The sequence below is a fragment of the Pipra filicauda genome, unplaced genomic scaffold (genome assembly GCF_003945595.2).
Source record: "Pipra filicauda isolate LSUMZ 115617 unplaced genomic scaffold, ASM394559v2 scaffold74_size2892960_pilon, whole genome shotgun sequence".
Lineage (NCBI taxonomy): Eukaryota > Metazoa > Chordata > Aves > Passeriformes > Pipridae > Pipra > Pipra filicauda.
The window spans coordinates 1,191,876-1,435,668 of NW_024104920.1; the positions used below are offsets into that span (position 1 = coordinate 1,191,876).

Below are 243,793 nucleotides of genomic sequence, written 5' to 3' on the forward strand. Positions count from 1 at the left end.
AAGGGCTTTCATGGCCTGGATGGGTGATGTACAGTGCTGCCATGCCCTTGCTGTCCGTACGGCTCTACTGGGGAATGACCCCTTTCCTGTTTGGATAAGAAGGAAAAGCACTGGCTACAAACTTCCCACCCTTTGGCTCCTCCACCCTGGGTAAACCCCAGTTCACAAGAGGCCACCCAGGGAGACCAACTTTGGGGGCTGAACCTCTACCCTCTTGCATTTTTCAGGCGTGTAGTCCTACTGCAGAGAGCACCCTGAGAAACCACGACAAATCCTTTTCTGGGCAGAGTCATGCAGCATGTGTATTTTTTAATCATTTTTATTAAACTATATGCTGAATTCTGCACAAGTTGAGGAGTGTTTTTCATTAAGTTGCCATGATGAAAGTTAGCAGAATATTCCTGCAAAAACTTTCACCCAGCACTTGTGGTGTTAAGTGTGACTGTGACTTTATAAGCCAGCAGGATTGCTCATGCCTTGCCAAAACTGGGGATGCAGAGTCCTTCTCCTTAAGAAGGGCAACTGCTGCAGGAGCTCGCTCTGGGTCCCTTTGAAGTCAATGGCAAATTTCCCATTGGCTTAACTAGGAACATGTGTTTCAAGAAATGAATAATATGAAACTTGAAAAGCAAGGAGTGATGTGATCAGGACATGGCCTGGTTTGACCTGGAGACTTAACTTGTGTTCTACTGCTACATCTGCCTCCATCTCTCAGCTGTACATTCAGCAGTACAATACATACTATTATTAGTAACCTATATTATTAGCATTAATTGGATTAGAACTGATAAACTATGGAGGTTTCTTTGTTTTGTACCAGTAATTTCTACTTTAAATTGGACTTGGACAGAGTATGTGTCAGGGTGCATGGCCCCTGTATTTGTCATGCATGTTTTATTCTTTCTTTTGACAAGCTGGTAGAAAAGTCTTGGAATACAAATTAAAGAGGTCTTTGGAAAGAAAACCCTAAATACAGGCTTGTTGAAGCAGCTGGTCTTTTCTTGTACAGAGCAAAGTAGACAGTTAATAAAATGACATTGACGTTGCTGCAAGGAATTGATCCTTATGGCTGACACAGTGCTTGTCCCCAGGCACAGTGCTCACTGGTTGCAGGAAAGTGGGTGAAGATCCTCCAAATCCCCAAATGAACAGCTACCATGGGAGGGTTTCAATGCAACACGATCCTGCACTTAGCCCACGTGGTCACCCCATGCGCCTGTGCAGGACCCAGGCAGACCTTGTCTGCTGCGGCACTGGGAGGCAGTGCAGGGGGCTCTAGCCAGGTCTGAGCTGTCTGTTTGCTTTAGTAAAAGCCACTGGCCATAATGTCAAAGATTTATAAAACAGCACAGAGGCAGTCTGTGGTGCAGGGCTGTGGCTCTGTGAAGCAGCTCAGCGGTGCTTTGCAGAGCATGTTGGTGGAGGCCTCTCCGTGCAGGACTACAGAAGCAGCATGCCCTTGGCCACGGCCAGCAGCTACAGCTGCCCAGTCTCAGAAGGGCACCAGCCACCACGGGTCCAGCTGCATGGGGAAGCTCTGCAAGGTGAGACTCTGCCTGTGTGACAAGCACCAGCACAGTCCTCACCATCAGAGCATCCTAACAAGGCCAGGGGCTCCCATCCCCTTGGGACTTGCCACCCAAGGGCCATGTCCTCACCACTAGACAGGCATGGAGTCTGGACAGGCATTGCCATGTGTCTTGCCATTCACTGCAGGACAAATGCTTATTGAAAGAATTGCCTCTAACAGCTTGGGAGAAGCCATTAGGGTCTGCCCGGGCAGTGATCTACAGATAATGACTCCCTCCGAGATTTTCTCACTCTTCTGCAATCCTCATACCAGGTGCATTAAAGCTGACCTGCAAAGAAAAATGTTTCCCTCTCTCTCTTTCTCTCTCTCTCCTTCGTTTTTATTATTTTTTAAATTTCCTCGTAGGGTTTTGTGAAATACCTCTGTTATTGATGCATTGCTCGTTGCTTCTTAGTGGTAGCACCGAAAGGTGAGCCTTGCTTTTTGTGAAATAGGGGACAAACTTGCTTATATTTTACCTTAGAAACGGGGGGACTGTTGAGCCTCCACTGAGCAGAGGGACTGTGTGGGTCTCAGGCAGGGGATCTGAATCCTTAACTGGAGGGATCAGAGGTACCTGCTGTCCCAAGCCCTTCAGCAGGAGTGGCTGTGAAGGTCTCCAGCAGAAGTAAATTTTCATCTGAAGAACATGCAGCTTTTTTTTGAAATTGAAGCATTTTGTGAGAATGTGCCAATCTGGACATAATTTTCAACAGGAAAGTCAAAGTGAATTATTTGGGCTTTTCTGTTTTGTTTTGATAATGGTGAAATGTCTTGTTTTGACAGAGACAGAGTTGTCATTTCCATGCTGCAAACATTTTTTACTTCCACCTTCTTATTTTACTACATTTTCTGCTAGCTATAAATACACAGTTCATAACAGTTAGTAATTTATCATTATCTTTTTCTAGATGCTATTTAATACTGTATCTAAATTTTTATATGTACTGTTGTGTTTTGACATCTAAGCCAAGTGTCTTTTTATTTTAGTCAGATAAAACAAAATGAAATTAAGATGCCAAGGCAAAACAATTCAATGTTAATTGAAATTAAATATTTTCTTAGTTTTATTTTCTTGAATTCACTTTTATGTTTTTGGGGTTTTTTTTTAGTTTTCCACTTCCTGATGGGGAATGCAACTGTATTGTAGGTGTGAGGCTGTGGAAATCACCAGTTTCCGGTCAGTATGCTCTTGGGCACTCAAGTTAAATCAGTGCTAGCAAGTAAAAAGCAAGGAAGCAGGTTAAGACAGTATGAGAAAAAATAATTTCCCTTTTCAGTTAATGAGGTTTTGCATGGAAGAAGGAAGAGAGGATGAAAGGCTCTAGTGTGACCTGTTTTGTAGCAGTGGTAGTGCCTGGGAAATTACTGTAGGATGTCCATGCTTGCAGTCACCTTCTCATCAGCTCTTGGGCTGGAGTTTATGAAGTTGTACCCAGAAGCAGTGGGGAAGCTGGTATGGATCCCTGAAGTAGAGCGCAGTACCTCTGCCTTGCACAGACATCTGCGTTTGGGTGCTGAGGTTTCTGTTATCAGTGTTGCTAACTTGTTGTATGATGCTTTCACTTTGGGCTGTGATAATGGCACGTATACATCACACTTTGAAGATGCTTTTTATTGACTTAATGTGAATATTATTGTCATAGTTTATTACAGGGAAGTATCTTATAGTAATTGAAATACAATATGGTGCCATTAATCACTCTGAGTACGAAATGCTAACTTTAAACTGTTCATAGTATATTAAATGCTCCTCTAACCATAAAACAATTTGACTTGCAGTCAAATAGTTTACAAATGGCCGATGTTGAGGATTCATGGTGATTGACATTTACATGGCAGTGTTCATGTGCTCGTGTTCTTGAACAGTGTATTTTCTTTGGGGTTTCTGTGAAGGTGTTGAGACTTGCAGCTTTGCGGTTCCCTGATGCAGAGGTGTAAAGGGATGCAAACTGCAGGTACGACCACTGTCTGCTTAACAGCATCTCCATTGCAAACCCGAGGTGTGCGTGACAGTCTGGAGTGCCCAGTGGGCTGTGTACAGTAAGCTGTCCTCCTGACACATCACTGGCCTTCTTTCCTCAGGACACCTGGTGAAGGAAAGCAGTAAAAAAGGGACAGAAGCTCTAATAGTGTGGTTTTAGGCAGGGACTGTTGAACTAAAGCCCATTTGCTTTCATGGGATGTTTTTCTAAATTTTCTCTCCTGTATTACTTAAAAAGGAAAGAGGTTCCTGCTTTTAAAAATCATTTTCAATTAAAAATTAATCCACCTACCAAAAAGGAAAGAATAATTTAACCTGATACCGTAGTAAAACGATAACAGTGCTATCCACAGTGCTTTGGTCAGCTGTGATAAATCTCCTCTAGGTCTGCCCAGCTTCTGACCTCCCCTTGCTGCCCACACTCTGAGACATGAGCAAAACCCTCAGGAGCAGCTCCAGCCCCACTCCCGGCTCCTAGGGATAGTAAAGTCCTCCACACTCAGTGCCCCAAAATTTCAGTGGGAAGCATCAGGAGTTGGTGCCAGGCCATATCCATCCCTGCCGCCTATGGTAAAAGCCCCATGTGTGCCCAGTGCCACAGCAGCACCTGCAAGGGTGGGGCAGGAACCATGTGCTGTGCAGCTTGTGCACCGACCATGCATGCCCAGCACGGCACAGCTTGGCCAGGAGTGGGGCAGGCTGGGCAAAATGCAGCATTTTAGAAAGCTCAGACATTTGCTGCTGCAGCAGCAGTGAGAAGCACTGCTATTAAACTGCTTACAGGAGCCTCACTTTTTACTGCCTGGTTTAAAAGCATACTTCAATGGCATTTGCAGGAGGGAAGAAGATGTGTAAGGTCATTTCACAGGGCACATGTTTAAAGATTTTCCAAGAAGAGCAGAGCAAGGTCTTTCTTCTGGGGAGGGAGGGGCTTTTTTTTTTTTAGCCAGATCTTTTATTGTCAATATGGTTTTTTAATAAAAAGGAAGTGATAGAAGTGGTAGCAGGTGACAGAGCCCACTGCTGTTCAGCTGCTGACATTTATAAAACAATGCCAACATCTCTTCAAAACAGACGCTTGCTTTCCACTACTGTATTGATGTACACATTTATTTTATAACCAACAGCAGCAAGATGAAAATGATAATGCATGAAGAAATCCCAGAGGCACAGCCCAGCGGTTTTGCAATGCAGCCTCTTCACCTTTGGCATCGTGTGGATGCTAACGGTCCTGGATGAGTCAGTATGAAACAGCACAGGCTGCTCTCATGTGCAGAGTGCTCACTCTTTTTTCCTGTTTCTGGTGACACCAGCTGGGTATATCTTAATCATCCTGGTGTGTTTACATTTATTTCTCAACTATGTACAAACAAACCTGGGCATTTAGATGGCAGGTGATGGCTAGGGATTGCTGGTCCACTGTGAGGTTGTATAACATGGTGGGCACCAGAGAGGTGAAAGGAGCTATACTACAGGCTATAAAAGAGGAGAGATAACCTTGCAAATAGCATATAGAAGCAAAATAAACTTGGGACACAGGATCAATATAGACTGGGGGACACATGAGTGGCCAGTGCTGATCTGTGGGCTCAGCCCTCATGTCACCAGCCCAGACCGCAGGTTTTTGCTGGGGGAGCACTTTGGTGCCCTGGGACTCACACTGAAAGCCCTGTGTGTAAGGGCTTCCCTTATTTGGCACTGAGGTGCCTCCTGGGTTGAGGAGGAGGAGGAAGACTGGTCACACTAGGTTGGAGCCCAGCCCTGCAAATCAGCTTTTGATCAAGCATTTTTGGTCATGTAAGAATAGTCCCAATGGCAGCAGGCTGACCTTCACTCGGGGAGGAAAGCTTATCGCAACTCGTAGGATGCTCCTTACCGCAAGGAAATCAATACAGCAATATTATGATAATGTTACACACAAGCTTTTATTTCTGGATGAAAAATTAAAATAATGAATACACCGTATCTATTGGTTCTTTGAATATACATATTTGGATATATATGTTTGATGTCTGCCTTCTGTGTGCAGCTGTTTGCCAAACGTGACGGGATTTGTTTTTTAAACCTGGGGGTGAGTTCTGCCCTGTGCATTTAAAATAAGATTTCTCTAAATTATTGAATATGTCAATAAATAAAGCAGAGGAAACGGGCAGGGAAAAACCCAGAGGTCCTTGGTGAAAGGAAGTTGTAGATGCTGGTAATAGGCTTTAACAGCAGTAAAAGAGAAATAAAAAGGCCAACTTAAAAAAAATGGAAGGGACAAAGATTGGAATTTGGTACCTCTGCTCTGATTTTCTCTGTGTTTGATGGTAATTACTGGCTTGGCCCTGGAATGCATTTTTTGTTTTTCTGTGAGTTTAATTCTGCCTCGTAGTGGAGGGTGAAGGGTAAGAGAAACATTTAAATAAATGCTGCAGCAAAGGGAGGGGAGACGTCTGCGATGTGTGGGTGTCACAGATGTCCACGGGATGGCGGAGATAGGTCCCAGGGGGCAGTCCCAGAGGAGCTGCCAGTGCCCAGGCACAAGAAGGGACAGTGCTGGGGAAACACAAGGGACAGAGAAGGAGGAAGGGAGCACATACGTGGCCAGTGGCAGGGCTGGGTGCTGCCTTCAAGTGTCTCAGCCCTGCCCCCACTGCCCCAACAGCTCCTGGGGGAGCTGATGAATAAAACATCACATTTTACAGATCATGTGTCGTCCCAGCCCCAAAATTATAAAGTCCCTTACTCTCCTCTCAAGAGATGTTGCATGAGCAACCATTTAAATGAGTGTTACATTATTTACAAGTTTCACTATTATTAAATTAATGTTACATTCATCAGGGCTTTTGTTTTGTTTTGTTTTCAAGGCAGAGCTGTAATTTGAGCAACATATTCATCAAGTCTGAAATGGTGGCTCCAATTATTTTAACATTCATTTGCCCATTCAGCTTCCTTTGCATCTGCTGGTTTCCTCCCCATGACAGTATGTCGAAGCCGGGGACACATTTGTGCCGCTCAGCTGCGAAACCACCACGAGGGATGTGATGGAACATGTTCGATCCCAACACAGCCAAGGCCAGCGGGGCTCTGCTGCGGGGGCAATAAGATGCTGGTTGCAAAGGCAGCGTGTCCCCAGGTGCGGATTTCCTTTCTCCGCTGGCAAACCCCTTCTGGTGTCAGACATGTGAGGATGGAGCTAGCAACTTCTTAAGGGTAACAAAAAAAGGCTCCATTGATTTGCTGGCACAGGAGCCTCAATACAGCAGTGGTGTTGCGTGTGTTGTAGCAATGCTCGTCAAGGTGAGCGTGGGCTAATTGGTCCAGATCTGAAAGGATGCTCTTGAGTGCTGGGTAAGCAAACATAACAAAACATCAGCCATTCAGCAAGTGCTGAAAATAAGCCAGAATAGCTAAAAAAAAAATGTTTCATTATTTATTTTAGTGCTGGAAGTGTAAGCTTTCCTGACATGATCGTAAAATCTGATCATTTATTAATTCTCCTCGCTTTGAGACTTCATCCCGTACCATCCCCAGCCTTCTGCTATTCCTGGCATCTTCAGCCTGGTCCCACAGCTGTGCCCTGTGAGGTGTCTACCCACACTGCTGCCCATCCCACAGCAGGTGCCAGAACCCCCCTCTGCCCAGCCACAGGCTCTCGCAAGGCAGTGGTGGGGAAAGGGTGGGCTTTTAGAAATAAAAATCAATAACTGTGGTTTGTTTTCCCTTTGTCTGCTTTCTCAGCCTGTGAGATTCACTTGAGCTTTTCCCTGCAACCACAAGAGCTAATGACATGCATTAGTTTTTCTATTTTACTTTTTTTCTTTCCCAGATGAGACAGGAGGATCTCATCTGATTATTTACCCGCAAAAGCTAGGGACTCTGGGATAGACACAACCCAAACATCACAAGTCTCCTCATAACACTGTGCAAGGAGATGGCTCTGATGTGTGAGCACCCTTGTAGGGCCACACTGAGGTCCATGGGATGAGCCCTGGGAGCTGTCACAGACCCTGATTTTGTGCCTCCACAGTGCTCCCCTTGGGATTTCTCTACTTCTATGGCAGTGCAGAAGCTGTGGGGCCACATCTCTCAGGGACCAGCTGGAGCATCAGTAGGGTGCGTGGCTGGGGGGGGCAATGCAGGAGACAGGACAGCAGTGATCGGAAAGATAATGAAATATGGCCCCGGAAGGACCCTCAGCGACAGCTCCTCGGATGTGCCTGCGCTCTGTTCATTAATCTGTGATAATTAGACTTATTTGCAGAGGTTAACAGCAGTGGCACATGGTAATTAACCACTCGTTCCCTGCCGAACGACTCATAAAGCTTCTCAGATGCCACAGGTCCGGCTGTGGGTAGTTTTGGTGCTGCTGGGGCCCAGTGCTGGGAGGTCAGGGACACCCTCTCAGGGGAAGTGTCCCTAAACCCCCCTGTCTGTCCCAGAGCTGCTGCAGGGACAGGCTGCAAGAGGAGAGAGAAGGAAAACAAATTGATACACCTCTGTCTTTTGCCCCTCTCCTCTCCCACCCTGCCTTGATGGCCAACCAGGGGCTGTAATTTCCCCACAGCAGGGGCAATCCGGCCTCGGTGCCTGCAGGGCTGCTGCTGTAGGCAGGTATTTTGGCAGGGTGAATGGGAAGGGACCAATATGCCCCTCCAGTTTTGCAGGGCACAGGATATATGGTATTAGAGCCATTAAGCACCTCTGTGGGTCCTGATGTCCAGTACCAGCAAAGCTGTGCTCAGCTTGACCAGTTAGAGAAGATGGAGCAGATGGGTGGATTTTGGACAAGGCTTCCCCTCCCTTTTCATCCCTTCTCCCTCTCTCTACCCCCACACCCCCCACCCCCCCGCCAGCGAAACCGAGCTAATTAGTCAAATAGATGAGGATAGGCCAGGCAGGGAGAAGCCCCGTTGCGTGTCCTATATTAGTAACTCACGTGGGAGTAGCCAGATTGGAATGAGATTGAAAGGGAAAATTGTAGGTGTACATCGGAAGATAAGTGGGCTAAGCCTTTCCCCCAGCCCCGCGTGCCTGGCTCCTAACACAAGAATGATGTCATCCTTCTCGGTGGCCAGGCAGCCACCCCACATCAGCCCCCCGCAGCGTGGTGGCCAGCAGGGTGCTGCTGGGGAGGCTTCAGCCCCGTGAATTAATGATGAGCCTCTGATGGGAGGGAGGCAGGGCAGGCGCTTTGGCCAGCATCAAAGCGATTAGCCAGGAGCGAGGAGGGCCCGGCACTGATTTAACCCACAAAAGTTGCACGGGCAGCTGCAAGGGGGGGGGCTGCAGGCATGGGGGGGGGCAGCCTGAGACAGAGGGTTCAATAGGCACTGACTGTATTCATGTTTCTTGGACTGCCTGCCCCAGCCACTGCCACTCCCACCTCAGGCATAATGGCCCTTCTTGCCAAAACATGACCGTTGTCTCTGTGTTGAGTTGCTTTGGAGATCATAGGCCTGAAACTTCTCTCCCTTATGTGGCATTTATCACAGGTAGCTTCTGTTCTCAGAAAGTTGCTGTGTGTCAACACTAGCCTGTCTCGGCAATTAGAAATTCTCCCCACTGCCCTGAATCACACAGTCTGGTCCCATCCCAAAGCCCAGTTTGGAGTGGTCATCACAGAAACACATGTAGTGACTGCAGCATGTCCATTAGAAAGCATGTTAAACAAAGGGAGCACACCTTCTGCAGCAGCAGGCAGCAGTCAGAAAAGGTGACTTTTTGACTCACTAATGGGGCAAATTTGAGTATTGAGGGCCCCATGCAGTGATTTCTCTTCTCCTATCAGTGACCAGTGGCAGACCCTTCCCTTGAAGAGTGTCACACCGGCTGGTAGGTGCTGTTCTGCCTATCCGAGGGAGGCAGTGCGTATTTGCAATTAGTGCCTTTGGCCTGGGCTTGGGAGGCACTTTGCTTCAGTTATCAATCAAGCAAGTGCAGCTGGTGGCTGGGGAACCTGCAAGACCCAAATAATTCCCACAGAGATCCAGCCTTTGCTGGAAGCAGGTGCAGTAGTGGGGCTGCATGCAGTGCCATGGCTTTGGGAGGGCAGGGGCTGCCCACTCTACCTGGTATCCTGGCAGCTGCCTGTTCCACTCACTGGCTGGCACTCACTGGCAGTTCTCAGTTCCCATGCCAATGGCAAGTGAGGTGACAAGTCCGGTCCTTGGCTCTGTCAAACCTACTTTCCTGACCTACTTTTCTTTCACTCTGCAGTGGTGGAGCAATGCCCAGTGTGTGCCTTGTGCCGGTGGCACTGCTGCGTGCAGGATGGCTCTGTTCCTGCTGACTGGGAGGGCACCTCAGCAGCAAAAGCTTCCAGGAAAAACAAATAGGAAGGAGAAAACCAAGGGGAGCAAAGAGCATCTCCTGCTGATACCCTGCAGCCAGCAGTGCCTGTCTCACCCTGTAAGACCCCCTGGCCCTGCTGTTACAGCCAAAACACAGCTATCTGTGGGCCATGGTGAGGGGACTGAAGAGTGGCAGGCTCAGGGTGGACTGTCCTGGTTGTTCCTATCTGCATTCGTTGCTGTTGCCTTCAGCTTCAGAGTAAAAGCCAGGCAAAGATGCTGCCACCATTTCCAGGTGTTTTTTTCCTTCCAGGTTTTTTTCCTTCTGGGTCAAAAGTCTTTAGCTGGGTGGTTCATTGAAGCCATAGTTCACGGAAGTCAGTCACTCTATGTATGGCTGCCTCTCCTTGGTGGTGGTGGGAAGCAGAAAAGGCAGTGCCCAGCAGGCTCTGGGCCTTGGAAAAAGAAAACGATGGCAAGGGGAAGCACTTCTGCTGCCAACCTCTACCTTCACAAAGAAACATTTCCTTGTGCCTGGGAAAAATCGCTTGGGGAAAAATGCCTTTGTTCATGACTCCATGGTTAGTTTTGCTGGTGTGTGGTTCCACACTTCTTCCTGTCTTCTGTCTTCTTCAGCCCCCTTTGCCAGCTTGCTCTCATGCTTACCCACAGCCTTTCTTCACAGCTTTCCTGTCTGCCTGCTCGTTTTGCCCCAGGACATCTTTCTAGTGACAGCCCAGCACCTTTGCTGCACCAACTCCCACTGAACTTCTCAAGCAGCGTAGGTGTTCATGCTGCCTCATGTGTCTGTGCTTTGCATATTCTACTTATTGTTTCAGCTCTTTGGGTCATCAAATGAGTTCATCGACTTCTTTGTCCCGAGTGACAGGACACAGGAACCTCCACGGATCTAACACATGGTACACAGGCTTTCCAGTTCACAGGATGTGCTGCTTTATACAGAAATCAAAAGCAAAAAATCTTTCTGAATTAGACACACACTTAAAAACTAGCTAGACTTCCCCAAACTGGAAGGATGTCATAAGTGAGTTGGGGAAGTTCTCAAATCCTACCTCTGGGCAGACCCACCAGGAGCACAGGCATGTCGTGAATTTTTGTGGTTTTTTTGGTTCAGTGACAGTTCATTGAACACGAGATTAAAGATTTCAGGCTGGCATTTGTCAGTGAATTTCTAACTAGCTGCAAAAATGAGTGCTTGCATTTAAAGTAAAAAGATAGATAGGCACATCTGTAGTAAGGGGAATACGCATTTGGTCAGGAGGACAGTTCTCTCCCAGCTTGCTGGCAATGCCTGTGGTTTCTGTGGTCCAGGATTTCCTCTTACCACCTGTCTCAGCAAAAAAGACGATGCAGATCCCAGCGCATGCAGCCAAAGTGCTGTGCTGGTGCTGGCTCGCCAGAAAGGGGCATGTGCTGACGTCTTATCTGCATCCCTCCAGCTTGGGGGTCTCCATTCAGATGCTGGCCCACTATGGCAGGGCTCCATCCATAGGCTCTCATGGGCTGTGTTGGGTACCACAACTCCACTGCTGCTGCTGGGAAGCTCTGCTGCCGTGTAGCAGCTGGCACTGTTCTATTTTAATGGTTGTTTGCACGAGGGCAACTTTACGAGGCAGTGGCACTATGAGACAACCTAACACCTTATAGCAACCAGGAAGTTTGCAGAAGGACTCTGGAAATTGTGCCAAATGATAAAAACACAGTCTGAGGGTTAACTGAAGACCTTCCTTTAAGCCACACTTCACCCCCTTCCTGAAGCCTATCTATGCATTCGTCCGGGTGTGCTCGGCGTGCACAGAGGGCAGTCTTGTTTCTCGAAATGCTACTGGTGGCCTCAATTTTCTGAAGTCTGAACACACAGCAGAACATTTACATTTTTTCTTCCATCTCTTTTTCCCTTTTGGTTGTTTTTTTCAGAGGCAAGGGGACCATGAGAGCAATAGTAACTACACCAGCAAAGGAAACATTTAGAAGTGTGAGTATGTCTTCTGAGCCACAGTTCTAAAGAATGATTTTCTATAAAAAGATAGAAATAATGCCAAACAAAACCTGCTCCTTAATAAGGCCCACGGAATGAAAATTAGTCCAGTGTTTCCATTTTTATTTCATTAGGAAGGTTTTCCCATTTTCCAACCAGCTATTGCAAAAGGATTTGCCATTAGTAACAGAAGAAGCTTCACATCTGGTCGGGGTTTCACTGTCAGACAAAGGGGAGGACTTTAGTGAGGCATTAAATGTAGATAATGGATTATCAACAGGGAGAACAGACCTTGGGAGGGTGGGTGTGGGGAGGGACAAGGGGGCGATGAAGCATCATGAGGCACAAAGGCGGTGAAGTAAGACATCTGGGAGGCCTGTGAATAGCTCTAGGGGGGCTGCTGCTCCCTCCTTGAGCGGCTGTGGCTGATCCCCTGATGCCTCCCAGACACAGCAGTCAAGAGGGAAAATCAAATATTAACTGGTTCCTGCTCCCAACCTGCATGAGGGAGAAGACGAGTGAAGTAGGAGGGAGATTGGTGGAGCCAGGAGAACAGTAGGAAGCCATGCAGAAGCCAAACACTAAATTATTAGTGAGCATGAGTAGCAAAGCTTTCAAAGGCGGCTTTGACAGAGACACTAACAAAGTCCCCAGGGTAAGGAAGAGCCTTTGTTAAAATTAGTGTAAGACCAAAGTAGCAGCTTTGGTGGATTCAGAGAGAAGCCCCGGGATAGAAGAAGGTGAGCGGGAAGGAGCCAGGAGACAACGAAGTGCCCAGAAGCAGCAGCAGGGAGACCTAGCAGAGCTGAACAAATTCAGGGAGGAGGAAGATTAGCGGTTAATTACGCTGCCATTCTGCCCGGCAGCCTCCAGCCTGGAGCACTCTGGGCACATGGCAGGCCCAGAGCCAAAGCCAGCAGCCTGGGCAGCAGGTGCTGGAGAGCTGTGCCCAGAGGAGCACCACCATTGGCAAACACCAGTTCATACAAGTGCCTAGAGCAGCAAGATTGGAGCATCAGCAAAGGCTCTGCCTGTCCAGGGCATGGGGACAGACTCTATGCATCTGTCCTGGATGAATCCTGACTCTGGACAGCTGTTCCAGGGAGCCCCTGCTTTCCTCTTCCTTTGGGCCTTGCAGGTCAGGGCCCTTCCTGGACACCCACTGCCCCTCTGACAGCTTGAGAAATGGGCTGGTGGCTTGGCAGCCCCAGGAGCCTCAGAGTGTGGGGAAAAGCCCAGAGAGGCATAGTATAAACTGAAAACAGGAGAGCAAGTGCCAGAGCAGGAGCCCTGGGGCATGGGAAGGGCAAGCTGGGGAGGAGACACCATGAGCAACGGATTGCTTTCTGTCCACGGACCTTCACCTTGTCTTTGACACTGTAGCAAGGACCCAGAGTGGGAGGGAGACATTTAGATATCCAACAGGAAGGGGAGGCCACCTGGAACAGCCTGAACTGCTGGTTATTTGGCATTTGCAGAATTGCCTTAGAGACATCTTTGGGATCATGGGGTCTTGCAATTTGTCTCCCCGGTGTCTCCCACAGATTGAATGCCAAGCAGAGCTGGTCCTGTAGCTTCTCAGTCCCCTTCAGTCCTCAGCTGTCAGAAGAGCTTGATGGCAGTAACCTTGTCCCCTCAGGAAACATGGAGGGATGACGGGCGATGCTTGAGGAACTGGGCAGAGGAAGCCCCATCTTCCTAAGAAACAGCTGGGACTCTCCAGGCAGGGAGTGTGTCAGGTCTGCTGCCCACATCAAAAGCCCTGGGGTCTTGGGGGAAAGGCGTTGGACAGGGCCAGCCAGCTAAAGTGAATGGATTTGGTCAAGCTCCACTCCTGGAGGACCCTGCCATGGCTGCTGTGGGCTTGTGCCCTGCTCTTCCTCTCTGCTGCCGGCAGAAGCAGCACAATTTAAAAGCAGCTTTGGCCTTACCTCCTCTGGAAGATGGGCCCCAGTCCAAAACCTACTGACGTCAAGAGGAGCCTGGCCCTGGCAGAGCCTGTTCAAGATGGTTTTGGTCTGATGAGAGCTCATCAGTCACACCAGAGCTCCAGAAACACCAAACAAAGAGTGGCTCAGCCCTAAGTGTTTGTATGGCCACGTTGCTATAGTGTCCGGGAACCTTGAGCTTTAAACACAGCCACTGTCACAACAGCCTAGTGAGGGAAGGATGCTTGTCTGGGTCCCAGGCAGGGAAATGGAGGCACAGAGTCATAAATCACTTGCCTGTAGCTGAAGGAAAGGAGAGCTCATGGGCTGTGAGCTTTCTGGGGCGCAGGGCAGGTCAGTCCCTCCCAGCCTTTGCCTCCCCCGTGCTTACAAGTGTGGACAAAAGGCCATCATCCAAATCACCCATGTTGCTGAAGGCCTCTTTGGTGTCTGTCTGTCCTTTCATGGGCATAGTGATGCCCACGGCTAAGCAGTACCATGGGATGGACCAAAGAAGTGGGAGCAATCACTGTGCTGGAGGACAGGAGCATGGAAGGGGGAATAGCAGTTTGTGAATAAGCTAAGACAGCAGCTGACCAAGTCTGTAGGCTTTTTTTGGAGAAGGCCCAAGCGTGTTGCTTTGAACATCAGGCACGCAGCACACACCAGGGGGAGGCTTCCTGACCCAGGCGGGACGGATGACTGGAGGACACAGGGAAGGGAGCCATGGCCTGTAATAGGAGCTACTGCAAGGATCAGGCTGTCTTATTTTGCAGAGACTGGGCTTGCAATGCTAATACTCTTGGTATCTTTCCAGTGGGGATATGCAGGAGTGTCTGGTGGGTGTGACTCAGCACAGGCAGAGCTGCAGCAGCGTCCCCAGCAGTGTCCCCAGCCCTGCACCACTGCCCTCATCCTGCCTGCCAGCGCACCTGGCATGCTCCACTCATGGGCAAGCACTCAGGGGCTGGCAACAGACTTGACCCAGCAGCAAGGTCTGGAAAAGTTGGGGACACCATAAGGAAAACCTCAAAGCATCTAAGAGTGGTGTCAGCCCCGTGGGAACTGGATTTCTGTGAGGGATTAAATTCCCTAAGTGTTTTTGCTGTCAACTGTATAGGCACACACACGGTGTCAGAAGTTACCCCGACTCTTAACAGTGGCTCTGGATATAAGAGAAAAGTGAGAGGAGAGGAGAGGAGTAGGGGTGTCCATGCAGGAGTGACAGGAATAGGGCTCCCAAGGACACACACAGATTGAGACAAAAGCCTGCATGAAGTTGTACAGGCTTCATACCAGTGGTCTCCGATGGGAAGACAGCCACAAATCCTGCCCCAAAATGGGGTGCAGGGGGTGGCTGTGCTGTGTTCATGGGAGGACACCACTTTCCTCCTGCAGCTCATGGAAGAGCAAAGAGCCCCACACAGCCAGGACAGCCCTGGGAACCCCTGGGGCCTGCAACTGAGTTTTTCTTATTGGGGTTGCTGTCTTGTAGGTATCTTCGCTGCATGACAAAAGTCCTGCAGGGGAAAAGCTATTAAAGATTTTTCCCGTTTGCTGTTTTAGCTGATGGAAGTGATAGTCAATACGTTTTGCTGAAACAAATGGAGGATGAACCCACGGAAAATGTACCATAGAAGGGGGAAGGATGCTGAGGCTTCAACAAAGGCTTTTTATCCAAAATGTCAGCTGGTCATTGAAATGAAGTGATGTTAATAACAAAACAAACAGAAACACCGGACAGCAAACAGCCTGCTCCAGTCACCTCACAGTGGGTCAGCTCACGTCTTTATCATTTCTGTAACCACACCATATGCGAGTCCTTTTGCCTCCCCAGGGTCTTGAAGTAAAGCAAGGATCCACATGTCTAATGCCAAAAAGCAGCTACTTCCAGGTCTTTTTATTCAGCATAGGGAAGCAAACACTGGGCATGGGCCCAAATTGTACTTTCCTTTGTGGGTCACCTTTAAGAATTGAACAAACGGAGGATCTCAACAATAAAATAGAATATGACTGGAAACTTCATCAGGGACTGAACTCCCCTTGGCAGGCCTCCCACCCTCCCTGCCAGCTCTGCTCCCTGGGACACAGAAAACCTGGAGATTCACAGAGCGATATTGCCCAGGAATCTGCACTGGCTGCTGGGAGAGGGGTCCAGGCATCCGCTCACCCTGCCGGATGTGCTGCACTGCGGAGATACGCCCTGACCTTTACAGTGATGGGCCTTTGAGGGTTAGGAAATCCTGGCTTGGCTGAGGGAAAATCCTTGTGCAGAAACAAGCTTTGCAAAGCCCCGCCCCTCATTGAAGGGCTCCTGCACTGGCCAGTGCTCCCATGGTGGATATAGTCATTGGGGGAAAGCAAGGATGGGGAGAGGGTTCTGGGGAAGAGGTGTGTGGTGAGAGAGCAGCCTTTCAATCCCGCTTACCCTTTTTACTATCAGGGATGAGGTAAAGTCTGCTGGTGACCTCTAGGGCTGTTGTATACCTGTTGGGTGCCTGTGCCTGCCAGCAGTTCAGAGGAGAGCAGGGATCAGGCAGCTCCCTCCATGTGCTGCCCTCTCTCTGATAACTGAAAATCTGCTGAAACAGTCCATGATGGTGTCTCTTCAGGCACTGAAGGGTGAACTCAGACTGAGCAGCTGCTTGGAGAGAAAGGGAAACTCAAACCACCCTCCTGGGGCTGAAAGGGCTACCTGGTTATCTTCTGGCTGGTGCCAGCAGATGTGGTCCCTTCCTAGTGCCACGTCTTCTCCTTTCATGTCAAGAACATGGCTTTTTTCCTACAAAATTTCAAGCCACACCATTGCACACCAGGATGGAGGGGCTGTTTCCTGCAGCAGGAGTTGAAAAGAGAGGTCTTTTCTCTTCCAACTAACAGTGGTGGAAAACTGTTCATAGGCAATGGCCCTTCAGGCACCTGTGGGAAGGGCCTTGGCGGCCCGAGCCCCCCTCTCAACTTTTGCTGTCTTCTTCATCTCTGCTGCAACAGCAACCAGAGCCCTCAGCTTAAATCCCAGCATGTAGGACTATAGCACCCTGAAGTTGGAGGGAGCTGAGAAATGAGAGTGGGGAGACCTGCCTGGTGTCCCAAGTCGCTGTCACCCCCCACACCATGCACCCCCATGTCCCATTGCAGACTGTGCAAGGGGGCCTTTCCTTGATTTCCTCACTACCTGTACACCCAACACTAGTCTCCTCTTCTGCTTGACCTCCTCTCCTCTTACTACCCTCTTTGACTGTCATCCTAGAGCTGGACAAACCACACGCCCCTCACTTGCAGCTGCAGCTTCGGTGTGCTTACGTCCAGAGAGCATGATAGATAAATCCTGGACGTATCCAGATTTGTAACTTAATTGTCTGGTTTTAAAAAATTATTTCTCTTTTCAGCCCTTGTGCAATAGGCTCGCCCGTCCTCTGCTCGTTTATTTGTTACTGTGAATATTTGATGGCTGACTGTAATGAGAAGTTTAAATACCAAAATTCATTCCCAGGTACAGGTGCACTGGCTGCCCTGCTGTTGCCAGGGATCTGCGTGGCGGCCTGGGACTCAGGAGGGCTGGAGGGGCTGTGCAGGGTTATGGGGGGGCCAGGGAGACCTCACATGCCAGCATGGGCTGTGGGGTGAGACCCTGCAAAGGCAGAGTCAGGCACTGGGCTTTAGGAAGGCTTGGTAATGACAGGAGGTGGAACTACTCCCACAGTCACCTCTGCTGCTGCCCTCACTCCTTGGTGACCCTTTCCTTCCTCAGCTCCCCTGTCCTCACTGTGTGCCCCAGTGCCTGCAGGGAGCACACTTCTTCCCTATCACCCTGAGGAGGAACAAGGGGCTTCAATCCTGTATGACAGGTCAGCTGATAGAAGGAAAACACATCCTCACTGTGTCTGCACAGAGGATATTAGTCTGTGGGAGAAAGGGAAGAGCTGCCTTATTTCTCACTCGGGCTGGCTGCCAGCTCTGCAGATAGATGGTCAGGGCTTTGGCCTTGCGTTGGGGCTGGCTGGCTCTGAAACCCACTGTGAGCCACAAAAAAAAAAGACCCACGGTCCCTGTTCCTCGCTGGCTTGGCAACTTCTGGGCCCTGCTTTGCATGAATGTTTTCTCCCGGAAGGTCCAGCCCACTCAGGCACGGCCTAGGTAACATCTCTCAGCAGTGCCACCACGTTTTCTTCCCCTCACCAGCGGGCACATGCTGAGCCTAGACAGCCCCTGCAGAGCAACATGAACCCAGTCCCAAATCCACCGCCTCGCGTCACATGTGTTGCACATGGAAGCAGGTTTTGATGAGATCTAAGAGCATCCAGCTGACTCCGTCCAGATTCATTATCAGCACCTAGGAAAAAAATACCACATCAAATTGGTGGGAATTCAGCTTGTTTTTTCTCCTGCTCCTGGGTCCCTCCCAGGGGAGCGAAGTGAAGCCAGCCTGGTCTGGCCTGCCCTCACAAACCTGCCCTCACTCTTGCACTAGTCCACAAAGACTTAGCGGAGGGCACCAGAAGTACAGTGGCACTTACTACCACCCGTCACACCATTTTTGGGAAAACAGAGCTCATGGCCAAAACAATGGGAGCAAAATGCCCTCTGGATCAGCACATCCTGCACACCTTGTACCACGCTGTGTCACTATAATTTGTCAGGGGTCAGGAAGACCTGCAGTAGCCCTGCCTGTCCCTGTGCAGGGGGACTTGCAGCTCACATCGCTGCTGCCTGCCCTGAGCATGGCGTGGAGGCTTCCAGGGCATAAATAATTCAAAAGCAGCGAAGAGGATTTCTCCCCCCCTTCCTCCCTTCCCTGGCTTATAACAAATGTTAATTTAATCAATCGGCAGTAAATCTGGCTGGTTGCTGACTCACGGCAGATGGTGCCCCTGCGGGCTGTAGCAGCAGCTTCCCTCCCTCCTTTGGAGATGAACAATGCAGGAGTCCGTTTCCTTGCTTTTCACCTTTTCCCTCTTTTCCTTCAATTGATACCAAACGGACACAACTGCAAAATACATCTCAGGCTGAGGTGCTGAGCTGGCAACAGGAAGCCCTGTTTGCCGGAGCCTGGCTTGTACATGGCCCTGGCTGGACATTATTTGGGGCTAATGAGGCCACGAAATACACGGGGCTCGAAGGTGTGGTGCTGGCACTGCCACTGGTATTTGCCAGCACCAAGGGGCTGTGGCAGTATTCCAAAGCCCAGCAGAAGATGTTATCCAGGTGCACAGAGGGGCTCACCATGCTGGTGACCCTGTGTTTCTGAGATGGCAGGAGCAGGACCCTGCTGGGGGTCTGCACCCCCAACGCCCCCAGCCCCGCTCTTCATCTCCCACGCCCCCAGCTGGGAAGTGAGAGCAGGGCAAGGCTTCCAAGAGCACCAAGGCTTTTGGGAGTGTGGGACAGGCAGCGTTTCAACAAGGGGATTGATTTTAACCAAGAAATTAAGTACTTTCTAGTCATCACGTGTGATGGTGCTGATGCTGGTTCCCGCTCACCTGAATATGGGTCATACACCATGTCTGCTCAAGGAATTTGTTTAGAAATGGGAAGAGGAGAGGGAAAAATCTCTCCATTATGGGTCTGGCATCAAGATGTGGCTACCTGGGCATGTTAGTCTCTTGGGCTGATAGAAAAAGAGGAAAGCAGCTAGACAAAACTGTCAAGAAACAAATATAAAAGTACCAATTACTAAAACAAGCTCACATTTTTGCGCTTTTATCAATCTCCTGTAACATTTTGACCTGTGTAACAGTGGGACAAGGAGGATGTGACGAGACCAAATTGGAAATTGTATGTCAAAATGTTCGCTAAATGAAAATTGGCTTACAATGGAATGGATTTTTTTTTTACTTGAACATGTCCATTTTTGCTTACAAAAAAATCAATGACAGCTTAAAAAAATTAAAACATTTCTTCAAAAGTTCAATGGGGGAGAAAAAAAAGAAAAGCTTTTCCCTGATGAATGTACCATTTTCATCAGATAAAACCTATTAATATGAGCTAGAAAGCTTTTACTTAGTGGGTTAAAAAAAAAATTACTCCAGTGGCCTTTTTTTGCTGAGATCAAGAGCAGTATGTTTAATATCTGTTACAGCCTCTGTCAGGAGACTACCTGCTGCCTTGGCAGGGGATGCAGTCAATTATCTAATAGGTCCTTCCCGCGGCGAAGTGTCAGGCTGCCTCGGTGCTGCCAGGGCTGGGAGGGATGAAAACAAGGATTCTGGTGGTGTCCCCCCATGTGTGATGCAAAGTAGGGGCTGTGTCAGGGGTCCTGCACAGTGCTGCTCCCCCCAGAACTGCCTGATTCCCCTCAAGGATGACCAAGACCTAGTTTTGAAACATTCATTGGGAACCAGATGCAGATGGGAGCCCCTGATATTGGGTTTTCTGAAAAACGAGTGACGAATGCCCAGGTCTCAGCAAGGGTTTTGGCTTTGGCTGGTTTTAGATTAAGATTCCTCATATAGCTTTTGGTTAGAGGAAAAGACCTTTATTCTTCATCTATTGGTCTGTGTTTCCTCTCCCCCTTGTGCCAAACACCTACTCACCATTTTTTGCAGACATTTTTTGCGTTCACCACTTCAGCCTACTTTGGGTGTCTTGCACAGATTGCACAGCAGAAACCTCCTCTCCTGGCCTTAATCTTCCCTCTGTGCTTTGGTCCTCATCTCCCTGGGGAAGGCATGGTGTCTTTTACATTCCAAGTGCTATCCAGATCAGGACCAGCAGATAATTAGTAGTGGAAAACAACACCGTGACCATTCTTTGGATGTCACTTACCCTGAAATGGGAAGCAGATGAGGGCTCTGAATCAGCAGCACTTGCTGTGGAGAGTGCTCTTTCAATACATTGATTTTGTGTTGCGCAGCTCCCTAAACAGTGTGTGGGGTTTGGTCACAAAGCTTTGATTTGGCTAATCAGCAGGATTATCTGCTGCGGCATGTCTTGGGGCTCTTGGAAATGAAAGGAATTATAAAAGTGTATTAATATAATACAACATATATTTGCCAGAGGCTCCTGCCCAGCATGAGCCCTGGCACCCGCCACAAGGGATGCTGGCAGTAGTCCCAGCACCTCCAGCATCTCCCTCCTCTCCTGAAGGGTCCATGTCCACGCTGTGCTGGGGTGAGATTGCTGCTGCAATACCAATTATTACCACACTAAGTGCTACCTGGAGTGTTTCTCTCTATAGAAAAAATGAACATCCCTTCATTGAAGAACCCAGTGTCAATGCCACCAAACAAAAGAATAACCTATGTAATGGGAAGGAATATCCCAACTTCTAGTTCTCTTTTTAGTTTGATGTGACTTGAACTTCTGTATCACCTCCATAGGGCACATCAGAACACCACCATTCCAGTTTTCATGACACCCACATGGATGGGTTTTCCCTCTCACTGTCCAGCTGATAATCATTATCAGCCAGTGGTTTGTTTTAAGGAGGCTCAAATCTGGGCTCCAGAGTGTGTTTTAATGCATTTTAAGTTGCACGATGTTTGTGGCTGCTGCCCCTGCCCTGCAGAATGAAGGTTTCCAGGGCACATGTCACCCATTGAAGCAGCATCTCTTTTCTACCCAAGTGTGTGGCCCTGGTATTGTGGAGTAATTAATCCCTTCCCAAGGATGCTAAATGGCTCTTGAGGCAAAACATACATGACATGGTTTCTGTGTGATTTTAAAAATACGTTTTTAAACCTGCTTGTGGAAACCTTGAATTTCTGCTAGACCACGATGCTCTGAAGGGGAGTTGCATGACATTGTTCTGTTTCAATTAGACGTCCTCTTAATTGCCAAGTCTTCAAGGTTTTTAAACTAGCCTCTCATGAAAGGCTGCAGCAACACTGTGGAGATAGATTGTATTCACATGTCATCTCACGCCAGCAGCCATCAGAACAGCTACTGCACTGCAACCACATTGGGCTATCACGGCTTGCTTCTTTATTTCTTTTGTCACTGTTGTTCATTACCAAAGAGCTCGGCTGCTGTTCAACAAAGCACTTAAGGCTTTGCTTCATTTGCACTGAAGTCAATTCCCTTTTGTGGTGCTGCAGCATGTCTACATTAAGAGTTCATGTGGAAAGCACACCAGATCACCGCTTCTGTCACTCCCTCCAGCTTCAGCAGGCTGGAAATGATGCTTTACCTCCCAAAGCACTGCAGAGAGCAAGGCTGCTTAGAAAAAAGTGTGCATATTTCAGATTCTCCAAAATATACCTATTCAATTGAATTTTCTTCTATTCAAAATTAGGATGAGGGCTTCCATATAGATTCTATTGGTTGAAGAACAGTACGGTACTATCCTCCCAAAACTTCGTTTAACTGTTGTCCTTCGTTTTTCAGGGCATTCCCGCTTTAAAAGGAAAGAGGTGCTGCATTTCCATGCCTGCGCATCCTCAGCATGTCATCTGCTGCTCCTTTATTGCAGGGTCCTGCCTGGAGAGAGCCAGGTGGTGTGGATTCCCCAGCCTTTGGCATCACCAGAGGATAGCTCTCCGACAGACAGCAGCCCTGGGGGAAACGCCGTTTGGCGCAGGACTGAACAGGAGGGCAAAGGGGAGAGGAGCTGTGCATAAATGACGACAAGGTGCAGCAATGACACAGGATGTGCATCACTGCTGGTCCTGCTGCGGCTCCCAGCCTCAAGGCCACCCGGGCACATGTCTCAGGGGCACATGGAAAAGCTCCTCTCGGTCAGGTCTGATCCCAGTGGTTGCAGAGCCCTTTGATGGCCAGAGCCTGGTGCAGGCAGCGTAGCAAGGACTTTGCTGTTGTCTTTCATTTCAGTGGTGTCTGTCAGCATCAATTCCCTACCAAGGGAAGTTTTGTCATACCTGTTTATTAACTCCAGCCAACCTCCCCCCAGCTCCATGTTGGGACAGATCTGCCTCCTGCCCACCCAGTTGATCAGTGTCAGAGCAGTGCTCTCCAGGGCAGGCTCCTGCCTGTGCTGGGGGACCACTGATTGATGGTCCCCATGGCCAACCTGTCTGGGAGGGTTTTGGTGCCCTGTGGGGTCCAGTCCTCATCCCCCACCCACAGCAGTCCCAGGGCATGGGGCATCTTCCTGGGAGCATTCAGAACCTGCATGTTGAAGCTTTTTTGGCATCAGGGGAGATGGTTTTTACCCCTGCTAGCTATTCACCAGCTTCCACGTCCCTCTCATGGCTCTTTACTGTGGTAGTGGTTGTACCACCATGTCAAACGCCTCTATGGAAAATAGATAACCGGAGATGTCTTCATCTCGATTGTGAAAGGCGGTGGAGGAAAGTACCCTCCTCTGGTGCTTTTGGTGGTGCTTCTCTGCCACTACCCCTCAGTGCACCATTTGCATCTCTGGGGGATGTGCTCTGGGGTGAAAAAGAGCTGGACTGGTCTGGGTGACTGGAGGAAAATTATTTCCATGTGTGTAGAGGTTACTGCCTGCCTGGGAAGGGGATCAGAAAGGAATCAGTATAGAGATCCTTAAAGCTTACAGCACGTAGAGAAAAACAGTGTGGGAGGAAGAGGAAGGAAGTTTGCATAGATGAATTTGGGGAGGCTGATTTAAATAAATCCCACAGAAGGGTTTTCTCACAGGAAATATATTTATTGGATCAAGAAGGCAATAAACCAAGCAGATGATCCTTATCGAGGCTTCTGTGCTCAGGGGGAGCAGGGCCAAAGGCAGCCATGATGATAACACAGATGACCTCAGTGGTGATTTGCATTGAGTGACGCGCTGAAGTTTTACATGCTTCTCAGAAGCCCTGTCATTCAGCCAGTCTCCTTGCTATAAAAAAGGTTAATTGATGCAAACCACATTTTTTCCACCAGCATGTGCCAAAGCAGCCAGTGTATTGTACACACACAAAACAACAACCAGGCTTTTGCATGGCTTGAATTAGATGGATGACAAGAGCTACCAGGGGGAGTCAATTAAGCTGCAACCTTGGAGTCAAACTTGCAGATTTTATAACAGTGCCTAGTAAATAATGGGTACTTGCACATCTCCTTTCACTAAGAGGCACTAGCATATGTCTTTGAATATGTTCTCCTGGTAATTGCACAGGGAGCATACACATTTGGTCCTGTTGTCTACCATGAATAATGCATAGTGAGGAGGAGGGAGCCGAAAGTGCCAAGCTGCTTGTTTTTAGATGGACTTTTTTATCATTGTTATTTAGATGTCACAGCCATTCTCCTAAAGAATAGTTCCTCTGCTTTTTCACTGCAAAAGTGGGCTTATTTAGGGGGGAAACAAAAAATGAACCATGGACTAAAGCTAATCTGAGATTATCCATGCAAATTGGCAGCTGAGATTCAGATGTGAAAATCTACCCCCGATAAAAATGACTAAGAGGATTTCTGCTGAATTTCATTTTTCTCCTGACTCACTAATCCATGCTGGGGGAAAATCCTCCTGTCCAGTCCTGTTTAGTTTAAGTAACATTAATAATGTTAAGCTGAGGACGGCAGGTATCGGGCTCCATTTTAAGCGCGTGCTGCTGCTGACTGCTCTTGCACTGCTCACAAAGCGGAGGTTTTGCTTCTCCCCTCAGTATTTTCCACATTTGCCTTAAATCAAAATGGTTAGTCAGCACAGCCGGCTCCTTTGCTTTCGACCTGCTGGGTTTTTTTTCTTAAACTCCCACTCAAAAGGCAGAGTCAATTCAAAACCCAGGAAGCCTAAGGGCTAAGCAAGCTGCCCGGGGAAAATACAAAGAGGATGTGTTTGCAGGCTGAGGGTTGAATATCTTGTAGGAGCCAGAGCTCCAGCTGTGTCTGGATTGTACCTTTGCAGTACTAGCACGCAACGGGAGCATCTTTTGGAGACGTCGCCATGCCGGCTCTGCCCAGCGCCAGCAGCCATGGCTGTGAGGAAGCAGTGATGCCTCCCAGCCACACAGGCAGTTGCCATTTCCAAAGAACATTTGTTTAAAATCCAGCTTGCTAGTTAGGTATTTACTGTACAACAGTTTTCACTGTTCGTAATACAGTATGAGAGTTACCTCCAGCAACGGTGGTTAAACTTGTGCAAATGCATTTACAGCAGCTGATATTACACATGCAGATGCTACTGTGTGCAGTATGCAATTGTTTGTCCCTTGTAACCACCTTTAACTGCTTTGTTACAGCTTGTGCCACACAAATTGCTTGCTTCAGTTCAGTTAAGCTAGACTAGACTGTTACTTATTAATGCAAAGAGCTTTTTTTTTTTCCTGCAACAAACCTGCTTGAAGCCCTTTGGGGATCCTGAACAGCTCGTGCTGAGGTGCAGCTCCCAGTGGGGATTCACTCAGGGCTTAGGATAAATATGCACTGCCAACTATAGTTCCGGAAATGTTGCTTAAACCAGCTCAGCGTGCAGGGGTGCTGGACCATCCCTTGGAACAGAACTGAGGATGCCATGCAGCTCTTGGTGTAGGCAGAGGATGGTCATGCAAACAGTCCTTATCATGGGACCTGGTGGCAGACCATGGAGGGAGGGGAAGATGCTCACACAAAATGCCATCCAATCACCCAAGAACAGTGGCCATATGGTACCATGGGTCTGGGACAGCTGCGCTGGTGTGGGGCTAGGAGCAAGGGCCAGGTCAGCCTCCCCACATCACCACCAAACCCCCTTGGACATCCATCCTAAACATGTGGCACGGGGGCTGGAGAGGAAGGAAACAGCAATTTGTGGAGGATTTGTTGTATTTTTCAAGGGAATTCAAGTCCGCTTGCTTTTAATTTCATTAAAATCCCAGATATTTGGACACGTTCCATGGCTGACTGAAAAATGAGGGGGCTGGAGAGGATTATGTGAGAAAGTTGTCAACATATTCCTCTTCCCACACTCTACACTTCCCTAAAGTGCCCCGAAAACTCCAAAAATGTCAATCAATAATAATTAGCCCACCAGACAAAAGTGAGAAAATTCAGGCCCGTGAGCCACCACGTCCCCCCCTCCCCGTGAACGCCACCGCACCACGCAGCCGGTGGGTACCGCTGCCAGCCTCGGAGCCTCGCCGGGGGCGTGGGAGGACTTGGATGCGGCAGCAGCCTTGGTGCCAGCTCTGAGCACCAGCAGCCTTGGCAATGACAGCCATTTCTTCGCATGCCTGTGGCCCACAGGGATGCGGAGGCTTCAGGGCACACAGACTTGCCCCCGGGGACCTGGACTCCCAAGGAGGGACCCACAGGGGTGGCCCTGTGGCCTGGCAGCTGGAGGAGGACTAAAGGCCCCCTCACTGCAGCTTGCTCCCCTGCACGCCTGAGGAATTCAGGGGATTTGGCCTGGCAGCCAACATTAGCATCCAGGCAAAGATATAGTCAGGAACTCTCTTGCTTGGATAGCCTGGAAATGTCAGGGCTGCATCTCACCTGCTCCCATAAGAACAGCTGTTGATGCAGCAGCATTTTTTTAATCCCACAAGAGAACTAGATTTCAGGAAAAGCTTAGAAAGAGCTGCCAAGGCTTGTGTCAAAGACATTTGGAAGGGAAAGAGCATTTCTAACCCCCCCACTGAATGAGTGCAGACCCCACCACTTGATACTAATCACACGTTGGTGGCGCCTGGCTCCAGTACTGGGGTTTTTCCTCTGAACAAATTCCTCTGAACTAATGAATGCCATTTAGCTAGGGTGTGTCAGAGGCCTGAACGAACCCAGGAAATCATCCCTGAGCAGAGGTGGTCCCTCTCTGGGTTCAAAGTCTGCTTGATGTATTTTAACTTTCAGATGCCTGGAAAAAGTCTGTTTTCTGTAACCGTCATTTTATTGTCGTCACTCAATTTATGAACGCATAAAAAAGAGCCCAGTTTACAAGTTAAGCTCTTAGAACAGTCTCCTTTTACCTGGCAGTACACAGGTAAAATGCCTTTAGTTTTCCTCTGTCATGGTGGGATTTCACTGGACTTTGCACTCCCACTCTGCTCAGGTCTAGTGGGTGCTTCGCTCAGCTGCAAGGGGACCCAGGGCTTCCAGTTTCTGGTGGATGTAAGTAGCTTAAACTACTTCCAAACAAAAGCCATTGTGCACGCATATGAGCACATCCCCACATGCAGCCACGCTGCAAATGACGCAACCAGTGCTGGAAATGCATCAGGGCCCCGGAGGGAGCCGCTGGCGACTGGTGCTTCCGGAGACTGTCATCTCCTGCTCTCCACAGCGACAAAACACCGTGGTCAGATCACCGTGTTTGGGGGGCATTGCAAAATCAGGACAAGCAGTGTAGCTAATGGAGAGGCTGATATATTTCACTTTGAGGACTCAGAGAGAGGTTTTATGAGATTTTAATTATCCCATGTTTTAATTATTGATTGATCAGTCCCCCAGTGAAGCAAGATTGCCAAAAAGGGGGTTTCAGGATGGAGTAAAGCCCATCTGTGTCTCTCTGGGTGTTAGTTGCTCGAGGCAAATTCGGTAGGACTGTTCCCTGTGTACTAAAATACAGACAGCATGGAAAGGGGCCTGGTTCATTACTAAATACATGGCAGGCATCAGTCCATCAGGAGGGATGCCTGTAGCCTTCAGCTGATTTTCCATCTCCTCAGACCACCAGTCATCAATATTCAGAGGCAAAGACAGCTGCCTCTGCCCCATAGCCAGCAGTGATCCCCCCCTTCACAGAGCTCAAGCCACCTGACCCCAGCACCGGCACACAGACTTCCTCACCTCTCTCTCTTTCTTCTGCCACCTCCCACCCTCTCCTCCCATCTCCTCCCTCTGGTCCAAGGACCCTTTGCTGCCCCTCTTTGCCACCCTGGAGCCCCATCCCCCAGCGGGGCCAATAGGCTGGCACCTGCCATGGCCATGCAGAGGCTTTAGTTTTGCAGGGAATCAGCCCCGCTTGCCCACACCTATGCACCGAGGAAGAGGCAAAAATCCCATTGCCTGCAGAAGTGTCATTGGTACCTGCCCTAAGGGGGCGCCGAGGCCATCTCTGCCCTGTCCCTGGGGCGCTACCGGGGCTGTGCCGGCGGCTGCTGGAGGGGTTGGGCACCACATGCAGCTACATGCCTGCACCCATGATGCAGCACAGAGCAGAGAGGAGCACTGCACACCTGTGCCCAGCATACAGTGCTCAGGACAGACAGATAGACAGATGGATGCTCAGGTACAGCGTCCCAAAACCTTTTTGTCCTGCAGGCTGTAAAAGCAGAGGAAGGGCTTGTGCTCTGGCAAGGGCAGAATGGCAAAATTGTCCTGTAACAGCCCATTTTGGCCATCATGTTGGATGGTGGGAGGCACTGGTTCACTTGTTCCCAATCCCCTCAAATACCCCCAGCCTCCCCTCCTCTGGGGCCAGTGCTGCCCAGCAGGGTCTGCACCTCCAGGTCGCACCCTGTACCTGGGGGTGCTGGGGTACCCCCTGGCCTGACATCCCTGCAAACAAGGAGGCATGTGCTTCAGTTTAGCAGCACGAGGAGTCCCACTGGGGCTAATTATAACTCCTAGGATTTTATCAACAATTAGCTCAGCACGGATGGTCACATATCTGCACAGTGCCAGCTGTTATTATCAGCTGGGCTGGTAGTAATGCTGGCTTCTAATTTTCCCAAGCATTTCCCATCATAAAGCCTTACTTTTGGTCACTGACAGTGTTGCCAAACTTTTAACTGTGTACACAGACATTCTCCATCCCAAGAATCTGCCTTCAAGGAGGTTTTATTTATGTTCGGAAAGATCTGATTCAGTCTAAGAGAAAGAAATGGCTTTGCTAATGGGAAACGCTCTCTGGTTTTAGGCAGCTCTGGGCTTTCCCTACTTTGGCAACTGGATACTTTGTAAATGTGGTTTTTAGAGTGCGTAGCCCATGTAACTCACTGCTGAGCAATCTCATGGCTCAGAGGAACTTTGTTTTGTTCCCTGACAGAGCAGGAGGTGGTCACAGTGTCAGGTCACCATGACTTCTGGCTTGTTGCTTCTCTCTGGAGCCACCAGCACATGAGGTTTGCAGCCATTAACTGCTGTAATGCCTGGCTGCTTTTTTCCAGAACAGACTATACTGAGACAAACCCACCCCTGCAGTTCAGTGTTCTTATCTCGGGGGTCTGTACACATGCTAACGCAGGAGGAAATGCTGGCAAGGATTCTTCCTCTGTAAGAGCAGTGAGGCACAGGAGCACCTCAAGAGGTGTGCTGCAAAGCCCAGCGGCGCTAAGGCAGAGCAGCTCTGACTGGGGGGTCCACAGTAATCCCTGGGTGACGGGACCAGACAGACCGTGAGGATGAGGGGAGCTTGGGCAGGGATGGTGGGTTGAGTTTCTGCAGGGGAATTGCCTCCCCTGAAAGGTGTCAGGGAGAAAGTGGAGTATTTGGGCTGAGCAGAGATGAAGAGCAGCTCAGTTCTTGGCACCACATCACTGCAAGCACCTCCTTGGAGCAAAGGGGTGAAGATACAGAGAAAATTGGGAAAGAAAAGGGAAGAATCGATGGGGGAGAGCTAGCAAGGAATGAAAGGACAGGGTGGAGACATAGGGCTCGCAGGATGATTAGCACCAGATGGCAGGTATCAATTATTTACCATTTATGTACAGTAAAAAAATACAATTTAACGATGGGAAGAGCACGAAACAAGCTCAGTAGCGGTTTAAAAGCATATGGAAATAAAATGCAGCAAATTAAGGGGTTGTAATAAATGTGCGTCGTTGGTTGTAATGCCCCTGCAAGAATTACAAATGTGAAGCCTTTGTGAATTACACTTAAAAATAAATGTAACATAAAAAAGGAATTAGGTACACAAATAACTTTACATTCAGGCATTTATAAAATAAAATCTGTTTGCAGCAGCTAATTAGAAAAAGGGCTCTAATGAGCCTCACTCTTCTTTACCTTAGAGAAAAGGCTGAGATGTTAAAAGTGGATATATGTATGGTGGGTGCCATTAAAAACTCAACTTCCCTAACTTTCCAATCATTTCAGAGATGAGATATCTCTTTTCCAAAGGCAGGAGCTGAAACTGTGGTGCCATTAAATCTCTGCTGTGTCTGGAGAGGCCATCTGTACCTCCCTGCAGATGCCTTGGTGCTGGCACTGCCTTCCTTTAGTATTACCACTATTACTCAATCACTGTATCAATAAATTAATATTGACTGGTGGCAAAAGACATGACCATGTGTTGCTGTAAGTGGTATTTTTTGGTTTACCATAGGATGGGTACTGTTGAAGTTGGCTGAGTGATCTTAGCACAGTAAGCAGGGCCAGGGCCACACAAGCCACACGCTTTGTGTAAAACAATATGTCAGAAACAAAACAAGGTCAAACCAGATTACTCATTTCTAGTGGATTAGAAATTCTACTTCAAAATATCATTAAACTGATCACTTCCCACAGAGCATTTGCTTGTCACTAAACAGCACTTTCCAACAGCTGTAAGATGAAGGCAAATCAGCCCTGCTTTTTGGTTTGCTCCCCCCCACCCGCAAACTATTGGCAACCACTTCAAAGTTCTCCAAAAATAATGTTTTCAGGGCAGAGGCCTGGGGAAGGTTTGTTCATCACTTAAATTACATTTTCCACCCTTCTTTCCTAAGGAGTACTGGTATCAAAGCAAGCAATTACCAAAAGGGGCCGGCCTCATGCCCTGAAGTTTGTCTGGTAGAAAATCATTTGGAGAGCAGGGACATGTCCCAGAGAGGCTGTGGGCAGCAGTGCTGATAGGCAGGATGATGGGCACAGTGATGGGCAGGGTGGCTGCTCCCAGCCTGGAGAAGCCTTGCCAGGTGAGATGGCAGCAGCCAGGCTGCAGGACAGCAGTGTGGGCCACAACCCGACCCTGTGGGTGGATCAGAGGGACACCACTTACCCTAAAGTTCTTGCATTCGCCTTGCACACCATCATCACTTCCATATTTTTAAATATTTAATCTTTTCAGTCTGGTTGCCATGGGAACCTTCATGTAGAAATCTGGACTTTGGGTTAATCAGAAGGATCCTTTCCACAGCTGGGAAGCCAGGTTTCCCCCCAGTGAGGTGCCAGCATGTCACTGTCCCTTGCTGAAGGGGTTGGCTCTGCCCCGCTCAAGGGTATTTTAGTATCAGCCTTTAATACACTGTCACTGAAGCCTTGGAAAATTCTCTCCCTAACGCACAAATAATTCCTACTGGAAGTCATGGGCTGACTCAGAGGACTTATTTTGGAAAAAGCTCTTTTCCACAAGCAGTCTAGGAAACATCTGTGGCAATTGGTCAGACACCATGGGATGGCTCTGGTTCCCCCTGCACATGCTGCTGGGCAAGAGAGCAGAGACCAGAGCAGCCTTTCACCTGCCAGAAGAAAAGGGCTCTGAATTCTCATGATGGGCTGAAGGCAATCATTCACTTGCTCATTTCAACACCTCTGTGAGCAGCAGGGGCTTGGGCTGAGAACACATAATAAAGCATGCAGGTTATCAGCAGGGCTCAGCCTCTCCAATTTGGCCAACATACACTGGTGTGTGTGAGAAGACAAGCCCAATTAGGAATTTTGTAATCCTTTCACAGATCACCTTTTTTGCCTTTCTTTGTTTTCTTGTTTGTGGTGGAAAGTGCTCAGCGTGCTGCAGAGCACAAGCAACTGCACCTCCTGCACTCTGGCAGTGAAATGCTTCCCTCTGTTTGAGCCCCCTCCAGCAGACTGCTGTTCCCACACGACTCCCATGATTCATTTTTCCACCGAGCTACTGGGAACTGCAGTGTGACCAAAGTACAGACTTCGCATCCCATACAGCTGTCCCGGATACCCCCCCAAACGGTCCATCAGCCACAGGAGGTGTCCGAGAGTGGAAGATGCTGGTGGAAACACAGCACTGGCCATGGCCACAGTGCCCACGGCACAGGGTTTGATGGAGCAGAAACAAGCGTTACACAGTGTTTTACTGCTCATAATGACCAGTCCTTATGACCTCATCCCAAGCTTTTCATTTGGCATGGAGGATTTTACACTACTAACCCCTAACTGGGAGACAATTGGTGGCTCTTGCTCTGTTTTCCTGGCCACTTTACCCTTGTGTCACCCAGGGAAGGCAAGATGTGTCCGGTCACCCCTGTGCCCGACCTCTGACAGTGGTGGAGAAGAGGAGAGAGTTCCCTCTGCACTGCCGGCACTGCTCTTCCTGCCCTTCTATTTTTAGACGTCTCCTCCCCCTCTTGTTTAAATATATTACCTAGATCCATAATATTTGCCAGCTGGGGGTAGTAACGCTGGCTCCCAAGATGCCTGCAGCATTTACACAAAATTAGGCAATGGAAGAAAACTGTCTCAGCAATTACCTGAGAGATGATGGTGAGCCAAAAAGAAAAATGTGTGCAAAAGGTGTGCTCTCCTGCCAACAAATTAGTACTAAATTACAGAGTCTGTGAGTCTTCAAATAAGTTAAACATTGTATTACAAATTTAGTTTAAATTAACAGATTCAATAGGAAAACAAGCTTATTGCCTAGCAGCTACAGCAGGAGGCAAACAGTGATGACCTCCTCTCCTGTCACCAAATTACACAGTTAAAAAGAAAAACCAAATTAAAACTATTTCCTCAGTGGTCTCACTTTTCAGCCCTCCTCTGTTCCAAGTTGGCCCAGGTGCTGGGGCCAGCCAGTGGTGGGTGAAAGCCATGCAAGCCTCTTCCCAGCTCCTCTGCAGCCCTGCCTGAGCCTTGGCACATACTGGTTATTCAATGACCTCCATACCTCCTGACCAGGGCCAAGACCCAGCCGTACTCAGCTCCACCATGGCCACTTTCAAGCATGGTGACTGCAGGGAGCGAGGCCAGAGCCCAGAGCATCCCCCAGGTTGGGTGCCGTGACCAGCGGGAACAGGTCCGCCCCGCTGTGTCCCCTCCGACAGTGTTTCAGCAAACAACTCGCTGCTGACTGCCCTTTTTTATTACTTTACAGCACAGTTTTTCCTCAAATTTTATGGCATTTCATTAGAGCCGCCAGAAGGTGATACTGCCCCCTTTCCAGAAGTGAAATAAATTCAAGTTTTATCGCTTCTGGAAATGCTGGAACAGCTGTCAGGACATTTGATAGATTTTCTCAATTACAGGACTTGTGGAGCATTTTATACTTACATCCACACCCAAGACTAATATACTGTACGAGATGTTTGTTTCCCCCCCCTTATCTCTTTGCATCTCCCTTCCTAATAAGGGTCAACTTGTTATTTTTCTCCTAATTCCTTTCTTTACTGTAACCCTTTTCCCTCCCCAGTAATCATGTAGTATTTTCCTTTTTATTTCCCAATAACACTTCTCTATACAAGCAGGCGGTGACCCCAGAGCTGGCAAATGCCCCTGTGGCAGCTTAATCAAGAGAACACTCCCCCCTAGTCCTGTCAGCTTTTGGGTTGGATGTCATGGGGACCGAGGCTGAGTGAGGAGGACTGACTCTCTGGGCTGCTCTGTGCCTTCTGGTCACAATTTCCTTGGAAATAAATCCCCTATCTACCTCATTGATTTTGGAGCTTCCCGGTGCAGGCAACACTTCACGTGCAGAGACCTGTCCCTGTCTGCAGGTCTTCCCTGTCTGGGCCAGGGAATGCAGAAGGCAGCCCGTGGCTGTCTCCACCTCCTAAATACATCCCTGGCAGATGAATGTTCATTTCCCAGCACTCTCAAGGGACCCCTTCTCATCTGGGCTGCTCCGGGGACCGTTTTCCAAGTGGTCGACAAGAAGTAATTTCTCAGGCTCTTCTCCACCCTGTCGTGCATCTGAGAGGCCGTATCAGCTCACGCGCCATCACAAACACATCCTGTATTGATGGGGGCATTATCTCCTTGCTACATCTTTCGACAAGGATGCCCCACCAAGGCCCAGGGATTGATGGAGATACATATTTTGCCAGGGTAAAATTATCTAGGCTCACCAATGAAATGCACATGGATGCCAAATTACACCTTTCCCTTCCTTCTGTCCGTAACCGAAGTGGAACAGCGACTCGAGGTCTGCAGCTCCCTGAGGCAGTAAGCAGCACAGGAGTTTGGACAGGAAGATCCCCTTAAGTCCTGCCCCCAAAGTGAGGAGAAGGTTGGGGGCAGCAGAGCCAAGCACTGTTGAAAAAGGCTACTACTGCTTTGTGTCATTTAAAATAAGTATTTTAAATCCGTGCCTTCCTCTGAGGCACAGGGAGAGGAAATCCTGCAGAAGCAAGTGCCCCAGCACTACATGTACTGCTAGAAAAAGTTTCAATGGTCAAAAAAGGCACATGTGTGTTTTGAGATTGACCTCATTTAACCCAAAACCTCATCTCTTTGAGACAATGGGGGCAGCCAGGGGGAAGGAGGTGTCCACTCACTGTAGGAGCAGGAGCGAAATAGTTGAGATGAAGATGTAACCCATCCTAGAGGAAGTCCAGCATTCATACTCTCTCATTGCAGAGATCAGGCACCACCTGGGTTTTCCACTTCCCCCATCCCCTGCCATCCCATCCATGAGAACTGACAGAAATCTGAAAGAGTGACTCCTTTAGAACACCACGGATCCACAGCAAATTTCCACAAGCCAAGGTGTGATCCCAGATTTATTCAAATTAGAACAATAAAGGCAATTAAAGGCAAAGAAGTGCTTGGGGAAGAGGGGAATCTACTACCAAACAGAATTGCTATTACAGTCTATCAAACTGACACAAAAAGATTAAAAAGCTGATTTACATTTAAAAAAAAAAAAAAAGAAGAAGAATAAAAAGACTAGTGTTCCCTAAAATAGATAACACATCCTGCTGAGAAAATCACTCCACACATACAAGAGAAGCAAAGGTGATTATATATAACAAAACTAATCTTCTCTATTGCTTTAATCACCTCAGACCATTTCACCTGCTTATTTGGAAACTGTTAAACCAAGGAAAAAATTATCGTGAGAACGTCCTCATTTCCAGCGCTGTGCTCGAATGGGCTTGTTTTCCTAGATATCCACCCCTGGAGTCTTTAACAACAGCCATTGCTCTGCAAGATAAATGTTTGTTTAAGACTATTCTGTAGTTAATACATATATTCATGACTCCAGTGAAATGCAGCAAGGAAAGAGGGTACTGGGAAGCCATGAGTGACCCACCAGGGTCCTGGCAGGAATCTGTCCTGCTGCTGCCAACAGCCAGCAGTAAATTTTGCCCAAATTTTACAGGTGCATAGTCTGGGGGCCTGGGGGCTGGCCTGGGCACAGAGTGCACAAAGGCAGCCCTGCATGTTTTCTTTCCAAAATCCTGGCTGACAAGGTCAGGATGGAGCTTACCCAGGGCTGTTCACAGAGCTAGAGATAGGAGTGGAATGAACAAGAATGAGCTCTGGAATGAGCAAGATGAGGGGTCATTATCCCTCTTTTCATGGGACGCCTTCCACCCAGCAGCTCTGGGAGCTCCTTGCGTGCCAAAACCACCATCTCTGGGACCTGCAGCTGGTCAGCAGCTCATGCCCACACCCTATCACAGGTCAGCACCAGAGAGGGTGAGTATTGCATGTGGTGAACAGTAAGAGAGGCCTTAGGTTGGCAGAGCAGATTTACCCCCACAGTGCTGTCAGCCGAGGTCAGTTCAGAGCAGCAGTGTTTGCGCGCACTCGTGTGCACACGTGTAGATGTGTGTGACCCACAGCAGTGCCCAGGGGAGTGCAGAGCCCCTGTGTGCCCATGGCTGACCTCCTGCCCTGTACACCAGACCAACACACAGCCTGCAAGCAGCTGTGGCACAGCTGATGTTGACCTGGCAGCCAGGAGCTGGGGACTCACTGCCGCATTCCAGGGGGTGAGAAATTGCAGTGACCAGCACAGGCAAAGGGTAAGATGTGATGTTAGAGCAAATGAATTTCGTATGTTGATGCTCTGGCTTCTAGTTGGTGTGAGCTGGGAAGAGCCCCAGCTTTCAGGTCCACACAGTTTATCGAGGCTGCCACCTCTGCACTGGCAGCAGGAGCTGTAGCACCTCACCAGGCTATGGGAACCTCAACACACTGTGTCCACAAAGATGAACGTGTTGACCCTCTACCACATGTGCATGGTTATCTTGATATTAATCGTTTTTTATACTGGGATGCAACACCTTTTTTGCTAAATCAGACGGCTCTTTCTTTGCCCAAGTAGCAGCTTGGGAGATTTTACAGACAGTTTATTGTTATATGTCACATCTTCAGTCCCACTGAAGCCCACTGAAGCCCACGGAAACTCACCAACACAGCAGGTTTTGTGTCAGAGCTACAGCGAATAAATAAACACGTGGAGAGGAGGCTTCCAAGCAGCAGCAGCCTGGGCTGACACGGGGTGCTGCCACCGTCACTGGCAGCTCTGTGTTGCGGCGGTAAATTCTTGCAGGTCTCCATAACTCATCCCAAATGCCTCACTCGTTTTTCTTACAAATGCAGTTCCACCATGATCTCCAAATTCAGGGCTGGCATGAGTGATACGTGTTATCCTGGGATGTCAGCAAGGACAGGTAAAAAAATTCCCTCTTCCAGTTACTGCTTTACAAATCAGTTCAGGCAGGAAATATGTGCACTGCCCTTTCAGAAACTCATTACCTCCAAAACCTGGGATATTCAGAAGAGGAGAAGGCATCCAGCCCGGGTGCACAGAGGGAATGGGAGAACAACGAGCATCCTTCTCCCAGCCGTAAATCACAGAAATCGAATTAGATCATCTCAAATTGAGGGACAAAAAGCCAGTTATAGATCCATTTTGCAACGCCAGCCGACATGGCTTCCATTTGTGACTCGCTGAGTAGCATTACTTATCCTGAGTGCTCCTCTGACAATATAAGCTCTTAATGTGAACACATGTGTAAAATTACAGCAAAATGAAGGAAACCCAGGAAATTATGTAAAGTTTACTATTGCTATTTTTTTCCTTTTTTTTTTTCCTTTTTTGAGGCATCCTCTCAATTTCTGCATTCTAAATGAGGGTCTGGGCAATGCATCAGTTGACAGTGCCTGCCTAGAGCAATGGGCTTTTCTACTTTTGATGCATCTGAGCAACTTGAAACTAATACCAGCGTGCACTGTACAGCAAATAGACCTTCATGTTGACGAGTCAAGTCCTGCAGCACTTAAAAGCAATCTATGCTGAAGTGTCCTATGTATCTCCATCTTCAAAGTGCAGCACACTTATGGAAATTGCAGCTGCTGTGGTGCTATTTGTCTGGAAGGAGACATTACAGGTGACATATGAACCTGATTTCTCAAACAGATGAGGTCTGTGAGAGGATTAAGGAAACATCAATAAATTAAGATGCAGAATAAAGTTCCTGCTGTCTTCCTTGGCCTCTTTCTCGTTGGCTTGAGAGTCAAGTGCTCACGACTGCATACTTGGCAGAGCACCAGCCATCCCTCTCTTACCTACTGCTATAATACAGGCAGATCTTATGATTCCCCTTCAGTAGAGCAGGCAAACCCCAGTCCCCAGGGCTCTGGGCACTGACCCCTCCCCAGCCACCTGCCACCAGCCCCTGTGACCATGGCATCCAGCATGCAAAATGCAGATTTATCTTGAAGGTTTTTTTCTGTTCTAGCTGTGCACTGCAAACTCACATGCTGCCTGTTCCTGAAATCCATCAGAAATAGCATGGAGATGTCAGTCTGTCCAGGAGCACAGGCATGCGGGCAGCTCCTGGGTCTTGGGGTCCAGCCTGTGTGCTCACACCAAATGGGGGATCCCTAGGGAAGGCAGTCACCTCAGTTCAAGACCCACACGTAGATTTCTGTGTTGCTACAGTGTTCTTTGTGCATGAAACAGGGTTAAATGCAAGATGAGAAAAGTTTCTTTCTCTGCAGTGACCCCAGGAGTGATGTAATTAAACCTGTATCACAGCCCCATTTGCAGCAGCCCCTCTCACAGCTGCGCTTCCCAAAGAAACAAAATATGGGAAGGGAAACCAAATTCCTGCTGCCATCTTCAGCTCTGCCCTGATAATGCATGTGCAGCAGGGCTGTGCAGGGACATGCTGGGTAACTCACAACCCCCAAAACTCCCGCAGGCAGACCGCCATCCTGGGAGCCCACAGGAGGAGCCTCACACTGTGTCTGGAGTGGCTGCGGGCTGCCAAACCAGGGACCTGCACCAGACAGACACTACTCCAAAATCAGCACCCAAGAAAAAAATTGTTTGAATGAATCTCATGAAGCTTTGCAGTGACAGAGCAAGGCATCAAAATATCTCAATTTTCTTCAAAACAGATTTTTTGGTAGTTGGATTGGATATAAATGGAATTTTTTTAGAAAGGGTGAAAAAACTCCAAGCCATGAGAATCTGTACCAGCCAAACAATCTGGACTGATCTGAACTACTTTTTCCTGACTTGGTCAGAAAATGCACTGTCATGTGACTCCACAGACTGCAAGGGAAAAAACACACAGTAAGAAATTACTGGGTTTTTTATGAGCACAAATCCAAGTGGAGAAGGTCAAGGATAGGAAGGCAAATAAAGGGGACCTGGTCTGACCAAGGTTACAGCAGATGCTATCACCAGTACCCACGTTTGGTGAAGCAGTTGGCCAGTGCTATCACCTCAGGACAGGACGATAGACACCAGGAGTTAGGAAGGAGCAGGAGATGAAGGAGCAAGAGGTAAAGGAGCTTGCCTCTGCCTTTAGGCCTTCACCTTTCCTGACTGCAGTAGAAGCAGGACAGCAGTGCCTAGGCCCCAGAGAGCAGCCTGGAAGTGTGCAGGCTGTGCTAGCAGCGTGAATCCCACACCAGAGCCGGCTGCAAGTCATTTTCCTTTTTGTCAGCGCAGTCTGCTTCACGGGAAATCTCCAAACCTGGAACACAACAAAGGCATCAAGCAAAGACACAAAAGTATTTCCATTTATTTCATTGCAGATAATGGGTAGCAGCTACCACTCTGAGATCAAGTCTTGCTCTGCTGAAGACCTCCAGCTGACACATCACCAGTCATTTTGCAGCCTGCCATTGAACATATATGATCATTATACCTCTTTTCTCTGCTATTTGCAGCCTTAGGACTTTTTGCTTAGGCTGCACATAAGTTCTTGTTTGGAAGATTTAAAAGGAGAAAAAAAATAACAATCTTGATCTCCCAGAAGCTGCCTCAGTGCCGGGGAGAGAGACTGTGCTGGTGCCCCAGCAGGGTGCACACTTAAAGAGAATTATCAGTGTAACTCAAGGTCACGCATAGTACACATGGTAATGTTCCAAACCCCAGATACCTATCTCACCCTACATACTTCCAGGCATGGTACTCCATTATTTCTGTTGCATCTTACATTAAGCCCATCTTAAGCAGGACTCAAAGAGTTTGATTTTACTTGCAGGTAGTCCTAGGAAAATCTAGTGATTAACCAAACCTTTTTCCATAGTAGTTTTTCTTACCTGTAGCAATAACACCTGTGTTTCTGTAGCTATGAAATATGTAATCCCAGAGGCACTACCAACCTTTGCTGATGGGCTCAGCTTTGGCTGTAGGCAGGTCTGTCTTGGAGCTAACTGGCATTGGCTCCATCAGACATTGGGGAAGCCTCTGGCAGCTTCTCACAAAAGCCACCCTTGTAGCCCCCTATTACCAAGACCTTGCCATGCAAACTCTCTCTTCACTCCAAAAGGCAAGACCAGATCTGCAGGGAAAGGTGACCCCTGCTGTGGTAAAAGCTGACAGAAGAGTTTTGGGACCGCTGGTGTTCCACAGACCACTCGGCAGCCACCTCTGCTCCACACTGCACAGCAGCATGGAGGAGAGCTTGGCCCAAAGTCTGCCTTTTTCCAGTTGTATCCTTTGTTCAGATCAGAAACATCACCTCTCCCTACAAACTTTTCACCACTTGAGACACCTCCCCACAGACATGTCATGAGAGAAATGATGGGGAAAGGAATGATCAAAGAACACAATTATCAGGATTTTTAGCAGCTGAGCTATCATTCCAAATGGCAGACACTGCTCTGAAGCACTGATGGGCTCATGGCAGCGTAGCAGCCCATGCTGGGTGGGATGTCCTGAGCAAGAAGGGATCCTGCACAAAGAAACCAGTGCTGGAAAAAAATAAATTTCCCCCCCAAATGTGTCTGACCTGGGGTAGTTCATGTGAGCCAGCCTAACAGAGCAGACACCATTGCCCAAATTTTTAACTTGGTTAAGTAACCGGCATCTAGCCCATTACCCTCTGCAGATGAAGCTAACCCCAGGTTATCTGGCTTCACAGCTGTTTAACCTGAGGTTATTCCTCTTGGACTGAGGTTTGCATGCTCTAATAGAGTTCTGGCTGTGCTTACAGAAACAGAATGTTTCTGTTAACTAGGTGTTAGTGCTGTAGCATAGTGCTTTCTCTTGCATTTTCAGGTTTCTGTGGCTCCCACTCTTCTGCCTTGCTGAGATTTTTGTGTCAGCCAACTCATGAAAATCTGGCACTAAAATGGTACCGTGTTGCATTGTTTTCTCACTCTATAGTTCATGATCCCTCCTGTTCCTCTCAAATCACCATTACCATAGGGGCTGCCAAGCCTCAAAGACAAAAGCAGCTTTGGGATATTTATCCCGCCTTCTTGTTTGACATATAGTTGATATTGTAGCCATGACAGAAGTGGCAGTGAATGCAAGCCCAGAGAATGAGAGAAGGATGCAATTAATTGCTTAGGAACACAAAAACTTCTGTAACTCGGGGCAGGTCTCGTGTCCACCATGAGAACCTGTGGTGGGAGACATCAGGAGCAAGGTCAGACCTGGCTATGGTTTTGCAAAGGACAAAGTTCCTACTGCATCTCCGTTTGCAGAAATCAAGATTGATCCAGATGCAGTTCACCAGAAACTCTGTATTGCAGCAAGAAACTTGGATAGGCAGTGCCCAATTTGTTCCTTCTCTGCTAATAGCATCCACGAATGAAATCAAATTGGATCTTTACATTGGTTTTAATTGTTTGCTTATGTTCCCAAAATAGCTAAATATATTTGGCAGACTGAGACAGGTGTGGTGGGCACAGGGCTAGAGATCACCTATGCCCCAGAGCTAAATAAACATGAGGAAATATTATCCACTAAGCACCCTCGGGTGCCCACATGCTGCATCCAAATGCAGCAGCATTCTTGCTGCTGTTCTACTTAATCTCTTCCTACAGATAGAAATGGGCAGGAGAGTTCCTCTCCCGGAATAACTTACTCTCCATTCAGAGCAGATTCTTTCCAAGGTGACGCTATTCAAATTAAACCACAAATCTTCTCTTCTAGGGATAACACTCTGCTGCCTTCCCAAACCTGTTCTCATTTTCTTTTGACATTTTGACACCATTAGCCTTCCACAAGCACTAGCACACACAGAGAGATAATTCTGTTAATTTTATCGTTCTTGGAAAGGCACAGAACAGCCTAAACTCAGCCAAATGCTTGGCTTTGCCTTTTCCCCATCACATAATATCCTTTTGTATATAGCTTTGCATGGTAACTCATTTATATCAAATCTTACCAGTTAAGGGAGAGGGTAAAGCGGGGCAATCAATAGTTATCTTGCCAAGGAGATCTGCAGTCAGTAGCCTTCAGGTTTGCTGCGTGCAGGGCCAGCTCACAGCTCTGCCTGCTGCCTGGCCAGGGCACTGCTGAGGAGCCCAGGGCTCTGCACCCACCATGGGGCAGCAGGGACGGTCCACATGGACAGACAGACACCAGTGGAGCACCTCACAGCCAGCTTGGCTCTCTAGGCACCACCAGCATCACGGGGCTGCTGGTGGTGGGTGGGTGTTTGGATACACAAAACCTTCATACCCTTGGGATTAGGGGGACTGCAGAACGGGGGGGAAGTGTGCATTTCCACAGCTGCATGAACAGGGGCTTTCAAAAAAAAAAAAAGGATGCTTTGTATTTAAGCTGAAGCGAGGAGCTGCTCTTCAGACACTAATTTCTCGTGCATATTTTCAGGCAGACAGTCCCAGGGCCATTTCCCCAGCCCTCAGCAGCGGCTCACTGGGGCTGGCTGGGAGCAGCCGACAAGGCAGGTAAACATCGCAGCATCAGGAGCCCCTGGGCAATGCTGAAAATGCTGTTGAGCATGTTCCCAGCAGTGGCATGTGAGGGTCTCTTCAGTGGGACTGGGGGTCATCATCCCAGGTCAGATAGGGACCTTGGGGCCGGCTGGAGGCCACTTCCCACATCAGCCCTCACCTACCCCCTGAAGATCACCCCCAGGGAGAGAGACAGAGGGACAAAGCAAACATTTGTACCCCAATTAACTGCCTAAGATTTTTTAAACTAGCAGATCCCTTCTCTACACACAGTTTTTCCTTCAAGTACGGTGTAGAAAAAAATCGATTTGTTTTTCTCAGTCCAATTCCCTTCTGTCTAATAGGTCTGTTGTAAACGCCAATTTTACTGTCATTTACACTGTGCCCATCTGAGCTATTTTATCAATAGTTAAATAAGAATACTTTAAAGTAATGTGATTTTTTATTTGAATTCCAATTTATGTTCAGATGGTTTGACACAAATCTAGTGAGGAAGGCTCACTATTTTCATAGAACAAATTAAATTATATGTTATATAGCCACACAAGTAAATATGTTACATCATTGGATAAATAAATACTTGTGATCAGATACAGTATCTCATTCTTACCTAACACATAATAGCAAGGCTATTGGAAGTATTGTACAAATCACTATGCTTTAATAGTTAGCAGTCCATGAAAATCAACCTGAAAGACAATAGGCAAGAAAAAGCACACACACAAAAAAAGCTAAACCTAGTTGTCTGGACCAAGACTTCCTGCTTGCTGGTTTATCTCTGATTCAAAGCAGCTTAGACTCATTTTCACTTAAGCCAGTGCCTGTGGGCAGAGAGGTCAAAGCGTAATTAGTTGTGCAGAAGACGGCGGAGGTGGATAAAATGTGATGATGGACCCTGCTGGTGGAATGGATGATGGGGATGGGGATGGACAATGGCAATGTGCCACCAGAAACTGGGTACAGTTAAAGCTGCAAAGCCCAAATTAGTACCTGGACAATCAAATGGCCAAAATCACCCATTTGCAGGGAGTTTGGGAGAGAGCATTGATCTCAGTTCAAGTTGTCAGATAACGCTTTCCTCCTGACTGTGGAAGAGAAAATCAGTTCTTTTTAAGCTGATAAACACAGCCCAGCTGGGACCCAATTTGTTGTTTGGATATTACAGGCTGAGAGACAGACTGGAGTCCTGGCATGTTTTAAAGAAATTGTGGCTTCCTCATGCAGCTAAATTAGTAATAGATAGCACACGCCTGTGATGGAAACCGAAGAGGGCTAATGGTAATCCTTCTTCTCTTCCACCCACTGTCTTTTTTCCCCCTCATTTTGCTTCTGATCAATCTGCATTACTTTTAAAATGTTTTTACTCTTTTTTTTCTTTTCTGAACAAGCTCTTCCTCCTTCCCATAATTCTTGCAACATGAGTTTATAGTAAGCTTCTGAATGTACCTGGACATTTGTTAAACCAAGACTTTGAGATAGTGATCCTGAAACCAAGCACCGCACACAGGCTCTCCTCTTTCTGCCACCACCAAAATTATTCACCAAATTAGTGTTTACTAGCCTCTTGATGTGTAAGACTTATTTTTCAAAGGTGCAAGTCAGTCTAAATTATATTTTCTATATGATAGGAACTGACTCAAATCCAGCAGGCTGTGCTGATAGAAATGGGCTATTTACCAGCAGAGTAATGTAGAATATACCCCCCTCAACAGCCATCTTTAAGCTAAAATGTAGGCACGCAGCACCAAAGTTGAGGGTATTTTCAGGAATTATTCTATAACAATTTCCCCTTCTCCCCCCTTTTCACTCTGATACCCTTTACTGTATTTGGTTTTGTTTTTCATTTCAGCTTTGATTTCTACTGTGCCTCATCCAACAGCTTTTTTCTCCATGTGCAGCAGATGAAATCCCATTCCATTTTGAAAGGAAAAGATCTCCAACTGGCGGGTTACTGGCAAGCCCCAACTCCTCCTTCCTTATTCAGGGCCAATGTGGCCTCATGACAGCAATTGCTTCATGGCATGCAGGGTCCCAGGTATATCACAGCACCAGGTCAGTATCCCATTCATATTGTATTTGCCATGTCTGGTACTTTACTGAATGCTAATAATACCAGTCATCATTTTTTTTCTAGCTCTTGAAGCAATAGAAAGTTTTTGAGTGTAGCTGGGCCCACAAGCCAGGAAGTACATGATAAAAGGGCTTAATAGACATGAAAACAGTCACCACTGTTTGGAGCATTACCAGGTATTTACAGCATGTCTAAGCTCCTCTCTGGTCACCAATTCATTTCAGTTCTCCCTTCCGTGTGACAGTCTGTCACATGAAAACACAAGATGCTCTTCAAAGCTTATGTGACCTTTAGAGGTTCAGCCCGAAGCAGTTTTGCTGACATCTGGCACATAAAGGACTTTCCATGAGGTGGGATAACAATAATAACCACGCTTCTGCAGGGCCAGCATCTGTGGATCCTAAGGCAGGGAAACTGCACAGAGGAGGGAGGCAGACAGGCCGTACCTGAGCTGGCACTGCAGACCTGAAGCTAAGTCACACCTTTGCCAAGTCACAGAGAGGACAAACATAGGGGCAAAGGAGGCAGCCTGATGGGAAGGAGGTTTAGTGAGAACACAATTCTTCATTTATCTTTGGATAAGGAGTGGGGGCCCCCAGAAGCCTAGGACTACGTGAGCCAGGGTGTCGCAATGAGAAGACACTGTGTGAATAATTTGCTCTAAATTCTCAGAACAAAGTAACCAAAATGAGAAACGGGTTAGCAGGGCTCGAGCACAGTGAGAAGGAATTCAGCTTAATGAGACAGGCAAAGAAAAGTGAAGCTAAGTGGCAAGAAGACAATTACTTCCAGGAGGCACCTCTCAAGGATAAAAGGGAAAGCCTAGACTTTTCCCTGGTCTGCATGGAGTTGTTCAGACAGCAGGCTAGGCTGAGCTTGTGGCAGTGTGCTCGAGGAGCCAGAAGATTTATTTTACTGGCTATCCACAGAAAACACAGCACATTGTCAAAGTGTCAAAAAGCTGCTTGTGCTCATCTGTTCCTACGCTCCTGTCCTTGAAACATCTCCTCTGCTTCTGGGAGGGATGATATTTGATAACTCAGAAATGGGCTGTTACTTAGCACGGAATGTAACCAAAAGCCTTTGGAGCTCAGAAATTAATTGCTACACTGGCCAGAGCGGGCAAGCCCTGCTGCAGCAACCTGCAAGCTGGGGAAGCTCCTCTGCTCCACACAAGGAGAGGTATGGTGGGGAACGACTGAGTCCCTGGCTCTGGACAGAGGATTTCCCCTCCCCAGCTGCTCTGCCAGTGGAAGAAACGTGATACTGCTCCAGCAGGATGGTGCAGCAGCGGGGCTCCATATTTCAAACAGCAGGAGTTGAGCAAAGCGACCAATTTCCTTGGGCTAATTGAGCATGCAATCTGCCTGCTTGTAAAGCCTGTATTTGGCCAGGAAGATTTATTACTTTTAGCAATGATGAATGTCCAAGAGCAGTGAGGGCAGACCTGAGCTGCAGATCATTAGTGTTAAGTGGGATGATGTTGAAAAACCATTTCTATTTTCAGTTACTTTGTTCTGAGTTACCCGGGAATTTAGACCTACTTCTGTAATAAAGTGCTCAGGGAGTCCAGTGAATCTTGTTTTCTGTGGCAGATACTAAACCTGTAGGGTTCTGTCCATATCCTGATGAGTAAGCAGTTGTAGCTAGTCCTGAGAGGCTATGAAATGATAGAAGACTGCTCTGCATGGGAGTTTGAAGTTAAGTCTCCATCTATCTCAGAAGCAGAGACCGAAATGGAGGAATGACATGCCTTTGTCATTGGGTTTCAGAATAATACCTCTTTATTATCTTCATTGTCCTCAGAAAGTCATCACCGGTTCAGAGCTTTGTCTGTGCTACTGAATAGCCACATCCATCACAGGAGTATGGAAGCACCCCCTGCCTTCTCCTACATCTGCTTTAAAATCAGTTGCTCAATTTGTATAGGATGGAAATTGCAATGGAATACTCTGTACACTGAAAAGTGTTGGAAGCTTTATTGTCTAATGTAACATCTGTCTCCCTCCACTTTCATTTTTTGCAAATACTCTCCCTTTCCTTGGGAGAATATCCATTAGTGAATGCAGCTGCAAAACCCCTGCAAAGAAGGAGCACATGCTACCTTCTTTTCTCCCCAGCAATACTTGTGCTTAATGTCATATTTGTACAAAACGTACTCTCTGTGTCCCTGCACTGCCAGACCACACTGGCCCTCTAGAAATTGCGAGTGTCTGATGCTGAAAGATTATTTTGTTATAAATCATTCCCAAAGATGGCCATGGCCTGTAAAAACTACTTTTGTGTTGCTATCTTTACAGCTCTATGTAGACTGAAAATGCATGTGTGTCTGTGTTTTCACAACAAATATTATCTTGCATGCTACCAGTGCCAGCAGCATTGACTGCTCCAGACTAACTCATGCACATTGTGGCTCTGCCACACCGCACGGCCAAGCGCAGACCTGCCTTGATCTACATGTCACTCGTGAGCCTCTACAAACCCTGGGCCACGGGCAATAAACTGCAATGCTGTATGCACACCCACTACCCAGGGTAACCAACCTCGAGGCTGCAAAATTCATGAATTTGTCTCTGAGGTTTAATCGTAAGAAAAGTAATTAATCTTGCTGGGTTTCACTCATCATCAAGCAAACTTGCGCTGAAAAATGAGAGAACTGCTGAGCATTCCAATTCACTCCCCAAGTCAGCCTCTTCCTGTTGGGCTTTGTGGGTAATTGGCACACTGTTACTCTCCCATTTTCTAGATTCCCCAAGACACAACCCAAAAGGAAGGTGTCGATGTTAGGGAAGGGCGTTTTGCAGCTTAGGCTTTCACTCCCACTCCCAAAGAAGTTCCAGATTTGCTTAGTGCCCTAGTTTTGCTCAGAAGGGAAGAAGGAATATGCAAAACAGCTGTCAGAAGGTTTCACAGCAGTTGTCTATGGGATGTTCACCCGGCCCTCCCGCTGAGCAGGTATGAGTCTAGGATGAATCCACTTTCCATCCATCTATGGTCTAAGCCTCAGTGATGGCACAAGAGGTGGAGATACCAAAGACACACAACATTGGGTGTAATCTCAAATCCCTTCAGACATCTGGCCTATCTGAGGCATCTGTTTTAGTCTGAGATAAATTGCTTTCTCGAGTAACTGTCTGTTATGAGGGGAGCCTACACTGGCTGGCAGAGAAGTTGCCACCGCTCAAGATGCCCTTTGCAAATTCATCAGTGGGCTGACAGAGACTTTCAGAGAAGTGCTGAGGAGTCGGCCAGGGAGCTGTGAGTGTGAGAAGAGCTGGCAAGAGTCAGCAGGGCACCAGAGTATCAGCCCTAAACAGGCAGCAGGATCAGAGCTGCACAAGGAGCTGTGTAGGTACATAAAGGCAGTCCTGGTTGGTCTGGGGGACCACCAATGCCACTCTCATCACTCAGGCCAAGAGTATTGCCCAGGTTTCTGATGGAAGCCATTCACTGAAACCCAGTTAGTGCACTTTGGTCCTTTTGAGGACCAGAGTTTATTCCCTTAAAGATTTGCTGTGATTCTTGCACAAGGGCAAGCAATCCAGTTCTGGGAAACATGCATGGGTGGAGAATAAACATGATTTTGCTCATTTATGGGAGCAAAAAAAAGCTGATGCATTATCACGAAGAGCGAGGAGAAGGATGGGAAAACAAACAAAGAAAACCATGAGTCAAGCAAGACACTCAGATGGCTACATTTGTTCTGCTCATTATAAATATTTTCTCGCAGAAAGTACTTTGCTCCTCCTAAAAGGAGAACAAAGGCTGAATCATTACACTTTGGTCTCAGAATCACTCCTCGAAACACAGAAGTTTTAGCAAAATGTCCTAATTTAGATTAATTAGAACATATTTTTAATTACCTAGTTCAATTTACGTGTGTACACGGTAACGAAATGTATAGAAGATACTTTATTAAACATACATTACAATATTAAAATCCTATGCAATGTGGCTGGAGTTCAAATGTCAAAACACTATCAAAAACAACCCTCTACCTCAGTATCTAGTGAAATGACAAGGACATGATGGTGACACAAACCTTTTGCACCTCTACTGATGATTTGAAGTGAGAAGCTTTTCCATTCACCGTCAATGAATAGACCAAGTTAGGAACATTGATTTTAGATTTCTCTCCTGTCTCAAAGGTAGAAACATTCTGCTCCCAATAGCAGTTGTGAAAGACTTATTTAGTGGATGGAGATTTTCATATCCTAGCAGAGTCTAAAAGGGAAATTAATTTCCAAAAATTATACCAGCTGTACACTGCAGACAGGATTTGGTCTGAGCCAAAGGCATGGCACAGGTCCACAACACCCGGGAGGAGAAGTGGATGGCAGCCAAGACTACACCGTGCTGCAACCTTGGAGCTCCTATCTGCAGGAAGGGCCGAGAGAAACAGTACAGCTGAAGCAGAAAATGAGCTGTGGCCCAAGCCATAGCATGTGTTGTCAATGAAACAATGTTTTAGCTGTTTCATCTGAGCTACCTTTTTTTTTTTTAAATATGAAAAGTGGATTCTTTTCAATTTATTTTAGAATAACTGTAATCAACAAAATCAAAGGCAAAGTAAAGCTGTAATTGCTCTCTGTGCCATCTCTTGTAATTTTTGGTGGAGATAGTTGACACTCAGCATAAGTGAAATAAGTTCAATGTTCTTGAGAAAACAAGACTTGACATGAACTGAACTAAACAGCACACCAGTGCCATGCGACGCGGTGCACCTGGCACCGGTGCCGTGCCAGGCCAGCTGCAAAAATGAACCAGATTTAGAGCTTCAAATCTTGTTATGTAGTGCCATCTTGAGGTCTTGGGAAATGAAAAGCAGCTTCTTTGGATATGGGTAGTTTTTATCTGATTGTAGTTAGGGCAGTCCATTCTTCAGGGTGTATGATCAAGTGCATTCAACTGTGTTTGTGAACTGGAGAAGATTGGGATGGACTCACCCAGCTGGAGCACCACTGGTTCTTTCCCTGCTCCCTGGTGGCCTCAACTATTTGAAAAACCTTTCCTAGAAACAGTTCACCTACCCAATGTTTAAAACTCCCACAACAGATATCACGCTGGCATTGCAGATGAGACTGAGGACCACAGCTCCTTTTCTCTGACAAGACACAAACCCATACCATGTCCCTTGCCCCGTGGTGACAACCTCTGTCTCTCCTAAGAGGTGACAAAGCAGGGGGCTGGTGCCAAGTGTGCAAACTGCCACCTCAGCCACAGAGAAGGGATGGGGTGGTTGGGTCTTGGGATGACACTGGGGGCCAAGGAAAGGGGTCTTCTCCAGCAGTGGGGCACCACAAGAGCCACCACCCTTGGGCCTGGGGCAGAGGGTCCCCCATGTTGCCAGTGTGTGTGTGCAGGGACATGCCACGTCCTTTAACACCATTTCCCACAGCATACTCCTGGAAAAGCTGGCAGCCCACAGCTTGGACTGGTGCACTCTTTGCTGGGTTAAGAGCTGGATGGATGGCTGGGTCCAGAGAGTGGTGGTGAATGATACTGCAACCAGCTGGCAGCCAGTCATTAGGGATGTCCCCCAGGATCAGTGTTGGGCCCAGTCCTGTTCAATGTCTTTATTGTTGATGTGGATGAGGGGATCGAGTGTGCCAGTAGCAAGTCACAACAACACCAAGTTAGGTGGGAGTGTCAATCTGCTGGAGGATAGCAAGGCTCTGCAGAGGGATCTGAACAGGCTGGATTAGTGGGCCGAGACCAAAGGCATAAAGTTCAACGAGACTGAGTGCTGGGTCCTGCACTTGGGTCACAGTAATCCAGGTGGTGCTACAGGCTGGGGGCAGAGTGGCTGGAAAACTGCTTGGAAGAAAAGGACCATGAGGTTTTGGTTGATAGCAGCTGAACGTGAGCCAGCAGTGTGTCCAGGTGGCCAAGAAGGCCAGTGGCATCCTGGCCTGTATCAGGAGTAGTGTGGCCAGCAGAATCAGGGCAGATATTGTCACCCTGCCCTCGGCACTGGTGAGGCCACACCTTGAGTACTGTGTCCGGTTCTGGGCCCCTCAATTCTGGAAGGATACTGAGGTGCTGGAGCGGGTCCAGAGAAGGGCAATGGAACTGGTGAAGGGTCTGGAGCACAAGTCCTATGAGGAGCGGCTGAGGGACCTGGAGTTGTTTAGCCTGGAGAAGATGAAGCTCGGGGGGGGGCCTTATCACCCCCTACAGCTACCTGAAATGTTGTAGCCAGGTGGGGGTCAGCCTCTTCTCCCAGGTAACAAGTGACAGGACAAGAGGACACAGTCTTAAGCTGCACCAGGGGAGGTTTAGGTTGGACATTAGGAAGAATTTCTTCACAGAAAGGGTGATTAGACATTGGAACAGACTATCCAGGAGGGTGGTGGAGTCACCAGCCCTGAAGTGTTTGAAGGAAGACCGGATGTGGCACTCAGTGCCACGATCTGGTTGACAGGGTCGTGTTGAGCCGTGGGTTGGACTCGATGATCTCAGAGGTCTCTTCCAACCTAACCGATCCTGTGATTCCGTGGTGAACAGGGGCGGGGGGGCCGCGTCCCCGGAGGTCCGAGGGGGGCCGGGCGCGCGCTCGAGACGCTTCGGCCGCGCGCGCGCGCGCCCGGCGGGGGCGCCCCCGCAGAGCCCCGCTCAGCGCTTCCCGCGCGGGGCCGCACCGGGGCGGAAGCGCCGCTCGCGCCTTCCCGCCGCCCGCTCGGCTCTTTCCGCCTCCCCCTCCGGGGCGCTTCGTTCGTTTCCGCGGCCGCTCGGCTGTTTCCGCGGGGGCCGGCGTCGCGCTCGGCCGTTCCCGCCGCCTGCCGGGCGCTCGGTGCTTTCCGTGAGCGCTCGGCGGTTTCCGTGCGGGGCCGGGCGCGCTCGGCGCTTGCTCCCTGGCTGGCGCTCCTCAGTCGGCCGCTGCCTGCCTGTCGCCGGGCTGGGAGCGCCTGTGTGTGTGAGTGACGCGGCGGAGGTGTAGTTTGACGCGGTGTGTTACGTGGGGGAGAGAATAAAACTGCGGCGAGATCCCAGGCGCGAACGAAAGCAGTGACGGAGCAGCCTGGTAACCGGTAAGAGGAGGACGGCGCCCAGCAAACAGGGGCGGGGGGGAGGGAAGGAAATGGAGCCCGACGGGGACCAGGGGAGCCGCCGGGCGGCAGGACGCGGGGGCCCGGCCGCGCACCGCCCGCGGGAGGGGCGCCCGCCTTAAAGATGGAGCCGAGCCCTGCAACATCCCCGCCGCCGCCGCGCCGCGAACAAAGGATAATGGCGGATGGGAGCCGGCCCGGCGGTGGCCGCCACGGCCGGGCGGCGGCTCTGCCGGCAGCCAGCGGCGGCGCTCAGCGCGGCGGGGAAGGGGCGCCGCGCCCCCCGGCCCCCGGAGGAGGCGGCGGAGGACGACGACGAGGGGGAGCGGCGGCGGGGGGCGGCCGCGCTCCCGCCCGCGCCCCCTCCCCGCCCCGCCGGCTGCGCTCCGGCTCCCGCTCCCCCGCGGCCGCCCCCCGGCCCCGCCGGGCTCCGGGGACCCTCCCGCGGGGCCGCCGCGGGCCCCCCGCGCCCGCCGGAGCTCCGCTCGCCCCACGCCCCGAGCGCGCCGCACGGATAAACAAACAGACTCCCGCCGCGATGGACACGAGGGCGCGGGGCGCTCCCCGGCGCTGTGACGAGAAGCCTTTAATAAAATCTGTGCTCGGAAGCTGGGGCAGCGCTTGGTCTGGTGGTTCGCTGTTACTCCGTCTCCGGGAGGCCGCGCCGGGCAGCGGGGCTCGGTCACCCAACACCGCGCTCCGGGCAGGACCCACGGGCACAGCCCGAGCCCGGCGCGCAGGTCACGTATCAGGGATACGGTTCCCTCCGGCCGCGCCGCTTCTCCCCTGTCAGTATTTTTAACCCAAAGTGAACTTGAGCCTGGCCGCGGCTGGTAAATCTCGGTTTGGGATTTGCTTTTGCCAGTTTTCCACAGACTCGGGTGCTGCACAGCGAGCAGGATTTGACCTCTATCCCAGCTTTAGTAGCAAATGTCAGCTCAGCTGCCTTTTTCCACCTTACACCAGGCTTGCCTTGCTGCAGCTGTGGGGCCTTTTTTCCCATTTTCTTGCCTAGAGTAGAAGACAGTGTTTTGACTTTATTTCTACTTTCAAATCCTGAATATCTGCATTTTTGTGTACTGTAGTAAGTAAAGACGACATGGCAGTCTTAAAAAACTTTTAAAGCAAAAGTTATTACACCTCTTAAACGTATACAAGGATAACAAATTTTTATTGGTAATATGACTTTTCTTCTTGAAACATTTTTTAAATTTTTGTTTCTCCCTCTTAAATATTGAAATGCCTGCACATAATCTGCTTCTGGAATAACACCTGTCTTTTTTTTTTTTTTCCTGGGGTTAGAAATGAGTTCTCTAGTTCTTAAATAAAGGATCAGAGACTTATTTAGGAATATCACATATCTCTGTTTAGTCACATTGTGACCACTAAGCACTGTTTCAGAATACAGGAATTTTGAGACTCTACTTGCATCCTTTCCCTGGATCAACAAATGTGGATTTATACAGTAAAATACAAAGTCACTGAAATAGCTTTTTATTCAAAATTAATATTTCTGATTCACATGTGTAGATAGGTCCATTTTCTTTGTATGTGAAATTCTGTTTTCTTTCACTGCTTCTTTTGAAGTGAAGGCCAAAAGTGCTCTACATCACTCTGAATAATACCAACATGAGAAGAGGGTTTCTAAAGTTGTAATTAATAGACATCTAATTACTTTAGTAAGCAATATAGCTGTTTATAATGATTAAAGAGAGTATGAGCATTGATGTATTTCATTCATTCTTGGTTTGATGGATGCACTACATTTTAAATACAAAAATGGGACAGAAAATCCTTGGTTTTTTGTATTTTTAGAAACACAACATTTTATTTTATTTCATAATTGAGAGGAAGACTCAGATCCCTATTTTCTGACACAGATCTCTGCGTTTCCTCACCAGCTTTGTAACCTCACAGGTCAGAGAGAAAAGGGAACAGAGTCTTGGTTGTGTATGTGCTAAGTATCACTTACAGGTGACCTAAAATGAAATAGTTGCATGTAGGAAAGAAGAATGTAATGATTTTTAATGCTTTCATTTAATTGATATAGCACCAGTATTCAGATTAGCACTCAGCATGGTGTCTGGATCTGTAATAAATGGTCTGCATCTGATTTTTGTTTTCCTCCCATACTTCTGGTCATTAAAAAAGAAAGAAAGAAACTAGCAAAAACAACAACAAAAAAAACCCCAAACCCAAAGGTCTGAAAGGGGGGAGGAGTTTTCTGATATAGAAAATTTAGAAACATCTCATTTAGACTGTCAAGTCATCGAACTGTCTGTTTCTTGGAAACCTGCACCAGTGTAGCTATTGCTGGTACTGATGTCAAATATAAAATATTCTGTAGATCTTATTCTGCAAAGTAACTGTTCTGCTGCAGTAAGAAGCAAACAGCTCTTCATGCCTAAGTGCAGCTACAGCTCTGTAGGTGCAGATTTTGATAGCAGACAAGGCCCTCACTAGGAATTTCTGTTGGCACTCTTTTGAAACAAATGGGGTATTCACGCTTCACCTCTATTTTCGGATCTCTGGAAGCAAGTGGAGATCAGTTACTCATGCCACACTTCTCAAGGCTTTTGTGCTGTGAGAAGGCTGTGCTAGCTTTCTGCCACTAATCCAACTAAAGTTAGTTTCATGGGACGTGACAGCAATCCTCATCTACAGAAACAACCCTACTGAATTTGGTTTGAGCTCCCAGGTACCCTGCCTACATACAGTTAAGGTTTCATGACTAGGCAGTGATTTTATTTTTTTTTCCTCTGAATCAAAAATTGTGTTGATTCATCTGCAGTCTGGGAGGTCATATTTCATGGTGATTATGAAACCTGAGCAGCCTGCCATTAATGATCTATGTACATCTCCCAGCATTAAGACATTGATACCTATTTTGTTCTTTAGAACTTTTAAATCACTTGATTGTGCTGCAGTTAAAAAGGTGAGTGAGAACAAATACAGCACCTTCCATTTTTCCACGTTTCTAAAACAGCCATATCAGCTGTGCAGGAGGTGAAGATGTGCCAGGCTCTAGTTGGTAAAACAAGCACTTGAAAACAGCCAAGGATTTTCTCTTTTTTTTTTTTTTCCTGCTGGATTTAGAGTATTATGTGTGAAGTGGAAAGAATAGAAAACTAGGTGGTGTATGAACCACTTAAAGGTGAGAGGGTAAAGAATTTGGAAGAAGCATGTTCCTGTTTGGATGCATATATATGGTTTATGTAACATAAACATATGCATATACACAGGTTTAAAGCAGCACAGATGCTTGTTGGGTACTCGCAGTGATTCTGAGCAAAATGCAGAGGGGTACAGGAGAGATTGTCTTAAGATAATAAGCATTCCTATTTTTCTCCTGAGAATATTGCGAGATTTTATATTTCTCGTAAATTACGGCCGTTAAGTGAAAGATGGAAAAATAGTTCCAAAGATAGGAAAGTCCTGCCAATTGCTGTTCTAGATTTTGTTACTTTTCAGTTGTTCTCTGACAGAGACTACACTAGCTACTTTAGACACAGTTGCAGGAAGCTTTATTTATAATGAACTACTTTGAAGCTACATTCATGCAGGAAACTGAAACAAAAATGTCTACCCTTGATGTTTTCACACTTTTTGGAGGGAAGAGTTCAAATGATATGTAAAAATCATCTTTAAGTGTTGTTCTGTTGGCCTGTTTGGTCAATGAGATTATTAGGAAACATTTTTTCCCCTGCATTTGGAAGAACTAAAGCTGGGTTGTATCTCCCTCTTTTGACAGAAACTTTTTCAGATAGATTTCTAAACTTAGAAAAGAGCAGGCAACCTGAGAAATCCAGGAATTTTTGATGCTTATCTACTACCTGATGAACTGAAACCATAGTTCCACGTAGGATTTTTTGGCAGTAATATTGGCCAAAGGCATCATCCGTGTCTTTTCCATTGGACTGGCACAAATGCTTGGACTACTGCAAGGGGAAATGATCCAGCCGGGTGAGGGGTACAGAGAGCCTGGTTCTTTTTCACTTGGATCATTCCCTCCTGTCATGCTGCATGGGTGTACAGTAGCTGTACCAGCATAATCAGGGAAAGGGATGGGGCTGGAATCAGCAGGGAGATAAGGGCAGCTCAAACAGCTGTGCTGCTAAATAAGAAAATGCGGCCTGCATCAAAATTTTTGAATTATTGCTGTGTTAATAACTAAGCTGGACGGCAGCAGATCCTGCTGTGGTGGTTCTTGCTGCAGAGCTGGATCATTCAGCTAAGTTTAAGATTTTACATGTGCTATCCATGAGCAACAGCTTCTCCCAGACTTTAATATCATGTATTCATACTGTTCATTGTGCTACTTATTTACTTGGCTTAAACACCAAACCTGTGGGGTTTTTTTTAGCAACTGCTATGTGAACTTCCTTTTTTTTATTCTTCATATTTTTTTTATTCTTCTCCAGCTGCTGTTCTCTGCAGCTCTTTGCTGCAATATTTTAGTCATCTCTTCAGAAACTCTACAACCTCCTATGACATTTTGACTCCAATATTTCATGCACTTTTCTGGTAGATGCTACCCTAAATCTCTTGGTCTCTACTGCTATTCTAATATCAATTGCATTTTACTTTCCCTTGCATCTTTCCTAGGGCTTGAGTGTAAAATCTCTTCTCATCAGGCTTGTCTTTTATACCTCATGGAATAATGGATGGGAAGTGTTATTTTCTTGCCTTTTTTCTAATGACACTTTGTCTGGCTCTGTGTAGCTGGCCTGGCCTCAAGCTCCACTGGGCCCTGTCCATTTCTCTAAGTGGCATGCAATATGAACAGGATTTGTAAATTTATGCCTTTGTAGATTTTAGAGATATTTCTCTTGAAAAAAAAGCCTAGGGCATTACTGTAGATGGAGTACCCCTGCCCGCTTTGTGAAACTCAGCCAAATTTTTCTCTTGTGCTGATAGGAAAATTCTGGGGGATGCAAAGGGAGGGAAGACATGAAAAGGGGCACTGTGTACTATTGCCACGGCATAACATCATCGAAAGTAGTCTGTTGCTGTGGTTTCATCTGAGCTGATAAAACTGTACGTAGGTCTCCAGAGACAGACATCTTGGTCCCTCCTTCTCTTCTGCTCCTAGTTGTGTGGTATTCGACCATCCCTCACGTTGGCTGTAGTGTTGGTTGTATGTAAGATCTAGTGAGCCGGTTCAAATCACTAACCCAGGAGAGAACTGCTTTTTTGTTAGGTTAGTTTTCTTCTGCATGAGTGAACTGAATTGGTTGGTGATTGAGTTGCTGTTAGCGCCAACACTAGTGCAAATTCACAGAGGGACTGTGGAAAAAGGAAAGATGGGAACACAACTTTCTCCCTTCGGCAGCAGAGAGCCGAGTCAGGAGACCCATCTTGGGGAACTGCAGCACCTTCATGATTTGGAATGAAAGAAGAAAGAGTTGGGCTCTGTCCATGGTGATCAGGGCCACATCAGTTTGTCTTTTCAGCTAGAAAGCCTAGAACACAGTAAGTGTTTCAGTTGAAGAAAAAACAACAAAAGAGCACCCAAGTGAAAGGAAAGTTTCCTTTTTTAAAAGCCTGGTAACGTCTGTGTGGTTGCACTGTCAACTCCTTATCAGAGGCAGGTTTCAGTCTTGTGAAGAGGTTGGATCACTGTACCTGTACTTTTCATTATGAGGAGCCCAGTCAACTGGGGAGAATTATGTAATATATATCTTAAACCAAGCCCAATTTAAATAAGAAGCTCCAGAAGGGGTCCAAGTCCAACGCTTTGGTGTAAATCCTGTCAGTCTGCCCAAGGTCCCTAGGCAGTGAGCTCACTGTAGTTTCACTGTTACTACAAACTGATAAATGCCTTGGCCTGTGTTCTGGATTTTAAAATAATAGTGGTGGCTGAAACTACAAGCAGGAAGGTTGTAGCGTAAGGTTAATGTGGTGTGTTTAACCAGTGCACATTATCCTGGGCTGGGTGGAGGAAGAAGTATGTTACTTGCTGCAAACAGCTGCTTTGTCAGCATCGTGGCTATCTGAAAAATGCATCTCTCTGCCCAATCCTCAGAAAGCTAATGTTGACTACATAAAAAGTAATCATCTTAATTCCAGCCTCTCACTCTAAAGCAGAGTCATTGATACAACAACAATAATCAAATTACATAATATAGGTGTTTTCTTCAGCATCTCTGTTGGCTTCCCGCAGCCTTGTGACACAGATACCCATGATTTGATCTACTTTGCTTTCATTGTCAGGCCTGGCTGCAGCAGGTTAGGCTCTGCCCACCTTCCCCATTCCTGCTTCTTTGCCAGTAGCACCAGTACAGCTGTCTGTGAGTTGGATTGGAGAGCTGATCCAGGCTAGAAATTTGTTGTGTTTCCTTGTCTGTAGTGCACATTGGTTGCCCAGTCCCATTTACTAGGCAGCCTCACAGACAGCTGTAAAGGTGTAAACAGGAAAGAGTTTAGAGGGAAGCAGAGCCTAAATTGGCAGTGCTGCCAGCAGAAATGCTTGCAAGACTGTAGTTGCAAGAAAGCAAAATGGAGATTTTCTTTTATGTGCAACACAATGATGTAAAACATGGGTTCTGTTTCTTTCTCTGGCCCTTTTTGGTGCATCAGTGGCTCCTGTTACTCAGGGTCATTGTTAACCTTCAGCATTACCAGCAAATCACATCCCTGTTCTGTGGAGACAGATGTGCTACCCACAGGTAAAACAGGTCTTAAACTCCAGTTAAGTATTTGAGAAACAAGTTATTCTGTGTTTGGAGCTGATGCTTTTGCAGAGTAGGTCTGCCTACCAGGCATATGAGAGATTTTTCTCCTTTAATTGGCTCTCCTGCACCATCCAGGCAAATAAAAAAATACGTGAAAAATAAACCAAAATCCACTCAGTTCATAAAATTAGTCAAAATTATTTTACTACAAAATTTGATCACTTTCGTTTCAGGTTTTTAGGGAGCGCGTGGGTCATAGATTTAATTGTGGTGCATTGAGCAAGATAATGCCTGCTATTGCTTCAAGACCGGTGCTAATTGACCAAGCAACGATGTTTTCAATATAACTAGTAAAGCCAGAGCAATTTTAGGATTTAAAAGTATTTCCAAGTCTGAGCCGTGGTTTAAGACCCGAATCTTTTGGTTTTAATGTTGCAATCAATTTTGTGAATAGGATGCATTCAGAAATTGGACAAGGGCAAGGTTTGTAAGGAAGTGCTGTTTTTCTTGTGCATACCTGGGCATACTCTACTGTAGCACTCCAGCTGCAGAAAGAATTCAAAGGTCTTTACTTCCTTGAGAGCACTGAAGCAAAAAATAGTCTATCTTGCCTGTTCAAAAAGAAACAAAGCTATTAAATCATAACAAAACATGTGTTGCTTGTACAGATACAGGTTATTTTGAATTTTTTCCAGACATTTGACTTGATATCTGGTAATTTGCAGCTTTGTATAAATAATTCAGTCTATCTTACTTTCAGGTGACTATTTCTAAAGATACTCTATTAATAAAGCAGTGAAAGCATTGGTCTGAAACACTTATTTTATTGTGTTTTCTTTCTGAACTCGTTAAAGTGTTCTGCTTTTTTAAACAGGACTTTCCAATATTTACCAAGTTACATAACTTCATGGTCTTATGCTATGGGTTTAACTCTAGAGGTACCACATATGTTCCAAGCATCAAACAGAATTGAGTAGTGTTTGTTTGAATAGTTTATGCCTATAAAGCTTGCAGCGTAAATATGTGAAGTGACATTTTTTATGAATTAGTACTTCAGCGTTAATGCTTCTGACATTCAGAACTGGGTTAGAAACAGCAGTGGCGCTGTCTCTTCTCACCAACAGACAAAATCTCAACACAGACAGACAAAATTCTACCAAAAATTCTCTTGTCAAGTTTAACTGTGGAGCTGATAAACAAACTAAAACTCCATGCTTGCCCTGAATTCTTCAACTGATTTGATAGTTCTCTGAAACAGAAGAATGATGTGAAAACAAGTGTGATCTGTGTCACTTTGGGATTCTAGGATCTGACCCTTTTCAGTGGGAAGTATTTTGCTGAGGTGACCTACAGTATTTAAACCTCAGACTACTTCTTTTATTATTTTTACATGAACAAAACAAATGGATGATGAAATTCAGATATCTAATTTAACATTTTAGACCATACGAAGAACTTCAGGTATTGACAGTTGCTCTCCCTCATTTTAGGGTGGAAAAGGAAACATTTACTTTAGTCATGGGAAAAGTCCCCTGAATATCTGGGACTTCCCAGAAGATTGAGTTTCAGAATATAAATTTACATTCATATGACTTTAGAATGTCATCTTTAATCAGTGTAATCTCTAAGAACCTTCAGTACAGTCTTAACAGTACCCTATTCTGACAAATTACTTTGGAATAGAAAGATTTCAGGTAATAATAAACATGTTTATGTGGTTGTCTGTCTTTATCACCTTCTTGCATATGCTTCCATTAAATCATACCTGGTATCTAACTTAAATTATACAATTAGGGAAACACCTGTATGGAGGTGATGGTTCCTTTCTTTGTATTTTTTGGGGAGTTACCTTTATTTAATACAAATGTGTAGACACTCTCCCTGCAGCTGCAGGCTGCCCCAGGTTTGGGATTGCAGCAGTTCCTCCTGCTGATGCCTCAGACCTGGGATGTTCAAAAGTTGCTTGGCAAGTGGACAAAGATTTTTACAACATGTCAAAAGGTTGTCAGATGTTTGGGTGGTCCATATTCTGCCAGAATGAATGATGGGGCAGTAAAGGACCGTAAAACATAGACACGCATATGGAGTAGAACAAATATGATATGATCCATCGGAATGACTCAGGCAGGTCAAGCTCTGACAGCTCTAACCAGTGGAAAAAGGTAACACATGCACCTTCTTAGATAGATCTTAACCTTGCTAACTTGGTATCATTTTCTGCTTCAAATACTCCTTTAATTGTAGTGACACAGTCCTCTTTTATCCCTGTCAGTGGGGAAGGAGGAGGTCTCTGACTGCTTGTGGAGTTATCTCTCCTTTCTGTCACTCTGGGCTATCTTAGCTCTTCTGCTGCAACACCTTCACAGGGCAATGTGTGCTGTGAAAGGAAGTGGCTCAAAATGTTCTGCTCGTTGACCAGCACAGCAGGATAAATTATTTATTTATTTGGCATATCTGGATAGCTGGGTGGTACCAGAGAACTGTTCCTCGCTGTGCCAGGTACAACCTACCTCCTTACACAGCTGCTCTGGTGTGGTGCTGAGCCCGAGCTAACAACCTGTACTAAGAGGGAGGGTGTACCAGCTCGGGCACGGGGCCCCGTTAGCAGAAAAGATGCTAGTTTATTGTACCCATCACTGTACTCTTGTTACCTGGGTTCAGGCTGCATTGCTGGGCTTTTAGATGGGTGCTGGTTCACACCCAGAAGCTTTCACCATGGGCTGAGCGGGACCCCCTCTCTTGTTGTAGTACAGGTGTAATCATGTCATCCTTCATGAAATAAAAACTGCCGTCAAAGTGGAGTGAGGCCACAGTTTAGCACCCAAGTTAAAAGGGCAGATATGTGAGAAGTGGGTGACTTCAGGTCACTGCTGTCAGTTGGGCTGAGGTCAGCTTCAGATCCGTGGAGTGGAGTCACAGATTCCTCACTTTACCCACTGCTGTTCCAGTCAAAGGTAAAAGAATTTGACTAGGGGCAGAAATTAAAGCTCGTCATGAGCGGCTGTGCTGGTTATTGACTTGCTAGGCCTGTACCAGTGGCAGAGAGCTTGTTCCTGGAGTGTGCAGTATATTCAGCAGGAGCATTAGCTCCCAAGTGGCATCATAAAAAATCATTTGATGCCCATATTTATGTTGTGTTAAAGGAGTCTGCCTACAGATGATACTGTTCAGATACACTGTTGTGATGGGGTTTATTAAGTAACCAGCAGCTACACACAGTGAGGTGAGCCACAGTACTTTTCAGCAGACAGGCAGAGAAAAAAAGGCATGTATTTGAACAATTTCACGTGGTTTCATTTTTGTGAAAGGAAAGCTTCCACAGTTAGTAGGAATTGCAAGAAATCAGCATAGGTTGAAAATTAGGTGCTTGTTATGTTTCAAAAGTAATGTCAGAGAACAGATGGTAAGTAGTAAAGGGCGGTCAGTTTATATGTAATTGGACTGCATAAATATGATATTGGCTTCAAATGTGTTAAGAACTACAAAATGGGCTGAATTCTCTGAAGTCTTTCTAAATATATTGAATATATTGCCTTGGACATCCTTAAAAATCTCTTGTTTCTCTAAAATTCAGTTTGCAGATAAATTTGGTGGGACTTGGTTTGTTTGGTTTATTACTACACATAAAGATGGTCGTGAGTAATTTTCACAATTCTGTTCTGCATGCTAAGGATCACAGGCTTCAATCATGTGAATTAGTCTTTTAATACCCTAAGTGCCTTTAATAGGAGCACAGAGCATTTATAAATAGAACATACTTATAGATTATGTTTTTAGTAATCATAATAGTTACTTAATGACTTTGTAACCTTTCTAGGATTTATTTTGACATTTTGTTAGGTGTAAGTGAAGTCTGACAGTATTTTGGAGGCATTTCTGAATGGGAAGGGGATAAGGCAGTGTAAAGGCATTTGTTTGCTTTTTGTTTTAATGCCTTAGGATGCGTTAACAAATGCTTGTTCTGGTCTCTGCCCTTAGGCAGAACTCGTGTATTCCCATAAGATCTATCCCAGCTATTAGATAAGGTTAGGAAAAAGATGTTTGGGGTTTTTTTCAATATATACGTTATCAGTAGAATTAAAATATGTAGTTTGGGGGTTTTTAAGCTGTGCAGGAGGGTTCACCCCTATTTTTAGTGCCCAGTTCACGGTCTAAAAGGGAAAGGTTGCAATTCAGTTAGGTCCCTTGATTCTATATTGAATCAGAAAAGGCAGTATAGATCAAACTTTAATTAAATTATGTGTATGTACCAAGTGCTTGCTGGATGCTCTTGTATTTATTCATGTAATCTGTGGTACAAGAAACTAATTGCAGTTAATTGCTGTCAAAGTCTCTTTTCCTTTTAAAAAGCTTGAAGGCAGAAACACTAGATACTAGCACAATGCCAAAAGTGTGGAGTCAAATCAGGAAGATCTAGCAGCGAAGAGTGTTCAAGCAACTTTCACTCACATGCCTTACCTGTGCCTACTGATTCACCATCTGCCTGGTAAATGTCAGCTTGCTTGGGTTATGCTAACAAAACAATCTAGAGGAGACCGCTGATTCGGGTGCTCACTGCTGTAGCTGTGAGATTACATTTTTGGTCTGCTACACTTGTTTTAAAATCTGCCACTGCTTTTTCTTTAGTGAAAGGGAGGTTGACCATGCAACACCAATAATTTCCAATACTTCCGCCATTCACACATCTCAATCTGTTAAGTTTGAAATTTTCACCAACTTTGTAAGTACACTACAAGTTTTCTTGAAAAAGTCATGAGTCAGAAACATTTGTTACGTTTAATCAAGGCTTCTGGTTGCATTTCTTCTGTGATCTCTATGAAAATACTACCTTGTTCACCTCTCTTGCAGTGGCTGTTACAGCATGTATTCAGTCAGCAAAGAGTTTTCAGACACTGCTCCAAGTGTCATATTAATGGAGACAGGAGTGGGGCTACAGATATTACATTCAGCTGATGGAACGATTCTGCTTTGTGCAAGATATTTTTACAGTAAGACTAAATTTTTCTTGTACATTCAAGATCAAACACTTTAATAACTTCAGTGACAAGAATTTTTCCTGCTTTTTATTCTTCAGTTTGTCAGATTGCCTGTCGGATTGCTCTGGGTGAACACAATCTGAAGGCTCTTCTCCATTTTCGGCATTTTTAGTGGAGTTGGTTGTTGAGGCCATTCTCTTACCTGCACTTCCACAGCCCGGCCTTTGGGTTGCCCTGACCCAGAAGTGATCTTCAAATGGCTTTGTGGTGAACCCGTTCAGTGAAGTGGTGAAAGGTAGATTTAAAGATGAAGCAGCAAATGGAGGTTGTGTTCTCAGTATGACGCACAATCTTGTCACCGGAGGGAGAGGACAGGAGGAGCAAATGCCCAGGAGCAGTGGCAGGGACAGTGCCAGCTTGGGATGACAAAGAAGCCGTGGTGTAAATTACAATTCCTGAGCCAACCCTCTGTAGTCATTAGTGACAGAGGGAGATAATTATGGGCCTGTCTTGTCCTGTTAAGCATTTATTACTGGTTATTTGAAGTCCCGTGTGTATGCTGTAAATAAAATTATTTTTCTCTGAACATTTTCAGTCTGGCAGCCACTGAATGGCTTTCATAAAGTGGCTGTTGAGCTGTGGCTGAAAGGGCTACCACGCTGCAAGGTGACAGTGGAAATGTTTACAGATTGCATGTGAATGTTCTCAGTACCTTATGATGGAAAAGTAAAAACAATAGTGTACCAGAGTGGTGTTTGATGACCTTCTCAGTGCTTTCATGGTGGATCTGTGGCTTTATAAAGCCACATGCAGTTAATACGGAATGAATCAAATTCCTGGAACAATACAGGGCTTGAGAAACAGGCATTGCCTCAATTTCCCTTTCAGCTACCCTGATCCTTTGCTGTCATGAGCATCTGGGTGACTGGATATTGAACTGGATCAGGAACTTAATGTGGCAGTAAAGGTGGCCCCTGCAGATATTGGCTGAGCGAATGTGTTACTGAATGTGGTATAAGTAAGGCTCAAAAGGGACATGGGTTTGTTGGGTCTCTGCTCTGCGCTGGTTTTGGAGGATGTCATGGTTTTTTTTCAAAATCTGGGTGTACTTCATTAAAATAAATCCAAAAGTCAGAGGAGGAGACTTTAAACATGTAACTTGGTAAAGCCGTGCTTGCTTGTGAGCAGGTGTGATAATAGTATGTCTGAGGCATAGAGTGAACCGTGCTGCCTCAAGGTGTAGTTATATTGTATGGCCAGTAACTGTCAGTGTAAGCATTAACTTCTGACAGTGAATTGTCACCATAATGTTACTAAAGACAGAGAAGCAAGGCTTGCAGGGAGAGGTGGTGTGTTTTACTGTGGCAGCTGTACAACTGCAAAACATAGAAAGCTTTGGGGCATTCAGGACCTTCACGTATGAAAGTGGATGGGAAGTTTTACCTGCTGTAGCAGCCACAGCGTGGTATTTTGGTTCTGGGATTTAATGGTGTTTGGGAAAGGATCTCCATCTTTTTTAGTTGTTCCAGTCTGCCTTGGGAGACAAAAAGCAGCCTGTCTGCAGAGCAGGAAAGCTCCACAGCTTGTGTGAGCAAGAAGAAACCAAGGAGCAGAGTCTAACCTTTAGGAGACATGCTGGAATTCATGGGGGTATTTTGGGCAGGAGACAGAAAAAGAAGTAAGAAAGTGAGATAGAGCGGGGAGACCACAGACATATCAATGAGTGGGTACTAAAGAGTGAAGGAGATGGGATGAAAGCTGCGGGAAGACAGAATTATATTTTATCCTGGCTCTGTAAGCAGGTGGGAGGGGAGGTAACTAGCTGCTCACGCTCTGACTATACAGCATAGATGCTCACTTTAATTAACAGGGAGTGCAGTACTTAGCATTACCTGTAGCACCTTGTTCAGCATCCTGTCTTTAAGATAATGAAGATCAGTAGGTACCTCAAAAGACTACTGGAACTTGCAAAAATTACAAAAATGTGACATGATCACGTGTGACTCTTCATGAAAATCTTTATTTGAGTTTTTAAAGATTAGAGATCAAATTTAAATCCTGACTCATGAGGTTTTTATCTTTCAACTCTGCACTTTTTTTTGTACTAAATAACTGCACTAATTCAGGATATTCTTGGATATTCTTGTTATCCAAGTGCATGTCTAACCCCCATTTGAATCCTAATAAATTTCTTATCATGAGTAGCATGATTGCTCTGTTTATGTAGTACATTAAATATCAATTTTCATAATTTTAATAGATATTTTTAATTTTTCATTTTTATACTTCTAAATTTGATATATTTAAGCTTAGCTGTTTTTATAGTCAGTGCATGTTTCCAGTTTACTTACTCTGTTAATAATTTAAATATATTTTCTAGTGTTTGAAGCATTTCTCTCCTTTCTGGGGTATATAATAAAAATCTGTCTAGTCTCTTCATACAACAGGTTTTCATGGCCCTAAATACTTGCTTTCTCTGAACACCCAAATTCCATAGAACCCATTTTTAAGATGAATTCCCAGCCTCTGCACTGTAACCCAGCTAATGTATAGGGTCCAGCTATACAAATTTAGTAAAGATTATCCTGTCTCTTATTATTGTTGCAGTCCAACACTTCAGCTTTTCTTATCATAGATGCCCGTTGAGCAGAAATCTGAAGTGATCTATCTGCAGTAGTCCTTAAGGACCCTTTCCTCCAGCTAAGGAGACAGGTTTATTTGGATTTTTCTGCAGTGTGCATAGTTCAGTTTCTCTGCATTCTGCAACTGCTTGTGTTTATTCTGTCTTCTGCTGTCACAGTGTAAATTCAGCTGGTACAGTTAGTTATATTCTGCTGAACTCTTCTTCTTCCAGTCCTGGTTTAGCCAAAATAAATTACCATGTGTCAGCTGAATGTTTCTCTATTTGGCTCTTCACCTCCAGAGTTTCAGATCGTTAGTAATCATTAATTATGTTATTAATAAAAAGTATTAGTAAGTATAATACTGCCTCTTTTGAACTAATAGGGAAAATTGTGTATTACATAAGTCATGAGTTAAACTGTCTCTAACCAGGTAGTGTCACCAGCTTTCTTCGCTGGTCTTCAGCATTCATAGCCAGGATGTTTTAGGCAAGCAGTCTCTGGTTTTCCAGCTCTGGTTGTTAAGACCTAACTGTTTTTTCAGTTAGTTTCATTTAGAATACTTGGTTCAACTAGAGCAATTACTGATCTTTTCTTGAAGTGTGTGTGGGGAGGTGTCCTCTCCTGACAAGATGGAAAGTAGTGGGGAAGCAAGGAGAAATGAAAAGCATGCTCCCTTTGCTCCCATGTGCTGTCCATGCCCTCGACACTTGTTCCCCACCAGGACACTTTCAGATCACCGTCTCCAATTCATAACTCCTGGTGTGGTGGCTGCCAGGGAAATCAGTGCCAGGGTGGGACACTGCAGATGGGGCAGGAGGAGTAAAAGGATGGTGCAGCAGGGTAGGCCTGAGCACCCACAAGAACAGGAAGACACTGGGGTACTGGTCAGCAAAGCTTGTCTAGGCTAGGGGTATGAGGGCTTAGAACGGAGGTGTGAAGATTGGCATCCATTTGTGTGTGTGGGGAGTTTCAAACCAAAGATTTTTCATCTGTTACACTGTAAATTGCAAGAACTAATAGGAATTGACAACCTTAATTTCAGCCATCGTGGTCTTACCTGTACACAAAACTTAGTAAGTGGTTTATGTTCTAGGTGCATGGTCCTGTACGTCTTGGCAATCTTGATCATACCCAAACATAAAACAATGCAGTCACCAGTGTATCTGGAATATGATGCCATGATGCTCCAAAATCCGATTCCTCCTTTTTCTCACAAATTACTGTAAAAGGGGGTAATGAAGATGTTAGAATACAAATACTGTGATGTACAAGTGCGTGGTAAATTGAAACAAGTTCAGGAGTACTTAGAACCTGCAAATAACACGAGACAGAGAACTTGTCCAAAAACTACAAGTTGATGGAAACTCACTTGAACTGCATGTGTCAAGATACAAGTCTTGCAGGCGGCTTCCTACATTGCTTGGTGCTTACAATATGTAATGAGTAAATTTCTTTTAGGTGTTTGCAGTACACATTAAGAATTTGATTTCTGGAATGTTGGTGTTGTAGAGGAGGGAGTATCTCAGTTAATCCTTTTGCTCATTGTGTATGCAAAAGATGATGCAGATGGAGAAGCCAAGCTTGTAAAACCAGAGGTCCTTTGCTGAATAGAGTGTGAGAGGATTGGAAATTCTTCCTAGGAAAACACTGCATTTATCAATAGGAATTTGGCAACACATCCACCTTTGTGAACATTGCTAAGTACCTGATTCAAGAGACTCCTCACTTGCACATTTCATTATTTCTAATCCCATTTGTATAGCAATTGACTCCATGATGGAGTCACAATTTCTATCAGCGAACAAAAGCATTATTAGTTTTGTAATTTAAAATTTGTAGCTGGAAAGTTTTTTTTTTAAAGCTCTTTTCAGATACTTGGCTGTGAGATGTAAAAGATCTGCTCCTGAAATGGTTCCAATGCAGCAGTCTTGGCTGGAGTCACCATGGTACATACATAGAATTTGGAAAAAATTGGTGATTTGCTTATCTTGGACTGACTGTCTCAAGTGGTGAAAATCAAAGGGAAACCTTCAGTAGTCTGGGTTGTCGTTTGTAGTTTCGAAAATGGAGAATACTCAAAAAAAAAAAAGGGCATATAACATGGATGACTAAGATTGTTAAAATATAACTTGTGTTAAAGTTAGGATAGAAAACCACTGTTGTCATTAAGTCTTTAAGAACTGTTTGGTAATATATATTACTAAGAGTAATAGTGCATGGGTTAACTTGTGCTTTTTGGAAGATGAAATGCAACATGGGGAAGGCTTGGTACTGTAGGAAAGAATGGGATTATTGTATTTGCATGGACACAAGCTATTCTTGAAATTCCTAGAAAAATTATAATATCTAGACTAATATGCAGTGAATTTACGATTAATTTCTTTCATAACCACTTTACAAATATATATGTATAGGTAGAATATTATTTATCTCTGAGCATTTGTCAGACTGATACTTGGTTTATGTGGCAAAGAAATCATGGCAACAGAAAGAGGCATAACAAAATTCCAGTGCTTAGAAAATTTAATTTCCTTTTCAAAAATATTTGTATGTTTTCTTTCATTGTTTGTTTTTAAGGAAAATCAGGTTTAATTCCTCTCCTTCTTTTCGTTTCTCAAGAGTTTCTAAACTGATGCTGGACTAAATACTTCATACTTAAACATTTCAGCGTTCATACACACACACCAAAGCTCACTTGAACAGTCACTTTGAATACTAAATATACAGATTTTGATTTGTATACATTGACTGGCTTTCTTTTGATGTAGGATGCTGCTACTACTTTGAAACACTGGTTTAGCTTTGTTGATTAGCAATCGTTTACTGTAAGACAGACATTTCATATTATGCTCAGAGTTGAGGTGTGACTGTACTGCTTTAGGCAGTATAAAGGGTGTTCTCTTACCTGTAATACTGAAGCATTGCATGGAAATGGCAGTCCCCCTGACTTTGTGTTTGAAATGAAATGTCTTGAGTGCAGACATGATGCCACCACCTGTGTTGACACTTTTAAGTCTTTTCCTCGGTGGGGCCAGTAAAGCTGAGAGGGGCATTTCCGCTTCTTTCCATCTTTCTTCTGATCTGAGCATCCTCTGCCTCCAGGCCCTTTCCCAGAGCAGAAATGTTCTACCAATTGTTTTACACCAGCTCCGAAGAGAGGTGTGCTGCTTTAAGGTAGGCAGAGGCCTGAGTAGGTTGGCAGCACAGGGTGGTACACAGAATTAGTGTTGTGGCTATGGAGGTAATACTCATTCTTAATATTTGGTATTTGGAGTTCTGTATATTACAGTGGTATTATTATATCACCATTGGGAACATTTCCTTGTATTTTGAAGGGGTTTTTTTATATCAAATACTTCCATATAAGTAGTTAAAGAGGAACTGAAAAGTGATGTTCACAGATCAGTGCAGAATTTTAACAGTCATTGCGCTCTGCCTACATGCATGGATTTCAAAGTTATGCAACCTCTTTTTATAGAGTTTTGTGTTCTGGTGATCTAGGTTTGCTAAGTTACTGCTTAGAAATATAAGCATATTAGGAGCTATAAATGATACAGAACTTAGGTCATAGCAAACTACTGTGTACCTCTAAAGATAAAAGCATTTGCAGTAAGATTCAAGTAGAAATGGCTTCCATCTGTGTGTATACTGACTTTAAAACGACTGGGTAGAAAAGGCTGAGTTGCTGTGATGTAGAGCCATAAGCACTCTGGTGTGTATGGCATGGAGATGTTGCATATTTAGTTCAGACAGAAGGAACACTGAAAACTGAGTGCCCAACACAGCAGCAATTGCTATTGGTTACCTGCAGACTGCAGCTGGGGGGAGAGGGAGGGCTGTAGCAGGGCATTATTGTCACCTTGGCACTGAGGGCGCGCCCTTCCTGCCACACTGCCGGTCGTTATTCCAAATTGCAGAGGTGCTAGGTCATCACAGTGTCATTGCTCAAGCAGGTTTTTTAGGATGAGCAAAATGCATTTTTTCTGATCTCATGGTTGGAGGAGACTGGGCCTGTTTTTCAGAAACATTACACACAGAAAAATCAACCTGAGGCAGACACCTGGCATGAAAAATATTTGCCTCAATGCTAACAGTTTGGCAAGATTTAATAAGCAAATTAAAACAGCGTGTAGTGATGGGAATTCAGCTGCAGTGATTGCTACCAGATCCACCAAGAATAATGGACTTGCATACCAACCCAGACTTACAACAAATATTGTGATTGTAGGTAACTAAATGACCATGGAATCTGGAGCAGAGAACCAGCAGAGTGGAGATGCAGCCGGTACAGAGGCAGAAACCCAACAGATGACAGTACAGGCACAACCACAGATTGCAACGTTAGCCCAGGTATAAAAATCATATGGTGTAATAGTTTTACCTAATGGATAATATTTTTAAGAGGGATAATGTCTGCTCACGGGCCTGAGAGAAGATTCCTTTGATACCATTCTGAAACAGGTGCGATGTATGGTTCCTTTAATATTTGTCTTCGTATTTTTAAAGCAGTAGAGATTTTTAACTTCCCAGCACACTAGGCTGTGTTAGTTCTGAAGAACTGTGTGTGTGTAAATTGTGTAATGTTAACACAATAACGAATGAAAATATTTCTAGCATTCTTTACCACAACCACTCCACTGAAAGGTATTTTTTTCAGTTCATGTAATTTATTGTCTTTTTTATAGTGACTGGATTGTCTTGCTGTTATGTTTTCTGTTAAAAGCTTGGCTATAGTAGTGAGTTTAATTCTGAAGAAAACAAACTGAAAATATAGATAAGTAATGTAACAAGTACAACATCTTATCAGATAGGATAAGCATTATAATAAAGTGGAATAACCTGGCATTTGACAGCTCATGTTATCCTGTTGTCTCCAGAATTTTACGGAACTGTTGGCTATTTAGAGGTACAGAAGTAGATCATTTGTTATCCCCAGCTTCTTTTGGTTAGACAATAAAAGCAATCCCAGCTACATCTCTGATTCTGAAACCTAGTTTCATTTGTGGATACGCTGATGGTTGGCAGAAGCAACTCCATTGTATAAATGAGTACAAAATCTATTTGTCTCTTTTCTGTAACCATTTAATTTTAAAACTATTTATAGTCTGCAGAGAACAAACAGGTATTTTAGATCTCATAGTTTGCAGAACTGAGTGTCTTTTAAGTGTCATAAATGTTAAATCACTTATCATTTTATAAATTATTAGTGTTTTTTTAAAGTTATTACACCTTTTGGTAATCCAGAGATCGTACACTTCCATTCAAATGACAGTGTAGAGATTGGAGCTGTTAAAATGCACAGGGTGATTTTGTTGGGTGAAGCTGTAGTGTGAATTTACAAGCCACCAGCTGCCCTCCACCAGCTTGCCTCTTTGGGCAGTTTTCTCACTGTCTAACTTAGGCACAGGATGTAGGTGGTGTGAATAACACTTCAGTGTGAACTGAGTGGAAGTAGTTTATTTCTCTTGCAAAACCAGTAAACTGCTTCTCACTTGATATGCTTTGAGTCCAGAGAAGTAAGAATGTTTTAAATTTGTATGCTAACATACTAACCTCCAGGGAGCTGAACTTACAAGTATGTACTGGCTTGAATGCACTTTACTTGGAAAAAATTACCCCAGTACTTGAATGAGAATTTTTTCCAAGTAAGAAAAAGCTATACAAATATGGTTAAAATCCATGTGAACCACTATGTTGTCATTCACTGTACTGTTTGCACCTCAGCGTCTCCCCATTTGTTTGTGGAGGTGATACAACAGTCCAAACATAATTCCTTTTGTTGTTCACATCAGTGTTACATTATTATATTTTTAATATATGAAATGGAAGTGTTTGGCCTTAGGGAGTGCCCTCAGAGTGCCCTCAGAGGCTTAGCCAAATCTAAATAACTAATTATGTCAATTTAATTCCTTCATTATCTCTTGTAAGGTCACCCCTCTTGCAAGCTTAGTTTAATTGCTGCATTTTTAGTGAGTTCAGGGTAGTTTCAGAGTCAAAAGGAAACTCGTCCCAGTTCCACAAGGTATGAGTCAGAGACATCTGCGGAAGTTACACTCCGCTGTGGGCTTAATCCAACCGCATTGGCCTCCAGTTGATCAGCTTTGCCAAGGACTGTTTAGTCAGACAAGCATTATTAAAAAGGTCACTTGGTAAAGGAATATAATTTGCCAGAGGAAAGTGCTCTTGTTAATCCCAGCCCTGGTTTCTCTCAGATGTGAGTTAAGTACCACCATGTAATGCTGCAGCTGTTCTCCTGAAAAAGGAAGGTAAAAGCAAACGAAAATTGGTGGATTAGGGAGACATCTGTGGAGGAGAGAGGTCTACATGTAATTCCCTTTAATTTTATTGTTAAACAAGATTTCATTGTAAGTGGTGAATGTTTATGGAAATTCAGATATCAGCTGTTGCAGCTTTTTGAGAACCACGTGTTCACAGGGACGGCAGAGGATTTCCTTCTGCATCCGGTACATAGCAGCTATCCCTTTGAGATTAGGTAGGACAGCAGTGCAGCTCCTTCTCGCGCTGGAGCTACAGGGATTGAATGTTTTTAAAATGCTGTTGAACCCTGGAGGATTGTTAAATTTTCCAAACTTGGGTGTCTAGAAGAAGGCTGGCAAGTCAGTGACCTGTGACGTGGCTGGGGCCTGCCAGAGCAGCTCCCACTTGCCTGCAGTCCTTCCCTGAGGGCTGTGATGTGTGAGGGTACGGCAGCCCTGGCACCCTCCTGTCCTTCAGGAGCCCCCAACCCTGAACACGTGCATCATGGCACCAGACAGTTGCTCAGTACTGGATGTGCACCGGGGCAGTGGTCCAGCCATGCAGCAGCCTTGGTGCATGGCACTCCAGCTGCCCATGATAGTAATTATGACCTGCCAGAGTGAGACATGAACACCTTTGTGTGGGTACCGCTGTGCTCGGAGCCCGAGCCCCTGCGCAGGACATGCTCACCTACCATGCTGAAGTCATTGGTGTATCCCTGTTGGCAGAGCTGCTATGGCTGCGGGTCCGTGCTGGAGAAACACAACTGTGTTCAAGAACTGAGAGTTTAAAACATCAAACTCTTAAAACTAGAATTTGTATCGATCTGTTGCACCAAATCACAATAACTGCCTACAAAATACTTCTTTCCACTGCAAACTCACGGGCTTTCTGTCTGAACACATGGTCGCTTTTCTTCATTTAAATGGACTTTACCAGCTAATCAATGCAGTTTAGTCTGTTGAAAGTCTGAAATGTACGATTCCCTAAAAAATTTAACTTCTGACATCTGGCAGACACTTCTCATTTTCTTGAGGGAGAACTTAAAATACCTCCACTCCCATATGTTTCTGCCTTTGACTCAGCAGTGTCTGTAGGAGTACACCCAAGTCCTAGCAGAATCCAACTGAAGTAAATGAAAGATAATAATGTGTTTGTTTCAGGTTACCTGAAGATAGAAGCAGTTGTCAGTGATTTTACAAATGATGTTTTAAGCCTGCAGAAATTCTGCATTAGATTAATTTGTAAAGTAGGTCAGGTGTTGGGCTTAGGCAGTTCAGGGGGTTTTATATTATGCTGAAACATTTGGGTCATCTAACTGAGGTCTAGAAGAGACAGTTTTTCACCAGAACATGTACTGAAATAAGGAGATTTTGCAATAACCTAATTTATGCTCAATGTCTCCTCTTTGCAGGTGTCTATGCCAGCAGCTCACGCAACGTCTTCTGCGCCCACAGTGACCTTAGTTCAGCTGCCCAATGGGCAGACGGTTCAAGTGCATGGAGTAATTCAGGCTGCCCAGCCATCAGTTATTCAGTCTCCACAGGTCCAGACAGTTCAGGTACTGACTGAAGAAATTCCTAGTACGTGAATAGGGCCTTTGGAATAGTCCTGTCATTGCTCTGGTTTCTGATGTGTTTGTGTCCTGGATTGTGTTTTTGCTTATATAAAATTTAAGAGCATGTTGAAGGCAAAATCTGTACAGTTTTTGCTGCTCTGTGACTTTTTTCCTGTTCTGGTTTAAGCACTTTTCACTGTCAAACATTGCTGAGTTTCATTTATCTCTAGAATTTGTTTGGTGAGTTTAACAGCTTCATGGGTTTTTTTACAGTATTACTCTACTTTTTCTCTCTATCATATTTTCATACAACTTTATTGAGTAAGAGTTCTTACTATTCTGAAGTGAACAACAGCGTGGCATTTTTTTTTCATAATATAATCTTTAATATTAATGAGGCTGATATTCTGGGACAAGAGTCTTTGATACACAGAAAATATTTACATTGGTCTAATCTACAAAACAGATGTCTATATGTTAGTGGTGCTTAAAATACACCTATCAGTCTTTACATAGAAATGGTTTTAAAATGTGCCTGTTAAGCGTTTTGTGCTTTGTAAAGTCTTTCCCCTCTGGAAAGCAAGGCAGGTGATGCAATATGATGAAGTAACTTGAAGACATAAGAGACAAGAAGTCTGAAATCTTTAAAATCTCTAACTTTCCTTTTAACCACTTGAAGCTCAGTGTTACTGAATGCAGAAATTGTTTGGCATATAGCAGCTACACAGGGCAAGGACTGTACACTATTCATTTGCTATTAGTACACTGAGCTCAAAAAATGATTAATTTTAAAGAGCAGACATTGTGACTTTTTGATACAGGTATTCAGCTGGGTATTATTTGAAAAAATAAGGCATGCATAATTTAAAGCTAGGCCATTCTGATAATAATCTCTGTTTTTCCTTATCACCTTCAGTGCTGAGTTTGTGGCAGGCTCTACCCTCCTCAGCCATTGCAGTCAAAAGTTTAGAGTTCTAATCTATCAGAGGTGAGCAGTTTTTAGATAAATGCAAATGTTACTAGCCCAGAGGTGGAAGATAAGAGACTGACAATGAAACAATGCTTGGAACTCACCTGGTTCGGTGCAAATCTAGCATGTTTTGATACTCAGAGCCCAGTACACAGTCAGCCTTGGACCTGTTCAGGCCTTCTGTCTGATAACTGAGCTGTGGGTGCCAGCAAGATTTTTGAGCCTCTAGGAATCTTCTCTTCAGTGCATAAAATGTCAGGCTGCGAGCTCTGTTTCTCACACAGGCATCGCTAGCTTTGTCATGTGACTGTGGTCTTTTGGAAAACAGTATCTGTTTTTAGGTATTGGAGGTGGTTTTATACTTCTGGCACACTTTGAACTTAAAATTATTTAAATATGATTGATATAAACATTTTAGCTTTCTTACATTAACATGTCTCCTTTTTTTAGCACAGATGTTCAGAATTGCAGCACTACATTATTTTTTAGCATCAAGTATGACATTTTCCTGACAATTTCCCCCACAAAAGGCAGTCTTTCTCTAAGATATCTACCCCATTATTTATAATGTATGTTTCTCAACTTCAGTATTTGTTTCCAAACATTTCTGCTCTCTTAATTTGATTTTAGTTATTATCTCCCTAAATTTTACTAAAAAATCTATCTTTCTTTACTTACAATGGATGGAAACAAAGAATCATGGAAGGCAAAAATGTATGGTATTACTGTTTCTATTTTCTTATTGGAGTATTTAAATTATAAAGGACTTTCTCATGGGTAGATGACTGACTGTGGTCATCCTTTACTGGATCTGTTACTAAGCCATGTGTTCTTTATGTTCATTGCCTAGATAGAAGCACTGTAGGATTACTTGCATTGTAGTGTTTTTCACAGGATGTCAACATTTCCTTGATATAAAGACATTGGAAGTGTCTTGTTAAATTTGATTGCTGTTCTTATTTACAGATCTCCACTATAGCAGAAAGTGAAGATTCACAGGAATCAGTAGACAGTGTCACAGACTCACAGAAACGAAGAGAAATTCTTTCCAGACGACCCTCCTACAGGTACAGAGGTTAAAGCAGAAGCGTTTTGCTTGATGGGTGTGTTCACATGGGGAGACAAACAGTGTGATTTTATGAATATTTTTAGGTTGACCATTTAACTGAAATCTTCTAAATATCTCCTGCAATGTCTTGGAATTGGAGTACGGAATATGTCCATGGAATAGGATGTAAAGAGATCAGCAGATAGAAGGAGGAGGAAGAAACCTCAGGTGTCACACTTAGTTAAGACAGAAGTGAGCTGAGAATATGCTAATTGTCACATTTGGGGAACACTGAAGTATCATTGTGCTAGGTGCCTTAGAAATAGCTTTAATGAGTACTTAATACATGAAATACACCAAAGCTTTGAAAGAAATGGCTTCTGTATAATTTCTAGTCTGCAGAAAATCAACTTATTGTTGAAGTGCTAGCAGCAGTCAAACTTAGTTCCTTTCTCCCATGAGACTTTCAATGAACATGTCATGTTCTGTGTCTCAGAGAGAATTTCTGCTTGAGCAAAATTGTTTGTGTTTAAAGTTTAAGAAGTCAGGGTATGAGTAGAATGTAGTGATAGGCATCTACTGTCTTTAGTTATCATGGCAAATACCTCTGCAGCAAAACCAACTGAGGTGCTCCTTCACATGGTGTTAGTCATATGTTACTTGATTAATTAAGTCTTTGTACAGCTTTTTGGGCCTGTACTAAATCCCATTTTCATTATTAAAATATGCTAAATAGCATTAAGGAATAGCTCTGGAGTTCAGTAGGTTTTAAATGACCTGTGGATTCTTGCTGCTTCAAAAAACTCAGATACTCCTTTTTTCTTTCTGAGCGTAGCCTTAGAAAGTACTAGCTAGGCTCTAGGCCTGAGCATATCTCAACCATGATATTTTTTTAGCACTTGGAGATTATTTTCTATCTTCTCCAGCTGCCTTCAAGGCTGTTCTGCTGAAGGTAGTGAAAATAATTGCTGAAGATCCCTAACCATGATGGATCTGGGAAAATATTTTTATTTGTGAGGACCAGTGTTGCTAACTTCAAGGCTGCCATAGACTCCTCGCAGTCTGTTTCTTCAGGGAGACACTTGTTTTTACTATATATGGAAGAATGGCTGTATATGGTGAGACAACAGAGCTAAGTAAACAAGCAACAAAACTAAGAAGAGGGTACTTGTGCCTGGTGACTTCTTGAAACGGACTCCTTTGCATGCACTGATACCACAGCACAGCCTTTGTCTTCCAACCAGATCCTGGTGATCAGCAAAACTTTGTAACTGTAATATTTGTATAGACAGCTCAGACTCTGGCCTGGTGTAGGTCAAGTCAGAAAGGCTGATCCAGATCACTGCTGTGTTCAGTGACTTCCCAGCTGGCATTATTCAAGCTGCTTGCCCAGAGACAACATAGGTGCAGATATTCTCACAGAATTGAAAGCTGTATATACCTCTTCCTCAGAAACTTCACTGTGATTTTGCTACTAAAGCACATCATGTGTTCCCCATGTCAGTTCATAGCTGCTATATTTGTAAAGCAGCCACCTTACCATTTGTCTAAATCCATCTTTATGATGGCAAAGGTAGGTTTTAACTACCAGGTCACACTGACATGAGCTTAAAAAGTGATTTTTTATCTTTTTGGGGTTTGTTCTGCCTCATCCCTGGTTTCTCCATATTTTTTCCTCTGTTTCATTCACTAGATTTTCTGGTCTAACACCTAGATTGCAAACTCTTCCGGGTGGGAATTTTTTATTTGTCCAAGTGGTGCTTGGCACAGTGGAGTCTTCGTGCAGTGCTGGGGTTCTTGCATGTACTTGCCACTTTTGCAGTGGCAAAGCTCTGTTTGTCAAGCTGCTTAGCAGAATGACTGCTCTCCCCAGATAGCTCTGTACACATGTTCTGGCTCCCACAGCTTTAGAAGCCGTATATAAGAAATTAGTGTTGTCTTGGAACTTGAGGTCTACAGCTGTGTTTGCTTCATCCCACAGTGAGTTCCAGTGACAATCCACTGGAAAATATATGAGGAGCCTTTTACCTAAGCAGCATTTTGGCAGTGACATAATAGAAAATGCCAGCAGTGAAGAGGCTTGACAGTCCTCTGAGGAGGGACAGTGTCTGATCTCAGTGATGCAAATTGCAGTAACTGTTCAGTATACAGTCACGTTCAGTAGGGCCTGCAGCAGTGATGTTTTAGCAGTTTTGGCTTTGGATGATGAACTCATGGAAGTAATTAAACAGCATTTTCTTTTCTTTACCCATGCTAATCTCAGAACTTTCTCAGGCAGGACACCTGTGAACATAACTGCATAACTGCGTGACTGGGTATTGTCTCCCAGGCAGGTGTTATTCTGAACTGGTTGCTCTCTATAAGCATTTTGCTACCTTCCTTTGTACTCAACTCTCTGGCTGAGGCATTTACGGTCTCTAAAATGGAGCAGTTCCCCTAATGTAAGTGAGGAGACAGGTTTTTATGTATTTTTGCTTTCTTTAGATCTTTATGTAGCTAAAAATCAGGAAACAAGTAAAAATGGATCAGAGAAACATATTTTTAAGAAAAAGGTAAGGTTGTGATAGCTGTATCTTGGGTTTTGAGAAGCACAGCTGTTCTGTGCTGGCTCCCTTGCCCATCTGTGTTGGGCACTTTGAAAAATCCTCTCCAATAAGAATTTGAAGGTAGTGTGTGTTTTTCATTGTGCACCCATATTTTCCTTGCTGGCTTACTGCACTTTACAGTGTTCTCCAGCATTGTGTATCAATTAGAATATTTTTTCTCCCGATTTTTATTAAAATCTTGACAACACACTGTCTTTGCCAGAAAAATTTTGAATGACTTGTCCTCAGACGCCCCAGGAGTGCCAAGGATTGAAGAAGAAAAGTCTGAAGAGGAAACAGCAGCACCTGCCATCGCCACTGTTACGGTGCCAACTCCCATTTACCAAACCAGCAGTGGGCAGTACAGTATGTAGTCTGAATTTCTCAGTGGTGCTAGTAAGTGGGGATGAGAAGATGAAGAACTATTATTTCTATAACTGTTTGGACTAGGAAAAAGCAGGAGGTGAAAAAAAGATGGCTTTACTTTGACTGATAACCATGCCTTTTAAACACATTCCTATTGTAAGTATTTGAAAGGTTCAGTTAACATTCTGGGACTGTTTGCCACTTGGTGCAGCTAATGCATCCTAAAGCAAAATAGGAACTAACCATAATGCTATTATAAACTTCTTCACTTCAGGAACTAGATGAGCTTATTCAGAAATTTCTTTTTTTTCTTTGCACTTTATTAATACTTGTTCACAAAACTATAACCGCATTAATAGAAATGCCAGTACAGTCTGTAATTACATTTTTAGAAAGTCCTGAAAAAATAAGAACTTCGAGAACTTTATTTGAACATTCTGTGTTTTCTTTATTCACTGGGTTTAATAAAGATAGTGCTTTGACTTAAAGGGTTGAGGATACATCAGTAAAGATAGAAGTCACGTGCTGTCTCACACAAACACCTACAGTGTTAAATACACAACAAGGAGGAAGAACTACTTGTTTCCATCTTTCTCTTGAAATATCTTTAAATTTTTCTATTTCTGTTTACTGCTTCACTACTTTGCCTAGTACCCTGCTTTATTTTATTGAAATGGATTTGGTTAATTCTGGATCCTATAACTGTAATAGTTACAGTTAATTGTGCAGACACTGGAGATTTTGGGGTGTGTGTGTATATAGGAATACAGTGAAATTCTGTGGAATCACAAATGAGGGGTGATGTCCCAATATACCTGCATAACAGGATTGGGGAAAAGAAAAGAAAAAAAAAACCAGCAAAGTAAGACTGCTTGAAGGAAACTGGACCTTTAGGAATGAAAAAACTGATAAGGAGGGCCTGAGGAGCTTGTAGAGAAGGGGGGATACAATCAGAAGAAAAAAAATGACAAAGCAAGAAGAAAGTGAAACACAAGATGGGTAGCAATATCAGCAGGGGAGACAGAAGGGCATAAAGCATGGAAGAGGAGAGGAATTTCAGATGAGAATAAAAAAGTAAGAAGTGAGAAAAAGACCTAAATCAACCAAGAAGAAAATCTTAACTAACAAATTAAAAAGTATTCCCTGGGGGATGGTTGTAGGCTCACAAAAAATTGGAAACTTACTTTCAAAGCGTGATTTTTTTAATTAAAGCCATGTGTGTATTTTCAGGGTGTATAAGTGTTCAAGGGATTTAACTCAGATCAGTATTCTTCCATATCTAGGTTTAATACTGTAAGTTAACGAGTAAATTAGTGTCTTAAATGCTGTGTTGATTTTTTGTCTGCAGTTGCTATTACCCAAGGAGGAGCAATACAGTTGTCTAACAACGGCACAGATGGAGTACAAGGTCTCCAGACATTGACAATGACCAATGCAGCTGCAACCCAACCTGGCACCACCATTTTACAATATGCACAGACCACAGACGGACAACAGATACTTGTACCCAGCAACCAGGTTGTTGTACAAGGTGAGAAACTTCACAGCCAGTCATTCTGTATAACATTTTCTCCATGCAGATACAAGTTGCCAACTTAACTCCTTCAAATGTGTCAGGAAGCAGATTTAACAGCTTTGACACGATAAGTCTCCAAAATTATTAAAGGAAATTCTGGACAAAGCTATTTGTCACATTCTCTTGGAGCCTTTCCCTTTAGATTGATAAAATTGTAGATATTTTGTGTTTACTTCTTATAACAATATATTTATTTTGGAGTTTCCATGCTGTATTTCCTGTATTTTTTTATGTTCTGCAAAAACTGATAGAGCTCTGAGTTCTCCCATGTCTGCAGCAATAGGAAATTTAAAGTAAAGCATTAAAGATAGGAAGGAAGGTTGTTTGATTCTAAACTTAAATTTATTAGTAATTTTTTCCCCTTTTCAATTACAAGTCATACTTTCTTCCTATTGTGACTTTTGTAACTAGTCACCAAGTAGTTAATCAGTGAGTCTTGGAATCATATAACAATTCAGAAAAGTGCTTTGAGTGATCATTTGGTCTAGCCCTTCATTTGTCAGGGCTACTTTAACTTAGATTAAGTTGTGGGGTTTTACTGTATTAAAATGTATGGTTTGGTTTATTAAAAATGGGAGAGTTATTAAAATTTTTTAATTGAAAATAACAGAGAAAGTGTACCCCTGCTTTTATGATTGTAAAGCAGTTGATTTGAAAGTTATCCAGTGAAGAGTTTTCCAGGCATCAGTGAAAACAGCAGAGAGAAATACTATTGTTGCATTGATCTTCTGGGTTTTGTGTTTTTAAGGACACGTGATTTCTTTAGGTGTTATTGTAGTTTTTTATGAGCTCAGGCAAAATTAACACATTCCTAGATTACAATAAAGAAAAAAAAGAGAAGCCCAAGACCTTATTCATTCTAGAGAAGTAGTGAAATTGAGTACATTCAACTCTGTTGGGAGTAAATGCTACATTCCCCACCCATTTTTCTGTGCCAGATACTTACACATGCAGTTTCTCCTTTTGCAGATAGACATTTATAGCATAGCTAGAAATAGTGTTTACACCATTCTTCACTGGAACTGCCTGAAAACCAGAGAAGTAAAAAGAAATACACTAAGGGAGAAAGAAGCCCAGCTATACAGCCAGACAAAGCAAGTTATCAAGCACAAGTAAGGGCTTCTTCAGCAGGAGTGCCCAAAACCTTGCCTTTGTTAATAAGCTAAGACTGAGGCAGCAGTGATCACCCAGATGGTGGCCACCCCTCCTGTGCTGTGGCCCAGAGTGCTCAGTTGGATTGATGACGAGGTGCTGTTCGCACCACAAGTGACAGTGCTGTCACCAAACTGACGTCATGTTTCCCTGTGTCTCTTCAGCTGCCTCAGGAGACGTGCAGACCTACCAGATCCGCACCGCCCCTACCAGCACCATCGCACCCGGCGTGGTCATGGCGTCCTCCCCAGCGCTCCCCACGCAGCCGGCAGAGGAGGCCGCACGGAAGAGAGAAGTGCGCCTAATGAAGAACAGGCATGTACATTTAGATCACTTCCTTTTTTCCAGTCAGCTCTGCACAGAACTAGTGTCAAGCTCTAAGAGTCCCGATCTTTCTTAGTCAAATCATTTCTGAAGAATTTGCGTTTATTTTAAGATGCAAAGCAAAGAAACACTCATCAGCTAATGCTGTGTGTTGTGACTATGAAACCTTGACTAAAGGTGTCAGACTCATTCGGTGAGGTGTGTGAACTTTTTGTTGCCAAAGGAAAAAAGTAATTAGTGAGAGACCTGTACAACTGCAGATATGTTCTTACAAATGCCAAGGTGAGTTGATTTTTTTTTAATTAATACGTTAATGTAGTTTCCTTTCCTGGATTCTTTCCCTTAGCCTTCTGCATGCATTCTCCTTGATGCCGGCCCACCTGTGCTCTTTGTGAGTGTTTTCTTGATGGTCTCACTTGTTCTCTTTAGCTCTTGCCCTTTAGGTTTTCTCCTCTAAGGCCAGAAAGGCTCAAGAAAAGGCTAAACGAGCATCTACTCGCTTCTCCTTTTGACTGAAGTCTTGTGGAGCCAGTAGTGCAGCAGAGGAGCTGAGAGACAGAGACTTGCTTCTGTAGGATTTAATGTATTAGGAGGAACAGCTAAGCTTATAGAGCTGAGAGTTGGTGGAAGTAGCAAAGGAAGGGAGCAGTAGAGAGAAGTTGGGCATGATGCTCCTTAGGCCTGCTGTTATGGGACAGGGAAGGGATGGGCCTGAGCTTGACCAGTTCACAGCAAGCTTGAACTCTTATCCACAGAGCACAGATTTGAGCCTGTATGTTACACTGTGACAATGGGTATAGAGTGCTTCCCTCCCTTCTGAGGAGGGGAAGCCCCATTCAAGCCTTGTAAACTTCATCTGTCAGGCTGAAAAAAACCCTATGGTGTTGTACAAGTTCGTTTATCTTCTGTAGATTGCTGTGCTGTGAACACAATAGAAACTTGCATGAGCAGTCCCAGTGCTTATATGCGGGGCTTTAATGAAGTAAATAATGCTGAACAGCAGAGTTCACTTTTTTAAAAGGTTTTTGTACAGATACTGATACCAGTGAATAGTAGATATCACCCTTTCAGGCTCTGCATTTGAGAAAAATTTAATTAGAATCACAGAATATCCTCATTTAGTCAGCAGTCTTATTCCATTAAAAGAAAGCTTTTGTGTTCGTGAAAGCCAAGAAAAACAATGGGGAATTACCCCACTTGAGTAAAATTGACAGCTTTTGCAACAGTATCACATTGCATGTGGTGCTTTTAGCCTGCCTGTGTAATAGATCCTTGCAAATCTAGGCTCCATAGCAAAGCAGGGAAAAGAGATAGAGAGGCAGATGGTGAGGTGGCACTTATTGAAGGATTATAGTGTAAATATTCATAGATATTATTGTGCAAATTTTCGGTATAAATTTTACATTTTTAAAGCTCTCTTGTAATTCATTATAACTCTGGCTGTTCATAATGAACCACACAGCCTTGAGGTGGCTTAATACACAGGCTAAGCTGGCACAAAAATCACAAAAAGAAAGAAAATGTTGTCACCCAAGGAGGCATGTTAATAGTTTGCACTGTAAGGCAATTCCTGATACAGTAGTACTTAATCTTTTGGTAACAGCCCAACATTACTTAAATTCTAAATATTACACATGACCCACTGAAGCACTGCAAGCATGTGAAATTGTATTTGTAGGAGTGACAAATGGATACCTGAATACTTTCAAGGCTTACAAACTGTGTTTTCTTCATCCTGTCTCATTTGTGGAGCTGAATTTCAAAAATTGCTTTAGAGGTTTCTTACCAGTTAGGTCCTGGAACACATTCTTTTTACCTACTAGTACCTAGTACTACAGCTACTGTTTATCTCATAAGGGGAAGAACTGGGTTCAGTTTTGTCCTCTCATTTCCCAGAACACTGACTGTATCACCAGGCTGTGTAGTGTTTGCAATGAAGGGACACACTGACTGTGGTTTTGAAGCTGTTCTGCTTTGCACCTAGAGGTTCAGGGCAAACAAGTGTGTACATCTCCATGTGTCTGCAGTGTGCTGCTTGAACAAGTAGCACTGCAGGAGGAGAGCCTTCTGTCTGGGCTCCCATCTGCCTGTGGCATTTAGCCTTGTGCTTGCTTTGCACATTGGTTTACTGTTGCTGTGCAGGATAGCTTCTGCCTTGGTGTTCCTGCCTTCAGGATGCTCAGCAGCGCATTAATACCTTTCAGCTGTTTTCCACTGGTGTTCTTAGTATGTTATCAAGTTACCTACAGGCAACTCAGTCTTTACAAGCAAGGCTTAAAAGTTTGACTTGAGATCTTGAGATCTGCTTTAGCACATTACCACTGCCATGTTCTTGGAACAGCCAACAAGGACTAAGAATTATATGGTTCCTAGTGACTGGTTATTTTGTGATATTTTTATTTGAGTCTTTTATAATGCCATTGCAGTGATGCAGACGTTATGATTAAAATGAAATCATTGCTCGAGAGCAAATACATGAATATTCTAAATACAGTGCTTTTTTACACCACTTGAACATCCCATTGGACTACAGCAAAGAGAAGAGTTAAAGACTGTAAAAAGAATAATAGATGATAATAAAATCAATTAAATTATTGCAGCAGCAATTTGACTAGCCTAAAGGCTCTAATGTAAATCCTGCAAGCAGAATTTTGTCATTGAGTAGGATCCTTTTCTCACAGAAACAGAATTTTATTGGTGCTGTCTCACTGGGATCTGCATGATGGAATGATATGTGAAGCTTGATTGTACATGATTTGTGAGGAGCAATTGTTATGAGTTCAGTGTTTTTTCCTCACTTGCATTTCTTAACAGTACCTCCATATTCTGAAAATGGCACTACTACATAAAGGTTTGACCTGAAAACAGTTAAGTAGCTCATGTCTGCAAGTGGTTGTTCTGGATTTGAATGGCCTTTTTTGCTTTGCAGAGAGGCAGCACGTGAATGTCGCAGGAAGAAAAAGGAGTATGTGAAATGTCTAGAAAATCGAGTGGCTGTGCTTGAAAACCAAAACAAGACACTGATTGAGGAGTTGAAAGCACTTAAGGACCTTTACTGCCACAAATCAGATTAATTTTGGATTCTCATTTTCACTTGTCCAGAATGGGATAGAGACTGGTTCTGGCTATACCCAGAAAGACAAAGTAAACTTTTTATTTTCTAAACATTTCTTTTTTTCTATGCGCAAAACTGCCTGAAGCAACTACAGAATATACTTCATCTGTGCTTTGCATCAAACTGTGAATGTTCAAGTACTTGCCTCCACTTCTCCCCTTACAAGATGAACTTCATCATCAATCTCAGCGTGAAGAAGAACAGGCGTCTTTCTCGTCTCCCCATCCTCTTCAAGGAGTAACAGTGGTCCCTTGGGAAGTTACTGTGGGGAGGGTCCTTTTGCAGTGATGTCAAGAATTTGTGCTGAGCTCTTTCCATTGCCTTAGAGACAGAACCACCCCAGCCTCCTGGTCCAGCACTCATGGTGCAATGAATAAGCGATGGTTGCCAAATTGGTTTCACACACTCATTATGAACTACACAAATACACAGCTAAGCAGCATGCCAAATGAAAGGCTTCACTGGCACATACTTAGTGTGGAGATAACACCTTTTTCAAACTAGCCCAGGAGGGAGTTTGATTTGTAATCTGTTAAGCCCTCCTGGACTAGTAAAACCTTCTCCATACCTCGGAAACAAATGCATTGAAATGACCTTCACTGGTCGGTTGTTGCTTCTCATAGCTTATGTGTGCAAGTGTGTTCAGCATTCTGAATGCACAAAAAGCAGAAACCAACTTCATAGGATATAGGTTGGAAGATGATATTTGAATGGGAAAGGAATTCAGAATAAAAAAGATACAATAGTGACGTTCTGAAAACAGTAAGCAAGTGTAGCACATGGAAGCACTACCTATTTGTATGCAGAACAACTAAGAATTTGAAGCCAGCTCTACATAAATACTCCCTGATGACAGTATGGTCTGTGTCCGAAGTCCTCTCAAGCAATGAGGTTGTTTCTATTTCCCTAGCATTGTCTTATGGAATGGAAATAATTGTACTCGATGGAAACATCGGCCCGGTTTCCTAAATTCTTTTTCAAACCTGGAGGCTGCCTTCCATATGTAAATTAAATTGTGGTTATGACAACTACTGAGAAAACCTCAAATACTGAAGAGGACTTTAAACACAAATACTCCTGCTTCACAAGGGGCAACACTGATTCTTCTAACCTGGCCAGGTTAGCTAAATTCTTGATTCATTTGGGGTATTTTTTCATGTAAAGGGTCCGATTTACCGAGTAATTTATTCCTGCAACTAAAATTACTCATGTGCCTCAGATGTTTGCAAGATCAAGTTTTTTGTGTGTGCTGAGGAACCGTGATCTTTCCCAGATTTATGTTGTTAAAAAAGGTAGTTCACGTTTAAAAACAACTGTGTACTGAGCATTAGGACTTCAAAAGAATCATGCTCATAAAGAACCAAAAAAGAACGTCAAGAAGTTGTCAAAAAGAATGTGTAAAACAGAATCATGTGCAGTTGTTTACTGGGCCTTTGAAACCAGTCTCTTGATATGTTAACTTGGGTCATTTGATGGAGTAAGTTTACTTTGTGCTTCTGGTCAAACTGTTATGTATAGAAACATATGAATAAGGCTCTGGTCTGTACTAATGCCTTGCCTAACAGAGTATTAGTTAATATTTTTACCCATTCACTCTGTTTTTAAGTTAAATTTCACACACAAGCTTCTAAAAGGTTATACAATCAGTGTAATGTTATAAGAAAAATATTTGGAAGGCTCTGGGCAGTTGAGTCTCAAACACCTAAGCAGTATTAAAAGTTGATGATTTCTCATTTGAGAGCATTCCGTTTCAAAGAGACTTAATTTAAAAGGAGCAAGGTTAAACTTACAGCATTATTGTTAACTTCAGAGTTATCAAGAGTTTCAAATTAAATTTGTATTTCAAGAAGAGAACATAAGTATCAGAAATATGAAAGAATTCATTTTCATAGGTTTTGAGAGGTTTATAAATGGTCTATTTTTATCTGCCACAGAGAGTTGATTTTCATGTTTTTATTTAATGGGAGATAAATTTATTAGTTTAGCAATGCAAATTTAAGGAAGACCCCAAATTCTCAGCAATGCTTGTATAAAAATGATCTGATTCCTAAAGTGATCGAATAGAAATATATGCAACGGTTACATTTTCCGGAAATAGTGCTGAAGTAGAAATGTTGATAATGCAGGAGTCTTTCTTCTAAAACATGAAGGTCATGGTGGCCTCATTTACAATTACGTGGAATGATTCCTCCAGCTTTAAGAAACATGGAAAAGGCTGTACATGTCAACATTAAGGCTGGGTTTTTTTGCAGAACATCTGTTTGCAAAAACGTGAGGTTTTGCTGTGAACGGGAATGAGGCGAGCTGTGATCTGAGAGCTGTGTCTGGTGGGTAATGGACACTGTCTAGTGCTTGCTGATAGTCACTGGGAGCTGAATGGACATGAGAGCCTAAAACGGTACCTGGATGGAGTTCTCCTAATACAGGGTTGGTGCAAATTTGTGCAGCAGTGAGAGGAGAACTGTGTTACCTGTTCGTCTGTGTGTGTTCTGCCAGTGGCCTGTAGAGTTATTAGTCTAGACCTCATTAGCAAATAATGTTTCACTAAGAAAAAGATGTTATTTTAAAGTACATAGGGATCTGCTGGAATCATTATTTTTATTTATGCTGCACTGAGGATTTAGGGATGTAAATTTATTTAAAGGAAATTTTAAGTGACAATAATAAAAAATTTATTAGACCAAGTACAGGGCTGGCTAGGCTACCCCATACATGCTTTACTGTTTATATTGACCCAAAAAGGGAAAGAATATGACACAGGAATCCATTCCTATGTTATTTACCAAGTAGTGAGGTTGGGGTAATAAGCTTCTATAAACTAAGGCCATTTGGAAGTTTTGGAAGACGAAATTATGCTGGCAGGGGGGAAGGGTTAGTTTTATATCTCACGATTGTGAGTTTTCAAGAACTGATAGCCTGTTTTACCTGAAGAGAGGGTTAGAAAGGGCTAGATCCATTATGTTCATAATAAACAAGAATTGGTTTGAAATATAGTTTTTGTAATGTCATTATTTTGCAAAACAACAGCACCAATCAGGCAGTTAAGATATTGTCAAAGGTGCTCTTTTAATTTAGATATTCTTGGAAAATACATATGTATAATATATGTACATATATATATATATATACACAGTATATAATCTACAGCTCTGAGAGCTTTTAAGTCAGGAATGCTGAGTATTATAGTATATGGAGGTCAGAAAAAAATTTTTACTTTTCTGTGTGTGTCTGGGTGTGTGTGGATGTGTGCGCGTGTGTGAAAGCCTCCCCCCACCCCAGGAGCTCTGGGCTGCGTTATTCTAGCGCTTATTACTGATTTGTTTTGTTCTGTTTCTCAGTTACCCGTTATCAAGAATTGTATTTCATCTTTCATGGCTTTTGTGAGGTTTGTTTTTTTTATTGATGGAGATTTTTGAAATTATGTAAACAGTTGTTTCACAACAAGCACCACCCCCCCCAGAATAATTCGCTTTTGTGCTTTTTCTCTTTGGCAGCTATATATCAAAGGCAAAACATTTGGAGAGGTTATTAAGGTGTTATTTTCTAAAGGAACCACTGGTAAGACTTCTGTTTTCCTCCCGAGGGTAGTGGCCATGCATTTTTATTTAAGCAGCAATTTCACCAGCATCGGTAGTTGCCGGCACCGTGGCTTGTACCCAAAAGCACAATTTTAGCCTGTCATGCTCGTCAGGACTGTACAGACACACCTGTAGGTTCTGGCTGTCCTGTAGTTGGCGTTTGCATTGTAGACCACTCTCTACTCCGGTACTTGTAAGTTGGTCAGAAAATTGGAGGGGTGTTTGGAACCATTAAGAGGCTCAGGAAAAAAAAAAGATTTAGTAAGGAAAAACAGCCCTGATAATTCCTGACCTAAACTTGTACCACAGGTTTGTTTTTTCTAAATCTGGGCTTCCAGTAAACTGCAGCTGCAAGTAGTCATCTGTTAGCTAAAACTGGCCCCTGTTTTTTTTATTTTGTTCGGGTTTTTTTTAATTTACAGCAGATAGACAGTGCTTTTTGTAGGTTAAAAGACAAGTCTCCCCATCAAAGCAAGTTCAGTATCAGTGGTTGCAAGTCTGTGACAATTCGTAGAGGATTTCATTGGTTTTCTTAGACCTCGTTTTTATTATTTTTTCACCTGAAGCTGGTTAGTGATGTAACATTTGCCAATGATCCAACCAAAAGGTCATGTATTTATTTTTGTTACACTATGTTCTTTGTAAATGTTTAATTAAAATGTGCACTTTTTAAAAACAAAACAAAACAAACCACAGAGAACAACAGAAAAAAATTGAGATCAATTGGGTTTGCTTGAGAAGCTTCCTGGCATAATCGTGCTGCCTGCACACAATTCACTCCCCTCCCCACAGCAATTGACTCCTTGGCTAATTTAACTTGCGGATCAGCACCTGGTGCCCAGCAGGCATTGCTTCAGAATGGCAGCAGACCCGAAGGGGCAGCACTGAAGGCTGGAAAGAATCAAGTGTGTGGTGTCTCAGAGCAGTATGCACAGGATGGATGTGAAATTCTTTTTAGAGTAGAACTAGTTCAGTGATCCCGTGTAGGAAAGGGAGGTTAATTTGGAAGAAAAGCTAAACTGTTTTTCAGCAACTTTATTCCCCTTTTCTTAATTTGAGATTTGTCTGCAGATTTCACAAGCTGCATTCCAAGAAAATAAATTGAAAGGCTTTCCAGTTCTGTGACACCAGGAAGTAAAGGTACATTGACAAAGTGTCACTCTGCTTTAAAAGAAAAGCAAAGCACATGCACCTTTCTTTTGCAGGAATGATGATAATTTAGCTGTAACCCTGAAATCTGTCACTGTGAACAGGCTTTAAAAAGCATACAGTACATTGATGGTTCTCTGTAGTCTGCCTGGAAACTCTTTTTCCTGAGCTGTGTAATTTGCTAGCTGTAAAAGACACTGATTTTGCAAAAGCCTGAATGTATCATGAAGCTCAGTTGGTCTGAAAGGAGCCAGACTAATGAAGAGAGGGTGCTGAAATCTACCTGCTGTGTGCTTGTGACAGATCCAGGTCTGTGGATGGATACAGCTTAAGTCTGTACATCTCTGGGGAAAAGGGACCAGATCCATTTGGTAAAGAGGGCTTGCATTTCAAGTGTTTTGCCTTGGAATGTGTTTTTTAAATATATTTAAGCTGTGGCCTGCAAAGACTAGTGCTTGGACTAGTTTGCGTGGCACATATTGAAGACAGTGACCTGTTTGCTCTCTGGCACTGCAGGTGCAGGTTTGTGACTTGCTGTGTAGTGAGTTCAGGGTTTGCTTTCCCCAGGGAAGGGCAGGAGCTGTCCTGGCATCTGTGTGCTGGCAGGGCAGGGGACAGGGGACAGGCTGTAATGACCCACAGTTGGTGCACTCCATAAGCTGAGCATTTACTGTGCTCATGACTTGGAAGCAGTTGGTTCACTCAGCCTCGGCTGTGTATTTCTCTGAATTAGGGGATAGCTGAGTGAGAGCACGGGGAAGGAAGGTCTTGAGACAGTTATCTGAAAATGGCTGCTCTTAAGAACTAAGGATGTTCAGATGCTCTCCACAAGTTGTGTTTTAGCCAGGTGCCACTCCATTTTTTTTTTGTGTGTGTAATTACATTTATTTATATTAAAACATTAATTTTAAAAAGTTCTAGAACTTCAAGTTTGAATGAGATTTGAAACTGTGCTGCTTATATGGACTTCTTGGGATGGGGAACAGGGCAAGAAGAGGTGCTTGTTGGCAGCCAGCCCCTCCATAGACTTGTTCCCAGATTGGTTTTTCACTTCAAAAACGAGTTTTTTCTACTCTGGATTTATAATTTGAAATTGTTTTGGAACAGTGTTTTTCAGGGAAGCTTCCAGAGCGAGGGTTATTATTCTCCCTTTGTAATGTAAGCTGGAAAGAGTAAGTTCACCTCATCTGCATTTCTGATTCTTTACCCAAACCATGTCAGCACAGAACAGGGTATTTGAGCTTGACTTCCACATACTTGTGGAAGTTAAAAGACTAAATGAAAATCCATTATTGGGGGAAGACAAATTCTTTTTTACATCTCCCCAGAAACCTAGAAACATCCCTGTTGTGTTCTGTTTTTGTTTTTTTTTTTTTACTTATTTTTTGTGCTTTATCTGTGTTTAAAAAAGTTGTACTGGGTTATAATGCATTTTATTAACACTATGTACATATTAGCTGCTTTGTGTTTCAGAATGGTAGTAATTGCTTTGTATATTAAAGTGATTCTTGTGAATTTGTGAATTATTGTCATAAAGAAGTGCTTTTTCTTACTGTAACCTTTGTGGTATAAACTGTCATAACTCCCTTTTTACACAAACATTTATGTGCAGTCACATAAACATGCTTTAAAAAAACTCTACAAAGTCTCTTTTTTGAGCAGGGTGTTCTATTTACACTAACTTAGTAGCAAGTGGTAGCTAGATAGGGATGTGGTGTCCTTTCATGATCTGTGGCCTGTTCTAAGTATTCGTGAGGCATTCTCCCCAGGGAGAAGGCTTTTTTAATCTTGATTGAATTAGATGAGTGAGAGGTTAAGTCCTAAAAAACAAAGTTTCTCTTCCACTTCTGATATTTTTAAACCTGCTTTTAGGCATCCATTCTGGTGGCAGTTAGTTCTGTTGTTTAGTAATGTCTGAAAGACTTATGCCTTTCACAGTTAAAATATGCTGCATTTCTCACTTTTAAGCGTTCCTGTAAACCATGTACTACTGATGTTAAGAACAGAACAGAAACAGAAGGCAGCAAAGATTGCAAGGATCGCAACCCACTTATGTAATCTGCAAGGCTGGATCCAAACACTGGGATGAAAGCCAGGAGAACAAATTCAGCACTGAGGTAAACACACCTCCAGTGAAATCAAGGGGAAAGCGGTAAGGTCAGCCCATTACAGCTGGGATTTTGTGGTTTTCACAACTGAGCGTTTTCATAATGCCATTCATGTACTTGCTCAGAAAAATCTACACCTCAGTAATGAGAGAGAATCCCATACAGGGGTTAGTCCATGAGATAAAAATGCAGATTAGCTTGAATTTTGCACTGAAAACTGGGTAACACAGATCCCTGCACAGTCAGTAGTAGGTCAGCTGCTAAACCTGAGCCTTCTGACACTGCTGCAGCTCAGAGTTCTTGGTCAGTAAGATACAGAGCTGAATCTCATACCTGTCTGATACCTTAAGATTTGTATCTTAATCAAACATTATTTTAGTTGCAATGAAATTTTAGAAAAATTTGTTCCTTGCAAAATGGCATGTTTCAGGGATGGTTTCTCAGTCTCACAGCATGTTCATGTCTTACCTGGTCACTCTCCTGTGGCTTGAATCCACTCCCTAGAGTGAGTAAATTTCTCAAGAGACTTATTTGTGTGTCACCCAGGGACCAATGCCCAAACACATCCTCCCTATAGATGAGCTCACATCATCTGCTACCAAACAGGACCAATGCAATGGAACCACCCAAAGGAGAGTGTGATTCTCGAGCACTGGGGTGAACAGGGTGACAGAAAGTGCTTGGGCAGGGGGTTGGCATAGTTGCCAAACAGCCACTCGAGCGTTACCATGCATCGTCTCACATTAGAGCAGGAGCTCACCTGGTACCAGTGGGTTGGGACACCAGAGTTTGCAGGTGTCACTGCAGAGGGCTGCTCTCTGTGCTCACTCCCCAGCTGTTACGGTTCTGCTACTTCTGCACCTCTGGCATGATTCAATCCCAGCCTGACTGACTCCTGACCTCTCCCTAAAGCTGAGTGTGATGGGAAATCAAAAGACCTGTGAAGTGCAACCTGGAACAACAGAAGGCACTGCTGGGTGCCTGGTACAGGTGAGTGTTAGCACTGCCCAGCCAGAATGGACATCAGGTTTCAGCTGAGTTACGTTCTCACGGTTGGTGCCTCCCCCTAAACACTAGCTTTAAAAGCAGCCTCAACTGATATGCACCCTCAACTGATATGCACGTGGTGGTGGCCTAAATGCAGTATTCCTGGATCTGGTTTCCTAAATTTAATGGAGCACCTGCACCCCAGTAGCAGAGGAGAAGGTGTCCCCTTGAAGAGGGTGCCACTTGCTGGGCTGGGAAGGGGCCACTGAGAGCTCAGCTCTGCAGGTCAGGGGCAAGGCACTCACCTGAGCTGCCAGTGTCATCTCATGCTTTTCTCCCCAAGTGTTCATTTATGGGCAGCAGCATTGCTTCAGCCTTCAAACATACTCCCTTGGGTTTGCATACAGCTGCTGTGTAACAGCAGCACAGCAAAAAAAGCCAAACCTGGTCTCTACATGCCTGCTCTGGCAAGAAGGCTGTGGGTAAGAGGAGCCACGGAAGCAACAAGAAATCTGACACTGAAAGCTTAACTGAACAATCAGAAAGAGATGGAATTAAACTGATTTGTTTTAAAAGTACAAAACTAATCCTATTGTCAAAGAAAGGCCTAGGCCAAAGCCCCCTTCTTAAAAGCATGTAGGTTGCTGCACTAGGCTTTATTCTGTGCTATTTAATCAGTCTTTTTAGCATGTCCCTACTATGGCAACAGGACAAGCTGTTACAGCTGTCACTACTGCAAGCTGCAACCTCTTGTGAGGGCCAGCCACTGCCATGTTCCCCATAGACCATGTCCTGGGCACTCACAAGCCCAAGCACCAGCACATTGCTTTCTGGCAGCTCCAGTCCAGGGGGAGCCTACTGTACAGACAAGCCTAATGCCTAATCAGAGACGAGCTTGGAGACAAGGAAACACCAGTGGGGAGGAAAAGGAAGAGGAGTGGCAAGAATTTAGAGCCACACTCCAAAAACTAGAGCCAGAGAGAGTGGGGAGAGCTCATAATTCTTTTCAACCATTGCTCACCCAGCTCACAGGACAAAAAAAGCCACGCCTGGCACATTAAAGCTCATATCATGTTCTGTTTTCAGTCAAGGGTGCTGTCTCCCTTCCCTCAGACTTCAACTCTAGTTTCAGGCTGCAAATTCCCAGCCAGCTGTGTAAGTACTGTTTTAGTGACACCATGTGGCTTCTGAGGATACTGTTGTGTTTCAGAGCAGCAACTCTGAGGCCAAGTCCAGAGCCAAGCAAGGAACTTCGCTGAAAACATGCCAGAGATGTGCCAGGGATGAGCCACAAACCTTCGGGCCTCGTTCATCACAGCGGTGATGATAGATCATTTACAGATAATTTACAGATCATTTATAGATCATAGGTGTCATTTACAGATTACAGCACCTCTGGACCACCGACACTCTGCATCTTTTGCAGTTGGGATGTATGATGGAAGCAGAAGTGATAGAAAGCTCCAAAATGTCTGTAGCCCAAAGCAGCTGCTGGTGTTTGCTTTTGCCAGTGCCAAAGACAAGCATATGCTTAAAGCCTGAACCTGACCTGAGGCTCTGTGAGTTTAAGTTTAAAGCAAAAGTTCCGCATCCACCAGAAAAAAAAAAAAGTAGTAAAGCAATTCTTGCACTTAGAAGTGTAGCTGTCTTCTGTTAGCTCATTGTTTTCATCAGTTTCATTCTTCTACCACTAGAAAGAGAAGGAAGCCTGCTGCTGGTGCAAGCAGGATTACAGGCTGCAGCATTTTCGTATAGAATCTTATGGCATAAACACACAAACATGTTTTACAAGCTCAAGGTATGAAATCAGTTACTTAGAACAGCGTCTAACAACCACTGTGCACTGAAAGCACACTGAAATCTAGACACTGCCCCAAGGTCCTGAGTAATACAAGAATAACTATTTCCCCTGCTACAAAGACTTTACAGCGGCACCCTCCTCTCCTAAATAACAACTCTCAGAGACAGAGGGGGCATAAACGAATGTAGAAAGTAGAAGATTATTTAGCAGTACTTTGAGAGTCAAGGACTGATTTGATATTTAAAGAACAGTTTGAATCTGCATGTTTCACTTTCATGTGCATGTGTATCTCCTCCAAGGAGCCTTTATCTGTGTGGGGGAGACTTGCTAAGGACAACCCGTGAACCACAACCGCTTTGGTACTGCAGGCATAGCCCCCACGTCTGCAAGTCAGGTAAAAATACCACTGATTTCTAAGTTGGCTTACTTGGCAATCTTGATTCCCAGCCCCCTGATCCAGATCTTGTTCTTTGTTTCCCTATTCTTCAATTCAGCAGTGACAGTAATAGAACAACTTTATAGCAGTTGCCTTTGTTTCTTTTTGCCCTTTAAGTGGCTTCTTTTACCACCGCTTTTAAGATGCAAAGGCCTGAAGAGTTAAAACATTTAGAGCTGGAGGATTAGCTTCTATTTCATCCACTTTTCAGAGTTAAAGAAATGATAAGAGGAAAAAAACCCACTGTAACACACGTTTCCCACAGGAACTAAGCGTGGTTTGATTTTAAACAACAGATAATAATAATTTGATAATAATTTTGATGCCTGGAGATTTCTGCAGCTTAAATCAGTTTCAAAAATTACATTTGATAAAAAGTCAGTGGAAGACCCTACACAACTGTATTCCAAAATGAAGCAGAGGTTCAATATGCAGAACAGAAGTGCAGCCCTTGCTGTGTCAGACCAAGTTATCAGACAAGACCATCAGAACAAGAAGCCAGTGAAATAACACAACTGCAACTTTATGCTTAGGATTGAGTGTATTGAGTAGAAACAAAGGGGAGAACTGAACAGCAGCAGTGGTTTATTAACAAGGCGTAGAGTCAAAAGTCATCCTTGCGACTACTCCTCTGTGCTTTGTAGATATGAACATCCTTACTGGAATCATAGTGGACCTCATATACGGAGAAACGGTCTCTCAGCATCTTCAAGAACTTGTGATCCCGTTCATAGCGGATACGACAGGCAAGAAGAATCACAGTTTGCTCTGAGCACAGGTGCTCCAGCGTCTGAAGCAGCTCTGCAAAAGTTTCTTCCAGATAAACGATGTCTGCACCCAGGACGAAGTCAAATGCTCCTGGAGGGAAGTTATCCAGGTCTTTTCCCCAAGTCAGCTCCTTCACCACAGCTCTCGGACGTAGTTCAGAGGGTAAATTAGCCTGTACGTTTGACTCCAGGAATTCCAGTGCTGCCTCCCTGTCTGTCATAGTAACACGAGCACCTAAGTAGTACAGGAGTACACAGCTCAAACAGTCAGAGTCCATAAATACAGCATGCAGAATACAATGCTTTAAGTCCAGCAGGCTCCTTGTGAAACATTAACAATTTCCCTGAACTGCCTGATTAAAAACAAACAAACAAAAGAACAAAACACCCAAAACCCCCACTATCTACCTACATCCTACCCTTCATCAGTCACTTAAGAATATACAGTGCAGATTAAGTTGGGAAGGGAACAGAAAGTTTTCTAGTGCTTTTTCTTAGTGCATGAAAGTCACGGAGTTACCTTCTGTCTTTCCATAGGCAACAAAAGAATGAATTAGAGGGGTTGTTACCATTAACCTGCTTCAATCCCATATTTTTCAGTAGGAGACAGGCAGCTAGAGAGCCTCTTTCACAGGTCAAAGTTATGCCTGTGTGATTTTGCACGGCATGACTGTATTTTGTCAAAGGCTCTGTTTCTATTATTTCAGTAGGCACCTTGCACAGCCACTAGAGTTTTGAATTACAAAGTTAACCTGGGACAGGTAGCACAAATTTAACAGTCCCAGTCCCTGCTTCAGCCACAGACAGATCCACCGGCAAATCACTTCATTTCTCCAGACCTTGGCTTGCCTGTCTGCAAGACAGGCTAACACAGCTTACGCAAGCTCAGAGCCGTTTCTGTCTGTAGCTTTATCTGCATACGAGGACATGTGGAAGACGGGAAGCTCAGCACTTGTTCCCCGGGGGAGAATAGCTGCAGAGCTGATTGCTGCTGAGCTTCCTGCCATGGTAACAGGCGTCAGCCTTAACAGGGTCCCGCCATAAAGTAAACTGCAGTGGCACCATCACTACAACAAATATCGCAGCAGGCTCTCAAGTCTAACGAGAAAGGAAGATGACTCAGAGAGGAACCATCACAGTTCACATATGCAGCTTTGGTGCTCACACTATACCAGATGTAAAAGCACTAGTTTTACTACAGTTGTAAAGTGTTTTAAATGAGCAAACAAAAAAGCCCTTACCTAATAAAGTGGCCACTATTCCCAACAATCCAGTCCCAGCTCCCAGCTCAATCACAGACCGATCCCTGAGATCAATGCCTTCCATCTCCAGATAAGCACACAGGACAACAGCCTAAGCCAAGAGACAAAGACAATTTAGCACAGGGCTCATTTCAGTAATACCAAACACAGGGTTTCTGGCTTAACCCAAGAGAAGGTTATGGGAAGAGTCAGGCACTTCAGGTCTGCAGCAAGATTTCCTTCAACCCTTCTCTGCCTCCTGTGTGCACATGTGGTCTTTTTATGAGTTTTACGGAAGGCTTTTGCTGGCAGAAAGAAAAAAGAACCATAGAGGTTACAACTCAGATGTGGTAAGTGCTTCATGAATCCCCAAACATAACAGGAGGTAGAAGGAGTTGCATTTGGAAAGGAAAAGCTGAAGTGGTGTCAAACACTAGTGAATGAACACAGTATTGCAAAAGACAAGAATAAGGCTTCATAATCTCTTACATAGTATTTCAAAAGGTTTCTGCACAACACTGGCATACCATCAGGAAGGACAATAGGGAATGTAAAGAAATAACTCTTCTATCTGGTTGTATCTAATGTGTTGTATTTTATATCAATCTTGACAAGGAGCTCTCTCCAGAGCAAGTTCTGTCAAAGCTGATGTCCAGAAAGACCAACAGCCCTGTACACCAATTCATTTGAGGAGTTTGCTAAAACTGCTATGCTTGTTCTTTTAAACTAGAGGTAAAAGAGCAATTTGTGTGTGGACCTGAGACCTGGCTGACGGGAAGCCCTTGGATTTCTACAGTGGTGCTGTGAGCAACTGCCCTGCAGCTTTGGGCCTGCCACAAACCCCTCTGTTTTGGACTGTTCCTATCCCCAAGATAAAGTCTATCAGCAGTCCTCCTGGAGGCTACAAGCAGCGATCCATGCTGTGCTCTGAAGGGTGCCAAGCAAACATCACCAGCCATTGTTAAGAAATGGGTGAGAGTTCTGTGAGTTATGCGGGATATTTCCTGTATTTGGTAGTGGCCGTGCAAGATTTAGGTGGCCCATTTCCCTTGAAGTCCTTCAGGATCTCTTATGAGGGAAGGAAAAAAAAAAAAGGTAAAGCAGAGTTTAATATTTTCTTTCCGGAGGAAGGAAAAAAAAAAGAAAATAAAAGAAAAAAGAAGAAGGAAAAAAGCCTTCCCTTTACATTTTAAAGTTAAATAATTTTATAAGGTGATCCTGAAAGCCCGGCAAGCGCCACAGGCAGCCACGGAGCGCAGGAAAGCTCCGCTCGGCGTGAACACCTACCGCGTCCCAGACCACGGCCGCCACCCCCAGCCCCCGCCAGTCCTGCTGCAGGCGGATGGTGCGGCTGGCGAAGTGGAAGGTGGCCGAAGGGCTGTGCAGCTGCCGCGCTCCCCAGCCGGCTCCCTCCTCGTAGGGCACCAGGGCCATCCCGTCGCCGGCGACTGCAGGCCCCGGCTGGCTGCGGCCTCGGCCGCCGGCCGGGCCCTGCCCGAGCCCCGCGCTCCCCGAGCCGCGGGAAGGGGGTGGCCCGGGTCCGCCACCGGCAGAGCCCCGGCCCCTCGCCTGGGCCCGGCTCCTCGCCTGGGCCCGACCCGCTCCTCCGGAACCGCAGCCCCGGCGCTGCCGCAGAGCGCCCGGCCCGGCCCCCAGCGCCGCAGCCCGGGGCGGGCGCGGCCTCCTCGCACCGCCCGGACGGGAACGGCGGCGCCGAGCGGCCGAGCCGGGGGGCGATCACAACCCGGGCACAGCGGGCCGCGCTGCGGTGGGCTGGGCTGGGCTGGGCTGAGCGCTCCTGCCCCTCAGCCGCGACGGGAGCGGGCTGGGGGACAGGACGGAAGGCGACCCGGGGGTGGTGCGGGGCTGTGCCCGTGGCCGGCGCTGGGGAGAAGCCGCGCGGTGCCTCCTGCGGGAGGCTGGGCCCGGAGGAGCTCCCGCGGACCTACCGCCACACCACAAGGTACGGCGTTTCCCTGTGGGACATTGCCAATGTCCCCGCAGCCTCCCTGCCGTGCCAGCCTCTGGCTTTTGTTTCGGGAGTCTTTGGAAGGCAGTGCAAAGGAAGGCGTTTGTCCAGCCCACCGGCCTCGTCCTCCATTGCTGGCACGGAGAGCATTATCACTGCAAGTGCTCATCACCAGCCTGGAAGCGGTCCCTGGGACTGGGTAACCATGGCAAAAACAGAGCAGTTCTTCTGCATCTCAGTGGAGCACTGACCAAGGCAGCACAGGCAAAGCTGCTCTGGGCTGGCGGTGAGGTGGTAATGCTCCTGTGGCGCTGTTTGTGCATGGGCTTCTCTTCACCTTTGGCTCCATTTAATCTCGTTTGGCAAAACAACACAGTGCTCCTCTCCTTTGTTACTTGAACTAGCTCCAAAGACTGCTAAAGGCCATGGGAGAGCCAGGGAAGTGTCCTGGCAGCCCTTGCACTCTGGCTGCCCGGAGGCTGTGCTGCAGGTACTCCACAGAAAGGCTCGGCGCCTCTAACTGTGCTCCTCAGCCCCTGGGAGCAGGGCAGGGGAGCAGCACACCTTCTCTGCACCCATCTCCAGAGGCTCTGTGGCAGCGTGGTATATCCCAGTGACACCACCGATGGGGCAAGGCCAGCCCTTCGAAGCTGGGGAGCCTAACAAGCTCCAGAAAACATCCCCACTATTTCCCACAGGGAGCAGCAAATCTGACTAGCAGACAAAAGCAAATGTGGTAACATCTAAATACTGGCAATTTCAACAGAGTGGGACAGGATTCATGAAAATCTTTTTCAAGAATCATTACAGGCTGCACAGGGGTAACAGGAAATAAAGCTTGTCTTTAGGGTTCTGCTGCTGTAGGAGAATGGAAACCAAAATTTCACTTGCCCCAAACCGGTTCATACTTGAATTATGGCAACTCAGACTTCTCCTCATAAACATGCCAGAACGAGTGTGATGATTCAGCTTACTGTGGTTTTATGTCCTAAAGTACTGGTCCCTTGCCACTACTGCTTTTGAGTTTGAAATTGCTTGTGCTATTATCTCGATTATTTTTTTAATTATTTATATAGGCAGTGTGGGAAAAGCAATGAGAATGATTACACTTGAAATGAGAACTCTGTTTGAATGAGTTTTTGAGTCACTTACACTGTGCCTAAACTACACCATCAGGCAAATAGAGGAAAACTCCCAAATGGCACAAAGCTTTGGCCTCTGCTTCCAGAACCACGTCAGCCTTGGGATCTCCAACCAAAATGTGGAGGAGTGTGGCAGGGCTCCAGTGCTCCCAACTGCCTCCTTTCTGCCTCAGATGATCAGTTTTCTTCTCCTGCAGTCATAAGACCAAGGGTCTGGCTGAAGAGCAACTGGAGTGAAAAAAATGCTGTATGTGAAAATTTATACATTTGTTCTCAAAGATGACAATGCAGCAAGTGCTTTTATCCCAATAATGTGGGTTTGTTAGGATGCCCTGAATGTCTTTGGAGCCCAGCAGATTCTCTACTGATCCTGCCCTGCTTCCAGAAGTATTTCCCCTTCTTCCCTGATAAAGTTGCTTTGGCACTGACTTCCACGAACCTTAGACCGGAGATCAGAAATTACTTTCCAGATCATAACTGGATAGTGAAGCTTTAAAAGAGAACCAAGTCCACTAGAATTTCAGTCTGGGCCCTGATTCCCCATATTCATTCTAAGCCTACATCTACCTGCTCTTCCCTTTTCTGTATCCATTTTCTAAGAAGATGCAGCAGCTGGGTATTACAGTGGCAGAGAAAGACACTTGGTTTCTTCTACCTTTCCTGACAATAGAAGGATAAGAAAAACTCAACAACACAGAATTATGGCTAAAACAGATGCCCAGAACTGAAATGCTTTTTCTCCCAGCAGGGCTAAAGCTCAGCACAACAGTAAAATTGCGAGAGCATAGCCTGGTTCAGCTTTTAAGCACTGCAGAGGGCTATAAGGATACCTAAGCTGCACATAATCTTGCCAAGTAGGAAACAGCTGACTTTAAGGTAAGCAAGAATGAGTTAAAGTTTAAAGAAACACTGATTCAAGTCCATTCTTACCTAATTCAACTACTTGATAGAGCAGGCATAACGTAGCCAACTGTAAGTCCTGCCACCTCAGATTCGATTAAGCTGCCCAGGGTAATTAACACAAAGTGTTTAAGAGCGATGGTCCTTGTAATACTTAGAAGATCAAAGAATCAAGTAGATAAGATAGAAATGAGTACAAATTATTTTGAATCTTTACTAATATAACTCCCTTTCTGAAATCTTCTCTTTGCTGCTTAATATGTAAAATCCTCTCTTAGAAATGAATGTGACAGTTCTTGTGATAGTTCTGCAGACGCTGGATGTAGCGCATGGCTGCGCATGGATTTTGGAGACATCCATGGTGGGAAAATACTGCATCTCTCATGCAGTCTCCGGTTACCAAGGCAAACGCAGGTATAAATAGAAACAATCTGGGGTTTTTTTTTAAACTCTATCTAGAAACCTGTGTTGTTGATAACCCTCTAACAGCAACGCCTTATTCCAAATGGTTCTGTTCCACATTTGTGTGGAAACTTCTGGTCATACACATTTAATCCTTTCCTCCCTAAATAAATGGCAGCTGCTTCTGGTTGTCATTCCACTCAGATATAAAAATTTTCTTCGAAGTAAAGTTTGTACAAATATCTGTTTTGCTAAAAGCTTTCATCAACCAAATGAACAAGAGCTAACACAAAGCTTGGAGGAAAACCCAGAAAAGAAAGAGGTCTTTCTCCCTAAGTATCACCATTAAGTGGCCGTTCAAATGACTAGCACTGAAATGATTTAACAGTTTTTACATTTTCATCTTCACCAGTAGCTTCCAGATTCTCCACACCCATGAGATAGATGGGGTGGTGAATAACTTGCTGTTAAATACAAGGGGAATACGCAGAGATTAATTTGGCTGATGACAGCTTGCAGTTGCAGAATAAAGACAGCCTCATCTTGAACTGATTTGGATCATCTTTGAAACCAATGGGGTGAATTAAAAATAAAAATTTAAGTTTCTGCAGAAACTGATGGGTTATCAGAAGACCTTACAACTTGCTGCTTCAGCAAGATCCTTGCAATAAATGTTAAATATTGAAATAAATGTATGATTTGGTTTAGCGTGTCATCTCTGTTACACACAGAGTTACATTAAACAATGGAAGTAATGATCAAAAGTATGAAGATGTATAATTTCATAAGTGCTTGAGCTGAAATACAGGAAGTTTCTGCAACCTCTGAAGAGGGAATTATTCCCATCAGTAACATTACATTCACTCCTTCAACCTTGCATCTTGATAAAGTGTCGTATATAATCATCATGTTTATTAAAATGTCTTCTTACAGAAAGATCGCTTAGCTTTTAGTGGACTGAGCTCTCAAAGGCCTTGCAGGTCTGAAAACTGACATTATTCTGTATTTTTAGTTAAGGCACAAAAAGCAAAATGAGTAAGTTGTTCTTCACAAGCAACCACTGCATTCTCAGCTGCACTTCAGTTGCTGGAAACCTCCTCCACTTATCACTGCGCTTTCAGATGTCCACAGACCTACAGCCTTACCGACATCTCCAGCTGCTGGACTTCCAGGCCTTGAGATGCCATATGTTGGGTCTTGTGACAGAAGAGTTCATAATCCACTGGAGCAAGGCTGACCCGTGAGCAGACATGGGTGCACGCAGGGAAGGGCTGCTCCAGCAGACATGGATGCACACCTGGAAGGGCTGCCCCAGCAGTGCTCCCGTGAGCACAGGGCTGTGGTAGGGAAGCAGCTAGGCGGGGCTGTGATTGCCCTTCTTTCCCAGCAGCTTCTGTACCCATCTCAGCTGGCTGATGGTTGTAAGCCAGAGTAACATGCGTCTGGATACTGGAAAAATGCTGCAACACCTCCCTTTTATGGGGTCTGCGTATGGATCTAGAGGTTTAACATTAGGTGGCCAAATTTATGATGTGTTGTATAGGTGCAATGTTAGGTAACTGGAGAGGAAATCACAGTGCAAGTAATGCACTGTATTAATTTAGGACTAGTTAACGGCAACTAATTTAAAACAATTATAAGGACAAGCAGACATCAGCTATAGCATTTATACAGATGCAAAGGCATCTGCCTCAGTGCAGAGGTTACCCTTTTAAAAGCAGGAAGAATCCAAGTTTATGAAAGACGGGGTGGGGAGTGTTAGCGTTATTTGTAATGGTATTGTCAGTGTTTCTTGTCTCAAGTTCTTAGAAAGAAAATCCTTCAGACAATGGAGAAGATGGAAGAGTCAACTCTAAGCAATTCCAGGTACCTTAAAGCTAACAGGAAGGGCCCCTCAGCGCTGCTTTCCGGCCTTTGGTGGCCCAGGGTTGGAATTAAACGTGCAGAAGTTTACCCTAAACAAACTTGCTGCAGGGCTTACACATGCACAGTTAGACTTTTCTGAATAAAGTCACCATTCATGTTAATGTTTGAGTTAAAATACTGACAAGCATTTTCCTTTTCCTCGAAGGAAATTTGAATCCATGACCTGCAGCAACAGGTATTTCTAATGCTTGATACATCAAAATGGTTCTGCCAGCCCTCTGCCTAACAGTGCACAAAGTACAGCTTTGCAGGCCTCCGTCCTTCTCGGTCCCAGCACATTTCAGATTCTCTTCCCAGGCACTAAGTCTCCATGAACTCTACTTTAGTCTTTGATAACTTTATTTTACCTTAAGACAAAACGAAGGCAGGAGCAGAAAAGAAAAGCTAAAGTAGAGAAACGTTAACTCCCACATGCTGGTGCTGTTGGCATCCCTGCAGTGATCCAGATGCTGTCATGCCAGCCAAGCAGCCTCTGCATTGCCTGCAATGACATCTTAGATTGCCGCAGAGGCAAAAGGACGGATTTAATCAATGACAGCAGCACTGCAGTCTGTCCTTACACTATGAAACACAGCCTCCCAGCCCTGGTTTGCATGTATTCACTGCTAGCCAGGAGATTTAAAAGTGTGAAAATTTAGGGCTACTAAAAATCCACCTTGTGTGTTCTGAACAACCTCCCTGGTTACTGTTTTTCCCCCAAACACTGGAATATTCTATTTCCCTAACTACAGTTTTGCTCCAGGCTTTTTCATTTAAATGGCTGTAGTCTTATGTTACTTGTCAGCTTCAGGAGACAATCACACGTGCAAAATTTTTGTCCTGTCAGCTGGTAGTTTCAAAACAGGATGCCTATTTTTCCCCCCATTATTTGCAACAGTGAGACACAGAAGTCTGAGCTTTTGTTTTCAGTTGGTTATGCAGGTTCAACCTGGTGAATCATTCTTCCTGCAGCTACATTTCCAGGAAAAGACAAAGGCCTGGCTCTTCTCCAAGATATCCAAGTCAGATCAGAAAGCACTCCTTCTCCCACAGCTGGGACACTTTCTAAGAAGGGAGAAATTGATAAAACACATCCCAGAGCTGGTGTCATCACCCTGCAGACAGGCAAGGAGGTGCATGGCCTTGGAAAGGCATGTGCAGTACTAAGTCAAGGTGAAGATAATAGCAGAGTTTACTGGATTTAAGATTCTTGGCCCTGTGAAACACAAGCATGTGCAAGGAGCCATTCACCATTTCTGGGACTGATGGTTACTGTGAAGCTGGATGATTTCCGGAAAATCCTACAATTTAATTTCAAGCACTTTAGACTCTCATCTTGTTGCAGTTGGTGTGGACAAGAACATAGCCTTGGAGTTGGGAATTTTTCAAGAGCTGTTATTCAGATAGAAGCTGGTAACTATGGTTTCAGACGTCTCCTGTCAGGGATACTGCTGCTCGCAGATGAAGGGAGGCCTGGTCTTTCATGATGAGGCAAAGGGCTATGGGCTTGTGTGGTTGTGAATGCAAGCACTGAGCTTTCAGAGAGGGAGTTAAATAAAAACATGCACAAATCTGCCTACACGTAACCATTGCAGGAAATGTGAAGACTTGTCTGAGAAGTGGAGTTCCTTTGAATGCATGCAGACACTGGCTCACATGTACTGGGCAAATGGGCCACGTGAAGAGACAGAATTACCTTACCTTTAAGCCCACAAGCCAAAACACAGCTGGTAGCACTAATATTAGTCCTGTCAAGCCTGGCAGTCTTCATTTGTTATGCATCTTGCAAATAATTATACATATAGTTAAGCTTACAGCTCAGAAGCTGCATTCAGTAGTTGGCAGGGCATGTTCCTCGCTAGTATTGCTCCTCTGACCTCATTAGACATGAGGAATGAATCTTTTTAATCTCTGCATATTGGGAATATAGGTTGCTACTCCTTTGGTCATCACTGAAATCTGAGTTAGGGTTTGTTCCAGGATCCTGCCTGGCCTTCCTTAAAGGCTGTGTAGATTTCTCCTGGAGATTACAGCAACTTCCCCAGAGGGCTTGAATTAGAATTTGCTTCCCGCATTTTGGAAAGTTGCTTTCCCTTTTGTGAAAATTAAAGCACCTGTGAGCGAGGGGGGGTTGCTGCCCACTGGCTGCCCTACTCAGAGAGAAGGGGTGGTAACTGAGGGTCCCATGGCACAGACCTTTCTTCCTTGAGCAGAATGAAAAGGGCTTGGATCCCAATAGTCCGTAGTAAGCTATTTTCAGCTCATGCATTCATTATTGCCAAGATCCACCACCCAAAATGCCTACTTAAGTAAAATGTGGAACTAGGTACGTGCTGCCCATTGTACATCAAAGTAATTGATTTTTTTAATAATGGAAACTGTCCGATGATTCACTGGGGTAAATCAAGCAAAACAGTAGAAAGATGAGACAGAAAATAGGAAGAGAACCAGGACCAGTAATAAATCATGATAGATGGTATTCGGTATATTGCTGTAGCAGTAAGTCAATAGAATGCCAAGCTGCATAAATAAAAGAGAATGTGTTTCATCTCTGCAGGGTGTTGCTTAGGCTACACCTATTAACAGGATCACCTGGTTCTGCAGACAATACACACGGCAACAGGTTTTGCCATATTATCCTGATAAATCAGATCTGTATTAAGATGTTAAGAGTTACTTTGCCAAAATGAAGGGGGAAATGAATATTCCTCATTAAGGCAGCTAAAGAAAAACATGCACAGATATGAAAAATTACTCTTTAATGGTGTACTGAGGTATGTGGAAGCGTAAGCTTAACTTCTTCTGGAATGACGTGGAGGTGGAAGAGTTTGCTGTTTCTGTGATTTCCAGGGATTAAAGTCAGCTTCCTCTTGCTTAAGACCTACAAGAATAAGGCTACACAGGGAAACAGACTACTGATTTCTTTCCTCCCTCTGCTCGTTTTTATAAATCCTGATACTCCACAACAGTGCTAGCGCAGGGCAAGAGCGACCTTCATCTCTTCCCCCTTGCAGCATTACACAACAAGTATGAGACCCATGGGAAACTTCAGCCTCTGGGAGGCAGAGGAACCGCAACCTTCACACTCAAACAGCAGTGAGACACGTTACAAACTCCAGCCCCTCCAAGTTCCCAGCACTTTTTATCTATCGGCACAAGTATGTGGGGGTTTGGCTGTTGCCCTCGATGGCTGGGCCCTGGTGCTCAGCTGCCTGGTGAGCCACTCTTGCTCTCTTCTTCACCCTTCAACAAGGATTTTCCACTGCCTAAAACCGCAGCTTAGGCAAAGGACTCCCTTGAGGCTGCTTCAAAGCCGAGAGTTAGCAGAGGTCCCAGCTTGCTGCTGGGATCCCACCGGGCACTTGCTGTGGCTGAACCTCCCTCCAGTGAATCTGGGCAGCCCCACTGCACTTGCTGGCACGGCTGGCATGGCTGCAAGGAACAGGACAGACGTGGTTTTAGGCATGGACACTCAGCATGGCAGCTGTCTGGCTGAGATGTGCAGGTTTGCCTGTGACTCCCACCACTGCTCTGGATGGAGCAGCTCACCTCTGCTGGCACTGAGTCACTGGAAGGGGCCCAGCAGTGCAGCAGGAGTGCAGCTTTCTCAGCCACTGCTGCTCTTTAAAATAGTCAGCCAGGTGCAAACAAGGGAGGGTATTGCTCTTCTGGTGTAAGAGTAAATTACACCAGTTTTCATAGTACATAGTGCAGATGCAAGCCAGCTCTTATTCTTGCTTGGGAATTAACTTCACTAAACCACACCAACCCTGTAACTTCTCTTTCCCCACCATCCTCACCAGAAATCAGTGGGTGAAATGCCAGAGGGAAGAAAACACCTACTTGTGAATGGCTATTTTGTGTGAAGCCTCTTTTTCCCTCCCTGACTCAGGTCAGTCTCCTGTTCCACCAAATGGTTACCCCCTGGCCCTTCCCAGAACTGGGAGCAGGACAGGACCCACCATCCTACAGTTTTCCAAGCAGAGTGCAGAGGCTGTAGAAGGATATTGGGCTGAAGTGGTTCATAAAGTGCTGAAAGCAAATATTTTCCAAGGCCCTCCTGTAATCCACAGTGAGGTCAGATTTCTCTGAAGTAACAGGGCTTTGCAAACTGCCAGTAGCGTGTAGAGAGGCTTAGCTAACACAGTTCAGAGAACTTGCTGGCAAGTGAAAAGGTGTAATTCATCAGTTTGAGGGAATAATCCTCATATAAGACTATAAATCATTTGGTTCGTCCCTTTATTGTGCCTGGGATTAAGTGGCACAGGTTCTGGAAACACAGCATCTATGACTTCCTCTCTTCAAAGAAACTAGGCATGGTTTGCCTGAAAATTCTGCATCTGTGATCACATGGGAGAGCCAACATTAGGATTTGTCCTACAAAATGGAGTAAAACCCTGAGCCTGCCTATCTTTGGAATACCTGCCAGTGTGATAGCAGTGTTTTGTAATACTTTTGTGTGTTCTTAAGTCGTCTGCAGAGCCACTCTTATCAGGGGCCAGAGTTAAATTTTTGTAGCGATAGTGAGGTGATGCATTGCAGAACGATGCACGTTTTGTGTTTATCAGGGCCTCTGACTGCTGTGGGTATCTCGCCCTCTAATCCATCTTCCCTGGAGTGTATTTGAACATTCCAGTCCTCTGAGAAGCTCTCAGGTAGCTGAGAGTCACTGGGCGAAAACGCGGCTTCTGAGGACTCTCCATACAGCCTCTGGGAATCTCAGCAGCCATGTGGAATGCCTCCTTCCCAGGTGCCCGGAGGTAACGCGCACAGCAGCACACGGTGAGCCCTGAGCACCGCTTGTGCTGCGCTGCGCGAGGGACAGAACCGCTCAAGCCCTCGAAGAGGGGCGACGCGGAGCCCGCACAGCGCGGGGAAGACTCGCAGGGGCAGCGCCGACGCTGCCCGCGGCCCCCCCACTGCTGCGCGGGGGCAGCGCGAAGTAGCCGCCGGCACAGCACTCCTGTTATCACTCCTGTTATCACTCCTGTTGCTGCAGTCCGCAGTCGCTCCCCGTGCTGTCCCGGCGCTGTCCCGGCCCCGTCCGTGTGTCACTGTCACTGTTCTGTCCCACCACTCCCGCAGCACGTGCCCGTGCGGACAGCGCGAGCCCCCCCGCGGGGGGGGGGGGGAAGCCAAGCGGGTGGTGACGAGCAGGGGGCGGGGCCGTGGGCGGGGCCGCGGCCGGCGCTGCGTGTGCGGGTGCGCGTGGGGCAGGCGGGGGAGGCAGGGCCTGGGGGGCGCGGCGGCGGCGGCGGGCGCGTGACGATCTCCACGCCCATTGGCGGAGCGGCCGTCACGCGGCGCCGCGGCGGGCGGTGATTGGGCGGGCGCGGGGCGGGGCGCGGCCTCTCCCCCGCCCCCCCGGCGGCCACTCGCGCGAGGCCCGCCGGTGTCCGCGCGCAGGAGGCGGCGCGGGGGTCGCGCGGCCGTCGGGGCGGGCGGGGCCGCGCGCGGCCGGGGCGGGGGCGGCGGCGCTGAGCCCGCCCCGCGCTCCGACCCGCCCTCGCCCGGCTCCCCTCCCCCGGCCCAGCCCGGACCGCGCAGCCGGGGCCCGGCGGGGGAGCGCCGAGCTCCATGGGCAACACCGTCACCTGCTGCGTATCCCCGGACGCCAGCCCCAAGCTCAGCCGGGCTCGCGGCGGCGGCGGCGGGGCAGCGCCGGGGCCCGATCGCTGGGCGGACGCGTACCAGGCGGCGGGGGCGGCGGCGGGCGGCGGCGGCGGCGGCGGCGGCTCGGGGTCGGCGGAGGCCGAGTCGGGGGACTCTGATCCCGGCGGCGGCGGCCCCCACCTCCAGCACATCAGCGACCGGGAGTTCCCGGATGGTGAGCGGCGGGGCCCGGCGGGCGGGCGGGAGCGCCGGGCCCCGCATCGCTGGCCCCGCGGTGCCCCCGCTCCGCCGGAGGGGTGCCGGGGGGCACGGGCGGCCCGGGGCGCGGCCCCTTTGTCCCGGCGGCGGGGGCAGCGCGGCCCCGCGGGCTCGGCCCGCGCCGCGCCCCAGGCAAAGTTCCCGCGGCTGTCACGGCGCTGGCACAGCCCCGGCGGGTCCGGGACCTCCGCCCGCCGGACGAGCCCGTGGCCTCTCGGCGGGTCCTCCCGGGGCGAGGAGCGCCTGCCCTGCCAATGGGAGCCCTGCCCTGCCATGGGAGCGCTGCCCTGCCGGGTCCCCGGGGAGCGGGTCCGCGAGTCCGGAGGGAACGTGGCGGAGCCCCCGGGCGCTCCCGGCTAAGGGGAAGAAGTCTGGTTACTCCTTTCTGTTTAACTAGGGAGTCGTGACTCAGTCGCAGTGTTCGGGCAGATCGCAAAAGCTGCTGCATTTCCAGTCTCTGTTGAACAGGAGGAAGGAAGAGGGTGTGTGGGGAGCAAGGGAATTAGGAATTACAGAGATTGTGCATATGACATCACCGTGGCTGGACGTGGGTAATTTATACTCTGGCTGTGCAGGGTGCTCGGTTATAGCTGCGGACTCATTACACCGCTGTTCCCTGTCGCGTAGCTCTCGGTGTGCCCGATTTGCTTTCCTTGGGCTCATGGGAAAGTGCGTGTTTGCTGCTCAGATTGCTCCCAGTTACACCTGGGGCACTGGTGCCACACAGACTCGCTCTGTAATGCATCTCCTCCCCAGACGTGCCTCGAGAGAGCTGGCAGGGCTGTGCTGTGCTGTGGGGAGTTACCAGACGTGTAACAGGTTAGGGGTGCTCCTGTCTGGCCGTGTGTTCACGTGGTGCTGTACCCGTACAGGGTAACAGCTTATGATATTCAAAACTTAGTTTAATTAACAAGCGTCTTGCCGTTCCGCTTCGTAATTATAACCACACCTATGTGATGTCTGTTTAGTTGAAAAAAGGTAGCCCGCCTGACATCTTTTGTGTACGATGCATACAATAACAGTAATCACTGTCATCCATACCTGAACTGAAGAAAAAATTTTTTGCAGTCAAGCTGGCAGCAGCAGAGTGTGAGGAAACCTTTGGAAATGGAATTATTAAACTTGCCTTTTTCTGCACAGCACCATATGGTGCAGCTGTTCCAGAAATGAGATGGAACAGTCAGCCCCTTGGATCTCTTCTGAGGCAGCTGTGCAGTGCAGCAGTAGGAGAAATTATGTTTGCCATCTAGGAGAAATAAACCTTTATTTCTGCAAGAAGATATTACAGAAATCTCTAAACTCGTTAGGGGAGGAGGAGCTAAACTCTGTAAAGATTCTAGTAAGCCAAGCAAAAATGTCTAAGCTTACCAAATCTGCTCAGGAATAAGGGTTGTATTTGTTTGAATCTTTAGTATGTGATCATGTCAGCAGCGCTAAGTAATTAGACTTAATTGTGAATTCATCCAGGTGTCAGAACTGGCCTTGAAGTAGGGAAGTATTTAATTTTTTTGAATTTGCAAACCCGAATAAGAGTGTATAGTCCAAGAATAAGATAGCAGCTGTCTTTCACAAATTTTACTTTCCTGGCTATGGAATCTTTAGTCTTGAGGCAGGAGGTTATCCTCAAATTAGAACTGCATAAGTAGTATGTGTTTGGGGTGATTTTAAAGATTACTTTAACAGTGGTGTGTGGTTCACTATTGTCCTTGCAAGGAGATCTGCTACAAGTGACAGATGCTGTTCGCATTTCTCTGATTGATACTTTTTACACCCCTAAAGAGTTACATCGAAGTTTGATGTCTTTATTAAAATACAGTTATGGATGGCCAATATTAGAAGTAAAGCTTCTTGTGTTCATTGTTGAATGTTATAAAGCGCTGCCTGGATAGGATTGAAGCAGTTAACTTCAGAATGTGAAGCATTATTTGGGAAGTCTGAAATCAAGTGGTACAAAACAGGCCTTATAAAGAAGTTTTAAGTGATACTGCTGTTTAATTTAATACCTTCTATGAAATAATAGATCTGTAGTACACCGGATAGCTATGCCTATCCCTCAAACTCTAGGATGTAAAAAGTGTCAGCATACCCTAACCATGCAAGCAGCCGACATGTTTCTTTGCTGTTGACTACTACAAAGCATTAGTTTATTGCTACAGTGGTAATAATCCAGTGGTTTCATTTGGGGGATAAAATTTGCTTCCATAATTGATTAATGTGTAATTTCACAGGCTAGCTAAGATGTGAATTTAGGCTATAACGGAAGGCTGGGAACCTACTGACTGCCCTTTTCTTGAATGCTTTTGGCAGGGAGAAAAGAGAAAGCTGCAAGGAAAAAAAGTCAAGATAATTTTGGCTATTTTTGTTCCATGCTACTCAGTTCTAGAAGTTTCTAAGAAAACAGCTAAATATATCAGAAAGCTAGCATCCAAATGTGATGGAGATGTTTCATTCCTTAAATTTCTACCTCTAAGTTGTTTGTTGTTCTTGAGTCTGTCATAGTACTTTTGCACTCATTTTGCTAAAATTTAATGTTTTGGTTGTATCAGGAATGCAGAAGTTACCAACTGAGCTTGAACTTTTTGTTTTGTGTTGTTTTGTAGCTTTTTCATAGCAAGTGGAATGTGGTCCTTGCAGGTCTATGCTCTTAAATGAGAATTATTCTGTAGCTTCTCCAGCACAGTACTTAGCAGGCACTGCTTTCCAGTCAGCATGCTGTCTGTATCAGATCAGAATTAAACAAGAAAAATCTCACTTTCTCAAAATGGGCAGATTATCAAGTGGTATTTATGTAAGACAGAAAAGGACTGGTAAGTGAAATGGAGATAAAACACACAGTGAAACTGAAAGTTTAAAGTTTCAACAAAAGTTAATTCAAATGGGAAAGGTTTGTCAGATCCACTACTACCAGAAAATATGAAGGATGACTTCTATGATTTTATGGTTATCAAGATCTTGAGCCATAACCTGTTCTGTGCACATTTTTTCAGAATGAGAAATAAGCCTGTATTTGTGGTTCAATATGCTAAGCCAAGTTGTGTTAAGTAAACACAGCATCTGCTAATCTTTATTTTGAGCTTTTTTTTTTTTTCTGTGAGTTTTTTCTGGTTATTTGGGGGAGATCTTCTTATGGCTGACACTTTCTTGCCAGATCCCTATGTTTAAACATAGATCTATTTTTTCATAAATTCTTTGATCCTTGGATAAAACTAGAACAAGACCTTGCTTGGCAGACGTATCTCACTTATATTTGAAAACATTATCACCCTCCAGCGTTGCTGTTTACAGAGTCCATCAGTTTTGAGCAGAGGTTTGCCTGATTCCCTTGAACTAAGGGGAAGAATGTTGACCCACTGAAGTGATGGGACAAAGTGACCTGGTTCTCTCATCTGAATAACGGGGATGGAGAATGACAAGGGAAAAGACAGTCAGGGATGAGGGGGAACAAAAAATGGGATCAGGAGCGGAGATGAGTGGGATGTGGTCCTCACAGAGGTTAGATGGGAAAGCAAAATGGAAGGGGACTTGGAAGAAGAGAGATAAAGTAAGTGAGATTTACTTGACCAAGCTCAGACTAGTGCCTAGAGTAACTCTTGAGGCAACTGTGAGCCGGTGTTTCCTTTTTCAACAGCCCCCTTGCTCCCTAGAGGCTGAACAGGGAAAGCTTCAGGCTTCCTGCATGCTGCAGTTACTAAACAGTGTTGAAGATGAACAGATATTTGGGTATATTGATTGTCTGTGATCTGGTTTCACTAACAGCTTGTCTGTAAACCTCCTTGCAGAAGGTCTAAATACTGTTCATTCGTTCCTCTTATATAATTTCAGCTTCAAGCATGTGGGTGGAGGGTTTTTTCCTGCATGTTTTTTTTTTTAGTTTGGAGTTTTTTGTTGTTTGGATTTCCTTTTTTTTTTTTTTTAAGTCCTAGTTAAAATGTTAGTAAGTTAAAACACTTTAGTGCAAGGAATCAGCTTTTTGATGCCAGCAGTTTGCACCACAGGAAAGGCTTAGCCATCTTGTGTTGATTTTTGTGCCTCTGTATTTGAAGGTCTGTAGCTGCATAGGCTGACAAGTACCATTGTCTAGTATGAAGCTGGGGGTGAAAACCAGATGATGCTCTGGTACCTTTTCTAGTGTTCCCTCTCTTTCCCTTGTAGTCACCGAGTTTTTCACCTAACTTACACTCACTCTTCTTTCCCCATAACTGTCAATATCTCCTTTCTAAAACTGACTAGACTTTAATTACAAATGTATTTGTAGCAATTACAGATAGTCTGTGATCTTGACAAATGTGAAATAATTGACTTCTGTAAGCCTGAAACACCTTTCATGTTGTTGTCTTAAGCAGCCTGATACCATGGCCTTTAGAAATGATCTGTGAAGTACCTGTAGTGGAAATGACTGAATCACTAAGTCATCCAGAAACAGCGAGGAAATTGATCTACAAATTTGGGAATTGGAAATAAAATAATTCATTGCTGTACTATAGTATTTGTGTTTCTGTTCTTAAGCTTGGATACCGCTGGCAACTAAGGAGTCCTGTATCCTTTTCTCTCTTCACTAAATCTTGGAGGCTTCTGCAGCAAGTAAATTTCTGTAAGTGTTAGGTTTTTAAGATTACTTGATGTGGAACATACATGAAGCTCATATGGAGGGAGGCTGATCTGTTTTTTTAGTGTGTTTCTTCAGGCTTCCAGCATAACAGCTATTATAACCGAGAGATTTTGAAAGGAAATATATGGCTAACCTGAGGGGTTTGATGAAACTTATAGAACTAAGGAAACCAAATTAATTTTCATCTTGACTTTTTTTTTTTTTTTTTTAACTGTTTCCATGTAACTTATCTCTAGGATCCTTTTCCTCTTCTGGCTTTCTTTAGGAGATTTGCTGTTTTCCCTCCTACCTGTCAGGGTAGATGTTGTAGAACAATAGAAGTTCTGTGGCTAGATGTATCTGTTCTCTCAAGTGTGATCACTGGTGAGGTCATACCAAAAAGCTGACTAACAGGGGAATGAACTCTTGCTCAGCCAACAAAACACAAAAACCTGCTCCTCCCAGATTTGCATTACACATTAAATTAACATTTCTAGTAGTGTTTCTTCCACATACAAAGAGAAGGAAGAAGTTACTGTGGGTGGCAGAAGGAAAATTCTACCAAACATTAAGAACCCAGACTTTGCATCTGTAGATCCTTGCCAGCAAGCTCATGTTGAGATTTATAGATCTATTTCTTTTTAATTAATTACAGCTAGAGTTTGAATGTGCACTTTTATTTCACTCACTACAATAATAATATTTTCAGAAGAAAACTCTGAATGTTTTGATTTCAAGAGACAAAGGAGGATGCTACTGACTTAAAAGAAACTCAGTGCTATTTATTTAAATGTGTAGTAAAGCCAGATGAATAAAACTGAAGATCATACTTGCAGGTGATGCAGATACCAGGATTACTTTAACAGCTTACACAAACCCCCCAGTCAGCCAGGTAGCATTCTGCAGTGTTTGATGAGCTGTGTGTGCATAGCACAGCTTTGCTTCTGTTTGGAGTTCTGAAAGGGTCTTGAGTCATTGCAGTAATCAAACACAGTTGATTTTTTTTCCAGTGTGAAAACTAACACTGGCTTGCCATCAAATGTGTCAGTCAGGCTCAGATTATAAACTGTTGAATGCGGATGTCTTTCGAAGACCAAAAAAGCTTTTCTGAAAAACTCTTGGACATGTTTTGTTATGCAGATAGTTATTTTTCTTTTATAGAAAAAACTGCAGGTAAGCTGAGAGTCCACAAAGCTGCTGTAAAGAGTGACTGTGTTTGAGCTTGTGCCTAAAATGGCACAAAACTTGATGACACTGCTAACTTTCATAAAAGCCCAAACTTTACTTCAAGTTTGCAAATGTGAGCAATTGGAAGAGGAGAATAAACTTAACGTGTCAGTCCATCCAGTGGCATATGACACCTGGCACACAGTACAGGGCATCATATTTTGGTTATCTGCAGATACCAAGTGAGACTGGAGTTTCTGGTACTCGCCTATTTTTCTTTCTGAACCAGATCTTGTAAGTAAGGCAGAGAACGTGAGGAATTGTTATGGGAAGGCTTTCCTTACACTTGCTGTTGTCAGCATGGATCTAGGATTCTAAAATTTGGTTGCCCCTTGATGTTTACAGTTGGAAATCTTTGTTTTGGCTTATCAGTTAGAAAATTAGAGCTGTGGAGTTCTGCTTTAGCTTCTGATGGTAGTGAATTCTGATGTATGAAAATCAGTGTGGAGAATAGAAGGTGGAACCAGTTGTTTCTCCTCGTCCTTTAAATGGCCCTACATTAAATGGAGTACAGGAACACGTCTCTAACAAAGTGTTAGTTGCTTCCAAGACCAAGCTTGTGAGCTACTGTTTTCCATCTAGTTCCAAGATAAAATCCTAGGGTCATCTTGTTTACCACCGTTTTAATTTGTCCTGCTTTCGATGTGGAATTTGGGGCACTCCTGACACCCTGCCTTGCTACAATCTGTGGAAGTGCTTATAACTCCGGCAGATACATCACAAAACACATGGAAGCCTCCTTGACTCCAGTCCCAGCAAGGCTGGGTGTTGTGTTGAGTGGAACAAATCTCTTGGCCATGTTTCCCCAGCAGGGACTAGGGACAGGGTGCAATAGGATCATGCTGGAATGTCCTCTGGAGGCCGAATATAGTGGTGTGGATCCTCCTGCACTTTAAGAAATGAAAGATCACATATTAATACTGTATCGACTTTTTTCTTAAACCACAGAAATTAATAGATAACTTAACCCATGGGTAGTTCACAGTATTTAATAGATTGCAGTTTTGTTTTCTGAATTCTTCTGATTTTAGTAGCAAATTTGAAATGTTTGCTGTGGCAGTTTCCTGTTGAACTAGTCCAACTCTGGAGTGTGATGTAAAGGAGTAAATAATTCCTTTTTATTTAAGAGAGCTTGCTGTATATTGAAGTAATTTCTGTATCCTTTTAAAACGTCAGAGTGCACTTCGATATGTGCTGGCTATTGGTAACAATATTACTGTTCCTGTAGTAGTGCCATAAAGATCAACTGACAGATTTTAAATAGCTTTAAAACATCCTTCTCAGTGTATTGTGTAAACTCATGATATTTAGAAATAGTCTTTTAGCAATGAGAGTGGTCACACATTGGCACAGGTTGCCCAGCGAGGTGGTGAAGTCTCAGTGGAGATATTCAGAAGCTGGCTGACACATCCCAGACACTCTGCTCTGGCTGACCCTGCTTGAGCTGAGGCTTAGACTTAGCTGATCTCAAGAGGTCCCATCCAACCTCAGCACTTCTGTCTTTCTGTGAACAATGGCCAGCTGTGTGTTATTTCTGTTTGCTTTCCTTTTTAAATAGTTGATTTCCTCTGGGAAGTTAGGAGTGTTTTTAAGGGACCTACGCACATGCAAGTGTTGGTTTCTCCTAGATTCTCTCTCACAATAGAGCTCCTCTCTGAAAACTGGTTGAGTTTGAAAGCACTTCGTTATACAACTGATCCAGTCCTTTATGTTTTCAAATTTGCTCTTATTAGTTATGAAAACAAGTTTTGTATCTTTGGAGTCCATTTCAGCATGGAAGAGAGATGTGTTCTGTTGAAGATGAATAATCAGGAGATCAAAGTGCTTTCATTCAGTCCAGATCTGGGGAAGAAGCCATCCATGGAGGGTTAAAATTATAGACTAATCTGTGTGTAACTGAGGACATAACAGGAGAAGGCCAGTGGAAAACAACGTATGTGAGCTGGTTTCTGTGGTGTGTTTGGTGTGGCTGGGACAAATAAACAAATCAGGTTGAATTTAGAAACCAGAGATGTATCTTTCCTGAAAGTTTTTAGGAATAGAATTAGAATAGCATAATTTGAAGGACAAATAATTTTAATGAAGTTATTGTTAGGAATAACAGACTTTCTGAAATGGATTGGCAAATTTGCTAGTCTGATATAATTTTTACATCTTTATTGGGAGTGTTAAGTGACCTGCATATTTCACACCGTAAGGTAATGAGATACAAACTCAAGCATCAGTCAAAGCTAGTAACCCACTGAACGAGTGAAGAAGCTCAGTTTACAGCAAAGAGATGATTTTATCATTTAATGCTTTAAATATGTGCTGTAACAAAATGTTACTGCTCTCTGGTAAAGCAGAGGATGGAGCTAAAACTATTAAAGGAAACATAATAGTTTATTGTTCTAAAGTAGTGAAATTGTCAAAGGGCTGCTGTTTAGTGACATATTTGACTGTCTCTTTATTCATGGGATAATATATATAGCACAATGCAGTGTGTAAAATGTGTTTGTAATAGTTAGAAGTCACCTGTGGTGGTGTGTAAACCAGTAGATAAGTAGCTGACATCATAAATTCCTAAACCCCACACACCTTCTTATATGGCACAGATGAGTAAAAGTAAAGTCTTATGCGGATTTTCTTGAGGAAAGGACATAAGATCTTGAGCTGGGGGCAGAGGATTACTTTTAAAAGTAATGTGATCTGCCCCGTGGGGGACTGTGCACTCTCAGCACATGGTGCACACGGCAGCAGCGGAGGTGGCCGAGATTGTCAGAAGGGCAAGCAAGCTGCAAGGCATTCCTCAAAGGGAGAATGGTGGCAGAGGGAAGCAAGTTCGGGCTTCTCTCTGCTCCATTTAGAGACAGGGTTGATCTGACAAGCTTGGTAGTACACGTGAGTAAATGGCACTGAGAGATGCAGGATTTAATACGTTATTCTCAGAGAGAGACGGACGGCCCTTGTGTGGTAACGTCACTGTGCCGCTCCCATGGACTTAATTCCTGGTGGGCATCTTCCCTTCTCACCTCTTTATCGCTAAATACGAAGGTCAGGTAGAAAGTATGTTTTGACTTGTATTGAGTTGATAGTCTGTAGAACAAAAATGTGCCAGAGTTGTTTTCATGGTTTTTTTTTTTTTTAATCCTGTTGCTTCTCTCACTTCTCTCATTCTTGTTTCTGCATGTTTTAATGATTATTTCTGATTATCCTGTGGCATAAATGCTTCTTCCTTTTTCTGTTAACTTTCTGTGAAGCTTGAGTTTTCTGTAACACACATTGTGATGTAGCTCCTAATCAAGATTTACCCTTATTTTCAGGACTAGATATTTTAGTTTTGGATTTGTAAGGGCTACGAGGATGAAGTATTGGGAGTTATGCTTCGTTGTGAGTCAAATTGTTTGCAGACAGATTTATCTCTTCCTCTGGCTTTTCTTTTGCTGTTTCCCATTACATTTTACCCCTGCTCATATTCTTATCTGCCTCTTGCCTTGTGCTTCCTTCATCAGCTGTATTGCTATTGCTTTTTGGTATTTCATGAGTAACACTGGCAGTTTAGGATGAGCAAATCACATGACAAATCTTTCCATTGCTTAGAAAAAAGCATTGGCCAGGGATATCAGCATGGACAGGATGATTAAAATGTCTGCTTAGAAGGGGAAAGCTACAAGGAGTGGTCCACTAAATGCATCTTTCTTTCTTTCTTTCTTTCTTTGCAGTCTCTTGCAAGACAAAACAGTCGCACTGTTTCTGCTAATACTGTGTTATTCTGGCATAAGAAGCCCAACTACAGTTGGTCTTGATCACTTCTGGTGGGGTTTTGTACCAGGGGCTGTGCAGTGTGTCTTGGACTTTATTAGTACCTTAACTCTGTTGTATTACCTACATTGTGGATTTAACGTGCTGTGGGTGCTGACACACCTGACTTTGTCCAGCAGAAAGCACCTTATGTCTGGCAGCACCACCATGGAACTGGAGTCAGTAGAGTCTATTATCCTTTCAGTGCTGTTCCTCTCCTTAGATGTGTGGTGGGTCTGCTTGGCTCGGGGGGCACATTTGACCTGTGTCACTTAGTGCATGCTGCAGTGCTGTGGATCTTCTTGTCTGGAATGACAAGAAGACATTCCAGACACTTCTTGTCTGGAATAAAAGTTGCTAATATTCGTTCTTATATTCAGACCTTATATTCTTGTATTGAGACCTGATTTCTAACATATAAGAAGCATGGATATAGGGACTGGCAGAACACAAGAACAGGCGAAAACAGTGTAAGAAGTGAGCCTTTACAAGTCATATGGTTTCAAAGTAAATCAAAACCTTAGGGAAGTCAAGATACTAGTGTTTTGGGGTTTTTTTATGAGGTGAGGGAGGACAAGTGTTATCCTGTACTGTCTTTCCCTGGAAAAAAAAGCATCTGTGCTGTTTAACGTTTATCAGTGACCTGGAGGAAGCAATGGAGTACACCCAAATTGCAGATGACAGCCAGTTGGGCAACAGTCAATATGCTGGAGGCTGCTCATTCCCAGGGACCTGGACAGGCTGGAGGATTGGGCCAACACCAACCCTCTGAAATTCATCAAGGAGAAACAGGGATTTCTGTTAGGAGATACTGAATTCTCTAGCCCTTTTCCTTCTGTTGTTCTATGCTTATTCCTTCACAATCTTCCTTTCTGCCTTCTCCTAATTATGACACAAATCTTGTACAGTCCTACATGCTCTTTCCTACCATTCCATAGTGAGTCTCATAGCCCTGTAGGCATTAGTCCCTCTGGGTGGTAAAGGTGGTCTAGGCTCTGTGGATCCTCATTGGAGGTTTTCAAGGCTCAACTCGGTAAAACCTTGACCAACCTTATGTTCTACCTAAAGCTGATTCTGTTTTCACAAGAGGTTGAGCTGGAGACCTCTGAGGTCCTTTCTAACCTGACTTAGCCAGTTATTCTAAAAGTTGTTGCTGAACTGTAAGTTAAATAAATTCTGAGTTGTTTACATCATAACTTGCTGATAATAGCCTGTATTTTAAGTCTGCATATTGCATATCTTGTTCTGTCTGTTGATGATACTTCAGTTATTTGGTAGACTAGCAGAATACTTCCATTTCTGGAACACTGTTGGGGTTTTGTTTGGTTTTGTTAATGCAGCGCTAGCATTACAAACTATGTACTATCTCTTAAAAGTGACTTTGCTAAGTCACTGTTAGGAACGTGTCAAACTTGTAACATTTTAAGTAAGTTACTGTTTTGTTAAGATGTTACAAATGGTACTTAAAATGTGCCGGTATGGCTTGCTGTTGTGTGCTGGATCTTTTTTTTTCAGATAATCAGATGTGTATTTAGTAGTACTTGAGGTATGAGCTGTAAGGCAAATTCCGTTCTAGGGCTTCTAAACCAGGACTTCTTACATTTTAACTGCATGATTAAATTCAGGTATCTGTTCACTGTGTGCTGTGAATGAGCATGGTAAGGTGAGAATAGAAATACTGATTTTGTAAATTAGCTTTTAAAGACTTCACAAGATGGGTCTGCTTTCATGGCTGACTCTGGCCTTTTTTGAGAGGAGGGGGAAATTCCTGACTGAACAGTCTTTGTGTTCCTAAACACATATTGGCTGCCTTAGTTATACCGTAGAGATTCAGAATTACAGTGGTCTGCATCCTGGACCAGTGTCAGAGCAATACTGTTGGAAATAAGGTCAGTAATGTAAGCCAAGGACTTGGAAAACATGGAGATCTGGGTACCAATGCTGTGCCCCAGTGGGAATCTGGAATGAGAAGTCTTGGGAATGTGTACTTTTCCAGTTCCATTCACTCGCTGACACAGGAGGGCTGTGGCTGTGCTGAAGGGTAGGTGCAGTAGCACGAACATTCTTAGTTGAGACTTTCAGCACGCAGACAGTTTGTTCCTACTTTGGCTACTGTTTAACCAGAGTTCTGTTGGTTGGTTGCATAAAAGATTGAGAGATGGAGTGTTTTTTTTTTAGTTGAAAGTTGATGGTAATTCTTAGATGACTGTTTTTTAGGGGTGTGGCAGCTGTGTTGGCATTCCACCTTGGACACTGACGTGCAAGTGTGTGAGCACTGCATGGTTGGGATGGCATAAGTAGCACACAGGAAGATCAGAATGACAGATGTCAGTGGATGCAAAATTGCTCTTTCCAGGACTTACAGGAGCACAGTACTAGATTGTTGTGTTCAAGTGGTCACATAACTCAGTGTGTCTGTAGCATGACTTCCTCAGAACAGCTGTTTCTTCTGTCAAAGCTAACGCAGCTCACAATTTCATCATGATGTTCACAGTGTCATCAACAAACTTCTGTGATCACTTCCATCTTAATCTAAGGCAGTAATATATCCTCTTCTAATGCCATCACTGGCTTGTTGTGGCAAAGGATTAAAGTAATTTTGTTCTTCAGTAAATGTATATTAGCTGTACGTGAAATTGAAATTCCAGAAGAACAGAATAGCGTAAGTTCCGTGTTTTGATATTTATCGGCACTGTAAACGTTACTTATTAGGTTCTTTTGTAAGGCCACGGAGATTGTTTCCTGCTGTATTTGGTGCGTAAAGCATAGAGTGATCAGCAGTGTTCTTTTTTTTGCTGTTTTGGTGGGGCATTTTTAATTATTGTCTTGATAAAGTCAAGAAACATTTTGTGCCTGCTACTGAACACAGGCCCCACGCCCAGCCACTCAAACACACAGGGGCACAGATTGACTTTTGAAGATACATGTTTTTTGAGATTTCCCTTTCCAGATTTTGTTTTCATGGAAACCATAAGCTAATTCACAGTTCATGGCAGTAGGAATAAGTCCGCAGGCTTTTTTTCAGAGGGAAAAATACCAAGTTTTTATTTGTCTTGGCAAAAGTAAGGTTTTGATCTTGTCTCCATCATTTATTCTTGAGCATTTTAAGGCTGGGTGGGAATTGTTGCAACCATCATCATCTTTTGTTAAAGATATCTCCTTTTTTTGGTCCTTTCTGTTTCAGATTTAGCCTTGGAATCTAATCCATCCGATCATCCCAGAGCAAGCACAATTTTCCTGAGCAAGTCACAAACAGATGGTAAGCTAAGTTTTTTCCAATTTAACAAAAGGCAGGAGAAAAACTGGAAAAATGATGGCCTATTTTAATTATACAGCTTGAGAACACTGTGCTTGCATTCTTTCGAGCATAGGGATTAGTAATATGCGTATTTACACAGAAATATGTTTGTAGGCCATTTTACTTAACCCTGACAATGAGTTGTTCTTCAAAATGCTTAAATATCAGATTTTTGCAGTGCAGATCCCAGTAGTCTGAAGGAGCACAGCTTTCTTCACTAGTGTAATTCAAGCTTCCAGCAGTGGTGGTTTTTTTTTATGACTAAGGACTGTTTTAAAAGTTGTTTTAAATTATAAAAAAAAAAAGGACAGTGTTCTGTGAGAAATAATAAGCTGAAGCCATCAATCTATATCAGTTGCTTTTTTGTTGTTTTAAACTGTTTGAATAGTTTCAGAGGATAATTATTCTTGAATCCTGGTTTTAATAATAAGTATGTATTGGGATTTTCAGTTTCTTTGCAGAGCCCGTGTTTACTTAATAAAAGTCAATTTCGAAAATTACTATAATTTGTGCATTCCAAAATGCTGTTAAAGAGTGGAGTTGCACAAATAAAAACAAATTCTGACAACAGCACATTTTGAAGTTGCAACTAATAAAAAGTTCAAGATAGTCTTATTAAAATGCTTCTGTTTCTGTTATAGCTGGTTCTTGTTTGAAGCACTGTTTTTCTGAGAAAGTGTTGTACTTGAGGTTGGATGTGTTGATGGAAAGCTGCAGTGTGTCTTTTACCTTGGCATAGCTTTGCCACAGAGAAGTAGAATTATTTTGACAGGTCTGTCAGTTGCTGTCCTGCTATTCAGAGTCTTATGACAGGTGGTAGAATTGTCAGTTTTATCAAGTTTGCAGTGCTCACATAGTCTGGGAGCAGTGGGAACAAGCACTGCATGGTTCTCCAGAGGGGATGATACCAAGGAAATATAGAAACTTCTTTCCTGAGGGCCTCTTGAGGTCAGTCTTCATCCAACCAGAGGCTCTGACCTGCACGCTTCAAACACCTCTTAGATGAGGGATGCTGAAGTTGCAACTCACAGGTTGACACAGTTCTTGAACACTGTTGTGCAGTTTCACATGTTCAAACTACATGAACGTGCTTGTTGGGGGTAGTATTGCTTTTAAACGTGATTTGGTTTTCTTCAAATATCACATATTGAATTGTGTAGACTTGTGTCCATGTAGAAAAATGGTCTGGTAGGTGAGATAGTAACTATTAAACTATGATCTGAAGTTTGTATTAGTTAGATGAACTGATTTTTATGGAGAAGTTCACCAGAGGAATTTATTTTCTAAATTCCTGGTTCCTCTTTGCTTAACCTTCCACAGAATTAGTAGAATTAATATCCGTAAGTTCTTTCTCATTGAGATGTTATCAGGATTATGAGTTTAATTTATGCTAAAGGACAAAAAAAATTGTGAGTACCCTTTTCCAATTGTCAGTTTTTCTAAATGTGTAAGAGAATGTGTCCTGCTAAAGAGTGGTAATGATCTGAGGTTAAAGTTTTGGAGAAGTCAGCTATCCAGGCTGGTCACATTTGTATACTTGGTGCATGTGTGCAACTCTCAGCTCTCCTCTAAGAGCACTGTTGTACTGCTGCTGTCACAGCTGGAAGTTAAACCGTGCAATCTTTTTTGAAAGACGGACATAGTTTAAAATTATCAAATAACATGGTTGCAGTTATATCATAAATAGGTGCATAGCTTGTGTCAGCATCTTCTGTGTTGTGAAATACCTTCTGCTGTCTAATAGGAGAAGAGAGAACATGTAAATAATGCTGGGCACCTCACTTACTCCTTGTGTCTTCAGCAGGTTCAGTGTGTCCTGGTTTTGCTTCTGGTTGTTGTTGGATATTGGACATTGCCTATTTGAACTGTCTGAAATCATTCCATTTTTCATGATACATAGCATCTTTTCAAAGCTGAGACATTTTTCCCCTTAGTGTGATGGAAAGAAGTAGTTTCTAAATGTATATGTGGGTAGTTTGAAGTAGTATGTAGCTTACTAGCTTGATAAAACTTGACATTTTTTCCTCAAACTACTTTTCCAGATGCTTAAAGTAAAATTTCGAAATTTTAATACTCACGTACTTTAGAAAACCAGGTTAATAGAATGACTTTTTTGAATGTAAATTGGGATTGTTTTTTAGAAACCTTTCAATTCACATTCTTTCTCCCTCTTTCTAGTGCGAGAGAAGAGGAAGAGTAACCATATCAATCATGTAAGTGAACCAGATTCTATATAGATAATATTAGCATGTTGGGGCAAAAACTAATTCAAGGAAACAACTGTAGTAGTTCTAGGTATATAGTCCTACAGGTATATAGTCTACACATGTTCCAGATCCTCCTTAGCAAGATAAAACTGAATTATTTTTGCCTTTGTCTAAAAAATAAAAGGCACAGTATCACAGAGCATAGAATGGCTGATGTCAAAAGAATAAGAATTCATCTTTTTATTGTATCAGTCTTAAGCATTTCAGAACAGTAAAAAAGAAAATACAAGTCAAACTGTCTATGTTTTTTTTTAACAGAAATAAAACTACATTAATTTCTCATTGAGTTTTGAATGACTCTCTGTTTGAGTATTGGTACAGGACTTATTGTAAGACGTGTATCCAGTATGAAAACAGAATGATGAACAGCATGATAAACAAGTGATAATCCATTAGTTTTAATATCTGAAAATATGCTCTGAGCTTTTTTTGCAAATATTAGTTGGACACTTGACTTACCAAAAGGAACCAAAACAAAAAAAGATGCAATGTCATTAATAACAGGATAAAAAATTATTGATTAGTAAAGCTAAGAATAGAAGTTAGTAACACAAAGCTTAAAAATATGGTGTATCAAAAGTGTAAATGAGAAGGTATTGGTAAGATAATGGTAATTCAAGTCTGTTGTATTTAGTGTGATTATGCAGGGAGTGGGAGTAATTCTTTTTTTTTTCTTTCTTTTTTTGTCACAGTTCCAGCTTTAGTCTGCCAGCACCAAGGTGAAGTGTGATTGGATTGGTTTTGCTGGCAAACTTCAGCTGGAATAGGAGATATTCACAGGCAACCATTGAGTTGTGAAGAGTGCCAACATATTCATATGGAGAACTTCCAAGTTTTAGACAAGGCATTTAAAAACATTTTGGCAAAAACTAATGAATCTTGAACTGTTTGATTAAAATTCTTCCCTCAGTTTTGATGTCCTATCTCTAGTGCAAGGCATTCTCTAAAAGTACTCAGGGAAGCCTGGCTGTGGGTTATATAGGAAGATTCCTTACAGTATATAATGTACAGGGTTAGGATGGATGATAGAGCATATTGCTAGGTCAAAATAATAATAGTAAAAGTCAGGGCAATAGCAGTACTCTATTTCCAGATTCCAGATGCTAACCAAGACGTGTGTGAAGTGAACAATGTCAGGAAGAGGTTTCTTTTTCTTCTAAACTAATAACAAAAACCCCAAGTGCAAAATTGTCTTTACAGGAAGCAATACTGGATAACCACAAACTGTAAAGGTATAGGATATAAAAGAAGGGAGATGATGATTAATAAAGTACATCACAGAGAGGAAAGACTGAATCACAAACTGACAAGAATGGAATGCAAGAGAACTGAGAAAATCAGAGGACTCGCTGCTTTAGCTGCAGCTATTTCTAATGAAAATTATTTATCTAAAAACACCGTGTTGTATATTACAACGGATGATTTATAAACCTATCTTACACAAGGGAACTAGGTGGATACAGGGTAGGTTACATTGCAGCAGCAATCATCTACAAAGACCTCCTGTGCAGTAAGCACTTGAGGTGTAAAGCCAGTATTCAGTGTGGTAAACCAAAGCTTACAGAATCCCTCTTCTTGAATGTATTTCAGTTCTTTTGTTCCTTTCTTTTCTCCCCCAAGGTTTCTCCTGGACAGCTTACGAAAAAATACAGTTCATGCTCAACAATATTTATAGATGACAGCACCGTCAGTCAGCCTAACCTTAGAAGCACAATAAAGTGGTAAGAACCGTTTGTCGTCAGCGAGGGGCTGAGTGGCACCGTAAGGTTTATTTGGGATTTTTGGGTGTCCTGTCTGTTCCAAAACCAGTTGTGCACTTGACTGAGAGAAGCACAGCGCTGCTTCTTCAGGTCGGTGGTGGAAGGGGTGTAGAGGTCTGGTAATTATGACTGCTGGAGTGAGCTTTTGTTTTAGTACTGTCGTATTTCAAAGAAGTTTTCATCGTACACTTGAGGTAGTGCAGAAGTGTGTCAGCACTTGTGCTGGGCGGAGGGGGGGAGCTCAATTCACATTGAAAGCCAAATCCAGAAATTCTTCATCTGGGAAAACTTGAAATGGGTTTTGTATGGAGTTGCAGGAAAAGTTGCAGGGCTGTGTTTGCTACTTGCCAGTGGAGTTAGTCTGCCCTCTAGTTGTGAAAAACAACGTGTTGCTGACTTGGGTTTTAGTTCTGGCCTTTTTCCTTTTTCTTGAGGTATTTGTTATTGTAGTAGGTGATAACTGTGTAGCTGCCTCGATTCTCCAGTGTAAATGGCTGTTTGACCTGTTTTTTGGGGTTCCAGAAAGACAGTTGTTAGCACTTAGACCATACCAGGTGAGAGTTGAGAAAAGTTTACCATGCTTGAGGGGAAAGGAGGGCTGACCAGATTGAGTCCCAGAAGGCTTTCACTGTTTTGACAGTGTAGTACAGTTTGGAAATGTATAAGTTGATTTGTCACTTTCAAACAAAGCGTGTCACTTCTTTTCTAGAGAAGCAAAAACCTAAAAAATTATGCTTGTGCCATTTTGAAGTGGTGTACAGTTGTCAACAGATCAGAGCTTTCTTGTGATAGATTCCTGTGATGGCAGTGTTGTTGTAAAAAACCTGAAATTTAGCCACAGTAGATGAGCATTAATATGTGAAACCAATTGCCTCACTTAGCAGAGACTGAAATCTGATCTTGTCCACTTCTTGGATTATGCTGGCATAGTATCATCTTTATTATTCTCTTTTTCAGACAGTTCCTAAATTACACAACCAGGCATACAGAGTTAAAACATCAGGAGAATCTCTACAACAGTATATGTAACATCAAGTAGAACTTATATTTCAGTTCATATGTGGGGTGCAATACCCCACATTTCCACTTATATTACCTAATCAGGAAATGAAAGTATATATTTAAAATGTTGCTTAACATTTATTTTGTTGCACAAATATCTGTACAATGAATGTAAAAGTAGTTTAGCTAGCAAATTTGATTCAGCCAGTTTCTTTCCAGACAGTTAAACATCAGAAGTGAGACACAGAGTACTTGAGAATGTGAAAGGAAGCCTGTACAAAATAGATTTGTAATATTTTGCCCTGAATGACAGCTTTTGCAGTGGAATAGTGTGCATGGAATATGCTTTGTTAAATCTTCTTTTTCTTTCTTTCTCTTTTTTAGTGTAACATTAGCAATATTCTACCATATAAAGAACAGGTGAGTGAACTCTTCCTTTGGTGAAATATAATAACTTTCTTTTTGAACCAGGGATACAAAATTGTGGAATCATTATGGCTGGAAAAAACCTCCTAGATCATTGAGTCAAATGTGATCTGTCGAAACTTAAAGGAGCTGAAAAAACTGGCACTTTATGCTATATCTGCTTCCTCTTTGTCCCCCGTCTTGAGCTGCTGTGGAAGGGTCAGTAATACACCCATCCAGACATCAAAACAGGGAGTGAAGAAAACGCACTTAACTCATAACAAATCAGCCTTTGGCCTTTGTTTAGCTTTTCCTGAATACAGAGGTACAGATTAGTTTTGATGGGTGAAGGAAGTCTGTCCCATGTACATATAACCCTTGCCATTATAGCTAGTTACAGCATATGCTTCAGAATTATAGCTGACTTTTTGAAGTAAATGCTATTAGTGAGACAGTTCCACATTTTAAGGAAGAACTGTACTAAGCATAATACAAGAACATGGATAGCTGTTCTTTGTTTAGCATCTTAAATATTCAGTTGTAAGGTCTCATCATTAAAGGCTTTGCAAAAATATGGTATTTGCAAAAATATCTCATTCTAGGAAAAGCTGAACTATAAAATATGTCCCTTTATCCTCTTTGAAGAACAATAATTTTTAGTAGGGCATACCAGTGCCAATTAACTCTTGTTGCTAAACCAGAGATTTTTGTTTTGTAGAGATTCTGACAGATCATTGGATATTTTTGATGAAAAATCTCATCCTCTCACAGTAAGTGTAATTTTCTGATCCTTTGAATGTGTATCAATATACACCTTGATTTGTATTGTATAAGTCAGAAAAATGTATTAGCACCAGGTCACAATCAAATTGATCTTAAATTTTACCTTTATATATAATATACAGAGCAAATAATGACTTTTGATATCAGCTAAATCACAAACAGAACCCAGTCTTTTTAAATGCTGCAAAGTAAGTTTGGTTTTCTATGCTTTGACTGTAAAGAGAAAGCAGCATGTGCCCAGTTCTTCCATATTCCATATCTGAAGTTTCTTGTCTCTCTCTTTTCTTCCCTTCTTTAATACTACTTTAATTACAAGTCTCTCCTATTTATTTAGGAAGACATGGTTAGTAGGTATGTGCCTACCCTTTTAATGACTGCAAACGCATCACATGAAGTAGGCGACAGCGAGTTTGGTCTTTAAAAAACCTGAAGGGCAACATTTTAAAGCAAATGCCTAAGGCTGCTTGCAGTAACAGCTAGGAGCAATTCAGCATGCAATTTTAATGTGACTGATCCTGGTACACCTTTATAGACAATCTATAAGATGCAAAACCTCAGAGTACAGGCAAGTTCAAGACTGGAGCATGTGCTTTTCACATCCAGTTTGAGCACTCCTAGCTTAATGCCTGTCCTACAGAACCACTTCCCTCGTTTTTCATTTGAAATTAACTTAGCAAAGCTCTAGTGGCTTTAACAATTCAATTTGCTCTGGGACTTACCTGAGTGAACACAGTTCAACCTATCTCACGGATTTGGCTTGTTAATAAACACTTTCTAATGAACAATTTAGTATTTTAAATTTGTTAGGGTTTCATCCCTAAGCATGACTCGTTGTGCTAGGAATTGTACAGTTGAATAAATAGAACTATTTAACCAATTAAAAAAACCCCAAACAACTTCAGGACAAGAGCTGTATTGAAGATTTCTTGTATGGACTGTAGCACTTCAAAAGGAAAAGTGTGGTCCAGAACTATTTTAAATGCCCAAATCTGTTGTTTTTCATTGAAAATTATTTATGTAAGATGAACTCCACTTCATCAGACAATTTCTTAATTTAACAACCTGACATCCTTTGATCTTTTCATATAGCCTAGCTCCTATTTAATGAGAGGAAAATCATTGTGTCCTTTAGGGAACACTTAAAGGTCTTTTTTATCTTGGTGCAGCATACAGACAGAAATAGAGTTATGGCTGATTGTCATACTTCTGAGGGGAAAGGCACAGATGGCTTGTTAGTTTCTATAGCAATGGCGTTTTGCCTGGGTACCTACTGTTCCTTTAAAAAGGTTAATTAGCTGGAAGAAATCTCTGAACACCTTGTCTTCCAAAGATGCAGTCACAAGGAGTTCAAATCCAGGCTCTGTTGACCCTAATGTGACCCAGTTACCAGTATCATGGGGTTTAGTCACAAATACCAGTCTCAGTGCCTTCCTCCTCAGTTCCAGTCAGCAGAACTGTACTTCCAGATGTGCTTTTGTACTGCTTGTAGCGCAGGAGGGGTCCTGCTCATGTTATTCCTAATGTTGCATGCCCACCCTGCAGAGGTAACCGCCACTGGTTAGTGGTGTATTTGAAGGCTGTGCGGAGAGTACAAAGTTAACTTACCTCTGCATTTTACTTGACACTGCTACCTGGCTTTTTTAAACTACAAAACACAGGAAAATGCTTACTGCTTTGCTTACCTTACAGCTACTTGTTTAATGTCAGGCGGGTATGATGTTCTCAGCTATTGTCTTTACCATACTATAGGTCTACCTTGGACTGTAGACAGAAATCAGGTATCAGTCTTGCAGAACCAGTGTGCAAAGTTGGAGCTCTTGAAGTTTCATCCCTCCAGGAAGAGTGCTGAATATCACAGTGTCTCTCAAACACTCATATAAGAATTGCTTTTACAGACTGTTTATTTCTGAGCTTTTCTTCTCCCCTGTATTTAGAAATAGTTTAGCACTGTGTCAGAGTTAAATCTACCTGTTCATTAGTTTTGTTGTCTTTCTGGAGTCTCTCAAGGATGAGTCCTATGAAGACAGTGTAAATTACCTTCCAGTTCTACCTGTGACAGAATTATTGCCATGTGTTCTTCAGCTCTTCCTCAGCTGGAAGAGGAATCTTGTGAAGTCTCTTAATTGCCTTTTGAAGAGCCAGTGTTTCCCTGGTGTGTATATACATGTGATTTTCTTGTAGGAAGAAGACTCCTTTTTTTTTTTTTTTTTACATCTCTTTCAGTCTGTAAAATGTTCTATGGACAATAGTAAGCACCTGCAATAATGATGGTAGTTCATGCTCTTTCCCATTAGCCTTACAGATCAAAAAAATGTTCAAAACAAAGATACCAGCTACAGCTATTGTGTTCTGTTTGGAATATTTGTGATATCGCAGGGCGGCTTCTTTCAGTATAATTTTGTTCTGTCTCTGTGACAGAAAAGGGTTGTCTACACTTTGGTGAGAAGAAATAACCATGTGTGGCTGTTCTTTAGGGTCAGTATTAAATAAGACAGATTTTCAGTAACTCAGAGGACTTTCTTTCAGCGGGAAGAAGTTCCAGATGACTACTACAAGCATGACCCTGATCACAAGCACATATACCGGTTTGTCCGGACACTTTTCAGTGCTGCACAGCTGACAGCTGAATGTGCAATAGTGACACTGGTAAGAGACGCCTCATTTCTGAAACTTGAGCTTTTGGAACACTTTCCCTCCCTCCTCAATAAGTGAACTGGGCTGACTTTTAAATAGTTACAGTATCTAATGAAACCCTGTTAATGAAGACACAGAACAAGTGAGTTCATTAGAGATTTCTAAGTAGTCACAGAATTGATTAACTAAAAAGGAACTTACCTTTTCTATATATGTATATGTAATGCTTAATTACTTGTCCAATCAAAAACTGCTTGTTCCATAATAGATATTCGCTGAAGGAGCTTGAGAAGAGCAGAACAGCAGGGCACTATAAACAATGGGATATAATAAGATCAGACTCAAAGATATCTTTTATTTCAGTTGTGTGGAGGGGAAAGTGTGAGTTCTGAGATCATATTAACCAGAACAGTGCAAGTAATACTGCCTTAAGGGGATTAATCCTATAGGAACTCTAGAACATGAACTTTCTCATTATATCCTTCAATCATTGCCACCTTTCTATCAAACTTTTTTTTTAAATTAAACCGAAGAGGCTACAACTTTTTTTCCCCAGGTGACATGGAGATACTTAGAACCTAAGAACAAGATAATAATCTCATTACAGTTTGTTGTTTGATTTCAGAAAGCATGATGGATATAAAAAATTGTCAGCAGTACTGATTTTATATATATATACATATATATGTGTGTGTATATGAAGGGAAATAAAAAACCCACAACTTATATAATTGCTACATTAGACAGTCTCTTAAACTGCACTTTGTTGCACACTAGATTTCAGTCTTCATTGTGTCTTCTTTCTGAAAAACAGTGTGAAAGGAGAACAGAACTGTCACCAAAAGACAATGTAGCAATTAAGCAAACTTAGCTCGAAGGACTCTCTTTAATATGGAAATGAGTAATTAAAAAGGCTGGATAGTTAGAGCTATTGAAACTCAAGGTTTTTGCTTTTCCAAAGACAGGCAAGCAATTTTGACAGAACAAGATGACAGCTAACCCTAGGCAAACTAGCTGAACTATTTACAAAATACGGAGCTAGTTTTTAAAGTTCGTTTTACCACTAGATGGCCCTGTTATTATAGGAACACCTTTAGGCCATTTGAGGGCTACAAGCAAAGGATGGGAAGAAAGTGTGAGGAGATAGATCTCAGTGACAAAGATTAAGCCTGCCCTTAGACCTTAGTAGGTGCAGCTTCCTGTACCCACTTGTTAATCTGAGGTTTCATTAGAACCGTGGATTTAGGTGAGGGAATAGAACATTAAAAACGATCTGTATTCAGCTTTGAAAATGAAAATTACTTGTTATGTGGATCATTATAGGACTGTGAAATAGTAGAAAACTTTAAAGGAAGGGACAGATTTGACATCCTGGAGTTAGTTTGAGATTTCATGGGAGGAATGAGTAAAAGACCAAGACACATCTTTGGACTTGTGTATCTTTCTAAGGAGTTGTTGATGTGGATGAAGGGACTGAAGACTTCTTTACAGGGTAAAATAGAAATAGCACTAGAACACCTTTTGTTGTGGAAAGATAGCGATTAACACATCTTTGTCCCATCACTAGAGATCACAGCACAGGTTTTTAGCACTTCCTGTTCAGCTACAAGTGCTGAACCTTAACCATGATGAGAGGTTAAAGTGATGTTGAGTGATTTGCTGTCCCACATAGGCCCTAATGAGAACCTGTGTGGGATGTGTGACACTGTGACAGAACGAGCTGTAACAGTGTTTCCCTGAAACAGCAATTGCTGATAGAAATGAACAGGACTGATACTTCACTATCTTTATTGTATACCCTGGTGGTCCAGTTCTTGTATTATAATAAAAAAGGAACCTGTAACTCCTGAAAATTTGGATTCTTAAGTGTAAGTAGGAATCATTAATACTTATTTTGACACACTTAATGGTAATAAATAGTCATATTGGACTGGCATGTTTGCTTCTCAGAACTCAGCTCCAGGTCTTAATTACACACATTGAAAAAAAAATGCAGTTGTTGGAGTTTTCTGTTTGTTTTTTTAACTTCTTTCTATAGGTTTATTTGGAAAGGCTTTTAACCTATGCAGAGATTGACATATGTCCTAGTAACTGGAAGAGGATAGTCCTAGGAGCTATTCTGCTGGCTTCTAAAGTCTGGGATGATCAGGCTGTGTGGAATGTGGATTATTGCCAAATACTGAAGGACATTACTGTTGAGGACATGTAAGTTGCAAGGTTTGGCTAATCTACAGTGGTGGGGTTTTTTGGGGGATGGGAGGTGTTCGTGGTGGTTTTTTGTTTGTGTGTGGGCTTTTTTAATGGTACTTGGTGTGATCATACTGAAAAATGTCTGTCTCTGTTGCTGTGATATATGTACATGGTGTATATCTGGTGTCTGGCCTAGTTCCCTTTTTTAACTCAAGAAACTTTGGATGATTACCCTACTTTGAGACAAGTCTGTGCTAATAATTCTAATGACTTGGGTGAGCAACTTCGAAGTTAGTTTTCTTTACCTTCTTTCTCACAGTGATGAGCCATGGAACTAAAGTGCCCAATTTATAGTCTTATCAAAAGATTTGTTTTGGAAGGAAAAAAGTTAACTAAATTTGTTCCCGGCCTTTTCTGTTTTAGAACTTGAAAAATGGCAAGGTAAACTCTAACTTGTGCCTTATGTGTGTGCTCGTGTATCCAGCTAAGGCCTAGATATCTCAAGGTGTGAATTTCTAGCTGCTGCTGACAGTTGTTGTTTGTGTGGGTATCTGTGGTTGCACGTGTTTAAACACAACTACTGCTACAGCTTATCCTCTTCGGCAGAGTTCTTAGACGTGCCTACAATGCTGAGAACAAAATCCTCAGTCTTACAACTGCTTGTTTATGTAAGGCTGTTCCTTGGATATATTTTTGTCTTGGATGTAGATTTCAGTTTTTCAGAAATTTTGAATCCGCTGTCTTTTCTTGGTGCACTCAGATTTAATCCCTACAGATTTCGCAGTACTGGAAGATGTTCATCCTCGTGGCTCCAGGCTCATGCCATGGGCTGGAGGTGTGTTTATGTGGAGTATATTTGGCCCATTAGGTGTTCTGGTAAATTCCTTCTCATAAAGCTCTATCTAAGAGCTTTGAAATGTCAACATTATTGTTTCAATTCTATTTGGCAGCTTGTTCCCCTATTATTGCTTGTTCCACTATTATTATCACAGTGGTAGAAATGCTACAAGGCCAGCTTAAAACACCAGGCTTTCTGGCTGTAGTAAATCGCATGACATGCTTTGTGTGTGAGTTTTATCACACTGCTGTGCCCTGAGCATGTGTTCAGGCCTGTGTAGTAAGAACCAGTCCTAGCACAGGAGCAGACTGAGGTGGTAGAGTTTTGCACACAGCAGTGAGAGGCTGCCTGTGTGATGGGAGAGTCTGCTCTTGCCCCAAGCTCTTTTCCCTGGATTCAGCCCAAGCTAATGTTTAAAATACAGTAATTATTCATTTGGGAGGAATACCTAGTTTTCTTCCTTTTAGGTTGAGGGTGGCATTTCTAAAATTGAGGGAGTTTTCTCCACCAAAACAATTTTTATTATTCAAGTTATTTCACATGTCAAACAACAACAGTGAATGCAATTATTTGTTTTATACATACCCCTTGCCTGGGAGTTCTTTGTCTCAAAATGCAGGACTGTGCCAGCCCTGCTTTCAGGAAAGCATAATTAGTGATTTTATACAATGTACATCTTCACTCAATCTGGCCTGGAGTGCTCATCTATCTGAGGAACATACTTGAAGCATTGCTGCAAATAACTCTGAGATGGCTGAAGTGGGGTCAGCGAAGAAAGGAGTGCTGGAGTATACATCTTGCTCTTTTTGATGTCTCCTCTTCTAGCCCTATTTGGAACAAATCAAATTGATAGCACTGGAAATATCTGTAACAAGCAGGATGTTTATTCTCTTGCTGATGCTGGGTCTCCTGAAATTGTCAGTACTTCCATTTTCAAAGCAGTGATGATGGTAAGGAAAATAGATGGAATTTAAGTATGTTCTTTCCTCCCAAATTGAAGATGGGATTTTTGTAATCCCATCTAATTTGAAGTGACTTAGACCTTTGGATTAAGGTACAGGCAGAAACTGTACAACCACTTCCTCGACAGTGGTCGAGGGTGCTCATCCCAGGCTCTGCACTGCTTGGCAGACTTCACTGCTCCTTGGTTGGATAACATCACCATAATAGGGACCTTGGAAAACTGCCTAAAATAGTCAAGGAAATTATTTTAAGTTTAGAAGTTTACTTTCAGTTAATAGTTGGTGCTATAGTTAATTGTCAGATTTAGTAGTTCCAGTACTTTTTTAAACCAGTAATTTGATAGTAAGTATTAGCTATTTGAAATACAAGTGTTAGTGAGAGAAAATCGGCAAAGGATTTCAGGCACAACTGCATTCTAATGTTGATGATGGCTGGTGATGCTGCCAAAAAATTCACCTAAAATCCCAGCAGCTCCCCAGCTAAAGATTGCTTGGCAGGACTCTACCAAGGTCGCTCCCTGGGTGGGCCATTCTTGTGCAGTAAAGGCCTATCTGCAAGAACTGGTGGCAAGTTTTGTTTGTGTACTTTCTGTGAATTTTCCTCTTGGCTGTGTGGATCTAGAATGACCTCACTAACCTGCTAGACACCCTTGTTGAGCCACTGCAAGCCAAGCAAGGGAACTACACCGCTCTGGAACTGGCAAAATGTCGTATGTCTGATTCAGTGCACCCAATTTGCAAATCTCGAGTGTGTGTGTGTGTGTGTGTGTGTGTGTGTGTGTGTGTGTGTAGAAGCCAGGCACCTCTTCTGAAGGCAGTGTAGGTGCATCTCCTCCCCAGCAAACACTCCTTACTGCTCGGGACACGTGCTGGCAGCCCCACCCCACAGCTCCATTGGCAGCGGGAGCTGGGTGGCTCTTCCAGAAACTGCCAGCAGGTCACAGGTTGTGAAGGGATACATGGTCCAGGCCTGGCAACTGGCAGATGTGCTCATTTGTCTTAGCCTCTTCCTACTCAACGCGGGTAAAGTGTTCATCTTATTTTTTCTATCACAAGCCCTTTTTTATGTGACCAAAACACAGATGGTTATTTTTAGTGAAAAGAGTTTTTCTTTGGGGTTTTGGGAGGTTGGGTTTTTTTGTTTTGTTTTACTTATTTCTAATGGTGGAAAAAAAAAAATCAAAGGAAATTAAATTGATATTTGGAAGTCATCCTTTGTCAGAACTTGCTTGCTTTGATGAGAGCAAATCCATAATCACTGAAAAATTAACTGTGCAGCTGCTAATCTTGCCATGATTGTTTGTAAGGGGACACATGCTGTTCACTCTTTAGGCTACATATATTTGTAAATAAGGCACAGAAAACACATGGGCATTATCCTTACCCAGGTTTTAAACCACTGTTAATAGACTTGTTAATCCAATGAAGAATTGTATTTTTACAGAATTAAAATGTATTAGCCTAGTGAGTACAAAAGGGGAAGTGAAGAGCATTTATTCAACAGGGTAAATCAAGCTCTGATCAGCTGATCATCAAAACATTATCTGATTTACATTTCTATAGGCTTATGACCATATGAACAGGAAATTAATTTTGGCACTAGGTTCAATGATACTCAAGTCCACTATGCCAGAAGCAAGCACAAAGCTGCTATTCATACTGAGACCCGCCATCCAGTACAGGACAACCTGGATGATTCCTTGATTTATTTGCCCCCCTCTGATAGGTAGAGCGTCCATTTTGAAAGCTCCCAAAAAGCAGTAACAACCTTGGCACTGACTTTGTGCAGCTTACCTTATGGTGTTACCACAGTTGGCCTACACAGCTGCTAAATTCTCTTGAGACAGGTCTGCTACCAGTAGGAACAATTGTTGAGTTAGTGTTGAACTGAATTGCTTGTTTTGGGTACCACCAGTTTCTTTTTAGGTTAATTTGTAAAACGTTTTTTCTCTATAGAACATCTCTGCTTCAGCTGACCACAGTACAGTAGCTGAAGCAGCCTTTTTCATGTCATGGCACTCTCCCCGCTTTCCTCCAAGTATTTTGCCCAGTGAAAACAGACAAGAGAGTAAAAACTGGACAGTGCCCTTTGACACAGTACTTTGTTATCCTTCCTAATGCTATTGAGGAAAAAATTCCTTCTCCCACCTAATGCTGCTTATTTATTTATTTATTGGAGATGAATCCATGTTGCTTCAAGAGGCTTTTTTCTGTGAGATAATAGCAGCAGCTCTTCATAGATCCATTTGTTGCCGTGGTGATCTGCCTACTCCTTTTGTTAGTCCGCCTCTACTTCAATAAACCCCCTTCCTGTTATCAGCCTGGTGAAAATGTCTGCAAGTTCTTCAGAGCTAATAAACAGCATACATCATTCCTTTCATCTGATCACTATAGTGTGGGGCCGTATGAGAGTGAGAATGGCGCATGAATTGTACAGCTGCACTAATGGAACTCCGAAGAATGAACCTCCCCAGTCAGCCGAGTGAGTGCATGACAGGGCACTACCTTCCTCTCCGAGCCGGAGGTGCCAGGACTCAAAAACTGCACCTTGTTTTGAGCACCAGGGAACGACCTATCTCTCAAAACTAATAATGCAGAGCTCTCGATGACTATTTCGGAGTTGCTGGTTTTAAAACAAGCTTGAGGTCTCTTCAGTGTTTTCAGCCAGCTAAAACTATCTTTTTTTTCCCTTTGTCTTCTGTCCCTTATGCCTCCTAGGAACGAGATGGAAAGACACTTCTTGGAGCTACTGCAGTTTAATATCAATGTTCCTGCCAGTGTTTACGCCAAATACTACTTTGATCTTCGCTCTCTAGCAGATGACAATAACCTGAGCTTTCTGCTGGAGCCTCTCAGTAAAGAGAGAGCACAGAAGCTGGAGGTAATGCTCTGAGAGTGGCTGAGCAGGGGACTCTGTCTGTATGTGTAGTAAGAGCATCTGTTGCTAATCATGTTAAGTGGTGGTTAGAAAAAGTAAAAAGCTTTTAGATTAGTGTATTACAGGGTAATTTAACCCCTTTATTACTACAGTTAGGATGTCTAAAACCATGCCTGGGCTAAGCTAGTATTCTGAGGAAAGGAAGGGTTTCAGAAGAGATTACAGAAGTCCCGCAGATCGCAAAATAAAATGGATATTATTTTGGGAACCATAGCGCAGCTAGGCTACTTACGATTGAAAGGATTAGTGTCATATGTAATGGATTGTCTGTCCTTCCCTAGTCACAGTCTGTATTCCAAGCACCTAGAGACAGTCACACTCAGCCCTTTCTAAATACTACCAGCTGAAGGTTTCCCACTGCATCCCACTGCACAGCTGCTTTTAGAGGGAGCACTCTTACTGCTCTCATGGTTTAATAAACCATTTGTCTCGGGACAGCTGCAGAAAAAATATGCTTCTTTTCCCGACTTGTAGAACCTCACCTTTCCAAAGAAATGTTGCTTTAAGATAAACTTTTGGAATAGCCTCTTCTTGGGAATCCTTCAGAATGCCCAGAGGAATGTAAATGCAGATAACTGGCCCTTTCTGCTCGATGAGAAAGGCTGCCCTTCTGTGAGTCCCTGCTGCCTTCTTGGTGTGAAGGCACATTTTAAAAAACTTGAACTTTTGCAGAGTCAGTCTTCCTAGCTGATGGAGATGTCTAAGACATTTTGAAAATTACCTGGGTTCCCAGGGAAATTTTCTTGTTGGATCAATGCAACCTTTCATCTGTCCAGGTTTAATTGATGACTCTGCATGTTATTTTGTTGACCTTTCAACAAAGGCATTACCACAGGCCCTGTGTACACTGATACCATAGCCCCTTTCAAGAGGGTTGTGCTACGGTATTCTTGGCTTATATTGTTCTGTTGTCCACCCCCAATAATTCTGCCAAGTCCTAGGGTTTTTTGTTTTGTCCCAGAAGTGGCTGAACTTTGGAAATAAGTGTGATCCCTCCTGGTCTTTTGGAATGATAGGTATGATATGCCTATGAATTCCTCTATTTAAAGTTAAGCAATGCAACTCTTCTGCTTTGTCTCACCCTTGTTACTTGCACTTTAAGCTAACACTGTCACTAATTGTAAATGTGGTTGTAGGGCAGTTCATAGTCCACAGGAAATTGTTTACTGAACTGCTCAGTGCCCAGGCATAAGTGGATGATTTACAGATTGTGAGCCTGTTTTGTTTCTTCTTTCTTAGCATTTGGGGGCTTGGTATTTAAAATCAGAGTAATTTTCAGTACAGTATGTGATTTGCCCTAATGTACTTACTTATGCATCTCTATAGGACATTTTGGGATTTGATTCTAAAATGTGATAAATATTTAAACCATTTGCTAAAATTTTTAATTCCACCTTCTGGGTTGAAGCACATGAGCAGTTGATAGAGCCTGTATAAAGTGGTGAATTAGTGAATTCCAGAGACTGAAAACTGATTTACACCATATGGGCAGCTGGGGCTAAATATGTCAACACAGGTTGCTTTATGATTGATGTGCCAGCATTAAAGCAGGATGGAGAGTCTGCCTGGTCTTGCAGCAGGAGCTCATGCCGCCAGTATCTCAAAGAATGCCACTCTTGAGCCAAATGCATGCCTCCAGAAGGTCGGCAGGAATAAATGTAAATAATTATTTTAAAACACACTTAGAACTTTATTCATGCTCAGAGTGCTTTTCACCTTTTGAACTTCCAGAACATAGGGCTGTGCTGAATGGGTGCTGCCTTAAAGGGAAGGTGTAGGCTTGTAGCTGATTGCAGGACTCTGAGAGTTCATCTGGTGATAGGTAGTAAATTATTAATGGAAGTAAATGTTCAGGACTGACATTCAGTTCAGCCTTTTAATACAGGTATCCTTATTAATTTGCATTGATAATGCCTGAAGGCTCCAATCAGAAATAGGCCTTGCAGGGGAGGACACCCTCTTTTTTGGACAATTGTGTTATTAGGATTTTAAATAAAAATTTGTTACTAGAATAGCTGCACCAGAATAAAGGCCTCTTGACTAGCTAGATGAGCATGACAGAGGCAAGCCAATAAATGGATGAAAAAGCAGTTTAGCAGTTAAACACTAGGATGTCCACATGTGCTAGTATTTAATTGCTGTAATAAAGTGCCATGGCTGCCCTCCCTTCTCAGACCTCTTCCAGGACATGATCGTGTGGGTGATCCTGGGAAGACCATATTGGGGTAAGGGTGTAGAGAAGGTAAAGGCAAAACAGACATCGTAGTAGAACTTCATTTCCTAGGCTCACTTTCACTGAGTGGCCAAAGGCAAGATGCCTGAGGGAGTGCAAAGACCTTTTTAGGTTGAACCTTTTTCTCATAGAAATGCCTGTGCACATACCTGTGCACTGTTAAAATAGAGGGTTTTGTGCTGCTGTGTACACCAGACCCAGCTACCAGGTGCAGTTTTCAACACAACTTCCTCAAACTTTTAAGTCTGAAATGGATCCAAGTTTTCCATTAGACAGTGAGACTAGTAAAAGAAAGGAGATAGTTATGGAAACCACTCCCCTTCTTTAGGTCTTACTTTCTGATGGCTGGGGTTCATGTTAGCATGGGGACAGACCCCTTTAATATTTTCCCTCACTGCTGCAGAGCACCTGTGCTGTTGGTATTACGGTTGTAAAACCTCCCTTGAAATGTTTGAACTTTTCTAATGTGTACTTTTCATTTTGTCTCTAAACGTGGCATCCAGGCTATCTCCCGGCTGTGTGAAGACAAATACAAAGACTTGTCAAAAGCTGCTATGAGACGATCTTTCAGTGCTGATAACTTAGTTGGTATCCGCCGTTCTAATGCCATCCTCTCCTGAGGAGAGAGAAAAGTGCAGCACCATGAACCAGCATCCATATGAATCGGAGGAATACCACCACTCCACGCACACAAGCCAGCAGTGATGGTGTCTTCCAGCAAGAGGAGGAGAGGAAGGTAAATTAGCCAAGAGAGCCCAGAGCTTGAGGAGCATACTTGGTGCAAAAATCAAGATCTTTGTCAAACCAACTCTCTCCTCCTTCTAATGTATCCAGAGGTGCAAAAACAAACTTATCTCCTTCTCTCCCCCACAGATGTTTGCTTACTATGTAGGCCTATGGCTGTGAACTCTTGAGGTTTTTAATAATAAGTAGTTTTAAATTTTAGAATTTAAACACTAACCACATGACTATAGTTACAATGTTCTTCCCTCCTCTCCCCTGTAATCCAGAGTCTCACTGCATTTGTATTTCAGGTCAATGCAGTGTTAACAAAAACAACACAAAACATGGGACTCTTAAAGTATAAAGCCACTCTGGAGCTGAAAACAGTAGCATAGACACGTGTTGATGGTTTTTCCCTGGTTTGGCTACTAAAAGCTGCTATTATTGGTGATGTGTTCATGCCAAGAAGCTGCCCAGCAGGAAGGAATTCCAACTCTGCACCCACAACTTCACTCCAGTAGAGATTGTCAAAAGACTTTGAATGTTTTGACTGGGGGCAGAGATATGGTTTTATGTATTGTTAAAATGTATAGGGTCCATGCTGCATTTCTTGTGAATTATGGTGCTTCTCTCATTTTCTAATACTTATATTGCTCTGGAAGAGATGTAATCTGTGTATTTTTCTGAGGCATTGAATGAAAAAGTTGGTCTGGAAACATCATCACCATCCCAAACAGTGTAGCAATCCAGTGGTGAATGGCGTGTGTGCAGCACTGCTTCTCTGAGTTCTACTGCAGATCTCTTGTGCTATATACAGTGGAGTTCCTAAAGCTGATATTGTGCATCCATCTGGCTCTCCTTGGGTTTCAGTTTCCTGGGAGGGATTTACATTCATAATGAGACAATAATGAGTTTGAGAATCCTGGACTACCTAAGAAGGTAGATGAAAAAAATATTGTGTTCAATTGAGAATTATCAAAAAGCTTTCTACAAAACCTATTTTTTCTTTCCCAAAGTGAATTTTATCTTGTGCAACTGCTCTACAGGCTTGGGGTTTGCTCTTTCTGAGACTTTGGAACAGCGCTTACTTTCAGGCTCTGAAACTGAACTCTAAACAGGATAAGTATTATTAGACTCTTCCTGTTACAAGTCTTTGTAGTATCTTCCCTTCTTGGATCCAAATAGGTTCTAGGCAGTGTGTCCTAGGAGCAGATTTCCCTCCAAATGGCATGGGTTTTGTGCACTTCCTCATACAGCCAAGGCCCAGAAACTTACACTGAGTAACAAGTCCATGTGCCTTTGGGAGTGGGGCTGTCTGAGTGCCATCCTCAGTTTGGCTGCACTCAGCTGTTAAAATGATGCATACAGCCTTTTGCAGTATGCAAATATGCCAGGCCCTGGCTCCCAAATCCATGGAACTTGGCACTTCAGGTATTGATCACTAGTTCAATTTTGAAAATAACACTACATCTTCAGGTGGTTTTCCTTTCTCATGTTTGTATTAAAAGAAAAGCTAATAAACTCTATTTTAATTAAAGTTAAATGTGAACGGTGTGTTCTGTACAGGTGTTGAATTCCATTGCTCCTCATGAGTATTTGGTGCTGTGCAGCTTCTCTCAAGTAGGAAAAAAAAGAAAAAACCCCAGTGGTGTGTGTTAAGGCCCCTCCATTCCCCATATCAGCCCCTCGCCTTCCTTTTATCCCAGTGAGTCGGGAATGTCTGGGAGCAGGCAGCAGGGGTCATGTGGCAGCTGTGAGTGGCGCTGGGCAGCCGGAGGCCTGGTGGGTGCAGTCCTGCGTGGCTGCCCAGCTGTTCCCACATGGCGTTTGGGCTGCTCAAATAACCACTCACTCACAGTTTCTTTACACTTAAATGGCCTTTAAGGAGAGCCAGTCTCTCTGGAGGCGACCTGATGTTTTTTAAGTCCTCCCTTGAAGAGCAGTAAATTGGAAGCTACAAGTGACCACCTCCTGGATTGACTTGTGACCTAATTGCTAAGGAGCTTTGCTTCCCTCAGCACTGCCAGGTGCCTTCAACTGTGTGGGATCGGTCTGGTGCACTTGGCTGTGGGCTGGTGTGCTCACTGTGAGGGGCTCAGCAGAGACTGGGGGCACTCACTTCCCTTTTTTTGCCAAATGATCTTCCTGCTGATCTGGATGTCAGGTGAATGACAACTCAAGCTGATGGCTGCTTCTGCAACATATCCTGCAGGAGACTGCTGCTCCAAATTTAATTTTGCTTTGAATCTTACCTGGCTTTAGTTTTACTGTAGCCCAGAGCACATTCTCAATGGGATTTTGATCTGTTCAGCAGACACTAAACAGGCCTGAACTACAACTCGACTTCTTAAGAGAGAAAAAGTCACAATTCCATTTAACGTTCTGGTCCCCCTGAAAGAGTTAGATTCTGGAAAACACAACTAGTGTATTTCTTATCTAAACAATAAAAAATAAACCATACAGCTCCCTTTCGAAGGAATGAGCAGAGATAGTGTTTCAGAAGGAATTATATTTAGGTGGTTCTGCAGGACAGTGAACTGTGGGAGGGGGTACCCTCCAACTTGCACTATTCTTAATATATTGGCAGCGCTTCTCTCAAAGAGGCAAAAGAAAAATTACCTTTGTGGTTAGAAAATTGGAATTACAGAGACTGTTACCTACCTCTGCTGCCAGGGAAGGGCAACCACCTACAGAATCAATGTACCTTGTTTTTCTTAACCCAGCAGCAGAATAATATTTAATTTACATTGGGGTGACCGCTGCCTGCTTTCAGTTCCAGGGCAGCACTCCCCCTCTGGCACTAAATGCTGTTTGCAGAGACAATAGCTGTGCTGTGGTCCAGCAGGAGCACTAACAAGAATAACAGGAGCAGCACATTGGTGGTCAGCAGGGGCAGGAAGCCATGGAGGTGTTTGTGGGCTGCATGATGCCCTTGGGCTTCAGCAGCCCTTTCCCTTTGTGTACAGGGACTGTGTATTTTGTTTCCAAGGGAATTTTATGAGAACTACTTCACCATGGGTTTGGCAATTAAGAGGACAGGCACTTGAGGGAGGGAATAAATGTCAAGACCATTGCTTCTGGATAAGAGTAGAGGCATCAAGCATAACCTGAGCAAGCAGAAGAGGACAGAAGAGCAATTGAGGCAAGAGCTTGCACAAGGGGTTGGCAGGCATGCCCGGGGCAAGGTGAACTACTGAGTTCAGAGCTCAGCACTGGACAGGCTGCAGCCCCTGTCCTGCACTCAGATTTCCCACAGCACAGTAGTGCAAGAGCATTACACAGGACTGACATTCCATATTGTTATCTGGGAAAACTACACTTGCACCAAATAAGTTGTTTGACAACATTAAGTGAATTACAGGGTGCTGCTGAAGTGACTGTAGTGCACTCACTCACACCTACCCCCTCTCAACTGACTAGCTAGCAAAAGAGCACTTACCTGGCTGAGCATGGGCCTGTTTGTTTAGAATTAGAGAAGTCAGGCTGCCTTCATGGACAAGGCATTTTCTAGGTGAAATAACTACTTGGGCTTCTGCTTTATAATATTAAAACCTATTTGAAAAGCCACGTGGTCCCCATGCCATCCCAGCCTGAAATTGTGCTACGTTTGCACTGCTGAACCACGAGGAAGGCAGTGACTACCTCGAGGCTGGCCTAAGTTGACCAAGTGGAACATGGAAAGCACAGGAGAGACACGGCAGCACAAACATTAGGCTGGGCTGTGTGCGATCACGCAGGTGCTCACAGGAACAGAGTCCTGCAGGTGAGTCACACGGCTCCCTACAGGAAAGGCCCTTCCCTTGCTGGGAAACCGTGGCTTAAGGTAGGCGGTGCATGGCAGCGCTGCCAAACTCCTGTTTACTGAGGAGCTGAGGACACAACAGCTTCCTGGGAGGCAGCAATGACAAGGCTGCCAGCAAGGTAATGGAAGCAGGCAGCAAGTGTCCACAACATGTTGGGAAGAATCTGATGCTGAAATGGTGCATGTCCCCTCTACACCCCAAAACTGTTGCCCTTCAAGTGATAGGATTAGCCTCAACAGTGTGTTTTGCCTGCACTTGAGCACGGGGGGGGCAGATCCCTGAGGAATCAGGTGAGTCAAGCTGTGGGGCTGCTTCCAATAAGAGATCCTATCTAGTGGGACCTGGTGTGTGCCTACACACCTAACTAGATAGGAGAGTCCTGCACCATTAGTCACTGTGGAGCCAGCCTTAACCCCTTGCTCTCACTCCCTAAAGTGCTCCTCCCAACAGGAGGGATTGCACAGCAGATGGCAACAAGAACACCCAAATTGGCACACAGCATCCTGCTTGGCTAAGAACTGTCATCTGCTTGGCCTGAAGAGTATCAAAGGGCACCTCTTCAGGGCCTGATCTCAGCACAGGGCGAGGGACTGATACTGTGCAAGCTGCAGAACGCCAATAAAAGTTGATAGTTAACCCTCTTTTACCAGCGAGGTGTGACCTTGGCCTGTCAGGGAAAGGTGCTATCTGCGAGGTCATGGGCACAGCCAACAGCACAGCCAGCACAGCCCCCCTGGGGATGAGCCCGGCTCAGTGCAGATCCAGGCTGGGACCTCGGTGCCGTGGTGGGCCACAGCATGCCAGTGCTGAGGGCACGGGTGTGTGACATCCTCTGTGCCAAGGGCAGCCTTGCGTGGGGTTTGTGCACATGGAACATGCTATTCCTGTGCCACGCAAGTGTAGTTGCCTCACCAGTTCCCCTTGATCCCCAGTAATAAGAACCCTGCACAGCCCCTGCACCACATGCCTCCCAGTCCTCCCCACAGCTAAGTTTTTAAGGTCATTAATATTCTAACAGAAGCAAAAGAAAAGAAAACAACACACACTGATTTTTTTTGTCCTCATAAATAACTAATCTTGATACTTCTCTTTGAATAAAATTTCTTCCGTTTTTCACAAAATATAGTACAGTAATTTAGACACTGAAAAGCATCAGTAACAAAAGAGGCAAAACCCGACATGTAAATTGGCTACAGCAGACAGGGCACACAGCAACAGCCCCTTCCCCACTCCTGCCACTTGTTGCTGAGAAGCCAGCAACTCGGACAAGAGTTTGTATTACCCTACCAAAGGATCAAACTGAAATGCTCTTGCATTTTTCAACAGGCAACAGTTTGTAGCTAATCTTGGATTTCTTTACACACTCAGTTGCACTTTGGAAAAAACAAAAACAACAAAATACCACCTTTGACATGGTTTTGTTCATTGTATTGCATGATGTGTGTTTAGCTGTATCTACAAAAGGCACTATAGAAAGAGAGGAGGCCAGCAAGGTGGACTGGAGCAGGTTGGAATCATTTAATGCCCTGGATTACAACGCGAGACTATCCACAGCGTCTCTGTACCTGACCTGCCTCACTGCTGAGAACACACCTGTCCCTAACCCGTATCAAAGGTCACTACAGCTCCTGTATGTACAAGCTGGGCTATAATACAAAAATTTACAGTCTGTATCACAACATGGTGCAATTCTGTCCACAATAAAGTACTGCAACACACTGGAGGGAGCGAGCCCTGTCGCAAGAGTGCAGATATGTGCGGCTGAACAGTCCCTGCTGTGCCTTCAGTCCCTGCACTGTTGGTTCCTCTGGCCTGGAAGCCACAGAGACACTCATGTGGTACCTTGGCAGTACCTTTATCAAGAGATGTGCCACTTGAGTGTCTCCTCACTTCTCAGGCTTTGGTTTTAAAGTGAGGTGGAAACCTTTTTGACTGAAATGGTCCAAGGGTGTTCAGAACAGCCTCAGATCCTTGCAGTCCCGTGGGAGCAAAGCCAGCAGTTGTTCTCCAGTGCTTGAGCAGCCGGGTCACAGTGCCACGCTTGAAGGAGGGCAAAAAGGATTTGAGTAATGGCTGGACGGTTACACACTACTTAGGGCAGGGAAAAAAGAAATAAGTTAAAAACGGGGTGCTTTCCCAAGTGGCCTGAAGCCAGAAGCAGCCACTTCTTGCCAGCTGTGCCTCATCCCATGCCACAGCTGGAGCCCCTTGCCCTTGCTCTGTTCGGTGACATTGACAACAGGGCCCCCCTGCCATTATTCTACTTATCGACACCCAGCTGTCACCACTGCTTCATGCCAGGCACTGGTTCTGTCAGTGCTCAGCTGCTGCCTGATCTGGGGAAGGGAAGAAGGCTTGGGAAGTTGGAAGTAAAGAAGCACAAGCGTTTAGCTAAATTTTCCCAAATTAACTGCACACTCTCAAACCTGGCACTGTTTCCGGCAGACGCACAGCTCTGAAAAAAGGAGCAAGAAGTATTGAAGCCGACTGGCTGGAAAACCCAGCTGCTGCTCAGGAGACACAGCCTGGCTCAGAAACGCCCCGTGCAGACACTACTCTCTGCAGGGATGCAACCCCCCTTTTAGGGTTGGTTGTGCCACGCTCAGCTGCTGTGCCACATGCCACAGCCGGCAAGCTGGTAGGCAGGGCACCAGGCCTGCTCACCTTGCCCCAGGTAACCCACACAGCATGAGGGAGACATGAGAAACTCATCCAGCAGCACCAGCCCCTTCCCAGAGCACACGGCAGCTCAGGAGAATGCTGTTCTTGGAGCCAGAGCTGGTGTTGCCCAGGGCTCCTTGTGAGCCCTGTGCTGGGACAGCAACCTCATCACCCGCGCAGCCCCACGGCTCTCCGGGGCTGCTCCATGGGCAGTGGACCTGCCCATCACAAGGGATGAGCAGGGAGTCGCTTCCACGGAGCTGAGCCCCACCAGCACCAGCTCCTGCCCGGCCCTGAGCCCCTTGCATGGAGGGGAGCTTGTACATGCTTGCCCAGGGCAGAAGGGACCATGGGGGTCCCCTGGTCCCCGCCTGCACTGCAGACAGTTGGGACCCTGTCCCTGCCTGCCTTGAGGGCTGCGTGACAGATCCTCTCCACGGCCCCTTCCTCCTGCACCGCCACCACCTGCGAAGCCCCCGGCCCGCGCAGCTCCTTCCCTCCCGCTCAGCCTGAGCTGCTGCCCGGGCGGGGCCAGCGGCTGCCTCACGCCAGGGGCCCTCAGCCCTCTCCTCTGCAGTACACAGCTGTGCCTGGGGGCTCCGGGGGTCCTGGGGGCACCACTCTGGGGGCCCAGGGAGGCAGCCCCCCTGCCGGCTCTCCCCAGCCCCCTCACACCCTCCAGGCTCTGGTGAGCGGCTCAGTGCCAGTGCCAGCACCACCTGGGGTCGGGGGCCACCATCCACCCTGCCTGCTGCAGCTCTGCCCCTCAGCCTGGCACTAGCAAGACCTGCCCAGAGGCTTGTCGTGGGATATAAATTAATGCTCGAGGGATACCTGCCACCAGACTGGCCCACAGGCAGCAGCACCCCAGGACCCTAGCCAGGGTGCTGGACTCCCAAATGGCGTGTACATGGCGGTGCCAGGCTCCAGGCGTCCCCATCCCTCTGCCCCCACATCGCTGGCAGCACCTCTCCCTGCCCTGCCTGGGGCCGCAGCTGCTCCGTGACCCGTGGGCGCACACACTTGGTCCCAGGCAGCACCGCCACAGTGGAGCTGAGGGTGCCAGGGCTGGCCCAGCTCTCACTCCCTCTCCTGTGGCCCAGGGTCTTTGCAACCCTCTCCTCCCTGTGGCTGGGGTCACTGAGGCTCCCTCCGGTCACACATGGGACAGTGGGACCTGCTTGTGGTAGGAGGCCATGCTGGGCAGCACCGTCCTGCCCGCCAGCGCCGGGCTGGCCTCACCATACACGGAGGCGCCCATAGGCTTTCTAGCCCGGCAGCACCGGGCAGTGAAGCGCCTCCAGGACTCGAGTGTCTTCCCAGACCAGATCCAAACACCGGAGGTGATGCCCACCACAAGGCACATGAAGTACTTGAGCATGAAGACGGCATAGTCAGGCTTGGGGCGGTGAGGGTCCCCTGGGCAGGAGCAGTTCTGCGCCTGCTCCCACGCCTCCCGGTTGTGCTGCTCGTAGATGTAACAGGCGATGACGATGGTGGCGGGCACAGTGTAGAGCACGGTGAAGATGCCGATGCGGATCATCAGCTTCTCCAGCTTGTCAGTTTTGGTGCCGCCCTGCTTGATCACACTGCGGATGCGGAAGAGTGAGACAAAACCAGCCAGCAGGAAGAGGCTGCCAGTGAAGAGATAAACCACTAGTGGTGCCAACACAAAGCCCCGCAGGTTCTCCAGGCTCTGGTTGCCCACATAGCAAACCCCAGCCACCGGGTCACCATCCACGGAGCTGAGTGCCAGTACAGCAATGGATTTGGCGCTGGGGATGAGCCAGGCAGCCAGGTGGAAGTACTGTGAGTAGCCAGCAATGGCCTCATTGCCCCACTTCATGCCAGCTGCCAGGAACCAGGTGAGGGACAGGATGACCCACCAGATGGAGCTGGCCATGCCGAAAAAGTAGAGGAGAAGGAAAACCACGGTGCAGAGAGCAGGGCCCGTGGTCTCATAATGGATGTGGTGGTGCTCCGGGTTGCAAGCCACGTTGGCATGCCCTGCCACCAGACGCACGATGTAGCCCACAGAGACGAAGAGGTAGCAAGCAGAGAGAAAGATGATGGGGCGCTCAGGGTACTTGAAGCGCTCCATGTCAATAAGGAAGGTGGCCACAGTGGTAGAGGTGGAGAGGAAGCAGAGGATGGACCAGAGGCCAATCCAGAAGGTGGCGAAGGTCTTCTCATCCTGGGTAAAGTAGGGCTGGTAGCAGGGGATGGCACAGTTCAGTACCTTCCCAGTCCTGATGCGGTTGTACAGCGGATGGGACTCCTTGGAGATGGGGATCAGGGGCGCTTTGCACTTGCAAGTCTGACCACAGTCCAGCCCCGAGGGCCGCTGCCCATCAAGCGGTGTCAGGTTTTTGGCCACATCCTTGGCAGGGCGCGTGGGCTTCCCGAAGAAAGGTGGCAGGGTGGTGGCTTCCGTGTGGTTGTATCCCATGCAGAGCACCTCGGAGTCCCCCAGAACAGGCAGGCTGTCGCAGCTCATCCTCTCGGGCCAGGCGAAGCCGTACTGCTGCATGATGGGCGAGCAGCCGGCCTTGGCCCGCTCGCAGACGGAGCGGCAGGGAGGCAGCGGCTTGGTGTAGTCGGACAGGCAGATGGGGGTGTACATGCTGCAGAGGAAGAAGCGCAGGTCCGGGGAGCACTGGATCTCCACCAGCGGCCAGAACTGGTGCACCTCCAGCCCGGCCTCGTCCTGCGTGTCGTGGTTGAACTGGTTGGGCATGTAGGTGAGGTTGTAGCCGATGCCCTTGCACATTGGCACCGTGATCTCCTGGCACACCAGCGCCTTGGAGGCGGCGCGCCCCGCCGCCGGCAGCCCCAGCAGCAGCGGCAGCCCCAGCAACAGCGGCACCGGCAGCCGCCGGCCGCCCATCGCCGCCGCGCGTCCTACCGCCGCCGCATGTCCGGGCACCTGCCGCCGCCGCCGCGCCGGGAGCGGGGCCCCGCCGGGAGCGGGACCGGGACCGCCGCCGCCACCGCCGCCACCTGCGCTCTGGGGCGGGCGGGCGCCCCCGCGCCGCGCCGCGCCCGCGCCCCGCCCTCGGGAACGCCCCGGGAACGCCCCCGCCGCTGGCCCCGCCCCGCCGGGGCTCCCCGGGGCCGCCCCCGCCCGGGGCACCGAGTGCGGGGGCGGCGGAACGGGGCGTCCCGCCGGGACACTGCTCTGCCCCGGCCCCCCCGCCCCGCCTGCTGGGCGCGTCCCGCCGTCACCCCCCGCCGGCGCTCGGAGTCTCCCGGCGGCCCGGGAGCGGGCGGCGAAGTGAGAAGGTGGCGGTGCTGCCAAACCGCGACCGCTCCGGCTCCGAGTCTGTGCAGGGATGCCAAACTGCTTCCCCTCTTGTCCGCCGGCCCCCTCCCGAGGCCTGGGACCCCCTGCCCGCCCCAGCGGCTTCGCTGGGCGCGAAGAGCCCAGCGGGCCGCGGCGGGAGGAGGGCAGGCGGTGCCTGCGGTGCCGCTGCCTCTTCGCCCCCTCCTCCTCGGGCCCTTCAGCCCCTCTCCGCGGGAGGGGGCCGGGGCCTCGGCCCTCCAGAACGGGACTGGGACGAACGGGGGCAAAGCCTGGGCGGCGGAAGGGAAGGGTGCAGAGGTCCTGCCTGCGTTTGCTTTGCTCCGGCAATGGTACATCAAGCCGGGTACAAGTGGGGCACGGCAGCATCTACCGCCGATGCCTCCCGCCGCTGCCCGCTCCCAGCTGCCCGGCGGGGCAGCGCTCCCGGCTCCCGGAAAGCTGAGCCTCGGGGGGAAAAGAAACTATCCCTGCCCGGCTGCAGCAGCTGTGCTGCCACATTCCTGGCCGGGACTCCGGTCGCCCGCCGCTCAGCCTCAGAGCCGCGTTCCCAGCCCCTTCCTTCCCTCTCAGGCGGCGGCAGGCGCTGGGGCGCAGCGCGACAGAACGACGAGACCGCGCCAAGGCAGAGGTCCCTGCCCGGCGCCCTGGGGACCGCGTACTCCTGCCAGGACCACCGCGGTGGTCACGCTCAGCTGCCTGACTGTAAGGAATTCCAATCCTCCAATCCATGCATTCGCAAACACCTAAATGACCACCCTGGTTTTCAGCGGCTTCCCCTGAAAGCCCTGAAGCCCACGGCATGTTCAGGGCACACAGGAGAACAGACCTATTTCAGAAGCCAGACTGGGGGGTCACAGGCTGCAGCTGCTGTGGCAGAGCCCGTTTTCTGGCCAAGGCAGAAGGCTGCTCCCAAGCCCTTGCACAGGAGCTCCTCACTCCTCCTCAGTGGATGTGGATGGAAGGGCAATGTGGACCAAAAGTACTTCACATCCAGCACTTGATGTGCTAGTCAAGACATACCCACAGTACATCACAGACACAGACAGCTCACATTTGAATGCTGAGGAACACCAACACCCAATATCTCACACATCCAAAATACCCCTAACTGCATCCAGAGCCCACAAAGCAAAGATTCAAAACATGACTTGGCTCCTGCCTTCCTCCCAGAGGTAAATCTGGCTTGCCTGTTGCTCTGCGGCCAGTGGGTGATGTACATATGGACAGAGCACTGACAGTATGGTATGCTGCTACCATACACCAGTCCTCAGGGATTTTAAGGCCATCCCTGAAATCCTTTGTGTCCACACATCCACCCATCCTAGGCATGCATATGATTTGGCACTGTTAACCTTGATGCTTAGAAACGTAAAAAAAAAAAATCTCAAATTTAGAGCTTTACACTCTAAGCTTTACATGTAATAAAGCTATACATAAGAGAATTACAAGTCACATGTTCCTTTGGAAGACAGTGGCATATCCATGTAGCAGGAGTCATAACTTTTAATCCTCCCCAACAATGAGTTTCTGCGAACTAGCAGCCCAGCAGAAAGCAATCACAGACAGTTTCATTATGGCTTTCAGTTGATTATCCAAATTATAGCTGAGAGCAAAGGGCAGCCTTTTTATTATCATCATTGCTGTACAATTAAAAAATGCTGATGAAGCTCCACAAGAGCAGAAATTCACTTTTTTGATGGCATTTTTCATTTTTATAAGCGTTCCCTTGGGCAATATCTTGGTTCGATTTGACACACAATGGGGAACAGGTACATAGGTGGGAAGGGAGAAGATGAGAAGAGGAAAATGGGGCAGCTCTTCATTTCAGTTAATCTATCAGCTCCTGAAGCCTGGTTCAGGTTTTGCCACTCCTCCAGATGTATCTAATTCTTAGAGCCTGGCTGTAAATAATGCTGTATTTGCTACACTGGGGACACATAAAATCCAATTAAGAGCCAGGTAGACATCTGTTGGCTTGCTCTGTGCTTCTGTTTCCTTTTTGTTTTTTATGAATACGTAGCAGAGCAACCAGAACAGGATTAAATACGGTGTAAGCGCAAGTACAGTTGATAGGCTTGTTACTCATCTCTTCAGTACAGTATGAGAATACAGTGCATTCAGCACTATTAGTGACAGAAGCTGTGTCTGCACAAAATTTAATGTGCCAAACTCTGGACACAAGAAAAAAAAAGTGTTTCCTGCCCCTAAGAAAATGCTTTTGTTGTTAAAAAACTTTTAAATTATTAGAAATCACTTTACCTTTAATCCGTGTGCAGAAGTGTCCATGAAGCTCCACCATACTAGACAGGTCTGCTTGGGAGTTCAGCTAATCCCTGATCCTGGCTCCAGCCCAGAGGATATGGGCAAGGGCTGACAATATGTGTGTCCTTGCAGATATACCTTCCACCTGTTGAGGCATTTTCAGCTGGGATGCAGTGGTTCCTGGTAGAAGCAGAAAGTAAAAAGGTGATAAATATTTCTGTATTTGGTTCTTTCACTGCTGATTGTCAGCGTATACTGTTTACCTGGACAAACTGCCTTTGTGAAGGATACCATGACTTTTAAAAGACGTTAGAAAAGGACTGAGTTTCCTTTGTAAAGACTGGCTGTTGCCCTTGCCCTCGTTAGAGGACTCAGCAGACTTTTGCAAGGAGCTTTTCACCTCAGGCTCTGGGCAAGACAAAGCCAGAGAGCATTGATCTCACTCTTGGCTTTGCCAGTACCAAAGTAGGGCAGGAACCTCCTGCCCCTCTCTCTTGTTATAGGACCAGCACACTATCCTAGCCCTCGACCCTTTCTGCTTGAAGCAGCAAATCCCAGTTCTGTCTGCACTGCTGATAAGTCTCCAGCTCCCAGGAAGGGAGCAGTGGGGGCCCAGCACAGGTAACTCTGATCTCCTGATGCTGGTGGGCAGCCTGCCAGTCACCCCAGCTGGAGGTTGTGCTACCCAGGCACTGCCCAAATTAGTAGTGACCCCTGATAACAAACTGCTTGAGTGAAGGGGTGCTGGGGACCACAAGGTGGTTTGCAGCAGCACAAGACTGTGCCTTACTACCTGTCACGAGTGCAGGGACAGACAGCCATCACGTTTGGCATCATGAAGCAGCCCCCAGCCAGCTCCAGCACAGCAGACCCACTGCGTACTGGTACAAAAGGAGATCAATGTTTCCCCCACATGGAGGACAGAGCTGCACCAAGACAGTGTGCTTCTGCTTCCACCCATGGCAAGTGTTTGCCTTCCCACCTGAGAGTTGCAAGGCTGCAGGCTGCCCGTGCTGCAAACCCCAGCACCAACACTGACCTCGTGAAACAGGACCTGGAGGGGAGGGGTCCTAAATAAGAGACCAAGGTTCTTACTGACACACAGGAAGGAGGGACCCAGCAGGTAGGGAGACAGAGGGGCTCTTAGCTCTTTGTGAGCAGGCAGGGCAAAGTGAGAATCACTGCAGGCATTTGCAGAGAGACCCTGGCACCCAAATCCTACCGAAGTGCAAAAGCAGCAGGGGCAAACATTTTCTCATGTGCCCAGATGATTTAAAGGCTGGGGACAGGAATGCAGATTTAAATCACTTGAATGCTTTTCACCATGTTGAAATTTCCTTGAAAATCCTAGCTTACATCAATACAATTTGGTTTTATATTTACCTGTACAATTACACACCTTAACATACTGCAGGAAAACAAAGCCATGCCAAACTCTAGTCATATCCAAATTGCTACATGGAACTAGACAACTTCTGAGTGAATTAATCCAAAACAGTGACACAGACTTTAGCAACACCTGACACAAGTGCTGCAGTTTGTAAAGTGCTACCAGAAGTTCAGGTAAGACCAAAGTAAAATCAGGAAGAGTGTCTGCATTTAAAACTAATCTTGCCAGACTCATCAGTTATTACTTAATGATATTTGTACATATAAGTGTACTTAAAATGTACATAATTAGTTTTCTTTGGTGTCCCCAGGCACTGGGACCCCTTTCCATGAGGTACGATCGATATATCGAAAGGATGTTCCTGTCCCGAGGTGCCACTACCACAGCATGCAAAGGCAGGATCAGGGCCCTGGCCCAAAGGTGCAGGAGGGTTGTGGGGAGATGAGGACAGGTTTCTGCCATGCCACAGCCATGGCTGATCTTCAAATCTCCGTGCTGTGATTCACACAATGCTGAGATAATGAGAAGGCAGTGAAATTCCTCACATTTTATTTTTTTTGGGGGGGGTATAGCGCAGCCTGAAATGTCTGAAACATTTCAGATGTGTAGTTTTTTAAACACATCACATTATGCTTTTTCTTTGCTTTTTCTTTTCTTTTTTCTTTTTTTTCTCCGCAGGCTCTTGAAAAGAAAACAGTCCCCATAGTGAAGTTGACATGATAAATTAGTATGGCCCTGGCAAAGCCCTCACTCTTCATTGGGCAAATACTTATTTATGGACTTTCAAATTGTGGCTTATGTAACAACAGGGTGAGTGACTTTCAAAAAACCTCCGCCATGTATTGACCTGATAGAGCCTAATGGGTCCTTCAGAGCAATTAGGATTTATTGTGTTAGCGTCTATTGTGTATAGAGACCATTTTAAAAACATGCGTTATTTACCCAGAAAGCAGTAATGACTGTTTAAATACAGTTTAGATTGTTTCTGAAGCTCTTGCTGCTCTATACATTGCAAAGAAGTTACTCCAAGCATTGTTCAGAGCTAAATACTTTGCTCCACTGGGATTTCCAAGCAGGGTAACTGTATCGCACATACATTTGTATGCTTGTAGCTGTAAGTGAAACGAGTTCTCTGTAAAGCTACAAAATGAGTAGCCTCAAAGCATGGAATCTGAGATTTTTTTCTTGCCACTCTAGTGGTCTGAGCAGCTCAGGCCTTTTCCTAGCTGAGAGAGTAGGGCATTTCCCATGAATCCCACAAGTTTTGCCCTTTCTGATCTGAAACTCCAGCAAACCTTAACAGCCAGGAAGCTGTGGTTTGCCCCACGGCACATCTAACCCTCTACGTGCACTGAAGTGGGACCATCACCACATCTCTGTAACCTCCTGGGGGCCAGCATGCAAAAACACGAGTGTTGGCTTTGAAGACTGGTGCAGACTTGAGAAGCCTAACCCCTGGCCAGGCTCCTGACTTCACCAGCTCTGACTCTGACCTCATGACTAAAACAAAACTCCAACTCATACATGTGAGCTATCAAGTGCCTCTATGAAATAATAATAATATAGACTAATTACTCCTTGATTTATCTTCAGACCAATGCTGTTTTGATCTACACTATCTCTCAATAGGTATTTCCTTTTTCTGCCCTTTTCCTGCACTCTCCTTTGCTGTGAGAGACCTTCAGGGTGAAACTGCTGAAAGCAGTACAGCTTTGGCAAAATGCTTTCCCGGCCCTGCTTCAGGTCACAACCTCTCGAAGCTTGTTTGTATTTGCTTATTTTACACCAAAATTAAAATATTATCTGTTACAGTTACATTACTTTATTGCCAGAGACAGAAGTACTATGCAGTTTTCCATTCCAGCAAAAAGACAGACAGTTTAGAGGAACCTCTGGCTGAAAAGGCTGTGGCAAATATATCAAAGTTAGGATGCAAGTTTGTAATGGCCAACGTGCAAAATCCTCTGGAGAACAGAGTCAAGCTGCCTGGATTGAAACTGGCTGAAACTTGCAATTTCTGTTTTATGGAAAATCTGAACATTAAAAAACAAAAATTTAAAAAAAAAAATTAAAAAAAAAAAATTAAAAAATACACCAATTTGTTCCAAACAGGCAAGCTGCCCATACTTCTGAGAAATCCTGCAGCATCACGAAGAGCTAGGAGGTTTCTTGTCACAAAGTGTGCAAGTCCTAGAAGCCCCCTGCACAGGGAGGCCTTGGGAGCACAGGATGGGGGAGGTTCTGGGACATGGAAATCCTGGGGTGTCAGGATCTTGCTGGGAAGCTGGTTAGAATTCAGCCAGGAATCTGCCGGGTGAGCATTTGTTCCTTAGGTCCTGCCTGGCTTTCAGGGAAAGTTGGTCAGTCAAAACAGAAATGTTTCCAAGAAAGTTTCTGTCTCTGCTGAACTGGCACTTTACAAAGAAACTACTCTCAGTTTGAACATCTGCAGTTATGAGTGGTCTCTCCTGGCCTTAAAATTCTATGAATTGGTGCAAAACATATGATAACAATTGTTGTTGTTAAAAGCAACTTCAGTCTATGTTGAGAATAGTTCAAGTTCAGTCTGGCCTTTCCTGAAAATACAGAGCTTCATATAATCAAAACAGGTTTCAAACACATAAGCCCGTTTGACTGCATTTCTTTGCTAACCTCTCAAGATGCTGTGATCAAGATTTTTCAGATGCAGTGACTCTGGACTCTCTGAGGCAACCTTAAGGGATCTTTATTTCCAGAAACTGGACTCCTTTACAACATGCCACATTGCTCACTCAAGATAGAAGCAATTAAAAACCACACATTTGAAACTTTATCCTGTATGTGTACTTATCTACAGTACCCTAGAAGGAGAACGCTCATATACAATACACACAACCTGTGTTTTCATGTTTCCATGAACCAGAAAGTATCAAAGCCATAGACCTCCTGAAACAATGTCCTCTCCCTGACCTTTTAGGCATTCTTGCTAAGATCAGGCACTTCAGATTTTCCCTATCTGCTTTTGACATCCTTGAAGTGCTTGACACAGGGCTGGAGGAATACTTGGAGCTCAGATTTAGCGAGTCATGTCATTCACATGAAATGAACCAAATTATGTTGAAATACATATTTAAATCCCTGCATAATCAACATTTATTGGACACAAGTAAAAAGAGCCAGAAACAGATGAAAAGGCAATTAGCACTAGCTGGAACTACACACATTTTGATTACTTCCTTCTGCAAGTCATTAATGGGATAATGTAATACACAGGTCAAAGTGATTTTGGAAAGGATGTTGTTAGCAACATTCACATTCAGGTATTAGTTAGATGTGAAGAATTAACACATGCAAGTGACCCTTATGTGCTCTAGTGGAACAGAAACAGGGAGCAGTGTCTGCAGCAGGGGCCAGAATGGTCTTTTTCCAGCTCAAGACTGAGGGGTTGATTTCCCAGCTCTCCGTGACCATAAGGGCAGGGAGTAGTGTCACAGAATTGGAGTGCATCAAGAGATTTGCTGGGCAAAAGAAGGAATCCATCCTCTAAATCCTGTACTGCACTGCCATGTGCAGCAACCTCAAGGACACAATGACATTACCCTGCTTGAGATATGTCCCGGTGATGCAAGAAAGTGCTTCAAAATATTCCACAAGTGAGTTGCCAAAAATATTTGATGACCAGGTTGTGAAGTCCTCTTACAGGCCCTTTTAACCAAACTCATACAATCAAACTGATCTTTGTATAAGCAACAAGCTGACAAAAAAGTGGTGCAACTGCTGCAAAGATGGGGTTCACACAGGCCAGCATCTTCATTACGGCACGAAAACAGTGGAGTAGCTTGGTTCAGCTTTTTGCTCAGAGAAGCCTGTCCAGCTGCAGGAGAATTCATGCTGCATGTACTTCCCTTATGCTGGTGAATTTAACTGTTCCACTATTTAGGACAAAGGAGCAGCTGAGCCCTTCTCCAGGCCTCCCACAGACTGGCACTGCTAGACCCCCAGCCATTACACCGTCACAAGGCAGACAGGATTCCACTGCGTGCACTGAGAGAAACTACTGTGCAAGCTTCCACCTGTGCCAGGTGCTGAATGTACCTGCAGTACAAACTGCTTTTGGGCTGAGCAGACAAGGAACACAAAAAGCAAGAGAAAGGATAGGTAATTCTCCTTGCTTTTGCAGACAGAAAAGTTCTGTGATTTGCCCTTATGGCCACAGAGAGATGGGAAGTCAACCACTCAGTCCTGAGCTGGAAAAAGACCATTCTGGCTCCGGCTGCAGACACTGCTCCCTGTTTCTGTTCCGCTAGAGCACGAGACTGACAGTCTCTGGCACTATGCTACAGGGATGCAAGGCTGCAGGCACCTTCAATCAGGGCCAAACTGATTGTCTTGGCAACAAAACTTCCTTCTGATAGACAGGCAGTTTGGAGGGGAACAAGGCAGATTCCTTAACTGGGCTAGCCAGGCTGCATCCAGACAGCACTAAACATCCCTCTTTGGAGGAGGAAGGGAGAATGCAAGGTGAGAAGACAGAGTAATTCTTTCAGCTGAGACTCTGCCAGGGGTGTTGCTAATTAGCAGAGAGAGGATGTGTTGTGGTTGGTGAGAGACAGACACGTTCTGTGTTGCGAGACAGTGCCTTCAACCAGCTCTGTCTGTGAGACACATACCCTGAGAGCTCCCTGACCGTGTTTGTATTGCAGGAGCCATCCCAGCAACACCAGCTGAGTCCTTGATGCCCGCTGTGCTGCCCACAGCCTCATGTGAAACCCGTGATGGGATTCTGGACAGACAAAAAGTCTTGGTTGTGAATCTTATTTTCACTGTTCTAATACAAGCAAACCTATTTTGTATAGACATACAGAGTGACTGTGGCTTCCAGGTCATGGAAAAAGACTAGTACTGCAGCAGCATCTGCATTTCCTAAGCTTGCTCAGGTATCTAAATGATAGGAGACTGTTGTAGCTAACAAAGGAAACAAGGAGGTATTTTCAGTCTCTACCAGAAGCGAGGTCGTGGTCCAGAACTCAATGTGTGCGTGTGTACGTATCTCATGTGCTGCAATTTGGAAACATTTCCAGCTGAGACTACTAAATTTGGCCAGTTGGTGTCTGCTCTAATTTATATTGAGCTGAATCTGCAAGAGCCTAGTTTAAATTTCTGGGATTCTGTGTGGTTTGCTCGAGATGAGCATCTGTTCCAACATCCCTGTATTCAAGGATAGCTGAAAAGCACATCCATTATCTGAGAAGAACCAACAAACTAAGGATCAGGCCCTGCAGCTTTCTTCCACAGATTTTATTTAGATTCCCTGACAACATAAAAGGAATGATTCTTAATTTTGTGTCTCTGTGTACTTTCCATTTGGGCTAAGATGCCCTGAATTTCTCCTCAATATTAAAGGATGTTTATGTGAGGTCAAACCTGACTTATGGCTCTTTTAACTTTGTATATTCCCAAGACATGTCTGACTCTGTTGGGCACATAGGCTCCTGACTAAATGTAGTATGGGCAGTTTAGGAGATGATCTGAGATTGATAATAACAACAAGTTGATCTCTACAGAAGTAGAGATTAAACATATTCAGCTGCACACTAATGCAGCTACCCAAGACAATCCCAAGGTGTGCTGGGCCAAAACGGGCTTTAAGAACTTCTGTATATATCAACGAAGGCCTTAGCCTGACTGAGAGCTGGTATAGATATAAGGGGAGAGAGGTGGAAGCAAGTGTTGTTTGCACTGTGCAGACTTTTGCGGAGAAGGTTTGGTCTTCAGTCTGAGCAGATTCCTCACCATTACTAAGCTGACAGTTGCAGGTGATTATTTTATGAGCAAAGAGGGAAACAGAAGCAAAAGAGAACAACAGCAGTGACCTCCAAGTCTCTGCTGGGGGAAGAGGGACAGACCACAGACAAACACAGCCCAGCCTCAAGGTATGTCGTGCCAGGCTGCAAAAAGGGACAGGGCTGCTTTAAAGGTCCTTGACATGGGCGCGGTGCTGACTCCAAAACCATACCCCTGCCCTGGCTGCAAAGTACCTCCTGTAATTGGCTACGAGCTTTAGAGAATGAAATCCAATTTACCTGCCACAAAGAAAAGCTAGATGAGGCCTCCCCAGAGCCGGTGGGTAAAGGAGGGCTGCCAGTTCCCACTCCCGAGCTGCTCCCCTCCCAGCCAGACCGGAGGGAAGGGGGAAGGGGCAGCAATGGCAGTAAGTGCAGGAACAATTCACTGGAGAGCCACGGTGCTCTTTGCAGTTTGCCCACTAATTACTATTAAGCCCTGGTTCCTCTTTGTGTTCCAAGGGGCGGCTTCAATGTGGCACTGCTTCTTGGGCCTTTCATGCTGCTGGGCTAACCCCTGAATAGCAGGCTCACCCCCCTCGCTGCCTCTCTCTCCCTCTTTATTTCCCCCTTTTGCTTTTCTGATAGTATTTTCTGTCCATGTTGTGTAAGGCCCTAAATGAATCTTGACTGCCCCTACAGCCGACTGGAGACGCACAAAAGCGGCCCATTCCAGTGGCCACAGCGCCATTGTGTGCCCTAACAATGCACTAATTGGCGGTGACAATTGTGCGGCTGGGGAAGAAGAGGGGGCCGGGGGGCGAAGGGGGGGGGGGGGGGGGGCTGGAGGTGGAACACGGGACATGGGTCCTTTCCAATCACTGAGGCGGGTCAATAAAAAAAAGAGAAGCGTGAGGAGCGAGAAACACGCTCTGCTCCGCGTTTCTCCTGCCTGCACGTCCCTGCCAGTCCCAAGCAGTTTGCTCCAAGGACCCCGGAAATTCCTACGGAGAAGGGTAAAGCGAATAATTTTAAATCCGTGGGTCTGCAGAGAAAGAGATGTGAAAACTAGAAGGGTCATCTCAATCTCCCAGGCTTTCTCACCATCCCAGAGGCTGAAGAGCTCATGTGATGAGGACACCACTGAGATATTCGTGGGAAAAGATCACACAAAAAGCCAAGAAGATGCTGGTGCTGCAGCATTCTGCTCTGGGTACACGTGGGAGAGGAGAGAGTGCTCACCTCTTACTGAATGGAGCTCAGCATACCCTTGTTTTGCACGAGGACAGTGGGATGCAAGGACAGAGTGTCCTGCAGCACTCTGCAGGGATAGGTGGTGGCCCTGTGGGACTGCTATGATGGGGAACACTTTTGCTAAATGCCTTGATGATATAGAATTACCTCCTGCATTTGGAAGGAAGTGGGAAAACACTTTTCCATACAGTGGCATCTAACCAGGGAACAACTACATAGGAACCACCTCTATTGGAAGACCAATACTTTTCCACAAGACTAACAAGTCCCATATATTGGCATGGCTTGGAGAAGAAACCTTGCCCTAACCTCATGAAAAGCAGAGCAGGGAGGACAAACTGGAGACCCAGGGACAGGCAGGCACTGTGCCTGGATCTAAATTCCCTGTTGCTCTGACTGAGAACGGCATTTCAGTTTGGTCCAGTACATATAAACACTGAGCTCAGCTGAGAAGTCTGGTCCTGCAGCCAGAATGTGGAGGGGAAGCCTACTGTGAGCCCAGTATGAGAAGCAGACCTGCAACAGCCTAGAGCTGGCAGTCTGCAGAGTCCAGGGTATGCTGTGTAGAAACTGGACTCTTGCCCTTTTCATCTCATGGCCACCTTAAGCACAGTATTTTTCTTAATGTAATCTCTCAGATTTTATGGGTCCTTGACAGCATTTCTGTGGAACAGCAGAGGACATCCCTGCTGCTGGGAAGAACCCCCACCTCTCTCCACTCATTGCAAGGTGGACTTATCAGCTGTGTTAGGCTCCTATAATGTGGTGGTGGCGATATCCTCCCTGAGACAAAATCACTAGTTACCTGCTTTCAACATAGTAAATGTGCTTCTGCTTGCCCTCCCCTAGCAGGCCTCCACACAACTCCTGCCGACAGCTATGGAAACATTCCCATGGATTACCACGGATGTTGGAGGAGGGCCTTATATAGTGAGACTTCTCCACCTCCCCTTTGCCCTAAGCCCTTCACAGAAGTACTTTATTGTTTTATGACAGCGCAGTAACACTTGACATAAATCTCTAAGCACAGCTAACAATGTCAATACTGTGTAAATACCTACAGTAGAGACCTGTATTTTATTATGTTTTCGCCCTCTTTTACCTGTTATCACCTAGGGTTAACTCTGTGCTGGATGCACGTGTATTTCACAAGGAATCTGCCAATTTTATAGACCGCCACAGCTTATGTCTCTGAACACTGAGATCCCAGCTCTGGTTCTTTCACAAACTGCAGCTTTCATTGGAGTCAACAGAGCTTGGATCTGCTTAAAGGATTGATCGCATTGTCTATTAAATCAGAGACAAGTGCTCCTCAGAAGTGCAGAGTCCAACCCAGAGCAGGACATTTTGCAATATGTACACAACAAACAATATTCACCAGTGTCACAGGCAACTGCGTGCCAATGTCTGATGACAGAATGGTGCTGTTTTCCATCCTATCCTTGCTCCCATGAGAGTCTGTACCCCCTGCTCTTAGAAATCAGTGGGATCACTTACAGGTGAAGGTACAAGTCAGTGGAGAGACATTCCTCATGTTTCATAACTTAGTTGCTGCACTTCAGGTATTTGCCTGCAGTGTCAGTCAGAAATGAGATTAATTCATAATTTTTACTGCTAGGAAAGCACTTTGGACTGAAATGCTCCATGCACACTGATTACATCTATTACTTTCTTACACAGATTCAGTAATTTGCACTTTATTTTTAAGCAGTACCTAACTTTACTAACAGTTCCTTCTTAGTCACTCACTTCTAAATACATAATATTGTACCTGCATGCTAAATACCTCTGAACTTTCAAGTCAATGAAAGTTCAGCCCTTAACACAAGCTCTCATCTGACTTCTCTTGCTTTTCAGATGAGCCTTACAACTTCTTTTTTATTATCTAAATGAATGCTAATGCTTCAAACTCAATTATAGAAAATCCAAAGTCACTTACTATAAACAAGGGACTGACTTTTTAGCATGTTTACAGCCTTTTTATACAGCCTTTTATGCCAAGTTTTATACATATCTACACTTAAAATGGATGGAATTTACTCCTGCTTGCCCTGTAGACTTTGTCTGGTTTTAATTGTGACACTTGATTATCTGAGATGCTTTTCACCACCTTCTCATACTGGTAATACTCAGGCCTCTAGATGGGACCACTATTTTGGAGAGTGTTTAGTTAAACAATAACTCTTTTAACAAGACAGTCCAGAGCTATGTACACACACTCCCAGAATATCTTCACTTGCCCTCAGCGTGCTGTCACTGAAAAAGTATGGTAAGCCTCAGACCTGGAAGGTCCCTCTCAGTCCTAAACAAAGAAGGAGGATGCTAGCTCCACTTGGGTAATTCTATTACTGTACTGTAATCAGGATTTTATCACACCTGGATACAGGCATGATGTTATGGAAAAGGTTAAAAAAAAAAGATTTGTTTACTTAAGCCTAGAGCAAAGTTCTGGTCAAGGAGCTGGTATTTCATTTATTTTAGACAGTGTCCTCAGGACTTCATAAACCTGCAGACACTGTCACTTATTCCCAAAAGAAGAGCTGCATTCCAGTTCCACCACCTTTTAGAAAACCAGTCAACTTCACGTATTAAACCTAATACTATTAATTTTGGTCTAAGAGCTTGAAGGGTAGCTTTTAAAAAATGAACTGCCCTGACCTTTCAGAGAAGAGCTGGAGCTGCAATTGGCATGCTTTTCCCAGGGCTCCCTAGTCCCCATGGTCTCTGCTCTGTATGGATGCTTTTTCCCACCACCTCTTACAGGGTGAAGTGAGGAGGGAAGGTGGCAGTGAAAGGGGAAGGAGATGTCATAATAGAATTTGCTCACCTTGTAAAGCAAATAAGGAGGAAGAGAAGGCCTTGCACATGGTTTTCTTGTGCAGCTTGTGTGATCTTCGTCAAACATTAACTCCCTGCTTGTAGCTGATTTCATCACAGGGATGAAGTCCAAAGGTTCCTGCAGGAGAGAGGATTGACATTCCCGATGGACCCCTGGTCTTTCTGACGAGGGGCAGGAGGACAGTGAGGGAGGGGATATATCCTCCTCTTTGAAAGCTGCTGGAGCATAGGGCTGGGTGTGGATTTCTCTGGGGGCTCTCAGGCAGGGGGTTTAGGCCTGTGAGCTCCACCATGGCTCGGTGCTGCAATCCTTAGTCACCAAATTCATGGCTTCAGGGACCTGAAGCAACCGAGAACAGCAGGAATCATGGCTGCTCCTACATCCACTGGGGGGAGAACCCTTACGATATGGGCAAAATCCTGCCCTTACAGGCCCCTAGTGGTCCCTTCAGTCCAGCTGGGAGATGCCTCCCTTACTTAGGATTTAAGGCCCTGAGCTTGGACCCTTCTGGCAGAGGTCCATGTGACAGCCATGCAGTGGGGATCTGCCACCTGCATACCTCCCAGGAGCTCTGTATCCAAAGGTGCCTGAAAGCCACAGCTCCCAGTAAGCTCCCCTGGGAGCTTTTGAGGGGGTCAGCACCATTAAAAATCCAGGAATTTGTGCCTTTCCAAAAACACTTAACAAATTCAACTGGGATCCAAACCCACAGAGCCCAATCCAGACATCAAAAGTAATTCTAGAGACCTGGCTGAGACCCAGGAACAGTGAGTATCATAATTGTCTTAGATTTGGAAGACTTTCACGGGCAGGTTAGCCTTTCTAAGAAAACTATCACTCTTTCAAAGCTTGCTCTACCTATGGTACAGCACCCACCAGAAGGCAAATTAAAAAGGACGAGTAACTTTTTTTTAGTGTTTATTGAGAGTTGCCTTTATACACGAGGGACTGGTGCTCTGATGCTGTCACAAGTGAACCCAAATAAACCCTGCTCAAGTGTCAACAAGCAATTCAGCTCAGTGAATTTATAACATTATTACACATCAATAATAAATTAAGACTATTGCCTAAAAGTTGCAGATAATTTAAAAAAATCTTTGTCAAAAGTAAAAAACCCCAAAACAACAATGCAAACACAAGAACAAGGGAACACACATAACAATGTTGCAAATAAATTAACAGAGTAGCACACACACATAATGGTTTTCAAAAATCTCAGAGTGCACTGCCAGCAATGCTAACACTCACTAAAAATGCTGCAGGTGAGCTGGTGCTCTGGCAGGAAGGAAAGCCCAGACTGCCAGGGACTGCATCAGCCACTGCGCTCTGCTGCTCATGCCCGGCTTTCCCTGGCTTTTAACTGCCTCGACTGAACTAAAGTTGATTTGGGAGCTGCCTTTATCACTTAATACCCATCAAACACACATTTTGCTCATGACTTACTTTTGCTTAGCTCAAGTATAGCAGGAACTGGTATAAGCTAAGTTGGTATCACAGGTATTGATGCCATTAAAAAATCAGCCTTTAAACTAAAGCACACTTTAGTTTAAGCAAAATCGACTTGGTAAACAAGTGCATAAGCAAAACTAAACCAAATCCTTTTTCCACCAAAACAATGCTGTGTATTCAAGGATTTACACTGGTTTAACATGTGAATTAGACAGGAATAAATAAATAATTGAGCCACTGACACTTGTGCACACAGACAAAATCTACTACGCTTTGGTCCTAGACAGCTGATAGCTCTCCAGGCCTGGATACCTCTGATGCTGACCACAAGTGGCACCTTTGCAATTTCGATTAATGACCACTCTAACTAGCATTTTAAGATATGAATCAGGCCAGCATGGGCACACCACGGTTTTCAAGTAAAGAAGGACTTTGCACATTATCATCCAGGCTGTCTCCTCACTGTACTGCTAAAATGCAGCGACAGCACTGCTGTTGTCAAATGGGATTCGGGCTATTGGCATCAAATGTGGACTTGTAAGATCACAGTCAGCATGGACATGTGCCCCAGGCTGACACATGCCACATACTTTAGCAAATAATGCTAAAATTTAAACAGGTTAACCCTCTCTCTAAGGTAAGGCTGATCAAACCCTGACTGGGTTAGCCTTCAGGGAACCAGGGTGCATTAAAATCGAGTTTTGAGGAAATGCCTTCACTCCCACAGCACTAGATCCAGCTGTGCATGTGAGTAGGGAGTGCCATATGGGAGTCCTTCGCCATGTGGTGTGGACTGGCACGTGACCTGACCCTATTTCAATTCCCAGTACTTGCCACTATTATATATGCGCCTCTTCCGAAGGTCTCGCATAAGCACAACTGCATTTCTGGCTGAGAAGCCCAGACAGTCTCAAAAATATAGATAATAAAAACCAACACCATCTCCATGCTATCCTCTCTCATACTGCCCTCTCAAAGCATAGATAGTAAACAAATTTTATGGTTACCATTCCTAGCAAGATGGAAACTGTCACGAGCAAGGGTTTCAAGCTCCAATGCCAAACACACTGCATCATGGCAGAGCATTTCTAACAAAATTATTCACTTTTGAAAATTTAAGGCACCAAAAATGAGCAAATGTGAGGAGTTCCCATGCAGCTTGGTGTCTTCAGAGCTGGTGTATGCAGCCTGTAGAGCTCATTTCATGAGGGCAGAACAACCAAACTGAATTACTCAGCTGCTCCTGCAAAAGAGCAGGCAAAGCCATGGGAGAGTTTCAGTTTAAGCCTACAAGTTAATTGAACAGCAGATGCAATCAGGAAATCCAAAACAGGAAGATAGAGGCTAATATACAGTACTGTAAGGCACTCCTACTGGGAAGGGAAAATTGAAAGGAAAATTACGAAGGAGAGAATGATTGGACTCAACTGGTTCAAAAACAACACAATGAGCTATGAAGCTCCAAGTCTGGCTGTAAACTCAGCACTGGGAGTAGAGACAGGGACAGAGACAGTGAGAGAGGAGAGACTGGCTTGCAGCTGAGCAGCAGAAAAAAAAAGTGAGATTATGATGATTATTTAATTTCTTTTATACAGATCCACAGTAAGCTGCAATCCAGGCAGTGACTTTGGGAAGCCTGCTAAACTTGGTTGCTACAGGGAAAAAGCAAAATTCAACTGTGCAGCTTCCCCATTTCATTGTAAACAGATATCCTCTGCTTTTTAAAAAAAATCATTCAGGGCATTATCATCAATCCCTTATAATACATCATACACACCATCCTGATTATTAGAGAAGCCTTGACAAGAGGAGCTCTAGAAGTACCCTGATGATTCGCTCCTAACAGGGCCATCAGAGCCTGTGGAGTACTGTGAAAAACTTGAGTTCCTCACCAAAAAGTACCTTTCCTCACAACTGCCAATTCCTATTATCCCAGCAGTGAGCCCTATTGGTATGTGCCAGCCAGGATATTTTGTCACATCACAAACCCATCACTTTCCACAACCTAAGAAAAAAAAACAGGCAAGAGAAAGATTTCTACACAAGAAATACAAGTTTCTCTTTTTATAGGTTGATAATATAAAAAAGCTGGAGTTTACATACCCTTCTTCCCATTAAAGGAAAGGCAGACGGTCAGGGTAAAGAGGAAAAGAAACTTGAATAAGGATCTCTATAGTGTCCTAGATTAAAATAATCTTAGACTAACAAATGTAAGTACCTGTAGAGTGTGAAGCTGTAGTCCACTGCAGTGAAGCATCCTATTTCTACACTGATTACAAGTTTTATACAAAGCAAAAGCAGTAACTGGATTACAGATCAATTCCTCCTCAGTCAGCTATGAAAGCATCTTCTCTTTGAAGGAGACAAACGGCACATTTTATTCTTGACTCACAATGAAATGGCATTGTTCAAATTTATTTCATGCATGGGTAGGACAATACTAGAAGTACCAATACATAATTTAACTGGGGGGGAAGGGGGGCAAGAGAGTAGTGCAATCTACAAAGACCCCAAGAACTTTTCCAGCTGATGCTCATCCAGAAGTCTGCAGAGCAGAGCCACGTGCAGGCTGTGGGCTGCAGGGCGGGTAGAGTAGCAGCGGGGACCAGCACGCAGCACTGTTAGTACAGCAGAGACAACCATGCACAGGTACAGCATCGTCTGAAACCCAAACCATCTACAGAACCCCAGGCTGAGCGTCCTGCTTGCAGATGGCTCTTCCAAGAAAACGTCCCTTTTAAAGCCGGGTCTTTTGAGAGTTAATAATATGAGCAGTAATTTCAATTTATTCTTTTGCCTTGCAGTCCTGAAAAATTAATAGGGCTTCTTCCTCCTGCATCGGCACCTTCTGAGGGCAGGATGAAGCCTTCCATTATGCTTACAAAAAGCAGGGACAAAAGACTTTGTCTTGCCCATTTATATAGAATAACATTTTTTGGATAGGAGCTGGGCATCCCTGAGAGGACAGCATTTTCCATATTATGGTCTGCTCCTATAGCTACCATGAAGCCGTATTATTTTTCCAAAGTAGAAATGAATGTGTATTCATTTTAGGAACCAGCTGGTTTACAACAACATTGGATTTTAAAGCAATTAATCTGAGCTGTATTGTACAGTATCCTTTTACACAGTGCTCTGGGCACTGACAGCACATTGTAACAACATGCTTTTGCTCTTTATCATTAGTAATGGCAGTGGTTTCAGGTTCATGACTAATTCTAGCAGTTTTGCCAACATCAAACTTTTTTTTTTATTCTCTGTAACTCTCTGTTAGCAAAGAAACTGTTCTGTAATACCTGTACAAAACCAGAGCAACACCAATGCCGTCTATGTTTTTATTCCAGAATTCAGTTCCAATATCTAACCACGCACACAACTGGTACTTTGGGGATCAGGACATCTGTCAAAGTAACTAATAGTTTGCAATGTCTGAACCTTGATTCCTTGACTCGATATGGTTTTTGACAGTGCACACAAGCAGCCTTCTCTAAACTGAGCTGGACATGAACCAGCAATGTAAGGTAACTTAAATACCAGAGCATGATGATGATATGAAAAACATTTTCATTTTTTCTTTAACCACCTACCATTATGTCCACAGATAATTCAAAATAGTACCTGCCAGCTTCTGACAGTTTCAGAGCTACTGGCTTTGCCACAGGACTAGTTGTAGTGACACATGCTGAGAAACATGGGCGCGTACTGTTTATTCAGCCAGTACCAGTGCAGTTCCTGTTTGCATGACTAATTCCACAATACTTCCCCAGTGTTTGCATTTCTGAACACGCAGGGAATTCTTAAAGTGGGAATGGATTTGCAAGGAACATTACACCTTTAAAGGTGATAGCCAAAAGCAACTCATTTCACATAAGGAACAGTGAGCCCAGACGAGATACCACCGTGTACGGGAAGTATTAATTTTAGTGACAAAGGTGCATGATTCACCAGGTTTATTAAACATGGGAATCCTTACAGTACTTTGCCAAAACACAGAAAACCCCTCACTTCCTTCCAAAGAATCCCACTGAGAGAAGGACTTCTGGAAAAGAAAGGCACTGGTTGTCTAATGTATACAAGATATAAACATGCTTCTATATATAGAGTAGTTGCACTCAATCTGAGAAAGCTCAGATTCAGCTACTTCTTCTTTGACTGGAGGCTGGAAAAGGTAACCACTTATAGTCCAGTACAAGGCAACTCACTGTAGCATTTTACTTTTTAACGTAAGCACGATGTACCCTGTTCTTTTATTTAAAATACTTCAGCGATTAGTGAGATGCTTTGATGATCAAGACTGCTTTCTGCCTTGAATACAACAGTCTGAAGATTATATAGGAAGCAAAGATCAGTATTTCACACTTTCACAAACCTGTGTGAGAGGAGAGGAAAAATACATGCAACTGGCTTTTTTCATCTGAAACTGTATTTGCTTTCTTTATATAGATGTGTGTGTGTATATATATACGTGACTGCTTTCATATGTATATAATACACACATCACTGCAGGGTGTGGAAAAAGAGTTAAGAACGTGGACTGGAGGGAGGACAATCTCTAAGTGCTCACTGGAGGTGAACTCACAATGAATTAAACATATTGCCAGTGATATGACACACATCTCCCCAGTTAAATCCATCATGTACTTCCCTTTCACAATAGAATTCACTGTGGTTAATACTTCCTGTGTTCCAGGTGTGTGGAGTAGAATCATACCTCAAGGAACTTCGCTCTCCACCACCGAAGTCATTACAGAAGCATAAAATGCCTTGAAGCTCAAAGAGAATGCAGGACATAAGTTGCATGTGAAAACAGCAAAGTAGTGTTTCACAACTTTGGAGGTATTTTCTAACTACGATGGGCAAGAAGACTTTCCTGACTATCAGTTTATCAGGTTCAGGTTAGAAAAACATTTAAAATAAACTTCATGAAATAAAAAGAAAACCAATGTGGGCACTTAAAATGCCTCAAGTGTGAAACTAGAAGGAGGTCAGAGCCAACATCATGTTACTGGAGATGAGGACATGGCCTTCCACAGATTAAGAATAACGAGCGTAAAACTGCACAGACTTCAGTGACTGAGCTTAACCAATATACCCAGCCTGAACAAAAGCGTAGGAAGTCCCCTGCTTACCTGAATATGAAATAGTTCACTGGGATGGTTATGAATATATAAACATAAATTAAGGAATTCTGCGTCTTATGTTTGTAAGCACCTCCAATAAGGTTTGATGGGAGATCCTTTTCTTTCCTTGGCAGGCAGATCCTTTAAAATGTAAATGCACTGGCCTTTCAAAATAGTTCTCTGAAAACATGAGGAAATGGAACCACATGTCTGTATCAGGAGGAGACAGTGGATTTAAAGTAATTCCTGCTCTACTGGGTTCTGTGAAACATCCCATCAGACCCTCTGCCAAGGCTACTAATAAATAAATAATACACATATATAAGTTGATGATTCAGCAATTCTAAATGAAAAACATAAAAAATAATGTGGTCATGGTGGCAAATATTTTCTGCCTTGAGAAAAACTCTTCTCCAGAGGTGGAAAAGAAAGTCAGGTGCTTAATTACCTAGACCTAAAGCATTTCAGGTAAACCACATTTTGTATGAGAGCTAGTGGCTGGACTTCAATGCAGTTTAGCCATTGGTATTTCAAAGCCGACAAGGCTTTATAGCCAATTTGGCAGCTGTTGTTCACAGATGAAGAAGGTCAGATAATACTTTTCGAAAAAATTTCTGCCTGGCTAAGCTGAGAATTTGCTTAAGCTGGCAGCTGGGAAAGGGATTCTCTTCAGGTTGGTCCCAGCCTTAAGGAACTCATGTGTTCTGGCACGACAATTCAAACATGTTGCAAGACTCTTCAAAGTTCTCGTCCATATTCAGTTGCCTCCAGAAGGATTTCTGCTTCTTCTGCAATTCTTTACGCACACACCTGGGGCATGGTACAGCCTTCACTTTGCACTCAGAATGGAAGACAGCACCACAGCTTTCACACCTGCAAACACAAATTAGTGTCAAAATTGAATCACAAAATAGGACCACAGCATGCAATGGGCTTCATGTGGACTATAGGCAGTAGACATTCCTTGAAACCATTCTGGTAGCTCGAAGAGCATTATGTTTCAAAAGAGTGGCTTTGTAAAAGACACTTTGTATGCCCACACCTCTGCTGGTGTAAAGCTACTCAGGACCACTAAAATAAGTTGACTTGAATCCATCTGCAGTTGCTGAGAATCTGTTCCAGCACTTCTGCTTCATGGATAGAAATTTTTAGAAGGATTAATACTTTTCTTCTTAGTAAAAGATGTATCACAGAATAGACAGCAACTTTGTTTTATGCAAAACAAGCTTGTTGCTTTGGTTTGTAAATGAAGAGTTACAATATTATTTTCCAATAAGATATATTTCAGCATTTGCAGAAACAGATTCTGTGATTTGCAACAGCCACAATATGACATTTTCCTCATTGAAGTTCCAGTGGTCAGCTGTCCTGGAAAGAGTGAAAAACAGTCCACTTCAACAGCAGGAGAAGTTGTCATTTCACAAAGTAAAATTTGAAACAGAGGTAGGTGATATTGTCTGTTCTGTGTCCTGTGGAAGATTGGACTACATCAACACAATTATAGCTTCTGGCATTCAAAGCTGTGTTATTCTGTTCTCAAACGTGACATTGGGACTTCAAACAAATCAGCTGCTCAAGCAAGATGACTGGATTACTTTTGGGGCACTGTGAGGCAATGGACATTATGTCACAGCAGATCAAGCCCCAGTTCCAGACGGCTGTGGAGCAATGAAACATCTGGTGATCATGAATGGGTACAACTAAAGAGTTGGACATTCTCAGCCTTTAAATGCAAGTAACTATCTGTAGTAATGAGTTAAGTCGCTGCAGCTTTGTAGTCAAAATAAAAACTAAAAGGATGAGTGTCAGAGGTAAAAAGTCTTAGATTCCAGTTGGATAATCAAATAATAAAAGCAACAAAACATCAAACTTTAGAGCAATCCTGAAATACAAATGAGGGGGGTCATCCTGGTGATTCTGTGGGACATCTTGCAATGCCCTGCACTTTTCCTTCTCACAGCTATTGTAGTCAAATTACTATATGAGAATCCAAATGTCCATTGTTATAACCTTAGTGGGGTTTTTGGTTTGCTTGCTTTGAACTTATTTCTCACAGAAATAAGGTTCTTGTCTTCAAGACTGTGAAGAAAAATTGAAAACGTGAAGAAAAATTGAAAACATGAAGAAACAAACCCCAAATACTGAGAAGCCATGAGGCAAACTGCAGTACTTGGCATGTGGTCTGGCAATACTGAGATAAGTCCGTGAGCTAACACAACCCCTTAGCTGTATTGGCTGTGTCTGCATCTCACCTGGAACTTTCTAAAACTGTTCCTGATCTGGCTGCACTTGAAGTTTTATGCACAAGTCCAAACATGGCCTAAATTTTAGTAACTGCAGAGCTTTGAGAAGGCTATGCAGAGATTTAGAGAGGCACATTTCTAGCTAGCATAAACTGATAAAACTCAAATAACAAGCAAGAAAAGGAAGGTGAAAGAGGCTAATGCATCTATTAGCTTCCATGCTCTTGTGCAGTAAAACTTGACTGTCACATTTCTAAGTACAGTTATGGAGCCTAAATCTGGTTTTGAATCAAGAAACTAGCTTACACAGAGATATTTACAATTTTTATGCTCAGAGAGTGTGTGTTATGGCCCTGATCCACTGAAGCACATAAACACATGCATAGGATTCATATCCCAGTGATTTCCTTGGGATAACTGATCTGCCTCCAACAAAGGCTTTGTTTACGTGCTTTGCTGGTTTGGGATCCACAGGAACATTAATGGATGAGGAAGAGACAGAGGACAGCAGTGTCTTTAAAACTTTACACCACTCCGACCTGACACTAATGGTGATTTTATCAAGCTAATTCTCCCTTGTTAGTCAGCAATTTACAGTGCCCTGGAAGTTGCTAGAGGGTAATGATTGATGAGGAGTGTAATTTTGTGCTCTTGCATTGCCACTCCCCGTGCTAGCCCAATATTTCTCCACAATACGCATGGAAGTGACAAAACCTATCAGAAATTGCTGCTGAAATGGATGGAGGAGAATGAGAGAGGAGCCAGCACACCTGCTCTCTCAAGTCAAAGGCCATCAGCAGAGCAAACAAAGACTGATGGTGTTTAAATTAATATGAATTCGTTTTTCAGAAATGAGCTCAGTGGAAAAATTAACAAACTTCTTTCACATCCCTCAGAATCAAAAGAGAGAAAAAAAAATGTATGAACTGTTATTTATCAGAGCTGGTGCAATAGCTGAGGCTCTGACCAGGACCCCACATGGCCAGGCACTCAGTAGAGGCAGCACAAACAGCCAGCCCTGGATCTCACAGTACTGGCAGCCACTGTTGCCATCGTCACTCCATTCTGGTGCCCCCACCCCGACTGCTGCTCTGAAGAACTATTTTCTGCCTTCTCTGGTGAAGGTTGATGTACTCCCAGCCCCAATCAAGGTGTGCAGATGACAACAAAGCAGCAGACTGGAGGAAAGGTGCCCTGAGTTGGAAAACAAAGTTGTCTCTTGCTCTCCACAGGGACACATAGAGAGCATACCTGTATCAGCACGCCTGTATCCCCCCCTTCACTGCCAAAGAAGTGAGTCACCAGGGGAGGGGGGTAATGCTGACCTTGCTCTGCCTTTGTGCAAATGGCAAGCTACTCCCTTTAGGTGATGGAGCTATACTACCCCAAGCCATCTACAGCTTTGCTTTTCATCATATCAAATACAGTCAGTCTTAACGGCCCTGGAATGTCAACTGGTTGACCATTTCTAATATCACTGCAAGAAATTCTCCAGTGATACCAAAACCCCTATCAACTTTATATTCCTTCTTAGAATATTACAAACAGAGTGCTTCTTAATCTCCACATTGAGATTCACAGGGGTTTTTTACTGTTGTTTTCAAGCCTCAGTATTCCAAAATTATTTTATTTCTCTGGAGAAATAAAATATATTTTGTAGCCTATAAAAGGCTCACTTAATAGTTCACTACACTTACTTATCTTTCCCTTAACCCTTGTTGTTGTCATAGGTAATTCACAGTTCAGGTATTATTTCTGACTCCTGACTTCTTCTTTGTCTAGAGGCCAAAAAGTCCCTACATCTTTTGTGAGAATTCTATACACCTCTGATAATAAGCTGATGAGCCCGTAGCCATTCAGGCCTTTCATGTTTCCTTCTTTAATGAATGATATTGTGATACTGCACATAATAGCATCTTCCTATTTTTCAAACAGTATTTGAAGAATTAGTGAACATTGCACGTTGTTTTCATACAGACTTGAGTCTTCTAAGAAGGCAGCTGAAGTAGATTCTTCTCTATTTTGGTGTTTTCTTTTTTTTTCTCTTTCCTGACCTAACTCAATTTCTGTTGAGACTTATGTTTTAAGGATGTTCTACTTGTTTGAACACCAGAGTAACAAAAATGCAGAGAATTATTCAATCCTCTAAATAATTTCTATTACACTGGAAAGCATAAGAGAAAGGGCAAAGCTGTCCACAGCCAGACAGGCATTATAATGCTCTTATTATTATCATTACTAGTTACAAAAGAAAAGCCTTTCTACATTAAAAGCATATAATCATTCCTTGTATGCTGAGGAAGTGCCGATGTTAGTATCTTCCATCAAGTCTGGGCATTTGAAATATGTACATAACAATATTTTGTAAATTGAATTCTGGCATGTTCTTTTCATGCTTTCCATGTATGTTTCACAGGATTATGGCTCAAGTAATTCTAGACGCTGCACAACCAATTGATCATACTCATATTTCTCCTCTGTACTGTACCACCATGTAAGTGCCCATGGGCAGGATCAGGTGCCCAAAGAGAGGGGTGCAACACAAAGAAGCTTCAAAGACCTTTCACCTTTCACCAAAGCAGAGATGATCAACAGATGGCCCAGGATGTCATCTGAAAGACAGGATTTTTTGTCTCCTAGGAACGTTACCTGTTGACAGACTGACCAGTGTGATTGTGTTTGGATGAAGCTACTGAGACTAACAAGGTTTATTAGGATACCTTCGGTACCATGCATATAGGCTGTACCTGTCTGGCTTCCAAACACCAATTAGGGAATCAAAGCAGCTCATAGTTATGCTGCTCATTCCTGAAATGAACAAACAGTGAATGGCAAATACAGTACCATTCCTACCTCACAAATGAGAAGCGAGAGGTGAACTGGCTTGCTCAAGGTCAGGCACAAGCTCTTAGCAGAGCTGAGAAGGGCAAAGAGCTCCTGTCTCACTGCAGTGCCATATTCACCCACCACCCTTTCTCTTGTAATTTTATATATTAACTTTCATTTTTTCATTTAAAAAACCACTTGCTTTGTGCCAGACTTTGCACATATTTGGTCAAGCAAATAATCCCTTGAAATTAATTTCAGTAATCAAATCCCTTCACCGACTAGAACTCTTTAGTGTTTTCTTTCCTTCCATGCAGAGTAAAAGCAAGATAAAATGGTGTTGTTCATTCATTTTCCTTAGAGGATGCTAAACATTCCTCAGGCATCCAAAATACTGAAATACCTCTAACTTGGCTATTAAAAAAAACCAAAAAGAGCAAGCCACAGTAGCTGAAGTAAGCCTTGCCTAGGGATTCCAGCATGATCACCATCCCACACTATGCACGTGTGCCTGTCTGCAAGTATTTCTGAATTGCTCAGCTGTGAATATCACAGACGTGCCCTTCAAAACTCTCAGAGACTTTAGCAGAACACAAAGAAAAGGAAAATGGACTATCCTGTGTTCACTTACAACACAAAAAAAAGCCCCAAAGGCAATCAATGCCTGACACACACGTGCACAGTATTATTCCAGTTGCCTAGGAACCAATGCAAGGAGCCTGCCTAGGGAGGGACGCCCACGTAGTAAATGAATGGAAGCAAGTTGGCACTAATATGACATTGATTTGTCCCTATAAGGAGCTTGTTAAGATAATGCCTTGTATGACACATGGTCTTTACCAGACATGGTTGTGGGGGTTTCTTAATATACTATACTTAAAAACTCTTAATACTTCAGACTTGCTTTTGAAAACTTTGCCTCTGAAGATTAAATAAAAAAGGGCCCACTACCCAGTCCCTCAAATTATTATATATCTGAAATTCCCTCTAAATTCAGTGTTCAAGGAATCAAGCAGTGATTCAAAGCACAATCACAGTTTTCCTTTCCATACACCTGTTCATCAGAGGGAGTTACCCTTGATAAGCCAGCAGAGCCTGAAGACACTCCTCATTTATAATGGCACGGCTGGGTCCTGGGCTGGCCCCGGAGGATGCAGGAACGATGGAAAGAGCTGTAGTTGTGAAGCATTGGCGCAGCTCATGTGCTGGGGGAACCAACGCAGAGGGGTGAGCTGGTTATAGACGGCAGCCAGCAAGGGGTGTACAGTGACCTCCAGCCTGCACTGATGGGGCTCCCCAGCTACAGCAGCCATGGCTTGCACTCTAGAGCAGCTGCAGGGGTCAGCCTAAACACAGCCTGACACGACATCTATTAATACCACCACTGCTGCTGCTTTAATAATGCCACCCCAGGGTGGCTGAACAACACACCATCCAGTGTCCCTGCATGAAAACTGCCGGACCAGGGTCTGCTCCTTTTTACCCAGCACAGGTTAGACTGAGGTGCTGGAGAAGCACTCCAGGCAGTAGGGAGGATGAGTGAATAAGCCCCTATCTTGGCTCATCCGTCTGTGCTGTCTCTTGCCCCTCATCCTGTCATGCCAGCACCCACTGCTAAGGTCAATTGCATCCAGGGGATGTGCAAAGCAGACAGAGATTTATTAAAGCCTCACAAGTGAGGAGAAAAGCAGGCAGCTCACTGGAGGGGAGGGAAAACCACCAGTGCTGCACCAGTGGAGGGGACCTTCAATGTCAACTGCTCCATTGCTACCTCCAGAGACACCCCAGAGCAGGTCTTCATTTTGGGTGCTCAAAGAACAATTTGCTACAGGCCATGGCTGAACAAGAACAGCTTGAATTAACCACGTGCTCTTCTCCCGTGTGTAGTGGGTTTGTGTAGCTAAATAACTACACAGTTGTGTACACAGGCTGAGGTACCGCACTGCAGCATGGCAGCAGGGTCAAGCAGGAACAACGGGAACTGCAGCTCCCAGACCCCTCTTCGCAGAGCTGTGTCACTCCTGTTCAAGGAAGGAAGTGTGTCCCCAGCTTCTCCCCAGCTGTGGCTTCCAGGATTTATGCCATACTTATCTACATATATTTCCATATTTTTATCCAAGCAGGAGAACGAAGGACTGACTGTTGACCTCAGCACTGTGCTTTGCTAGTTGTTTAAGCTCAGAGATCCCAAGCCAAGTAATGCGGCCTGTAAACAGCAGTTCCCAAGAAATCAATAAAGGGACATAAAAATCAGTATTAAAACTCTTAAGCTGAAAGCCATGCGATTACACTTCAGTCAGTGAAGCTAACTTACTTTGGAAAGGGGAAAAGCCCTACATATGATAGATCCATTACCTGTAAACCATTGGAGAGGCTGAAAAGCCACAGAGATTCACATGTTTACATTACTCAGGCATATATTCTCTGCCTCTGCTAGCTGCCACATCAAGAACTGGACTTTGCCCCTCTACCTCTCCTGTTATTAATGAATTCACATTCACAAAGTGGTGGCTGAAGATCTAAAAGCAATACTATTAACAGTAATATTAACATACTGCCCTCAACTATTATAATTTGTTTGCATGATTCTATTATTTTGCATTTTTCTGTCAGCCTCAAGTCTAAAAATCCCACGACTAAGCCAGGATTTTGCTTTCAATAAAAGAGAAAGGCAAAGGCAACCAGACTTCATAACTCTGCATTAATGCTGAAGACATGTCTACCTGGACTCAAGATGGAAAAAAGAAACTTAACATATAAAGAAATAAATACATAAACAACAAATTCCCAAGGTAATCTTAGAATTTCTGAGCACTTAAGAATTGACAGTGTTTGCTTTCATGAGCTAAAAAGCAATTGAGAAGCTGTCACCTGGTCTACAAGGAACCATATTTGGGAGATGGAGAAGTCTCTATCTTAAAAGGGGAATTTGCATGAGAAAGGAGGAGAAAGAATTAAAAGGTCTTGACTGGCAAGATGGAAATATCTAGAGTGAGGAAGAAGGCACAGCAGGGAAGCTGCAAAATAGAAACTGTAAACAAGATGGTTGCCATGCCCAGCCAGGGGAGAAGAGCATAAGGAAGCATTGCAGAGACCTTCGTACTTGAAATAAGTATCTGCCTTTAGACTGAATGTTCTACTTAAAATACACTCTGACATGAGGCAGGAAAAACCAACCTCTAAAGCTAATTCAGTCACCAAACACAATGCTTGATGAAAAAGCCAGTATATTTTATCACTTTCTTTTTACATATTCCAGATAACATTACTGTGCTACACTGCACAAATAAAAATAAGATTATGTGGGCCAGAAAATTTTGACCCGTTTTGACATATTCGGCTGAAATTAAATTACCAAGAGAACATCTACTTAGATGCCTATGTTTCTTTAAAGAAAGTGCTGAGCAGATCACTTCAGGGTGCTTTGAACCAACTACCAACATCCGATTAGCTAAAAAATTAGGTACTAAACCACTAGCACAACTCAGGTGAACTGGGCTTGGGGAAAGGCTTCCTAGCATAAGACAAAGTAATCAAAGCAAGAGGGAAAATGACATACTTTGAGTGATGCCTTTGGCCTGTGCCAAGGTACTTCCTGGAAATGCTCTATTTCAGTCTCTCCACCTAATATTTATCTTTAACGTTCTCCCAATTGCTCAAAGCTGCTTCTGTCCAGTGACAAAGCATTCATAACACAGAGAGCTGTAACCTTGCAAAGACTTGGGCATGCACAGCCTCAGAGCCTTTAGTAAGACTTGTCACTATGTGCAAAGTTAAGTACATTCATAGGTCTTATCAGGATGGTGGCCAAAGATTATAGAGGCATCCAAGCTGGTTGATACAGTCAAGCCTGTTCTGTGGCACGTCTATTTTAAACTTGGGCCTTCTGGTTTGTATCTTAAAAGGTCTACACGTCTTAACTGATCTGCAGAACAAATTAACTTAGCAAAGTGAAAACAGTTTAGCCTTGATAAATGAATACGAACACAAAAGAGCAACTCTCCATGGTTCACGTACATCGACAGTCAGCACATAAAAGGCAAGGAATGGACTAAATTGTTCTTAACCAAGCAAGTAGCTTTACCAGCAAAACACAACAAATTGCCTGTCAAAGTAGTGACTAGGATGACAACACTCAGACAAGACCAAAACTTTATTAACTGGGTAACACATAATAATCTTAATCAGAACTATAATTGCTTAATTATCTAATGGGACAGAAAATGCTTCTTAATGAGCTTATATTCTCATTCCAAAGATAATTTTCTCAGTATTCTTTAAGATTTAAAACTTGTTAAAAATTGTTCTAAGTTGTAAAACAAAACCAGCCATATATTATAGACAACAGTGCCACTACACAGACCTTGTCTTTTTACTTCTGTTGTTTTGGTTTTTTGTTTTAATTTTAGGATGAAGAAACAAAAACTTTTCACCACATTAATGAAGAATAAGCAATATGAGAACAACTTGAGGGAAAGTGCCTGGTTGCTAACTAATGGGCAAGGATAGTTCTAACAAGCCCATTTAGAGCCAAGGATATTTAAAGTCATTTCACAACACTTGTAAATATAAAATAAGTGATATAATAGAACAATTTTAGATGTTTATTCGCTAAATTTAAGCCCAGGGCACATTTAGTCCCAGAAATAAATAGAAGGTAGATGCTCGTAGATGTTCGCTTAAGTTGCCAGGGCTGCAGCAAAAGCAGAGCTGTGGGAGTTCACATTAGTTGGCAATTTGCTCCGTGAAATGTGCAATTAACTCAGGAGGCTTTAAATATAGTTCTCATGATTTAAAGGCCTTCCAATAGATGGTGAAATTGTGAAATTTAGAAAGAACCCTGATTAAGATTTATATAAATATGGGTAAGACAGAAAAGAGGGAAATGGAGGACCAAAGAATCAACCTGACTGGAAGAGACATCAAAAACATGGGACAATTTTTAAGAAACTGTTTAACTACCGAGTCATAGCTTTCATTAAGATCTCTGCAGAATGGCCACCTCCCAAGAAAAGCCACAGAAAGGAAATATCATTAGAAAGCTTATGACTTTGTGAGCCCACCCTTACATTCAAGGCAGCAAACTGTTGCACTGTATTGTTGAGCAGGATGTAAAGAGCCTGCCAAGCACAGCCCACAGACCCGCTAATTAAATGAACTGATTGTGTTTGTTTTGGAACCGTTTGCCAACAAAGGAATGTGTCACACTGATTAGTGAGAGAAGGGTATGTAATATATGTGTATTCAAGCCCTGAGGAGTGCATAACCCAGGTATTCACTCTGTTTGCCCAAGGACTGACAAAAATGACTCAAGCAAATAACCAGACCAAAGAGAAACTCCAGCCCTCAAGAGGGGCCCTCTTCTTCTTTCAGCTGCATCTATCTAGAGAAGACCCATCATTCATAAATTCCTACTGAAGACTGATCCAGAAACTCCTGAGAATATTTTGGAGAGAAACAGTCTCTTCACCTCAAAGCTGACCTAAGAGATTATGAAGATGAAAAGTTAACAGCCAGCTGAGAACCCCTTTGGAATTGCACTGACCACTCTGACAGCTGTCACTCTTCTCTCTAAAGAGCAGGAAAGGTCAGGGAGGTAGCCAGAAAAACAAATGCCACCTCAACACAGACATACACACATACTCTCCATACAAGCAGGCTTCACTTTTCAAATATTCAGCAAAGAGCTGAAGTCTGCAAAATCTGTCACGCACCCGCTTTTGAATATTTCTAACCCTACAGCCCAGTTTGCTGGTAGAGTTAATAGCATGCTCAAAAGTGAACAAGCATCATTTAAAAGCAAGGAAAAACTGTCTTCAGAGTTCAACTGCTCTTCCCTCCTTAACTCAGCAGCTTCAGCCGGGGTACTTTGGCAGTCTAGTATTGAGCACAAAATGTGAATACTGTGCTGTAGACAGCAATTCCAGAAAACCAGGATGCAGAAAGGGAGTTGTAGTCAATTCTCACTGTACATTCAGGACTCAGAGTAGTACAACTAAATCACAAATCTGAGCTGTTTACTCAGAGCTCTGTACGACACTTAATTGGCAAGGAAAGCTGAACACGTCACCAGAATTTTCAGGTATAATTGCAAGTCTTCACATGAACCTTTTGCAGCTTGCCATTCCATCTGCCACAGGTTACTCTGTACGTTACCTGTTTCTAATTAGCCTCCTCACCCTATACCTGTCTTAGGTCAGCACACCTACCTCAGAAACCTCCCTCATCTTCAAGAGACAGAAGCAAACACAAAACCCCTCTACCTGGCATTCTCCCTTACTGCTTTGCAGCTGATGCAGCTGCACAGTAAAACATACAAACTCCTCTGTTGGCATAACTTGTCTCCAGAGCAAAAATATGGAACAGAAATAATCTGCTTAGTTTCACATAGTACACGTGCACACACGAGTAGTAATGAGATAAGAAAACTAACGAGGAAGGCAAATGGAAAATGCTGGGGAAAAAAACAAGGTCTAGTGATAAGGAGTACAAAAGGAGTAGGCAGGATGATCTCTGACAAAATCAGAAAGAGAAATATTGGAAAACTTGTCATGCTGATTGTGTTTTAATTAAAATCATTAACAAAGGCTGCTGTCTTTGGCATGACATGAACCACAACTTCACATTTGTGAAACATGAACAAAAGTCCTTTCTGGCTTCTAATTCACATAAAAGCAGGAACTAGAGCAGCTTCTGTTGGCTTGAACTGCTGACAAATACTATTTGATTCCAGAAGGTTTTAAACTCTGTAATTGCAAGGTATGTCTGATCTCAGCTGAAGGGCGGGACCCAATAATTTTTTTGGGAACAAAAATCCCCCAGACAAATCAAATTCTAAAGTAAACCTGTCTTCCCAAATGTTCTTACACGTTCTCATCAATCTTTCGGGAATATTTTCAATCGCCTTTTATACAGTCTCAACAGACATCTTATGTTTTATGCTATCTTAGTCTCTTTCTTTTTAACTCAGCCTATCTTGCCATGCACTCTAGATAAATTCTTTCTTAAAATTGTTTATAGAGCTCAGCTGCACACCTTGTCTAGCTTATGTCCACTGCTTTGTCAGTGCGTTCTTTAGAATAAGACTCTGGAAATAAAATGGGCAAACAGTCTTTGAAACTCAGATTAGACTGAAAAATCCTTGAAGAGTAGTTCTTGGTTACTTGTAATTTAACATCTTTGCACACACAGGGGAATCAGATTCTTAATAAGTCCTTTTAACAGGTTGGTCCTGATTGTTTCCAATTTTCAATTGGAAAAAATGTTTTCAATTTTTTTCCCCTTCAAATGAACTCTTTGGAGAAAACGACTGTATTTGAAACAGCCAAAGAGTACTTATCTGTGGAGGAATGCTGTGCTGTCAGATACACTGTCTTTCTGTTAAGGGTGAAAAACCCTATCTCTTTTATTCAAAATCCAAGACACTATTGGAAAAGAGCAGTAACATTGCTGTTTCCAAGTCTATTCTGGTTTCCTGCGTCTTGCTTTTAGGTTTTTCATGTGACTCCTGTCCCTGACCTGGCATCCAGAACTCTACATAATGTGAAATAAAGGTTCTTCTGTATAGTTTAGGACTGGCATACAGTTATACTTACTTTGTAGCCACCTGAGAATAGCAATGTCATTAAAAAGAATTAAATCTTGCATACACAGGCACAGAGGAGTAAGCACATGGAGAGAGCAGAGCATTAGCCATAACATTTCATGGGGGAAACACTTCAGAACAGATGGTGATCGTTTTATAATGGACAATCTCAGTACATTATGGGCCCAGTGATACCAGAGACCAGAAAGATGTCTGTGATCACTCCAGAGAAGCCATCTGGCTTTTCAGGACACTCTGTAAACTCAGAAGACTTTTGGATAAATCATGCTGTGTGATGCTACTGGGGACTCTTCCCTTTTTGAAGAGCTGTTCTGAGACCTACAGGGCTTTGGGAAGCAGCTCTTCTCATTTATTTCCAGGTCTGCTCAAGGTGGCCTCCCTGGACCAGTGATCTGCTGCACCTGCTCAGGAATGTGCACCAGTGGAATCCAGTCCCTAGTTACCTACGTATGAGGTCAGGAGGCCGGGAATCCGCAAGGGTATGATGCGTAAAGTGAATCAACTGTATGACTGACACCACTGCAGTAGAGTACCTGCTTGTAGAAATGTCCTCAAAGGGGTAAAGGATTTCTCCATTGTTGCAAATCTCACAGATGAAACCCTTTTGGCTACAAAGGCTGCAGCTGTACACATGAGAGGTGGCAAACTTGATCACCTTCCCCAAGAAAGGAGCCAGCTTTCCTTCAATAACCTGGAATGAGAAGACAGTATTGAATGAACCCCCCCAAAATTACTAGAATGCCCTGAAGGACTGAGACAATATTTATTATTATGGAAATTATAGGTGATGCTGGCAAAAACAATAGGAAAGTTACTTCCCAACAATTATAGCTCCATGAAATCACAAGTGATAATAGTAGCCAATGAACTAGCAATGATCTGAACATGAAAACTAATTTACAATCTCTTTTGAAGTCTCTACGTGGCAATAACATAAAATATTAGTACTCATTTTAAGTACAACAACAGATTCATATAATAAGGCACAAAGAAGTAAATAGGAAAAGAGTTTAAGGCTTCCCCATTATCTCTAACTGACAGATACGAGAATACTGCCTTACATTTACCATTTGCACTTCTTTTATTTTTTATGCACAGATGGCAGTTTTGTCTTTGTTTCTTTTCCTCCAAAGCACAAGTTTTTGCATATATTTTGTGAACGGAACCCTGGCTTTCCTCCTTTAGTAGGACTGTGTTTCCCTTTGAAAATCATTCAAATACAATATTCTGTTCCTTGCCAAAAGGAATAAATTCTCAGTTAAAGTCTTGAAGAGGAAGTGGGGTTTTTTCCCTTCAGTGTCCAGCTCTCAAATCGAGAAGTCCTTCACTGCCAGACAATCCTGGCTAGACCATTAGAAGTGATTAGCACTCCCCGTGTTGGTGTGAAAAAAACCAGCCAAGCCATATAGATTAAACTGCTAGCCACAACACTCATCTAAATTTGTGACTTGGCGACAATGCCTCAATAAGGGGTGCTATTCAGGCAAAATACTTTCCATTCAGATCAAACTTCTAGAGACTTTAAGGAATTCTGCAGCTATAGGGAATAATGAACATCGAATAAGGCCCTAAGTGTATATTCTTCTCTCCTGGGCTTCCTGTGGTCTGAATGGCAGCTTGCCAGATTAGTGATAGAAATGTGTCACTAGATTTGACAGTAAACTCCTGTATAAAGGAAAAAGAATGCACTAATTGCTGATTGAAGACTTGCACAAGGCTGTGCCTTGAAACCTAAGAGAGGGGAGATTTACACTTAAATATGTGCCAGATTCAGTGCAGGCACCCCTTCCCTAAATATGGTAACACACCACGTGTAATTTGGATTTAGTGTAAACAAATCTAGAGAAAGCATAGAGGTCAAGGCAGAGAAGAACAACAGAGTTTGGAAGCAAATGTATGATAGAAAGGAAATAAATTTGTGTTCCAGGAAAACTCCCTGCCCGCTACATAAGATAGTCACTGCTAAAGAGTACACCTGGAAAAGGAGGTGCACAGGTAGCACTGGTGTTGATGGCATTGAATGGCACTGGCTGAAATGTGCCCCCTCTTTGCCTTCAGCTCCAGCCTGCTAACAACACCTGCAACAACAGGAAGCAGCAATGTTATTGCTAGAACTGCAGATAGGACATCTGCTCATGTCAGAGGAAAAATGACGTTCCTATTGCATCCTGGTATAGGAAGATCCCCTTCGACCACGATATAAACAATGCAGAGAAGCTGCTGCATGAAATATGAAAGTGAAGCCATAGTTCAAGGCAGTGGTATTACTAACCTTCTAACAGATGGTCAGAAGCTAATTTAGCTCCTCTATGCTGGGTTTTGTTTTTCATTTTGAAGGAAGAAATTTTTTGCTTGCAGACTCCTGAATTAGAGAGGGTCTGAAAGCCAAACAAGTTGGGAGCAGGGGAAAGACACAAAAGCTGCCAATATTCAATAAACAGGAAGAAAGAAACAGTGAAGCCACACAGGTAACGACACTGCTATAGTCACCCTCCAAAAATCCATTTAGCACTAACAGATGAAATACTCATACAAAGATAAATAAATCACAATACATGCATATTTTCCAAAGAATTTTCATGCTACAGCAGCCACCTCAGGCCACAAGTGCTCAGCTTAAAATGCCAGACTGAAGACACAGCTGCAAACAAACTCTCTAAGTCTGTACTAATGTCACTGTCAGCAAAGATTTAAAAGTCACTGAACTGAAATAACATTTTATATAATGTAATAAACAAAATTAACATGATCTATTCCTTCCTAAGCACCGTGGGTGAATTTAAGACTGTGTGAGGCACAAAAGTTTTCCTATACTGAAGAGTTCACAACCTAAGCAAGATATATTGAGTGGACAGCTGCCCTTGAAGAGCTGGTGTTATTTGCCCCTGGTTATTTATTTGTATGGCTTGTCATAGCACTCTAGTGGGTGGGCTTGTAACTCTGGCCACTGCAGACATACAATGAAGATGATACCTTCAAAGAGCCGTGCATGCCAATTTTGCAATGTGAATTACAGGCTATTTTACTGTATTATAGAAGGAAGACAATGTAGCATCAAACCAATGTTATCACTGTTTTTAGCATCTGTAAATTTTGTGCTATTTTGTTTCATCAGAGACCTCAAGGCTGTGCACAGGATATGACTTTTCCTTGCAGCCTTCTTTCATTCGTGTTTGCAGCTAATAAGGATAAAATCCTCATCTCCATTGACCCTGGGAAAGCAGAAAGGAATCTACTTGCTGTCCCCAGTAGGAGTTTCATGGTAACAGTTCCACAGTGAGTGTTCTCTGGCTTGGGAAAAGGAGCATAGGGCATGTAATTAAAGCTGTCAAAACTTCTCCTGTGACAGCCAGGGGCCCAGGGTCAGTCAGTTTAGACATCCCAGAACCACAGTGGAAGACCCTCAGGATGTTCTCCCAGCCGATGCTAGATTCTGATTTTAAGTTTCAAGGAAACACAAGCGATTAAAAGAACAGAAGAGTGTTAATCAAATGTAATGCATTATCCAGATATCATGGAAATTATCAGAGAAAAAAAAGACCTCAAGAGACCATCTTGGCAGAGCCAGTAATATTTATGTCATTCTTTACAGCTGTACCTGTTACTAAGGCCTTTCAGTGACCGAGATTTCACAGCCCCCATGCAGTCTAATCCAGCATACGTCTGTTCTCACTGCTGGAGTCACTCCTAAGCTTTGACCTGAACCTTTCCTAAGGACATTTCAGTTTACAAAATAAACTTACAAAATAAGTTTACAAAATAGAGAAACTGTGAAATCACACACTATGAGCTGCAGAAGAATACATCACATTTCAGAAGAAATGTGGTAATTTAGGACAAAACTAAGTTAAGAATATGCCAGAGGAAAAGAAACCAAAAATTTCACCATTGACTTATCCCAGTAATATAATACAGCCTCAGCATGCATCTAACAAAGGCTTAAAAATATATTCCTGTCTCTCAAAAAAAAGGCATGAAGCTTAAAACAAATTAAAATTTTGCTGAGTTCAGATTCTCTTCTACTACAGCACACATGAAGAGCAAGGTCTGTTTTCTAATCCAAAGTCTTTGTAGTGCAAGCAATTGTTTTGTTGTCAAAAATTAAGGATGAGGGGTGATTAATGATGGCGTCCTAGTCATCAATTGACGAAGGGTACAACACAGCTTTCTCTTCCTAAACTGATCAAGGAACACATCCCAACATAATTTTGGACACAGAGCCATGTTCCTACAGTTAGCTTATCACTGCTGCACCTGGGATATATGGGGTGCACTACTTGGTGACAACAAAAGGAAAACAGTTGTGTCCAGAGGTCCAAAGCAAGCTGTGTCTCTTAATAGTCCCAGTGTTCAGATCAGAATCATTGTCCATCTCTCTGTATCTGGAAAAACACTTCTCTGAGCTACCACAGGACAGAAAGCCATGGCTTTGCACGCTGCAGCTCCTAACTGTGTGTCTCATGTTAAGAACTGTATAAAAATACACACCCACATGTACATACATAAAAGCCAGGCCCTGCCCTCAAAGCGCTTACAATTTAAACCATAAAACAAACACTGCTTTTTACAGTAACTGCCACATATCCCCCACCTTAAATGGGACCAACTGTGTTTTGGAGGAGCCTCCCACACCGGCTCCCTGCCCACACTGCAGAGAGCATCTATGTCCTGGGCTGCCAGGGAAGGGAAGGGAGAAACTAGGAAATCCAGCAGCAGCAGCCACCTGCCCCACTGCCCAGCCTCCTGCACCTGGCTTGGGAAAGCTGAAGTTGTATTGAAGAGCAAGAGGGGAAGGCAGACTTGTCTGCAGCACTGGGAGAAACTAAAGGAGTATTTGAAGTAAAGTATCTGAACACATGCCAAAGGGGTGTTGGGACAATTATTTTACATGCTTTCTAGAACAGAGGCTTTTCATACAAGTCAAAGTTATGAATAAAGGTAAATCAAACTTTCTTCTCAGTATATCTTTGTGCTACTGTTGAGTTGGGGAGTGGTATAATTCCAAAGAAACAATTAAGCTCTGAATGAGCGAGGTGTGGGGGAGGAAATACAGGAACTGCTGAACACCAGAGGACAAGCCAATGTTAGCAAAGGCTGCAAGAGGCTTGTGCAGTGGGAAGACAGGACACACATGCACTGGGTTATGTTTTTCCTGATCCAGCAGGAAGACAGAGAAGCTAAAAGGAAGGAGCAGGGGCTAGGGTACAAGTTGAAATCCCTTTGATACATGATATTAATATGATTATGAGGGCAATGTGTGATCAGTCAAAGTTTAACTACTTGTCAGGAGGGCTGCTGGCCTCCAGAAGTTTTGTGATCCTTCTATTTAAAGTTACTCATAGTTCCCTTGCTCTACCAAGGAGATGTTTCCAGAAACAAGCGGGCAGCCATCTGACTCCAGAGAATAAGAACTGGAAAGGCCATAGACCTCCGAGCCAGAGAAATCCTCCTCAGTGGCCCACTATGCACAAAACACTATGCACAAAACAGGGCCATTATTCACAGACAAATTCCAGAAGCAGCAGGTGTTGCCCAGGGGACTCTCACTAGTATCCCTGTGTCCTACCTTCACAACACATTTCTGAGCCCATGACACTGCCCAGCACTGGAGGAGAGGCAGTCCCCTCATCTCCAATACATACTGAGGTACAGCTCTGTCCTGACTCCATCTCTCATCCCAGCTCTCCAGGTCAAGCACAATGCTGATCGAAGTCCACCTCTGAAGGCCTCCACTTCCCAGCCCTTGCCTTGCCACTGTGCAGCACAACCCCCCAGCCCATTACACACAGCAGAGAAGTCAAGTCATTTTGTCTTTTCTTTACAGTCAACAAGGACTCCTTGTATGAGAACCTACTTACCAGCACGAAGGAGGGTTGCACAAACCAGTCCCACGGGAGAGCAATATAGTGAACATGGTGTTGCAACATATGTTTTCATATTAAAAACCAAACTAGAAAAGTGGCCAAGGGAACAGTGGCAGAACTTCTCAAGTCTCTTGAGAGTTTTAACCCAGAAAGATGGTAACCTAAACTAAAGGCTTGTAATAGCTTTCTGTTTGGAAAACAGAGCAAGATCAAAAACCAGGCATGAAAAAACCTTATTACAGAATTAGTTAGAGTTTGTTCCAGTCCCTGACAGTTGTTCAAATTAGAAAGACATTAATAGAAGCCTCTGACTGTGTCTAACTGAAAAGCAACCAAATATTGATTAGACAAGGTAAGCACAGAAGTCCCCTGCAAACTCACACTGTGTCATTTCCAAAGAGATAATATCACAACTTAAGGGGGAACTAGAGGAGAGATGTGTAGAAAAAGAAGGACAAATTAGTTAGCTGTAACCCACTCTTACTTCGATTAACACCTCCATAGCCTTCTGCCCACCTATTAGATCAGGTCCACAGAAATACCCAACCTCTGCATCATGGCCACATAAATCGATACTGAAATCTATCAGATGTGATGAACTTTCTGGACAGAAGAGAAAAAACAGTACAGTTTTCAGACATTTCTCAGGGCAGTGAGTGTTTGTTTTGAGGGCAGGGCTCCTGCCAGCAAAGCTAGCTAAGATACAAAAGGTAATGAGTAAGATCTCCATCCCTGCAGGAGTCTATGTTGTGAATTTGAGTGAGAATCATCAAATCTCCTACCCTGTCTGTGCATTTTTACCAACTTCTAAAAGTGCAGTAGATGTTTACGTAGCATGGAGATCATAAATACCTTTGATCACCTACATCAGGACTGTCAAGACAGTAAAGGGAATATGGCTTGTTGAGCTTTTGGATACACTGCTCTGCTCAATGTGAGAAACCGCCAAGGTTAAGAAGTCTAAATTCTGAACAGCGTCACAGTATGTTAAAACCACATAAACGGTTTCTCGATTAAAATAACTTTTGGATTAAATTTGCTAGTCTGAGTAATTTGTACCATATAATGAATGTACAATCTGACACAGTTTTAAAAAAAATCCTTATATTAAGATCCAAGAATCAACAGATGAAGGATATTTTAACAGAAGCTATACAGAATCTAAGAAAAGGAAGATAAATCTACACACATCTGTGGGTAGATATTCTGCCACCTACGGCACAAGGGCCAGTCAACAACCATAGGCATCATGTAACAGTGTGTCTAGGAACACTGTCATTTCACTGTGGCTACATGATCAGGGAATAAACACTGAGAGGGGAACTAGAAATGTCCCTGACGCTTCTGAATCCTTAGACTGGGACCTGTACTTTCCTCATGTATCAGAAGCACTGTAGGAAACCCCAGTTATTATCCTCATAAAGGAGCACCTGCTCCTACTGCTCTGCTTAAGAGCCTGGCTGCCAGCTTTAAGTATTCCAGGTAAAATGGTGAAAATACTGTAAAACTCAGGTTTTGTATCACTGCCACTGTGAGACAAGCTAAATTTGCCAAATGGCTTTGTGACCCCACCCTTGTAAATCAGCTTGTTAATCATTATCGTCATAGAGGCGATAAAGTTGTTTTATGAGCCAACACTGAAGCAGTAACATTAACTACTTATGCAGGGGCTGGTGTATTTCTCTGCAGATAACATTTATTAGAAGGCACTCTTTAAAGACACAGGTTTGCCTCATAACCTTCTTTTGAAGCACTAAGCAATCTGTTCCTCTTATTCCTCCAGTCTGATTTACATGTCAGACACAAGTGACGCCTGGAGGGGATGGGTTAAGTGATATGAAATCCCTAAAACACCTTGAACTACAGGTTCAAATCTCAACTAGATTGGCCCGGCCTCTCCTTCTGACAGAACAAAATTTATGATTATTTCTCAAGGCCAGATGTACACTTGGCTCTATCTGAGAGGCAGACACAGACAGAATTTGCCAGGAGGCACTGACGCAATGCCGAAGAGACATGAAAAGGCCAAGAGGCACTGAGAAAATAGAAGGGGTGGTAGACATGAAACTCATTCACCATCCCCAATTATGTACATTGAAGAGATAGAAAGTACTTTAATTATCAGGGATAATGTCACAAGCACGTCTGGCAGAAGGAAGCTATCTGAAGAAGCAGTCAACAATCACGCACAGCTTTCCATCATCCTCTAAAGACAAGGCTTCTGCCTCCTCTCAGTTGTTTTCTTTCTACCTGTCCAGAAACAGCTAGTCTGAATCAGGCCTTTTGCTAACAAGTTCAGAAGTAAGCTCCAGGTTCGCCTAGATTTCAGAGCACCACAGAAAATATGCTTCCTGGACTGAATGAAATGGCAAATAAAATATCCTGAACAGACCGTCTTGGATTCACTACTTGGATGCTCACTACCCTCCAAATTCCACTAGTGGAAGCTTTGTGGAGGAGGACTAAATGTTTCATAATCTTTCTTCACCTCCAAGACAGATGAGAAATACGTTTTTGAAGAAACTACCAATGACCTAAGAAAATAGGGCTAGAAAAAACACCTTTAGAAACCTCCAGTTTGTTCCTCACCCCGCAGCACAACCAACTGAGAAACGACTGTCTGACTTGCTTTAAAACCTCTCACCACAGATATCCTACAACAGTCCAGTGCTCAGAACAACTGGAAAGTTGTTCCTAATGCCTACCTTAGATCTCTTTTGCTGCAGTCAGCTATCTTTGTTTTACACTCAACTTCCTATCCTTACATTGCATCACCTGTTTCAGAAACCATTTTCTGACAAATTCTCTTCTCTGTCACAGGTGATCTGTGTCACAAGCCAGAAAGAGCAAAAGCAGGTTGGGGTGCAGGAAACATACAACGATTGCCTTTACCTATTTGTTCACTGGAGAACAAGCAGGTATTTTTTGCATTCATTAAACATGGAAATTGGGCACTGAAGTGTAAAGGGTAAATGGAATCTCTGCCCCATGACAGATTTCAGCGGGGTCAGGATTTCTGTGATGAAAACACACTTGGAGGTGAGCATGCTACAATATGCTTAGCTAAGGATAATGCAAGTTGCAGAGAAAATAAAGGGAAAACATTCCCTGGCTGGGAAGTTCTTAGTCATTTATATCTAGGGAACAGACAATGCCTGTGGACTGCTAATTTCCTTGAGGATTTTTTCTCTTCCGTTGGCCAGATTCTTAACACCATGAATACTTGTTATGATTTCAATGCACAATTAATCTTTAGTTCAGAGGAAAGGGAAATGGAAGAAGGAAGGATGATCATGAGGTAAAAGTCCCAGGGAGGCAGATATCAGATCTCAGGTCTGCCCCATCTTTTGAACAGTATACTGGTCTGCTCAGCTTCCCTTGCTCCATTTTGACTCCCAGTCATCCCTTTCAGATTGCCTGTCTTGTTTGTTTAAATTGCAAGTGACTTAAGGGAAGAATGTTCTCTTATTACTTGTGTGCACACACACTAGAATCAGTCACTGCGCATTGCTGCTGTAAAACAAATTAAAAAAGAACAAAGCAGTTAACTTCATAAGAGCTCCACCTTTTGTTGTGATAGGAATGCTATGGGCCACAATCCCAGCTCCCAACATCAAGGGTGATACCACCCCACCCTCTCCCTCCTCTTCCCTTTACACCCTTTGCAGGTCCCTGGCTGTCCCAAAGCCTGTTCAGCCTGTGCTACAGTGACAGCGGGGTGGGCAGGAGCAGGCGAGGCCAGGGACTCCCCTCACCCTCTGCTGACACCAGCACAGGGTGCTGGCTCTGACACCACTTGGCCATCACTGCCCTTGGCACAGACAAAGCAACAGCACGCAGCCTCACATTGTGCTGTGCTAACTCATCACCCACACAGGGCAGAGAACAACCCGAACGGAAACCCTGCGGATAAACACTGCAAAGAACGAAAAAACACCCACAAAACCAACCACCAAATAAATCAAACTAAAGCAGAAACGAGTGAGAGTTTGAATAAACAGAAATCAGAAGCTCCCTTTGGCTTGTTTGCACCAGGCAGTCTGCACTGACGGCAGAGCCATTTGATGTTCATGGTCCTTCCAAACTAAACCCTTCAATAAGCTGCACTTTAATTTAGTATTAAACAGATATTCCACAAATTAGCCACTAACTACAATAGGTACTGGGAAGAGGAGGAAAAATAAGGTCAAGAGCAAATGCTGCTAATCTGTGACAAGCACACATTGACAGGGGGCAAGGTGAAAATGGAGTTTTATATTGGCTGGGGGAGAGGAAAAACAAAGTGGTGACAGTTCAAGTGAATTTATAGCAGGAGACAGAGAGGATGACAAGGTCCCTCCAAGCCCTCCCCCACTCTTTTCACTGAAATGAAGAAATGCCAGAAATTTCAGCAGGTCTCTGGATGCAAGCTGCCACAAGTGAGAAAGAGATGGAATTGTCTCAGTATAAACAACACACCTGGAAATCACCTGTGCCAGCTCCACAGCCAGCTCTGCAACAAGACTCACACTCACTGTGTTTCAGTCGTCTTTCCTCTTTCTCCTTCCCCCAAGGTTTCCAGGCAGCTACATGTCAATTTTGTCACACCCCAAGTTCTCCTAATCTTGTCGCAGGGATGAATTATAGGTTGTTTTAAGAAAAAGGTATTCAAGCAAAGGTTAAAGGCTGTTTTAATCAAACAAGGTTGAAAGAGTACCAGGAATTTGGCTGGTAGAGAACAGAAAGCACTTTACTTAGCTCAAGAACATACGTGACTCTAAATACACAAGCACGCAAGCAAATATGCATTCAGGCAGAGAGTATATGTATATATACACTCTTTTTTTTAAAGATTAGGCAGGCAATTGCATGCAGAGATATTAACTGACTCTACATGCCCACTGAGCAAGATGTTATTTCATGAGAGATACCACAAAATTAGAAACTTTCCTGCCTTGCATAGGACTGGATCAGAGCACTTTGAGGAGTCCTCTGAAAGATTTTAGAACGAGAAAGTAACATAACAAGAAAATGGCTACAGTTACTCTGAAAAAAACCTCTGTGAGTACTAAGTATATATTAAAAAATTCTAAAAAAATTTTCTTCTCTCATCCAAGCAGGTAGCCCTGAGACAGTATTTTGCTTCTTGGGAAATTTGATTCCTTGGGATGTTATCCCTTAATATATATTCAGCTGCCTCCCCTGAATCATCATTTTATGTGAAGTATAGCAACGAGTTCAGAACCCAATCTTTCACACTGCTAACCTTCATCTCCAGTACTGGACCTTTCATTCTGCACAGCAAAAATAATAACAAAAGAAAACTGTTTAGCACAAAGCACTAGAAAAGTGCTAAGTTATATTGCTACTGCTTCTTCTAGGGGTCGAAAAAATTAAAACATCTCTGGAGATCTCAACTCAAAAGCTCCTACGAACCACTGGCACCACTACTGGGTTGTTTCAAACAGAGTTTCATTCTAAAAAATCACACTTACCTCAAGTGGCCCAGATTACATATGCACATGGAAAAGCACCACATGTATTAATTTGAAAATTTTGGTTTCAAGAAGCGCAACAACCAGTCCTGCTATTAAAAATACCTACTAACAATCTTGCTAGATCTCTAGACTTTGCCTGCAATACTTAAACATACACCTAACTCAGATGAACTTGTCTTCCTGGCTGTCACTTGCCAAAATACCCACGACCATCTCTTCACCCCTGGCTGGCTCTGCATGCTCTCTGCCTGACCATGAGCCATTCTGAATGACAGCAACTCCCTTCCCCAGCAGAGCTGAGGTAAAAAGGAAACACCAGTAAGATCATTGCCATTGCCACTAATTGTAACCAGAGCCATCAGCACTTTGGGGAACTACACACACATGGAATATCAGCGAACCTGAAGTTTCCTGTTCTGCTGAAAGGTAGCTCAGTGTTAGCAAACTCCAGGAAGTGACAGAAATAATTGAAGTGTAATGTGCACTGGGATGACCCTGTTTGACAGGGAGGGTGGACCACATGACCTTCTGTGGCCTCTTCCAACCTCACCCATTCTGTGGTAAAAGAGCCATAGTCACAGGAAAGTAGACAAGCTGCTTAACTGCTGCTTTGCTATCAGATCTTTTTAATATTTATGAAGATATATATTGTGTGGTTTTCCTATCCTGGAACTATTTTCATATTCTTCTGCTAATATAGTTACTACTGATAATCAGGCACAGGTGATAAAGCTGGGACATAAGAATGGCTTTCAGCATTATGTCATGGTCCAAGATGCATCTTTATATAGTTCCTGTACAGAATTATCTGGTATTATTATGCTGGTAGTAACACACCACAGGACTTGCATCTCTGTCACACACGCTGTGTCAACGCTTGCTTGGGCAGGCTGAGGATGTAAATCAATGTTCTTACAACAGTGCTGAACTCTGAACTGTGGAAGCTATGGCACAGATGTGTCTGGCATTTTGCTGCCCTTGTTGAGCACAGTGAATTCCCACAGAGAACTGTGACAGACAAATCTTCAGTCATCTCAGCACAGTCAGGCCTGCCAAGAACCTAATTCTTCTTCTCATTTGTCACCTCCTGCCCCTCAAGCAAAAAAAGGGCTTGCCTAAAATTAAAAGGATCTGCTGGTACAGCTACATGGGTAAACCTCTACGGTAAATACAAGTTTAAGCTGGTACAGCTTATATCGGATCACCAAATGAAACAAATGACAGCATCAGACTTTCCCATTGATATAACTGAATTTACACTAATGCTTTTACAGGCACAGCTACATCCACTAAGAGCAGGGACGTGTTTGTCATGTACCTAACCCAGTAACACTTCTAAAGCTAGAGCAAGCCCAAAGTATGTTAGCCAAACCCCATTTTTTTCAATCAGTACAGCCACATGCACTCTACTGGCTTTCACCAGCACAAGCATGTGGGTTGGATGCTACATCCCATCCTTTCCACGAATTAATAAAAAGGAACTGCTGGGCAAGGCAACCACCATTGATGGGCTCGGAATTCATGAGGATGTATATTATAAATCTAAACTGAGCATTTCTCAGTAATTGTATAAGGACTGAGTTACCAGAAAAGAAGTTTTACTTCTGAAAAAAACCCACATCTCCTTGCATTCTTTGCTATTATTGGAACAGATAAACAACTCGTCTAAATCAACCTAAAGTTTTGCATACACAGAAATACTAGAAACAGCATTTCCAATCTCCTCCTTCATCTCAATCGAGGAGCTGCAATGAAAGTACAGCATGGGTTAAAAGCCTGGAAAAGTGAAGGAGAACTAACAATTTCTTTGTTCTTGTAAGGCATTCTGATCTACAAATACTAGGCTCAAATTAGGCAGAACTTTTGTTTCACTGAAGTTCATTTTTATTCTCCACATCTTTGTTAGGGAGCCTTACATGTGCAAGAACTTGAACAGAAACACTGAGATTCTCCTATGAGGAACACTTCTGCTAGATCGACAGTCCACTAGCCCAAAATGCTATCAGATGCTGTAATCAGTGCTACAGACATCAGAGGAAGATGAAATCATTGATCCGTCTGTCAACAGGGGAGAGATCTTCCTAATCCCCTCAGTATAATATGTCTATTCTGAAATCTTATAATCTCTTTATTTTATGTAGTGTAACTGTGGACATTCTTATTATGGATACTTAATCCTCAAAGATTATAAACTTCTGGCCTCAGTGACATTACTGTGGCATTAAGTTCCTCAAGCTCACTGTGTTCTGCAAAGAAGCATTTCCATTAAGGTTTTTTATGTGTATCTCATATTCACTAAATATGACCTGTGCCACATTATTGTGAGAACAGGGCTCTCCTGTTCATCCTTTCTCTGTGCTGTTCTTCACATTATTTGTACGCTGATCTGCAGGAAGATAGTCAGGAAAGCTGATCTGAAGTAAATAAAAGTTTTAGCTAAATTTTAATAGATTAGTGTATCTACAACGTTAAAATGGATAAATTATACTACATGAAATCCCTGTACAGGATTCACATTCAGAATGACAATGATCTTAATACAATTTGCCTCACTTTGCTTCCAAAGTAAATGGAGATAAACCAAATGAAAGCCACTTATATTTTGAATAACAGTATTTACACAGTGATTCAATGTAATTCAACTCAGCCTTTTAAATTCCCATATTTTGTCACTTCATTATTTTTCCCTGCGTGTTCATATGTAAAAAAGTGTTCAAATCATTGCCTTTTTAAATCTCCTATCTTGCTCACAATTTCCATCCTTAACATCCACTCCTTTTTGCCCTTACGTGGATCCTTTTTATTTTACTGTATCTTTTGGAGTCAGTATAACCAGGATGAAATAATTGCCATGATTAAGAGTGTTTCTACATTGAAGACCATCACAGAATCACAGAATGGGTGAGGCTGGAAGGGACCACAGTGGGTCATCTGGTCCAAACTCCCTGCTCACGCAGGATCGTCCACGAGCACGTTGCACAGGATTAAGTCCAGACAGTTCTGGAATATCTCCAATGAGGGAGACTCCACAACCTCTCTGGGCAATCTGTTCCAGTGCATGGTCACTGCACAGTAAAGAAGGTTCTTCCTCATGTTCAGCTGGAACTTTCTAGTCATCGCTGCAATAATTTTTGTACACTCATATATCCTGCTATTTAACATAAAAATCAGGCAAGACGTTAATTAACTCTGTGTGGATGAAACATCTGAATTTTGAAATTGTCACAATAGCCACTTCAAGTCTTTCAATTCAAAAGCTCCCATTATTATGTTACCTGGTGTAAGTAGCAAGAATTACTTTTCCTAAGAAATGGAAGAGTCTTGTCTGAGTCAACTTATGTCCAAACAAATTGTCAGTCTCAACAAAAGCAGCCCCATAGTCACATCTGTTGAATCTGAATGGATAGCTTTTAACTTCAACTTGTGTGAACCGTGTCCACATGTGCACAAAACCAGTGACATGTCCACTAGGAATGTCAGCAGAGAAGAGAGTTCACACCTCCAGCAGGTTTAGGATGAAACTACCCTGGACTGTGACAGCACCATGAGGGTCTATACTGCACGTAAGAGTAATCCATTTTTCCATTGTACTGTCTGCTAAACCCAGCAAATTCAGGAGTGAACACTTCCTTCCTAACAAACTGCTTAAAAGAGCAGTGGTGTTCTGGGGGATGCACAGCAGATGATTCACTGGGCAGATGACACCAGAGAGTGTCGGAAAGAAAAGCAAGTGTAGCCAGCAAGGCAGAAGAGGCAAGTTGTCCCAGTGTTTCTGCCTGTTAAATCTGAATGCAACTAATTAGTTATCTCCTCTGCTAACACCTCCAACAGCACCAGGATTCTAAGAACATGTACCCCCCCACAGGAATGCCCATAGACAGACTTGCAAACTTTGTTGTAGTCTCTAGGGCCCTGGTCTGCAGTGAAACCTGGGGTATATATAGGCATCTGTGTGCACATACAAATAAAGACCATCACTTGCTGCCTCTGGTTAAAGGTCAGGCCTACTCACATCTGCATTACAAGCATTTGTTAATGACCCAAGTACTAGCAACCACTACCTCACCAAGATTTGGTAGGTTTCCAAAATTAAGGCTATTTTGTTGCAATTCTTAATTTACTCTTTCAGCCTCACAGTTGAAGTCTTCCCTACCAGAGCCCAAAAGGATCCAAGTGACAACCATTCTCAGACCAGCCATTAGCCCAAGTATATACTCTGCTGCATTCACAATATCTAGGCTCTGTTAAGCTTGGAAAGAGATTTAAATTGGATTTCATTTCAGAATAGTATTATGAGATGCTTCATCTACTGGCAAACAGGCATTTCAATCTTTTTGCCCCTAAGAACAGATACACCACATTTTTGAAACTCAGTTGCTTGGTAGGAAACAACCCATGTTTTCTAGAACCTTTAAAGGGAACTTGGCTAGGAAACAAATCAGAATTCAGCTAGGACTAACCAGGGTAAGGGTTGCTTATATCTGCAGATTACCCCTCTCTGCTTTTCTAATTCACTCACTATGCCTTATCTTTCCATTAATCTTTAATAAACCTTTTAGCTAATTCCCCAAACACACACAATCTACATGACAGCAGGATACAGTGCAAAAGCAGTCCATGGATATGAGGAAATAGGCAGCAGAGGAATCAAAACTCTGCTGAGTTTTGATCAAAACAAAAGAAGTGAAACTTTTAGGATTAAAAATACCCAAACTGCAGGTCAGTGATGAGCAATCAGGAGAAAGAAGCAGTAAGGGGAAAAGCAGGGAGGAGGAAGGCGGCTGTTTAGAGTACTAGTATTTATCTGGCTGTTGGATTCATTTCCTCAATGGGGCCCTCCTCTCTTTTCCACTCTGGTTCCACTTTGACAAAAACAGGCAATCTGATTTCAAACCTGGGGCCTCTGAAATGTGGAAAACCCTCTCCATGCTGACAACACGATATAGCTAGATTAAAAGGTAAATGTAATTTAACCCACCCCAGCAGAAATGGTAATCAAATTATATTGCCTCTAAATATGATAAGTTTGGGACTGGGGCCCTCAGGGGAAGAGAAGGTGTCTTGCAAACACAAACACAAAGAAACATGTCAAAGGGAACTGCTAAATCAATGCATGAGTTGTGACTTCAACACTCCCTCCCTCCCCCAGGGTGCTTGATAAGCTGCTGATTGCTTCTGAAATATCTACTACCAATGTTAGGAACTGATTAAGCAGCTTACAAAGCACTGGGGGCTAATAGACAGGCCCACCAGGGAGACTGCAGCTCTGGAGTTAAGTAGGTTGCTTTTTCATGGCTTGATTATTAAGGATGAGATAGCAGAACATGCTGAAAAGCTGTGGAAACAGTTTTAGACCTCAGGCGACTGGCCTTTTTATTTTATATATGGCATCGTTTCGACTCTGTGACTTCACCAGCCAACAAAAGCCATGTTTCCTGTTGTTCTGTAGTCTCCATCTCCGAGGGGCATGTGAACTACTTCGAATTAATGTGTCAGCTGAACGTCCAGAACTATGCTACCCTTATTCTGCAGAAAAGGCACCACTAGAGAAGGGAAACGCAGGTGAAAGAAGCTTAAAATACTGTGTTTTACATGTCACTGGCAATAGCTTTAGAGTGTGAACACAGATGTCCCCATGTCAGCCAGCACATCTCACCTCATTGCTTCCTCCATTATCATTTGAGCACTGCAGCACATTCACCTGAGATTCCCTATCCTCTGTTTTCAGCTCTTTATTCCAAATCCTTCTTGTTTAATCTGTTACGTAATAAAATTCTGCCATTCAGATGTACTGAAAGGTCCTTGCTTAGTTCAATCAATATCAATGCAAAGATACATTTTGCTGTCACATTACCTCTCCCATGGTCACATCTGTCATGGTAACACTGCATAGCTTAACTCTGTGTAGCAGGCTTGCTGAGGTTTTTGAGGTTCTTGGGGGGGAAGTTGTTTTTTTTTCCCCCCCTCTTGTGGCAACGCCAAGCACACTTTGTAAATAATCATGTTGCACTTGGGACTGTACAAATTCATAAATTCCTGAATAAGTACTCTTTCAAGCAAAGAGATAAATACTGCTTGTCACCTGCAGGCTGAGACTTAGATGAGAATTCATTGATCAGATGAAAATTTCTCAGAGCAAAGCTCTCTTTGCAGACTACAGTTTTCTTTCAGAGTCTCTTCCCAGCCCCATTTGAACACTGATGCTCTAGGCTTTCTCTCTTTCATCCCTAACCAATGTCCCTGTTAACCCATTTTTATACTACACTATAAACGACAGGGATGACTTGGAAGTACAGCTACTTATGCCACGATTAGCTAGAAGAGGAATGTACAGTTAGCACTGAAGGTGAGAACAGGCTTGATGTGTAACAGGTAGAATTAGTTGAGGACACTTACCTGCTGAAGGTCTGCAAGAGAGTAAAGATGGATTTGCTGCAGAAGATACTCTCTGGGAAAGATCCTGGAAAAGAGAAAAATGGATGTGTGTCACATCTTTTTGACTGGGAAACTTAGAAGTTTCCTCTCCCCACCAAATAGCTGCAGAACAATGGTGCTGGACAGAGAGCTTGTCAGAAACTGGAATTATGTCACCCTTTAAGCATCAGCTACTATTACAGCATTCCACATGGGCACAACAGTTCCACAATAAGAATAAATGCTGTACCAGTGTCATTCTCCAATTGTCAGGTCATGTACAGTGACGTTTAGAGCCGCTGAAAGCTCTTCCTCAGCACAGATGGTGTTTCTTTAAACAATTAATCCAGTAATAAAAACAAATAACTCATTTAAAGTATTGAAAGTATTAATTAAAACTATTTCTTATGCATTTTAGTACAAGATTCCTGGTCTGCTACAAAGATGTAATAGATTCAGACATGATTTATGGCTTTGTAACTGAAATAACTATATTGGGAAAAGGTCATGCAGAGACTGTTCTTGCAACATGAAGTTGATTGATATCAATTACCTTTTGTATACAGAAATATATGTATTGGTGTAGTCTTTGTAATGACTTATTTGAGAAAGCACTATTTACCTTAAAATAAGCAAAGGTTTCAGGCAAGACCATTGCTTATGCACTGACAGATCTATTCAGTAAAGCTAAATTACAGAAACCTGAACAGGGAAGAGATGTCCTAATGAGAGTGACTGGCAGTAAAATGAAAAACTGGGTTAAAATAACATCACAGAGAAAAAAAAGGACATTGTAAAGGCAAGTGGATATCAGCTAAAAAAGTTTATGAAAACCTATGTATCTGCCATAAAGATGTCAGGAAGAGAAAAAGTACATCTAATTAAAACATCTATCTTTGTATGCACACACAGAGAAACAACTACCTGACCAGCTTTTATTTTTCCATTCACACAGAACAAATACAGCACACTAAGGTATTTTGGGGAGTGGAGAGTCACATCACTTCTGCAAATAAAGCAACCAAGTATCTCAAGAGGTGAAACTATTTCACACTACATGTGTGCTCTCTTAGAGCAGAAATTGTGAACTCTGTTCCTATGTAACAATCAGGTAGTTTTAAGGCAATACAGAAATGAAATTCTTGATATTATTAAATGCACAAATGAAGCTCTGGAAAAGACTGGTTTGTAATGGTAGAACTGAATGGCAGAAAACAGAGAGACCACTGGATATGTTCAAAAAAACCCCAAAGATACTGAAAGGCCAATACGGACTTACATGATCACGATGTGAGACTAATAAGAAAGCACATAGCAAACTCACTGAAAATATTTTAGAAGTTGCAACAACATAATCAGCTGAAACACTGATCAACAGGGCTAAGACTACCAACTGCAATGTTTCCACAGAACACTGAAAATCTAAGAAATAATGAAAACACCTCAGTTCCTTGTATTCCACTAGTTGTCTTAAGCGACCACCTTAAACTGATGCTTTTAAAGCTGTCTTGAAGGGCCTAGGACTTCTCACTGCTGTTGAGTGGCACAAAGTCTCATAAGTCCTTTTGTACTTTCGAAAAAAATTTAAGCTTTATTGGGGTGGAAGGAGAAAAGTTCTGCAAGCAAGGCACTGACAACAGAGCACTGCCCATCTTAGGCACTCTTCTGGAGTTGGACTGTGCCCTTGCGCCTTTTGACCCACCAAGCATATTCACTCTGCCCACCCAAAATTCTCAGCTGCAGTCTCCCTAGGATACTGCCATTTTCCCCTTTCAGCTCTCTTGGTGATATCCATTGCTCCTTTTAGAGGTGAATGTGTTTCAGTGGTTCTGCTGCATCACGCCTTCATAATACATTTGGCACAATGTCAAAGATCACTCTAAAACAGTCAAAATCCAGATATCAGACAACATATGACACTGGGATTCCTCATTTGCATATAGCAGATTTATTAAAACTGGTTGCTAATGAGTCAACTCTGAACAGCATTTTGAAGCATTAGTATTTTTTCAGCTCAGATAGAATTTCTTTCATTAAAATTTCCCCTGATCACACAGACAGGTACTAAGCAGTGGTGCAGCTTTGCCAGGAACTGCATTATTTGCTGATGCTCTTACAGCACTGCTAAGGAAAACAATTAGCTAATGAAAGATTTCCTTTTTCAGGAAATTGCCTGAATAGCCCATAAAGCAGAAACTGTCAACATCTTAGTATCGATGACTAACATCACATTCCCCTGCCCTCAAGGACAGCATTTTATTTCCTGCAAGTTCTAGCTCCTAATAAAAAGTGTGCAGATGAAAAGCAAACTCATGAATTCCTTTGTGAGTCTCAGCCAGTACAGGCCCTAATGACAAACATCCTATCCCTGTACCTGTCCCCTTCCCTAAGACATGTTAGTTTGCAGCAACAGCTCTGCAGAGCAGGCATCCAACACACCTCCTCCTTTCCAAATCTATTTCCGGGAAAAGAAATAGATACTGCCCTCCCAGTCTTATGCAAGACATATATATACACACACATACTTGGCATTCAAGTGAGAGGATTGATTATTTCCATTGCTATGGAAACTGAGGCATAAAAAAACCCTCAGTAAGTAAGACTGGTCCAGTTTTGGATTTGCAGTTCTTCTATTGGCTCGAAAAATTAAAATTGGCCACAGAGAAACAGCTGAGCAGCTAAAGCTCACAAATACAACAGCATTTACAAAACTTCTTATGAAGCAACCAGATCAGTTCCTGTATGATTTCCAATACATGCAGAGGTGCAAACCACGCCTTCAACACTTGTCCACAACACCAGAGGTGGAAAGCATACAGCCCCATGACTGTGAAATTCTGAAACTGCCTAAAAGGAGGACGCTCAGCCCCCAGTCATATAAATTGTCTTCACCACACCTGTAGTGAGCTGAGCAACTGCATCAAAAACACATCTTGCTGCGCTGCATGTCTGCAATTAAGATCTCATCCAGAAAATTTCTATTAGTCCCATTTGGAAGGAAAAACCAAAACTCAAGAGCTACCTGAATGTAACTGGCGAAGCCACCTCCCAAAACTGTTCATTGCCAGTTTTTGTGAGCCTCTAGTGGGTGGGTAACAAGAATATAACAGACACCAAAATATCCAACTTAAAACACATTTTCAAAAAAATTCATCATAAAATGCAAGCAAATCAGTTGGGGCAGGACATCCACACAGTCCAAGTAGTCCAGTGAGCAAGAAAAGGACTGATGGTTCATTTCCGACGTCCTGCTTGCCTGCACAGGTTCTCTGAGCCTAATGAGGTCATGGCTTATATAAAGTCTTTTTCAGTAGTAGGCACACAGGACTAATTCAGAGCCTCTTGCTTCTCAACCCGCACACCTCCTCTTGTGTAACTAGTAGGAAAGTAGAGTCTATGCCCTCTCCAACCCTCTGTCATCTGCAACTGAAATTGGCCAGAGGAAACCAAAGTCAGTAGAGAACAGCAGGTGACATGAGGCTCACACAAACGCCATGCCATTGCATTAGTGTCCAGACAAAGTATTTCAAGGCATCCAGATCAACCTAAAATCACATTAATTTCAAAAATCTCACACGGACTACACAACAGGCTAAGATAACTACACTTAGAAATGCTTCACTAGAAAATACTTATTTACTTTCTGCATGAGGTTTGCATCAGGAGCTTTGAGCGTGCTTGGGTTAATACAAGACCTTGATCCAAAAAGACCAAAACATGTGCCTGCCTTTTATTTTTCCCTTGATATAAAGGTCCTTTATAAACACCAAATGGGAAATCTCTGATTAGTTATTTGAAAGCAAAATAATAGACGTCAGTTTTGTAAATCTCTTGATCGATGTGCGACAACTAACTAGATTTTTTTTTAAAGTTGGTCAATTAAAAGCATTCAATAAACAGTGTCCTTTCAGTCAAACCTTAACACAGAAAAAAACTGGAGTGAGCTAAACAGAGGTCAACTGCAAGATGTTAAGACTTATACAATAAAAACTCAAACCTCTGCTGCTTCAGAGTGTGACCTGTGACCCTGGAGAGGCAAATGGTATCAAGAGCACATCGCGCTAAAAGCACCTTCTAAGCCTTCACAGTTTGGAAACCCCTGGACCAGTTTCACCATTGATGAGTCACAGGATTGAAGTCCTGTAAGCCCTGGCTCCTAGTCAGGGTTTAGGTGAAGCAAACAAACCAAGTTCAATGTTAAACAGCCCTCTAGCTTTGCCAGTTCCCGGGAACAATGAAATCCAAAGTCCTACTGGTTAAAGGTCTCTAAATTGCTTTATTGTTATGTCCTAGATATAAACGCAATCAATGCAAGCAGGAAAGAAACCCACCATCAGAGGCTTTTGGTCCAAATAAAAGAGAGAATTGAGCATTCTTAGTTTGTGATTATTACTCTTTTTTTGTTTGATACTTTGTAATCTGAAATATAACTTTCAGTCAAGACGGAACCAGAAATTTCATCTGTTCCCTTTTGGATGATCTTATCAGGTAAGTGTTTGCACAAACAAAGGTTATCATTTAGTGTCCTCTTGCAAACAGAACCACTGATAAGACTTTGCTTTTTGCATTTGGACAAAGTGTGTAGTCATGGTGCTTTGTTAGCACTAAGTAATTGCTCTGCATTTAAAGCCTGTTTATCATCAGCTTAGGTAATTTTTCTTCAACGGGTTAAATACCCTGACAGCTCTGCTAAAGCTACAACCTATTAATCTGTCCATGCCTGACACTATAACCAAAGTACAAATGTGATAAGCAGGAGGAACTCTTCTTTTTACAATGCAATCAAAAGCAATCAAGTTTGCTGGCAGGTGGGCACAACCAAATCTCCTTTGTACTAAAAGGCCTGTTGAAACCTAGGATGGGAGGGGAAGCTGGCACCACGATTTCATGTGCCAGCCAGGAGCGTCTTGTTTGACCAGGTTGGGAACTGTATGACTGAGCTCTGACTCACGGGGGACGCAGATGCACCAGTCTAGCACACTGCCACCTCTCCACCCCTCTGCAGGAAGCTGCTACACCCACAGCTGGCAGAGCACCATGGGTACCAAGTCCATTTCCTCAAACAGCACAGTTCATTCCCTGGCACTGCAACTTACACCACCAACAGCTCACTTTGGAGCTACTGCACCACGCTGCAAACCAAAGCAGGTGACAGGCCAGCACATGTTGATTACTGCTGTTCCTGTATATTTTGCCCCTAGACAAGGGGTGAGATGCCCTCTGAGGTCTCTCCCCCTTGTACCTCCACCAGCTGCGGCCGCATGTGGAGCAGACGGGTAGGACCTGCATGTGCCCGGATCTCACTGACAGCTCCAACTTCTCAGGGTTACGCTTTGGTTTTAAAAGCACAGAGGGGTATCAGTGAATTGCCAGCTATCCCAAATACACGTGGCAGGGTAAATAATATCTCTTGCAATACATTTGATATGGGTGCTGTTAATTTAAGTAGAGAATGGAATCAGAGGTGAGGGGAAAAGGTAGGATTTTTTGGCAGTGTTTCTAATTCCCATCGTTACGTTCAGGCTTTTGATTTTGTATTTCCTTGGAAATCTTAGCTCTTGGAAGTTTGTTGGGAGAGGAGATCCCAAACTTTCCAACTAACAAAAGTTACTCAGGAAAGCAGGAACCTGGGAAACTCTGTGATTTTTTAAAGTCAAAAGATATTAATAAATGGATGAATTTAAAGCGAAACATCCCACTACTTATTTATTTAATTCTCATGGTATTATAACAGATTAATACTTTTTTCTAATTCTATGGATTTGTCTAAAAATGTGTTTGTGAACTGTTTCACATTCAAGAGGTATGAACACTCTTCTGGTTATGCTCTGGGAACAGTCATTGCTTCATATCTTCAGCCCACACTAAGTGCTAGATTTATTAGCAAGCATGTCCAGGTAAGGTGTTATTTCATCCTGTCAGGAAATTCCCCGTGAGCATCCCAATATTAAAACAGTTACTCTCATCATCCATCAGCAATCCCGAACCAGTATACAAACTTTCAACTAAAATGCAGTACCTCAACCCTCCTTCCTCTGTGGTTCCTTGAGCAAGGTTATGGGAACATTGTGAAAGACAGGAACTAATACAAATCAAACTTAGGAATCAAGTAACACTGTTACTAAAAGCAGAATGCAGAGAATTAGACACACACAGTTTCATTTTGAAATCAAAATACCTTACATACTCCAATTAACTTGAATTTAAGAATAACAAAATGCTCTTTGATTTTGTCAGGCACTTTTGAACCCTTGCAGTTTGCTGCTGGAAGTTCTGATATAAAAACATAGGGATAAAAATGGCACAAGTCATACTTAACACAGTGTCCACATCTAACAGGAACTTATTTTTAAATCATTACCTTTTTTTTAAAGCAAACCTAGTCTCAAAAAGTGAATGGAAACTACCCTTGTGAAAGGGATGTAATATTACTCGTCTCTTTGACAAGGAGATGCAGGTGTGCCCCTAGACTGGAAAATGCTACTGTGAACTGAAAGACCTACCTGTCCTCTCGAAGACTTATGATGGAAAACTCTAGCATGCTCCTCAGCTGTATGCTTATCATGGTAGAGCACTGGCTTGTGCTTTTAGCCCTCCATTGATGTGAACAGACAGCAGTACTGCCTCCACCCTGGCTGCTCTGGCACACATCTCATTGCTCCAGCTCTGTTTGTTACCTCCAGTTGAAATGAAAGCTCAAATTCCACCTTAACACCATCCCCTCAGTTTTAGCCAAGGACTTTTTAAGATGTTGACTTGCAAGACCTCTGGATACATAGTTACTTCATCCAAAACGGAGAAGAGTTGAAACAAAGAGATGGAGGTGGTCTGTTTGTAGGAACTCCATCAACTGGCATGCTTTATTTCAGCCACTGCAACAACTACACCCATGCAGGATCTATACAAAACAAATGGTTTGTGCATACTTCTCTGCATTTATTTTCTCACCTTTCCTCACTTTCACAGAATACTCTAAGTTGGAAGGGACCCACAAGTATCATCGAGTCCAACTTTCAAGTGAATAGACTTTAGGATGTTGTTTTGTCTTAACACTGGCTCCTCTAGGGACAACCAGATATCCTCTTTGAATTGAGTTTCCCTCTTGCCCTCTTTCCAATCACCCATGCAATAATGGCAAGACCAATAGAAGAAGAAAATTTATCTCAGAGCCCCAAGTGCTATGAAACCATATCCTTCTGTTCCTTTCCTGCTCAAACTTTCTTTTTGCAGTTTACTGCTTTCACAAATTGTGTCTTTGTTCTCCTGCTTTGGAATTTTCCACTCTCCAAATGGCCTAACCATTGCAAAGAAAATGGAGAAAACAGTCTCCTTTGACAGTCTGGACATGACTTAGTGACCTTCTATTGTCCTTGGTCTGAAAGATGACATAGCCCCAGCTTCACACACGTGAGGTATTTGGTGGTATAGTGATTGCATAAGATCAGTCAGGATTCCTGCAATGTGTTTAGACAGGTTCCCCAATTGCCACACAAATATTTTGAAAGTAATCTACTCCTGTGTCAGAAGCAATATGTCTAAGGCCTCACTGTAGGAAGTGACAGGACTCTATTGTTCAGCATTACTGAATTTGGGCTTGTTTCACTTCGTGCTGACAGACCAGCAGGCTCAGCCAAGACCACAGGTCTGCAGCACTGGAGGTGTACCTTTAACCTCCTGCAGCAACAGCAAGCTCTAATTTGGTCTTCCTGTAAGATGCTAAGTAATATATCCAGCACTGAAGTTTTGCTAAGGTAAAACTGATGTATTGCTGTTCTGGAGCTGACAGACAAATGGTATCAGGCAGAGATGAGTAACAAGTGGGAAATGTTTTTCCATTTAGTTTCTCATCACCATTCAGATTCACTTACAGAACTAGGGCACTGCAACAAGCACTAATGCATAGAGCAATGTGCTACAGAACACTTACCTTGTGTCACTGTCATTGGCCTAAAGTATCTGGGCTAGCAGCACCTGAACTGCAAGTTTAGATAGCTGAGAGATAGCTGAGAGAGCAGAGAGCCCAGAGGGCTCCCCAGAGCCAAAGTTGACCTGGGTTACCCTACAGGAGACATGGAGGTACCTGGAGACATCCAAAAAAATCATTGTGACAGTTCCTTGACCTGAAGGACTTTCAATCACAACAGGAGCAAAGCAAACCCAGAAGAGAACTTGCATCATTCAGCACAATTTCACAGAATACCCTCATTATTTAATGGACTTGGAGATTCTCACTGTTTCCCGGCCACCAATTTTATTCAATCCGTCATGTTTGTGCCATTCATTTGCCATCTCACAATCTGCGGGTGGTGGTGGGATCTGTACAGTTCCACTTGTACTAATTCTGTGTTGGCTCTAGGTTTCAGTCTTGTATGTTTTCGCCTGAACAGCATCCACACAAGCAAAGCTACCAAAACAAGCGAGAACTTGTTGAGTGAAGATGTTTGAGGCAAATAATGTGTGTTGCAATACAGAGGTGACAGTTACAGCAAAGTAGGCATAACAACATCCCTTGTAAAACAGGGAGCTCAGCAACAGGGCCAGTCTCATCTGGCTAATATTAGAGGAACACTGCAGATACACGCTGGTGAAGGGCCTTATTTCACCTCCCAGCCAAGTCCAGGTTCCTTATTTTTTCACCTTGCAAATATAAAAAGAGTTTAGAATATAGTGGAGCAATAGGTGAGAATAAATCACTATAACTGATGAGACCATTTTTATTGCGAGCCTTCTAGCTACTTTTAGGATTTCTTCTGTGTCTTTTCCTTTCTTCCTTCCTTCTTTTCTACTTGCTTCTTGAAGGTTCACAATGTGGTATTAGCCCTGAGTTCTCTGCTAGATGCCAAGTTTCAAAGTTCTTAAAGTACCTATGTACCCCAAACAATATAAATAATGTGTCCACATTTAAACCAACTGGATCCTGAGCTAACCTGGTTTATAGCCATCTGGAAGTCTTCAGAAAAAGTGACTGTAAGCACTGTAAACAGTTTTGTCTTCACAGAGGACACCAAGAGTTTCCAACTTCATTGCCGTCTTCATTTTGTGATCTGGGCTGAAGAGCAGGGTGTAGATTTAAAGTAGATGATAATGCAAATAGTATTAATAAAAGAAACCTCAGAGTGATCTGCTTTTCCCTAATAAGGCAGGCTCTATCAGTGTCCCAGAGGCAGCAAGGTGCCAATACAATTAATCAGTCTGTTTTTAGTTCCCTGTAGACAGCAATATTAACAGTTTGTTTCAATCTGTTTATATGGGTCTGACAGGTCTTCAAGATGCTGTGTTCACTTTCTTGTGATTAATAGTTATTCACATACTAAGGTGAAGACCAAGGAGAAAAAGAATGTTTTTAGAGCAGGACAGATAACTGGATTCTCTCTCCCAGTTTTTAATTTCTAATTAGGAAAGAGTACTAAGTTTAGGAATGCTCTCTCACCATACTGTTTAAACTCCTCCTTGTCTTGCAACTTGTCCATGTGATGAACCAAAGGAAAACTTAAATCACATATTTTCTTTGTTTACTTTTCAGCTCTGCTCTATAAAATCATCACATTGATAGTGAATGTCTGCACACTGGGATACTAGATGAAGAATGCAAAACCATTGGGAGCACTTTGAGCAAGGAATAACTCCTTCTGGGTAAAGAAGTTTTCTTTCTTTTCATATCTTCAAACCTCTTAAGAGAGATCTGAGGGAGCAGTTGACCACCAAATCCACTTCACAGACCAAGAAGGGACTGGACTCTAAGGTCTGTTTTATACATTCCTTCAGTGCCTTTTACACTTTTAACAAGTCCTGGAGATGCTTCCCTAGTACAAAACCAAACCCCTCCTGGGCTGGGGGTCCTTCCCTCCACCACAGAGAGCTTTAACTGGAGACAGTGCAAAGGAAACCTTAGATAAGAAACATTTGAAGTATTTTTTCCCAGTTTCCCCATCTGCCATTCTGGGTGTTTCATTTTGATACAGGGACATTTTCTCTCTCTTCCCTGCTCCAAGAAAAGACCATGCTCACATTTCTGTGATAATTTTTGTCCATTCTCTCTTCTGTCCATTTCCTCAGTATTTGTCATCTCTCCTTTTTGGAGGTAGGTTTTGGGGTTCCCCCTTTACCCTGGTTTCTTCATTAATTCTTAATTTTCTGAGATCCCTTCCCTCTTTGAATCTCCTTCTCCTGGGTTTCTCTTATCCCCCCCTTTTTTTTTTCTCTAGTTTATTGATTTCTCTGCTTAGGTCTCATTTGAACTCTCTTCTTTTACTCTCTTAACCAAGTCCATTCAGTTTCCTGCCTCCTTCTCTATTTTAACCAGAGAATTATTTTCTTCAACATTAATCAGAAAGCATCACTTCCTTTTTGCCACTTCTTCTGAACAGTAGCCTTCACAAATCTTATTTTCCTTTTAGGTTTATCACTGTTGAAGGGGATGGCATAGAAAAGTTATTATAGCTGAACAGGAAAACAGCTTTGCAAGATAATTCCATCCTCTAGAATAAAAGAACCATCCTAAATTTTAAAATGCTGTAAGCTGCCCTAACAAATAATAGAAATTGAGTAGTAAAACACAAGCACATATTAAGTGGGTCTGACACAAGAACTCTCCAGAAACCTGTTGCTGTATCCTTCTCTTAGTTGTTCTAGGTAGTTCACCAAAGCAATGACATGGGTTATGTACCAAATGGCAGACCAGTTCTCCTTACCTGGGATAAAGGCACTAGTGCAGCCTCCTCCCCCTTCCAGAGAATTCAGGTCCCTAAAACACCATGCTCAAAATACAGTCACCTGATGTCACCTGCTTTCTTGCCCTTCAGCAGCTCACAGTTTCAGAGCAGTGGCTTTCCTACTTGCAAGTCTTGTCTTAAAAACTGGGGTATACAAATGCTTACAGATGCATCAGGTCAGCTGCATGTACCCAGAGCTACTCACCTCACAGTACAGCATGACAGACACATCTCCCCATCTCTTTTGGAGATCCACAACAAAAGTTATTTGGTTTTTTAAGGTCACAACTGTGGCTTGATGGTTTTAAAAAGATTGATAATTTTTAGCTTGTTAGAAAAATATAGAAGTAGCTGAATGGACTAAGATACAGCACTTCTAAAATGAAGTTCACTTATTATAGAACTACCATTTCCATCACAGTAAATGCAATATGAAACACTTTTTGCTGTGCTATGACCGCGTGTTTTCCAATAAACAAAACATTCAGCACAGCCATGTCATGGATACTGACTGAGAAAGAGCCCAACTGCTCTGGTGTCACATAAATCACATGCTGGGTCATGTGCTGGGGGACTACATCTGGCCTCTGCCTCTGGGTGAGGTCATCTCACAGAAGAAGTCAGAAGCACTGGACAGGTGGTTGACTCTGGCCCCTCTCATGCTTTGCCACAGTGTGAGGTGTTTCAAGGGTCCCAGCAGTGGCTACTACACTGTGATGCCACAGCAAGGAGCATGAGCTATCTCACCTGACTGAAAATAATCACACACAGCCAGGAAGCCCGAGGAGGAGTAAAAGATATTCACCACAGTGTGTGACCCCCTGGACTGATAGCTGTCAAGAACAACTTTGGATATTCAGACCCTATAAAATCATTTTCTTTGCCATAGGATAACCCAGCTGCTCAGGGAAGTCAGATACAAACACACCACCTTTCTAAATGACTAACACCTTCAGAACTAGACTGTGAAAAAAGCAAAAAGTGTGGGGGGGAAGCAACATGACAAGGAAATTACATCCTTGTGCTGTATCCTGTCTATGGTTCTTACCTTCTACGCAGATCTTCAGCCACTGCAGCTCTGCAGCTGAACAAGTAGGCTCGGAGAGATTTTAGCTGCTGTCTCAGCCGGACAACAGTTGCCAGAGGTTCAACATGCTTGTACAGCATGGGATTTTCCTGCTGGATATCAATCAATGGCTCCTCATAAACATATTCCAGGAACTCTTTGGCTTGCTTTGATACCTGAAAAATAAAGTAGTTTAGTTAGGCTTTCCTCCCAGTTCTTTTTAAGCAGATCTTCCCCTCTGTGATCTGAGTTATTCTATGCACCTGAAAATTTACTATGTTATCAGTTACAAATGAAGACAGAGCTGAGAGAGATCCAACTCTCTCTGCTTATAGTCAAGTCAAACTTGATCAAATGCCTCAAAATTGAGTGTATGAGATAAGTGCTTACTTACCCAACGTAGAGTGATATCTGCAGCCACACACGCTTCTACTGCAGAGTAACAGCTTACTAGATGTTTTTCAAGTCTAAAATCCGATTACCAAGTTTCTTCCCTGCCAGTATTTTTCTGTTTGTTTGCTGATTTCTTTTTGGCAAGAAGCAAGTTGTTGTGTTTTTTAAAATGCAGATAAATAAAACTGAATTTTGTTGGTATTACTCATTCCCAATGTTTCATCTGCAAGAAGTTTTTCTTATGCCTTTTTCATTATAGTGCCCTGTTCTATCTCCACCTGCAAAGAGCTACTGTAATCTTGATAAATTCATGGGATTTCTGTTCCACTAGAAAAAAATACTCCTGTTTCTGAAGTGAGAAGACCAAATTCCCTCTGGTTCCTTATTTCTGCATTTTGTCACAGGGATTACCTTAAATGAGCTGCAAATCACTTGAAACTGTGCTACAGAAATACTATTGGTTCCACAATTCAATTAGTCCTCCTGGGCCTTTAAATCAGTGTTTACATTGAGTCGAGGAAGGGATGAATTAAGCTAACAAAAGTAGAAAGGGCACAGCACTACTAAACCACAGCCTCTTGAGATTTAGGAAGTTATTTCCCTTCTGGAGCAGTAAAGTAAGAAGTAAGTAAAAAAGCAATACACACTCTTATAAACAGCACCACTTCCAAAACCCAGCACTAGTTACTAGCTACTGACAGGGAAAGCCAGCCCCAAATGTAACCTTTTCACAATGCATAATAAATATGTAAGAAATAATGCCAAGGCCTGCCTTCCCACCAATAACTACAGAGATAACACAATGTGTTAATTTAAATACAGCAGACCATAACTCCACAGGTTTCCCAGGCCCTGAAGCTGTATTAAATATCTCACCTATTTATATTAAACATCTCACTAATTTCTTCTTTTTTTCTTTTTTTATTTTTCAAGTATCATGCACGTACAAGGAACTGTGCTGAGTGGAATCAGAGGTAACATGGAGCAACACAAGCAACTTGGACTTTGTAGAAAAAAACTCTACAAACTCCAAATATATCAAGTTTTCTAACACTAGCAATGTTGATACTTTATTATGTTTACTGAAGTGCATAAAAGAGACTGCATTAAACAACCTGCTTTTACAATTATTAAATCATTTGACTGCAATATCTCAGCAATCCCCTGACAACTGCTGTATCTATAGCGAATATTAGTCCTCTTCCACCAACTAGCAAATTAAGGTATGTATTCAGTGATTCCCTAGGAGGCATGTGAACACTTGGTACAATGACTAGCACCTCAGACCAGGAGGACCTCGTGCTCAGTGATGTCTTTGCCTATCTTCTCGCTTTAAACCTCTGCTGAAGTGATGGACTCCTCATCCACCTGCCCTGCTATCTTGGGAACTGAAGAGCAGGTACTGTCCAAGTACTACACCCACACCTGTGCACACCCTGTGTGGGGCGTCCCCCCTGAGGCGTTAAGAGTACAGAAACAAAAAGATGCCACAATTGAGGTCCCCCGAGTGACTCTGCCATACATGTGCACTATGATGACAAAGCATTACTGTGCAGCTCTGGTGCTGCATGGTCTGAATTCAGCCTTTGAGGAGAGAGAAGCAAAGCAAGGCTTTCTCTCTCCTTGGCAATACAATGTACCCCTGGAATTCTGATTGCAGGAAAAGTAGCTTTGCCCAGCATCACTGGCTGACAGATCGGTGTCAGTTCACTCTGCACACCTGACATAGGCACACACGTCTTGCAAAACATTAACTCCAATTGCCAACCATAGCAAAGTTATAAGAAGCCGAAATGCAGCCTTAAAATGGGAAGGGTCAGGCAGTTGTAGTAGTTCAGCTTGATACCAGCCAATATTCTAACATATGTCCTAAGCATACTCACAGTCCCCCAGTTTTACTAGGCAGACAAGACAATCCTATTAAATCAGCCAGAAGGATTGAGAAGATGCAAAGGGCAACAGGGTTTTAGCTTTAAATGTCATACAAGGATGGATGCTAACATTTTCCAGACCTTTCCTTTCTAGAGCCTGCAAACTTACAGTTCAGAATTCAATTACCAGAAGTCAGCCTCCCTTGAAGCCTTCTGGCACAGGGAGTTCATTTCCTGCTGTGTTTGTCTGGCATTTTGCACAGGCTGAAAACCACCTGAACCAAACTGCAATACTTACTGAGTTTTGTGTGCAAACAGGGAAAACAGTTGGCCTAAGTAAAAGGAAGAAAGGATGTTCACAAGATCACCTCTTTTCTCTTCCCTTCTACCAAACACACGAAAAACACAAATATGAAGACAGTAGGGAGACAGTGGAAAAAAAAGCGAACCTGAGGACTGAGCTGCTTCTTTGGTTATGACAGAAGAAACATGCCTAACTGCCAAGTCCTTTCAAAGAGCTTCTCTTGCAGCCAAGAGGATTTTTCTTTTCCTATACGCGTGTTTCCAGGTGTTAAGTGTATTTGTTGTTTGTTTTTCAAGATCCTGGGTTATGAGAAGAGACAACTCTACAGATTTTTATTGCTTCTGTTCTTTCATGACGTATCTTGCCAAAAGCAGACAAGAACCTCTCCATTTCAAAACTTATTTAATTGATGTAACAGTTTACAGCTGCTGCTCAGATGTCGAGTCCATGACATTTGAAAGAGAAACATGCCCAATTACACTGTAAAAGCTCATGTCCTACAGCACCTACTGGTGTTTGCTTTGCCAGAAACAGATAGGACAGACCCCAGAAACCCCTATGGAGGCAGGGAAAAGCTGGCAGTGGGAAGGAGTGCAGGTTTACAAACTCTTCATTTAACTTTGCTTCCATTTGGTGGATTGACTGGCACCTTTCAGAGTGTGTAAAACAGAAGCTTTTGAAGACTGAAGCCCTGTTTCAGTTCTGACCATCAAATCTGGTATGTATTCATTTCCTGCAGGACCTCTTTGGGATGTGCCACGAGGGCAAGTCCCTCACTGCAGAAACTCTACTTTCAGGCATTGTTGTGCTACCTGCAAGGAGCAGGGTTATGTGTATAGCAGAAGCTCTGTTGTTTATCTTCATTTGGGATGTTGCTGCACGCTGGCCAATTATGGGAGGTGAAATGCTGACAAATTAAGTGTCTTTTAAAAATAAGCCAAAAGAAAATTATTACTATTAAGATCATCTCAAGGAAGTGAGACAAGATATCTATCTTTGCCAAATCATAGAATCACAGAAGGGGGGGGGTTGGAAGGGACCTTAAGGATCATCTAGTTCCAACCCCACTGCCGTGGGCAAGGGCACCTTCCACCACAATAAATTACTCAGAGCCCCATCCAGCCTGGTCTTGAACATCTCCAGGGATACAGAGTCTACATCCCCTCTGGGCAACCTGTGCCAGTGCCTCATCACCCTCACAGTAAGAGTTTCTTCCTAATATCTAATCTAAATCTACCTTCCTTCATCTTAAGGCCAATCCCCCTTGTCCTGTCACCCCTGGCCCTTTGTGAAAAGTCCTTCCCCAACTCTCTTGTAGGCTTCTTTATGTACTAGAAGGTCTCCCTAAAGCCTTCCTTTCTCCAGGCTGAACAATCCCAACTCTCTCAGTCTGTCTTCACAGGAGAGGTGCCCCAGCCCTCAGATTATCTTTTTGGCCTCCCTGGCCCTGCTCCAATAGGTTCACACCTTTCTTGTGTTGGGAGCCAGCTCTGGAGCCAGACAACAACTGGGAGCTGGACACAGTACTCCCTCCAGGTGGGGTCTCATGATAGTAAGTTCTTCTCTAGTCTTGATCCATTCTCTGCCCAGTTCCTACTTGTGCCTGGGATTGCACATTTGATCAATACACTACTAAGGAATTACGTAGTTTCATTACAACTGTTAAGTACAGCAGCCAGAACTAAGTTGAAATAAACACCAAACCTTATCTCTGAATGGAGAGAGGAGATACAGATGTGAAAGTGCAGGCAAATATATACTCTATCTCAGAAAAGCAACGCTTAATTCCCAGGGAGGTATAGTATGGATGGAAATAAAAGCACATGTATGTAGAACTGAAGAGAATGGGGAAAACCCTAAGAGAAACTACTTGTTATTTAAATGCTCTACATGGATGGGATGGAGTTGAGGAGATCCAACCAGCAATCTCAACTTAGTTGTCACACTGCCACCACGGCAGATTATATCCTCTTAACTTTCCCACCCTGTCTTAATTTCTGTTCTAATAGTTGGGGATGCTGTAGCATTTTGCCACAAAGACTGGTAAAGTATCTGCACAGAATTTGTTTGTCTTCCCAAGCCACCTCGTATCTGTTCTGTCTGTCTACAAAAAGTATTATAGTGAGATGACAGTAGATTAAGTTTTTAATGAATGCTTAATCTTGAAAGTCCCATTTTCTTTTGTGCTTCAGCTGCCTATATAAAGACCACAGGAAACAGAGCACAGAGCATAGTTTTTACCCTGCAGGTTTAGAAAAAAAACCAGTTAATTTTCTTGGCAGTATTAATGACAGTTTGACATGAGGTCTGCGCCTTACCATCTACTAGCCCCTTATCAGGGCTACCCTATACTACCATGGGCTAGCAAGTTTAGTCCTTGGTAAAAGCATCCAAAGAAAGAACTTTTAAATATTTATTCCTAACTTCTAGGCATGGGAGGGCTTTTTGCCTCCACACATAGCAGCTTTGCAACTGAAGAATCTTGCATTTCACAGCGCAAAACTGTCATTTTCCTGATGGCAGGCTCTGGCTACCTTTTAATAATCTCCCTGTCTGACAAATTTTCTTCAAGAGAGACCTGCTTTTCCTCTAATAGGGCATTTACTGGTTATTTTTTCCTTTTCAAATAGCACATAATAATAATATTTGCAGACACAAAACATCAAACAACCTCTCCTAACAGTGGCTGCTAGGTCTGCAGCTCTAGCATGGTCTGGATTCCTTATGAATTTGTTATTCTTTCAGCATATGCTGCCTAAGATGGCAAAACAACACTGCTACTGTGTTTGCTGGCATAGTGCTTTGAGGTATGTAATCAGTTGCCCCTATCTAGCAATCAGCCACCGAGGCAGCAGCAAATAGCATATTACAAAAGTTTTAGAAAAGCTCTTGTGTGACAAGTGAACAACTGTAGAATTTTCTCCTTATGTTACTTTTGTCTGTCTGGTCCAACCGAGTGCTACAGCAATGTCCTCCTAGTGTCCTCGAAATGTTCCTGCCAGGAGACAGGGCATACTGCACCCCACAAACACTGCATGTGGGCATTTCCACAATTTAGCATCCACCACTAAACGGTGCCAATCCTCAGCCCCTGGTGCTCATGAAACAGGTACTCCTCAAGGGCCCCAATAACTGCAAAGATTAGGACTAAAAGAGAGGCTGCAGTGTGCTACCCCTGTCTCTTGAACAACCAGATATGCAATGATGAAAAAGATGCCACCAAGAAAGAGGAGCATGGCTACTCCTGTGGAGGAACACCTTAGGCCTGGCTAAGGAAACTGTGATTAAAACATCTATCTTGCTGAGAGAGTGTGGTTCATTCTGACAAGAGGGACAAAGAAGACAATATTAGCAGTCAATGCCTGTAACCTCCAGGCTGCTGAAATGTCTGTGTTTCTATCTAAAGAGCGATTCAGTTCGCTTGCTAGCAAACCAACCTGCAGGGAGATTACCTTGTACTTGGAAGTGTCCCAGTTATGAACCAGCCGTGCAGGGATGAGGAAGCTGTCATCCACGTGGCAGGTGCTGCAGTAATACCATCCACTGTAGCTGCACACCTTGGCTTTTCCATTGGACAAACCTATGGAGCGCTGACAGCCTAGAGAAGAGAGAAGGAGAAAAGTCTGGGTTTGTACATCATGCCAGAGGTACACACTCAGGATGGAGTCAGAAAAGTAATTATTCCTTCATCTGAGACCCTTTTAAAATTTCATTTATTTTACCAATGAAATATTTCTCATTCCCTAAAAAATAAAGGAATTCTTAAACTAGTGCTGAAAAAGCACACACTAACTAACTTGGGCATCTTGACAAAGAGTTCAGACAGCAGTCAAAGGATACTTACCAATTCTTAAGAAACAAAGGCACGAGACTTACTTTGAGACACTGGGCATTTAAAAGCCATGGCCATCTGAAAGTCATGCCCTGAAGCTTAGACAGAAAACAGCAGACCACAGAAGTATTATGAGCTTGCTCCAGAGAGCTCCCATTTTCCCCACAACAGAATGGGCCGGCACTGCCTGCCTGGAGGAGTGCAAGCCAGCTCCTGCTGACAGCCAGGGGGGATGCTGACTTGGCAGGTAGGATTCAGCCACACAATTAGCACAGCCAAGGCAAACCACAGTCAAACCATGAATAATAACTGTGAGCAGCAGTCACATTGAGAATGAGTAGTTCTTGACTAGCAGCAGTGACACAGCTCAGTTTCCAGCAGGGTTTTTTTTCCGTACGATTGGATTACTCTGTGTCTTACAAGGTCTGAGGTCTGCCTGTACTTTTTTCACAGCTGGATCCCTTGCCTCTTCCCATGCCCTCTTGTGTGGAGTCCCTGGGGTAAAACAATGTATTCAAAAGCTGCTGCTTTAGTTGGAAAGAACTAATGCAGAGCTCTCCTTCACCTGACCACCTGTTTTCACAAAACACATAAAAACTGAATGTGCTTGACACCTCTGTCTTTCAATAGTGACTAAAACGAGCCAACAGGTTCAATTAATATTAGAGTGGATGGTTAAAGACAGACAGCACAGTCACATTAAACAATCTGCTCAGGAAGTGAGGCTAAAAGTGTTTGAGCAAGATAAAAAATGTCTGTGGTTGTTAACAACACCTCTTTGATACACCACATGTGATGGTATTTTTGCTTTTCCTTCAAATGCCAGTGTTCCCATATTACATTTACAGCTACAGCCACAGCTCTAGAGCTCTGCTGCAGCAAGTGCTGTATGCTCAGATGGTCTCTGCTGCAGCTGGTTAGAAATGCTGATTAGCAGAATCCTTGTACATCACTTTTATAGAAAAAGTATTAGTTAAACAGAATTTTTCAGGTAGAAGTCAACTGACGACTGCTTTTGTTAATATAACTGATTTAGTGTCATTATGTAACTTGTCCCATTGAAGGCATCTTTTCTCCCCAGTAGAAGTTACCCTGATTTGAGGAAAGATTGCAGCTCAGATACTCTAGGCATACATTGAACTCCTCTTTCCTCACATCAACCGATGTTACCATGCCCCCTCTGCTCTAATCAAAATAATTACAATAATCTGACCAATACAATTAGCTCACTTCCTCCTCTTCCACACTCCAGAGCCATTTGGCCACTGATTCTCTGCAATATGCACTATCAAGTGAATCAGTGTGGGACATGTCCTGTGCTCATCTCTCTCTTCCCCTCCCCTTTTTTTTTTTTTTGAAGCGAAGATACGCAGTTTCTTGAAAAAGGCAAATATATAAACAGTCAGTTGATGAAAGAGATAATTATGTTAAATGTCTCCTCCTTTACCCTTCATAAGACCAGAGCATAAGTATAAACATGTATCTTAAGCGGCATAACTCAACATACATAATGCAAACATGTGATCTCAGCTAATAATCAAACAGAAAACACAAACATTATATTAAAGTAAACTATTATCATTGTAGAAATACTTTTTTGTATGGTAAATATTAGCAGCACTTTTTGCAAAGCACTATTTTAGGGCAGAAAGAATGCAAGTATCACTTTTATAAGGGTAAAGTAAATTCAAGTAATTCAGGAGTGTGTTACTAAAAAAAAGGTGACCTCTGACTGTGGCTTGGGATCAGAACTTAGAAGCCAACAACTTCATATTTTCCTCAGTGCAAAACATGCGATTTCCTATTTTTTCTGTCACATTCTTTATTATTTTTTTTTTAAAAAAGTAGTTTCCTCAGTGGTCAGTTAAGAGTTTCCACGCAGTCCTGCTCCACTATGCTGTTATGAAGTCAGCTGGCACACCTGTTAGTAAGCCCAGTATCAGTACTATGTAGTACATATAGAACTGTTTTTTTTCATGTTTTTAAATGCATTTATACATAGAGGTGAAGGTTTTGAACAACTGACGAGACATGAAATACCAGTCCTGTTTGTCTGACTCCAGACTCATCTGACTAGTAGCCCTGGAAGATGCTTACAGAAGATACTGAAACTGTTGCTAAGGAGCCCATGTTTTTTAAAGCACAACAGAGGTAAATCTTGCCCCTCTGTAAAGGAAACATTGCCCTTTCCCAAAGTAAATGGGAACAAGCCCTCAGAGAGGGTGTTTGTGTTAGCAATATCTCAGTACAGCATGTTCTTCTGCATCAGCCTTGCTAAAAGAAGTGAAGGGTTTGAATCTTTCTCCTTACTAGCTGCCTCTGAATTTCCTATCACCAAAAAACACTGAAGCATCTGCCTGTATATATCAAATAGCTCCAACCTGAGCTTTCCTTACATACAGCCATTACCTCACCTTGGATGAAACAGAGACTACTAAATGACATGTATTTTCTAGCTCAGTGTGTTTGGACCAGCTAGGAAGTACTAGTGGTAAAGCTGTGCCTGAATGCAAATGAAGTCTCCCAACTCAATGTCATTGAAACCTTTATAAACATTCCCCACTAGCCGACACTTACTTGTCTGGGTATGAGGATGGATTTTACCTATCACTGTGCACCCTCTGAGACTCCACAAGCTGATAGTTTGTCTCAATGCCCTAACTCCTATGTGTTGGACTGAAGGCAAGAATAAACCAAAGTTCAATTTGAATTGCCAACATCCTAAACTAAAACAATTGCAGTTGAGAAGTCACCATTTTAAGGCCTAATTTCTTGCAGTCTCTTAGAGCCAGCAACTCATTCCAGTCCACAGAGAGAGTTTTCTCAGGAGAGGAATGACAAAGCACAGAAGTGCTGGGGGCGAGGAGGGCTTTCTCTCCTCCTCCCTATGTCCAGCCCATGAGAACTGAAAGAAGGTCTCTGGGGTAGGAGGGTCTCAGCAAGCAATCTGGGATGCCCTTCATCTTCAGGAAGGGTAGTTCTATGAAGAGGACAAAGTGGAAGAAATTCTTACCTAAGCAGCACACATTGCTTTCTCCCTCGTTACAGCCCTTTCCTGAGCCCACATTTGTTTCCTCGCTCCTCAGAAACACAATTTTTACACAGAGTTTTTCTCATTCCTCTTCATACCCTCAAGAAATCTTATTCTGCAAAGCTACATACAGTTGTACAGTTGGGTTTTTTTTAGATGAGAATGTGGCACTGGCACCCATCTTACATTTTCCCCTACCTTACAAGCTTTGCTATTTGAAAATCACCATCTTTTCCATTCCTATCTGCTGTGATTCATAATGATGGCTATTTCTACAACCCTTTCAAATCAAGTTATCAAAGCACTGATTTTCTTTGAAGTTATGCAGTTCAAAGTGATGTAGTGTGACAAACATATTTCTGTGGCACAGACCACTTACAGTACTTTGTTTTTTTAAGATGGAAAAAACCAGAGCAAGAATGAGAGAAAGGAAGAGGAAGAAGGAATATCTATTGCCCTTGGGAATCCTGCATCTGGACATTCAGGTACATAAACTGACATCATGTTTACCAGAAGCAAAGCTAGTACTGATTCCTGGCTTTAAACTCTTGAGCACCTCTCCCAACAGGATAATCAGAAGTAGCTGATCATCTCAGAGATCAGTAACACAATTCAACAAATAGTTTAGGGTTCGAGAAGGGACCATGTTTACAGAGAAAACACTTATTTGCCTATATAACTAAAGAAAGTACCTTCCACAGGATGCATCTCTCACCTATTCCTAACGCTCACATAGAATATTATCTACATAACACCTGTACAAAGGTCTGGCAAACCCTGAGTCTAATGCAAAGAGAATGCCACAATATTTACTGGTACCCAAAATCATCCCTACATAAAGGATGTTATAGAGCAAGCTACAGAGGGAAGAAGTGTAGTTTTTGGTATATTGTTAGCAAAGTGAGGGAAGGAGTAATTCCAAACCTTTTATCACAGAAAATATAACAAAACAGCCTTGGAATCAAGGAAAGAAAATAGGGGTTAGGAAAAATAACAGCAAGAAAGTGCTCTTGGACACAGATGAACCTCTCTCAACAATATGTCTGTGAGCAGAGCAGGAGTATTAATATCAAGAGGCTCATGTCCAAGTGAGAAGACTTCAGGAAGAAAATAGTACAGAAGATGAGGTTAAAAAATTATAACAAGACTCTCTCCTTGACTTAAGGTGGTGGTCTATTATGGAGGAGGAATCCAAGACACTTGAATATAATTCCTCTTCTGTGAAGCGCAGGAAACAACTTCTGCCACTTTCAGGGTGTTGCACAACCACTCTTTTTATCCAGATTACTTACTAAAAGATTAAAGGAAAAGGTAAGACTGCAGTAGCTCCACAATGAAACAGAGAAACTGGAAGATCAAATTAGAATCAAGTACACAACTGTTTTCCTTATTCAATAAACTTCCTTGCTCGGTATCAGGAAAAAGCAAGTCCCTTGTGATTGTGTGCTATAATTAAATCTGTGACAGATTAGCTTAGAAGCTAATTCATTTAGAAACAACATATAATATGAAGAAAAGAAAATGACCCACAGACTTCAAAAGGCTTTCAGCTTGATAAAGGCATAAAGCAAACTAAGCAGAAGGAGCACAGCAACAAATTTTCAGTGTTAGATCAGACATACAACATTGCTCTATCTGCTCAGCACAAACAGAAGGTGAGAATTATTTCTGTTGCTTGCCTTGTGTTTCTGTGCTTCTATTCCAATTCACTCTACCATGGGAAAACTCAGATTCCCAAGGAAGACACACTAACAATCCAGCTTAGTTCTCCCTCACGTCTACCCACGTTTGAATTTTCATTACCCTTTGTCCTTTTTCCACCATTACTTTCTTTCTAAAGCAATTTTATTTCTAAAGAAATAACTAAAAACTTATAAACCTCCAAGCAATGTCTGACACTTTACTCCACTTGCCTATAATTTTTTTGTGAGCTTCTTACAAACTTTAAAAGACAACAAAACCTGAACAGATAAAAGTCGGAAATTTTTCCCTGTTGAAACCACGTGGGTTTGACCCTATCAAGTTATAATTACATAAACAACATATAAACCCCATATTATTAGGAATGTACAAATCCCACTTTAATTGTAAACCAGATCAGCTTCTCCAGAAATAAGGAAAGGTTCACTAGTCTGCAACTCCCAGACTCATTTTTTTTTAAAAATTGACTCCAAAGGACGGACCAACCATTCCAAGTCAGTGAAACTCTGACTACTAGCTGTAGCTCGGAACTAAGCGCTAAAATAACAGACCTCCCGACTTCATTAGTGCCATTTGAAGATACAATGCATAGCCCTGTCTTTCCTGTCTTACACATTCCAGCTCAGCTGACTTCGCATACCCAGCGTAGGCTTGGTGGCTACAGGCTCCAGTCTTCACTGGGGAGACTGGTCACTCCAGAGTGACCCATCCCACCCTGCTAGAGATGTCTCACAGGCACACTGCCTCAGAGCACCTCTCCAAGGCAGATGAGATTAATCGTTCCCCAGGCACCCAGGCTTTCTTCCAATCAGCAAAGACTGGATTAGTGTAGACATCCAATATTTAGACGGCTGGGGGCAGGTGAAGTAAACAACACCCTTTACATCAGTCATGCTGAACACACAGAGCTGTGACTTTTGCTAAGAAGACGAAAAATCAAGAAAAAAAAATCACTGTTGGAAACAAGGTGATAGCACATATGTGTGCATACACAACATTCTGCATGTCTGTATTATCCTTTCTAGAAGATAGCATACAAGCATGCTGCAGCTAAATTCTGCCTTCCCAATAAAACTAATAGAAGTTAAGCCTGCAAATGTAACACCAAAAAAAAAAACCCCTAAAAGTCAAAGCTTGCACTTCACATATATAAGTCAAGAACAACATTTCATCAATAAATGAGGACTAAAAATCCGAGCTGTGTGTCACATGGCAGCAACAAAATTATACATTTGGACACTAGTTTCTTATTTGGTTGGATTTCTCCAATTGAATTTCACCAGGATTTTACTTTTACCATTAGTGTCAAATTCTGAGAAGGGCCAAAATTACATTCTTCTCAGAGAACTTGCTCTGAGGAAATTACAAACAGCTATGAAGACATGCTTCACACATAGTTAAAGTTTGTGACTCTTTTAACACATGGCCAGTTTACATTCTCCTGCTGCAGGCTTCCAAATCCTTTTTCTGCATTCCCAGGACAACAGCAGAGGAAGAATACTATACACCTCAAGCTAATTTGGTATTCTTTCCCCCATGCCCTTATAGGATCATTCTCTGCAGTATCTGGTGCCTTGCTGAGATTCTGAAGTACTGCCTGACAGAAGTGAATGGGAGCTACCATGGAATGACTTATTGGTAGGATTCAGTAATTCACCAGCTCTTTAGTCAGAAATGGGAACTGAACACACTCTCTGGGCCAGCTCTTGAAGTCTGCTTGCCAGCTAGGAGTAAGGAGCTAATGTGACCATAATTAATAATGGTATTCCCATTCCTACAGTTGATTACACTCATGCTTGATTCTATATACTGAGAAGGTAGATCAGAGAACAGAGCAAAGTGCAGGCCAGCCTTTTGTGTGATCAGATCCTCAGCTGTGACCAGGTCATTTAGCAAAAAGAGTCTCTACCTAACTCAGTATTCATTTCTGCTCCACAGTTAGTTTGAAGGCCACTTACCCCTGCACCACTCACTCTTTTACAACTGGTTTGCCAAGTTTCATTTATTTGATACAGCACTAACATACCTAGAAACAGCAGCTCTGTTTCTGTTTGAACACACAACTGGTTTTGTATCTCCTTGTAACACAAGGAACAACTGCACAGTAAGTATGGTTACGCATTTTTGCCGATGCTATTTTGGCTGAATTTCTTCTTGGTCGCTCGTCACTACCACAGCACTACCTTGGGCATGTGAACTATTCAGATTTACACAGCACACGTATGTGTCAGAGACTACAGACACTGGAGAAGGCCAGACAGAGAACCTAAACCCTTCCCACCAGTTACACTCTGGTTGGTTCTGCAATTTCTTTTACATTGCCCCTGATTCGATCCACAGGTAATAGTTTTGCCAATAATACACTGCTTTGGCACCTGACAGAAGGGGGGGAGCCCTGCCAACACACAAACAAATGTCCTAGTTCTACAGCAGTGGACCCTCAAGCAGACATTTTCCTTCTGTATGTGTCCCTCAAGGCTGCACATCTGCATGGATGCTCTGATGCCAAGCAAATGCACGGTGCACATTCCAGGCTTTTTCCCAGAGCAGCATGTTTTTTTCTGCTCAGGTGGTTCTGGCTACCAAAGAATGAGTTTAGAAATACCACTGTTAGCAGTGGAAGTTATACTTTTGAATTAATTGAAACAGGGCCTGAAAGTCACATACAAGACTGGAAGACTGTGGTCTAAAGTGAAGATACTTAAACAATAAAACTTTTACAGTGCAAAACACATTCTTAAGGGATTTTACAGAGTCTCAAATACAGGGAAGGCAAAAAGCTGCTGAAGCCTTGGAACAAAGAGATCAACTGAAATGAAACCAAGCACAAAACAAATACAGCACTTAGAAAAGGCACAATTCTAAAAGCCCTGGACAGGTGAGAACAACTGTTATTTGGGACTGAAAATGTGACAACAGTGCTGACAGCCTTCCAAAGGACCTTACGGTATTTTATTATTGTGATACATTTTCTAAGATTTGTCCTCTAATACTTTTATTTCAGTGACGTGTAACAAATAAGTGGGTGTGATGACAGTTCACAAAGTATTTCCTAAATTCAAGGATGTTTCTCAACTATCTGTATTTGAGAAGTTTCAACTATATGGCTTTTTGAGAAGTTGAACAAAGTCAATGTTGCACCTGGATATTTTGGCTATTTTTTTTTTTTTTTAAAATCACACTTGCTGGCTTTGCAAGCTACTAGGAAAATACTTTCTTTTCATTGAAAGGAAAAAAAATACTTTTACTGCAGTGGGAGCTGGTTTCAAAATAATGGCGTGAGCTAGAGCAGAGGCTGCATGAGCTGAGCATGTTGCACTGGACTGTCCCCCAACCACACACATTATCACAGCACTAGATGCAGAATGACTGCTTGAAAGACAACAGCTTTCCACCTGCTGCTCCATTTGACAGAGCTGCAAGCTCAGGAAGTAGCCCATTTACTAACCTTGGCTTCTCTGCACCTAGTGTTCAGCTCAGCCAGGCAAGTCAGTGGAGCTCTAATAGCAGTATTTATCCTTTTGGCAACTGCAGAGACATGGAGAAAGCAGGGAGGAAAAGACAGAAGGCACCCCAGAAGAGGACAAGGAAGCCACACAGACAAATGAAAGGGTGCAGAGCACATTTTTCAGAAGGCAGAAACTCCCATATCCATTAGGACTTGCTGTCTAAGTAAAAAGAGTTCCTGGAAGACACAACCAATTTCTCTGGAAAGAGCGTTTGTTTTAATAAAGGACAGGGAGAAAAAAAAAAAAAGGTGAAACGAGAGACATCTAAAGAACAAGAGCTATGCAAAAACAGCGGGCAAAGGGCAGAGGCCATTTGTCTTCCCCATCTATGGAAAAGTGAAGGCACATGACAAAGAAATAGAGACCTCCAGGAGAGTTCCTCCAGGAGAAATGCCTACCTTTCCCCAGAAGCCCATAGATGGCCTAACAGGGAGACAGGATAGCCACTGAAGTACTCACAAGCAGCTACTGCTCTCTACAAGATGCTGCATGTGCCAAAGACATGCTTTCATGGAAGCTTCCTGATCCCAAATTTAGGATAACAGTTCAGGGATTTCTCTTAATCCAGGTGAAATAAAGATATCAAAAATAATAAATTCCCCCCCAACAAATCATCCTAACATGATGCATGTCTCTCATTTCCTACACAACAAAGAACAAATCATAAAACCTGATATTTATGAGTTTGGACTTGCAAGCAACTTTCACTTCACATCCCTTTGAAGATGAGGGGTAGGTCCCTTCAAAGTCTCACCTGAGTAGATCAATGCTCTCAGCTGCTACTCTTGCTCAGAGCCCCAAACGCTTCCCACAGGAACGCTGCTGTACTCCAGCGTCAGGGCAAGATCAAGCCCGCAGTTATATGAACATGCAAAGGACAAAGGACGCTGCCATTGAAGTGCCAAAAGTTAACTGCACATTCCAAAGTGTATTGCTGTGCCAAGCCAAAAATATAAGTAATGGCTGCGAACGTAAAAGCATTTATAAAAAACCGGTCTCTCCACTGTTAATCAGTGGCCTATTCGTTCATTTTTTGAGAAATAATGCCCTGCCCTCTGCAGTAAGACAAAGAGTTAGAAATGTGGGAAAAGCTTTTGTATCTGCTGATCAAGCAAAAGAACACTTTTTTCAAGTTGCCCTTCTGACTCCAGTGTATCAACAGTTTGTCCCCCCTGCCCCACGACTACATCTGACACCACCGCCCCGGTTTATATCACAAGTTGAAAAGTGCTAGTCAGACTCCAAGATAAACTTGTCAATAGCGAGGCACAGGCATTCACATTCTTCCCTACCTGCTTGTCAGCTGTTTGTCTGGGAGCAATTCCTTGAAAAGCTTTTACTGAGGGAGAAAAGGAAAGAGGGATGCAGAGAGCATTTCAAACAGAAAAAAAAAACCCAAAAAACAGGGAGGGGAACCCCACAAAGACTGCAAAGAAAAAATAAATTAAAAAATGCCTGTCCCCATCAGGTCCTTCTAGCAACCTTCTTTATCAGAGGTTCATTGTCAATCAATTAGCCAAGGCAGCAGGGGTCTGTAGGAAGGGGGGTAGCTCGAGAGACAATGGTCTGCCCTGTTGTATTACTATTTAATCACTTTTCCTAAATAAATAAAGCAGCCCAGAGGTGCTGTCATGTCAAGGGAATTTATAACAAAAAACCCCTTCATTTTTCATTGGTCATTACTTTTCCTTCCCTCCCACCCCTGCAGGACTAGAGAGGGTTATTACTGTAGCCTTAAGTTCCATCTTTGTGTTGCTTGCCTTTGATTCCCACTCGGACCTTGCCACTTTCTGGCACTAATTTGTCAGGCTGAACAAAGGAGGGATTTGTACCTCCTGTAAGGTCTCAATTAGGAAAGGCTTCTGCTGTATTATGTGCCATTGGGACAGGACACAAAGACGGTAATTACAGGAATTTGCACTAAATGGCTGAAGAATTCACAGCAAAACTTTTCTTCCTCCCCCCTCCTCATCTTTATCCAAGCTTACCCCTCCCAGCAGCCCTGGGGAAAACTGGTCTCGGTGCCTGCAAGCTGTAATTACCACCAGCAGGCCCCTTGGGTTAAACAGCAGCCCACTCCGGGAACGGTGCAAAAATGTTCACTTGAAACTCTCCTGGACCTCTGTCAGAGAATGAAGCAAAATTTAAAAAATTTTCCTCTACTGAGCTTTGAATTAAAAGAAATTAAGAGAAAGGAATATACTGTTTACTGTCACCTGGGACACCACCTTAAAATGAGGCAGTTAATTCTGCTGTCTTCTTGGGTTTCACAAAGCTGTCTCTTGGGTAACACACTGGGCTGGACCTATCTCGGGGATACTTATTCGAGTCATTCCCAGAGTCTCCCTGCAGTTTTCACTCTCACAACTATCCTTAAAGTTAAGACATGACCATTGCCCAGGAGTGTTCAGGTAGTCAAGAGTTAGCACAGGACTCAGGCACCTACTACACTCAGCAGTAGTTTGGCACATGAATACTCTTAGAAAAAACTGACATAAAGTCATGCAAATGTGGCCAAGAACAGACCTGAATTCAGGCAGAAGCCCAACTACTGTGACCAAATCAATAACTGCAATGAGGCTGAGGTCAACCTTCAGGATGCTCTGGCTGCCAGGTGGGTGCCATGCACTGTAGAGAGATGAGCAGGAACGTGACCTGCTGGGGACTGCCAGAGGGATGAACTCAGCTGCACCCACAGCCAGTACTGAGTGCAGTCCAGTACGTTTGGAGCTCAGCCAGCAGGTCCTGGGCTCACCCAGACATCCCCAGAGTCATGTGTGGTTCCAGAGCAGCAGGAGACCCCCACCTCAGAGCAGAGTGGGGAAGAGGTAGGACCCTCACAGCTCCCATATCACAAGAGAAAAACCCTCCAAAAGAGCTGTTTCTAATAGAGCAGACAATTTTGAAGGGAGTGTAACTAAATCGAGTCAAAGACCACAGTTTAGGCATAAGGTGCCCAAATTTGCTCCACACAGGTGCTCTTGCTAAAGTAAAATGACAATGAGTTGCATTCACACAGGTCCTCTCTATTTTCACTTCATTCCCAAACTGCATAAAATCATGATCTTGCCTAGGACTAGAGTCAGATGACAAATTTACAGTGATTCTGGACCACCTTTACAGTGTCCTGAATCAAGAAAACAGCTCAGCCACCCTGTAAGGCAGCCCTGGCCCCTGTAGTGCTTTATGCGCAGCACCTAACTTTTCAGCATTAGTCATCAAAAGCAGATGAACCTCTGAATATCCCATAGGTTTTGATCCACATTTTACAGAGAGCAAAAAAAGGCTAACTATGGCCACAGTGAGAGGCAGGGAACAGCTGTGTGCTGCTAGAACATATAAATGCTCTTTCAAGTGATTTTCTTTTCCTGCAGAAGGGGAGTAGGTGCAGATGCTGCAGCCTGGTTGCTTACCTGCACACTTGAAGCTCTGAACTGTGAGCCCTCTCTCTAAAGACAGCGTGGTCAGGATGCTGAGGAAGCTGGTGGTCACAGACTGGCGCTTGCTCTTTCTAAGGTCACTTCCCAAGGGCCGATCTCCAGGTTTGTTCCTAAGTGTGACCTGTGGGTTCTGAGTTAAACTTCTAGTAGCATTGGCTGCTGCTTTCAATGCCTCCATCCACTCCTGGGCCCTCTGACGAGTCTCTGCACGCAGGCGCAGGACATCTTGGGGGAAAATGACCTGAAAGCAAGAGTCACAGTCATCCTGAGTATCCGTCTGCACCGACAGGCACACATCGACATTGTAGCTCAGCAGAGGATCTTCATCAAGCCTACCGGGTTGGAATGCCATGAGATAAGACCTGTTCAAGACAAAAGTAAATGCCTTCCAGTTATTCTGGACAGTTAACCTGTAAAGAGTCCCTGATTTGAGAATATTTTGATACTCTTTAGTGTTTTCAGTCAAATTCATGGACAGGAAGAGCTCCATAGGCTTCTCTAATAATCCATTGGTTTGAGAAAGGTCACTGCTATTTTCAGGCTTTGGCATATTCTCCAGTTTCTCCTGCTGTCTCGTGAAAGCAGGCACAGAAGCATGCACTGCTTCCCAGAGTTTCTGTCCCCAGTCCAGTGTCTCCCACGAGGACTCTGCCTTCAGCTGTAGCTGTGAGCTGTCTGACAGGACAGTGTCCACCACCTTGGTTTCAATGCCACCAGTAACAGTGACCCTTTGAAAACGCATGAGTGGATACACGGTGGGAAGAGTCTGGTTGCCACTGCTGTCCAAGCAATACAGGTACAGTTTGTATGGGGAGAGCTCAGCATAACAGGTTTGCCAGTAGCTGTCATTGTCTCTTCTAACTTCTAAGTATCCCTTCTTCAGGAGATTTGGGAACACTGGCTTGTGTTCTGGAAGAAACAAAATGAGAACATTACCATTAATTATTTTTTTAATTGTCTTAAATTGCTACATCATTCTGGCTTATACACCTCTCCTACCTATACAAGGCACATCCGAGGATAGGATCACAGATTCAGCCTTCATCTAACAGGTTATAATTATCAAACACAAGCACTAACTCTACATTTGAGCCAAAGATAATACAGCACTTTTTTACCCAGAGGTACCAAAACACTCTACGAAAAGGGAACAGAGAAACATAAGGACAGAGAAACAAAGCCATTTTCCTGAGATTATCCAGGAGAATAGTAACAGAGCAACAAAACACTGCAAGTCTCCCAGAACCTAGTCCAGAAGTGGACAATACTATCAAGTAATCTATTGCCAGATAAAATAGATTTCGACAGTGAGAAACACATACAAATTAAAACACCTTACCCTCTCTTCCTGCTACTTCCCAGGCTCAACTTCATGTTTTCACACATACCTCCTCTGCCTCCCCACCTGTTCCAGCCAGCACAGGGGGGAGGGGAAGAGCAGTATCTGGTCAGCATCTCTCTGCTGCTGCCTCCTTCTCACATCTTTCCCCTGCTCCAGCATGGGTCCTCTCCAGGAGCTGTGGTAGTTGCAGTCCTTCATATTAAACCTGCTCCTGCACAAGTTTTCCACGGCCACAGCTCCTTCAGGAAATCTCCACATTCTCCAGCATGGGGTCGCACATGGGGTTGCAGGGAGATCCTGCTCCACAGTGATCTCCCCAGGGCCTGCAGCACCTTCTCTTCCTCTGACCCTCAGCTGCTCCTCACCTCGCTGTGCAGTCCTCTGCCCTTTCTGAGATGCACACAGCCAGAATGGCCCCACCTGTGGCTGATGGGCACAGCTGTGCCCTGTGGTGGGGCTGCTGGAACCACCTGGAACAACGCCATTGCCAGCACCTGGGTACAACTCCTGGCACCCGGACTGACCCTGGTCACAGGGAATGGAGAACTGTGTCCAACATAGCAGTTTGTTACCACATTTCAGCACGACCTGGGACCAGAACATTTCGCACAGCTCTGTTTAATTCTGAGGAGCTTTGCTGATTTATGAGAATCAGGCTCAGGAGGAGCAGAAAGGACCAAAAATGAAAAGTAAGAGGGTGCCCAGACAGACTAAAACACATACACCTGAGCATCTCAACATTTCAGGTGTTTTGGAGCAGACTCTTTCACAAACCCCAGCCCAAGGCAAAGTCGAGGGGAATTTTCTTCATCGCCAGAAAACCAGCCATACCCAAAGTCACTCCAGGCACTAAAGTGATACAAATTTAAAGGACTTATCTAAAGCATTTCTGAGTTTTAAAAAAAGGTTTCCATGCAAAATTTGTTCCAATCTGATTTGCACCATCAGCCACCATAGACCCAAACATCATATTAACCTTGGGCTGGACATGGCCCTATGCAATTTTTTATGGTCCCTGTATAAATTCAGTGGCATTCATTGTTATGCTGTCATACTAACTACAGCACTTGGCACCCCAAAACAACCTAGGCTTGAGGAAAAAATTCTTGCTCCTATCTGAGTTCTACTTCACCTTTCCAGTAAGTGTGATGGGTCTTGACTTACAAACAGTGGCAGAATTAGCAGACACAGGTAGAGGTTTCTGCCTCCTGTTGTCCACCTCCCTTGGAGACTGCTATTCCAGACACAAGAGAAAGGTAGCAACCTGGAAACAGCTCTTCACCCACTCCCAGTATAATTACATCACAACAAAATCAGCATCAATTGACCCTAACACACAGCATTACAAACTGCAAGATACAGGAGCTCTTTCACTCGAGGTTTTTGCCTTGGGGCTGACAGCTCTTGCAAGAGGGATAGGGCAGACAGCTGGAGGCATAAAACATTTTCAGCATCTCAGCTTAACCAGTTACACTAATGTTAACAGGCTATGCTTTAACCAGCTTTAGACATGATAAAAATCACCTCAGAGTACACCAAGGATGTCCTCAACACACAGCTATGAGAACAGAAGCATCTAGACCTGATGAAGCTTGGAAACAAAGAGCCAAAAACAAGACTACACAGAAACTACCGCACCCCCATCTGTACTGGACTTCCCAGGTATTATGGTCAAGATTGCTGGCCAAGCTGCTCTCACCACTGCTGGCTAATGGGTGTGTCTGTTTACTCTCCAGGGCACAAGCAGAGTCAGGGACTATGAGTATTTGAGGGACCTAGTTACTGTCCAGGGGTTTCTGATACCAACTGGTGAGAAAGCAGAACTTATACTAAGGAGATACTCCCACCCATGGCTGAATGCAATGCTATAGCTGATTGTGAGTTTTGTCCATGGGCAGAAGGAGGATTCAGAACAGCAACAGTGTAAAAGCTTTTTGTAGCTCTTCAATGAAAACCAACTTTAAGCATTTATAAGGATTAAGTACACAAGTTTCAGTTAAATTTATTGAACATATATGAAAATTAATTGTTTGATATACTTGATGTGAGTATGCAAACCTCATGTGGGTTAAAAAAAGGGGGAAGGATGCTACTTCCCACCCACACAAACTAAAAGGATGCACTTAGGTTTTGCCTTGCCAGCTCAGCCTCAGCTTCCCCACTCACCCATATACTCAGAATGGAGCCTGCTTTTAACACCATGCTCAAAGCACTCCATCTACAAAGATTTCCTGCAGATGTGGCTAAAACCACAACAACAATTTAAAAAATTGCTACTTTGGCACTAGGTCTAAAAGGGTGAGTATAACTATACCTTGCAAACCAATAAACTACGTGAGAGTATTTCAGCTAAATATGAAAACTGAAAGCCTAATCTATAACTCAAAATGGCAGTGAAAAAGCACACTTTGATAGCCCAAATGGATAGATACACATGCACATGCACAAACTAAAAGAGAACCAATTTTGTTCACTGTACATCTCTGGCCCTGACATTCATTAGTATTTCTGCGCTAACTCAAAAGCCATTAATTTCTCTGAAACCCACACTAATCCCTTTGTAGTGCAGATAATGGGCAGCCATTCTAGAGTCATCTTCCCTTTCTATTAATCCAATCAGAGAGGCAGCGCTTCTGCAGCTCCAACTGCAATCTCTCTCGCTTCCATCAAGTACAGATGACAGTTCAAGCTTCTCCATAATAAGACAACTCGTAACCTTCCCCCAGCCACCCCTCCTTCATCTGCACACAGGTTTGCTTGTCTTTTGTTGAGTTACAGAAAGGCTATCTCTCCCTGCCTTTCACAGAAGCACCCCCCCTCCCTCCTTCACCCCACTCCTTCCCTTCAAGCTCCCATGAATTGGCTCCAATGGCTCTTGCTCTAACTGGGACAGAACCAGCAGCCAACTTGATTAACATTCAAATGCCTCACATTGTTTAGGTCAGGGTAATAGATGCTGGCAGAGACACGTTGAATCCATATGCCACACATATACACACACCTTTATCTCCCTGACTTGCAGTGTGCCAGATAATACCTTTCCATTCAGAGAGCAAATGGTACCATTTCTCCATCCACCTTCCAAACAGAAACTACATCTCTTTTCCTCCTTACAGAGACAAGGAGAGTAAATTGAGGAAGAGTGAAAAAAGGCAAATAATCACGGAAAATGGCCATGCCTGAGCCATTTGGAGTTATAATTTCGAGGGAAGAGGGAGAAGAAGGCAGAGGAAAACAAAGAGAGACTTGGCAGCTAGGGACAGACCAGTAATTTCCTCAGCATCTCTCTTTCCCCCTGGGAACTGCCCACTACTCCTGGCTAGGAACCCCACACCTAGCACACACCTGCCCCTCTCCACACTCGGGGCAGCTGGTGCAACCAGCACCACTGGAGAGGGAGCCCAAATGTTGTCTCAGCAAGTCCAGAAGATATGTGCTCCTGAACAACTGACCGCACTCGCATCTCTGTTGGATGGCAGGAAAACTTGCCCTGTTTCCCACCACCAAAGCATTTCTGATGACAGATGAAGTAACTTGGAAAAGAGCAGAAGCAGAGATACCTAGTCTCTGGGGAGTTTGTCTCTTGAGGTGGCACTCCTCTCTGAATTCTCTAATGCTTAGTGAGTGATGGGCATAACTTACAGAGTTTTCGTCAGTAGTCCCCCCCTCTGATTTTCACAAAACTTAGCAGACACCTTGGGGACCTAGAATGTTCTCAAATTGGGTTGGGCTAGTCCCCTGTTTGCTGGGGTTTGCTAGATCAGGAACAAACTGTGCCTCAGCCAGTATGACTCAGATCCACAATGTCCACTATTTTCCTACTTAAAAAACAGTCTTTTCTTCCCACCTATTTTCCCACCTGGCTCTGCAGATATGTATCTTTCAGGCAGGTTTATATGATTCCACTCGGTCCTGAAATAATGGCATTGACATTTAGCCACAGATTTCCAGCAGATGGCTCTTCTGGAACCAAATCTGGCATCTTCTCTCAATGACACCTCTTTTCAGGGGACTACTACAGAAGTGGGACTTATAACTAGGTAGTGGTTTGCATTAATCTATATAAAGTAACAGCACCACTCCCCACCAGAAGGCCATTCACTCTTTTTCATCTTCCCTAGGCTTAAAGAAAGTAAAACCTGCTTTGAAAATGTTGATCTTGCAAAAACTCTTAATTTTATATTTATGTATTGTCAGAGAGGTTGGTTTAGCTGTTCACCAAAAATAAGCTTCTCACTGAATAAATTCCCTAAACAGGTGGATAAAGAACTCAAACAAAATACTCTTTACGTCTCGCCCTTCAGGCATGGCATTGTATGACAAACATAAGAGAAACTCTGATGAAGTCTACAGGATCCCTCCTGCCCCACCACTCCATCCAACCCTTTTTGCTCCTCAGCAGTAAGTTGAACACTTGCATAGTGCTTGCTGAGGAGACCACCAGCACCCTGTGCATACTGACACAGTGCCTGCACCAGCGGGGCAGTGGAGAAGGAGGCTGGATTCAGTCAAAGTACAAGACCAATCCAGAAAGGACTCAACTCTGGCAGAGATAGAAGTATAATGAGTTGAAAGAGATGGTTACCTACTATCAGCTAGAAGATACATGAATACATGAAACAGCAGCACTTGCAAAAGAAGTGAGAACATAAAATGAAGATGGGTTTGCTGATTTTTTTATAAATCACTCAATTCAGCTTTAAAAAGGAGGATAGGATAAAGTGACTGTCAAAGCTACGAAAACAGGGTCAGTTCACATTAGGAAAGTCAGCTGACACCACTAAGGGAATTATAGCAACTAACCTGAAAATTCAGTTATGAAAGTCATCACATCATCACTGGAAGCAATCAGCGCTGCCCCAGGAGATGAAAACTCCGTTCATTAGCTTTATGGAGTGTTGTAAGTCCCGAGCAAAAATCTCCATGAAGAATAAACCTTCCAACCAGAACAGCTTCACCACCTAACTCATCAGTGCTGTTTACTGTAATCCTCCTGCACTATGAATTTACCCACTGTATGGGAACCTCTCCCATTGCCTCCCACCACACTCCCCTCTCCATCACTGCACACTCCTACAGCCTCCCAGGCAAGGGAGTGGAGTAGGTCACATTTCCCTCCACTCAAGGCAGCTGCCCAGCCCAGCTGCTGCTGCTCTCTGTCAGCCCTCATAGCCCTTCCAGCTTAGAGGGTGCTCAAGTCCAAGGAGTAATCAGGAGTGAGCCTGCAGTTAAGCTCTTAGAGAGCGTCCAAAGGAGAGCAACAAGGGCCTTGAGGGGAAGCCGGATGAGGAGAGGCTGAGGGCACTTGGTCTGCTCAACCTGGAGGAGATGGAGGGGAGACCTCACTGCAGTTACAACTTCCTTGTGAGGGGAAGAGGAGGGGCAGGCACTGATCTCTTCTCTGTGGTGACCAGAAACAGGACCCGAGGGAATGGTCTGAAGTTGTGTCAGAGGAGGCTTAGATCCAATATTAGAAAAAGGTTCTTCACCCAGAGAGTGGTTGGGCACTGGAACAGGCTCTCCAGGAAGTGGTCACAGCACCAAGCCTGACAGAGTTCAAGAAGCATTTGGACAGTGCTCTCAGGCTCATGGTGTGACTCTTGGGGACAGTCCTGTGCAGAGCTAAGAGCTGGACTCAGTGATCCTTGTGGGTCCCTTCCAACTCAGCATATTCTGTGATTCTGTGAAGTGATGCCCGCCTCAATTTATCCAGGGAGGTTAGTGGGGAAATACCATCCAGCAGATGAGCTGAAGTCAGATGATCTAAATTACACTCCCATTTGATCTTGGGTGAAGCACTCACCTATCTTTGTCCCTGCTCACACTCCTTATCCTTACTGTGTGGTGTATTTAAGCTGTAATCTCCTGGGAGAAGGGACTGTCTCTTGCTGGATGCACAGAACTTATGGCACTTATGGACTCCTGCAGTGAAGGGCATCCAACTTGCATTCTATTTTAAACAACATTTTTGCCTCTTTAAGTCTTGAAAGGTCCCAAATCTCTGCAGTACAGCTACCCTTTCTTGACTACCTTTTAATGCTGAAAATAAATTGGCCACGGGGCGGGGGGGGAACACCAGTTCTCCAACAGGCTTGATACCTCTGGGATTATTTCCAAGTGGTTTGAGGCTTACTGCTCTCCAGAGGGGAAGGTGCAGAAGTGTTATTTCTGCACATCTGCCTCTCAGATGGCAGCACCATTATCTTCTGCACAACACCACAGTCCTATAATGTTCTGCCATCCCAGTGACAATTAATGGCCTATTTTTCTGCCCTGGCTATGTAGCTTCTTACCTACCGCAGACAAAGGACAGTGCTACAGGGGTGTTTTGCAAAATCACGAAAAAAATTAGGCTTCAGAAACTTCCCTGGCAGATGGGTTAGGAGCTAGGCTTTACCCAGCCATCATGGGAGGGGAAGCATTAAGGTTGTATGTCACACCTCTGGTATTTCACATCACTCAGGATCTCTGGCTGTCTCCACCTGTGCAGCAGCTCCTGTACCTGCCACATCTCCCCTTTCCAGTCAGCTGTCTTTGCAGCTCCTCCCTGAGCGGGACAACAACAGTGGCTGCTGCTCTGTGACTGTCTGCTGCTCTGTGACCCAGCACCACAAACCTGCTCATCACACTCGTATCTGTCACTAAATACTGTGTGAGTTGATGTCACAGGCACAGAGCGAGTACCAGTCACCACTTCTGCTTGAAGGTGAGGATATCTGGCAAACAAACAAAGCTTCATAAAGTCTTCTGTGGTTGCCAGAGTTGCAGCGCTGTAAAAGGACCTCTCAGAACTCAAGGATCACCCCCAGTCCCCAACCTGTGAATCAGTGATGCACTGCTCATGAATGCAGATTTAGATGTCTTACCTCTACACAAACACACTAGAAAAGTATGTAATACGTAAAAGAGCTGTATGAAGAGGGGCCCAAGCCTCTCATAATATCCCCTGCACAAACTCTGAGTACAAGATCATACCTCGGACTCGATGATCTTAGAGGTCTCTTCCACTCTAAATGACTCTATGATTCTACAAAAAAGCAAGCAGCAGGAACAGATAAGCTCATAATAACAGATATACTATGACGATAAGGGAAAAAAAGTGAAGAGTTAATCTATGCAGCAACTGGGACAGCCTTGGAGGACTGGGAGACCTCTGCAGGCTCCAGAGGGAAGTCCTTTACTGCAGTGAGGACTGACAGGACTGGCTGAAGCCGCTCTCAGTATCTCATAGCATTCATTTAATTTGGATTAAAGCCCTGGAAAGGGATGTCTCCACAGGCTGCAGTGACTATGACCCCTTCAACCACCACAGCAGGTTTTAGCCAACTTCAAAATACATTTTTTGGTCTATTCTGGAGAACAATTACTAGTCACAGATATACATATCTGCAAAACCTACTTTCTTGCTTTTGTGTTTCTCTTTTCAGCTCAGCTCACAGTAGCAGCAAACTTTATGGCAGCCTCTCTTGTAAATACAGAGGGAAGAAATAGCATGGCTACCTTGTAAAACCTGCAGAGGAGCTGAACAGGTAAAGAAAACAGGTTAAAAGACTGCATCTTCAGAGCACAGAAGCTTTCCTTCCTCAAAGAAGGTATCCCTGCCTTCAAACATCCCATGCAGAAAGGTTCTTGGAGAGCACACAGCAAGCACTGACAAACCTGGGAAGTGGGCCCATAGGATTCTCATGTGGTTTAACAAGACCAAGTGCAAGGTGCCACACCTGGGTTGGGATACAGGCTGGGGGATGAACAGATCCAGAGTCCTGCAGAGAAGCACTTGGGGGTTCTGGTGGATCAGAGGCTGGACATGAGCCAGCAATGTGCACTTAAAGCCCAGAAAGCCAAGTATGTCCTGAGCTGCATCAAAAGCAGAGTGGGCAGCAGGTCACGGGAGGGGATTCTGCCCCTCTGTGTCCAGCTCTGGGGTCCTCAGCAAGGAAGGACATTGACCTGTTGCAGCAAGTCCAGAGTAGGCCATCAAGATGATTAGAGGGATAGAGCACCTCTCCTATGAGGAAAGGCTAAGAAAATTGGGATTGTTCAGATTGGAAAAGGGAAGGCTTCGGGGTGACCTAAATGCAGCCTTTCAGTACCTGAAGAGAGACAAGAGGTAAGATGGAAAGGAACCATGTACAAGAGCCTGGAGTGACAGGACAAGAGGGAATGGATTCAAACTTAAAGAAAGTTGGTTTAGAATAGATATTAGGACAAAATTCTTCACTGTGAGGGTGGTGAGGCACTGGAATAGGTTGCTCAGAGAAGTTGTGGATGCCCCATCCCTGAAAGTGTTCAAAGCCAGGTTGGATGGAGTTCTGATCAACCTGTTCTAGTTAAAAGATGTCCCTGCTCACGGCAGGGTTGCTGGAACTAGATGATCTTTAAGGTCCCTTCCAACCCAGGCCATTGTATGATTCTATGAAATACCTTGCACCATTGCAAAACACAATTAAAAAAAGTGTGGGCTGAGCACTTTAGAGACTCTGACTGCTACTGGGCCACAGGTAACTAGTGGAAGAGGTTCTTCAGCCACTCTTACTAATTAATTTCCTTTCCTAGCTCGATTCACCTCCGAGGTCCCAGAACTTGACTATACTGAGTTTCTTCTGTAAAAAGCCACTTTGAAGAGACCTACACTGCTGGCAGCACTGCACACAAGAACAGGATTTGTTCTTGGTACAACAGAGAAACTGTGGAAGAGATGGGCTGTAAGATACCTGGCACTCTTGCAGACAGTCTAAAAACAAGCTTTTTCTTCATGGGAATCTGTGAATTTCTGGTTTTTTGAAGAGTGTTAGTATTGCTACACTTCACAAAACTACTTACAGATGCAACTTCTTCACAGCTATAACTCGCTGTTTAACATGAAATCATAATGATAGAGTTTATCACATGCTAACACAGGTTGTTCACTTTTTCTGTATGGAGAAAAAATTCATTGGATTAAGCATTTAAACAGTGTAAGTGGCTGCTGCAGGGCTGGCAATAGTACAATTGAACTCCACTGCTACTGTCAAAGCAGCAGACCTTGGGTAAACACAGCAATGGGGTGACTGAATTCTGGGCACAACCAGGCTTAAGGAATCCTATGCTTAGACCCACCTCCACACAAAGCACATTTCTTGACTTTTCCTTTCAAGGAAGGTTTTCTTATCAAGTTGTTCTCGACACAGGTTTGAAGTCCTGCTATAGACTTGACTCTGGACACAGCAAGGCCCTTTCAGGGCTTCTAGAGGGTTAATGCATCTCTCCCTTAGGTCTGTTGTCTCTAAGCAAAGTGGACGGGAACAACTGAAGTGAAAGGCAGGGTTGAAGGAGGACAACACCGTAGACAACCCAGTTTCTGAAAGTACAGAGACTCTCATCCAGGAGAGGGGAGAGAATGCAGTTTGTGGTCCCTGACTTCAGAAGCAATGGTGTCCCAGCTCTGCAGTTCTGAATAAAATTCCTTTGTTTGTTATCATTTTGCTTCCTTCTATGAACAGTTGCACCAGACTGTCCTGCATCTTTGTGTAAGGGAGACAGCAATGTAATTTGCTTCACCTCAGACAGAGTTGCAATGCATCAGGGAGCACCCCAATGTACTCTTGCAAGTTGCTTGAGCCCTGGACTGACAGAAGGGAGACCACCTTGGTCTCAGATTTTGCTGCTCAGCACCAGCTGGATTGGTGACTTGGTTCTTGTAGGTTGGGGGTCTAGTGGCATTTGAAACAACTCTCACGGAATAAGTACACGAACAGGTCTTTAAATACAAAATGACCTAGGTATTTCTTACTATAAACAGTATAGGTAACAGAACCCCCCTCTTTTTCTGAGGGCTGCATGGGGAAATTGGGCCAAAAATATTAAGCTTAAAACACTATCAGGGGTATGTAAGACCTTTAATAGCTAGATTTTAATGGAGTTTCTGTGGGCATATAAAGGTGTTACATGTTAAATTAAACCTATGAGATGCCCAAGATACAGCTGACAAAAACTAAGAGCTCTGTCTTCAGAGTTCTGGGTGCTTTTCTGTTCTCCATTCCTTCTATGGAAAGGACACAGAACAGAGACCCCACTGTACAAGAAGGAATATATCTCCCTAAACAAAAATAACAGCAGGCATACTTGCCTTTGTCAACCAAGAGCACCCTCTTTGGGATACAGCAACTATGTCGAAATATAACACAATAACCTACGTGTTTGGGTACTTATGTACACTTACATATGGACACATCTCCCCAAACACAAACATTTAGGTACTTGCTTTTCATGCTCCAAAATAGCTGATTTATCTGGAAAACCTAACACAAAAAGCTTGTTTTAACCCTAAACGGATCACCTATTCGTAACTGGAGTCATTCCACCATATGCGTACATGCACAATTTCACAGCCCTTTGAGTTTTAAATTCCTTTGTTAAGCCCTGCCTTTATTTAGATTATAAAAATCTTTGTGGCACTAGCTGCTTTTCTTCTCCACAAGTGCCTAGTCCACTTCTGGCATCTACAAAATAAATCGTGGAGATGGAAACACCGGGTGAGCGTTTCCGAAGCTCTGAGCACACCCTCTTTCAGTGCAGTGCTTGAGAGGAAAAGGAAAAAATATCACTTGCTGAAACACGGCTTCACACAACTCACTGGAGACCTGCCTCAACCTGATAACAACCCTTCCCTACCCCACACAAAGCTAGCAGGGATGCCTTAATATTGACAACCACAAATCGTGTGCTTGAGTTGCTTTAATTGTTTATGGACTGAACAATCATCATTTCCTAAAGAAAGAGAAAAGAGATTTCAAGCCTCACAGTAAAGCTCTGTATGTCCTCTTTTTAATGGCCACCCTTTATGAAAACTGCTCTTGTTTGGATTTGCCATTCTCCCAATAGCTTTAGCATTCAAAATTATTTTTAGTTTGGGAAGACCAGGTAAGAAAATTATCAGAAATACATAACAATAAATCATTTTCCTCAGTCAAACTGAACAAAATAGAAGAAAAAAGTAAAACAAGCTTAGTTTTTCATACCATGAGAGGATCAGAAGTCAAGATTAGTTTAAAAACTGATTCTTAGGCAGGCAAAAAGACAGAGCCACATCAAAGACAAAAGAGCCATACTGATTTCTCTCCTTCTAAGAGTTACCTAAAAGTTGCTTCTTGGGTATTTTGTTTGTGTTTTTTAAGATGGAGGTCCTCTTTCAAGACAAATCTTAAAAACAAATAGGAAACTGGCCATATCAACAGAAACAATAAAGCACTGGCACAAACCTGTGTTTCCTTGGATGTCCTCTCCCTTGGTTAACGCCAGGTAAGAGAGCAGAGTGCAGTTATTGTCCTGACCGGGCGCAGGCGGCTGCTGCAGGGACGTGCCTGTGAAGACCACTCCCCACTTCACATGGCTGATATCGGAGCGTGACCTGTTGTGTCCTGGTTTGAACCTGGAGGCTTCCTCGTTCTGTACCAGGATGTCATTCACTGAGCGAGGCCTGTCCCTCCTCCGCTGGCAGATCCTGAAGATGTTAAAAGCTGTGGTCTCCCCTTCCCCTGCCCAAGCAAGGTTGTCAGCAGTTGTTCCCTTCTGCACCATGTGTTGGTCTTTGGCAGGAAATGCTGTCTGAGCTTTGGTTTCCAAGAGGCCATTTTTGCAGTGATCCCAGATGAGGCTACTTTTGGCTAAGGAGGCGACATTCCTCAGATTCCTGCTCTCTGTTATATGATCAAATACCTCGTGCCCAACCAGCTCAGGGACCTCCTGCACACCATACACCTCAGAGGGCTGCACAATCTTTTCAAGCTTAGTATCAAAACCGTTGAAAAAGTCTTCAGTCACTTCCAAGGCAGGGCTGATGTCATCAACTTCGAGAGCCTCCATATCCTGTGCTGCCGGTGGGCCCGAGGCGCTGTGATGCGTTAAGAGGATACCACATCAATATCGAGAGAAAGAGCTGCTTCACATCTGTCCTTGGCACTGCATTAACTTGGGGGTGGTGGGGCAAATACAATCACCAACCACAGTCCGTGGTGGTAGGAAGTAACCAAATCAACCTGTCTTCAGATGAAAGACCAACATCCACTGATCAAGTGGGCTACGGCCTCTCTATGAATTAAACTCATAGCGATGAAGAGTACCTGTAAAGCAAAGCAAAACATCACATCAGTAAGGGACTTTTCGCAGATAAATATGTTTAATCACATCACTCCTTTGACAGTCACAGTCCCCTTCATTTAATTTCCTCTTTCAACTGGCACCAACATTATTGTGTACGAAGAAACCCTTTGTGGTTTCTGTTGTTCACTGTGTGTGAACTGTGTGTGAACTCTGGAACTGGAACCTGCAGAGAGCAGGATGGGGCACCAGATGACAGGAGACCAAAGTGATACTATTTATTAGCTAAGCTTTACAAAGCTGCATTGAGAGGCAGTACTGACTAAAATCACAAATGCAGCCACCTAGGGAATGCTTCACACAGTTTCCCTTGGGGTTCCAGAAAAAGTTAGGAAATTAAGTGCTACT

The 243,793-nt window shown here is 43.9% G+C and overlaps 5 protein-coding genes and 2 long non-coding RNA genes across 10 annotated transcripts; 4 read left to right on the plus strand and 3 right to left on the minus strand.

Moving 5' to 3' along the window:
• The first annotated feature begins 50,461 nt into the window (after positions 1 to 50,461).
• Positions 50,462 to 90,311, plus strand: CREB1 (cAMP responsive element binding protein 1). The gene is made up of 8 exons (XM_027731428.2): positions 50,462 to 50,704; positions 69,225 to 69,346; positions 72,669 to 72,815; positions 74,749 to 74,849; positions 77,639 to 77,781; positions 79,130 to 79,312; positions 80,674 to 80,824; positions 83,763 to 90,311. Exons 2-8 carry the CDS (start codon positions 69,233 to 69,235, stop codon positions 83,905 to 83,907), a joined length of 984 nt encoding a protein of 327 aa, XP_027587229.1. The 5' UTR covers positions 50,462 to 50,704; positions 69,225 to 69,232; the 3' UTR covers positions 83,908 to 90,311.
• A 4,218-nt stretch (positions 90,312 to 94,529) lies between these two features.
• METTL21A (methyltransferase like 21A) lies at positions 94,530 to 98,146 on the minus strand. Of its 2 annotated transcripts, none has more exons than XM_039389631.1 (3): positions 97,965 to 98,146; positions 96,016 to 96,127; positions 94,530 to 95,009 (listed from the first exon to the last, which is right to left on the minus strand). In XM_039389631.1, the coding sequence occupies exons 2-3, from the start codon at positions 96,098 to 96,100 to the stop codon at positions 94,612 to 94,614; spliced, it is 483 nt and encodes a 160-aa protein (XP_039245565.1). In that variant the 5' UTR covers positions 96,101 to 96,127; positions 97,965 to 98,146; the 3' UTR covers positions 94,530 to 94,611. The 2 variants fall into 2 exon arrangements, with proteins under 2 accessions (XP_039245565.1, XP_027587189.1); XM_027731388.2 differs by lacking the exon at positions 97,965 to 98,146 and adding an exon at positions 97,303 to 97,934.
• On the plus strand, positions 97,329 to 101,123 carry LOC113993365. Its single transcript, XR_003542611.2, has 2 exons — positions 97,329 to 100,002; positions 100,332 to 101,123. It is a non-coding gene; the product is annotated as an uncharacterized LOC113993365 (long non-coding RNA).
• Positions 101,124 to 107,699: 6,576 nt separating this feature from the next.
• On the plus strand, positions 107,700 to 141,369 carry CCNYL1 (cyclin Y like 1). The gene is made up of 10 exons (XM_027731387.2): positions 107,700 to 108,160; positions 120,984 to 121,058; positions 123,276 to 123,310; positions 124,985 to 125,085; positions 126,511 to 126,546; positions 127,250 to 127,301; positions 129,841 to 129,960; positions 131,987 to 132,153; positions 136,657 to 136,819; positions 139,613 to 141,369. Exons 1-10 carry the CDS (start codon positions 107,911 to 107,913, stop codon positions 139,727 to 139,729), a joined length of 1,116 nt encoding a protein of 371 aa, XP_027587188.1. The 5' UTR covers positions 107,700 to 107,910; the 3' UTR covers positions 139,730 to 141,369.
• FZD5 (frizzled class receptor 5) lies at positions 123,530 to 163,217 on the minus strand. Of its 3 annotated transcripts, XR_005566571.1 has the most exons (5): positions 163,096 to 163,217; positions 151,860 to 152,042; positions 133,562 to 133,803; positions 130,150 to 130,258; positions 123,530 to 125,948 (listed from the first exon to the last, which is right to left on the minus strand). XR_005566571.1 is itself a non-coding variant. In XM_039389615.1 (3 exons), the coding sequence occupies exon 3, from the start codon at positions 148,917 to 148,919 to the stop codon at positions 147,453 to 147,455; it is 1,467 nt and encodes a 488-aa protein (XP_039245549.1). In that variant the 5' UTR covers position 148,920; positions 151,860 to 152,042; positions 163,096 to 163,217; the 3' UTR covers positions 144,725 to 147,452. The 3 variants fall into 3 exon arrangements, 2 of the variants coding, with proteins under 2 accessions (XP_039245549.1, XP_027587186.2); XM_039389615.1 differs by lacking the exons at positions 123,530 to 125,948; positions 130,150 to 130,258; positions 133,562 to 133,803 and adding an exon at positions 144,725 to 148,920; XM_027731385.2 differs by lacking the exons at positions 123,530 to 125,948; positions 130,150 to 130,258; positions 133,562 to 133,803; positions 151,860 to 152,042; positions 163,096 to 163,217 and adding an exon at positions 144,725 to 149,291.
• A 3,692-nt stretch (positions 163,218 to 166,909) lies between these two features.
• Positions 166,910 to 243,219, minus strand: PLEKHM3 (pleckstrin homology domain containing M3). The gene is made up of 7 exons (XM_027731373.2): positions 242,548 to 243,219; positions 229,939 to 230,874; positions 217,905 to 218,050; positions 211,867 to 212,060; positions 200,089 to 200,152; positions 182,885 to 183,042; positions 166,910 to 170,549 (listed from the first exon to the last, which is right to left on the minus strand). The coding sequence occupies exons 1-7, from the start codon at positions 243,149 to 243,151 to the stop codon at positions 170,372 to 170,374; spliced, it is 2,280 nt and encodes a 759-aa protein (XP_027587174.1). The 5' UTR covers positions 243,152 to 243,219; the 3' UTR covers positions 166,910 to 170,371.
• LOC120324892 lies at positions 184,719 to 186,056 on the plus strand. The gene is made up of 3 exons (XR_005566574.1): positions 184,719 to 184,819; positions 185,467 to 185,627; positions 185,944 to 186,056. It is a non-coding gene; the product is annotated as an uncharacterized LOC120324892 (long non-coding RNA).
• Positions 243,220 to 243,793: the final 574 nt, after the last annotated feature.

Bases quoted from the DNA above. Each gene is read 5' to 3' on its own strand.
- CREB1 (XM_027731428.2), top strand. From the start codon at position 69,233: ATGACCATGGAATCTGGAGCAGAGAACCAGCAGAGTGGAGATGCAGCC. The intron at 69,347-72,668 runs GTATAAAAATCA...TCCTCTTTGCAG, and splicing joins AGATTGCAACGTTAGCCCAG to GTGTCTATGCCAGCAGCTCA. The intron at 77,782-79,129 runs GTATGTAGTCTG...TTTTGTCTGCAG, and splicing joins AACCAGCAGTGGGCAGTACA to TTGCTATTACCCAAGGAGGA.
- METTL21A (XM_027731388.2), bottom strand. From the start codon at position 97,449: ATGGCCCTGGTGCCCTACGAGGAGGGAGCCGGCTGGGGAGCGCGGCAG. The intron at 96,128-97,302 runs GTAGGTGTTCAC...CTCTTGGCTTAG, and splicing joins CGGCCGTGGTCTGGGACGCG to GCTGTTGTCCTGTGTGCTTA. The intron at 95,010-96,015 runs GTAAGGGCTTTT...TGTACTACTTAG, and splicing joins AATAGTGGCCACTTTATTAG to GTGCTCGTGTTACTATGACA.
- CCNYL1 (XM_027731387.2), top strand. From the start codon at position 107,911: ATGGGCAACACCGTCACCTGCTGCGTATCCCCGGACGCCAGCCCCAAG. The intron at 125,086-126,510 runs GTAAGAACCGTT...TCTCTTTTTTAG, and splicing joins CTTAGAAGCACAATAAAGTG to TGTAACATTAGCAATATTCT. The intron at 129,961-131,986 runs GTAAGAGACGCC...TTCTTTCTATAG, and splicing joins AATGTGCAATAGTGACACTG to GTTTATTTGGAAAGGCTTTT.
- FZD5 (XM_027731385.2), bottom strand. From the start codon at position 149,183: ATGGGCGGCCGGCGGCTGCCGGTGCCGCTGTTGCTGGGGCTGCCGCTG.
- PLEKHM3 (XM_027731373.2), bottom strand. From the start codon at position 243,151: ATGGAGGCTCTCGAAGTTGATGACATCAGCCCTGCCTTGGAAGTGACT. The intron at 230,875-242,547 runs GTTTGTGCCAGT...TGTTTCTTCCAG, and splicing joins GGACATCCAAGGAAACACAG to AACACAAGCCAGTGTTCCCA. The intron at 170,550-182,884 runs GTACTCTACTGC...TTGTGTTTGCAG, and splicing joins GAGGACATTTCTACAAGCAG to GTGTGAAAGCTGTGGTGCTG.